Source organism: Xenopus laevis, chromosome 2S (genome assembly GCF_017654675.1).
Source record: "Xenopus laevis strain J_2021 chromosome 2S, Xenopus_laevis_v10.1, whole genome shotgun sequence".
In the NCBI taxonomy this organism is placed as follows: Eukaryota; Metazoa; Chordata; class Amphibia; order Anura; family Pipidae; genus Xenopus; species Xenopus laevis.
This window is the reverse complement of record NC_054374.1, coordinates 130,123,820-130,412,177: the sequence shown is the minus strand read 5'-3', so window position 1 is coordinate 130,412,177 and position 288,358 is coordinate 130,123,820. Positions and strand designations below refer to the sequence as shown.

The following is a 288,358-nucleotide window of genomic DNA, read 5'->3' as shown; positions in this document are numbered from 1 at the left end:
TGAGCTTAGGGACCCACTTACAATATACAGTACACATAGAATATAAATGTCACAATATAAGGCTGATTAGTAATTAATACAGATAATTATTACATGGCAACACAGAAACCAGTGCAACTAGCAACAAAATTTAATAATCAGCCTTGTAGCATCAGCTTCTATTACAGGCCAACCTTATTTTCTAGTTGATGATTTGTGACGACCCCTAAGCTTAGCTTCTCAACAGCTGCTTAGAGCCCACTGAGCATGTGAGTGTCACAGACACTTTCCAAGATGGTGACCCCCTGTGACAAGTCCTGGATCATTGCTGCTATTGAGAAGCTGAAACTTTAGGCTGCAGCAATAAGTTCATTATATTGAATATGGCATTTTGAGCCATTTTCATTTTTAGTTCTCCTTTAAAAAGGTATGGAACGGAAAGATAATATGATATGGTATTGGATGTTGTGCAACCTCTACAAAAGTTTATAAACTTGTCAGAATCCATTGTGTACAAATCTGAGAAAAGTTAGTACAGAAAAGCTACATCACAATGTTAATTCAGTAAATGTGCAAGGGAACCACAACAAAGCATGTGTCAAATGTAATAAAAGACAGGGGGAAAAAGAGCAGCAGTAGTTATCAAGCTTCCACATATTCCCCAGTGACTTTTTCACTCGTTTCTTTCATCCACTCCTCAGATCCATAGAAATAATTTGAGTAAATTGGGGTTTGTGGCTGGATAGCTGAGGATTGTCTGTAGGAGTGGATGATGTGAAGTAGCTGTAGTGTAGATGCATAAACAAGAGAAAACATGCAGTACTCACCACTCTCAACCTGGGGCTGGTGCAGTTCTTGCTCTGCAGCTGGGACAGTTTCTGTGGCTTCACCGGGCATTTCTTTGTGAAGAAGAAAGAAAAAACGTTTTTTTTTTTTTATTTGTATAATGTTTCTATAAAAATCTTTAACAAGGCGGTCTAGATCAATGACCAACTGAGGAAGCATCTCCGGTTTCCACAAGGGCTCCACAGACTTATTTTGTATTGAATTTTTGCTAATAAAAACCCACTAAACTGTGGCAGATGTTTAGAAACTGGTTTCACAAATAGTTTATTTTTTCTTCTACTTGTGTATATATTTGACAATCTATTTTCGAGTTCCTCTACCTCACATTTTCTCCTGGTTGTAATGAACCCACCAATGCTGTGAGTTGCAGACGGATAACATTACATTGCATTGCAATTTGCAATATACTGACAAGCAGCACTGCTCTTGATTACTGTTGCAACAGACCTATCTTGATGCACCACCCACAAACAAAGGGGTGGTTCACCGAAAGTTAACTTTTAGTATGTTATAGAATGGACATTTCTAAGCAACTTTTCATTTGGCCTTAATTATTTCAATTTTATAGTTTTTGAATTATTTGCAGTTTTCTTCTGAATCTTTCCAACCTTCAAATGGGGGTCACTGACCCCATCTAAAAAAAAAAACCAAATGCTCTGTAAGGCTACACATGTATTGTTATTGCTACTTTTTATTACTCATCTGTCTCCAATTCATATTCCAGTCTCATGCATGTTGCTAGGGTAATTTGGAACCTAGTAACCAGATGGCTGAAATTGCAAACTGGAGAGCTGCTGAATAAAAAGCTAAACTCAAAATCCCCAAATGATAAAAAATTAAAACCAATTGCAAATTCTCTCAGAATATCACTTTTTTTTTCAATTACTTTCCATTTTTTACTAGGTTTTCAAAACCCAAGTGTACAGTTTGATGTTGGGAGTTTCAGACTGGCAGCTCAGTAATTCAGGTGCAGATTCTTTACGGTTACAATTTTGCAACATTTAGTTGATACATTTCTCAGCATCATCTCTGGAATATTATCAACTATTGTATCAATTCTAACAGCTGCCTTTAATAAAACCCAGAGATTCTGCTCAGCAGGGACAAAGATAACAAATGTATCAACTAAATGTATCCATTTACAACAGTTCAAAGGGCCGCGACCCCCTCCTTCCAGAGCTGCTTTAGAAGGTGAAAAATTACACTTTTCACTTCAATATAAGAAAAACTGTCACAAATAATAGGAATAAGAAAATAGAAAGTAATTGGAAAAAGTCTCTCTTTCTGGTGAACTATCTGAAACCAACTGAACAGAAAAGTGTTGGAAGGTGAACAACCCCTTTAAAAGTGTTTGTGGTGACAGCAGAATGCTAGTGCCACATCCAAGCATGCAACTGTATGGTCAACCAACTGATTCCGATACACAACGATATGATTATGTATATGCTATATACATTAAATACCATAACGGCACAAGGCTTCCATCAATATCAGAGCATGAAAATAGTCCTTGCATTTGTCTTTAAAGGAAAATGTGCCCATTTGTCAGAAGATTTTACTTTAACAAAAGATAAAATTCCGGAAAAGACACCATGTCTGGTTTGCAAACAGTCACGGAAATGTAACACTTCCGTAGCACATGGCTCATGGTCAACTCAGAGTTGGGTCCCAAATGATCCCCAGCAGTGATATGTGGGGCCGACCCAATAGCCATGGGTCGGGCAGGTTCAGGCTGAATTTTGAGCATCCATGGCGGGTGCTGGTCTCAATGGGGAACAAAGCTGTGTTTTCTGAGATATGGCTTTTTGTGTCTCACACCACTGTTCTGCGGGTGCAAGTGCTACAATGGAAACATTTTCAAAGTTAGTTCAGGTAGGGGTTGAGTTGTTTTTCCTGACCCACACATTACTAATCCCCAGTGAGATGAACTGAAAAGTAACTTTTGGTAATGCTCACACCTATTTATTTACACAAGCTTTATTTTGCGGGAAGGAAAAACAGCTGAAAATATTATTCCAGATATAGTTTGCTAAATCTATTTTAAAGGAACAGCAGTATGAAAATAAAAACGTAGTTCTGGCTATTATGTTAGACATCCAGTCACACTTTATACATTACATTTTTGCCTAACTATACAAGAAACATTTTTTATTTTGCACAGCCTATTTACCCAGTTTCTATTTTTACTCTGAACAATTACTTTAAAGATGCATAGTAGTGTTTGCTAAGGAGGTTTCACGAGTCCTCAATGTAAACAAGTAGAAAACGGCGGGTATCACCAACTAGGAAAAGAGTCTAACTAGAAAATTTTATAAACAGTTGTAAAGGGGGCCACATTATTACAGTAGGGGTGGTCTCTAAAGGGCTGACCAAAAGAGCTTTCAATTACCAAGTATGTGTGTGGAAGGGTGTAAAATAATAAGGTGAAGGCACTGACAAACTGTCAAGGGCAGCAGTTATCAAAACACTTACAAAAATATATGTTTTGTTTCAAATATGATGAGTCTGTAGTAGGGATGCACAGAATCCAGGATTCGGTTCGGGATTGGAGAGGGAAATCATGTGACTTTTTGTCACAAAACAAGGAAGTCAAACTTTTTCCCCTTCCCACCCCTAATTTGCATATGCAAATTAGGATTCGGAATCGCTTCGTTTGGCAAGAAGGATTCTGCCAAATCCGAATCCTGCTGAAAATGGCCGAATCCCGGTTCGGTATTCGGCCAAATCTTTCACAAAGGATTCATGGGTTCGGCAGAATCCAAAATAGTGGATTCGGTGCATCCCTAGTCTGTAGAAACTAGAATTCCAGTATCCCACCAGTGCCAGGTGTCCCACTCCAGTGTATGATGGGAACAGCTGCCAGTTGCCCCACTGCCAGGGTGTACAAGACACAAACGGTACACATGTATATGAAGGGGTGGTTCAACTTTAAGTTAGCTTTTAGAAAGTTAAAGAATGGCTAATTCTAAGCAACTTTTCAATTGGCCTTAATTTTTTCTTTTATAGTTTTTGAGTTATTTGCCTTCTGACTCTTTCCAGCTTTGAAAGGGGGTCATTGACTGCACCTATAAACAAATGAACTGTAAGGCTACATATTGTCAATGCTACTTTTTATTACTCATATTTCTATCCAGGCCTCTCCTAGTCCTATTCCAGTCTCTCCAATGCATGGTTGCTAGGGTAATTGGGAACCCAGCAACCAGATGGCTGAAATGGCAAACTGGAGAGCTGCTGAATAACTCAAAATGAAGACCAATTGCAAACTGACTCAGAATATCACTCTACATCATACTTACATACATACTTTTAGTATGTTAGAGAATGTCTAATTCTAAGCAATTTTTCATTTGCCCTTCATTTTTTTTTGGAGTTTTTTGCCTACTTCTTCTGGCTCTTTCTAACTGACCCCACCTAGAGCAAATGCTCTGCGAGGCTACACATTAATTGTTACCGCTACTTTTTATTACTCATCTTTCTATTCAGGCCTCTCCTATTCATATCGCAGTCTCTTATTCAGTCAATGTATAGGGTCATTTGGACACTAAGCAACTAGATTGCAAACTTGAGAGCAGCTAAATAAGAAGCTAATTAACTCAAAAATCACATAAAGAATGAAAGCCAATTGCAAATTGTCTCAGAACACCTCTCTACATTATACTAAAACTTAAAGTAAAGGTGAACAACCCCTTTAAAAGTTATGAATAGGGAAGAAGTAGAAGACAGAGGCAGAATGGCTGTAATCATTAATGAATGTGCCACAACTTGCTGCCCTGTCTGTGTAGGAATCTCACAGTAGGACGAGGAACTGCTCTCCAGGACAGGGTTGGACTATTGCTGGTTTCAGGGTCGGGGGAGATAGGGAAAGGGCCAGGCTACTCCCGGTGCCTATCGTATATGATCTCTCAAGTCCAAACGCTACGTTCTCTCTATCACAATTCCTTCCTTTCCTCCCTGCTTCTCCATGACACCCCGGTGCCTCAGGCTATCACGCGTCTTTATGTGACGCAAGGCGCACTGATTTCAGCCATACAATTACAGTCTCCTTCCCAACAGCTTCCCCTGCCTTGTGGTGACACGCCAAACCCACAGTCCTTTCATAACGCAGAGGATGGGGCCGGATAAGAAGAAGAGACACTTACTGTGTGGAGTTTAGATCCAAGATGGCTGTGGAAAGAAAGCCAAAAGCCGAGTGCTTCCGGGATATCGGACCGTACAGCAGATGCACATCCGGGTCATCGGCTCAGCTAACACCTGCTTCCTAAGCACAGCCGTGGTTTCTAAATATGGGCATGGCCGCTGAAGGCTGCGTTTCACACTAACCCGAAAATAATGTAGTTGGGGAAAAAGCTTGCCTTCTAAAACTTGTATGGGCAAAGAGGAACTGTAAAATGGTGGCAACCGTGTGAATGATTTACCTAAGCAAACCCCAAAGCAACTAATCAGTAGTTTGCTTTCATTTTCTGAAGGCTAGTAGCCGGTTGCTATTGGTTACTACATAGGGTTGCCACCTGTCCGATTTTTACTCTAGTTTGGTTTTTCTAAGGCCTGTTCAGGTCTTAAAGGAACAGTGTGAAAATAAAAACTGTGTAAATCAATAGGCTGTGAAAAATAAAAAATGTTTCTAATATAGTTGGTTAGCCAAAAATGTAATGTATAAAGGCTGGAGTGACTGGATGTGTAACATAATAGCCAGAACACTACTTCCTGCTTTTCAGCTCTCTAACTCTGAGTTAGTCAGTGACTTGAAGGGGGGCCACATAGGACATAATTGTTCATTGAGTTTGCAATTGATCCTCAGCATTCAGCTCAGATTCAAAAGCAACAGATATGACCCATGTGCCCCCCCCCCCTCAAGTCTCTGGTTACTGCCTGGTAACCAGGGCAACCAGTCAGTGTAAACCAAGAGAGCTAAAAAGTAGTGTTCTGGCTATTATGTTACATATCCAGTCACTCCAGTCTTTATACATACTATTTTTGGCCAAATAACTATATTAGAAACATTATTTATTTTGCACAGCCTATCTATTTACACAGTTTTTATTTTTACACTGATCAATTCCTTTAACTTTCTGTTCAGGTTCCAGCCTTGTGAAAACAGAACAATAATCTGGCCAGTTAATTAAAACCAACTAAATACCAAGATACTTACCTTGACATGGCTTAGTTATTATCAAGTGCAGTTCATTTCTTGTTATTACAGAGACAGAAATAAGCAAATCAATCTAAAATAAGAAATTGTTTTTCCAAATAGGCATTGCTGTATTTCAGAGGTTTCTGGATAACCGATTTCTGTATAATAGATCCCATATCTGTAGTTAAAGGATTGGTCTTACTCATCAGGCAGAATAGATAGAGATAGGGTTTCAAATGGACATCTCAGTTTGTCAAAGGACTGTCCGTTCAAAACTTTCTGTTCCATTTAAAACATTGTGAAAACTGGACAGAAATCCAGCCAGTTGCATAAAAGTGATGCAATAACCCTGACCCAGCATCATAACGCCACAACATCATTGTGCCTGCTTCTGATGTCATCATGCCCACCCCCAACATCCCTGCTCCACCCCCAATGTTATCTTCCCTGCCCCCTTTGTTCAGGTTTAGCCATCGGCAAAGGTGGCAACCCAATTACTACACTAGGGCAATTTAACCCTCTCAAAAAATTCTGGGCAGCTTTTGGGATTAGGGTTGCCACCTTTTCTGGAAAAAAATACTGGCCTTCCTATATATTTATCTTTTTTCCCTATTGATAACATTGGGATCAGCCATTATTTTTACCTGCCAGGTGGCAACCCCATACCTCCCAACATTTTGGAAATAAAAAGAGGGACAAAAAAGTTGCTGTGCATAGCGTGACAAATTTTTGACCACGCCCATTTTGTGGCCACACCCCCTAATTACCTTGTTCATTTTACAAAATGTTGCAGGTTATAAAAGTTTGAACATATTTCTGTGGGGTTTTTTTCAGTTATTACAGTTTTGATAATGAAGGTAAATTGCCCTTAAAGCTGGCCATAGACATAAAGATCCGATTTTCGGACCGTGTGTAGAGTCCCGACATTTTCATCCCATGGAGATCGGTCGTTTGGTTCAATCGGACAGGTTAAAAGACTTCTGTCGCTGCCAATAATATCTCTGCATGCGTTGCCGATCGGACGATTTTCAGTGGGAGACTGTCACTAGCTTTTGTCAGACATAACTTTCGTCTGATTCCTGTCAGGGGCAGAACATTGGCTGATCTGTTCTTTTGTACTTTATTTGATCTGAAAGGTTAGTGGCAGGTCTGGAGATGGGAAAGTCCGATCGTTCAAGGATTCAAACAATCAGATCTTTAATGCCCAGCTTTAAGCTGTGAATCTAACTTCTCCCAAGGGACCTGTTATCTTATATTGTTACAATTACTTATTTGATTATCTAGATTGCTTATCTAGTTACATTTGAACTGTATCTAATCTTCTGTTGTGGCTGTTCTGGGCTCTCTGCCAAAAGCCAATTAAGTTAGAAACTGTGTTTGTTTTTCTGGCTGTTCAGTGCAGAGAAAATCTGGACTTTCCAGTACAAATGAGGGACTGCAAGTTGAGCTGTCAAAAGAGGGACTGTCCCTCTGAAAACGGGACAGTTGGGAGGTATGCCGCAACCCTATTTGGGATCCCTACAGCAACCAGTGAGTGACGTATTTCCATAAAAATGAAAATCTCAGGCGCAATGCATTGTTTCCTTGAAAGGACACCCAGAGACATGAACTCAGTGGTTTGGTATTTCGGATGCATGTGAGCTCCTACTACTTGCCTGTTTGCACTAGTGCTAAGTGAAAACACTTCCTGTGCCACCTCTTCAGTACAACCAGCCTGGCTGGTATCTGTCTGTCCCGAGTAACTCATTTTAAAAATGAAATTTTATATTGTAGAGTGAATTATTTGCAGTGTAAACAGTATAATTTAGAAATAAAAACGACACCATAAAAATCACGATAGCTAGGGACATCCCAGATCTGGAGGAGGATGATTGGGAAGAAGCAACGGATAGGGCATATGACTACCTGGTATCTACCAAAGACAAGTTAATCCAATTCAAAATTCTACATAGACTCCATCTAACCCCAACCCTGCTGTTCCGCATGCACAGACGCGAATCATCCCAATGCCCCAAGTGCAGCATGGCAGAAGCAAATTATTTGCATCTCATTTGGTCATGCTCTATAATTCAAGCATTCTGGTCACAAGTCCTAACTTATATTCAGGGGAAAACAACACTCCCCAAAATACTGACTCCCAAGGTATGTCTTTTGGGTGTAATAGATGAGGTCGCACCAAGGGCAGCAATGAGAATTCTATATCGCACTCTACTGTTCTATGCAAGAAAATGTGTTCTCCTGAATTGGATGTCCCCCAGCCCCCTACACTCCAAGGCTGGCTTAACCTCATAAGGATAACACTCCTGCTGATACAACTTACCTATGCGGCGAGAGGGTGCCCCCAGAAATATGAAGTGGTATGGCGGGGCTGGTTAGATGCCACAGAGCAATTATGACCTCCAGTAATGCTAAGCCAATAATATCCAACTACAGTTAAGGGTTTTTTTTTTTGTTTTTTTTTCCCCAGCAGGGAGCATTAAGTAGGGGCCCGAGAGTCTGACCCAAAAGAGGTCAATATTTCAATGGATGGGAAACTGAATAGATACACGTGTCACTGAGATTGAACTGATAAAGAAAGCAACCATGAAAATCGTATTGTAATGTTTGTTGTTGTGTTGTTTAAAATGCAAAATAAAAACCTTTTAAAATAAAAATCACGATAGAATCCCTTTAACCAAAAGGCAGGTAAGGGGATCTCCACCCAAAATCAATTGCATTATAAAATAATGTGCAATTCTATGCAACTTGCCAGTATACAGTAACTAAAAAAAGAAATTACCCTGCCTAACAGCAGTTTAGTGGTATCTGCAAGTCCCTGCAGTTTACTACTTTTCATCTCCCCCATCCTCAAGGATAGAAAATCAAAATATTATAATTGTGAATGGCCCAACAGCTTCTGATTACTATGATACCACACAGTACATATGATGTTCCCAAAGGAATGTGGAATGTGCAGACCCCAAAGACGTATAGGGCATAAGAAGGCAGTAGTTATTTAAATGAAATCCTCAAACAATAAAATAATGCTTAATAACTTTCATATACAGTATTTTTAGAGAGTAGAGTTTCAAAAGAATCTAAAACAGATAAACATGTCATTGTACACAAACCTTTGCTAGAGTTTTGGGTACAAATGAAAGAGCACTAAGGTTCATGGCACATATGATATATTTTCCACCAGTGTGTTTTTGGCATCCAAACTCTGCAGAGGAGCCTATCGTTACAGTTAGAAGCTGATTTTAGCCAGAAATTAATCAATTTCCACCAGTCACTACTTGATAAGACGGTTTAGAAAAGGCTCCGTGACAGGATTTGGGCAAGACTCCACCCTTTAAAAATGTTGGTGCAGGGTATGTGCCTATGGCACACACATTGTTTTATCCAAAAATATCAATCCATACTATGGCTGTCCTATATGCACAGGGGAGTTTCAGCTAGAAATAACGCTCTCTGTATTAAAAGAGCTGAAAATCTGAATTTTGATTTGTAAAGTTACAAGGACTAGCCTTTTGCCACCCCTTCTCATCTCACCTAATGGCAGCAGTGCCTCTGTGATTCCATGTTCTGGCCAAAATCTACCTAATGCATTACTCCAGGCAAAAACATCATTTTCTCTGCTAGAGAAAATGCCATAGGCCAAATGGGCACAAAATGACCCTTAAACCAGACCAATATTTGTGGTATGGCAATTAAAAAAACTTACTCTATGTAGGGATTGGCTTAAAGTGGAAGTAATTACAAATATAACATTTTGTAGAATGAAAATTATTAAAGCTGTTTGTAAATAAAAATGTAAAAACAATATTTTAATGTGCCTATTGTCTGCCCACCAGATGTCCAGCCTTTGATTAAGTTATGTGTAGAATGACAAGTGTAAGGCTATTTTGTACCTTAAATAGTTTTGAAAGTTTACTTCTCCTTTACAAAGTCTGTTTCTGGAATCTGAGAGTGTTGCTTGCTTTCTGGTAATATTTGTATGTGGTATACCTGCCCCTCTAGAAGATTGCTACCAAGTGATGTGCCCTTTGAAAATCCCATCATTCTGCCTGCTTGCACCCAATCAGCCACTATTTCCCTGACTTTTTATCAGCCCACCAAATCCCTACCCCTGACCCCAAGTCCATATTAGTATATAGGCACCCAAGTGCCTGTGCATAGAGTGCCAACTTTAAGGGGGTGGCCCTCAGGTGCCTGTATAATTTATATATTTTTTTTTAGAAATATAAAAAAAACCTCCCCAGTTGCTGCCAGAGAGTACCTAAATAAATCCAGAGGTAGAGTTGGGGGGGGGGGGGTGAGAGGGTCAGCCACAAAATTCTGGTTGCTCTGACATCACACTTAGTGGTAGTGATATCACTCACAACCATGCATGTGATGTCACTTCCAGAAGCTATGGGGGCAGTGAGGTCTGGTGCCTAGGATGACAATCGACCTGAACACAGCACTACCTGACCCACTGGTTTTACATCACTGCCCTCTCTGTTTACATCATCGCCCAGCCTCCTCTTTGTGATGTCTTTTTTGTCCAGCCAATATTTAATTATATATTCTTTATCCAGCCAAATGTTTTATTTAAAGTGGACCCGTCACCCAGACATAAAAATCTGTATAATAAAAGTCCTTCTTAAATTAAATATGAAATCCAATTTCTTTTTTTTATTAAAGCATTCATAGCTGTTGTAAACTCATTTAAAAATATCCGCTGTCAATCAAGTATTGTCTGCCCCTCCTCTATGCCTAGGCATAGAGGCGGGGCAAGCAATTACTTTCACTTTCCATTCAGAACTTCCTAGATGTCACCGCTCTTCCTACGTTCCCCCAGCTCTCTTAACGATTTAATTGTGTAACCAGTGCATGGGGATGGACATTGGGTCCCTGTCCCTTGGTGCACAAACAAGATTCTGAGATGATACAATGCTTGCCTTAATAACAGTATCCACAAAATGGCTCCTTCCTGGTTGCTATAATTATGAGTTACCAGACTGATGGAAACAATATTCAAATAATTTATACAGTGTAATTAAAGTTCATTTTGCTTGAATAACATGATAAAATAGGATTTGGATAATTTTGTTTGGGTGACGGGTCCCCTTTAAAAGTTGGTAACTTAATTATCCTGCTCATCCTGCTTATATCTGGTTATCTATGAACTGGCTTCTGCTACCATTCCTAAAAAATCTAATTCGTAAGTTCTACCACAGAAAGTCTGGCAAGTCAAAATGTGCCCATAGTTTGCCAGCCCTTACCCAATATAATTGCTTTTCCTGTGTCAAGTTTCCCAGGTTGTAATCCATGGTCACTGACACACACTGGGGCATATTTATTAACATAGCAACAAATCAGATCTTTACTTTTGTTTGTAGGTGACTGTTCAAATCTAATTGCTGATTGGTTGCTATGGGCAACATCACCAGTGATATTTGTCCCCAAAGAGTACAAAAATGACATTATTACCTGAACCTGAATGCTGAGCACTCTTTAAGTGCCAGCAGAATTTCCCATTTCTTTTGCACTCAGTGCCAGCTGTTTTTTTGAACATTTTGTGCTCTTTAACTTTAGGGCATTTCCTGGAGAGGCGTTTTAGTTTACCAAGGAAAACTATACATAATTTTTTTTCCAGGAGAGCCTGAGCTTTGCCTGAGGTTTTGAGTATTTCTACTTTTGGAACAAGATTTATGCATAAAAATTCAACTGATTTGGAAAGCCTCACGTGTATCGAATGTGCCAATACCAGATATGGATAGTTTTATGGATATTTCTGACTTCTATAAATCAAAAACTCCCAGCAGTAAATTACCGAATTTTAAAAGCACTACCCAGAATATGGAGTACTTTATATTCCAAAGCCAAAAAATCCTGGAACAGTAGATTTACCCCAGGACAAAATCTATTTTTGAAAAGTACACTTTCTGCCAAATCTAAAATAGATATCCATGTCTTTCTACTTTCTGAACTTGGAGAATTCTATAAAAATTTATGAAAATTCAGAAAAATCCCCTTAAAACTTTCATTTTGCAAGTGCGTATCTCCCACATAGCATTAGGTACAAAGAGAAAACATCCTATATATGAAAACCACTGAACAGTTTGATGCCCTGTTTAGAGACCCCAAAATGAAGTTAGCGGATACAAATTATCCCAGACGTTACCTCAGCTATATCAGGAGCGCCCGATGGCGCTCCCGTCTCCGGCGGCGCCTTGTCCAAGATGGCGGCGCCCATGACGTCACACAACCCGGTGTAAAAATTGAAAATATACAAACTTCCAGGTCACGGTTCAATGCCCGATTATAGGAATTCCTACCTTGATTCCTCGGTGTTCCTAAATTGTTCCTGATTGTATTCCTGGACTTTGTCTCTTGCCTGAACCTGTTTCCACTATCCTTTGCTGCCTGCCAATTGAACTACTGCCTGGAATTAACTACTGTTACTCATGAACCCTTTTTGATTAACGGAAATTTGAACTTTGCCCTGAAGCTTTCTCCTTGGTCTGGACTTCTCCGCTAGGAGTTGATAGGAAATCCTCCCGCAGCTGTTACTCCTTCTTCAGCGGCTTCATTGCCTAGTGAGACACGCATTTCTCCTCTTCTGGTAGATCTCCCTTCTTGATGGTGTATGGGCAGCATCCGCAAGCCTTCCCTCAAGACTTCAACGAAGTAGAGAAGATTTTGGACTCAAGAATCTCTAGAGGGTCTCTACAGTTTCTGATCCAACGGAAGGGTTTCAGTCCCGAGGAGTGCTCTTGGATAAAACAGGCTGATGCTCCTCGACTAGTACGTGAGTTCTACAAGCAGTTCCCAAAGAAACCATGAGATGGTGGTCCAGTAGCCCCCCGGGGGCAGGGGGTACTGTCAGGAGTGCCCGATGGTGCTTTCATCTCTGGCGGCACCACGTCTACGATGGTGCCGCCCATGACACACGTGATTACCGCAAACTTGAACTTTGTCCTGAAGCTTCCTCCTTGGTCCGGACTTCTCCACTAGGAGCTGATAGGCCCCTGACAAGCTACTGGATAATCAACATATTTATTGCACATATTGCAGGATAAAAAAAATGATGACCCCCCCAAAACCACATATTTTTGTAAAGTACACATTCGGATGAATCCAAAATGGGTAACAATTTCTTTCTACTCCAAACTACATCTCCCTTTATCCCCTGGCAAGATGGTGATACTTGAGTCCTTGGCAAGCGATGTCAGAGCCCTCCTCTTCTGCAAAGTTAAGTTGGAAGGTGGAGCTTTAGCATTACTAGGGTTGTCGATACTTTTAACTGGATGTTTTCAGCCTCATCAAAAGGCATCTTATTATTGTGGATAGAAAATTATGTGACTGTGATAAAATCTACCACTGGGACATACCATGGGGCCACAGCAAAGTTTAGTCCCTTGGCTAAGACTTCCTTCTCTGGTTTAATGAGTGTCTGATAAATTGTTTACCCACAGATAATTGATGTAATGGGATGTCTTGTTCTTATCTTCTTCGCTCCCTGTTGATTTGTCTGTTCTCGAGGCGTTGTTGGTACGTGACAATAAACTGGTGAATTTGTTTATCTGCCTCTCCTTGCCTCCTTGGGTTAAAGGACAAGGAAAAGTTGCTGGGGGTGCCATATTGTTACACCACCAATGATTTTTGTCTAGGAATGAGCAACTTTTTTACCACTCACCAACAAAACCAAGGCAAAATTTGTGTTTCTAACCTCTGCAAAATTTTTCATGCACACAAAGTAGAATTTTGTTTGTGTGGGATACAGTGCTGGATTGGGCCCAGGCTCTTGTGGGCTCTTTTGTAACGAAACGTCACGTGATTTCCTACATATGCAAATTAGGATTAAATTCGGCCAGGCACAAGGATTCGGACGAATCAGAATCCTGCTGAAAAAGGCCAAATCCCGAACTGAATCCTGGATTCGGTGCATCCCTACTAAAAATTTAGCAAGTTTGCTCAAGTTTTTTTTTACCTCAGACTGTTGTAGAGTCTTGCAACAACAATTATGCAAAGCAAAGTTGGTGTGAGTTATAGTTCTCCAATTTGGGAGTATTATGGTGTGAGTTATAGTTCTCCAATTTGGTGATCAAGTGAGAGGTAGTTTTCCCAAATGGGTTGCCAAACGTATTATGTAGAGAGAGATATGTAGAGTAAGTTACAAAGGGGTTAAATGGGGCATCCCCCACACCCCCTCTCTTTCCAGCCACACGTGCCCCCCAATAATGGACTGATCTCACCAGATCCTGCATTCCAGTCTCTCCTAAAAAGGCACAGTTGGGTTACAGGTAGGGTTTCCACCCAGTTGGTATTTTACCGGCTTAGCCAGTAAAACACCTGCTAAGGCCGGGGTCGGTATTACAAATTTACCGGCAATGTAGCTGCCGGTAAATTTGTAATACCCTTCAAAAAGACCCCTCGGCCTGCCCCCAATCCCCAGTAACTTAGCTTTTGTCCTCCGTCTTCGGGTCTCCGCGTCATTGTCCGCCCCTTTTTGCGTCCCGGCTCCACCCCCTTTGACGTCACGCCCCACCCCTTTTGTTCCCGCCCCCCACCAGCTGGTAACAAATATAGGAAAAGGTGGCAACCCTAGTTACAGGTACGATCACTTGGTGACAGGTCACTTAGTGTTGTATCCGATAGCCGTTTCGTGATATCTCTACTTTACGAATACCTCTTTCCGACAATCCAAAATGGCACCTGATGTGTCCCAGCGCGTGCGTTCAACTGCGGAGTGCAAATCTCCGAATTTGCTCACACCAAATCCCAGCAATTTGCTGATTTTCACGGTTTCACGGAGTCCTGACAGCTTGCCTATTTACATGATTTCAGGATAAATTCACCAATAATGTTGTTTCAACCTTAGGAGTAACACACCACCTAGATGCTGCGACGTGTTTCGCCTCTATAAGGCTTTATCAAGCAGTTAAAAAACAGTCCCGATTTTGACAGCTCAACCCGCAGTCCTGAAATGTCCCGACTTTCTGTTTGATCTCCTGCACTGAACAGCCAGAAAAAGATACAAAGTTTCTAACCTAATGGTTTTTGGCAGAGAGCCCAAAATAGATACTTTTGTAACTATTTAAGATAAGCAGGTAGCTTCGGGAAACTGAATTGTAGCTTGAGGGCAAGGCCAGACAGGGCCACTAAAACCACACCTGTGGCAGATTTCAGCTTGCAAGTGCCCTGTGAGAATTGCCATAGTGCATTTTCAATTAGTTTCAGTGGTAGTGCAGTTTATGTGTATTTATGCCCGACTGGGTTTTTTTAAAAACGCAACATTAAAACGTCACGTCTGGCCTTGCCCTTAGGGTTTGGCCACACGGGCAGATTCGGGGAGATGTCGCTAGGGACAAATCTCCTTTTCTTCGCGGCGACTAATCTCCCTGATCTGCCTTCCGCCAGCTAAAATGTAAATGGCCTCGGGGCAGGCCCACGGAACGCTTCGTTTTCCGAAGTCGCTCGCAATGGCCTTACGAGGAAACTTTGGGCGAATTTGGAAAACAAATCACTCCGTGTGCCTTTCCCCAGGCGATTCGCATTTTAGCCGGCGGAAGGCAGACCATTAGCAAAACTAGGGATGCACCGAATCCACTATTTTGGATTCGGCCAAACCCCCGAATCCTTTGGAAGAGATTCGGCTGAATACCGAACCGAATTTGCATGTGCAAATTAGGGGTTGGAAGGGGAAAAGATTTTTTACTTGTTTTGTGACAAAAAGTCACGCGATTTCCCTCACGCCTCTAATTTGCATATTCATATCCTGGATTCGGTGCATCCCTACGTAAAACTGTAATACTACATAAAAGCCTAAGAAATGGCACATTTTGTAAAATGAACATGGTAATTAGGAGGTGTAGCCACACAGAAATGGGCGTGGTCAAAAATGTGTCTCCATTTCCAAATGTTGCGAGGTATGTATATTATTTATACATGATTAAATAGGGTCATTAGGCAAGGTATTGGCATTCTTTTTCTTTCTAAATTCCGCGTCCCACAATCAGAGTAGATTACAAGTGTTTCGTCACATTACGATGTATGTTTAAAACAATATATGTTATAGACTTCTCCGAATGTTCTTTGCGTTACTCGGTAGCACCGTGTATTTGTAGGCAGAACATTCTAGCAACTGCCAATTAGCGCCAGCGAGTGCCTCAGACAGCCAATAGGCGGCAGCAGCAGCAGCGTGATCCGAGCGCGCAAATTCATCATGACGTGTTCCCGCGAGAGTACGCGCCAGACCTTCTCGGAAGCAGCGCGGCCACTGCCTATTCCAACTCGCTACCGCCTGGTGACGTAAGGCAGGTCTGGAGAGAGAAAGAGAGAGAGCGCGAGGAGGAGCGGTAGTAGCTGCAGCTTAGAGTGCAGCGGGAAGTACGTGAGCAGAGCTGGGAAAGAGCGCCGAGATAAAACACACGCAACATGTAAGTAGCACGAGAGAGAGACAGTTCCACCAGGCTCAGGAGCGGGAGTCTTGCGTGGTGATGGCGGGTACGGCCCCGAAAATGACAGGCCATGCTGTGCAGATGTGTTGTTCAGTCGGGGGAATGCAGGGGAGAGGCGCAAAGGCTGGCCCTTCACACTGAGTGGGGTTTGTTGTGCCGCGGGGACCTCTTTATACTGCTTGTAAGACCCGGAGACTGCGGTCACGTGATCCTTTTCATTTGTGGTGAATCGTGGGGCTGTACCTTTCTATTACTAACACGTGTTGGCAGCAACCGGCAGGCGGGCCTAATACAGCCTCCCTGTCTCCAGAAGCTTCTCTCGGGGGGAAGGCTCCTTAGCGTGGCCTTGAAGCCTTCTACTCTTAATCCTCTTAAGGTCGCCAGCGTGTTTACAGCTCTAATGGGCAGCCGCGATCCCCAGTGATCTGATTCATGTGTATGGCCCGCTGTAAACCCGGCGTGTCTGATCCAGGTCTTTAGCTCCTGCCCTTTCCTTTGTTTTCATTTTCGTCTGTCATTAATAATTTCACTCAGCGTCGCTTCTTCCAAAAAGCGCAATCTGCTCGCTCGAGGCACCAATCAACTTGCTTATCCCTTTATCATACAGTGATGGCTATCGAGTATATAGAGTAGCTGAACTGTAACAAACAGCAGCTACACGAATGAGTGGCATGTGGGAGTGCAATTCCCATCAGAAACATATAGTCAGTGGGGTAGAATGTTCAGTTCCAGTGAGGCTGGGCAACCTGTGGCCTATCCACCTGTCCCTTCATGCTGGGAGCTTTGTCTCACAGTATTCAGAATGGCCACGATGAATAAAAAGAACAAATTGCATTGATCTTGCTTATTTCTGAAGAACAGAGCCACAGGTTTATAATACCTTACCTTTCAATTTGTCACGTCGCCTCAGCCAGGTCCGGACTGACAATCTGTGAGTTCTGGCAAAGGCCAGAGGGGCTGCTGTAAGATGTTACAGACCAGGGGTCCACAACCACCAGGCTGCCACCCAGAACCGGACTGCGGACAGTCCTGAACTGGGCCGCCGAACAATGAACGCCGTCAGCTGTATTTGATGCCGGCGCGTCCAAATTGGACGCTGACAACCTCCCCGGAATTGGCTCTTTTTTGGTCCCCAGGCCAAAAAAGGTTGGGGACCCCTGCTATAGATAGGGTTGCCACCTGGCCGGTAAAAATTATGTTTGAGCCCAATGTTATTGATAGGGAAAAAAGATAAATAGATAGGAAGGCCGGTATTTTTTTCCAGAAAAGGTGGCAACCCTAGCTATAGCCAGTCACTGTGGAGTGGACTGTTTGGGCCTCTGTGTACTTGTAATGCCAGGGCCTGTTTTGAGTCCCAGACCTGGCCTCGGCCTATTAATTAGGACTATATACGCAAAACCCATAAATAACCTGTAAATGATATCCTTAGAAATATCTGTGAGTGATGTCATCGGTTATAAACTGAACTTAGTGATGTCTTTTTTTGTCAAATGACTCACAAAAACCTGTGTATTATAATAAATAAAGGACCCCATGTTGGAAAATATGAGGCATTCGGCCTTGTGCTTTTATATGGTCATGGAACGCCTCAGCGAATTATAATAACCTTATATATTACCATAAATAAGGGGTACTTTATTCACTATACAGTGGAACCTCAATTTTACATCCAATGATTTTAAGTTTTTCCTCATTTTACATTTTCCTGGATTTTTCTGGTCCCCGTAAAATGGGGGTTCTACTGTATATACCCATCAATCTAAGGCTGTCACAAGATTCTTCCAGTTTTATAACTGCTGGATTACAGGCTGCTAGTGATTTATATATTTGTACTGCATTTCTTCTATACATATATATGGGTATGAGACCTGTTATCCAGAATGCTCGGGACATAGGGTTTTCTGGATAATGGATCTTTCCATAATTTGGATTTTTATACCTTGTCTACTAGAAATTCATGTAAACATTAAATAAACCCAATAGGCTGGTTTTGCTTCCAATAAAGATTAATTATATTTTAGTGTGGATCAATTACAATGAACTGTTTCATTATTATTATTACAGAGAAAATTTTTTAGATAAAATGGAGTCTATGGGAGACAGCCATAATCCATAATTTGTAGCTTTCTGGATAACGGACCCTATACTCGTATTTCAAATTTTTTATTTTGATACGAATAATCCCTGGCCTTTATAGGTAGTGATCATTTGAGACCACACTGAGGTTAAACTAACACAGACTACTGGAAAGGCTGTTACCTTACAGAATTCAAATGTTGCAATGCAGTAGTTATAAAGAATGCTATTAGGATCCGCCATTTGTATAAGAATTGTTTACTGTAACTATAAAGACAAAAATGTAACCAAACATTGTGCATAAGAAAGACTGATCATCTAACAATCAATGAAAGGTTAACTGATAAAAAGTGCTATGTACATTTTATATACTATAAATCTTGACTTAATGAATGAAATTTTATGAAAAAATCTTGACTACCTCTCAGCAAATGTACTTATACTTAACTGTTCCGTAGTAGATGTTAATGGCTGTAAGCTAGTAATTCTGGATGTATGCACCTTTATAACGTATCTTTATCTGAAGAAACCCTCAACAAATAGGGGAAGATGTGTGTGAATACGAGATTCTATAAATATTATTGACCATTTTCTTTGCAGGCAGCCAGCATCTGCAAAGTGGTACGACCGAAGAGACTATGTCTTTATTGATTTTTGTGTGGAGGACAGTAAAGATGTAAAAACAGACTTTGATAAAAATAAATTTACATTCAGGTAAGCAAACTGGCTATTTCAATGGTCGTTGTGTTTGAAATAATAAACTTGCACAAATTATCTAAATAATGGCATGTGCTGTGAATACAGTGCTATTGCTACATAAGTTAGTGCCTTTCTACTCAAGGGGTTCAAAAAACAAATTCACATAACTTGTGCTTATCTACGCTGTTTTTTAATTTATGAAAAAACAATTAGAGAGAAATTCACGAAACAGCAAAAAATTGTCGAAAGGCATTGAAGTCAATGGACGTTTTCACAGGCTACTTTTTTTTTTTACTAGCGAAAAATTCTTACTCAATGCATTAAAATCAATGGGCGTTTTTTCTTATGGAGACTTTTTTTGTACAAATGCATTAGTCAATGGTTGTTTTTTCTCTGCAAATTTTTCTGCTGCAAATTTTTGCCACAGTTTTGCGGAACAATTCGCACATGGCAAAATTCAGAATTTCAGTGCAAATCCATGGCCGGCAAATAAATTCGATCATCACTGTTTGTTAAAATTTTACAGGGCAACCCTTTTGAAATTAAAACATAAAAAATGTGGTATAAACATGATACCTTTATCAGGCTAACTAAGATAACCATAGCAAGCTTTCAGAACATTTTAGTTCCCTTTTCAAGGTGGTAATTACTTTTGCCCTGTAACGGTTATATCAAGTAATTCTTTGGGTTGGGATCACCTTTAAGATAAAAATATTTTAATGTCTTATAATTGTAGGCTACAGATCTTTAAGTACCAATGTGGCAGTTTAGAAAAGGCAAGCATGCCGCCTGTCACCCCCCCAGAGGGTGGTAAAAAAAAACCTGAGGTTCGAGGTAAAGGGCGGTATGTGTGAACATTTGGTTTATGATTTTAATAAACACTTCTATAACACTACTGAATATAAACCATAGTTTATAGTTATCGCTCATGGAATATAAAATTTGCTGATTTATACTATATGCAGATTTATCAAAGGTCAAAAGTAAATTCGAATTTTCAAATGTAAAAATTCACACATTCGAATTTTAATCCCCCTGTTTTTAAATGTAAATTCGAATGTGAGATTTATCACCTCTCAACCATGGAAACAGTCCTAATTCAAATATTCGCGACCTAAAACCTGCCGAATTCATGTACAAGTCAATAGCAGGGGTCTGTTAATTGCCTTCCTGAAATTCGTTTTTTGTTTTTTTCTGGAGAAAAACTCGATTTGCACAAATCGAGTAAGATTTGAATTTTCTGCTTGTAATCATTCAATTGAATATATTAGCCATTCTATTTTTTTTCTTTAACCTCCCAGTCGAATTGTGAGTATATTAAAAAAAAAAAAAAAAAAAAAAAAAAAAATTCACATGAATTCGAAATTCGACCTTTGATAAATGGGCCTTCCAGTGTAATTGTTGGAAATGTTTTGGAAATTTATATATTTTTTTTTTTTTTTTTTTTTTGCAGTTGTCTTGGAGGAGCAGATAATGTAAAATATTTAAATGAAGTTGAACTTTTTCATTCTATTGATCCCAATGTAAGTTAAAACACTCTATTTTCTTTTCTTAAAAGCCTCCATTAATCTGTTCTAGAATATTATTTCTTGGTCTTCATATTGTGAATTTTAAATGTAGTTTTATTTTGCGGTTATTGGTCTTTAGAGAATTAAAACCAGATTCAAAATGTAAATACATGTTAAGCGCATGTTATCCCAGACTCAAAAGCATTTTAAAGAATATATATATCGTATATATCAAAATAGAAACCTAACCTAGTAAGTAATCTTCATTCCACTTGCCAGAGTCAAAAATGCTGAAACAAATTATATATTATTGAATTTTAATGCATGTAAAAGTCTTTATGTAGGCTGTAAGATGCAAACCCCCATAACTAATATAAGGTGCTAAGTTTGCCCAGGAGCAGTAACCCATAGCAACCAATAAGATGTTTGCATTTAAACAGGTGACCAGTAAGTGCTACCTGCTGATTTGTTGCTATGGGTTACTGCCCCTGGGCAAACCTAGTGCATTTTATTACATAGCCCCCATAGAGTTTAGCTACAAGGAACCTGGCAGATCTTGGATGTGGCTTTTTAAGAAGGCAGAATCTACTGCTAATACAGCAGTGATGTTTTTGTGGACATATTTGAAAAAAATCAAAAAAAAATCTAGTGGTTTGTCACCACAATGTTCACTAACTAGAAAGTTTGTGTGGTTTATCTTTTTTTATTTATTTTTTGTCCAGTCCCCAAAATGACTTGGTGTAATCTTTTCTTTTTTAGGAGTCCAAGTATAAAAGAACAGACAGATCTGTTTTATGTTGTTTACGAAAAGGAGAGTCTGGACAATCGTGGCCGCGAATGACAAAAGAAAAGGCAAAGGTATTTTACTAAATAAAATATTGTAGGTGTAGTAGGTGAGAAAATAGTGATTATCTATATATTGCCCTGGCATTTTGCAGATCTTGATGTCAGACTCTACCCCAGTGCATCTTACAGTATAGATTTCATACCTCAGACACTGCACTTGGGTCCGTTTTATTATATGCCAGTTCGTTAAAGGGGTTGTTCACCTTCCAAACACTTTTTTCAGTTCAGTTGTTTTCAGATTGTTCACCAATCAATACTTTTTCCATTGATTTTCCAAAAAATCTAAGTTAAAGGTTGTGTTTCAGTCTGGCAGCTCAGTGATCCAGGTGCAGATTCTGAACTGTTACAATTTGCTACATTTAGTTGATACCATTAGTTGATACATTTCTCAGCAGCATCTCTGGGATATTAGCAACTATTGTATCAATTCTAACAGCTGCCTTTAATGAAACCCAGAGATTCTGCTCAGCAGGGACAAAGGTAACAAATGTATCCAATAAATGTATCAATTTAGAACATTGGCGACATGCCAGACATGTCTGTGGGCAAGTCTTTTCTAAAAATCCCCAATTGCTACACAGAGGAGGCGGAGTATAAGTAAGGCTATTAAAATGAAATAAAATGCCACTCATTTGTTTACCACTTAAATTTGATCCCATTTAACATGCCTGCCCTTAATGATTATAAATGGTAGTTTATAATAACAGTACGGCTTTCTCACAGAAATGGACTGGATGCTATATTCAGTATCGTTTACTTTTAATATATGTATCACTATTGTAATGAAGTATGTTGTTGCTGGTTTTATTCAACATTTTAGTTTTATTTTGCAGCTTAATTGGCTTAGTGTGGACTTCAATAACTGGAAAGACTGGGAAGATGACTCTGATGAAGATATGTCAAATTTTGACCGCTTTTCTGAGGTAACTGGTCCCTTTGTAACAGTGATACATTCGTAGAAACCTATTCTTAACTGTGATCCTAACAGTGTATTTCACTGAAAATTATTGTTTCTGATTATTCGCCTATAAACTTTAAACTAAAAAAGAAAATAGTACTTGTGTTCCTCCTTGGCTTTTATAACCTCCCTGGTCTGGAGGGCCAGAGTCAGCAGCTTTAATTAATCTGTGTAAGAGTTTCCATATACTGTACTTACTGTCCTGGAAGAAGACAGTTAATTTTTTCCCCCTGATAGCTGCTCTTTAGCTCTAAATCATGTCTGCAATAATTGTTACTTTAATTACAACCCTTTCAAAGTGAAATTGTGTTTCGGTATTTTCATTTAAGGCGTAGCAATTAATTATACTTCATTTTTTATTTCCTTAATCAGATGATGAACAATATGGGAGGAGATGAGGATGTAGACTTACCAGAAGTAGATGGTGCAGATGATGTAAGTTAGTGCCCAGACCTTTCATAAATGATCATACCGGGACAATTCTGCTTATAGTCTATATATTGCAAAATGTATTTGCTCCTATCAATATGATTGTTTAAGTCATAAGTTAAAATTTTGACAGATGTTGCTTGAGTTTTTTAAAGATACAAAAGCTGGAAACTGGTGAATACCAGTGGGGACATTTGAGGGTGTTCTTAAACCATTTTGAAGGGTTTGTGAGAGTAGGACCACTGGCATAGCTTAAAGGAAGAGGGCGATCAAAGAGGCAGCATTAAACTCTTCAAATTTCTTATATAAAAACGGACTGATCTACATTGATATTTAAACACAGGCTGAGAATCAGCTAATCCACTTGCTCCTCTGTCTGACAGGCACTTCATCAGCCTGGGCGCAGACGCAATGGGGGGGCTATTTATAAACACTGTGCAAATTTGCACTTGGCAGTAACCTGTGGCAACCAATCAGATGATTGCTTTCAGTGTTCAACCTGCAGCTGGCTAAAAAAAAAAATCTAATCACTGATTTGCTATGGATTACTTCTCAGGTGCAAATGTGCCTAGTTTTATAAACAAGTCCTACTTAGTGAATATCCTTGGGGGAAAAAATGCTTACTCAAATTTGTGCTGAAATCCACTCGGCATACCTGCACCAAGACCAACGCAGAGATAGAGCCACATGAGGCACTAACCTTATGTGGTCTGGTTCCATGTGACACAAGGAAAAGGTCCATAGTGTAAAAAAAAAAAAAAACATTGTTAAAGGAACAGTAATACCAAAAATGACAATGCTTTAAAGCAGGGATCCCCAACCTTTAGAACCCGTGAGCAACATTCAGAAGTAAAGGGAGGTGGGGAGCAACACCAGCATGAAAATAGTTCATGGGGAGCCAAATAAGGACTGTGATTGGCTATTTGGTAGCCCCTATGAGGACTGGCAGCCTATAGGAGACTCTGTTTGGCTGTACAACTGGTTTTTATACAACCAAAACTTGTCTCCAAACCAGGAATTCAAAAAATAATCACCTGCTTTGAGGCCACTGGGAGCAACATCCAAGGGGTTGGAGAGCAACATGTTGCTCACGAGCTAATGGTTGGGGATCACTGCTTTAAAGTAATTAATGTAATCAACTGTTGCCCTGCACTGTTCTTCAGAAACACTACTATTGTTTTTACAAACAAGTTGCTGTCTAGCCATGGGGTCAGCCATTCAAGCACAGGATAAACTGAAGAATTTCATTGCATACTACAGAGCATATCTGCTGTTTCCTGTGCCTTTTCTCATTTTCATCTTTGAATGGCTGCCTTCATGGCTACACAGCAGCTTATTTATATAAACTATAGTAGAGTTTCTGAAACAAACACAGGTATTACCAGTGCAGCACAACACTACATTATATTTTCATTAGTTTAAAACTTTCACTTTTTGATGTTACTGTTCCTTTAAAGATTACATCTAACCTTGATTTCTAAGAGTTATTGTAAATGACAATCTAGAAATATGGGCTTTATTTTATTTAAATAATGGCATTGAAGTGAAAAGGTAGTATAGACACTGCACATCTTAATTTCTCTCTCCCATCATTTTTTTTTAGGACTCGCCAGACAGTGATGATGAAAGTAAGTTCTGTTTTGTTACCATTTCTATATCTTAAGTACAAAATGACTTATAGTTACTGTAACTGTTAAACTATGATGTTCATTTTCCAAACTTTTTTTTTTTGTTTTCTTTACAGAAATGCCTGACCTTGAATAAGAAATCTCCTCTTGCAGTTTGGGAAAGGGATGGGAAAATAGGTGGAAAGCAAAATATTTCAACACACTGCAACAGTTGCTGATATCTGAGTTGTAAATACAGTTACTGAGTACTTCCAGCCAGCCTTGTTTCTTTATCACCACCAAATGGCTTTCATTGAGGGTCAGAGATTACAGTTGTACAGTGCATCATTCAGACTATTGAGCCTCTTCTAGATGTACTTTTTTTTGATTACCTGTATTTATGCAAAACTTCACAGCTATCTTCATTGCATATAGACACTATCAATGCACTTAAACTTTTTTTTCTGGGGGGGGGTATGGTGAGGGTTTTCGTCTTATCTGAAACAGCTTACATCTTACATGTGTATCTCTTCTGACAGCACATAAAAATACTTTTCCCAAGTAACTGTACACATATCTTAGCAACTGTAATCGAACCCATGTCAATTTCTTCATTGTGGATCATTAATGCAGCCAAATGGCTGGCACGCAGATTAAACATTGAGTGAAAAAAAATGTGAACAAGTAGCAAGGCAAATGTTAGAAGAGATGGGTGTGCAATTTGATTATGGAATGGTGATTCTGAAGTAATGCAGCTGATCGGTTTACATCAGTGTATAATTGCAAATGTCAGATCAAATGTCAGAAATAAAGAAATATACAACTGCAATCTACAGCTTTTCTTTTTCTCCTAACTGGTTTAGTTTTATGTAGTGTTCACCCAATCTTGTGACTCTTGGGAGTTTATATTAGATGCAGCACAGAACTTAATTTTCCTTTGTGTCTTCTGTTAATACTGTGACTCATGCTGATTTTATTTTCCTTCATTTTCATATGTGCTTATGTATTTTTAATGCTTTGATATACAATTTGTCTCCAGGTTCTATACATTTATTATCCTAACCTAGTTCTAATACCTATTTTGAGGATATCCCTATGCAACAACTTGTCAAGTAAATTCAACGTATGTGCTTTTAGAAGGACTGGCTGGATTATTAAGATTAGGGTTGGTGGACACCAAGGATGACTGTAAGAACTTCAGCCCCTAAAACATGCCTGTACAATTGTTTTCCTTTCACTCTTTTGCATCTCTGCCTTTGGAGGAGTGCAGCCAGCTGTACATTATTTCTCATCAGTCTGTACATTTAGACCAAATTGTATTTGCACTGTCACAGTATATATTAAAAAAAGAATAACAATGTTAATACACTATTGTTTTGTTTTATTCCTTTTTTTGATCAGGAAACAATACCTAAAGTTGTATTGGAAGTGGTGGGGTTTTTTTTTTTTTTAATTGTCTGCATTATTTCTAATAAACTGTTGAGAGACAATGTGGTTTTCTTTAATATATATTTTATTTTTAGAAATGTGAAATATTTGCATTTTTAAAATTAACAGACGGTTGCATTGGTAAACTAATTTAATACTGCTGCCTGGATGCAGTCTTGTAAAAGTAACATACAAGTAGGTTACGAGTTATCCCTGGAGAGGTTAACTCCTAACAATTTTTAAAAATATAAAAACATTTTTATTTAAAAATAAATAAATACAATTGCTCTGCAACCCCTGCCTAAACTGTGGTAAAACATATAAGGATATTGTATTTTTAAAGGGGTATATCCCCTTGTTCAGAATGAGCTCAATGAATAGGGCTTGTACATAAACATAGTTTTTTGGGTTTTTTTTCCTCCTAAACGGAGATTGGACTAAGAAGTCAATACAGGGTGAGGACTGTATACATTGTACTCTAATTATCTTGCAAGGACTAAACATGCAAACTTAGACCGTTTATTACATTTCCCCCAATGTTCAATTCATTCTTGCCAGTCAGAATAAGAATTGGAGACATGGGAGAATTTCTAGGAAGATAAAAGGTGCAGATTGGCTGGTGCTGTGAAAAAAAGGGTTTTGATTAAAAAAAACACATCCATTAGGTTTTGGGTAAAATTTACATCCCACTTGCTATCTGTATAAATCCAAGTTGTTACCATCTACATGTTAATGCTGAATCTCCAGCAGATTTCTTCCTCCTCTAAAGGTGGACAGACACTATAAGATCCTCTCGTTTGGTCACCAAACAAGCAAATCTTTTCCCTGATATGCCCACCAAAGGCAGGGCAATGTCGGTATAATCTGATCGTTCAGTCCTAGGACCAAGCGTTTGGATTACAACAATGGGAATAGGTTCAAAGGAATGAGGTCTACACCAACAATCCAATGCTGTCTTTGCTTGCAGGGGAAAATGAAACCTGCTTGATCAATGTCTGCCTGATTGTTTTGGCCAGATATCCGTAGAAAAGCCCTTATACACAGTCAGATAAGCTTCCAAAGCGTAAGCTAAATCTGCCCGTGTATGGCTACCTTAAAGGGCACCTGTTGGCAAACTATATTATCCCCAAACAAAGGTGGGGGCAACCGTAGTTTTTTTTTTTTTAAATTGACCCTTGCTAGTGCTAGCATCAAGAGCTGGCCATGTCAGAGTATGTGTATATAGCATGTGTATAGAAAACGGAGCCGCACACACACTGGTTAATGCAGTCGGGGAGTATCCCCTTTTATTCAGCCACCAAACATTCATGTGGTGGATGAATAAAAGGGGATACTCCCCGACTGCATTAACCAGTGTGTGTGCGGCTCCGTTTTCTATACACATGCGTTGCTAAGGGACCTGGCCGGGTCAACGGAAGAAACGCACCACCAGTTGCAGGATTGGTGAACTACAGGTGTGCGGTAGGAGAAATTACATTGTAAGCATGTCAGTCAGAGCACATGCGCTTCTGATGTCACGCATAATGAGCAAGTTGCTGCATTCGCTCGTTATGCACATGCCTTTGCCCCAATATAGCTGTTTGAACGGGGGGGTATAGTTTTCCTTTGAAGACCAATTAGTGCTGTCACTTTTGATCTTGCTGGGTGCATATGCAGTTGCTCTGCATTGGCACCCAAGCAGTAATGTGGAGTTTTTGGAGTGCATTCTGCCTATATATAAAGAAAAAAGGTACATCCTGGGAAATACAGAAAAAATTACTAGTGCTCGGTCTAACTCACGCTGTGGCATTGACCAGCTGCTAGAAACACCTTTGTTCCAGCGCTTGGTCTAACCCACAATCTGGAGTTGACTAGCTGCTACCAACGATAAAAAGCCAATATATCTACACAAAAAGAAAAAAAAGAATTATTACAAAAAATGAGGCGTTAGTACCACACGTTGGCCAAAATATGTAAGCTCACATACCTTGTCACGCCCCCCCCCCCCCCGATTATACGTGAGTCCTACACTATGTGAGTTTGTAGTGCATTTAAAATAAAGTCTCCCAGCAACCAATGTGACAGTTATAAGACCAGGGGTGTAACTACAGAGGAAGCAGACCCTGCGGCTGCAGAGGGGCCCAGGAGGAGTAGGGGCCCCATGAGACCATAATTTATATATAATTTCAATAAATATTGGTAAGACAGGTCAACCTCGATACATTTTGGGGGCCTGAAAAATGATTTGCTTTGGGGCCCATTCATATCTAGTTACACCACTGAATAAGACCACTGTTCCCTTACCCTTTACTCAGGAGCTCTAGTGAGAAAGCAGGGAGCTTTTAATCACATTGTCTGCTGCTGTTACCCTACAGAGATACAGTATGAGAAAATAAGGGATCTTGGAGAAAGACTATAAATAGGGATAATCAAAATAGTTTGCCTCTGTTTCTTAGAGGATAATATGCGAATCCTCCTTTTCTACCCTTCTGTAGAATAAAGTTACAGCTACACAGAATATTTTGGCGTGTCATCAGATTGCACGTGGCTTAAAATAATAGAACTGGGGGCGGAGCCTGACGCCATGCTGTGAGGACGCAGATAGCTGGAGCTCCCGTACTGCAACCGCTAAAGACCCGATTTTGACGAATTATAACTTGCCTAATTAGATACCGGATTGCCACCTTTATCTCTAGATCCCGGTGCAATGTCTTCTCTCCGCTCAAGAGCACAGAAAGACCCGGGAAGCTTCTTTAAAAGACAGAGCTCGGATCCACCGAAAAAGCATGATGGCGCCACTTCTCCAGGACCTACGTTGATCACGGATCATTCTACCTGCCTCACGCAAGCTATGCTAGACGGTAGTTTGGATACTTTATTACAAAAACTTACCTCAACTTTCCAAGCTGAGCTCCGCACAGCAATATCTGACATTAAGACGGAGATTGGGTCACTCGGATCCCGCACTGATATCCTGGAAACCAAGCATGACACTATGGCGGTGGCGCACTGCAAAATGGCTACACGAATTCTTACGCTAGAAAGGTCAGTGGTAAACCTTCAGAATCACACAGAAGACCTCGAAAACAGGTCACGTCGTAACAATATTAGGCTACGTAATGTGTCTGAATCCCATACCGATCTGCCTAAATTATTGGAGCTTTTATTTGTCAAATTACTACCGGAATATGCCCCAGATCTTTTACTTATAGATCGGGTGCACCGCGCTTTACGGCCCAAGCCTACCAATAATGATTCTCCTCGGGATGTCATAGCCCGTCTTCACTATTTCGAGACAAAAGAAGACCTTTTGCGCTCGGCACGCACGAATGACGCAGTTGAAATTGATGGGACCCCGGTCCAAATATTTCCTGATATAGCCCCTTCTACGCTTTTGAAACGAAGAGAGCTTAAGCCGGTTACTTCTACTTTAACACAGGCAGGCCTGAAATACAGATGGGGGTTCCCATTTCGCCTTTCCGTGATCAAAAATGGAACTTTGTTCTCCTTAACGGACCCCTCAGACGGCTCTTCATTCCTGGCGAAGCTAGGCCTTACATCCCAGAATCTACCAGGCAAAAAGTCTCCGGAAATACCGCCGCCCGTGAGCCCCATCTGGGAAACAACAAATGGCAAGAAATCTACGCAACAACCGAGGAAACCAACATCCCACTCCTCGATTTCAGATAATTCGACACCCAACTCACCATGAAGTGCGTTTTATCAATAGAGAAATTTTTGCTCTTTCACCTTGACACCACCAGCATTAATGGAGTCGTCTTTTCGGGTTAGTGTACCACTTTTCATTTTCATAATGGTTGCCTAAGTCGGGAGCTGTGGAGGTCTCCCCTGCGGCATGTGTTTGTGCATCCAGCACCCCCAAGGATCATCGGTTCTAGGAACCTTGGATACATTGGTATCGATCCTCCCGAGTTATAAAAATCTCTCGGGCATAGCAGTTACTGTTTGGTTATGTACTATTTTTGGTATTTTGGATCCCCCTTATTTTTTTGCCCCCCTCACCCCCCCTTTTTTTTTTTTTTTTTTTTTTTTTCTTCTTTTCTTTATACTCGGCGATTGTCAACTTACTTCTCGAACAGGCTCTTCCAGTCGTCTGCAACAAAGGCCTTCCGTTCCCTGTGCAGTGGACTTACTAGCGAACTTTTTCTCAGTATTACCTTTGTCCTCAATAGTTCAAATTTGTACGGGACACTTTCAAACGAGGAAGGTTATTTTATTTTGTGGACATATGTGTTTCTTTCCTTACACCCAATTTCCTTGGATTTTGTGTTCGGTGCTTACTATGCCCTCAATAGTTCAATTTGTTGGGTACCACAGTTGTTGTTTATTAGGCTCTTTGTTTATTTTGTCCGATGGAGCTCAAAATTGTGACACATAATGTGAAAGGCTTAAATACTCCAGTCAAACGTAGGATGGCGGGCTGTTATTATAAAAGGATCTCTGCTGACATCATAGCACTCCAAGAAACTCATTGGACATCCTTGGGTCCTAAGCCTTACATACATAAATATTTCTCGCAAATATATGCTACTACGTACTCTTCCAAATCTAGGGGAGTAGCTATAGCTTTTCGTAACCAGGTACACTTTGCTCTTGAAACTTCAATTATAGACCCTGAAAGCCGCTACCTACTTTTGACTGGTACAATAATGGGCACGGCGATTACTTTACTCAACCTATATGCCCCCACAGAAGGGGCTAAACAATTTTACACAGACACCTTCAATCTCCTACAACTGCACATGAAAGGGCTGGTATTTGTGTTAGGGGACTTTAATCTGGTGTTCAATCCCACTCTTGATCGATCCTCTGGGCCACATAGTAGTTCGTTGGCCGCTCCTAAATATCTAAAACAAATGTTACATGGTTGTTCCCTAATTGATTCCTGGAGATCGTTTAACCCGACGTTGTCAGACTACACCTTTTACTCCTCGGTTCATAAATCATATTCTAGAATCGATTATATATGGGTATCTCAGCCTACTCTACAACAAATTTCCCAAGTGGATATATTACCCATTTCGTGGTCCGATCATGCCCCGGTTACAGTGGTTTGTTCACTTTCCACACACCCCCAAATTAGACATGCTTGGAGATTAAACGAATCGTTGTTAACTGACACCTCTCTGGCATCTAAAGTGGTTGACGATCTCCAGGAATATTGGGTTAATAATATTGATGAAGAACTGTCTATGGGAACGATCTGGGCAGCTCATAAGGCGTATATAAGGGGGACATTTATTAAACTGGCAACTCATAGAAAGAGGGCTTTCATACAAAAATGTGATTCTTTAGAAGGTGATGTTAAACGTTTGGAAGCTGAGCATAAACTAACTTCCTCTCCAATCACGCTAGATAACTTAATTCAGTCCAGACGCCAACTAAAAGCCTTGCTACAGGAAAAGGCTGAAAAAGCTTTTAGATGGTCTCAACAGAAAATGTTTGTGCTACGAGACAAGCCGAATCGTTTGTTGGCAAATAAGTTGAAAGCTGAACAGGGCTACAAACCTATTACTTCCATTGTGACTCCCACTGGTACTCACTTAACCAAACCTACTGATATCATTAAGGCGTTTCAGAAGTTTTATGAAAATTTATACTCCTCTCCTGATTTGCAACATAGACACCTTAGAGACAATTACTTGGACAATATTGAGTTGCCAAAATTATCGGCCACAGAAAAAGAGACACTTAATGCTGATATCTCGGAGGAGGAGATTAAAATGGCCATTAAATCCCTGAAAAATAGGTCTAGCCCTGGCCCTGATGGACTGCCCCCGAGTTACTATAAGAAGTTTCAAGAATTCCTCATTCCACATTTGACTACGCTATTTAATGATATGCTAGCGGGACATTCTATTCCACAGGAAATGTTACAGGCTAATTTATCGCTTCTTCCTAAGCCAAACTCAGATTTGACTAAAGTGCAAAACTATAGACCCATTTCAGTACTAAATGTAGACGTAAAATTGTTCTCCAAAATTCTTAGTCTCCGGTTGAATAATCTCATTCCACGGCTTATCCACCCGGACCAATCTGGCTTCATCCCTGGTCGACAGACGACAGACGCGATTCGTCGCCTTATAAATATAATACATGATGCAAATACTTCTAAATCCCCCTATTAGTTTTAATGCTTGATATATATAAAGCTTTTGACTCTGTGTCCTGGCCATATTTGTTTAATATACTTCCCAGATACAACATATCAGGCCCATTTATTGATGGCCTACGTGTTTTATATAGCAACCCCACAGCTTCAATCAAATTGTTCAATGTTCCATCCTCTACTTTTAACATCCTTCGGGGAACTCGTCAAGGATGCCCACTTTCCCCGCTTCTCTTTGCCCTAGTGATTGAGCCCTTAGCCTGGATGATACGTAACGAAATTAATATCAAAGGTTATATTAAGGGTACTAAGACGTATAAATTGGGGTTATATGCCGACGACTTATGTTTAACAGTTACTAATCCCCTGACAAGTCTCCCCAATTTATTTCAAATTTTATCCAATTTCCATAAAATCTCTGGGCTAAAGGTTAATTTAAGTAAAACTGAGGCCCTACCGATTGGCATTCCCCATTCGCAAATTAAACTCTTGCAGCTTAATTTTCCCTTCCACTGGAGACAAAAATCCATACCATACTTGGGTGTGATCATATCGAAGAGTTACGCCACCCTTTATAGGGCTAATTTCCCTGCGATGATACGACTACTCAAATCTAAACTTTCTGATTGGAATAATCTTCCTCTCTCTTGGCTAGGACGGATTACTTCCATACGCATGGTTATTCTCCCAAAGTTATTATACCTGTTTCGCTCTTTGCCTATTCCAATCTGTTCCATGGACATTGGACATTTGCAAAAAGCAGCCCTCCAATATCTATGGTCCGGTAAAAGACATAGGGTTAACAAGCATATTTTATCCCGGTCCTATGACCAAGGAGGTCTCAAAGTGCCCAATTTTATGTCCTACTATAAAGCAGCCAGAATAAGTCAATCAATGCAATGGCATATTCCTCCGAATATTTTACCATGGGTCGATTTTGAGAATGCCTCGATAGCACCATATTCTACATCAGCCCTACTTTGGTTAACAAAGCAATCCATACGTGCTTATAATATAACAAATCCTATTGTAACCTTACACCTCAATATCTGGAGCAAGTTGAGAAAGAAAATATTACAACAGGATCTTAATAGTAATCTCCAACCTATTACGGGCAATCCAGATTTTCCGCCAGGATTATCACTTAAAGCATTTGAATGGTGGACTTCCCATAATTTTTGTAAACTTAAAGACCTTCTCAATGCTAGAGGTTTCATTTCCCTACCTACATTGCAGGACTCACACAATATTCCTCCCACGGAATACTATCGCTATAATCAATTACAACATTTCTATACCCAACAATACCCTCTATCACCTTCTACGAAAAGCACTCCATTTGAAGCCAGATGTAGTATCCCAAGCTCCACTGCCGGAGTAATATCGCTGGTCTACTCATTATTGATGGACAATCCTCCGGACCTTATTCCCTCATATTCGAAAGCGTGGGAAATAGACTTGGGATATCACATCTCTCCCAACAAATGGTCCACAATTTGGGACTCGATTAGGCATATATCTCCAAATATTAGTATTAAGGAAACAGCATATAAAGTTGTGATGAGATGGTATACCACCCCAGTTCAAAAACAGAAATACCTGGCAAATTATCCAGGGACATGTTTCAGAACCTGCTTAGAAAGAGGGTCCTATTATCACACATGGTGGACTTGCCCAATAGTTCACAATTTATGGCTTGAAATATATCAGATCGCAAACCAGATATTTGCATCTCAGCTTGCTCCAGACCCAGAGAATGCTCTACTCTGTCTTCCGTCAAGGAATCTCTCCAAATCACAGAACAAACTATTTGCTCAATTATTGGCTGCAACCAGATGGTCCATAGCCTTGAATTGGCTTGCACCTACCTTATCTATAACTCAAGTTATATCTAGAGTTGACTATATACAATCTTTATCTTACTTGTCAGCCCTACTGGCTGATTCCTTAGACTCCCACAAACGAATATGGGATCCTTGGGAAAAATTTAAAGTCAACAGGAATCCTGGGAATAATGTTCCGCAAGTGTAGTTGGGCTTACCTTATTCCGATTTTGTAACTAAGAGAAGATGAAGTATGTTACTATGCTTCCCCTCCCCCCCTTTTTTTTTTTTTTTTTTACTTCTTTCCCCTTTTTTGTTATGATTTAAGGTGTTACTTTATTCCCTGTTCATGATGTTGCATCTCATTAAGAATGGTATGATAATGTTTTATCATAATTTGTAATGTCACTTTATTGCCATATATGTATGCTTGATATCTGATAATACAAATAAAGAGATATAAAAAATAATAGAACTGATTCAAACCTGATCTATAAAGGGGTGTTTCTACTCCAAACTAGCAAATCACAATGCTTTGCTAAATGTAGCCATTTTTTTCAAACATTGAACCACACAACTCTACTTAATGTTTCAGTTTTTGTGAAATATATCTGAACAGTTTGATGTCCTTGCATTGCATGTATGCATCAGAACATATCTACTTAATGTGACTAGTGTACTCCCCATAAAAAGAAATGTAGCAAGCAGGGAAAAATAGTGTTGTATATTTTGGCCTTAACTATCCTAGCAGATGTTTGAAAAGTATAAAGCTTGAATAGTGCTATTATATTGCTCAGGTAAGTCTACACTTGGGAAGTGGTAAATGAGAAGATGAAGATGGTTGAGCTTGCTGTTTGAAGTCACAGGCCACATTTAGATTGTGGGATAGTCTGGTAGGGTTACCATATGACCTGTTCTGCTGGTAAACATTATCATTCATGCAGATATCTATAGGCACAAAAGGCAAAAAAAAACAGCAAGGCTTGTTATAACTGCAGAAAATTACCTTTATTTAGTGATGGCCTGGTCTGGGTCAGTGATGTGCAGGTTGACCTGAAACCAGCAGGTTGGGGGAGGGGTCAGGTTGAAATTTAGCCATCCGTTAGGTTGGGTGCAGGTCAGGCCCTCTTATTTTGCTCTTGCACTCTTGGAACTAGAAGCATGTACAGAACTAATGCATGCAGTGAAGTTGTGCGTATGGGTTGGTCCTACAATATCAAACTTTGTGGGTTAGGGTCAGGTGTAGGTTGAGTTTCCTGACCTGCTGAGCCAGGGTCTGGTGGTGTAACTATAGAGGAAACAGACCCACAGTCACAGGGGCCCCACACTACAATGGGCAGGTGGAGGCAGGCCCGGACTGGCAATCTGTGGGTTCTGACAAATGCCGGAGGGGCTGCTGTATGGCTCCATAGAAAGTTACCATATAGTGGGCTGGTAGGAGGCTGTTTGGGCCTCTGAGTACTTGGAATGACATGGCCTATTTTGATTCCCAGTCCAGGCCTGGGTGGAGGATCTGGGGCAGCTGTGTGCCTGGGTCCTTCAGGGTGGGCTAGTCAACACTATTATGCCACAGTCATGGGGAAGTCACGTAGCCCCTGTGTGTGACTTACACTTTAGTGACCAGTAGCGTAACTAGATATTACTGGTAAACCACAGCAAATTATTTTTCAGGGCCCCAAAATGTCTAGAGGTTGACATGTTTTACTAATATTTATTGAAACTATATGAATTAGTGTCTCATGGGGCCCCTATACCTCCTGAGCCCCCTGCAGCCGCAGGGTCTGCTTCCTCTGTAGTTACACCCCTGCTAGTGACAACTGGGGCATTCAACGACAGCAAATCATCAGCACACTGGCACACGTGATTTCAAAGTGAGAACTTAAAGGAAAGCCCAACCTTTTAAAAACCCTTTTAATTTCAGTTTAGTTTCTGGCCCTGCTACTTGTCATTTATGTGTCCCAGTGTGTTTTTTTGGCTGACAATTCCGTCACTGTTTCTCCCATTGCGCCTATAAATGGAACCTTATCAGACGAGGCGTTTTACGGCTGGTACTAAAGTCAAGCACGAGCATTGTATGCAAGGTCCCTGCCCCACGTTACTGTTCACACTTCCGGCTCTCGAGCCAAAAGACAGTGAAGGACATGACCGCGCAGGTCACAAAGTCTCTCAGTTCCCTCCTCTTTAGTCGGAAAGACACGCCTACTTCCACTCTGACGTTCCTTTCCCAGAATAGATTTCTCGTCCAATTGAGAGACGCCGAACGCTAGAGCGACGTTAGAACTGGCTAATCACCATTGTAACACCGCCCCGTGACGTGTTTTTACGCGTAGTCAGCAGCCACCTTTTACCCGCCCCCAGAGCTACAGCCTCTTCAGTGCGCCTTCTGTGCTGCTGCTATTCTTCACTGCTGACGCCGCCATGTTAGGGGCTGTAGGACGTTGCTCTGCTGGGGCTCTGCGGGCTCTTAAACCGACATCAAGCCCAGTCCAGCTCGGGCAGAATCTTCTCAGATATTCCCCCGCAGCATTACACTCCCGTGAGTACCGAGCGAGCCCTTACTGGCTGTATGGGAGTGTGACCTAGTGGTGTCATTGAGCGGGCCTAGGCCTCACGCGCCGCCGGGCATTAATATGAAGCCAGTATGACGGTGGCCTGGAGGAGCAGATTATTCCTTCCCTTTAAGCGTTTGTACATTTGCGGCTGATTTGTGCGTGTTTGTCGGCTCCTCACTTGGCTGTCATAGGCCCGGCACTTCCACAGCCTTCCACCTGGCACGAACTGCCGCTTAGCTGTGTGTGTGTGTGTATATATATATATATATGTGTGTGTGTCTCTGCCGCCTGATACTGTGTGCGCGTCTTTACGATTTGTCGCCATTGATTGTGAAGGGCAAGGTCATGTCCGAGTGGCGCTTCATTAGCGCTGCTGCAGGGCTGGAGACAGTTAACGCGCATAATGACGCACTATCACCCCCACCCTCTTTTTTTTATTTTTTTTATTTATTTATTTTTTTGACTCAAAAGTTGTATCCAGGTCTAATGCATTTTCTGTATGTTCCAGGGAGAGACTATGCAGCGCAGACATCTGCAGCAGCCAAGCCTGGGACAGCATCGGGTCGCATTGTGGCGGTTATCGGCGCTGTTGTGGACGTCCAGTTTGATGAAGATCTCCCACCAATCCTGAATGCTCTGGAGGTGCAGGGCAGAGACACCAGACTTGTGCTGGAGGTTGCACAGCATTTGGGTAAGTCTTGTGAAACCTCTACTCTTCTCTACTGCCACTTCCGTGATGATTATCCCATTGACTTTCGTTCTTCTGAGTCTTCTGAAGCAACTTCTTGTTCTGAGAAGTAACCTTGACTCCTAATTATCGACCTTGTGATCCTGCGAGGGCTTGACGCCGTTGCTTTTCTTTCCTTCTAGGTGAGAACACTGTCCGTACAATTGCTATGGATGGCACAGAAGGTTTGGTCAGAGGGCAGAAAGTGCTTGATGCTGGGACACCAATCCGAATTCCTGTCGGTCCCGAGACCCTTGGAAGAATCATGAATGTCATTGGTGAACCCATTGATGAAAGAGGCCCTATTACCACAAAACAGTAAGTGGCAGTGTTTGGGTTTTTTCTGTCACTACATACATTCATCCTTTATAACTGGGGGGCATTTTTATACCATTTACTTCAGTCAAACTCCTTGCGTTGTGACAGTCAAATGTCTCCTTTCTTGCAGGTTTGCAGCCATCCATGCAGAAGCCCCAGAGTTTGTGGAGATGAGTGTTGAGCAGGAAATCTTGGTAACTGGCATTAAAGTTGTAGATCTGCTGGCACCCTATGCCAAAGGAGGAAAAATTGGTAATTTATTTTTATTTCAACCTTGGGTCAGTAGTGGTGTCCCTTTTGCCCTCAAACTTGACATCTAGAGACCGTCAAGGTGAAGTTCCCTGGGGCCTGTCCACTTTTATTATAAAATTGCTTAACTTTTTGCTCCCCTTTTTATTATATTAAAAAAAGCCTGCAAAAAGATGGTGGCACAATTCTGGGTAAAACGTATGTCTAGTAAATCGCCGAACTTGGGTGAATTTCACTTTTGTCTTTAAAGGAGTGTCACACTTAAATTGACACTGCCTGTTATAGAATGGCTAATTCTAAGCAACTATTTATTTGGCTTTTAGTTTCTGAATTATGTCTTCTGACACTTAGATTTCAAAAGGAAGGTCACAGTCCCAACATCTAAAAAATGCTCTGGAAGGCCTCTCCTACTTCTATTCTGATCGCTCTTTCAGTGTCTGGTTACTAGGGTAATTTGGAACCTAACAACCAGCTGCCAAAATTGCAAACTGGAGAGCTGAAGCTGAAAAAAAAAAAGATAAATAATGCAAACCACAAATAAATGAAAAACAAAAAAAATCACACTTTATTAGGTATGCACCGAATCCACTATTTTAGATACGGCCGAACCCCTGAATCCTTTACAAAAGATTCGGCTGAATACTGAAGCAAATCTTAATTTTTATATGCAAATTAGGGGTGGGAAGGGAAAACTTTTTTTTTTTTCTTCCTTGTTTTGTTACAAAAAGTCGTGCAATTTCCCTCCCAATTTGCCTATGCAGATTCGGTTCACCGGGCAGAAGGATTCGGCCGAATCCTGGATTCGGTGCATCCCTACTTTTTACATCACGCTGAGAGTTTAAGGTCATCAAGCCCTTTAATGGTTTAGAGAAAAATGTGCCTAAGTATTTCTTCTGATGGGTTGGCCTGTGTGAAACAGATCTTCAAGCTTTCCTTCTGTGATGATTTTTCACTTGACTTTCGTTCTTCTGAGTTATCTGAAGCAACATATGTAGTCTGAAAAGGAAGCCTCAAATAAAGGACACTTTTTAGACTTTATAAAAATAAATACATTAAATAAGTTGTCTGGTTTTTTTTTTTTTTTTGTTTTGTTTTTTTTTCCAGGTCTGTTTGGTGGTGCGGGAGTAGGTAAAACTGTGCTAATTATGGAGCTGATCAACAATGTAGCCAAAGCTCATGGTGGTTACTCTGTCTTTGCTGGAGTTGGAGAACGCACACGTGAAGGAAATGATTTGTATCATGAAATGATTGAATCTGGAGTCATCAACTTGAAGGATACAACCTCAAAGGTGAAGTGTTTGGAACACAACTTTATAAATATGACCTGACTCCTATTTAGAAAATCTGAAGTAATTTTAAATTTGCAAACGCTATATGGCTTCTAGGTATGGAAATGATAGCTGGAAATGGCTTACTCTTGATCTTTCTTTATACAGGTCGCACTGGTATATGGGCAGATGAATGAGCCCCCAGGTGCCAGAGCTCGTGTTGCTTTAACTGGTCTGACTGTTGCTGAATATTTCAGAGATCAAGAGGGACAAGATGTGTTGCTTTTCATTGACAACATTTTCAGGTTCACCCAGGCTGGTTCAGAGGTGAGAACTCTCACAGCATCAGTATTCACTTTTGGGCCTGTCTTTGATGGAATTCATTTTGGCGTGTTTAAATGCCACAAGAGGTATAGCAGTTATAAGTACCCAGAAAATCCTATCTGCACCCCTATTACATTGGAACCACCATACAAGAGCTTGTCTGTTGATCACATTAAAGGGGATGTAAAGTCAAAAAAATAAAATCCCACTTTTACTTTCTTTAATGAGCGAAATCTATCTCCAATATACTTAATTAAAAATGTATGCAATGAAATTCCCCCTTCATTTTGCTTGCTCTGACTGCTGAGGATAGGAAACTTCAGTCCCTTACTGCTTTGCAGGGAAACAATCATACTTTCAAACAGCGTAGAGATTTGTACCAGCAGACCCAGTGCAGTCTGTATATTCTGATTTATTCATCAGTCTTGCTGTATCTGCTTCTGGCAGAAATTTGACTTGTGCTGTTTTGATAATTTATAACTATCCCTAAGCTAAACCTCCCAACTGAAGCCCAGACCACACTGAGCATGTGCGTAATCTTGGTCTTTCAAAGATGTTTTAAAAAGTTACAAGATGGTGACCCCCTGCGGCCAATTTTGAAAGCATAAATAATTTATTCTGCTTCTGATGCAGTAAGTTTTAGTATACAAAATACAGCATTTCTAGCATTATTTTATTTTAACTTTAGTTCCCCTTTAAGCGCCAGCATATTTGCCTCAAAGCATACTGGGGTGGTTAATGCTCAGTTGTGAGGTCTGTTTTGGAAGGTTGGGGGGAAGGGGTTGTCACTATCTCAAGGTCTGTTTGAGGATATGGTTCTTTGAAACTTTATAGTTGACAACCCTAAATTATGCTGTATGTTCTTTATAGTCTATCCCTTTCTAGTTCTAGAGTACAAAATATCAAAGGCGATCATTAAATTGCATTTTTTACTTATTTTAAAGGTGTCTGCTCTGCTGGGACGTATCCCCTCAGCTGTCGGTTACCAGCCAACTCTGGCCACTGATATGGGTACCATGCAAGAGCGAATTACAACTACAAAGAAAGGGTCCATTACATCTGTGCAGGTAAGTCTTGCTTATTTGATGAACTCTCCTTTTGCATTGCCTGCAGTGATGAGTAAATTTGACTTTCGTTCTACTGACTTTTGCTGAAGCCAAATATTTGTATCTGAAAAGGCAGTAATGATCTTGTGGTTTCTGTAGACTTGACCATTTCCCTTCAACTAAAATGTCTTTTTCCCCTTTAAATTTTAGGCCATTTATGTCCCTGCTGATGACTTGACTGACCCAGCTCCTGCCACCACTTTTGCCCATTTGGACGCTACTACAGTGTTGTCTCGTGCTATTGCTGAACTGGGTATTTATCCCGCTGTGGATCCCCTAGATTCAACATCTCGTATCATGGATCCCAACATTGTTGGTCTGGAACATTATGATGTTGCTCGTGGTGTGCAAAAAATACTTCAGGTAATTAACAGCTAAATTTTAAAGAATCATGAAAAACTTGTACTGTTCGATCAATTTTTTTTTTTTTTTTTGTGTAGGACTATAAATCACTGCAGGATATCATTGCCATCTTGGGTATGGATGAGTTATCAGAGGAAGACAAACTGACTGTATCCCGTGCTCGTAAGATTCAGCGTTTCCTCTCCCAGCCTTTCCAAGTTGCAGAGGTTTTCACTGGCCATCTTGGTAAATTGGTCCCACTTAAAGATACCATCAAGGGATTCCAGCAGATCCTCCACGGTAAAGGATTTTTAAATGGAACAATTGAGACTACTGATATTTAGGAGTGATGTGCTTCTCACCGTTTCATAGTTTTGATTTTTACTTCCTGCTCTGCATATTCGATGCATTATCACTAAAGCAATTTTTGTGTCTATGTTGCCCTGTCCAAGGTTCAAAGATGTTTCGTTAAGGGTTGTTAATGAACGCTGTCAACTAACAGCAACTTGTGTGTATATTTGCTCCAAGAGCAGAGCATGGCTTAGGTTTGTGGCAATATCTTATGCCAACCTAATTGTCGGTCATAAGAATCTTTTCTCCTTCAGTTTAATAGGCTAGTCACTAAAGGGGTGTGACTCTTGTTTTCGGTCATCTAACTTCTAATTATTGAGGGAGATCTTTATACATTTAAGAAATGTCAGCATATGAACTAAAAATTTGTGTTAAAAAAACAAAAAATAAAACTTGCGTATATGTTTAAAATATGTATTCTTTTTCACAGGCGCCTATGATAATCTCCCAGAACAGGCTTTCTACATGGTAGGACCTATTGAAGAAGCTGTAACAAAGGCTGAAAAACTCGCAGAAGAGCACTCATAAAGACTTATTCCCACCTTTCTCATGCACTTCAACAAAACCTTCATCCTCAAAATAACACTTTATGCCTGTATCTGTCTTGAGTAATGTTGGCAAGTGTATTTAAAGTTTCCAATAAAACATCTGTGTAAAGACCAACTTGTGTGGCTGTTTCAACCTAAATTCAACCTAAATTGGGATTGTGTAATAAGAGGTGCAATGTCTGTACTGATTTGAGTCTATTTTATGAAGATAGGCTTGTGTTTCTAAAATGTGCCAGTCACACCTGAATAACAATGCTACTTTACTTTCAGTTGTGAACTTTTTCTTACCCCAGTTTAGCTTAAAAAAAATGCACCAGTCTGGGGATCTTTCAATTCTCCCTTGTGTTTTTGATAACTTCCTATTTTTCGATAACCACACGCAAACCTAGATGACAGTTTTGAGAAATAAGGATGGTGACTTGGCACTAGAAGTAAATCACCTGGACTGTTGATGGGAGTTGTGTAGAAGTGGCGCAGGGGTGAAAGACTGCCTTATGTCTAAAAGTGATGCACTAAAAAATTATTTTTAAAATATTTAGCTACATTAGAAGGTGCCTATAGGAACTATACTGATAGTACTAAGTAACTGTCACTTGATGTTCCTAAACCTGACCGTTTCTAATGCTAACAGACTTCTGCTGCACAAGTATGGCAGCCTCCTCATAGAGGAACATTGTGGTAAGGAATGTAATGTAAAAGCACCAGGCAAATACTTTAATGGCAAAATTATAAGTAGCATTCAAAGACCATTTTATGATAGATAATAAAAAGGTTATTTTCTGATGTTGGTATCCCTTTAAGAGGGGGGTTGTAACAATAACATCTAATCAGATGTTTGTGTTTTCACACAGCTGGCTAGTAAATGTTACCTTCATCCAGAATGTCGTCCTTGCAAGAGGGTCTAAACTAACCCAGAATAACTCCAGAAACGGCTAGTCAGCCCCAGGAAGATGGTCCTGTATTAAAGGAACAGTAAAGCTGGCCATAGACACAAAAGATCCGCTCATTTGGGGACATCGCCAAATGAGCGGATCTTTCCCCAATATGCCACTAATGGCATGGCTATATCGGGGGTAATTCAAACGTTAGGCCGAATGATCGAATTACGATACGCCAGTCGGTCAGTTAAAAATCAAACCTTCCCGATCAATATCATGGCCAGATATCGATCGGGAAGCCCCCATACACGGGCAGATAAGCTGTCAAATTGGTCCAAATGACAGATATCGGCCGATTTTATCCCGTGTATGGCCACCTTAACACCAAAAAAAGCTGCTGTGTAGCAATGGAGGGAAATTGAAAAAAGTCTGTCACAGGAAAGATGATGGATAGCCTATAACATCATTATGTTCTACAGAGCTTATCTGCTGTGTAACCAGAGCTTTTTCTCCTTTAAATGGCTGCCCCCATTGCTACACAGCAGCTTATTTATATAAACAATAGTAGTGTTTCTGAAGCAAACACACCAGTTTTACCAGTGCAGGGTAACAGTACATGATATTTGTATTCCTTTAAAAACATGTTTTAGCAGAGGAAATTCTCATTATATGGCAGGGTATTTCTAGCTGCTACTAGTTTCTGTGTCTTCACGCTAAAGGCAGGAGAGGGTACTGAACTGTACTTAATCCTGAACTAACCTGTTGGCAAACGGACATTCCCAGTTCCACCCAAGAAGATTGTGAGGAAGCAAATTAAATTCTGTGTAGGGACAAGCTTATTCTGTATTTTTTTCACTACTTGCCTCAATATTGAAATTTGGTCCAAAGTGACAGATCTGGCATTCACAGTTAAACTCCTGAACATGTCATATCTCCTACTCCAATTTGCAAGTAACCATTGACATTTTGGCACTAAAAATGCAGAAAAATACCAATAAATTTGCACATATAAATTTTTTAAAAAAAATTGACTGTCAATAGTGGTCAGACTAAGGGACGGTGGTTCCTCTGTGCAAGGCATGGCACTATTCGAGGGAAACGGGCCCTAAACCATTGTCACTTATTCATAAACAGCAATGCAGTAAATGGTTTCAGAGATACAGGCTGAGAATGAGACAATGGACAATGTTTCCAATACAAAAAACACATTACAGAACTTGCGGAGCATTTCGGCAGATGAATTCATAAAATCTTCATTTATTGAGTATTATTAAAAGAGTATATATCATATCAGTGACATATACCCCACGCTTGACGCGTTTCATGGTGTCTCGCCACTTCCTCAGAAGCATAAGGTATCAAACCCCTACACCAATTAATAAAGCATCACAAGCCCCACAAACTACACCCCATAAAAACATTAACCCCAATTGGGGATTTATACAACTGATAAGTTGACACATAACATTGTACAATCATGTTTTGCCATTCAATGGAGTTTATCTACATTATTGTGGAATATTACAAATTGTTACTATATTTATATTCTATTCAAGATATTAGTTATTTCCCTTACGTCCCCTACGGCAGCACCATGAGATTTATTTTGCTTTCCCTTACATGTAGGACAAGTGAGAAAAAAAGAGTTAATTCTCCCCACCCATAAATACCAGCTACTCACAACCCCCTCTAGTGTTTTTTTGTCCTACCTTCGTAGGCAGGTGAGTGTATTATCCGCGTAAAGGTGGATGCCATATTAACTAACTTTCTGGTTTTTTCCTAGGTTAAAGATGCCAGGTCCCTAGGGGACTTGAAGACCGTAGACTGCATTACCCAAGGGGTCTTTCAGTCGGAGGTGCGAGTGGCCTCTTAGGTTTTGCCGTCGCCGCAATAGACTGTGCAGCCGAGGGTTGCCCATAAACAAAATGGCGACGATAACCTATGACACGCAACTTAGAGTTGACGTGATTGGTTAAGAGATGTTTACACTGATGATGCGGATCAGGTGTGCTGAAGTTCGCACCAGAGAATCTTTAAAGCTAATCACGCTGTGTTCAGACGCTCCCCTTGTATAGGAGTGTGATCAGCCTGCTGCTTAGAAATTGCTGCCTGGGTTGCAGCCTCCTTATTCAGCACTAAGGTACAAGGTACTCTGTGGGCATGCTTTTTACCTAAGATTCCTTTATAATCTATGTGTAAATTTTCATGTTTTTTTCAGATGTCTACCCTAGCACAGGAAGTCAAAGCATCTGCAGTGTAGAGCATGTGACACACTTCTCCCAGATGACTATGGGAAAAGGTTTTATAAGGACTGTCTGTCATATCTGGCTCACAAGGATGTTGAAGCACTTCCTGAAGCTTCTTCTTCGTGATTAAGGAGTTTATAAAATCAACTATGAAGGATATGTTTAACCAGTTGCAACCTGGCCCAGTCCCTATTGCGGATGATATTGTGAATTCTCCTACAAGAGTTAATCCTATATCTTTAGACGGATCAACTCAGGATTCATCCTCGGATGAGGAAGAAATCTTAGCCTTGTTTCCGGTGGAAAGCACTGCGAAATTGATCAGGAGAGTAAGGTTAACGATGGAATCTCTGGAAAGCGAGGATTCGCAGGCAACCACTTCTCAGGTAGCTAAGAAATCTAAAAATTTTCCGGTTCACCCAGTCATGAAAGATTTAATGACTAGAGAGTGGAAAAATCCTGAAAAGCCTCCGTCTATAACAAAAAGACAAAAGCTTTTGTTTCCCATTCAGGAAGAGGAGATACAGTCCTGGGGGACTCCTCCGAAAGTAGATGTAGCCATTGCCAGACTGTCTAACAAAACACTCATTCCTGTGGAAGATGGTTCAGGATTAAAGGATCCTATGGATCGCAAGATGGAGTCCTTACTTAAAAGAGTTTATAATACGGGTACAGCTATTTGTAAGCCAGCCTTGGCAGCCTCGGCAGTGGCTAGATCAACCAGGCATTGGCTTAAACAATTCACGGAGGATATCAACAACAACATATCCCGTGAGGAGCTTCTGGAATCTCTGGAAAAGGTCAATATGGCAGTTGAGTTCTTGTGTGACTCATCCATTGAAAGTATTAAGCTAGCTGCTAAAACTATGGCTTTATCTACAGCATCCAGAAGAGCTTTATGGCTAAGAAGCTGGTCAGCTGATTCAGTATCCAAAAACAGCTTATGTGCCATGGCATTTGAACCAGGTCGTCTCTTTGGATCAGAGCTGGATAAACTTTTGGAATCTTTGTCAGGCTCTAAGAATAAGCGTCTTCCTCAGGAAAACCAATCAAATAGGAGCAAAAATTCCTTTTTCCGGAATAGAAGAACATCACCTAAAAGAGATAACTACTTTCAAAGAGACAGAAGAAGGAACGATACAAATTCCTTTCGGCCCAATAGAGCATTCAATTCTTCCAGAGGTGAGAGAGGATTTGGGAAAACCTTCCCACCAAAGAAAAGGCCATCCTTCTGACGTCAGAAGTTTACTGCCGGTAGGGGGCAGATTAATTTTTTTCTTTCCAGAATGGAAAGAAACCATTGCAGACGCATGGATACTCCAATTAATTGCAGAAGGCTACAGAATAGAATTTCTGAGTCTACCTCCTCAGAGGTTTATTCTTACTCCCTTAAATTCTCCAAACAAACAGCTGGCTCTCGAGCAGGCCATCACAGAATTTGTTTCAGCCAGAGTTCTCGAACCAGTGCCTCCACTGGAGATTCATCGAGGAACCTATTCAAAGGTCTTTTTAGTCCCCAAGCCAAATGGGACTTTCAGAACGATTGTAGACTTAAGACAAGTAAATCAGTTCATCCACAAGAAGACTTTTCGTATGGAAACCATCAAGTCGGTGATAAACATACTAGACAGAGGCGACTATATGGCTTCTTTGGATCTCAAAGATGCTTATCTGCATATTCCAATTTTTCATGCTCACAAGAAATTTCTTCGGATTGCTGTGTTCATCAAAGGAGTTCTGCACCATTATCAGTTCAGAGTTCTTCCTTTTGGGATAACAACGGCACCTCGGGTGTTCACCAAGGTTGTGACCTCGATAGCAGCGGTTCTAAGAGAAGAAGGGATAACTCTTATACCTTATCTAGACGACTGGCTGATTACAGCAGTGTCAGCAGCGCTGTTAAAGAAGCATTTAAACAGAACCATCGAGCTGCTTCAGTATCTAGGATGGATAATAAATTGGGACAAATCAACCCTAGAACCATCCAGAACAATACAATTTTTGGGACTCATCATCAAATCTGCGGAAATGAAGTTATATCTTCCCCAGGACAAGATTTACAGTTTGAGGGAAGCTGTTCAAGAGATAATCAGAAACCCTCTTTCGACAATCAGAGGCTTAATGAGAGTCCTAGGTTTCATGACGGCATCAATAGAGGCTGTCGCTTGGGCGAAGTTACACATGAGACCTTTACAAACAGAGATACTTATGAGATGGAATCGGAAAGTTTCCTCCATAGATATGAAGATATGTCTCAGCGCAGAGACACAATCCAGGTTGGAATGGTGGCTTCAGGAGAATCCCCTAGTACAGGGTCTATCTTTTCAACAGCCGGAATGGATAGTGCTAACTACGGATGCCTCTAAATGGGGATGGGGAGCCCATCTGAGCCATCTAACGGCACAGGGCATTGGGATCCAATGGAAAGCTCCATGTCCTCAAATTTCAGGGAATTGAGAGCGGTCTACAAAGCCATTATGAGTTTCCAAAGACAACTAAAAGGCAAAAGCATAAAGATTCTTTCAGACAATTCCACCACAGTGGCTTACTTGAACAAGCAGGGGGGGAACCAGAGTTCCCTTGTTGAATCAGGAGCTATTCAAGATCTTGAATTGGACAGAGAGACACAGTCCTCGTCTGATGGCGGTGCATATAAAGGAAAGGAGAATTTCATAGCGGATCATCTCAGCCGGAAAAAGATTGCTCCAGGGGAATGGTCCCTAGATCAACACATATTCTGGAGAATTACAGATCGATGGGGAATGCCAGAGATAGATCTCATGGCCAACAGGAAGAATCGCAAAACACAGAGGTTTTGCTCCTTAAACAGACTAGATCGTCCGGATTATATAGACGCCATGTCAATCAGGTGGAAATTCCAACTAGTTTACATCTTTCCCCCAATACCTATGATTCCCAAGGTTTTACAGAAGATCAGATTGGAGAGAGTGCAGACAATTCTCTTAACCCCATTTTGGCCTCGGAGGAGTTGGTTCTCTCTGTTAATGAGAATGTCCAGAGGACAGTATTGGATTCTCCCGCACTTTCCGAAGCTATTGACCCAGGGGCCTCTGGCATATCAGCATCTTGCGAGATTGAAGATGGCAGCTTGGAGACTGACAGGTCCATTTTAGAGTCGGAGGGACTCTCTAAAGAAGTAGTAGACATACTGATTCAATCCAGAAAAGCTTCTACTATCAAGTCCTATTCTAGAGTCTGGAAAAGATTCAGAGACTGGTGTAAGAGGAAACAGATTTTGGAGACTCAACCTTCTGTGCCGGTGTTGTTAAAATTTCTTCAAGAAGGTTTTGATAAAGGGTTATCGGTAAATACTATCAAAGCGCAGATCTCTGCTTTATCTGCTCTCCAAAATAGATCTTTGTCCACTCTACCGCTTCTTAAAAGATTTGTCAAGGCTATTTCAAAGATCAGGCCTAGACTCATTCAATCCTCTCCTACTTGGGACCTACCTCGGGTGTTGAAGAAATTATGTGAAGCACCTTATGAACCCCTGGAAAATATCTCCATTAAGTGTCTATCTTTCAAGACTTTATTTTTAGTAGCCATTACTTCAGCTAGAAGAGTCGGGGAAATCCAGGCTTTATCAATAAAGGAGCCTTACTTGACATTCCTTCCAGACCGGGTTGTCTTGAGAACCCTTCCTAATTTCAGACCTAAGGTTGTCAATACATATAATATCAATCAGGAGATTGTTCTACCAAATGTTCAGGAAGCCCAAGGCCACAGCTCTCAACTGGCCCTTTTGGATGTAGGCAGAATTCTGAAAGCCTACCTAAGGAGTACAGAAGAATTTAGATTATCTGAAAGTCTATTCATCAGTTTTTGCGGAAGAAATAAGGGGCTAAAGAGCTTGAGACCGTCATTAGCACGTTGGATTAGAGAGACTATCCAGACGGCCTACATTAAGGATAATCTCAATCCTCCATTCCCTGTCAAGGCACACTCTACTAGGAAAATTTCTGCTTCATGGGCAGAGGCAGCCAATGTATCCTTGGATCAGATATGTAGAGCGGCAACCTGGAGTAATCCAAATACTTTCATCCAGCACTACAGGGTAGACATCTCGGCTTCACAGGAAGCTTCCTATGGCAGTAGCATACTACAGAAGGCGATATGAAGATACCCTCCCTTGTTACTCGTTAACTCTCATGGTGCTGCCGTAGGGGACGTAAGGGAATAAGTAAATTTATACTTACCGTAATTTACTTTTCCCTTAGTCCCTTAGGCAGCAATAAATTACCCGCCCTAATAAAATACTTAAGCATCGGTCTGTGTGTCTTATTAAAAAAAAAAAAAAAACACTAGAGGGGGTTGTGAGTAGCTGGTATTTATGGGTGGGGAGAATTAACTCTTTTTTTCTCACTTGTCCTACATGTAAGGGAAAGCAAAATAAATCTCATGGTGCTGCCTAAGGGACTAAGGGAAAAGTAAATTACGGTAAGTATAAATTTACTTAATTAGTTACATAGTATTAATAAAATCTCAGTTCTACAATGTAGCAAGTTTAACCTTTCAGGCATATTTGTTTTTAGGTATATTTGGTTTTTTTGCAATAACATTGTGTAATAGCAATGTGTATTATATATATGAAATAACACTTACAAAGTGAATACCTTAATTTAAATTGTGAAACGTATTTGCACAATAAAGAAATGCAATAGTTGCAAAAGCAAGCAAGCTCCCACTCTCTATTAAGTCCACCATCATTTTCTGTGGTTTTTTCACAAATACTTCTAAACTCTGCCCAAAGGCGCATGGCTTTGGTTACAGAGACTAAAGCTACAGCAGGTTTACAAGCTGCTCCAGAGGACATGTATGGCTTTTTAAGTTCTGTTTCCATACGGCGCTCCATAGGATCCGCAATGTCATCAATTGGTAAAGCTGTCTAGCAACAGGAGCATCAACTGCTAGAGGAGAATCCCAAATCTCCAAGAGGTCATCAGAGAAAGGATACATTTTCTAAAACTTCTTTTCCGCTGGTATTCTCTTAGATATTTTATTCCACTGTAAATGAATAAGATCTTTGATTTCCTTATGGAGAGGAATAACAGGCTTTTTCTTTTTTAGAAAAGTGAAGTAAGGAAGATGGATGCTTTTCCATATCTTCAATATTCAGGGTATGTCTAATAGCCTTAAAGGAGAAGGAAAACTACGGAGGCATTTTAATGCCAATAGATTAGCTGCAATAGTGCAAGCTAGAATGCTATATTTATTCTGTAGAATGCTTTACCATACCTGAGTAAAAAGCTCTAGAAACTCTCTGTTTGTTTAGGATAGGAGCTGCAGTATTAATGTGGTGTGACATCACTTCCTGCCTGAGTCTCTCCCTGCTCTGGGCTCAGATTACAGTAGAGAAGGTAGGGGGGTGGGGAAGAGGAGCAAACTGAGCATGCTCTTGCCCAGGGCAATGAGGTTTAAGCTGAAGACAGGAATTCTGATACAGAAGCCCGTGAGTACACAATAGTTTTAACCTTTCCTTCTCCTTTAATTAATGGATATAAATGCTTTTGATCAAAGACAGAAGCTATATCATTATCCTTCTCTTCCTCCTCCTTCATCTTCACCAGAAAATACTTCTTCTAAAGGGATATCAATCAGGAGAAGTTGCTGATTGGAAGAGAGGTGGAAGTTGAAGGTAATACCATGGATTCAGAGGTTATACTACCTCTTGCATTAGGATTATTCATCTCTCATGATATATAATACGAAAAACAGGCTTCACAAACTCTCTTATCCCTCATAGCAGGGCTAGTACAAGTTTTACAACATCTCTCAGCTTCTTGTCTCTCATTTTTTCCTTGATGGTTCATCAGAAGGGGCAGACCCACTAGGAGAGAATAGAATAATCCATGTGTGATACTTGTCTCAGCCTGGCCAAACTGACAGTGGGTGTAAAACATCGCCTGCTATCGTCACAATGTAACGCGCCTTCACCATGTGTTCTGTGATCTGTTGATCGCTCCCTGTTTATCCAAAGAGAGTTTTTCTGTTTTCCTACCACATATCAGTGCCTTGGGTCATGACAGTGAGATCATTATCTCCCCGGTGAATCTGCCACTTGGGGAACTGTATTTTTCTTCGACCTACCAGTAGGTGTCACTGTTCCTTATGAGCAGCACTGTTTGGCCACAGCAACAGGGACCCCTGGTGGTAGGTCGGAGAACTTGCAGAGGTATCTAGGTTTGTTACTGGAGAGAGGGTCCCATAGTAATGCCCTGGCGTTGGGATTTTATTCTTTTAAAAATACATTATAAGAACAAATTGCAATTTTACAAACTGTACCATCTGTACAAATGTTTCTGTGTCTGACTCTGAAATGTGATTAGTAAAGGCTTTATTGCTTGGTCAATGTAAGTGATCTTTTCACTGCTGTCCACTGGTAGCCAGGGTGGTGGCTAGAGCTTTGGGTGGTGGTCGGGAAGCAAGGGACCAATTGGTGGCGGGATGGCCAAGAGCTGTATCTTGGGCACAGGATAATTTCACCCTCCATTGCTGGGAGTTATGTTTCATTAAAAGCCATGTTACAGGGCAACCCTTTCGAAATAAAAAGTAACAAAAGTGGTATAAAGGTGATACCTTTATTGGCTAACTAAGATAATCATAGCAAGCTTTCAGAGTATTTTAATTTCTTTTTAAAATGTAACATTTTCACTGTACAACAACTTTACCTGCAGTTACAGGCCACGAACCATCCTTCATATTGCAACATAATCGAAACAACATGGCAGCTCCTACACATATTATACATTAATGTATAGATACATACCTCTAACCATTTATTTACCACAATCGTTAAAAAGAATATGATAGGTTGCTTGCAGAATCGCTCAGGTACTATACAATGCATGGTTTGAGCAAGGTGGCCACATTCTATTCATCCAAAAAGTACCCAGGAATGCAACCATCAGCTATATGGCAACTTTTTGTGTTCTCCATCAGGCCCAGACTGGCAATCTGTGGATATTAGCAAATGCCAGAGGGACTGCTATAAGATGCCATAGACAGTCACTAAATAGTGGGCGACTGTTTGGGCCTCTGTGAACTTGAAATGCCAGGGCTTATTTCGAATCCCAGTCTAGGTTTCCAATATAAAGTGTAATGCCAGCATCTGCCATGTTATTAAAAAGTCCGAAAATCAGAAGCCTAAAATGTGTGTATATGAGTCCTGAGTTCCCAGATCTTTAGGTGCTGCCAAGCCCTTGGGTGCAATTGTGGGCTTGTGCTGTGGATTTAAAGAGAAAAGATTGTGAATGAAAACTGGTTTAGTAAAATGCAAATGTTGGTTTTTGTCTGAGCTTGTGAGAGAGGAGAGAGAAGCAGAGGCCACGAAAGAGCACAGACAGTTTTGTTTGAGATGTGGGAAGCATTTGTATGTTTTAGAGAATCTAGAAGCTGAGTGGCAATGGGGATGAGACTGTAAAGAGGTGAAGCTCCTATTCCCAGGAGCACCTTGCAGCTGATAAGGAGAGCTAATGTGTCATTTGTCTGCCTTCCTCCAGGCAGAAGGTGAGCAGCTGGGAAAGTGCAGTCAGGATGAAATAAAAGCAAAGCTTATGAAAGGTAAGTTCACTTGTGGGCTGGATGCTTCATTTAACCCTTTTGGCTGACTAACTATATTAGAAATATTTTTAGAATATATTAGAATATATTTTTTTGCACAGCCTATTTATTTACCCAGTTTTTATTTTAAGAAAAAGACTGCATTTGGCCTGGCCCCCCCCCCCTCGGGGAGTTAAGGACACAGATATATTGGGGCAGATTCACTAAAGGGCGAATATTGCCAGCAAACACTAAGCACACTTTGCCAGATGAAAATCCGTTACCACTACGCTAATTCACTAAAACGCTGGGTGCTGAATGATGGCGAATTATTTTCACTAGAGTTACTTCGGCAGTGCGAGCGTTTCAAATTGAAATTACGCTTGCAATCGCTTCTGCCTAGCGAACTTCGTTAGTTCTCTTATGCTTAGGTCAATTTGAATAGGGCGGGCACATTAAAGTCCGGACGGACGTCTTTATTAGAGATGTTGGTGAAAATGCTTGAAGTATGTATGTATGTATGTATATTTTTATTTGTATAGCGCTCCTCAAGGGCAAAGCACTGTACAGCAAAACAATAAATTAGAAGTAACAAACAAGGGGTCATTGAAATAAAAAGTAACAATAAGTGCATTATTTAAACTACAATTCACGTAAATATAAAATATAATTACAATACAGATTAAGTGCTCAGTGTCAAGGAAACAAAAGGCTGGAGGACCCTACCCTGTAGGGCTTACAGTCTTAATGGGAGGGTAACAGACCGACGCAATTTTACGTTTTTCAGGGAACCAGAAAAAAAAGTGGAAAATGTAAAATCAGGGAAATGTATTCTGCATAATATATAGGTGAGGCCACAAAACAACAATGTGAAATGAGGGGAAACTTAAAATCAGGGGATGTAAAATTGAGGTTCCACTGTAACAAAGAAAACAACTACCATAATTTATCATATTTTAGCATTTTCATTTCCTATCTCAAATAATGACTTTGCATTGTATTATTTATTATTATTTATATGTATTTTGTATCATTTACTGATTTTTAAAAGAGGCAATTTTTAAAAATGAATCATTTATTTCCCCCTCTCTCATGTTTTAGCAAACAGATTGTTGACTTCCTAAACTGTTGATGTTTGATACATCAGTTCCTACAGAGCTCATAACAGCAGCTTCTTCCTCTAATCAAAGATCATCTGTTACAATGAATATATTAATTACTGATATGTCTCTGATGATGTTGAGAAATGTATCAATGAATACATCAAATGTTACCATTCAGGCCCAGCTTACTGAGTTTATATGAGATGAAAGAAACAAATTAAATTTCAGAATTACATTTAGGAAAATATTAATAATAGAAAATAGAAATCAATGTTTTAGAAGTATTTTTTTGTGTTATACTGACAATACAATAATGTATAATGTTCAATTATATGTCTCCTTAGGATGGGGCCAGATGGGAGAGGTGGACTGCATGCAGATTCTACTGTTGCAGACTTGCATTTAGTAAAATGGGAGAGATCTATTGTAGCCACATCCATATCATCCATTAACAGCTGTTGCAATGGATCCTCATGCACTAGCGAAAAAAGAGTAAATGGCAAAAGATGCAAAGATGTAGCTATGTCGGCAGAGGTGAATCTTGATTTTTTTTGGCAGAAGGCTGAGCTAGTGCTATGCTGATATTGCTGTTTTTATGCAATTTCCATCACTGAAATCAATTGTGACTGCAAGAGGCAGAAGAGTCAAGAACTTTTCAGACTCACAATATTTCTGCTTGCTTTGTGGATAATGCAGAAAATTGCTTGCTTTGTGGACAAGGCATCTTGTCCTGGAAGAGGTTTCAGAGCCAGAAAAGCTTTTAATATTTAGTTTTTTCTTAATTTGTTACAATAAATAGCATCTTATTTTTAATGCATAATGCATAATTTTAATGCCTATGGGCATGTCTTTAATTATCTGGTATTCTTTAGCATGTTTGTTCTCTACTCGATCTGGTGCAGCCCACCAGTTTATAAAACCTTTCCATACCTTCCTCCACCTATTCCCAGAAATAACATTATCCTAAAATAATCCAGAAAATCATTATTCCCCATAACCTGCAGGAAAATACAAATGTCAAAAACCCTCCAAGAGTAAAGGTTCTGCTTTAGAGCATGTTGTGGTGGGGGTTTAATTCATGTTTTTACTTCCATTTCATAAGGTTATTTGATTATGCATTAAAGGTCCCTTAAAAGAGTTTCTCTGTGTTCTCTACCAGCAGTCTCATTATTATAATTCAGTAATGCTAATCTTAGTCTTTTTTTTTAAATAAACCTTTAGAATATATCTAGGAGAATGGGGACTATGAAAATGTTATGACCTAGAGCGCTGTTGTCCTAAATACAGAGGGACAAATAACCAAATATCCAGAGGCTGAACAGTTAAAACATTTAGAAGCAGCATCATATTCTTAGATGCTCCTTGGTGCAGCTCTTAAAAGTGTAGATTGTAAAGGTAATGAAAAGATGATAACGACAACAACAGTCTCTAAAGCTGGACGTGGAGCACATGTGGATCTTTACTGGACCTAAGGTTGGTAGGAAACGTATATCACCAAAACCAAATCAAACTGAGAGCAGGATAAAATCTCACAGCTTTCACAGGCCAGTCTACTAAAGACAAAATTAGGTACCAGACTTCTAATTCTTCTTTTTATACGGAAACCCCAAATTATGTTGATTACATTTTGGAAATATCCATCTATCTATGCCAGGCAACTCTATAACCTTCCAGTAGATTAATTAGATATCTATGGGGAAAACAATTGGTTTATATTGTTGCTGAATTATTTTAAAATAATTACTCTGACATGCAGAATGCTAAAATTATAGGATAATTAGAAGTTTTTAGTTTGCTTATGTTAGTGGACATTGTCATGCTGGAAGGCTTGCATATGTCCATGTTTCATTTTTATATAACTGGTTTCCAAAAAAGAATTGGTATTGTGAGTGGTTGAAGTTTGCTGTTTTACAACATATACAACATCATAAAAAGTGCAAAACTGTTTAATGGCTTTGTACTTTTTTAATTTCACTCTGTAGTAATACAATAATAATATATAGGTATATAGGTATATATTTTAGTACTTATTTTGGACTTAATATTAAGTTTGGGGGAATGGGAGGATCATGGATCACAAATACTTTTCTCATATTACATAGTTAAATTGGGTTGAAAAAAAAAAGACCAAAGTTCATCAAGTTCAATCCCTCCACATGATCCCCAGGCAGTGCACATGCATATACACTCATGTCCAGGGCCGCCATTAGAAATCACGGGGCCCCGTACAACAAAATTTTTGGGGCCCCCTGGGCCCCGCCCACACTGACGACCAAGCTCCGCCCCATATCCCGCCCACATCGCAGTTAAAAGACCACACAGACATCAGCGCTAAAAAGTAACCCCCCCCCCACACAAGTTGTAAAAAGCTATTGATGGTCAGGGCCCCCTTATAAAAAAAATTGGGGCCCCAAAAAAAAAAATTAAAATTTTTTTTTTTTTAAAAACATTGGTGGCAGGGGCCCCCTGTTAAAAAAAACTTGGGGCCCCAACAAAAAAAAATGTAAAAAAAACTAAAAAATAAACAAACATTGGTGGCAGGGGCCCCCTTCTAAGTTAAAAACAAATTGGGGCCCCAAAAAAAAATTTGAAAAAAAATTAATTTTTTTTTGAAAAAAAAAAAAAAACATTGGCGGCAGGGGCCCCCTTATAAGTTAAAAACAAATTGGGGCCCCAAAAAAAATTTGAAAAAAAATTAATTTTTTTTTTAAAAAAAAAAAAAACATTGGCGGCAGGGGCCCCCTTATAAGTTAAAAACAAATTGGGGCCCCAAAAAAAAAATTTGGAGAAAAAAAATTTTTTTTGAAAAAAAAAAAATGGTGGCAGGGGCCCCCTTACAAGTTAAAAACAAATTGGGGCCCCAAAAAAAATTTAAAAAAAAAATAATTTTTTTTTGAAAAAAAAAAAAACTGGTGGCAGGGGCCCCCTTACAAGTTAAAAAAATTTGGGGCCACCAAAAAGAAAATTAATTTTTTTTTAAAAAAAAAAACCCAAAAAAAAACAATGGTGGCAAGGGGCCCCTTACAAGTTAAAAAAAAAATTGGGGCCCCAAAAACAAAAGTTTTAAAAAAAGATTGGTGGCAGGGGCCTATAGAATATTAAAATAATACATTGGTGGCCAGGGGATTAAAAAAAAAAAAACACAAACTGGTGTTCAGTAGGATTGAACTCATGGCTTCAGTACTTCAACTTCGCCTCCTTTCGTGACTTCGGGTCTTTTCACCGCTTCAGGACTTCGGCTTCGGCTGTTTTCGTGACTTCGGGTCTTTGCGCTGCTTCAGGACTTCGGCTTCGGCTGTTTTCGTGACTTCGGGTCTTTTCGGCGCTTCGTGACTTCGGGACTTCGGCTTTTTCCGTGACTTCGGGTCTTTTCGTCGCATCGGCTTCGGCTTTTCGGCACTTCCGCATTCGGCACTGAAGAGGCAAGACGTACGGCTCGGGCGCTCGTAAGGGGGGCCCGGATCTTCAAAAAAATGCAGCGCTGCCGGGCCCACCTTCATGCCCGGGCCCGGTACGCTTGTCCCCCCTGTCCCCCCCTGATGGCGGCCCTGCTCATGTCAATACACTAGCAATACACTCAAACTATAACTATAGATATACCAATATATATATTAAGGGGCATATTGCAAAGTGGCAGCATCCTGCATGGAACCTATAGTTCTGCACAATTTAGTATCATCAGCAAAAATAGAAACAGTACTTTCAATGCCCACCTCCAGGTCATTAATAAACAAGTTGAAAAGCAAGGGACCTAGTACAGAGCCCTGCGGTACTCCACTAACAACACTGGAGGGGTTGAACTTGATGGACTTTGTCTTTTTTCAACCCAATTTAACTTTGTAACTATGTAACTATATTTATCAAAGGTCGAAGTTAAAAAAACTTCGAACTTCAAATTCAAAAAGATCAATCCAATGGAGGTCGAAGTTTTTTTGGGGTCGAAGTGGGTGAATTCGGCCTACTTCGAATCGTATGATTCGAAGTTTTTTTAACTTCAACCTTCGATCTCCCAAACTCCCCCAATTGCCTCCATACAGGTTGTAGGAGGTCCCCCATAGGCTAAAACAGCACTTCGGTAGCTTTTAGGTGGCGAATGGTCGAAGTCGAAGTTTTAAAGAGACAGTACTTCAAAAAAATTCGACCTTCGAATTTCGAAGTTTTTTCAAATTCGAATCGAAGTATGACTATTCCCCTGGAGCCCAGTATCTCATAGCTTAATCCAGGGGTCCCCAACCTTTTTTACCTGTGAGCTAGAGTCCTGCAGCGGGTTGGGTACCCGCAAAAACCTGCAGTACCCTACAAGTTGCTGATAGACGTTCTGGGTGCGGGTATAGTCGCGGGTCGGCGGTTCTGCAGGTTTGCGGGTTGGGCAATTGCTATATTTACTCATTTTTTCTGGTCACGTCTACTTCCGATGGCGTCACTTCCGTTTTACAATGACAGCACCTCCTGTTTTACTCCTTTTTTTCTGATCACTTCTACTTCCGATGATGCCACTTCCGGTTTACAATGACAGCACTTCCTGATTCTTGATGGTCAGCGAGTCGCGGGTCCGGGTTGCGGATAAGGTACTTGCAGGTCGGGTCCAAGCGGGTAAGAATGCGGGTTGCGGGTCTGGGTTGCGGATTGCAGGTTGCGGGTACAGGTCCCAAAAAATGGACCCACGCAGGACTCTACTGTGAGCCACATTCAAATGTAAAAAGAGTTGGGGAGCAACTCAAGCATGAAAAAGTCCCTTGGGGTGCCAAATAAGGTCTGTAATTGGTTATTTGGTAGCCTCCATGTTGACTGGCAGCCTACAGGAGACTCTACTTGGCACTATACTTAGTTTTTATGCAATTAGGGTTGCCACCTGGCCGGTATTTTACCGGCCTGGCTGGTAAAAATTACACTTGATGCCAATGTTATTAATAGGAAAAAACGGCAAGAATATAAGGCAGGAATTTTTTTCCATATAAGGTGGCAACCCTATATGCAATTAAAACTTGCTTCAAAGCCAGGAATTCAAAAATAAGCACCAGCTTTGAAAAGACTGAGAGCAACATCCAAGGAGTTGGAGCAACATGTTGTTCACAAGCTACTGGTTGGGGATCACTGTTAATCCTACTGCAGCCTAGTGTGTGTATAGGAAGCAATAGGGAAGTACACATGCTCAGTGTCGGACTGGCCCACTAGGATACCAGGAAAACTCCCGGTGGGATAATGATGCTGGAGTTGTAGTGAAATAAGTGAAGGTTGCACAGGAGTCCTCTAGGCCAAATCAGTCCTCCCCATTTTATTCCTGTTAATCTCCTGAATCATCAGGCTGCTCATAAATTCTCCTTGTGAAGAGATACTTCCCCTTTCCTTGCGGCTGCCACTGAGAATCGCTCCAGGTCGTGTCGCACCGAGCTAATGGCACTTTATTGCACTTTGTCTGAGATCCCCAGTGTCTGACACAGCGGCTGCAACAATTGAGATTAGGTGGCCTGGCCCTGCTCATCTGTCCTATTGGTTAAAGTGCTGCACTCAACAGGCTCAGTTAAGATGGCCATAGACGCAAAGATCTGATCGTACAAATCGAGGATTCTTATGACTTTCGGACCGTGTGTGGAGAGTCCCGACATTTTTCGTCCGGCGGAGATCGGTCGTTTGGTCGATCAGACCGGTTAAAAGATTTCTGTCGGCTGCGGGGGTAATATCTCTGCGTGTATTGCCGATCGTACGATTTTCAGAGGGAGACTGTCACTAGCTTTGGTCGGACATAACTTTCGTTTGATTGCTGTCAGGGGCAGAACATCGGCTGATCTGTTCTTTTGTACTTTATTTGATCAGAATGGTTAGTGGCAGGTTGGGAGATGGGGAAGTACGATCGTCCGATGATTCATACATTCGGATCTTTGCATCTATAGCTTTAGAGTAACTGATTTTAATAGAAAAACAAAAGAAAGTCCAACGTTTCGATCACATCATAGTGATCATCCTCAGGAAAAAAACGAGCCTAAACAAAAGTTTTTTTCCCTGCGGAAGATCACTATTATGTGATCGAAACGTTGGACTTTCTTTTGTTTTTCTATTAAAATCAGTTACTCTAACTGAGCCTGTTGAGTGCGGTATTTTTTTGCTATTCTATATATATATATAATTATATATAATTTACAGACCCCGATCAGGTTCACGGCCACATGCGATGAGCGTAAAGTCCAATTTTCGGATGTTGACATTTGGCGTGAACAAAATAGGTTACACTATTCTCTATACCGGAAGAGCATGGACTGAAACACTCTTTTACATAGGTCGAGTTGTCACCCTCCCACTTTGAAACAATCTCTACCAGTCTCGCAATTTAATAAATATTTCAAATATAGAAAGATGCAAATTGCAGATTAGTGAAATGTGGGACAAATTTAAAGCACGAGGCTATGAGGCTAAGGTGTTACAGAAAGTTTTGGGTCGTGCACAAATGAAGGCAGGTAATACTAGGATGACGTTTGCCACCAGATATAAAACATCTTCGTGTCAGGTAGACCAGTTAGTGAGGGAGAGATGGTCGATCATTAAGGCGGACAAGGATTTGGCAAAAATATGTCCGGATCCTCCAGTAATGGCATACACTCGTGGGCAGAATCTTCGTGACCTACTAGTAGCGACGGACCCGGTGAAATGTTACCAGCGCCAACAGTCAACTTGGCTATCAACTGGTAAGCCGGGGAGTTTCCGATGCCCGAGTTGTATTTCCTGTAGGTACATGTCACCGGGGGAAGTATTCTGTCACCCCCAGACAGGACAAAAAATTAAGATTAAACATTGTATAACATGTACCACTACACATGTGATATATATGATCACTTGCCCGTGTGGCCTGGCTTAAATTGGAAAGACAGATCTGACCCTTAGAATTCGCATGGATGGACATAGATCTGCTATTAGCATGGCTTTCAGGGATGGTAAATCAGTGAAACCAGTGGCCAAACATTTTCTTGAGAAGGGCCATAGACTGCCTACCTTTAAGTACATTGGAATAGACCATGTACCTGAACCTAGAAGAGGTGGTAATAGATCCCAATTGCTATTACAGCGTGAAACTTGGATTAGAAGATTGAATACTATGGCACCAAAGGGCCTTAATGAACAATGTTATTTCAACTGTTTTTTAAATACACGGTAGAACTGCATGATGATGTAGGAGGTAGCTCGCAGGTTCAGTAATAATGTTTTACCTTTGTAGCCATCATAGATATACTGTATGAGTATTTATTGAATCTAAAACTTTTTTGATATGTATTTTAAGTGTTTAGGAAGTGGGAAGATGTTTGATGTGGGGGATGGACTTTGCACAAGGGGAGGGGCTGTACTTGTGTGGGTTATTTAAGGGTTATGATGTTAATGGCTGTTTATCTTGATAAATGCTCTAGAGGGGAGCCGAAACATATATGTGTGTGTTAGAACAGCATTTGGCCTTTTCTCTACTTTGGCTCTTTACATTGCCTCTTCCCATGTGTGAGAGTTAGATACCATGATGCTGTTACTTCTTAATTAGCCTTTTGTGCTAGAGTCCTGCACGGGTCTATTTTTTGGAACCCGGACCCGCAACCCACATTATTACCCACTACCCAACCCGACCTGCATGTACCTTATCCGCAACCCTGAGCCGCGACCTGCTGACCATCAAGAATCAGGTAGTGCTGTCATTGTAAACTGGAAGGGACATCATCGGAAGTCAACGTGATTAGAAAAAAGAAGTAAAAATTGCTATTGAGAAGACCCGCAGCACGACCTGCAGAACCGCCGACCCGTGTCTATACCCACACCCGGAACTTCTACCCACAATCCGCAGGGTACCGCAGGTAGCCAACTGCTGCAGGACTTTACTTTGTGCTATGTACAAGTATCTCTTTTGGGGTGCATCTGTTGTAGCAACTCACCCCTATGCTCCTGGATCCAATAGTGTGGGGTTGGACCCGCAATTTCTAAATCCTCCCGCCAGTGGGAAGTAGCATCAGACACTTGCAATTTAGTATCAGCACCCCTGATCAATTAGAGAACCATACAATTATCATAGAAATAAGGTGGGATGTCATTTTTTTTTCTGACTTCACTTTCCCACTGCCTTTTTCAGCTGCTGCTGAAGATCTCACTGATCCCCAACATTCTGTGTTTGCCAAAGGATTCTTGAAGTGATGTATCAATGCAGCTGGGAAGTGACTGGGTATGAAAGCCAACTGTGATATGTAACCCAGCCCAGCGCAGTGTGACACCCATCTTATTTCTGCAAACTGATTATGTAAATCATTTTATGCCTCGGCTTTTTTTTCCCTCTTTCTGCTAATAAACGACTGAAACACTAGCAACTCAATGGAGATTGTGCTGTTATAATGAACAGGTTGGACACTAGAGGTCTCCACCAACACTTCATACATCCAACGTGTTTAACAACCTATGACGCTACTATTATTATTATCATGAAATGCTAAATTCTGTTCCTTGGAGATCTATAAACAAGGGTGGGGCACGAAAGTTGGTTTTTTTTCCTTTTGTTTTTTACATTTATCACTGAAACACAGACGTCACAAATGTGAAAGGACAATATTAGTCGTTGTGTGCTTTTTTTGGAATATTACTTGTATGTACCTCAATACAATAAATGGGTGTATGCTCTAAACATAAGGATTACTATAAACAATTTACAACCAATACAATAGGTAAAGAGGGCCATGGCCAAAAGAACTTCCATTCTAAATGAAACCTGTACTAATCAGTAGAATGCTGACTTTACCCCAGCCAGGATTTTGTTGGAATGCTGTTATTATTAAGGGCTGTCAAAAGTATTCTGACATTTTAAAGTAGTACTAAAGTTCAAATAATTAGAAATGTTACTTTTTAATGTTTTGTCCTCTGTAGAAGCCAAACCAGAGCCCTTTTTATAATCTGGATCTGTGCCCCCAAATATGGACCTAGTTTTCCAATTTGTTTTCTGCTAATGCATAGCGCATGCTCTGAGCTCAGGTTACTGAGTTTAAGGACTGACAGAGTGCGTGTTTGTGTGTTTATATACACACACACCTTGAAAAAGGGCTTCAGGCAGGAGCTAAAACATTCTTTGGGTTTGAGATACATGGCAACAAATAAACATTCTGCATTAGTATTTGTGAGCCCTGCAGCATCAGCTTTTATGTAAGATGTAACCTCACTTTCTACTAAAATTTTAATGATTTTTAGTAGCTTCACAGGAGAAGCATAAAGCACACTGAGCATGTACAGTGCCACTGACACACATAGGGTCAAATTTACTTACCTTCGAAGTTACGCCAGCGTTGGTTTCGCCGCACTTCACCAGGTGAAGTTTTGCCAGGGTGCTGCTAATTCATTAAAATCCAAAGTTGCACTCAGGGAAGCGAAAGGTAGCGAATTTGCTCTAGCATTAATTCTTCAAGCAAAGCGAAGTTACGCTAGCGATGCCTAATTTGCATACGGCGCCAAGTTAAAGTACAATGGACGTATATGTAGCAGCAAATACATTACACTACACAAGCCTGGGAAAGCTTCATAAAATAAAATAGAGTTGTTATTTTGCCCTACACATGTGCCCACTGTATAGTTTAGGTGCCATATGTTCGTATATGTAGGGGGGAAGGAGGATACCCCCAAAAATATTTACAACCTTTTTCAGCCTATCACCCTTAAAAAAGTAAAAGACGCCAGCGTTAAGGCTAACGGGTCTAGCTTCCGAGAATTCCCAAAGGACCTTGAAAATTTGGCAACCATGGCTATTATATAGATTTAATGGGTCCCTCCCACCTAACCTGCTGTAGACATAATACCTAAGGTCCCCCCTTTATCCCTCACCATGTAGAGATGTCTTCCTGAGTCAAGTACCAGATATGATACCCAATGTCTGTACCTCAAGTATGTTTGACCACTCTTTATTCTTTGTTTTTTATTTTCATTTTCTTTTTATTTGTATTGTTATTTCCCTGCTTAGTTTAACACTTTATTCTGGATTTTTGAGTTACTGTTTATGTAAACAAAACTAATCTGTCTAACGGCATTTTTGTTCTGGAGACTACTTATGTGTCTGTTGTTACAAGATTCACATTTACAGCCTTCTAGTGAACGAACTTGGTGTCAGCTCCCCTAGCTCTTACTGTACCCTAGCACTTACTTTGGCAAGCTAAGGGGTCCCCCTGGCTCTCAAAGAACACCAGTTTGAATGATAGTTATATTAGCAATATGGAACTACCATTTTTACAGCTGGGACACCCCCCAGTCTTGCGATATTGTTATGATTGTTAATTATATTGACCTCACAGCTGTGATATGTCTTATTTGGGCTATGTACAACTACGACGTTTCTATGTTTGTTTACACTATGCAACTATTCTGCTGTATGACAAAATTTCATAAATAAAAATATTTAAAAAAAAAAAAAAAGACGCCAGCGTTTTTTGGGACTTAGAAAAAATTTCAACTTTTTTTGAAGCAAGCCCTATCTACTCTATTGCACTCCGCCTGGTCTGAGGTGGCGAAGGCAAGTCTGGCGCAAGAGGTAACGTTCAGTAAAATGTGCAAGTTAGTGAATTAGCGTAGTTACGTCCTTTCGCGATATCGCAACTTCGCCTGGTGTAAGGGTGCGAAGTCGCTCTAGAGTACGTCCACTTCGCTAGCGAATTTACGCCAGCACCCATTAGTAAATTGGCGAAGTAAGAAAACGACGTCACGCTGGCGAATTTGCTCTAGCGTTAGCCGCTTCGTGCTTTAGTGAATTTGCCCCATATTATGGGGGAGCTCCAGTGAACAACTAAAGGCACAACTAAAGGCATGGGTCATTACTGTTCATAGGTTTGGTGAACCTCTGGGCTGGTACATTAAGTCTGTCTAATGGCATGATTTATATAGCTATAGAAATAATCTATACATGATATTTACTTATTCATATTTGTCCCTGTGATGAATGACCATGCACCCAAGTATATCATGGACATATAAGAGGATAATGGGAGTTAGCGGAAGTACTTAACAAATGTTTATATCCAAAAAGCCTCATGTTGTTAAATTTAGATTTCAGGGTTGTGTTGTGGCAAGCGCAACATGTATTCGAGTTTTGAAGTTAAACTTTTATCTGGTTATTGGGGTTCTGTAGAACCAACCAATCAATCATTCGTTACACATTTTCAGGGGTTATACAGCTATTTGTGAATGTAATTGCAACTGGAAGCAGGTACATGGGTCAATAAAAGCTGCTGACTTGGTTTGGAGAGACCAAATCAACACAGTATGGGAATAAATGAGGCTGTGATTTTATTTGTTTATTGCCCATCCTTACTACTGGTCCGAAATGACCCATGTCATTACCCTTACAGCCTGAATTCTGCAGTGATGTAAGCAGTTGGTTTCACACTGAAGTTTAGTGGGCAGTGGTTTCAGTAGTAGCATTGGTTTTGATTTCTGAGATTCCAGCTTTTTTGAGAGCAAGGGAGGCAATGGGACGGATTACACTGCCATATGCAAGCACAGTCACCATATATTTTTTACAATGTAAATAAGTATGTTGTTGTAATAAACAGTGTTTTTAAGCACATGCTAAACTTTGTATCTTTTTCAGGCTTTAGACATGGAGACACAAAATCATTTTTCTTGCACTGGACAAACACCTCTCACTAAGGCTTTAGGACTAAACTACTGCCTCAATCTGTGGAACCAGTTTACACGAACAGTTCACTTACAAGCTTTTCCCAACATGGAAAGGGTGAGTGGCAGCCATTGTATTGGTTGAACTGCATCGTAAGGATAATTATAGCAGTCACTTTAATACCCGTTGTTTTGGCGCTCCAGAGAAAAAGTATAGGCTAGATTTAGTGTGTATAACACGAAACGCGTAAGGTTAATGATGACATAATAAATATTTTGACTGAATTCTGAATTCCTGGGGAAGATTGCCTTTATCTGAGTGCCTGCTCTACAAATTCCTGCTTGTGACATTTCTATCTAGTAAAAAGGTTGCAGATATATGAAGCACTGCTTGACCAGTTATCCTGCTGTAGTTCTAAGGGCAAAGTGTATACCCCAAGTCTGTTCTCTACTTAAAGGGATACTGTCATGGGAAAACATGTTTTTTTTCCCAAATGAATAGTGCTGCTCCAGCAGAATTCTGCAGGGAAATCCATTTTTCAAAAGAGCAAACAGATTTTGTTATATTCAATTTTGAAATCTGACATGGGGCTAGACATATTGTCAATTTCCCAGCTGCCCCCATTCATGTGACTTGTGCTCTGATAAACTTCAATCACTTTTTACTGCTGTACTGCAAGTTGGAGTGATATCACCCCTCCCTTTCCCCCACCCCAGCAGCCTAACAACAGAACAATAGGAAGGTAACCAGATAGCAGCTCCCTAACACAAGATAACAGCTGCCTGGTAGATCTAACAACAGCACTCAATAGTAAAATCCATGTCCCACTGCGATACATTCACTTACATTGAGTAGGAGAAACAATAGCCTGCCAAAAAGCAGTTCCATCCTAAAGTGCTGGCTCTTTCTGAAAGCACATGACCAGGCAAAATGACCTGAGATTGTAAAAGGGATTCACTGTGTCAGTTGTTTCCACTTTACATCAGAAAAGTCGGTTTGAATGACTCATGCTATAAAATAAGTTTTTAACGCTTTTAAAATAATAATAGAACTTAGGTTTCCTTGCACTCCTTCCTTTGTGACCCAGAACCCAAATTGGTCATACTTTAAGAAATTGCTAAACAGTGTACTACTACATCAATTAAATGCTGTGCTTTATTAACACTTATGCTTCAATGAAATGAATCACATTTAATAAAATGTTAAGATAAGGAACGTAGTGTTGGCTGTGGAATTACCATTACCATTATGTATGGTTTTATTAATAGTGTTGTGGCTGGCCTGTTAGTGCTATTAAATGTGGTTTATAGTGGTATACATTTTAATATCCCCCTTATGTTTGTTGAATCAGTTTATATGCACCAAGTTGGTGCTTTGTCCCCAGTATCTCTTGCCATGCTAGTTTCTAAAGCACTGGACATTTTTTGGTCAAAGCTCCTCATGGTTGGGGAATTCCTATAGCGTATAACTGTTTTACAGATACATGAATAATATGCAACCATAGTTCCATAAGTCTACACCTTAAATCCCACTTTAACCTACCTTCAAATTAGGCTGCCAGTAGTATTTGGGAGATCAAAAAGAGATTGCCCTCAAATCACCCTCTGACTGGTCTTTGTTGTGCTGTTGTCTTGTGGAATAGTCTTTTTGTCTGGTCTACTTCCCATGTGACATATGGCTGTTGTGTTCCTATGTAATTTAAAACAAGGCTCAGACACACTTTTTTGATTTCCATCATGGTATTCTGGTGCCTCCAATTTTATAATGAATGCATATGAGCAGCAGTAACCTGCGCTACAGATAAGGGTCTTGCAGTTACAACTACATGTATGGACTGGTTTAATTTAATAATCAGCGTGGAGCAATGTAAAATCCATACATTAATTGCAAGTGGAAGGAAATTATGCTGTATTTGTATCCGTTATCCAGAAAATTCCAAATTAACAGAAGGCCATCTCCCATAGAATGCATTTTAATCAAATAATTACATTTTTTTAAAAATATTAAATTTTTCTCTTTAATAATAAAATAGTACAGGTATCGGACCTTTTATCCAGAATGATTGGGACCTGAGGTTTTCGTAATTTGGAAATCCATGTCTCATTATTTTCTAGTAGACATATGTATTAAAAAAAAAAACCTATAGGCAGGTTTTGCTTCCAAAAAGGATTAATTGTATCATATTTAGTAACTTGTACTTTATCATGTTTTATTGTTACAGAGAAAAAATAAATAATTGTTTTAAATGTGGGTTATTTGGCTAAAATGGAGTCTATGGGAGAAGGCCTTTCTGTTATTCAGAGCTTTCTTGATAACAGGTTTCTGGATATCGGATCTCATACCTGTATCTCCTACTTAATCCCAACCAAGATAGAACTCATCCTTACTAGAGGTAAAATAATTTTATTGGGTTTATTTCATGCTTAACTTATTTTTTAAACTTAAGGTATGGAAATATAAATTATGGAAAAACCCCTTACCTGAAAAACCCAACATCCTGAGTATTCTGGATAATAAGTCCCATACCTGTATGTTATCTAGCTAATGTTGACGGTAGCTTTGTTATCCTTCATATGGCAGTGTTGCGCATGTGCCGAGTATTGTCTACTTACAATGGGGAAGATAAGTATTGAACATGTCATCATTTTTCACCGTAAATAATTTCTAATGGGGCTATTGACATGGAATTTACACCAGATGTCTATAACAACCCAAGTAACCCACACACATAAAGAACTCAATACCAATAAGTTCATAAATTAAGTTATGTGTGATAAAGTGCAATGACACATGGAATAAGTATTGAACACATGAAGAAGGAGGAGCAAAAAGACACGGAAAGCCAAGAAACCTGCTAAAATCTGTCTGAAAGCAATCATGTGCAAATGAATATCAGCTGGTGTTAGTTTATCTCATGATAAGTAAAAGCAAAGAGCTCTCTCAAGACCATCGCAACCCTATTGTTGCAGAAATATATTTACTGAGAAAAATGTTGACTTGTTTAATACTTATTTTCCCCGCTGTATCTGCTGATCCTTCATTTAACCAATTGAAGCAGAATATTTAGCTCAGGGTTTTAAGATGTAGTTTTAATTTTACTTTTCTCTCTGGGAAGATCTTAATATTTGTAAATACAAGGGAACAGACTTAGATCCTATTATTCAGTCAGCACCCAACCCACTCCTTCCTCCTGATGCTTAGCAATCTAGATGACCCATCCCAGCTTCCATCCCAGCTTGGGGAATCCCATATTCTTAATGAAGATTCTCTGGAACCTTTTGGAAAAGACCTCATTCAAGGTAACTGTATGATCATCTGTGGGTGGCACCAAAGCTCATTGCCCAAGACTGGCATCTGGGTGAATTGTTGACAAGATGTGGCTTGTGTATCAGATCATTGGCTAACCTAGACTTTTTGAAGATCTATATTTTCCTCTAGTAAAATAAAATCTTAAATGTACTGCAATCTCTAGTTTCCCCTACTATGTGAAGTTAACAGCATCTTAAGGAAGCCAGGTGACAGAGGATACTGCATAAACAAGGAATATGGTTGAGATTGGGCACTGTTAAAAGCTCAGCATTTCACAACTAGTTGTGGTTTCTAAAGGAAAACACTCTGGTTGTAGGATAGCAGTTATCCTAGTGACATTGCTATATCAGGGCTATAAAGTTTGTAACTTGTCAGTTTTCCTACCAATTGCGGGATGCTTGACACCCCAACAGGTCAGGAATCTATAAAAAAAGAAAACAACCGTATATAAGCAGGGCAGCCATCAGGGGGGGACAGGGGGGAGAGTTGTAGGGGGCCCGAGGGTAAGGGGGGCCCAGCCACGCCACACTTACTTGATTTTCAAGAATTGATTCAAGAAATTCCTCATGTTTTAACTGATTTTAATCTGCAGCGCCAGATGTTCTTTCGAAGGAAAATACTTCGTTCTTCACAAAGGCTTCGAGCTGTTTGTCTGGGACAAGACCGTTACCGCCGATGTTATTGGACGCTGTCACACTTAGGTGGAATTTTTATAGAAGGCTTTCCTGAGAGTGCTGGTAAGTGATAAAACAGCTCCATATATACAATCTAGGGATTCAACAAAAAAAATGCATCTACATTTTATGTGTCAGAATCTAGGTTTGTTAGTGCTGTTTTTTTTCTTTTTAGCTTAACTGCACGTGACCGACATTGGTGAGCAAATACCATAACCATCTTTTAATTATGACTATACAGAGCCGACTGAAGAAACTACCCTGGTTGATGGCATCAATTCTTCTTCTCTAAAGACTCAAGATGTAGAAAAGGCTGACTACAAATCTTTTGACTCCCTTAATAAAACGTGGGGTCGAAAGTCCAGGACTGAGTCACAGCAAAACATTACGCCGTGTAATTATTCAGGTTCCAAGGACAATGTAACAACCAGCTGGATCTCAGTCAGTCAGTGTTTCTATCATGGTTGACCAAAAATCAAACCTCTATCACGGACAGCACGGTGCTTACTCCTGAGAGTAGCCTTCCACACAGTGAATCAACCCACATAATGCCCTCTGTAGCAGCTGAAAAAACAGAGCAGTGGCTTCCTCTGCTTTCCAGAACTCATTGCCATAACCTTAACCAGGGCTCTTCTACCCACCCATCAAACCGGTGATCACCAAAAGCAGCATCTGTGAAACAGGTAACAGTTAATGAAAACATAGGTCATACAGAAAAACTTTGTATATTTGCATGTCTCAGATTTTGAGCATGTTAGATGTCAGCATAAAGGCATAAGAAATTGAAGGTCTTAACCAGCATCTCAGGGCCTTATTAGTTATATATTGCTTTGTACATGTAAGGTAGATTTATTTATATGTATGTAAAAGACACGAATATCTTGTAAATTATATCCTTATTAACGGTGACTCTAAACGATGAGTAGTGATGTCATTTTTGTCACTTGACAACATGTGTTATAATAAATAAAGTACCCCATTGTTGGAAAATATGAGGATATTTGAAGTAACCTTCGGCCTTGTGCTTTTACAGTTTATGGTCATGGAACTGTTATATTTTACAATAGGGGGTACCTTATTCACTATATATTCTCTCTGTGTGTCCCTGTCCCCGCAAACAAAAAATCAGTCAAGAATTATTCACTTTCTGTTTTCAGAAAAACACAATAAAGACTGTTGATTTTTGCAGGCCAGTGAATTCACAAAGGAAGCACAAACTTTTGCTACAGCGTTGCCTTCAGTTTCCACCCCTTGTCATGCTTGCTCCAATCCTGGAATGAGCTCCACTGCATCGCATGAAACATCCATTAACTCAAATCTTCTCAATGACTCAGAAAAGGAGAAGCGAAGAGGACGCCCTCCTAGTAAGCTGCGAAAACAGATTGAGCAGAAATATTACAACCAACTTATAGAAAGGCCTATACCTGCTGGTGAGTGATCTTACACAATGTTCTTTTCAACGGTTGCATAGATAAGATGTAGTATTATTTAAGGAAGTCTGCTTCACAGTCACATTGAGACTCTTGATTGCTGTCAAAGGCCTATTTTTTTCCAACGTCCCCTCCTCCTAGGATTCCCACCATATGAAAGGTGTTTATGGAGTCTGCTTACAGAACTATCAGTGCCTTAATATGTTATCTCAAGCTTCTTGATAATTTAAGAAAGATTAAAAAATGCCCCTTTCAATTTTTATGCCGCCCAGTCAGTCTGTGTGCAGCCATGTTGGGTCAACACATTTCCCGTTCCACATTCTGTATATGAGCAAGTTGGGTCAAAAAGTCAATTGCTTACAAAAATAGTATTGGTTACATACTGCCCCTCCAGTGGGGGAAAAGTTAAGTGCTGTTATGATGTCTTTAAAGTCATGGGCGGTTTGAATTCACTTCAACTGAATCGGATTTGTGCAAACCCTAAACCGTTCTGCATTCAGTGCATCCCGCTTACCTTTTTTTTTATATGAATGGAAATCACATGCCTCTTTCTCAGACTTCATTGGCCCAGGTGCATCTGTAATGTATTTATAACAACCACAAAAGAGTACAGACTCTGGTCCAAGTGCCTGTAGCTAGGGCACACTTTTTTCCTTCATTCACTGTGGCTTAGTTGATTGATTATCTGGTATTTATAGGTATGAGAAAGAAATGGTGGTGGATAAAGGACCCAGCGATGTTGGAATCGTTACTGGAAGCTCTACATCCTCGTGGAATCCTTGGAAAAAAATTGCGCAAGCATCTCTCTAAGCATTTGCAGCACCTAAAGGAGATGTGTGCCCGGCCAGCCAGTGGTGAGTGAGATTTTGTTGCATGCTCCCCAGACATACATTTTGCAATGGATGCATCTATATGAAAATACAGATGTCATTCAAAATTCTTCTTCTTTGGAAGGGAAAACCTCTGTCCTCTGTATGAACAACCCACCCCCTCTCTCTCTCTCTCTCTCTCTCTCTCTCATCCTTCTACTTTGTGAATCTTCATGAATCTGTGCGCCACCCATTATAGGAATCAGGAACTTCAAGTCCAGAATCCATCACGTCACAAATTGTATTATTTAAGTATTTTTGACTATAGTGCCACAAATTCTTCCATCTTGGTCAGTGAATACAGCATTACCTCACGTTTACGGTTGTGGCGTCAGACTGTGGAAAGATGTCGTAGTGCTGCCCAACTGTCACTTTGTCTGCAGCAGCTGGAGAGATCAATAGCTTGGGAGCAGTCAGTTAATAAAGTGGTAAGTGAACTCTACAACAATTCATTCCTAAATATGATGGCTGTTTAGAATATTTTTTGTAGTGTGCGTGCACACATCTATGTGATTAAGCTGTCACACTGCATATAAGGAAGCCTTTTCTTTTACAGACCTGCTTATATTGTCGAAAAGGGAGATCATGATGAATTCTTGTTACTGCGATCGCGGGTGTCACACTTACTGTCACCGACCTCAGATGAACGGGATTCCAGAAGGTGATTGGTTCTGTCCTTCTTGTATATCACTGGTAAGTTGAAGAGTGAATGAAGAGTGAATGCTTTCCTTGTAATGTTGGTATTAAAATAAAGATAAATTATACAGCACAATTAAATCTTTATGCCTATTCTGCTTTTTAGTGAGTTGACTTACGTTTTGTACATGGAGGATTAGAATGTTTTGGTTACTAGCTTTTTTTTTTTTTTTTTTGGTAGAAAGCAGCAGGAAAGTATCCTATGTTAACAACAACTGGCATCATTATATTTGTTGTTAATTGGGAGACTTCTGTAATTATACATTTTATATGAAAGAATGATCTGGACAACACAACAAGTGGTGATTTATGATATTGAAATGGAAGCTAAATGATACTTACTGTATTTTGGAGGATATTTTGCATTACAAGTGAGATTCACATTTGTTATCCTGCTGTATACATATAACTATATTATTTATAAACACTGCTGCTTTAGCAGGCATGTGTGCAGCCATTTTTATTTTGTCACTGATCTACTTGCTATGTAATTGTCAAAAATGTTGTTTACATCTTTAACAAACTATTCTGGGGGTTGACACCCTCCCAACTTGATGTGCGTCTTTGACCTGATCTAGAGCTTAAAGGGGAAGTTAAGTCTAAACTATTATAGGGCTAGAAGTGCTGTATTTTTTATACTAAACATAAACATGAACTTACTGCACCACACACCCAATCAAACAAATGATTTATGCTTTTAAAGATGGCCACAGGGGGTCACCATCTTGTAACTTTGTTAAACCTCTTTGCAAGACCAAGACTGTGCATATTCTCAGTGTGGTCTGGGCTGCTTAGGGATCATCATAAATTATCAAAACAGCACAAGCCAAATAATATCTGCCAGAAGCCAATACAGCAAGACTGATTAATATTTAGAATAGGCAGACTGCACTGGGTCCTGTGTTGTCATGTAATCGAATGTGGATTTTATAGTTTTTGTATTGTTTAATACAAACTTTTTGCAACTCTGCAGAACCAGAGGCTGCAGCAAAATAATCCTCCAAATAGAATCCCAGTTTATCTGCTTAAATCTGGCTCCATGATGTCCATGATGGCTTCCAATACAAATCTCTACACAGTCGCCAACTGCTCTACAGGGAAACAAACAAAGCTGCTTGAGTTCTGCACAGCTAGGAAGTAAGGCGGGCTCCCTCTGCTGTTTATAAGTATAATTGTTTCCCTGCTCAGCAATTAGGGACTATCTGACAATTCCTATCCAAAGCAGAAAAAGTGACTTTCACTGCAATTAAAGTATATTGGAGATAGGTTTCTTTTTCATTAAAGAAAGTAAAAATTGGATTTTATTTTTTTGCCTTTACATGTCCTTTAAGGGTGGTGGCAAGGTGGTAAGAGTTTCAAAGTTTGTGTAAACTTTGAAAGGTATCTGTACTGAAATTGACTGGTTCTGCATTGTTTACACCTCAAATTAAGATTGTGAGCTCCTGCATTGTTCAAACCTGTAACCCCCCCTGCATTATTCACACCTGTAACACCTCTGTTGTTCACACCTATAAAGCCTTCTACTATTCACACCTCAGACTGTGCTCACGTTGTTCACACTTCAGACAAACTGCTGGAGGGGCACCAGCATGTCGTCATTCTTTGTAGCATAGTATGAACTATTCATCTTCCTGATAGGTTTTCCTGTCTCCTCCTGAATTCTGCCTTCCCTATGCTCCCTGTGTGTGCCATTCTCTGCTGTCGGACATAACCCTGGTAGGGTTTGGTCTGGGGGTATTTTAGTGTTTGGAAATTGTTGTTAGGGGCCCCTAAGGTGTTTAATTATGTGCTGGGGGGGGTGCTGTGTTACAGGGGAGGAGGAGGCATATGGATTTAAGGGTATGATTTAATATGACTTACATTTGTCACATGGTCATATGATCTTAACATATATTGTAATAACATGGGTGTGCTTTAAAAAGGGGGAGTGGTCAACACTGGCTTCCATTATCTGCCCCTCAGCACTTGGCCAGAACAATTCTGGCTCTTTGTACCATAGAAGTTGCACATCACTGCTTTATCTAATCAAGTTGCTGTGTAGCCATGGAGGCAGCCATTCAAAGCAGAAAAGGAGAAAAAGCACAGGATACACAGCAGATAACTGATAAACTCTGTAGTATACAATGGGATTCTTCAAAACGTATCTGTTATCTACTGTATATCCTGTGCTTGAATATCTGCCCCCATGGCTACACAACAGCTTGTTTATATAAACTACAGTAGAGTTTCTGAAGCAAACCCTTGTTTTACCAGTGCAGCACACAGTACATTATATTTTATTTATTTGTTGGTGTTATTTATTGGTTGTTGGTGTTATTTGTTGTTGTTACTGTTCCTTTATGGGTATTGCATGACTGTATATAGAGAGAGCTGCAGCTGGTTTGGTGGATAGCTCTGCTAATGAGTGTCTATTTCATAGCGAATGTATATTTATTACATTTATAAGAGGTAATCTCTTCACACAGCAATGTGAGAATGAGTTTCTAAGATCCAGCGGCTCATCAAAACGCATCAGAAAGTGTACCTTGCGATTCAAACAAGACAACGGCGGCGTCCCACAGCATCACAGTACTCACCGGGGGAGTCGTCAGTTTCCAAGCGCAGGCATACGGCCACAAGGAGCCAGAGTCTAGATTTAACCTTCTGCGAGTAAGTAACATCCAGATGTCTTATCCTGGTACTTTAGTCTGGAAAATATGGCTCCAGTGAGAACAAAATGCTTCTGTCATAATTAGTTGCTTTTTATAACTGTGCCATTCCCCTTTCTGCATCCCTAGAATCCTTGTTGTGGCTGCAATGGAATCTATAAATCTAGTAAAGGAATATGTTATATATATGAGGACAGGCACTATAGGATTTGTAAGCAAAATAATTACGATTTATTTTTACTTTTATATCATTTCTCCTTTTCTATTATGCTTGGTTTCTTAGAATCATTCTCATGGAGCTGGAGTTGCATATAGAGGCCTGGCCTTTTCTGGAGCCTGTGAGCCCACGCCTTGTGCCTGGTTATAGGAAAATAATTACTTCTCTACCATGAGGCACAAGCTTTTGAAAGGAAAGTTATTTCTTAACCAGAGACACAGTGGGGCATATTTACTAAAGGGTATAAGAACATTTGGAGTAGTTTCACCAGTAGTAGTAGTATTCACATTTCTCTTAAAAGTGTACTTACGATTTTCAGGAAATGCGTTGCACGAATTGTAAGACAAGAAGAAAATCCGCATGTATATGTTCTTTTGGGACATTGATTCATTCCATTTGTGAGACCAGCCTCAGTAGACTTTCTTGAAAATTTGGTGAGGCCTGAGTGGACTCCATGATTCCCCCATACATGGGACTGACTTCTGCAATTTCTGCATACAGCTTTAGTAGCAAAACTTTTCATTACAGTCCAGTCTTGTTTTAACATGAACAATAAGGACTTCTGTAGTTAATCTGTAATAAGAACACGGGACGGGAACAAAAGGGACGGGAACAAAAGGGACGGACCGTGATGGAAAAGGGGCGGGTTGTGATGCCACGGCCAGAAGGCGGAGAAAAAGTAAGTCTTGAGCGGATTGGGGGCGGGCCAAGGGCTTTTGTTAGGGGTATTACAAATTTATCGGCAGCTACATTGCCGGTAAATTTGTAATACTGGCCCCGGCCTTGCTAGGTGTATTGCCGGCCGCCAGGGTGGCAACCCTATCTGTTGCTATGAAATATCCTGACACTTTTAAAATATTTGTGTTAACGTTGTGCCTACTCCATTTACCACCTGTTTGAAACACAGGCCAGGCTGGAGAAGTATATGACATTTAAAGGAAGTTGCATGGCAGTTTGAAAGTATAGTGCTATTAAGTGGGGGGGGGGGGGGCAGCATAAACAGACTAGCACTCTTCTAAATCCTTTTATTCTCCCAGGTATTGTAGCTGCCAGGAGTTTGCAGAGGATGCTGAGCTTGTCTTCAACAATTGCCAGCTGTTTAATGAAGATGACTCGGAAATGGGGAAGGCTGGCCTAGTTCTTAAGAAGTTTTATGATGCTCGCTGGGAAGAGTTCAATCAGGAACGCAACCAGATTTCGCTGTGATACTGAGGTCATCAATCTCCATCTCTTCAACCCATTTATGTTGCACATTCTCAGAGATCCGTTGTGGTGAATCAAGGGTAAATTAGTTCTTTCCCTGCAGCACACACTCTTCCAGCATCATCACATGGGACAGATTCATTCCAATCAGCTTTCAGTGATTTAGTCCTCAACTGGAGCTTGGAGAGTTTGCCGTTGGCTGGGGGTGAAATTGGACAAGACTTTGCATAAGCCCTTACACAATCTCTCCTCTGCCCCTCCCAGTTGTGTATGCACCGACACATCTTTGTATCATTCTGTACTTGCATTTCTAAATTCTAGAGCACACAGTCGATGCTGCATGTCAGGCAGTAACATTGTGTACGTATGATCAGTTCATGCAGGTGCTATGAACAGTTGTTATTTCCATAAAGCACATATTTAATATATACATAATCCATCAACAGGAGTGCACAACTCTACCTGCTACAGCTTATTCTGGCACAACACAATTAGGTGTGCCACCTAGTATACATGGGTAGGTGCTTTTCCATTACATCTGGTCACTCAGAGTTCCCATGTTAATAGAACAACCAGGCGGCAGTTATAAGCAATTGCAAATAATCATTTTTTATTCCTTATGTTTTAACAGATTCTACAGTGTAGCATTTGTTCAGATATATATTGTATGACCAGTACAGTGGGCAGCAGCCCATACTAGGTTGCCAGTATTTAGTTGTGCCCTGGGCTGGTCATGTCCATCAATCTCCTGCTTCCACTGGTTCTCATTGTTTGGTATATGAACCCATCTACCTTTCTTTATCACTACCTCTTTCCCACCATTCACTTCTCATTCGTTCACTTTTTTGTTTTTCTTGATCTAGAGGCACCGGCTTTTATTGCATTAAACCTGTTCCAGGCTTTTAGCACTACAGGGATCCCAGAGCACAACCATTGAATGGCCAGTGGTAGGGAAGTCATGGCACGTGCTCTGTTGTATGTGCATTATTTTATTTATTTAACTTAGTCTTGCCTGCAGAGGCCACATGTCTCATATTTAATGTCTTGCCCTTCTTTTAGAGATATGAGTGTATTTTCAGCTGTAAGCCCCCTTCCAATCTATATCGCCCGTATTGCATCTCTGAAGTAACCTGTGTGGCTCAAGTGGCCAAGCTTGGTTACTGCCCTGCTGTCTCATCAAAGAACCGAACCTGAACCGCAAAACTTACAGTATGATCCATCTCATGCCCTGTCTCATGGCGTCTTTTCCTTTTTTCAGAGTGATAGCCTGCAATGGTCCGTAATTTTTTTTGGGTAACCGGGTTCCCTCCTCCATTTTCTAATATATGGAACATTGACTATACAGTGGGCTCATGTGTAGGGCAATATAACAACTTTATTTTATTTATTAAGGTTCCCTGGACTTGTGTAATGTATTTACTGCAACATATACGTCCATTCAACTTTATCATTTCCCACTGTATGCAAATTAGCCTGAGCAAAGAACTCTAATGAAGTTTCGCTAGGCATAATTGAATGATATTGCATCTTCGCTTTGATTGCTGAAGTAACAATAACGAAAATTCACCAGCGTTCTGTGCCCTGGACGCAACTTCGCATTTTAGTGAATTAGCGTTGTCCTGGCGAATTTACGCCTGGCGAAGTGTAGCGATGGGTGCAAATTTTCGCCGGTTAGGGAATTTGCCCGTATGTGTGATCATGTCTCCATGCTACAAGTAGGCCAGTGCTGGAGTTTGCAGTTACACAGCCAGAAGGTCCCATACATTATATGAACTGCTGTGTGACACCTACCAGCAAAATAATGCCATTCCCAGTACTACCCAACTGGCGCACACACACAGACAAGTATGGAAACTTTTTAACAGCAATATGAAGCTTCTATTTATCTCTATTTACCCTTAGGGTATAGGGTTTGGCACAGCAGTGTCTTTATATTCTGGGCCACAACTGCTGGAGCCGGTTAAACACATGTATTTATGCATTTCAGTAATGTATTAAATGCCTCTTAAGGGTCAAATGGGGATTCATTTAATATTGTTTATTAATTTCAGCGCAAAATAGACTTGAGCCCCAATCGGACAACGTTTGTGGTCACTTTGTCTTTGCAGCTGCATCAGTAACACAACGTAAAACACAGGTTGAAGTCTTTACTACACTGAATGAGAGTCTGGGAGGGTTTGTTATATCTGTGCTTGGCATTTTCTCTTTGCAAAATGGGACTCATTCTCCACATGGTTCTGTTTTGCATCTGAATGTTGCCAAGCCCCCCATTCTTATAAATAACCCCACCAGCTCTCACATCCTTCTATTTTATTTTTTATACATATATAAATAAAAAAAACAAAGAAAAACTGCATGGAAGCCATTTTTTTAACATTTGCTTTGTTTTACTTGAAACTGTTGGTATCTAAGGGGCAGATTTATCAAGGGTCAAATTTCGAAGTAATGTGTTTTTTTGAACTCCTATAACTTCGAATAAAAAAAGACCAACCGGAATCTATCAAAATAATCTAAGTTTTTTGCGGGTGAATAGGCCGTTTTCATTCGAATTCGAAGTAACATCGTATTCGATCGAATTCGGTTCAAAGTTTTTTTTCCCTGAAAATAAAAATTTCGATTTTTCAAAGTACACCAATTGACTCCAACTAGGTGGTTCCCCCATAGGATAAAACAGCAATTTGGTGGAAGTCAAATTTTTAAAGAGACAGTACATGATAAATTTTGATATTCAAATTTTAGAATTTTTTTCAAATTCGAATCGATTTTGTACTATTCCGTAGTCGAAGAACATAAAAAATAGCTTGAAATTTGAACTTTTTAATTTGAAAATTCACCTCGACCTTTGATAACTTTGCCCCTAAGTGTAAACCGTGTTTGTGGGAATGAAGGGGAAGTATATTTGTTGATTACAATACATAGTGGTTGGGCTTTTTGCCTATTGTTGTAATAACACAAAATCATCTTTTTTTGTTCTTTAATGAGCTGAACAAGGCAAACTGGGCAACAGATACTCCATGTTTAGTCCTTGCAAAGTTACATTCCCAGAGCACAGATAATCCCTCTGCATAATAGGACACCTGCTAACAAAACCGTCACAACAAAGGGTAACAGGAGTGGGGTTTTTATTTACTGGTAACCAGCCATATTCAAACAGATGTTTGTCGAATTTGGCTACCCATGCAATAGGCAAAATTCAAGATTGATCCAAACATTCCACTTTAGGGGGGTTATTTATTAAAGTCTGTATGCCAAAAACTAGAAAAATTCGAGGTTTTTCTTAGTAGTAAAAAATTTGGACTTTCCAGGGGAAATCCTGAAAAAAAATCTGGAAAAATCCGAAAAAAAATCATACAATTAGAATTTTCACTCTTTTACATTGTTTGTCCCCAATTAAATTGAGCTTTTTATTAATAATAAATAACTTCCAATTATAGATTCGTTTGGTTGGACTTTTTTTTTTTTTTAATTATTTGATAAATAAGGCCCTAGGTGTACAGGATTTCAGGAGCAACAGAGACAGACGGATGTCAGTTTGTAGGCCCAATATCTACATAGTAAGTAACGTTGAAAAAAGACACGTCCATCAAGTTAGAAATGCACCTTTAGCTGAGATACAAAGTCAAAAATATATTCTATATAATGATTTTACTTGTGTCACAGGAACAAAAAAATAAAGTATTGTGTAACCCTCTATAAAAATCAATGTGGAGTCTCATGGTCTGTAGCAAATCTTGGGGTGAAACAGAATCTCCACACATTTTACAAAACAAGGTTCATTTCACTGATCATCTGAAAAGGGAAACTAAAGCTATACCTTAAACTTGTCTACCAAATATGGGTATTGTAAACAATAACAATGGAGAATTTAGCTTGTTGGCTGGGAAATATTTAAACCCCTTCTTGTTGTTGATTACTCATTATGATTAAGGGCAGCTGTGCCTGAAACGCGTCAAGCCAGCAGTGTGTTTTAATATGGATTAAAGATTCCCAATTTTTAAACTGCAGTTCAGTGTCTAATGTGCGGAACTTCTTCACTTTCTCCTTTGTACTTTGCACAGTGTGGGAAGCTGAAAGATTCCTGCAGCCGACCGGATGATTTAAGCTGCCGAACTTTAACCCTCCACGGGCGATGAGTCTGAGCGGTTCCTTTTGAACTTTCTGTTCAATGTATACAACCATTTCATAGTACAGTGACTATGGTCAAACACTGCATGTTCTGCTTGTCTGAAGAGTTCTCCAGTTGAATGGATCTTGCCCGATTTTGCCACCCACCTGCAGGGCCTAATTGGTATGGTCCAGTCATTCTCTGCCCTTGTCCAACAGGATTTTTAAACCGGTGCAATTAATATCTGGCCAGCTGCAACAACAAGCTTAAAGGGATACTGTCATGGGAAAACGTTTTTTTTTTCAAAATGAATCAGTTAATAGTGCTGCTCCAGCAGAATTCTGCACTGAAATCCATTTTTCAAAAGAGCAAACAGAATTTTTTATATTCAATTTTGAAATCTGACATATTGTCAGTTTCCCAGCTGTCCCCAGTCATGTAACTTGTGCTCTGATAAATTTCAGTCACTCCTTACTGCTCTACTGCAAGTTGGAGTGATATCATCCCCTCCCTTCCCAACAGCCTAACAGCAGAACAATGGTAAGGTAACGATAACAGCTCCCTGGTAGATCTAAAAACAACACTCAATAGTAAAAGCCAAGTCCCACTGAGAGGGATTCAGTAACATTGAGTAGGAGAAATAACAACCTGAAAGTAGTTCCATCCTAAAGTGCAGGCACAAGTCACATGACTGGGGGCAGTTGGGAAACTAACAATATGTCTAGCCCCATGTCAGATTTCAAAATTTAATATAACAAAACCTGTTTGCTCTTTTGAAAAATCGATTTCAGTGCAGAATTCTGCTGCCTCCATTGGACGGTGGCTGTGCGGGTACAATATCATTATAATCTCCATTCTATCATTGATAACATTTCCCACACACACACGAGACTCCAGAGTTGTCGATATTTTTTTTTATTTAAAAACAAAAGGTATTTTTCAAATTGGAACTTCACAAAATCATTGCAAAAGAAAAACAAAAAAAAAAGTGAAGGATTTTATACAAGAAGCAGTGGATGGAAATTGTTAAACAAGAGGAACAAATAAAAACGAGAAGAAACATCTGTACAAATGGTTCAATGACATTGGTTCTATTTTACATTATTTCGTTTGGGACCAAGAAGTGAAAGAGCAACACATGGCAATTTATTTATTGATGGCAAATTCAAATTCATTTACTGTGTCACAATTAAGGGGGGGGGAGAGAAAAAGCCATATGTAACCCCGACATGCCAGAGAATCCCTGGCCCAATGGCATGTGGCGATGGATCGGAACCCCCGAGTAATGGCTAACAGTAAATGGATGATTTTGCAGTCAGCTGACAGTTTTGCTATGTGATGCTTTGAGGCTTTTAACATGTCAGGTCCAAGGCACCTCGTCCTTTCCAGCACACCAGATACAGGTCCAACGGGCAAGGTTCATTGCCTGGAGGCAGGAAAGGTATTTACAGCCCGGCATGACTGTAGCATTGAAACAGATATGTTTATAGAAACCAGACTATTTCTACTGGAAGACTTTCCTCTTTCCTGTACAGAAAAACCAATGACAGTTGCCGTCATTCTGGACCTCAGCCAGTTCCTTGTGACAGTGAGTAGGTTACATGTGTGCAGTGCTGAGGCTGCAGGGTTTCTATCCCAGCTCTGCTACTAGTGGGAACAGGTAAGAGTTAGTGGGCTGCTCAATCTGCACCAGCTCAGGCATACTGGGTGGTGGTGGCCAACTTAAAGGAGAAGGAAAGGCTTCAATTAAGTAAGCTTTATCAGAAATGTCCTTATATATACATCAGTAAGCTCTCAAAATAATGCTGCTCTGAGTCCTCTGTCAAAAGAAACACAGCATTTCTTTCCTTCTATTGTGTTCACATGGGCTTCTGTATCAGACTTCCTGTTTTCAGCTTAAACCTTCAGGTCTAAGGCTTGAGCATGCTCAGTTTGCTCCTATCCCCCTTCCCTTCTGTAATTTGAGCCCAGAGCTATAAGTGATCAGGGAGAGACTAAAGCAGGAAATGATGTCACAGCAAGCAAGCTAAACAAACAGAGAGCTTCTAGAGCTGTTTACTCAGGTATAGTAAAGCATTCTACAGAATAAATATAGTCTTGCACTATTGCGCTAATCCAGTGATCCCCAACCAGTAGCTCGTGAGCAACATGTTGCTCTCCAACCCCTTGGATGTTGCTCTCAGTGTCCTCAAACCAGGTGCTTATTTTTTAATTCCAGGCTTGGAAGTTGCTTTTAATTGCATAAAAACTAAGTATAGTGCCAAGCAGAGCCTCCTGTAGGCTGCCAGTCTAAATAGGTGCTACCAAATAGCCAATCACGGCCCTTATTTGGCACCCCAAGGAACTTTTTTATGCTTGTGTTGCTCCCCAAATCTTTTTACATTTGAATGTGGCTCACAGGTAAAAAAGGTTGGGGACCCCTGCGCTAATCTATTGGCAATAAACTGCCTCAGTAGCTTTCCTTCTCCTTTAACCAGTGCTGAATAGAAAAGAGCTGGGCAACACGTAGCAGAGTAGCCATTGGGCTTCCATGTAGATGATCCCAAGACTCTTGCCTGTCCCTACCCAAGGACCTAGTCCTGATGCCCATTCCCCACTAGAGGATGTGAGTTGTGCACGATTGAGCTGGAGCCTGTATCTACCAAAGCCTTCTGTCCTCCAGCGGCGACGGCTACACAAGGCAACACAACTAATGAACAACAGCAAAAAAACATTTCTTAATTACAATTTCTTAATTTCTACAATTAAAAAAAGTGTTTGTGTGATGTCAGCGTAAGGAAAGGGCAAGTAGTCTCCTCGCTTTCCTGTGTCGGAGCTCTTAGCGTATTGGCCTTTCTGCTCCAGCTTCTCTGCTTCACTTGACATCAGCTGTTGGTTCTCTCTACTATTCACAAGTTGCTCAGAACATTTTCACCCTCACGCTAATCTCGTTACAGTCTTTTTTTCTTCTTCTTTTTTTATGGGGGTTTTTTTTAGCAGCAACTGAATGGTTTGGAAGCCAAAAAGAAGCCTCTGTCCATGTGAGTGAATAAAGCTTTACATGTGACTTCTGGCCTCTTTAGCCACAAGCCCCTTTATGGTGTAGGACACGAGAGGAAGACTATTGCTTGAAAGGAGAATACATACTTGGAGGACAGGGTAGAAATCTGTACAAAAGAGACGAGTACATAAAGCACCAATTCATGCTGTGAAATATATACAAATGTAACTAACTTGGGAGCATCCTTTGCTGAAGGGATTTCTAGCAAAGGGTTTGGATATTCTCACTGGAGACATTTATTTCCAGAGTCGCAAATCCTCGTTGCTGGAAAATGCCATTTTTTAAAAATTCTGCTAATAGCAAATGGCCCTACAGAATTCCCTGCCCATAGCTGAGCTTGCAGATTCTCACATGCAAAACATTCCATATCCACATCCCTCCGTATTTCTCTACAGTAGGGCACAAACTGAAGGCTCAGATTTTGTCTTTTAACAGATTTATATGCCCCCCCCCCAGCATGCCCAAGATCCACACTCCATGCTTTGGGGTATATTTATTGAAGAGTGAAGTTAGACATTGCCTCCTCTCTCGATTAATTTCTATGGGGTTTTAAATGCGTATTTATCAATGGGTGAAAGTTCACCATTTGATAAAAATGCCTTTAAAAATCGCTTATAAATGAATGGAGGGAGGCAGTATTTCACTCTAGTGGACTGTGGGAGCATCCTTGGCTGAATAATATACCCCTTTGTATATTCAGAACTGGTTGGGGGGGGGTTACCTCCCCACAACAACTTCTATGGCAATCTGGGATAATACCCAAAACAAAGGAAAAAAAAGATGGCACTCCGGTGAAGGAAGGCAGGTTTATTGCAGAAACCTGCGAGATTCGTACGCGTTACAGGAATCAATTCCTTAATCATGAGCCTTATGATTAAGGGATTGATTCTCGAAACGCGTTAAGTGTACGAATCTCGCAGGTTACTGTAATAAACCCGCCTTCTTTCACCGGAGTGCAATCTTTCTTCCTTGGTCTTGAGTGAAAATGCAGTGGGACGCTGTGGACTGAGCACCTGGGAGGAAACCTAGAAGCAGTTACATGAGATTGTGAGCTTGGAGCGGGCCCCCTTTGGTCAAGTTTAGGAATCTAGGATAATAAACTCCTTCCATCATCAGAGGGCATTGCTTGTCACCCTGCATCCCTGCATAAATAAAAATGGCCAAAAATTAAAAAAGACAAGTAAAGTAGCAGCAGAAGAAACCTCTATGTTTGTCAGTCATTTCCTTAAACCTATAGCTAGTATGGGCATTCCCCATGTATGAAGAAGGACATAGTCTCATAGTCATACACAAGTCATTGAAATGGATGCTCATGGTATTACAGAACGTCTCTGCCAGTGACACCACTGCTGGAAATGTCTCAATTACTAAACATGACAATAATATCAGGGGTATTTCACTTGGGCAGGTTTGAAGATTTTCACCAATGAACATTGATGTAAAGGCTGGAGGCCTAGTAAGAAGATTAGTTGGGACCCAGGGCTGGACAGAAGGAGGTCTCCCTGGTGTGGGTGTAGAACGGAGTATCTCAGCATGAGGACTAGACCTACTGGGTGGAAACATCAAGTTCCAGTAAGAGATCATTGCCACACCAAAAATAAAATGCTTTTCAATCACAGACCGTGTGAAAGGAAACGTGCCACTTACTGTCACCAATATGTCATTCTTGAGGCTCTTGAGTCTTTACAGAGGTTTAAGTCATATTTTACAACCTATAAGGCAGATGAATGCAGCTTTCTAATGCCAACCTCTACTGAAACATGAGCACTGTCACTAGATATTAAAGGTCTTTGTAAGGAGCGAGCTACGTGACAGCACATGAGGTGGAGTGAGTGAGAGGGGAACCTACAAACCCACCATAGTCTGACAAACTAATCCCAGCACAAGCTCCTGCACTAAGGAGTGTCACATTCAGTAATAATCTGGGTCAGTAAATGGCACATGCTCAGATTTGGGGAGATTAGTCGCTCTGCGACTAATCTCCCTGAACTGCCGGCTAGAATGTAAATCGGCGGGGGGATGGCACTTGGAACGCTTCGTTTTCAGAAGTTGCCCAAAGTATCCTGGTGAGGCAACTTCGGAAAACTAAGCGATCCGAATGCCATCCCCCTGCCGATTTACATTCTAGCCAGTGGGAGGCAGTTTGGGGAGATTAGTCGCCCAGAAGTAGAGGAGATTTGTCGCCGGGCGACTAATCTCCCGAATCGGAGCGTGTCCAGACCCTTAACTGCAAGACAACAGTTTCCACTCCATCTGATGGAAGACAGACAGACAGCGACTCCACAGTATTCGCTAAACTTCAACTCCCAGCAGGTTAATTTAGTGCCAGAAAACCAAGTCATCTACAGATTAGTTTATTGCCACACAGCGCAGCTCCACAGCTTCTTGGAGTTTAAGTTCTGCAGGGTCCAATCATGTAAAACAATGTTTCCTGAGGTAGATCAGATTAAACACGAACCTGTATTTTCTGCGTCCATTCTGGAAGGCATGGGAGCCTGCACCCCCTTTCCCCAGTGCCAAATTGAAGCCACAATACAAGAGACGGAAGAGCATCTGTTTTAGAAATGACTGCAAAGCTTTGAGGAAAGGGTCTGGTGATGATGTGCAGTCTCCAAGCAAAAAAGGGCACCGAACCTCGACCAGTCACACAATTCCACAAAAATGAAAGTATTTTAATGTAATTAAAATATAATGTACTGTTTCCCTGCACTAATACAATTGGTGTGTTTGCTTTGGAAACACTACTATAGTTTATATAAACAAGCTGCTGTGTAGCCACGAGGGCAGCCATTCAATGCACAGGTTATACAGCAGATTCCAGATGCATTCTGTATAATACCACTGAATTCTATTACAGAGCTTATCTGTTATCTGCTGTGTATCCTGTGCCTCCACTTGAATGGCTGCCCCCATGGCTACACAGCAGCATATTTTTATTAACTATTGTATATTTTCAGGGTCATGGAAGATAGCTCATAGTACAAGTTGATCCAGGGACTAGTCTGATTTTGGAGTCAGGAAGAAATCTTTCCCCCTCTAAAGGCAAATTGGAGAGGCCTTGGGGTGGGCAATATCCTAAGTAATAGCAATGGGCGGTGGATCGCGGGACCGCATCAACGAATAGATGCGGCCTCGATCCGACGGGATTTTTTGTCCCATTCGATGGAGATCTGGCCGAAACTCAATCGGTGAAGCCCGTCGGGGGGCCCCATACAAGGGCCAATAAGCTGCCGACACGGTCTGTCGGCAGCTTATTTTGGCCATGTATGGCCACCTTTAGGCAGGTTATATATAGACTTAAAAGTTTGGACTTGATGGACATGTGTCTTTTTTCAGCCTAATTTACTATGTTACTATGTTCTCAAGCAAACACACACCTTTTACAAGTCCCACATGTGGTAGAACAGGGCATGATTGAAATGTCTTAATATTTATATTTACAGATCCACAAATAACTGTCCATCATGTTTTTTCCTTTGTACTTTTCATTCTTCACCTTACATCTACCAATCAATATGATCGACAAATCACCTCTTCTTCGGGCGACTAATTTCCCCCCGAACTGCCTTCCCGCCGGCTATAATGTAAATTCCCGGCGGGATGGCACTCTGACCTCTTTGTTTTCCAAAGTGGCCTGAACTTGCCAGAGGAAACTTCGGCGTCTTCAGAAAACGAAGTGATCCGAGTGCCATCCCGCTGGCGTTTTAGATTCTAGCCGGCAGGAAGGCAGTTCGGGGAGATTAGTCACCGAAGAAGAGGTGATTTGTCGCCGGGCGACTAAATCTCCCCGAATCTCCACGTGTGTCTCTGCCCTAAACCTCCACAAGAGACAAACATCAACAAATCAACATTTAGGGGCAGAATCTAATTTTATTTTTTCCACAATTCAAAATTTTTTTGCACCCAAACTCACACGTTGTATTTTCCAAAACTCTAATGTCTGGTGTTTATTAAGCAGAAAAATTTGATTGTAAAAATTTGCCATCTAAAAGCTGCCGACTAGGTCACATAGAAGTGGTTGCCCTAGGGAGGAACTACAGGGACGATTGTGCCGCGATCCGACGCGCTGTGCAAAAACGCAAGCCAAAATCTTCTGTGTAGTTCCTCCCTAGGCAATTCTCAAGTTTTTTGTTGATTTGGGTATTTATCTGAAAACTCAATTCAAGCGATTTGAGCTTTTTTGGGACAAGAACTCAATCATTCGTTCCCCTTCCCCCCCCCCCGTCGTTTTAATTTGAGTTTTTGACCTTCAGATTTTTTCATAAAACATTCGAAAGTTGAGTTTATCCGAGGTAGAAAAACCCTCACACAACTCACAAATTGATAAATATGCCCCTTAATCCATGAAATTCTCAAAACCAAAAGTGACTGTCCCAGGTATTTAAATCACAAATGGTTGGAACTTATCTACAGAAACCTACAGCATCTGAACTATATACTCTGGGCCCTTCCATAAGGCACTGGGGGATCAAACAAATGAACAAACACTAAATAGCTTATTCTGAAATAAATAATAATACCTTCCAAATAATCACACCTTTATCTCCCACGCAGAAGCAAGTCAATGTTAAAGTGGAAGAATGGATAAAAAAGCAACAGCTATTTCCCATGTGAAATCAACACACACATTCAGCTGAATAGGAGAAACATGACAAAGCTGGAAGTGGCAGTGCACTAGTAGCAGGGCAGTTGTGTGGGATGGTTGGGGCTACACCAAATGGTATCACTGGTTGTTTGTCTAACAAAGCCACTCAACTGCATTGGTACATACATTCCAACTGTCCTTACCTTGTAGGCTCCACATTGATAACCCAACAAGAGATTGACCTTTTGTATCAAACTGTTGCAAAAATGCAGCAACACTTGTATTTGTCTGCATGTATACATGTACTGTATATATAGTGTGTGTGTGTATAATAATGTTTATATTGCACATAAATGGCAGCTCCATAGCCTGCTGACTGCATTACTGGTCTCACCATTACAATGACTACATTAACTAAATGAACTGCATGCTCATCTAAACAATACTGTACAAAACGACAGCAAACACCCCATCTCTTCCCAAAAACATATTTGGGGATTAAACACCTAAGGGCAGAGACAGATGAGAAGATTCGGAGAGATTCAGTCGCTTCGGGACAACTAATCTCCCCAAACTGCCTTCCCGCCGGCTAGAATCGAAGTTGCCAGCGGGATGGCACTCGGAGCGCTTTGTTTTCCGAAGAAACCACACGAGGAAACTTTGGGCTACTTCGGAAACGAATCGCTCCGAGTGCCATCCTGCTGGCAATTTCGCTTCTAGCTGGTGGGAAGGCAGTTCGGGGAGATTAGTCGCCGGCGACTAATCTCCCCGAATCTCCACGTGTGGCTCTGCAGTAAGAATGGCCGAGTTATCTGAAATCTTTTCCTATATTACACTCTATAATATAAGTAGCTTATCTGCCCAGATTTGTGATACTGAAAATAAATACACAGACACAACTGGTCCCAATTGTGCTGATAGAATGTAACTGCATGAATGACATGCTCAGCCATATGAAAGCCCCCCAAAAAAGTGAGATATTTGATAATGGGCTACTGATACACAGCAACAATAGCGTTCTACGGGGCTAGGTTTAGCTACCCCCACCCCCATTCTTCAAAGCAGCATGGCACAGCTTATCGTCTGGAAAGAGCATTTGTAACATGCACTGTTATTGTTGGCCTGATTAGATTCAAATGATTTTGTTATACAGTTTATGGAAAACATAAGAAGCACATTTATCCAGGGTCGAATTCAATTTTTAAAACTCCCATAAACTCGAAATTCGAGCAATCTAAATTCATTATAAAAATCAAATTTTTTAGAATAGGATCGACCCGAAAACTCGAATCGGATTTGTATTTTAAATTTTTCTCTGGAAAAAACTTGAATGTCAGGAAGGCTGCAAACAACTCCAAATTGATCCCTGGTCGTCTCCCATTGACAAACAGCAATTTGGCAGGTTTTAGGTGGCGAATATTCGAATTTGAGTTCTTAAAGGGCGAGTATGAAAAAATCAAATCGAATTTTACCAATTTGACAGTTTTGGCCATAAAAATAATTCAACCCTTAGTGTTTTGTTATGGAACACCAGAAACTACCCTGTCATAGTCAGCACAGGGAATTACCTTTGCTAGCTGCATTGTCTATGGCAGGGTATTTTCTAGACCAGGGGTCCCCAACCTTTTTTACCCATGAGCTACACTCAAGTATAAAATAATGTTGGAGAGCAACACAAGCATGCAAAAAGTTCCCGGGGATTCCAAATAAGGGCTGTGATTGGTTATTGGTAGCACCTATGTGGACTTGCAGCCAACAGGAGGCTCTATTTGGCAGTATACATGTTTTTTATACAACTAAAGCTTTCATTTAAGCCAGGAATTCAAAAAGAAGCACCTGCTTGGAGGCCACTGGGAGTAACATCCAATGGGTCCAACAGACACATGTTGCTTACGAGCTACTGGTTGTGGATCACTGTTCTATACTATCATAGTCATGACAAAACACGGAGTAACAAATAGTACTGTGCGTCATTGCGCTAATAAAAATAAATGCCCCAGCTGCTCGACAACATAGGAATCTTCATTTCTCACTGGGGGTTACAGCTCTACACACTTCTTCTGGGAAGACTCCTCACATATAATATGCGGGCATGAAGCTGCATGTATGAATTACAAGCGACACTGCCAGGTTCTTACTAAGAGAATGTTATCAAGGGAATAAGTAGGATTAGCAGCAGACATGCATGGATGGGTTCAGCTAGTAATGGAAGGCTTGTGATCATGGGGTGTAATGAAGTAATGGAAGGCTTGTGATCATGGGGTGTCAGCACACACAACATCCAACCAAATCATGAAACAACACAAACACTTAGCACTAAGCTCTACATTACTTACTGTACATAAACCCTATTAGCATTACATTCCAGCCCATTCAGAGTGACATCTCCTCTCTAGAGTATGATGGAGGAAATATAATGCATTGCACTGGTGGGACACAGAGTGGGCTTAGAATTTCAGTCTTTATGGCTTATTTCTTTGGTAACATCTTTTAAACAAACACACACGAGATTTTCTACATAACCATGCCATACCCTATCCGCTGGAAGATCAGCTGGGTTGTAACCTAAAGGGTTGTGATTCTACAATCTCCTTCCAGAACTGTGAATTGTTGAGACACTGCCTTATATGTATATACAGACAGAAGAGACTAGAGAAATTGTTTCTCATACCAAACTTGCAGAACCAAATAACATGCCAACTGGGTTCAGTTTTACTCTGGTTGCCTTGACTCTGTTTCCTGGATTCAAAATCCATTATACGCCTCTAGACCACTGGTCCCCAATCTTTTTCCCCCCATGAGCCACATTCAATTGTAAAAAGAGTTGGAGAAAAACACAAGCATGAAAAAAATTCCCAGGGAGTGCCACATTAGGTCTGTGATTGCCTATTTGGTAGCCCCGATGTGGACTAGCAGTCTACAGGAGTCTCTGTTTGGCAGTACATTTAGTTTTTATGCAACCAAAACTTGCCTCCACTGGTTTGGAATCACTGCTCTAGACGTTCCACTTTATATTCTGCACAACTGACTGCAGTATCAAAGCTCATGTCCACTCTAAATTAAATGGCTAATGTCTCTTGCAACAGGTATCCATTAAACATGGAATGACAGCTAGAACACAGTTATTTACGCACCTACAAACAGCCACTTTATACATTCGTGCAAAAGCCATTCGTGCAACAGTCTGGTGATCCAGCAAATAAGTGCTTGCTTTAACATTTCCCCAACTTGTGTAGCGTATGTTCAGCCAGTGAGTCTTACTGGAGACTTTACTACGTACCCCAGAGCCATGCTTTTTGTCATCAAGTGAAGTCTTACAGGCGAATTAAAGACTCAGGAAAGAAATGTTGCACCTTATATCTTCAGCTTCTATACAGGTCACATCCACCTCAGCAGTGAAACTCTGCGTCTCCAAACATTCCCCCAGTAGCGCCCCATCTTCTTTTCTATTGATTCACTGCACTATCTCTGGGCTGTTGTCAGTTTGGAACTGACAATATACAGTAGATCCATAATGTAAAACTCATAATACATGCTTGATTAATTTATTTAGTTACCTGGGAACTATTGGCATATCTGGTAGATACTGGGCCCCATATCCCCCTAATCAGTTTAGGGCCCCTTACACTTTGGGAATAAAACATGTATTATAACTGCTCATTATTCAATGACCAACTGTACCTCCTTACACCCACCTCCAGCACTTGCATGGTCCACTCCTCTTACAGTCACACTTCTGCTGGCAGCACAGAAACGAGTGCATTGTGCATCACAATTGATTCATATTCAAGATGATTTGAGACAACCCCAGCTTCTTATCATCAGCCCAGAGCCCACTGAGCATGTGCAGTGTCGTTGACACTCAAGAGAGCCTAACAGGATCAGTATTGTCAACTTAAGGGCAAAGACACATGTAGTGACTTGTCATCGGGACTTTTAAGAAAAGAAAACACTCCGGCTTGCCAGCCATAGGTTAATAGTTTAAAGGGGAAGTACACCTGAATGAACATTTTCCAACATCGCATGCTCTCACAATATATAAACCTACTGCACTATTTTGGGTTTCTGTTTTCTCTATCACCATAGGTGCTGATCTATATACACTTTGGATTCAGCTGAGAGACTGTGGGAAGATCGGCAAGAGAGAGTAAACTTTAAGGACGGACTTTCTCTTAAGCTATAGGTTAATGCACAAGTTGCCACCAGAATGAATCATGGGATGCTTCCAATATGGCGATTAGTGGCCGCAATTCATTTCAAATGTCGCCAAAGGTTTCCTTAATTATTCTGCACTTATACCATTAAGCTCCAAGAATGTACACCAGAAATAATCGCAGGGCCAATTATTTAGCCCAAACATTAATAGAGACAATGAAATATGGCTGCTTATTGCAAGAATAAAGAAGGACAAAGCAGTTCTAGCTAAAACAAGACAAATTTCCTTCACATTGCTGCACAAAGACCAATTGGTTTCAATGCATGGTGCATAATAACCAAACTAAAAAGGGTAGAAGCAAAAAGTATTTTTGGAAGAAATCAATACAGATTTCACTTTTCTCCTACTTTGATAAATATGACCAAAGAGAGGTGCTGCCAATTTTTTTTTATTATTAAATAAAACCAGTTCTCATATTGCTGCTCCTTAATACCTGCCCCCAAGTAAATGTTCCTGAGCTTCAAAGCCCAGCAGCTGCTCATCTATGGTCTATCTAGAGAGACCCTGTTGGATGATGCCCTTGAGTTTGTTTGTACTGATTCCAGCAGGAGGAAAGCTATGACTAGTCATGAGGATTACTGCTGCATGTATCTGCTTACCATAGAGCTAGCTCTAAAAAAAGACAGATGGCTTCTAATTTGAAGAGGAATCTATCCATTGCTCTTTTAATGTCAACCTGGATATAGAAGATATATCCAATCTTTCCACTCACAAGCACATAGTGTTAGTTAAAAGGAACTGCCAATGACAAATATTAAAAAAAATTTATATATAACATATGGAAAAACATCCCATGTACACTTCTATAGGCCCTTTATGGTTTCATTCTACTGTGTCTTAAAATATTAACTTCAAAATCCAGAGGCTCAATGACGGTCATTTACATTTAAAAACCCCAGCCTCCCTTACATGATGCCTGTATAAAGTATCCAATTATGTAAAAAAAAAAAAAAAAAAGAGCATCAGCTCAGCACTAGATGTGACCTACTTATTTACACACACCAAGAAATGCCAGTTTTTGGGCAGCTACATTTACTTCTAAACATAGAAATTTTGGAAGAAATAGTATGAGACACCTGCTAAACCTCTGCAACTGACGTGCTGGACAGTGAGACTGCAAGCAAAGGGTCACTGCAGGATAAATCTATGTATGACACTACTTTCTGCATCACTACATATTTACAGCTGCCAGCAAAGGTCCCTTTAGCCTCAGAAAGCAGGAATTCTGGGAAAAGCGGGAGATTCCTAGGTGTAAATGCACAATACCATGAAAAGCTACATGAAAAACGGATTATGCTCTGTATTGCTACCAGCGAGCTACCCTGGGATAGCTCTGTGTGTAATGAAGGCAGCACCCACCCAATAAGCAGGAAGACAAACACCCAATCAAGGCAATGTAGACATTTTCATAAAGCAGCACGAGACAAAGGGTCCCCCTAATGCCAGAGCATGGCTGGGCCCAATGTATAAATATTAGTGAGAAGCTATGGTATTATAGAGTGGCTACACAATGGGACTACTTTATGAACTGAGAGCTGAAGTTGTTACCAGACTTGTGATTAGCCAGGATTGTGTTCCTTCATTCGTCTGCGGTGTTAAGAGTTGTATATTTATATATATCTATATATATGCGAGCTGGGCCCCAGAATGTTACCGATTTATTCTCTAAGCTTTGTTCAATATCTGTGATAAAAAGCAAATCACTACTTGGTGGCACTATATAAATAATGATTTCAAGTATTAATCTTTCTCTAAGGGACCGATGATTGCTTGTGCTTTTTGGCACTCGCGCTGGGTTTTGGGGTGAAAAACTTAAGCAATTTTCATAATTGTACCTGAACGGGCTTTTGGAAGGAAGAAAACTTTTAAATAGCTTTTAAATAGGCCCTTATAATTGAATAAGATCTATTTAGATGGTGCCAGTGAAGTAGTAACATAGCCAAAGTTTGTCCTGATCCAGTAAGCAAGAGTTTATTTCTAGGGACCTAGATTATGATTAGCAGTTCAGACACAGCCCTGTTCTTACTAGTGCTTGGGCAAGTGGAAAGGACAGGGCAACGAAGTACATGTGTGTCTAAATGATGATGCACAGTTATGGGGAGGGATAGGGGACACATATATGGGTGACATCTCATGAATACAAAGGTATCCAACACAGGCAGCCCTGTGTTCAAGCAGGGAAGCATAGGTCCGTCTCCATTCTGGAGTGCAAAGGCATGTACCTGTAGTCACAAGGCATGAAACAAAGTGCACTTTATCCCCTGCAACACAGCTTATAAATTACTTTTCTAGTCTCCAATTATGGGTCCTGGCCCTTAGGCTAACAATCACTACAATAACCAATCACCAGTTCTTTTTATTCAGTTGCAATAATGAAAGCAGACACTGATTGGTTCCTGTAAGTTGCTGGACTGAGGCAAACTTTGTCTGTGTTACAATATAACCCCCACCACCACCACCATGCCTGCAAAAGCCAGGCAGACTTTTTGCATCCTTTCCACGTATACCAAATAATGATTTTGCTAAGTATACACCCAGGGCTGGATGACAATCACTAAAGAAAACATAAAGCAAACAGGTGTAAAGCTGGAACAACTTCATTCAATTCTTACAGCTTCCCTGCACCTTTTGTTTTCCTCCCGAAGCCACTATAACTATGTTATGTATCATTCCAAACCAAGCTGATCCAAGTACTGTATCCTGTTGAAATGAACAGTGCTGGCTGCACATCTCACCATATTAAGTAGGGGCTTGTGGCATAAGCTCTCCTGTTTCTTTCACCTTCCGTCCCACTAGTTCAACAGCTGTCACATGGCATCCATTTTTGGCCTGCTTTGAAGTGGCTTCCCTTCAGATAAGGTAGGCAATCCACGAGAGGGACTGTAACAACTCCAAACTCACAAACCAAATACTTATAAACCCCCTTTTCAAAAACATCTTTTGCATATAACTTCTTTTCTTTTAAAAAAAAAAAAAGAAAGAAAAATAATAATAAACAAAAAAACAAGTTCCAAATAGTCCACAAAAGTATGATGTGAAAAAATGGTGTCAGGCAGCAAAATTGCAACTTCCCCTTTGCAGTTTCTGTTTTGCAAATGATCCATCGTCTTGTGTCCTGTTACTGCGCTTTTCACGTATGAAACGCATTTAAATTAAGAAGAAAAAAAATATTCTACGGTAAAAAAATGACAAAAAAAATCCTCTTATTAAAATAGAATTTTGTTTTTGTTTGTTTTGTTTTTTGTTTTTTTTTTGCATTTTTTTTTAACTTTTTGTCTTTCAGTCAAGATTTGTAAGTCTGTTCCGGTTCCGTATGATTTATTAAGTTTCTTTTTTTTTTATAGCTGCTTTGGTTCCTTGGAAGTTTTAAGTTTATTGCAGTAAAAATGCTTCTTTGCAAAAGAAAGAAAGAAAAAATAAATTGGGTTTTTTAAATCACCCTTCCCTCCCCTTGTTTTTTTTTTGCCATTTTCCCGAGGTTCAGCACAGCTGCATATTCAGCCCTGCAAAGTTCATCTTGTCACTTCCAGCGCTGACAGAGTTTCTCACTCAAACCTGAGAAGACAAAATGATAATGTCAGTAGATAAAAATATATATAGCAATTAGATTGTTGAATAGGCTTAGGTCAGCACCTTATTGACATTTGTCCAATGAGATACTTTCCACCCTAGCTTTTACGGTGGCTCAGCTTGTAGTTTGAGCCTTTTGATTGAGTGAACACTGTCCATTAGCTGCACCCTTCCTTATCAGTAGGGATCCAGGACAGCAAGGCAAGTAAACTAATTTTTAACACAATTGTTATTCAGTCTGACACCCCCTTGTATGCCTTTGGACTTCCCAAGTGCTAATTATAGTAGTTATAGTAATAATTAGAGCATAAATTATGCTCTAAAACTCTATATTTGATAGAATATTAGCAGGCATTAGGGAGGTACTCCACAGGCAATTTCGGAGCAAAAACGCAGGCGTCAAGTCGAATGCGACGGAAATAACGTAAGAGATAGAAATGTCAGATGAAGTCGCAGCGTCCATCCGATGTGACACGACTGTCGGATGCATTTGCAGCGTGCAGCGTCTGTTGCTTACCTTATGTCCGTTGCATCCGACTTGATGCCTGCGTTTTTGCGCAGTGCATCGGATTGCGCCTAAATCGCCCGTGGAATTCCTCCCTTATATAGTGAATAACATACCCCTATTGTAAAATATGAGGATATTATAAGTCCCCGAGGAGCTTTTATACAGGTCATGGAACTTTGAGGTTGCTTCTAATATCCTCATATTTTCCAACAAGGGGTACTTTATTACAACACTCAAGTTTTAGTAACATCACTAAGAGCGGTTTATAAGGATATAATTTACAGGATGTTCATGGCTTTTGTGTATTAGAAAATTATATATTATATTAGAAGGGAATTATACAAATTTTAAATATAGCTGTTGTGCACTCAAAAACTGTATTGCTTGCATATAAACACTTTCTGAATACAACTTTTCAAGCCCAAACGATACCATTATAATTCTCTTCATTATATACTATATCTCACTTTATAGTAAAGGGACAAGACCTTTATTATTATTTGCATCTGCTAAACACAAGAGGAAAGTGTTACTTCTATAACGGTTACATGGCTTCCGCGAGCTTCTATAAAAAGGGGTTTATAATTCTGCTTTAACATTTTGTCTTGTACAAACATTCATCACTGTCTGCCCTTTAACTTCACTACATCTTCGCAAAGTAAATGTTAGTGGCACAGGTGCACTTACCCTCAGGTACTGTTTTCACTGGTACGAATACGTGGCATGTTCTGTGGTAGATTCCACGGCAACTTGTTGAGGCTGCCCGCTGCTCTCCTGAGCAAAATAAATCATTAGTTGGTCTGAGACAAAGTGATCATTAAATAAGCCTCCCCCCACCAACAACGCTTCTAACATTTGATTTTATACTACTACTACAAATGAAAGGAAATTAATAGCTTAATAGACTATAACAAAGTTTTTGGGTTTTTTTTTTTAATTGAGGCAAGGGAAGCTCTTTATATTCATTAATTCCCCTTCAGATATTGGGAAGTGGAACTCCCTTGGATATTACCTTTTATTTGGTTATTATTTTTGAAATATTGTTTGTCATTGAAATCCCTGCTCCATTTCCTTCAACATAATCTGCAGCAATAATATATATTCTTAAAAACACTGACCGTGACCTAATACCACCTGACATAAAGGAAGAATTTTGGCCCTGTCTGCAGCCTGCTCATGTACATCAGGCAGCGAATATGAACTATTAACGGAGCATCCTCACAAATACAGGAACTTGTTTATTTGAGAGTACAAACACACTGCATTCTATATCTGTGATTCCTCATAATCCGCAAGCAATCTCACCTCTATGGAGACAGTGGAAGGCACGGACTGGTACTGGGGGATGTAAGGCCCCTGCATAGCGGCTGCAGCTGCCATATACTTTAAAGAGGAAAGGCATTAAAGAACAATCAGATCATTGTGTAATAGAATAGATCAACAGTTATGCTCATTCATAGATACATATTTAACATTTTTCATGTACCAGTGTTACAATGCATGCATTGTGCAGCACTATCTTAGAAAGGAAGTTTTCTATGATATAGCGGTTTTGTGTTATAGCATACAGTACTGTGTATTAATGAGTTGGTATTTACACACATGATGCGGAGTCCAAATAGGCACTGGTTTTACCCCTGTTGCAATGTGCAAGGTTTATAGAAGTAACGCAGGCCCTCTGAACTTTGTTCACAATTCTATATAGTTAGAAGTCCCAAAACAGCATCATATCTGCCAAAGCAATTGGATTGTGCAAGACTTTCTTTATTAGGGGATGCAGGTCATGGGGTCATTAACAACCTACTGCAAACAACAGCAGTGATAAGACTGCTCTGTGTGCTGCAGGCCTTACAACGATCAATGTCATGCAAATAAATTGAGATATCTTTACTTACCGCTCCAGTGCTGCCGAGCGATAGGTGTCCCAGCTGTTGAGTCAGAGGTCCCATCATGGAAGCAGGCTGGATGGAAATAGCATGGTCCATAGTGGGAGTAAGGACAGTTCCCTGACAAAGAGTGCAAGTTCGTGGGCAACAGCACACACAATTATACCACTACTCATGGAGGAATGGATTTCTGTTAGGGACCTATGAGCTGCATGTACACCCCAGACATTTACATGACAGGGATCATGTCTGGGCTAAATAATACTTTAAGCTTGTCGTACAAATCCCACAAGTACATTGTATGAAAATGGCACCTGTAGTGTTTTTCAGAAAAATACCCAGAAAACGTTTTGCCCGCTGTCTTTGACTACAATGTAAATCCACCACACCGCTGGTACAGGGGTATTTCAACCCAAAAGTAAACATTTCAGCAGAAGATGGTAAACAGTGTGTGCATGAGGCTACTGCTTTAGAGCTAATAACATAAAACAGTGTGTAAATTGCTGTACGTCCGCATATGCAAATTAAGGGCAGGGAGGGAAATACAAGGAAGTAAAGAATGTTTTTCCTTCCCACCCCTAATTTGCACATGCAAATTAGGATTTGGATTTGGTTCAGTATTCGTCTGAATCTTTTGCGAGGATTCGAGGGTTCGGCCGAATCCAAAATAGTGGATTTGGTGCATCCCTACAATGAATAGGGAATTGATTTTATCAGTTAATCATCAAGCTGATACACAAAGTCTGTGTTTGTCAGATGAATCTGTGCATGGGGTTATATTACATTTACATTAGGAATGGGTAAAATGAAGGGCCTTCAGAGAACAAGAGCTGATGCTCAGAATAAGATACCAGGAGATGCAGAAACACATTATGGTAATGCAATATTGCACTTTATGCAGTTTTGTCTGTTATCTCCAGCATGGAGAGGATTCCTCACAGACCAGTTCCTACTAGAATAACCAGAGGAAGCATTTGTGTGTTATCAATTAAAAACAAATTGTGCTTGAGCCATACTTGTGGGTAATGCTCAACAATCATTATTATAGGACCTATGATATTTGCCTGCATTTTGACACTGAGCCATCATTAGTAAGGCTGTTGAAAACACATTCAAAGTCATATGTGACATGAAGTTAAAGCACCAGTAACATCAATTTAAAAAAAAAAAAAAAAAATTTGTTAGTATACAACAAAAAACCCACAAAGACAAATTGAACTTTGAAATCGCTAAGTCTTTATTAAGAAACTCTGCTTGCGCTCCTCTTCAGATGAGACGATTCATTGTGCACCACTCGATTTCTCCTCCCTGAAATCGAGATAGCCAGGGAGGAGAATTTGAGTGCCACATGATGGATCATCGCCCTGCTGCCTTTTCAGAAGAGGAACGCAATCGGAGTTTCGGTAAGTTATTTCTTAATAAAAACTTTGCGATTTTAAAGTTTAATTTGGTCTTGGTGTTTTTTTTTTTCAATCTATACTAATGAATTTTTTTAAAAAAAAATGTTGATGTTACTGGTCCTTTAAATAAGCAAAAACAGAGAATATGGATAAATAGGGTAAAGGATGATGATTATAAGTTGAAATGGTTACTCACTGTAGGCTGCATGAGGTAAGATTGATGAGGCATCCAGGAAGGATTGTGAACCTTCAAAAAAAAACAAAAAAAAACAAAAAAAAACAAAACAAATATTAATAGCAATATAATATTTAGATAGCTTTACATATGATACCTGCATAAATATATCACCCATCTATGATACCTGCATAAATATATCATCCATCTATGATTGTAAGTGCACTTGCGGTCTTGCAAATTTCCCTGTGCAAAAAAATCCCATTTATTAAAGCTACTTGCATCAAATGGTGGTCCTTGCACTTCCATACAGTTGTCTTCAGGGCTGCTAAGTCTGTTCAACCTTCTAGTCCTAATTAAATACAGTGTGACCGCAGATGCAAGGGGAACCTAACATTTTTAGTGTAATTGCATTCAATTTTAGTGCGAGTGCAACTGTGTAGCTTTTGATGCACTGGCCTCAATACATCACAATCTGTGGTGCAATTATTGAGACTGGACTTTAACTTTTTACATGGCAAGTGAGGGTCGTAAATGAACCCTAATTGTTACATAGTTGGGTTAAAAAAGAGACCAAGGTCAATCATTATATAGCATATAAGTGTGTGTGTGAGAATACACACACATAAATACACACACAATACCTATATTAATTAACTGTAGATCTTAATAGCCTTGGATATTATGCTTGTCTAAGAAATCATCATAGCTACTTAAAGGCATTTACAGAATCAGCCATCATCCGGCAGTGCATTCCACAACCTCACTGTCATCAATGTGAAGAATCACCTACACTGCTTCAACTGAAAGTTCTGTTCCTCAAGTCTAAACCGGCATCCTGTTTTGATCTTTTCTATGGGAAAAAGGTCCCTGCTATCTATCTTTAATAATATCCTCTAATGTACTTGTGAAGAGTATTGACTTCCTGATGGTGAATCTATGCTTTCATGTTATTAGCAAATGGATAGATTTATAATTTACCTGATAAGAAGATACAGGTGACGGCAGGTAGGGAGATAGAGCCGCCTGAGCTATCACCCGATTTGGGGCAATACTGTATGGGGCAGTGTAGAACCTTCAAACACAATGAAACATATGGTTATATTACAGTAGATTTTCCAAAGAAAATGCTTTTGGGTCACTGGACTTATGAACCAGAGATCAGAGTTTATATGTCAGATATAAAAAGAATATGGCAAAGGAAAGATACCGTTGCTTAGCAGTGTCTGCGATATTTAAATATTGAAAGTGAGTTCTTACCCATTCTGCAACGCTGTTGTAGGGTCATATGTCAAGGTCATGCCACCCTTCAGAGGGACAGAAAAAGTCATATGACAATTCATAATCTCCTTGACATACTGTATAATAGTAATGCACACAAATGCCCACAAGCCAGCCCTACACCACCCTTTGGCAAGTGAAAAATTAGCATCATTTAACATCATGAAAATGCCTGATGAAGAGATACAGTAGAATGGTACTTTGGTTAAAGTGTTACAATACTACTGCCACTATTATACAGTAGTATACAGATAGAGGGGACCCATCTTTAAAAGACAGGGATTGATATACACACACACCATAAAAAAGCATGAGGAAAAAAAATCACAGATTATGTAGATTGATTACCGTTTCTCCCTCTCTCCCCCAGCCACGACCATTTTGAATGTACTTTCCCTGGGTTTGCCTCTTTTTCTGTCCACCATCTGCAAACTTACAAAGTAATGGTTCCTGGGGAGCTATAAAAAAACAAGCAAACAAGCCTTTTTTATCAAGATATGTACTGTATAGCTGTGTACAAATATGCATTTATTCAATCACAACTGTAATATACGTGTTTTAAAAATTGAAAGACTGCTTTTACAAAAGTAGTTACAAGGGGCAATTTATCTTAAGTTCTACCTTGTGTACAATCAAACAGAGGAAGCATTAAAGGAACAGTATCACCAAAAATAAAAGTGTGTTAAAGTAATGAAAATATAATGTACTGTTGTGGTACACTGGTACAGCTGTCATGGTTATAGTTTATATAAACAAGCTGCTGTGTAGCCATGGGACAGCCATTCAAAGCTGAAAAAGGAGAAACAGCAGATAACAGAATCAATGGGATTCTTTAGAACGTATCTGTTATCTACTGTGTATCCTGTGCTTGAATAGCTGCCCCATGCCTACACAGCAGCTTGTTCATATAAACTATAGTAGTGTTTCTGAAGCAAACACTATTTTTTATCAGTGCAGGACAATAGTACATTATATTGCCATGCCATTAAAACACTTTCATTTTTTGGTGTTACTGTGCCTTTAAGCAGTGCAGGGGAGCAAGACACAAAGCAGAGTAATAGCATTAGGGATGCACCAAATCCATTTTTTTTGGATTTGGTTGAATCCCAAATCTATCCAAATCCTGATTTCTAATTGCATATGCAAATAAATAGAATATTACGTAGAAATACAGCAGACAAAGCTTATGGCCTGTTGTCTACAGAAGCAGGATGAAACTAAGGATGTCAAAGACTATGTACTGGGGTTATTTATTATAAGTCAGTGATTCCCAACGAGTAAACTTTTTTTTTGGCTCCTGGGTTAAAAAAAAAAGTGATGGAGATCCTTAGCAGTGATAAGTCTAAAAGAACTGAACATGTCACTCATCTGAGCGAGTTGAACTGAAGAAGTTGCTTATATGAGGGGAACACTGTATTACTTGCTTGGAACATTACATCCTAGAGATTCCATTTCCCAGAGACTGGCAAAAAAAACCAATCAGTTTCTTATCCCCTCGTTCATCCTTACCTGGAACCCCAGGAGGAGTCTTGATATATTTCCCATTAAAGTGACTAATCACAGCTTCACATTTCTCTGTGGATTCCATTCTAGAAACAAGAAAGCAATCATTTTCTAAATATAACTGGCCACAATCTACTCCAGAGAACACTTGTTTTTTTTTAGGGAATATCAGCCTGACCACAAGTACCAGAAACCCACCACTTTGTATATTGACCTGTGTATTTGTGTATCTGTGCATAAAATAATTCAAACCTTATCTAGAAAGGCAACATACTATTTACGTGTTACTTTAACCAAATATGTCTATTTTTTTGCATTATAAACCACAATGAATAATTTGGATAATCTCCAACACTACAACACTAAGTTTTTTATATGTAAAAAGAACTGTTAACTCACACCATTTAATTTCACACCCGACACACTTGTGTACTGTGGACACATATAGGTGGTTTATGATTAAAGGATTACTGTGTGAAACCAGAAGTGGGGTACACTGCGTCTTCCCCCTAGGTGGCACTACATACAAGTGTGAAGTTTTGACCAATCAACAATAAAAATATATTAAAAGAGTGGAATAGAGATGCAGCCATTCGAGATAGCTGCTAAAAAGTTTTAATCCTTTTATAGAAAAAAGTGACAACATTTTGTTTACACCCACCATTTATCGCACCCATCAAATCTGTGGCCCTTTTTGGTCATGAACATGCACATAACTGAGTGAGTTCAAAAACACCCAAATAGTGAAAAAAAAGCATACCAACTCTGGAGACATCAGTTCTAGTGAACACAAAAAAATATTTGTACATAGGATATGAGTGTGGAATAACACCTGGAAAGCTAAAGGCCTACGGAGAATAAAAGTACCCATTCTTTATTGGGAGACACACAAACAAAAGGGGTTATTTGCATACTTGCAACGCACATTGCATGAACCTAAGGTAATTACTAAAGTACCATAATGTTTTCCCATTCACACATGGGAAAAGAGCAGGAAACTAGTCCCTGTTGCATTACACTGAAACTGTTTGCTCCAAACCCCTGTGATGTTAATGTATATGTATATGTTGAGCCCACTTAAAATATTTATTCTGTACAGGCCATTCTAAAGATTAAGGGGCATATTTACTTAAGGGTGAAAAGAAAGTTATTGGCAACATACAGTCCTACTGTCACCTCAAGCATATTTACCTTGCAAAGCCGACCCCTCGGCTGGTCCCACTGGCATCACGTAGGATACGAGTGGAAATAACCTGCCCAAATGACTTCAGCAAGGACTCCAGCTCCTGCTCATCCATACTGACCGGCAAGTTGGAAATGTACAAGTTTGTGGGGTCCTGCTCTTGTTGCTATTAAAACAAATAAACTCAGATTTAAAATAAGGAACTATGTGGCTCATTTCCTACTGGCATTCAACGAGGGGTTATATATAGCTACAGCATTTCCACTGGGTCATACCAAGCGTGTACACGTTTCTGTCCCTGCATGAGTCCGCATCTCAGGACACAGTATGTAGTCCATGGTAAGGGTTTAGAAAACATTACAACTAATGTTATCCAATGTATTTGTTAAAGGTGAACTATTGTGCAGTTTAAAATGTACTAAAGATTATCTTGATTATTTAAATCAGGGATCCCCAACCTTTTGTACCCATGAGCAACATTGAGAAGTTAAAGGAGGTGAGGAGCAACACTAGCATGAAAAATGTTTTTGGGGTGCCAAATAAGTGCTGTGATCGGCCATTTGTAGCCCCATGTGGATTGTAAACCTACATTGAGGCTCTGTTTGGCAGTGCACCTGGTTTTTATACAACCAAAACTTGCCTCCAAGCCTCAAATTCAAAAATAATCTCCTGCTTTGAGGCCACTGGGAGCAACATCCAAGGGGTTGGAGAGCAACATGTTGCTCACGAGCTACTGGTTGGAGATCACCGATTTAAATGGTATAATCAGAAGTCATATTTCAAAAGTCCCTTGTTTCCATGAACTGAAGATCACATTAAACATTCAGTTACAATAGTTCCCCTTAACTGCCTTACATCATTTGCTCTATAGTAGTGTTTCCAAACCTCATTCTCTGGAGACCTAAATATATGAATTGGCTGGGAAACATGTACATTTGTTTATAATCCATTAATGCCATTTTATTTACTATTGCCTATTGTGAGAACCACATCCCCACTTATTCAATATTTAATCCAAATGAATATAGGCCTTGAGCTGAACATATATCTTTAGCCTATTGTTTTAATCAGGACAATTTCTTAAGCTAAACGCTGAAGCTACTCCGTGTTTGGTTTTTGCACTATTTAGCTGAGGAAATAACAAAACCCATAGATTTTATTATGCTTAAATGTGCTCATGTTGAACAAAGGATATACTGCCCCTTTCAGTATCACTGCTCTGTAAGTAATAAATATGCTCAAGAAAAAGGACAAAAATATAGAACTTGGTTAGTGCTCTGAAGAATGGAAACTGTACATCTAAGACAATGAGCCTTCAATCTTGTGAGGAAAATGCAACCATTCACTGGTCATCAGTAAAAAAAAAAAACTGCTAAGTGCCACAATGCAGTAGGGATACACCAGATCAAGGATTTGGTTAAATCCCAGGACTTTTTGCAGGATTTCCATTGGCTGACACTAAAGTGGTTTGTTGGACTAAATCAGGACTTTGAAAGCCATGTGAAGCTCTGGAAAATTAAATGCAAACACTTTTTGTTCAAAGTTATTTTTCTCAAAGATAATTATGCAAACTAAAGATGGCCATACACGGGCAGATAAAGCTGCAGATATCGGTCCTTAAGGGAGCTAGCACACGGGCAGATTCGGGGAGATTTAGTCTCCTGGCGACTAATCGCTTCTTCTGTGGGGCGACAATCTCCCGAACTGCCTTCCGCCTGCTATAATGAGAAAATGCCAGCGCCAATGTACGAGGAAACTTCGGGCGGCTTCGGAAGCGCCACTAGTGCATTGGCCCTGGTGTTTCTCATTATAGCAGGCGGAAAGCAGTTCTGGGAGATTGTCGCCCCCGCAGAAGAGGCAATTAGTTGCCAGGCAACTAAATCTCCCCGAATCTGCTAAAGCCCTTAGACCAATTCTGCAATTTATATGCCCGTGTATAGGGGCTTCCGACGGGTCTTCCCAATCAAAATCTGGCCACGATATCGATCCGGAAGGTTTAATTTTTCCCTAGGGCAGAATGTTCGGGTTACCCTGATATAGCCCTGCCATTTGTGGGCATAATGGTGAAAGATCCGCTTGTTTGGCTATTTCACCAGAAGAACGGATCTCTTCATGTATGGCCATCTTAACATTCAGATTCAATGTGGGATTCAGGCGAGTCTTTTGGGGACAATTCGCCATGTGGCATAATACAAAGATTCTACATTCTGTGACTTACGCCTCTAATTTCCTGCAAAATTGTGTACCGTACAAGGGCAATGTAACAGGATAGTGAGAACATGTACATACAAATACAGAAAATAACTGAAGCCAGCTTCGGGTACCACATGGCAATGAAAAGATAAGTACATCTGTAATCAAAGTATTTGTGTGGTTATGCTAAGAATATACACAATTGAATTCAATCTTCACAGAATTTCTGACTTACAATGGATTGTTGGCTGCCTGTGAGCTTGGCACTGAGTTTAGTGCCCTCTGAAGGACCAAAGCAGCTGGAGTAATTAATATATAGACACACTGACACCCACTCATTATCAAGTTCCAAACTAAATGAATATCTACTCTTGCACTGTATGAATGACACTTTACATTTCTCACATCATTTTACTTTCTCCAACATGATAAAATGCTGCCTGTTGATTTGATTTGAAATGTCTATTTTTTTTTTTTTTTTTTGTAAATTTGCCTATATTGATCCAAGAGTGCCCAGTGTGTGGCCTCAAGGAAATGGTTTGGTGTCATGAAAATCGTATGCATCCAATGTAATAAGTTTTTCTGGCCAGTGATAGCAAGTTAAAAAGCAAAACAACCAGATTTGTGCAATTTATTACATAATGTGTGCCAAAGGGTTGTAGGCTCACTTGGACTTAACAGGGATCTTTTGTGTTCTGGTTCTGATTGTGAATAATTGTTTTTAAAGGCTTTATCATTTTTATTTACATAAACAATTGTACACATGGCACTTAGTCCAGTCTCTTTATGATATTCCCATCGACTACCAAGACTGAATCATGTGTTCATAAACTACTTAACAACCAGTTCTATCAACCATCAACCAGAAGGATCTCTACAGAACAAGAATGATGTCAATCTTTAACTGGATGTCCTTGGCTATAAATCATAACTGCTCTGTATGACCTTGCTTGTGGAGTTGCATTCGCTTCCTAAAAAGATTGTCAAAAGGCTTTACTGATTGGGTCACGGTCCTGGATATTATCTAATGCAAGTCCACGTTTGCAACTTTAGATAGGAAATAAAAATATTACCATTTTTTTACACGCATGCAAGTACAAAGCCCTACCACATTACAAAAACAAGACAGAGCTGAATAATGTACTTTGAAATGGGATTAAACTTCCATGTATCTATAGTTACCTACATGTCTAAATGTATGTGTGGAGAGATTGCTAGTCACCTTTGCCATCTGGGCTTGCACGCCGCTTGCTTTTAGAGCTGTTACTGCCTTCTGGGCTGCTCCAGGGCTATCAAAATCCACAAACCCATATCCTACAAAAAAAAGAACAATATGATATTAATCATTTCGTTTTACTTTATTAAACAAATGGTTTTCTTTTTCCTTTTTTTTATTAAAGCAGTTTTGGTTCAATCACAACATTTCCGTGGGCCTCCATTTTGCTCAATTACCTGGTAACCCAACCACTAATACTAGACATGCATGGAATGCCTGGAATTCGGATTTTTCTGAGCCTTCTCTTATGACCTGATAAGAGCAGCTCCCCCTAGATTTATTAAGGCAAACCATTAAATAACAGGTTCCTGACCTTCAAAAATTGTCTTAAAATATAACTGATTGAGGGCAATGTTTATCCCTGTTTCTAAAACATTAAATGATGCAATAGTAACTGTATTGCACACTCAGGCTTGGACCCAAACACAAACACATCAACCCATTATATAGGTTAAAAGAAGTGCAACAAGTGCTGCTATTATACATGGTTATACCCTTACAGACATTGTCACCCAGTAGGGTGGATTAAACCTTACTGCCAAGCATTACTGTATCTATGGTACCTCCGGGGCAGTTTGAATGGACAATGCTTGCATTGTCGGTTACATGTATCTGTTACACATATATAAGGTAAAAGCAAACCAAAAAATTCAAACTGCCATGTTTCAGGGTAGCAGGATAATATAATTAAATGTGTTTCTAAGGCAGACAAGACTAAGCTTGTCTCCATGAAGAGCCCCAGTGGCTGTAGAATCTCAAATTTATGTCAGTAGAGATACTTGTTGCTAAATGGTACATGTCAAGAAGCTACAGAGTCTCGGTGAACACAGTGATCCCCAACCAGTGGCTAGTGGACATGTTGCTTACCAGGCCCTTGTATGTTGCTCCCAGTGGCCTCAACGCAGGTGCTTATTTTTAAATTCCTGACTTGGAGGCAAGTTCTGGTTGCATAAATCCAGATGCACTTCCAAACAGAGCCTCCTGTAGGCTGCCAGTCCACATAGTGACTAACAAATAGCCAATAAGAGCACTTTTTATGCAACACCCAGGAACATTTTTCATGCTTGCCTTTTTTACATCTGAATGTGGCTCATGGGTAAAAAAAAGCTTGGGGACCCCCGAACAGACCGATTCCCAACCCTAAATGCATTGTTCTGTAGCTTTCTGTTCAATCCATCAATATCAGGTAGTGTAGTAGATGACAATAGAAGAAATATCACTAACTTGGACTGGTAATGATTCCTAATTTCTTGTTGCAAAAACATAAAATATAAAACGAACACAAAACCAATACAAGTACAACCTGTTCATTTGGCCCCAAGATAAATAAGTGAATTGTTTGCAATTCCATCACATACATGGATGCCCCAATTGAACCAGTTCACCAGTACAGTTCATGTATATGTTAGAAATAAAATGTAATTTTAAAAACCAAAATGAAATAGAATATTTCATTTTTAAAGTCTATCTCTTGTCCTGAAAAGTAATGGAATGACCAACTACTTGAAAAAGTAATGGCAAAGGCCTATAGAGCAAACACATATGATTACTCACCTTTACATTTGTTAGTTGTCTTGTCTAAAATAGCCTTGGTAGAGACAATCTTTCCATACCTAGAAAACACAATAAGAAGTTTGGAGAATATTGGAGCTGTTGAGTAGTTATGGTGACGAAGCACTAAAAAGCAGACAATGATCCAAATGAAACAAAAATTCAGGCACCAACCAGAGCAGTTGAAAAGAATAACTGCAATGAATTATTATGGCAGGCGGCAGACTGTTTGCACTACTGGGCAGTGACCTGAAACAACTCCCAAACTTCCATGGCTTCTGGGAAAAGTAGAAGAAAAAGTGCTTGATGTGCTTTAGCCCAAGTAAGCAAATACTATGCAATTATGGGAATGTTGCACAGTTACATGATCAGAATCCTAAATAGCAAAGAGAATTCTGAAGCTGGCCATAGATGCAAAGATTTTTAAAAGATATTTTCCTTATCGTGAGGCTACGATTATCTTGAAACGATTAAATGTACGATTTGTACATCAACTAAAAAGACAATTTCAATTGATATTGCCAGAAAAACTGAGGGTAGCTGCCTGCTTGGCCCTGCAAACATAGATAGATTGCACTGGGACCGATAAAATCGTAAGATGCACGATCGTTTGATTCCCACTAACCTCACGATAATTTGACTGATTGGTCGGATTGCACTGAAATCAATCTTTCACCAACGAAAGATCTTTGCGTCTATGGGGACCTTTAGTCACAACAGATATCTGTGCTAGAAATACATGCAATGCATGACTACAACATGGTACAACATCAAACAGAAGCACAAATATATATATAAAAAAAGAAAAAATAGTAAGGGAAGATAACAGGCTCGATATGCCTACAAGAATAGTAAAGCACAGAATAGCATGTCAACCTGATTTTATAGGCTGTTACCATGCATACCTCCCAACTGTCCCAGTTTTCGCGGGAGAGTCACGATTTTAAAAGATCAACCCACAGTCGCGGATTGTTACTGAAATGTCCAGACTTTCTCTTTGATCTCCTGCACTGAACAGCCAGAAAAAGATACAAAGTTTCTAACTTAATTGGCTTTTGGCAGAGAGCCCAGAATATGAGCAGGATGGACTTTTGTAACAATTTAAGATAAGCAAAGAAGCAATTGTAACTATTTAAGATAAGCATTTCTCTTGGGGAAACTGTGACTTGCAGCTTACAGGGCATTTCACATTCATTAGCAAAACTGTAATATTACATAAAAACCACAGAAATGTGTTCAAACTTTCATTACTTGCCGAATTTTTTAAAATTAACATGGTAATTAGAGGATGTGGCCACAAAAATGGGCGTGGTCAAAAAATCTTTTTGTCCCTCTTTCTATTTCCAAAATGTTGGGAGGTATGTTTTAGGCGTATCATCAATACGCGTTCCCAGTAAGATGGCCAGTCTCACAGTTTATGAAGTTGTACTCCCTGTACCACTCGTGTTGTTGGCACAGGACAACTAACAAATTAGATCATTGGGTCACGCAAACTATGGCATTAACAGGTTAACATATTCCCTTACATATATTTGTAGAAACAAGCAGTTGTTGGTGGTTCATTAATGCTCTATACCTGCACAACTCAAGGCTGTTAGAGATCAACAATGAACAGCAAGAACATGCTGAATAGGTTGTTTTGTCTATACTCTATAGGCTTCCCAAGGTCATAGTTACAGGCTGAAAGAATTGGGGAAGTGTCATGGATACAGCTGAAGCTAAATAAAACGTTTTGTAAGATTCTAAAATGTATTTCCACACTTTTTATTCCAATAAAAATTTTAATCATAGACACTGGTGCTAACTAACATCACTGATGCATCACTGCAGTAATGAGCAGCAAACATTCACTACGGATGGCTGTAGAGTCTAGAATCGCGAATACATGCCTTAATTTTGTATTGCATTGGTAACACTGCACATTCTATACAAATCGAAACATGAAGAAAAATTGATCAAATTTGTGTTATTCCTTTACAGAAAGTGAAGAAAAGGTGTTCCAAAAAAATAGCATTGTCTGTATTCTTTACAAACTCAAACGTTCACTGTATAAACTGAAAAATGTTTCAAGTTTTTGCTTTTCTTTGAATCACTGAGCTAATATTTAGTTGTATAATCAGTGTTTCTGAGAACTGCTGCACATCTGTGTTGCATGGAGTCCACCAACTTCTGGCACCTGTTACATTCCACAATTCTTCTGCATTTCTTGCTTTTGCCTCAGAAACATCATTTTTGATTTCACCCCACAAGTTTTCTATTGGATTAAGGTCCTGGGATTGGGCTGGTCACTCCATAACATCAATCTTGTTGGTCTGGAACCAAGATGTTGCTCATTTACTGGGGTTGTTGGGGTCGATATCTTGTTGAAACTCCCATTTCAAGAGCATTTCCTCTTCTGCATAAGGAAAACATGACCTCCTCAAGTATTTTGATGTATTGAAACTGATCCATGATCCCTGGTATGTGATAAATAGGCCCAACACCATAGTATGAGAAACATTCCCATATCATGATGCTTGTGCCACCTTGTTCCACTGTCTTCACACTGTACTGTGGCTTGAATTCAGTGTTTGGGGGTCGTCTGACAAACTGTCTGCGGCCCCTAGACCCAAAAAGAACAATCTTGCTTTCATCAGTCATTAGGCCAGTCAATGTGTTCTTTGGCAAATTGTAAGCTCTTCAGCACGTCTTTTCTTATTCCAACAATGGGACTTTAGGGGGCTTCTTGCCGATAGCTTGGCTTCATATAGGCGTCTTCTAATTGTAACAGTATCACAGCTAACTTTAGACCTTCTTTGATTTTCCTGTAGCTGATCATTGGCTGAGTCTTTGCCATTTTGGCTATTCATCTATGTATTTGAACGGTAGTTTTTAACTTTCTTCCATATTCAGGCTTTGGTTGCCATTTTGAAGCATTTGAGATCATTTTAGCTGAGCAGCCTATTATTTGCTGCACTTCTTTATAAAAGTTTTCAGCAACGTGCATGTCATGACTGTTGGGTCTGCTGGTTTTCTATTACTCTACTACACCTACTACTAAATTATTTGCCATGTAAAAATATAATTTCTACCGAAAACAGTGATTGATCAGGTTAAATAATATAGCATACCAGAAATTGTAGCATGGTGGTCAAAACACCCTTCCCATTCGACGTCGTTTCACATTCAATATTTCTGAATTGTTTTGGTGCAGGGTGTTTATTCTCCTTTAATATTACAGGGCAAAGGTTTCAATGAGAAATAGATCTGATTTGTTCCTAGTAGACCTATCGACCAGACAGAATTTCCATTTTGGACATGAAAGAGGCAAGCAGTTGCACAGTTGCTTTACAGTATTACCGCCTAAAAGGTATAAAATGCTATTTTATAAGGTAACTTTTTCCCTCCAGCTAGAAATAATCCCTCAGTCAGTCCCTGATTTATGCAGCGCAATCGCTGATACATGTTTCTGTGTACAATTGAAAGCAATAGGAGCATAAATTAGGATTATTATTTCGAATATTCGGGCATGTTCAAGGGAAGAAGGCGCAAACAAGATGAAGGTTTGCTATTACTATGAAGCTGAGGTCTGGACTTCCTTTCAGACCAGTGCACAGGCTAGACATCTGGAAACTGCCAGGGAATGTATTAGGAACTATGGGATCTTTACGCCCCCAGCATGCCCCACCACTCCCAGTTTATGCAAGGAGGAGGGAAATACAAGTGAAGTGGCCAACCCACACTAGGTCAGCGGCACAATCTGCTTTAGGGGATTTGTTTTCACTGTGGAACTCATCCAGTGTTGTTTTTTATCAGCACCAAGATGTCACCATAGAATCCTGTGACCTTATGCTAGTATGGGTCGCCGCAATGTGATTTTTTCCCCCACTATACTGATGCTTTTAAATATTAAAATGTACTAACCAAATGCTCCGATAGGTCTTTATTTTGTTGTCCCTTCTTCCCTAGGAGACCAAGTGACCCATAGAGCTAAGAATAGCCACAGCCGATAACCGCTTCCCACCCATCTCCCTCTTCCCACACACAGCCTAGAGAGGAGGATAAGAGCAGCTCTGAGATGCTTACACCCTTATGTGTTTCAGCCAATCCTACAATGAGTTAATCTGCTGCATGGTTTTGGCTATATTCAGTTACGAAAGGATTAACTTTAGTCTTCCCCTTCCTACAACTCCCAGCCCCCACCTCCTCCCAACCATTTACTGACACTAGACAGGAAATAACTCAGCTGGGCAGATTCTGTTGCAAATAAAACGCAACTGCGCTACGGACTTGGGAGTTGCAAGCCGGACTTCAGCAGTTAGCTCTTCAGCACACCAGTGCCTTGCTACAGTCAACCTGCACACATTTAAAACTGTTTTGATTGAATCTGAACAATCAGATTGAGCAGCAGTGTTTAAAGGCACAATAATGGCATTGTTGTGTGACTTGAAGAAACTGGGAAGGCAAGTTTAACGGAAGAGTTGAGCAACATGGCACAGTGTAACTCAACTGCGACAGTGTAGTCCAAGTGAAACACCCTGAGACACTATGGGGCAAATTCAATAACCTCCGAAAATTCGCCAGCAACGGCTTCGCTCACATTGCCACAGTTCGACAGGCGAAAATTTGCCTAGACAAAGCTAATTTACTTAAATCCGAAGTTGCGTCCAAGGTGCCGAACGATGACGAAGTTTTGCTAACGTTAATTCGGCAAGCAAAGCGAAGCGCTAACGTTGGCTAATTTGCATATGGCGGGAAGTTAAAGTTGAATGGACGTATATGTTGCAGCAAATACATTACACTACACAAGCCTGGGAACCTTAAAGGGATCCTGTCATCGGAAAACATGTTTTTTTTCAAAACACATCAGTTAATAGTGCTACTCCAGCAGAATTCTGCACTGAAATCCATTTCTCAAAAGAGCAAACAGATTTTTTTATATTCAATTTTGAAATCTGAAATGGGGCTTGACATTTTGTCAATTTCCCAGCTGCCCCTGGTCATGTGACTTGTCCCTGCACTTTAGGAGAGAAATGCTTTCTGGCAGGCTGCTGTATTTCCTTCTCAATGTAACTGAAGGAGTCTCAGTGGGACATGGGTTTTTACTATTGAGTGTTGTTCTTAGATCTACCAGGCAGCTGTTATCTTGTGTTAGGGAGCTGTTATCTGGTTACCTTCCCATTGTTCTTTTGTTTGGCTGCTGGGGGGAAAAGGGAGGGGGTGATATCACTTCAACTTGCAGTACAGCAGTAAAGAGTGATTGAAGTTTATCAGATGACTTGGGGCAGCTGGGAAATTGACAAAATGTCCTAGCCCCATGTCAGATTTCTAAACTGAATATAAAAAAAAATCTGTTTGCTCTTTTGAGAAATGGATTTCAGTGCAGAATTCTGCTGGAGCAGCACCATTAACTGATGCATTTTGAAAAAAAAATTTTTTTTCCCATGACAGTATCCCTTTAATAAAATAAAATAGAGTTGTTATAATGCCATACACAAGAGCCCAATGTATAGTTTATGTGCCATATGTTAGGAAATGTAGGGGGGAAGCCGGGTACCCTAAAAAAAATTACGATCTTTTGCAGCCTATCACCCTGAAAAACTGAAAAGTCGCCAGCAATTTTTAGGACTTAGAACATTTTTCAACTATTTTATTTATCTACTCTATTGTACTTCGCCTGGTCTGAGGTGGCGAAGGCAAGTCTGGCGTAAGTTCAGTAAAATCTGCATCTTAGTGAATTTGCGTAGTTACGTCCATTTGCCACTGGCGTTAGAGTGCGAAGTAGCGCTAGCGTCTATCTCCTTCGCTAGCCAATTCACGCCTGCGCCCGTTACTAAATCTGCGGAGTCCTGAAATTATGTCACATTGGAGAATTTTCGCTAACGTTAGACACTTTGCCCTTTAGTGAATTTCCCCCTATCTTCCTGAATCTGAAGGGATTCCATGCAATTCCTGGGTGCCCCTGCGAGCATGCAGGTACAATTTTCTATAAAAAACTCAACTTGCATAGAAAACAGGGGTCTACCTATCACAGTACCTTGCATAACTATTCACTGTGTTTTTAAAGGAAAAGAGTAGTATCAAAATCTTAAGACCCCCCTCCTTCAGTCATTATAAGCTCTTACCAATACCCCAGGCAAGTGCTCCATTTCACTTAAAATTCCATTGGCCGGAGGAGCTCATTCACCACTATCTTAGTTTGCTTTTTTCTTTGGAGCTGAGTAGTAGCGTGGAAAAGCATAAGCATCACTAGCCCGAATCAGAACAAAGATGGAAGAAGCTGAATAAGATGGCAACGTTGAGCTTCTACAGAAAAACCCAGTGCAGTTTTTAGCAAACAGGAGTACCAGCCCAGGGTATCAGATAAGCCATTATAATCACCAGCGAATATTGGGACGAAAATGTGAAAGCAGGCATTTTCGGGCCAACCTCTCCTCCGCTGGGTGTGCCTGTATGACAGAGAAAGATGTGAGTATCAACAGAACTGGGACAGCGAGCAGATTCGCCTGCAAAAAATAAAAGACACAGGCTGAGAGCAGCAGAGCCAATACTTTGTGTTCCCTCAGCCTTACAGTGAAATAACACTACTGTTTCCCCTAGTGAGAATAATGTCCAGTGATAACAATGGAGCAAAATGGATAGATTCCCTTTTTTGCAGGATTAACTTCAGTGTTACAATAAAAAATATTCTATATTCTGCACCTATAATACAGGTATCGGATCTGTTACCCGAAAACCAGTTATCCAGAAAGCTGCGAATTATGTAAAGGCTGTCTCCATTTTATTCAAATAATTCAAATTTTTAAAAATGATATCCCTTTTTCTCTGTAATAATAAAACAGTAGCTTGTACTTTATCCCAACTAAGATATAATTAATCCTTATTGGAAGCAAAACCAGCCCATTGGGTTTATTTAATGTTTACATGATTTTCTAGTGGACTTAAGTCAGGAGTGCCCATACTTTACTAATGTGAGGTCTACTTTTAGCGATGTTGTCCCATTAGGATCTACTTTACATCCATAAAATAATTGTTAACATTCTGTTTCATGGAAAATATTAAATATTAATTGATGAGAAAATGTATATTTCTATATTTAACAAACAACCTTTCCTTCTGTAACTTTGACATAATAAATATCTGAATGAAAAGAATGACGAGCCTTATTGTTGACAGTGTCTTGAGATCTACTGACCACCAGCTAAAGGTCTACTGGAAGATCCCTATCTAGCTTTTGGGCACCCTGACTTAAAGAGATACTGACAACAGAAAATAACCTTTTTTTATATCTATCATAACATGGTCTTTGAATGCTATTTATAATTTTGCCATAAAAGTATTTGCCTGATGCTTTTACATTACCTTTCTTACCTCCATGTTCCTCTATGAGGGGGCTGCCATATTTGTGCAGCAGTAGTCCGTTAGCATAAGAAACTATAACTGACAGGTTGAGTAAGGACAGTCAGGTTGGCAAAACAGTCAAGTTTAGGAAATTCAAGTGACAATTACTTGCAAATAAAAGCAGAACTATCCGCGAAAAACCATCAACATGATCTATAGGCAACTTTTAGGGGCAGATTTATCAACGGTCGAAGTGAATTCGAGGGAATTTTCGAAGTAACAAAATTCGAAATTCAAAGTAATTTTTGGAAACTTCGACCATCGAATAGGATACTACGACTTCGAATTTACTTCGATTCTAAGTAAAAATCGTTCGAATATTCGACCATTCGATAATCAAAGTACTGTCTCTTTAAAAAAAACTTCGACTTCAATACTTCGCCAAATTAAACCTGCCGAAATGCTATGTTAGCCTATGGGGACCTTCTACAGAACTTTTTGAAGTCTAAGTAAATATCGTTCGATTGTACGATAAAATCGTTTGAATCGTTCGATTCAAAGTATTTAATAGTTAGATTTTACTTTGATCGTTCGTTGGCCAAATTCGATGAAAAAAAGTTCGAATTCGATATTCAAATTCAAAGTATTTTAATTCGATGGTCGAATTTCGAAGTATTTTTAACTTCAAAATTCGACCCTTGATTAATCTGCCCCTTAATGTAGATTAATGGTCTGAAAAGTATCACGTTTTGGTATCAAGATCCAAATTACAGAAAGATGTGTTATCCGGACAATCCTAGGTCCCTAACATTCTGTATAACAGGTCCATTACCTGTACGATATGTATTTTTTTGTTAACTAAATTGAGAATGTAGAAATGTCAAAGATGGTGGATTCCTACAGTTCAAGGAACAGGAACATCAAAAAAAATTTTAAAAAAAATTCATTCATAAGAAATAACTTACCGAAACTCCACTTCCGCTCCTCTTCAGAAAAGGCGATATGGTGACCATCCATAGTGCAGCGCTGGATTTCTCCTCCCTGGCTATCTCTCCTATTGTACTGACAGCAGGAAAAGCGGCCCGGCTGGATGAAGAGCTGAAGTGCCCGGTGTGTGGCTCCTTCTCCATTATCCTCCCCTGCTCCCACAGCCTGTGCCTATCCTGTGTGCCCGGAACATCCTTGTGCAGAGCCGGCACGCCTAGGGGGAGATCTTGCAGGGACTCAGCCTCCAATCCCCTGGCAGCCCAGGAAGCCCACGCTCATCACCCGAACACATTGGATTTTGGTCTGAGTCTCATAGGACTCCAGCGTCTCCAGACAGGTTGTTATGAGTCCCTGCGGCCTCATCACCCACAGGGACTTCATCACCGGCTTCTCGTGCCTGCACTGGGCCACCAAGCACGGACAGCATGAACTCCTGGCCCCAGGACATACAGGGGCTCATGGGTGCTCTGCCCAATGGAAGTGAAGAAGAGGAAGGGGGAGGGAATGCGGGGTCGGGCCGCTGGCTGCTCTTTAGGGTCATCCCCTCCCAACTCATTGTACAGCGACTCTCTCAGCTGCCGGAGGATCAGCAGGTGGAGGGACCCGGTGGCGGAGGCAGTAGAACAGATATGTATAGGAAGGGCTCTGGGGTAAAGGGCAAGCCAAGACTCAAAAAGATCCGATTTAGGAATCAGATTATCCATAACAACCTGTCTTCTGGAGTCCTATGAGACTCAGACCCAAATTCAATGTGTTCGGGTGATGAGCGCGGGCTTCCTGGGCTGCCAGGGGATTGGAGGCTGAGTCCCTGCAAGATCTCCCCCAAGGCGCGCCGGCTCTGCACAAGGATGTTCCGGCCACACAGGATAGGCGCAGGGGAGGATAATGGAGAAGGAGCCACACACCGGGCACTTCAGCTCTTCATCCAGCTGGGCCGCTTTTCCTGCTGTCCGTACAATATGAGAGATAGCCAGGGAGGAGAAATCCAGCGCTGCAGTATGGATGGTCACCATATCGCCTTTTCTGAAGAGAAGCGGAAGTGGAGTTTCGGTAAGTTATTTCTTAATAAAGGCTTTGCAATTTTAAATTTTAATTTGTCTTGGTGTTTTTTTTTTCGTTGTATTCTAACTAATTTTTTTAAAATTTTTTTTGATGTTACTGTTCCTTTAAGGTGGCCATAGAGGTAACAATTACGATATTTCTTGGAAAAGATCTTTCCAAGAAAGATTGTTTGTTTCAATACACACATGTAGAGCTGAATCGTCAGATATACAGGTAGAAACAATAAAATTCTACCTGTATCTGATTATTTAGCACTAACAATGGCCGATGTTTGGGAGCCGTTCAAAATTTTCCGTCCAGCACGATCGACCAGCCGACCAATATTCAAGTCTTCTGCCAATATCGGTTGGCTCTTTTCCCACTATACACGCACAGAATATTGTACGAAAATTAGTTTCATATGATATTATCTGTGCGTCTACCTTTAGGGTCAGGGCACACGCTCAGATTCGGGGAGATTAGTTGCCTGGCGACAAATCTCCTTTTCTTCGGGGCAACTAATCTGCCTGAATTGCCTCCCGCCGGCTAGAATGTAAATCGCCGCGGGATGGCACTCGGAGTGATCCGCGACTAATCTCCCCAAATCTGAGCTTGTGCCCTCACCCAAATTTTTGTTTAGGACAAGAGAACAAATACACAACACACGAGGACTAGGTTCATGAGACCTCTATCATATGGTATAAGAGAACAGAAGAAAGTGCAACATTTGTTAACTGGATCTGCTGTATCTCTCATACACATTTTAGCAAAAATATATTGCAGCTTCATGCAAACAACATTCCCTCAGTCTGTGGGCGACATGTGCAGATCTCCTTGGGGCTCAGGGGATGTGCACTGCATTCCTAGGCCGGGGTGAAATGAGGTTACGAGTCAGAAGCAAACTCTCCTTCCTCGGCTCCACCCTCATTTCACTTTCTTACGTATGTATTTATCTGCAATTCAACGGCTCTCATACTCGCCGCTCTGTGCTGCCATTAGAGTTTATGCAGTGGCGCAGATCTCTTCATGAACAAATCAATGTCATGCCCAACCACCAGATTGTTTACATATATTCCTTCCTATATATATATGCCTTATGATTTCAAATAAGTTATCAGATCAAACTTGGAACTGTTTCAGATGTTTGCTGTATTCCAGTTAAATGTTTTATGTGTTTAAAAACTTAAAGTGTCACGGATATATATCTGCTCCCATTCAGTCCACTAATTATAATGTCGTAGTGGTCGGCAACAATCTTGTATGTTTTGTTGCACAGTTTTATGTCGAAGACAGGGAAAAGATAAAATATGCCGACTATGTGGTGTAACCCTAAGGCTGTTAGAAACTCACCGGTACCCAGACGGCTTTCAGCTGAGATGGCCTGCAGAAGGCGGGCATGAAAATACAAAAAGATAAGAGCCTGATTGTAGGAGTATTCATCGATCGGGAGTCCACATCTGATTACTGCCTTAATTAAGCCAAAGAGACTCGCCCCAGTCCACAGGCAATCATATGCAAAAATTCCTATATCAAAAGATATCTGTCCCAAGGCTTTGCTCTACACGTTTCGCACCTTACGGCGCTTAGTCATAGGTGTCTCTGTTCTATGTTCTATTTTTTTACTGAAGAACAAAGCCTTAGGACAGATATTTTTTGATATAGGAATTTTTGCACCTGATTGTAGGAGGACATTTTCATACGAAATACTGTCAGGACAGCAGTGAAAAATTAATCGTTCTAATAAAGAACTTAGAATTAATAATGAAACAGAAAAAGATAAGCAAGGTTAGTAAAGCCATAGCAAACAAAACAAGGTTATTTAAAGGGATACTGTCACAGGAAACCATTGTTTGTTTTTTGTTTTTTTTTTAAAGATGCATCAGTTAATAGTGCTGCTCCAGCAGACTTCTGCACTGAAATACGTTTTTCAAAGGAGCAAACTGATTTTTATTTTTATATTTAATCTTGAAATCTGACATGGGGCTAGTCATATTGTCAGTTTCCCAGGTGCCACCAGTCATGTGACTTGTGCTCTGATAAACTTCACCATACCTCCCAACATTTTGGAAGTAAAAAGAGGGCCAAAAAATTTTTCCGCATGTAGCGCTGCGAAAAATTTTGACCACGCCCCTTTCTGTGGCCACACACCCCTAATTATGTTCATTTTACAAAATTTGGCAGGTTGTGAAGTTTGAAAACATTTCTCCTTATCTAAACTGTTTTTTTGTGTCTCAAATTTGTTGCAAAGTATCTTATTTGCACCTGTTAGCTGTTCTGTGCTCTCTGCTAAAAGCCAATTAAGTTAGAAACTTTGTTTCCTTTTCTGGCTGTTCAGTGCAGAGAAAATAGGGACTTTCCTGTACAAATGAGGGACTGCGGGTTGAGCTGTCAAAAGAGGGACCGTCCCTCCGAAAAAGGGACAGTTGGGAGGTATGACTTCACTCTTTACTGCTGCACTGCAAGTAAGAGTGATACCACCCCCACCCAGCAGCCCTTCAGCAGAACATGGGAAGGTAACCAGATAACAGCAATATGGTAGATATAAGAACAACACTCAATAGTAAAAATCCAGGTGCCACTGCGACTCCTTAAGTAACATTGAGAAGGAAAAACAATAGCCTGTCAGAAAGCAGTTCCATAGTGCAGCACTGGCTCTTACCGAAAGCACATGGCCAGGCAAAATGACACGAGATGGCTGCCTACACACCAATATTACAACTAAAAAAAAAATACACTTGGTTTTATATGGCAGAGTGAATTATTTGAAGTGTAAACAGTGTAATTTGGGAATAAAAACGAATCATGACAGAATCACTTTAAATATATAACTGAATGAAAGGAATCTCTCTTCTGTACAGGATTAGAGAAATTGGAAAAAGAATAAAAAGGGGACACCGTGTTGTGACAGTATCCCTCTTACGCGAACAAGGAGCCCTTGGCCTTCTAATGGCAACTCTAAATATAAACAGTAGAGAGAGTGAAATCACATGGTTCTTCTAAGCCTTTGCTTTCCCAGTGTGTTATGAAATTCCATACTGCAACAGCTCACTGGAGTACTTAGATTCCTAGAACTGCCCAAGCCCTGCAGCTCAGTAAGTGCTATTTAAATCAAACAGAAATCCCTTCATAAATCTGTTTAGGGAGACCGGCAGCTTAGTAGAGCCATGTTTCCAGCACATTTAACTGGTACAGTTCAACCACATGAGAACTTGAGCAGAATATCACACCTGTATAATATAATATATATAAATTTAATTAATCGAACAATATGAGATACAGGTTTAATAAAGGATTAGTTCTGTGCCTTGTGTCGAAGACTGGGCAAAAATTTTGTGCATCTCAGGGAACTCCAAACTCTATAAATAGATGTGCAGATTATAGCCTATGTCAAACAAATGATCCTCTGTGCCAATCTTCTGACCTGCAACTAACCATTCAAATATAAAGTAGTAAAGAGAACAAATCACACAATACTGCTTGTTAACAGACAGCAATTGCATGAAAGTTCAACAAATAGTAGTGACAATCTCCCATTGATATCGTCAGATAGACAATACATGTAGAGATATTATTGGTAGCCAATATGTCTTTTAACCGGTCTGATCGATTTAACCAATTGCAATGGTACCAAAAATGTCGGGACACTCCACATTCGTTCAGAAAATCTTCATTTCATACAATGGTATCTTTGCATCTATGGCCAGCTTTATGGAGAATAATTTTTCCCTGTATCAAATTACCCCTTTAGGGCATTGATCCCCAACCAGTGGCTTGTGAGCAACATGTTGCTCTCCAACCCCTTGGATGTTGCTCCCAGTGGCCTCAAAGCAGGTGCTTATATTATGAATTCCAGGCTTGGAGGCAAGTTTTGGTTACATAAAAACCAGATGTACTGCCAAATAGAGTCTCCTGTAGGCTGCCATTCCTTATAGGGGCTACCAATCACAGCCCATATTTGGCAGCCCCATGAACTTTTTGCATGCTTGTGTTGATCTCCGACTTATTTGTACATTTAAATGTGGCTCACAGGTAAAAAAAAAATGTTGGGCACCCCTGCCACAAGAGCAGATTCGGGAAGATTAGTCGCCCCAGCGACAAATTGCCTCTTCTTCGGGGCAACAATGAAACTTGGTTGACTTTGGAAAACGAAGCGTCGTGTGTGCTTTGCCGCAGTTAGGGGAGATTGTCACCCCGAAGAAGAGGCGATTTGTCGCTGGGGCGACTAATCTCCCCGAATCTGCTCGTGTGGACTAACCCTAAACTGGAAATACAAAGTGCTGCATATGTTTTACCACTGGGGATTTACATTATAGGTAGAGAAGCTTTTGGAGGAGATGTGTTTGCCTGCAGAACAGGAGATTAATCGCGGGAGACTGATCTTGTGTTCCATTAAAAAGGATACTGGGCACTGGCACCAATGTAACTAAAAATAAATATATATCACTTTTAAGTTAACATTTGAGTTTAAATTAACTTTTACTATGTTATAGAATGAGCAACTGCTGTCTTGCGTATTATATCTGGAATACTTTCAAGGCTATAGCAGTATTCTACACATACAACTGAGGCCTTCGCGTGTATATAGAAATGAAAATATTAAAGATTAAAGGCTTTGGCAAGTAACCAGCATCTAAATTTATATGACTAGTATTTTTTTCTTATTCCTGTACCCTTTCTGCATAAACAACATTCAGGAGACTGTGTTAATTATTATTTAAGGGAAAGTATAGTCTAACTACATATTTATCCAACGAGGATAAGTCATTTGTCAAATATATACTAATCTATGTGAGATTTTGTCAGAGACATATAATATTATTATAAGATGTATGGGACCTATTATTCAGAATTATTTTCGGATAAGGAATCTTTCCTGTAATTTGCATCTCTGCACCTTATGTCTGCTGAAATTATTCAATCATTAAATAAACCTAATAAGATGGTTTCCCACCAATAAGTATTAATTATATCTTCGTTGGGATCAAGTACAAGGTACCGTTTTGCTATTACAGAGCAAAAGGAATAATTTTAATCAAATTTTTATAAATGAAGTCTATGGGAGATGGCCTTCCCATAATTCGGAGCTTTCTGGACAACGGACCCTATGCCTGTATTTGTACTGGAAAGACCTCAATGCAACGTCCTTCTATGTTTTACAAACAGGGTTACGGCAGAAGGCTTAGAACAGATCCTGAACTACATAGGGAGAGTTAACTTTTCTGCATATTTAGGCCTTTGGTCAGCAATGAAACAGTCAAGGCAGCACCCTGGGCTCCAATAAAGCTTTCAGTGGTTTAAAGAGCACATTTTCCTTGCAGGCCACTCCCCACCATACCGAAATATCCCAACAATGCAGGGAAGATCAGCACTTTCAGCATTAAGGGGGGCCTTTATTTACTTAGCCAGGGCTAAAATTCATGTGGTAGGATCTCTTTGTGCATGAAAGTTCAGTCAGGAAAAAGGATATTTTAGCTTTTACAATAGATTAGGCTGATACACAGCTGCAGAGATCTTACCCATACCTTTAATCTCAACAGATCCCCAATACACAATTAAGAATAACCATGAAAAGTGAAACCATTTGAACAATTAACAAACAGCAACAGTATGTAAGTATTGCTATGTGTTCTAAAAAGCAGAATGAGTAGTAACAAGCAGTAGTACTATGCTCCTAGTAAAAATAGCAATAGTGTCTGTACAACGACAACTGTCTCTACAGTACTTTATTCTCAAAGCAATGATTTCCCAGGCAATACAAGGGGCAATGCTCTTGCATTTGTTGGCAACTGGGCAGAATGACTTGATCATGTGCAATCCTGGCATATTTCAGGTCAGCCACCTACCATTACAAAGCCGCTTTTCTATAACCTCCATCTTACAATTGTTACAATTGGAGTTAAAGGTGGCCATAGACGTAAAGATTTTTAAAAGAGCTTTTCATTATCGTAAGATCAAGCTTACCCTGAAATAATAATTTAAAGGAGAAGTAAAGCTACAGAAGCAGTTTATTGCAATAGATTAGCCACAATAGTGCAAGCTATAGCACTACATTTATTCTGCAGAATGCTTTACTATACCTGAGTAAACAGCTCTAGAAGATCTTTCTGTTTAGAATAGCAGCTGCCATATTAGCTTGATGTGACATCACTTCCTGCCTGAGTCTCTCCCTGCCCACTCTGAGCTCTGGACTCAGATTATAGCAGGGAGGAGGGGGCGAGGGAAGCAAAATGAGCATGCTCAAGACCCTAGCCCTGGAGGTTTAAGCTGAAAGAAGGAAGTCTGATACAGAAGCCCATGTTTACACAATAGAAGGAAAGAAAGGCAGTGTTTCTTTTGACAGATGACACTACTTCGAGGGTTTACTGGTGTATTTGTATAGACCTTTCTGATAAAGCTTACTTAATTTTAGCATTTCCTTCTACTTTAAATCATTACTGTCCAACTTCTGTGGTACCGAAGGCTGTAATTTGTCTGGCCTATGTGGTGGAGGGACGATTATAGAAGCCAGTGTTGACTCCCTGTTTTCAAACCACACCCATGTTACCACAAGACCATGTCCACATTAATAGTGGTAGCACACCAGAAAACCAAATGGTTGGTGCTCAGTGCTGGGATATCACCCCTACCAGGCTCACGTCCCACAGGCAGAGTAAAGAAACCACATGGGAGCATAGGGCAGGCAGAGTATGGCACAAACAGGGAGCATAGGGCAGGCAGAGTATGGCACAAACAGGGAGCATAGGGCAGGCAGAGTATGGCACACACAGGGTACATAGGGCAGGCAGAGTATGGCACAAACAGGGAGCATAGGGCAGGTAGAGTATGGCACACACAGGGTACATAGGGCAGGCAGAATATGGCACAAACAGGGAGCATAGGGCAGGCAGAGTATGGCACAAACAGGGAGCATAGGGCAGACAGAGTATGGCACACACAGGGTACATAGGGCAGGCAGAGTATGGCACAAATAGGGAGCATAGGGCAGGCAGAGTATGGCACAAACAGGGAGCATAGGGCAGGCAGAGTATGGCACACACAGGGAGCATAGGGCAGGCAGAGTATGGCACACACAGGGAGCATAGGGCAGGCAGAATAGAGAAGGAGACAAGGAAACCTGTAAGGACCACTCTAAGATGAACAGTTCACCCTGTATTACTGTACATACAGTGACAAAATGTTGGTGACCCTCCAGCAGTTCACAGAGGTATGAACAGGTGAACAATGTAGGCATTTTCAGACTGGGCCTGAGATGTGATCAATACAGGACTACAAACAATGATAAACACCAGCATGCATACTGTCAGAAGGACAGTTTTAGTTCCATTCCAGAACTGTCCTTCTGATGCACAAATGATCCACAAAAAACAAAGCAATCTGTGATTACCCCTGTTTGTTTATGAAGAAAAAAATCAGATGAAGGGAGAAAAAGCCACAGCTTGCAGGTGATGTTGGACACGGCTATATTTGTGGCAGTTTATTTTATGAAGATGCCTGGAATGTTATTAATAGTTAATTGGATCTGGTCAAATCAACTTTCTGGAATTGTGCCACCCTTCCCTCAAATAAAAGCTGCACCCTATGCAGGTGCCTCTGCTGCCTGCCCCTGGTCCCTTCACTGAGGGGCAATACCAGTCATGGGTAAAATGGTAGGTTTTTTTTCTACTCTGGAAAGGCGTATAAAGATAACCCAAAACAGTCAAAAAGCATTTGTTACAGACTATTACTCTTAAAATAAAAAGGTACACAATAAATATATATATATATATATATATATATATATATATATATATATATATATATATATATATATATATATATATGGTTCTAAAAAATAGTGGTGAGCACAACTTTCCCTTGTTTGTTATAGTTATACAGGAGCAGTGACCAGCTCCATGTTGTAGCTCCCACCCTTCCCAGCTATAGTCAGGTGATCCCACTGGTGTCTAATAAAAGGGCAGCCAAGTTTGGGAGTTTTACTTTGAAAGCAGCTAGTAAGTTGCAGGTAAAACGTATTCGTCCCTTTTATAAAATGTATAATTAAACCATAGAATTCTTAATGAATCAGATGAAAATTGAGCATAGGACTGGCCAGATATGGGATGACTTTGACGTAGTTGGCCAGCTTAAATATATTGCAATATATGGACAAACAATCCCTGTGTTGTTTAAAGGGTAAGGCATTTTTTAGTAGCAGTATGCACAAAATGTCTCTGTCTTAAATATAGTGATAATGGGTTGAGGGCAGAGGACCTCTTGTAGTTGACTATATGTATTTTGTGGTCACAGCCTCATTGCAACCCCGCCTAATGGTTTTAAAAATTAGTGGTGAGCACAACATTCCCTTGATATATATATATATATATATATATATATATATATATATATATATATATATATATATATATATATATATATATATATATATATATATATATATATATATATATATATATATATATATATATATATATATATATATACATACACACACACATACACACACACACACACTTTATGGTGGATGTTGGACCTCCCACAATGACCTACAGGATCAACATTTCCTTTTTTCATTATTTACATCAAAACTGCCTTCAGGAAAAACAAGTGAATAAAATGCTTACGGCTGACAGAGTTTCACCAGGTCTTGGTCTGTGGTGCTAGGATGAAGCCCTCTGATGTACAGGTTGGTTTTGCTTAACTGTTCCCCTCCTCCACCACCTCCTCCTTCTCCACCACCACTGCTGTTACTGGGGCTGGGAGGAGCCATGTGCTGCGCTGCCGAAACATAGGTCTGCTGGGAGAGCAAATAAGAAATGTATTAAAGGAGATGCTATGCAACATTCATCATGTTATTCATTTGTTTCATATAATACACAAAAGCCATACAGAACCTTTTTGATTATATTTGTCAAATTGTGCTTGGTGATGGGACCTTTGTCACAGGATGCTTTCAAGCTGCATTATAAGACTTAATAAAACCCTTAAATCAAACTTTGGATATTAGAAGTCACTTTGGATCCGTACAAAATCAATCCTGTCTGCAGTTTCACTCCTTTACACATTCATGCAGTCCTCTTTTGACTTCTAATAACCTTTATAAGGGTTGTTCACCTTCCAAACACTTTTTTCAGTTCAGTTTTCAGATTGTTCACCATAAACAAAGATTTTAAAGTTTAAAGGAGAAGGAAAGGTTAAAACTAAGTAAGCTTGATCAGAAAGGTCTACGTAAATATACCAGTAAACCCTCAAAGTAATGCTGCTCTGAGTCTTCTGTGAAAAGAAACCCAGCATTTCTTTCCTTCAATTGTGTACACATGGGCTTCTATATCAGACTTCCTGTTTTCAGCTGAAACGTCCTTGCCCTGGGCATGAGCATGCTCAGTTTGCTCCCCCCCCCTTCTCTACTGTAATCTGAGCCCAGAGCTATAAGTGAGCAGGGAGAGACTCAGGCAGGAAGTGATATCACGTAAAGCTAATATGGCAGCTGCTATCCGAAACAAAGAGAGAGCTTCTAGAGCTTTTTCATTTTACAGAATAAATATAGTGTTATACAGTTATTGCTTGCACTATTGCAGCTAATCTATTGGCAATAAAATGCCTCAGTAGCTTTCCTTCTCCTTTAATGTCCCTGTCTCTAGTGTTTCAGTCTGGCAGCTCAGTGATCCAGGTGCAGACTCTGAACTGTTACAATTTGTCCCATTTAGTTGATACAATTAGTTGATACATTCCTCAGCAGCATCTGTGGGAATATCAGCAACTATTATAACAATTCTAACAGCAGCCTTTAATGAAACTCAGGGATTCTGCTCAGCAGGGACAAACATAACAAATGTATCCAATAAATGTATCAATCTAACCCCCCCACCTCCCCCACAAGAGCAGCTTTATAAGGTGAAAAATTAAACGTTACACTTCAATATTAGAAAAAAGGTCACAAATGGAATATAGAAAGTAATTGGAAAAATGCATTTTCTTCCGGTGAACAATCTGAAACCAACTGAACTGAAAAAAGTGTTTAAGTTTATAATGGGGGGAACTATGATTATTTCCACATTCAGCTGCAAAGAGCTTGTTCATAACAAATGACAGCTGCCACTGCTAAGGCAAATAAAAGACCTTTCTGAACTGCTTATCCTAACAGAATGAATGGCCCGGTCACTGACTTCAGGTATATTTACTTAGTGCATAGGAGGAAAGAACGCCAAGTATTTATTATGGCAGGTTTTCCTTTTCATAAAGACATATCCTATTATAGCATATTATTTTCTTTTCAAAACATGCGTTGTTAAAATGTAAATAAACACAGTGCAAGCACTAAATCCACCAAAAAGCATAAGCATCGAACATTAGTGAGAAAAAGTGGGTTTACTTATACATTAAAAGAGACCTAAACCCGAAAAATGAATATGGCTAAAAATGCCATATTCAATATACTGAACTTACTGCACCAGCCTTAAAGGGTGGTCTTCATTATTTATTTTATATAGTTTTTTAATGATTTGCCTTTTTCTTCTGACTCTTTCCAGCTTTCAAATGAGGGTCACTAACCCCACCTAAAAACAAACACTATGTTAGCTACACATTTATTGTTATTGCTACTTTTATTACTCGTCTTTCTATTCAGGCCTCTCCTATTCATATTCCAGTCTCTTATTCAAATCAATGCCTGGTAATTTGGAACCTAGCAACCACATTGCTGAAATTGCAAACTGAAGAGCTGCTGAATAAAAAGCTAAATAACTCAAGCCACAAATAAAAAATGAAAACCAATTGCAAATCGTCTCAGAAGATCACTCCTTACATCATACTAAAAGTTAACTCAAAGGTGAACAATCCTTTAAATTTCAGCTTCTCAATAGCAGCAATGATCCAGGACTTCAAACTTGTCACAGGGGGTCACCATCTTGGAAAGTGTCTGTGACACTCACATGCTCAGTGGGCTCTGAGCAGCTGTTGAGAAGCTAAACTTACGGGTTGTCACAAATTATCAAGCAGAAAATGAGGTTGGCCTGTAATATAAGATGATGCTACAGGGCTGATTATTAAATTCTGATGCTCGTTGCACTGGTGTCTGTGCTGCCATGTAGTTATTATCTGTATTAATTACTAATCAGCCTTAAATTGAGACATGTATATTCTATATGTATTGTATATTTTGAGTCGGTCCCTAAGCTCAGTAAGTGAAAGCAGCACAGAGCATGTGCAGTGAATCAGCAGAAAAGAAGATGGGGAGCTACTGGGGCATCTTCAAGGACACAGATCTTTACTGCTAAAGGGCTGTGGTTGCCTTGGGCTGATGCAGAAGCCCAAAACATAATGTACAACATTTCTAGCCTAATTCTTTAGCTAAGCTTTAGTTAGGCTCTTTTAAAGGCAATGGCACACATGCCATTTTTGTCACCCAGAGAAACAACCCTAAATTTCTTTCCACCTGCAGAAATATGATTCGCCAGTTGGAATACATTGGCGTCGCTTCTGCTTTACAAAGCAGCCCGATGTTGCCTCACACTGAGCTGGATTAAGACAGAATGGGGCCCATAAAAAAAAAATGTTTATCCCGTGAATGGTGAATGTTATGTGTTCCTGCATTTTAAGTTATGGGGTTTTTTTATCCAGTAAACACCATTTTTACAGGAAAACCCTGATTTTATGTTGCCACGGATATTAGTTTTTGTCTTAGCTGTCCTCTTGAAATCATAAAATCACAGTTTGACTGAAATTATTTTAATAAAAGGATCAGTGTAACAGCAACTCCAAATGTATCCACCCTATCCATTTGTTGCCCTCCCATCTCAGCATGCAACATGTATGTTCTGTGATGACCTACAAACGCTGTATGTACCAGTACATAAGGTTGGTTCAACATGCTTGGTGTGTCATCACTACAGCCCCTTAACTTTGCATTCAAAGAAATTCAGTACCCAGATGATGTGTAGGCAGAACTAGAACTAGAACATAGAAATGTTTGCAAATCGGTGCCTAACGAGTCAACAAAGCCATTATACTCAGAGACAGGACCAAGCCATTGCACTGAAGCATTCATACATTATTGACAGTCTCTTCCACTAACAGCCACTAAAGCACAATGGTGGTTATATCAAGGTACCAGAATGCATTCTCATTTTTCAAAACATGTCTGAATGTGCCCCTCAATAAAATAAACATCCTCCGCACATCTTGTCTGTAACTGTAAATACATGAATAGGTGTTTGGTTTCCGAGTGAATGAATGCCTGCTCTTGTGTGATCTGTCTCTGTTTTACTTCCAAGTCAGTGTCCACATTTGTCTGTCTTGTCTTTTTTCTCCTCTGTTAATGCCAGTACCACTGTCAGTCTGTTTGGCCTTCCTTAGGGAACATCCACAGTCACTACTTATACAGGGAAAATTATACGGAGAGAGGGAATCTCTCAAGGACACCAAAGTGCCAAAGGCATGGTCTTCCAGAAGTTGTGAAGGATAGTTCTCAGCATTCTCAGCACCACAGACATATTGTTCACAGAATGAAAGATTAGTATTAAGGGAATGATGATAAAACTGAAGCACTAATAAAAGAATTGAATAACTCTCTTGCAGACTTAAAGAAAAACTATACCATCCAAACAATGTAGGTCTCTATAAAAAGATATTGAATAAAACAGCTTATATGTAAAACCCTGCTTCATGTAAATAAACTATTTTAATAATAATAATAATAATATACTTTTATAGTAGTCTGTGCCATTGGGTAATCCTAAATAGAAAACTGCCATTTTTAAAAAAAATAAGGGCCGCCTCCTGGGATTGTAGGATTCGCGGTGCACACAAACCATACATGTTAGGTCACATGAGCCAATTAATTTTTTACCAGTTTGGTGAGATTCTTTAATATGCCACTTTATTTGATAGAATCTGTTGCTTAAATATTCATTTCAGGCTATAGTTTTTTTATCTACTAGTTGAGTTCTATCGAGGTCAGATTTTTATCAGAACAGTAACTTGAAGAAAGTAAAAATATAGTACCCCGCAATTCTCAACGTCTATTCAAAATGTATCCAATTGGATAGTTAATTAAAGAGCACAGAGCATGTAAAGACCTTTTTACACCTAGCATTCCTATAAGAGACTCAAGTACTCAAGCCCAATGTCATTGCCATTCCAGTATAAGCAGTGTAGAGCTATGGTTTCTGCCAATCAGCAGACAAGTACAGAAAATCCCATAAGCCTTGTGTTCTAACAGGTTCTGAAAACGTTTACATATACTGTATATAAATAACTGGCAGAGTGGGAAAATGAGGGTAAGGTTTCAAAATATTTAAAGGGGAACTATCATGAAAATTAAAATTTAAGATAAGCTTCATCATAATAAAGTAAATTTGCTCTTTTAAGGGGAACTATCGCAAAAATGAAAATGTAAATTCGCTTCAGCATACTGAAAAAAAAGAAACTTTCTAAATATAATCAATTAAAAATTCTGCATTGTTTTTGAAATAATCAAGTTTGATTATTTCCGAAACGGTACAGATTGTATTTAGAAAGTTTTCTTTTTTACAGTCTGCTGCGATTTTACATTTTCATTTTTGCGATAGTTCCCCTTAAAAGAGCAAATATAAACCAAAAATTCCCTTAGCCAAGCCTCATGAACAGAACATGCTTAGAGTGTTATTTGCCTGTTTAAACTTTTTATTTCACAAGTTTAAGTTCGTACATGATCCCGGCATACAGGCATAAGGAGCTTTGTGCCCACCTACCTGATAGCTCTTATGGAATATGTAGGTGCCAAGGGCTCCTCGCATGTGCCAAGAGAGGTTATCAACAAGCCATCCAGTGATCCACACATAACAAGCAAAGCTTAAAACTGACTGGTTAAAATAAAACATTAAAATAAAATAAATGCGCAAGTGCAATTCTTAAATGATCTTAACAGAGGATACCCACAATCCTACAAGCCAAACCTTCAAAGTCCAAGCAAAAGCACTGAGGGGGAAATGTAATAAAATTAGCAAAGAGCAAAAATTTGCAAATAAAAATTCGCCTGTTGCAATGTTATAATGTTCGTAAGACTTTTATTGCATTACGAATCATAATTGGGCATTGCGAACTTTTAATGCCTGCTCTGGACTGTTGTTAATATTTGTTAAAAAAATGGTTTTCGATTTGCAAAATTTTATTACATACACTGCGAACGTTCGCAAAAGCAATTTGGTCACAAACTTTGAGAGGATGTCATTGAGGTATTTGATCAGTCAAAATTAGAGCAAACATGGTCGCTAACGTTTTCAAATGTGTTTGAGAGCGTTTTCTGCACTTGTGAAACATAACATTCCCCCATGAGTTTTTAGAGCTCCGGTATGGGGGGGAGGGGCTATTATTCATAATGCTTGGGACCTGGAGTTGACTGGATAAGAGTTTTTTCTGTAATTTGGATCACCAAACCTTTATCCTACTTAAAAAATTGAATATGCAATATGGATTCATGCAGCAAGCAGTAACTAACAGTATGGTAGCCTAGTATAAACATTAAAAAAAAACACTATAATTGAGAGTAATTACAAACACAGAAAGGCTTTATCTGAATAATGGAGACCTGAATAAATAAAGGTTAAGGTTTAGGAGAGTCAATATTGTGAAGCAAGACCCAGCTATAATGCCGTCAATGACATAGAGCCAAAAGAAAAGTAAAAAAGTCTAACGTCAGCCTGGGTGCGTGTTACAAAAGGTATGTGAGGATCTCTTTACATTCCTCAGCACTCCCTCCTTATCATCATACTAGAAAATTTGCTAAGTGAAGCAGATCTTGGCAGAGCATACAGAAACAAAGAGGATAGAGTGTTTAAAGTAAAATGATTACTTAAATACAATTTATTTAAAGTGATACGCACACGTTCCTATAAAAATCATAGGAACGTGTCCATATCTAGGAATATTTTCCAAATATTTTCAACTAAAAGTCCCCCAAAGCCGCCCCAGCCCTGTGAACCTTCGTTAACCCAACCCTCCGACACAGCTAACTGATCTACCGAATTGCTTCAGTGATGCTGGGTTGGGGGCGGAGTGATCCTTCCATAGGCTAATTACAAATGAAAACAGGACTGCAGCTTATGGAAGGATTGCTCCGCCCCCAACAGACGGAGATTATGAGCCTGGCATCCCATCAGTAGAAACATTAAAAAAAAATCAGAGGGTGCTCCCAAACTCGAATCAGTGTGTCTCTGCTGCCTTATGGCATTCTCTCCTCTTTAAAGTGTAGATATAGCCCGAGAATTTATATTGATGAAGTTTTATTGGCATGCTTTGAGGCAGGTTATGCGAAAACTTAGGAGTCGCATGGATCAAAATATATTGGGATTGATAGTATTGATAGATTCTGTCATGATTTGATGATGTCGTTTTTATTTCTAAATTACACTGTTTACACTGCAAATAATTCACTCTACAAGATAAAATTTCATTCCTGAACCAGGAAGTGTATTTTTTTAGTTGTAATATTGTTGTGTAGGCAGACATCTCAGGTCATTTTGCCTGGTCGTGCGCTTTCAGAAAGAGCCAGCACTTTAGGATGGAACTGCTTTCTGGCAGGCTATTGTTTCTGCTACTCAATGTAACTGAATGTGTCGCAGTGGGACCTGGATTTCATTATTGGCTGTTCTTAGATCTACCAGGGAGCTGTTATCTTGTGTTAGGGAGCTGCTATCTGGTTACATTACCATTGTTCTGTTGTTAGGCTGCTGGTGGGGGTGGGAGGGGTGATATCACTTCAACTAGCAGTACAGCAGTAAAGAGTGACTGAAGTTTGTCAGAGCACAAGTCACATGACTAGAGGCAGCTGGGTGAACTGACAATATGTATAGCCCCATGTCAGATTTAAAAAAAATATATAAATCCATTTCTCTTTTGAGAAATGGATTTCAGTGCAGAATTCTGCTGGAGCAGCACTTTTAACTGATGCATTTTGAAAAAAGCATTTTTCCCCTTGACAGTATCCCTTTAAGGCCAATGTAGTTATCACTAGCCTTATATAATAGCTGGGTAACCATTCCAAGGATATCTACATATATTTCTATCCTTCTCTAAGGGGAAATAATTCCTTTCTCAGGGCAACCAATGTTCTGTGCACACAAGAATTTCATACTTAGCCATCTATTTAAAGGTCATCTAAAGCCTAAAGGCAAGGTGTGTTTGTGCTAGACCTAATGTAGAATAGGCAGAATACAGAAACATAATATCCTATCCCTTTAAACAGCCCATACTGGCAGATTGGAGTGACATTTTTTCAGGCTATCCTGTGATGATAAGCAAATTGCATATGACGTGTATTATTATTTGAGAATCACATCACAGTATATCCACAGTACATGCATCAACAGATGAGGATAGGCACCCCAGTATCTTTTTGCTTTCTGCAGTTCTGATTATTCTGCCAACCTGAACAAACAAAACAAGTGAAGGTGTCCATGCATGCTTAGGGGCTCTTGCACTGTACATCAGCTGGATACCGCAGAGGACCAGCTTACATTACAGAACAACCTCGTTTTCTACTTGATAATTTGCAACAACCTCCTAAGCTTAGCTTTTCAACAGCTTCTCAGAGCCCACTGAGCATGTGAGTGTCACAGACACTTTCCAAGATGGTGACTCCCTGTGACAATTTGTAAGTCCTGGATCATTGCTGCTATTGACAAGCCGACACTTTAGGCTGTTGTAATAAGTTCAGTATATAAATTACGCTATATTTTTTTTTTAATTTTTAGGGTTTAGTTCCCCCTTAACAGATAATAGGGGGAAATCTAATAATCCACGCATTAAATTAGCTGTTGTCTGCTGCATGATCCCTTGCTAATACCATCCTGCCTCCATTTCAGAGGCTTTTTGGACCCTACTAGAAGCACACACAGCACATGCCTTCCTTTGTATCATATAAGGCACTTATGCAAAAATCCATGAAAGTGTTTTTCCAGTACAATGGAAGAAATGAAGGTCTTAGTCTGATGAGTGTTACATTGCCTGTGTGGAGAAACGAAAATCACTGGCACACACAGGTAAATGCTGGCAGGGTTGCCTGTGTGCACATAAATAACAGGGAAAACACTAATTCAGCACGCATGTACATCACCGATGTATACACAGCTTGAGAATAAACTGTTTGCAGAGCAGGGAGGAGGCAGATAGAGGGGACAAGCACTGAGAGTCCTTGATGGTTGGTTAGTGCATAATCCTATTATGAGAACTAGAGGCTCGTTCCCAGTAATTGCTTCCTCTATTGGACTTGGTGGGAGTAATGAACCCAAACAGCAATAAAGAACATATGTAGCTGTAAATATTTTAGGGCTTTTTTGGCACGTTAGCTGACAAACATTACAGCGAGTATTTGCATTGCAGAAATACAAAATGGATCATGATAATAGGCTAAAGGGGAAAAACATGCTGATGCAAACAGCAACAAGGAGATACAGATATGAAAGAGGAACCTTCTTCTGCTCCCTCCTCGGTTATTGCTGAACTACAATTCCCACCAACAGCTAAAGCAGTTCTAGTTCTAACACAGTTACGGGGCCAAGAGAAATTTACAAATGATCTCATAGATAAATTTGTGGCTCACTGACAACAGTGGGGTACAGTCAGAGAGCAGACAAAATATTCCTTTTGAAACAGGCTGGGATATGATACATTCCATGTGGGACAGCCAAACAACAAGTTGCATGTAGAACAGCAAAAAAAAGGGGGTTCTAATACCTTCTCAAATTCCCAGGTTTTGTCCTGTACACAAGCCACTCCAAGATGGCTGCTCACTAGCACTATTTCCCATTCATCTCCTCAAGGGGAAACAAGTGTGATGAAAAGAAAAAGCCCTTCTGGGACCGTATCACTGACAGTACTTAGCTGATCACGTTAGTACAGTGTTCCTTCCATGACCCTTACAAGAGAAAAACTCCAGTTCCCCCAGCTGCAGAGCACAATAGGTGTTTGCCCTTTGTTGTCTCTGAGGAAGGCACCCAATTTCCAGATGAAAGGCACACACCTAAGTGCACAATGCAGTTTCACTCTCAGTGTACATGTCAGAAAACACACACCTAGTGCAATAAAACAATCTTCCCTTCACTGCATCACTGGAGCACCCATCAATATTCTGTCGACAAAAGTTCAATATTCAAAGGGACATTCTACTCACCAATAATAGTTTCTCATGACTCAATTATTGTATAGTGGAACAGGCACTCCCTTTACATATGTGATAAAAACAATTCCAAATGTGTCTCTATAGACTGGGGATAGTAGCTGCCTCCAACTATCCCAAATCTGCCAGCCTGGATTTCTCCAGGAATAATCACTGTTCCATTCCCAAGCAATGCCCACCTGAGATAGTTTCAAATGAATGAAAAGAACCTTCTGACGGACATAATTCTGAGAGGAGAGGTTAAAACTTTTCCAAAGGATGCAAGTCTTTCCAAACTATTTTTCTATTCCAAATGGCCACATTTCACACTTGTTGGGGCTTTTTTCTTTCCTGGGTTGACTGTTGTCAATGTTATAATGTATATCCCTCGCTGTTAATTCGCTGCACATTTCGATTATTTCTAATTAATCACTTTTACAAAAACTATATAAAGATTCCCATACTGCAGCCCTCCAATTACAACTGAAATACAACTCTGAGTGGCTATCATGAGATGCTAGATTTCCCCCATTATTATTTCACGGGAAGCCTCTGAAGCAATAATTTCAGTGTATAAATACTCACATGCATTTACACATAATCAACAATGTTACCTCTACAATCATAATAACTGATAAACTGCTTCCTCAATGGCAGCCACCCATACTTTGATTATTGGTTTCACCTACACTGATATGACATACAGTCACTACCTCCTCCAAGATAATAACATACTAATATAGCAAAGGGAAAGGTGATGATCTAGGTGTGGACATCATGTCTCGCCCAAGCCTGCAAACTACTAGTAGGATTTATTGTGAAGCAATGATTATTTGGATCAAGAACAACCTGTCACTCACATCAGTGATTTCATCATGTCACAAATCATGTGGAACACAAGATAATGTGCAACATGTCGACATGCACAGGACAGTCTTTAGTAGTGACAATGTTGTGGACAAAGCAGATTTCACAGCAGTCTATTAAATTTTTTATATAGTGAATTGTGTAGCCCCTATTGCAAAATATATTATAAAAGAGATCAAGAAGTTCCATGGCCATATAAAGACACAAGACGGAAGGCCTAATGTTTTTTTTTTTTTTTTTATACACAGATCATTGAATTCCAAAGTGACTTTTAACTTTGCCCACTCTCCTCCAGCTTGTCAGCAGTATGGTAATATTGATGTATATAAAAATAAAGGATAAGAAGAAGCCAGAATCAGACATAGGGGATTCTAAACAAAAATGGCAATATATATATATATATATATATATATATATATATATATATATATATATATATATATATATATATATATATATATATATATATATATATATATAAAAAGTATGCATGGGGGAAGACAAATCAGGACAAAGAGCTTAAGTGATATGTGGTAAGAGACACAGTGGGGAAGGAGATCCCTGCTCCGTAGAACTTACAATCTAAGTGGATCAGAGGCTAACATACAGGAACAAATTGGAGATGAAAAAGTGCACAAGGTAAAGCTGGCCATAGACGCAAAGATCTGATCGTACGAATCAAGGATTTGTAAGATTTTCGGACCGTGTGTGGAGAGTCCCGACATTTTTCGTCCAGCGGAGATCGGTCATTTGGTCAATCAGACCGGTTAAAAGATTTCTGTCGGCTGCCGATAATATCTCTGCATGTATTGCCGATCGTACAATTTTCAGAGGGAGACTGTCACTAACTATGGTCGGGCATAACTTTCATACGATTGCTGTCAGGGACAGAACATTGGCTGATCTGTTCTTTTGTACTTTATTTGATCGGAATGGTTAGTGGCAGGTCAGGAGATGGGGAAGTCCGATCATACGTTGATTAGTACGATCGGATCTTTGCTTCTATAGCCAGCTTAAAGCTGGCCATAGAGGCAAAGATCCGATCGTACGAATCATCGTACGATCGGACTTTCCCATCTCCCGACCCGCCACTAACCATTCAGATCAAAGTCTTACCAGTCAGATTAGTAAAAGAACAGATCAGCAATGTTCTGCCCCTGACAGCAATCGTACGATATCTATGTCCAACCAAAGCTAGTGACAGTCTCCCACTGAAAATCGTACGATCGGCAATACACGCAGAAATATTATCGGCAGCCGACAGAAATTTTCTAACCTGTCCGATCGACCAAACGACCGATCTCCGCCAGACGAAAAATGTCTCCACACACGTTCCGAAAATCGTACGAATCCTCGATTCGTACGATCAGATCTTTGCGTCTATGGCCAGCTTAAGGCATAGTGCAAAAGGTAGAGGACTATGCTAATGTTCTAGTGCTCCAAAAGGTAGCTACAACAAAGTGTTCCAACTGTTTCTCCCAGAATCCAATGAAACACATTCACAGAAACTGTGCCACACACATCCCTGAAATTGATCAGAGCCAAATATAGCTGGTATGGGATCTATTAAGCAGAAATCCATGACAGAGAGAGCTCCAAAATAAGGATATTCGTTTTTTCACAAAGTCCTCTTTAAGCAAACCATTTTTGGATGTTTTTCTTTGCAATAATAAAACAGTACATTGTGGTACTACACTGCACATGCCATTTTTAAAAAAAAAAAAAAAACTTTTTTAAAGATTTAAATGTTTTTTGTAGCCGTGCAGTAGTGTGATCCAAATTACAGAAAAGCCAAGTTGCAAGCAATCTTCTAATCGCAAGAGGAAAGAGTACGGACCACGGATCACTCCGAATCTCTTTGTCTAATGTGCAACCCTGTGTGGCTGAAGCAGTTCTACCACCATGTGTAGTTATTGGTCCAAATAAATCGAAAACGAGTTTTTTTTTAAATGGTCTTTTCTGTGTTAGGTGATTCTGGGCTTAGCTGTGGGGACATAGGGGTTAAAAAGCAGTAGGACTACATGTGGCTTGTGTTGTTGGGCCCTATGGAAGACATTACTGAAGATGCTGCTGAAAAGGAGAAAGTATCATTGAAACAAAAGTGTGCTCTGAAGCAGGACAGGACAATTGTGGAGGCTGCATCCAGTAACTGTGGCCAATGAATTACTGATCTGAAAATGCTCCAGAAATGGATATCCCCCCCCTGCATTCCTTACATACGTGCTTCCCCACCAGGCCCATTAGCTGCAAACTACCCAGCAGCCCCCTTGAGCCGCGGTCCAAGCTCACGTGACAGCCAGTAATCATTCCTCCCCCAGCCGCTCCCCTCACACACGCACTCACGCATCCAAGCCCCGTGCCTACCAGCTTCCCGCTGGGGATCCTCATGGGGACACTGGAGAATATCATCCTGTGCTCTCCCACACTCCCAGCCGATGTACGAGAGTCGCACTCCCGAGTTACTAGTACGCGTCGTATGTGGCCAGTGTGAGCCAGCAGCTCCTCCAGCATTGGCCCAAACACCTGGCCCTGCTCCTAGTGCTCCAGCAACACAAGGCGTCGGCGAGTGTCAGATCGGGGCTCCACTCACTACTGAATCAACTAGAAAGGCCGGAAAATAACGATCCTGTAACTTTCATTAACAAAAAGCAGAAAGGCAGAGCTGTGGCTACACGAAACCCCACCCACATACGATGGGCTGTCCCAAAACCTGGGTGATGCTGCAGGCAAACTCAGCTTCCGCATGTACCATTAAAGGCAAATAGGTGGGATCGGCGACAGCCTGGGGTTAAAGCGTCTCCTCTATGGGGATGGTAAACAGAGAGCTGTTGTCATGGGAATGTTTAAGCAGATTGGACAATAAAAGGGAGAGTCCTACTCCCCTACCCTACCCTTAAGTGGTCGACTCCACGTGGGTTTGTTCTGCTGCTGGGCGGCGCATTGTTCCAGCGCTAGGATTCCTGGCATAGTTTGGGATTTAATCAGCAGATCAGAAACTGAGCCAGAGAAACAGTCCCACATGATCCCACCCATTTCCATGCCTGCTGTTATTACACTGAGTAATACTCCTGCACAGCTGGACACCCACTCACTGGGAACTCGAACCTGTGGCTCACTAACTCCCACAACCTCACAAATAGGGTTGCCACCTTTTCTGGAAAAAAATACCCTTCCTATATTCTTGCCATTTTATCCTATTAATAACATTGGCATCAAGCATCATATTTACGCCGGTAAACTACCTGCCAGGTGGCAACCCTACTCACAACACCAAACATTCACTCTTGACCTGTCTCCACACTTGTACAGCGCTACTGTATATGGAGTTACATCTTAATTATTCACCGTTCGAAAAGATGACAAACAATGGAATACATGAGTATATACAGTAAGAAAAAAAAAAGATTAAGTAGGACTCTAAGGAACACAGAGAGAAGAAGGCGCCTGTGCCACAGAGCTTACTCTCTATGTGGGTGGGTTTCTTACAGGCACAAGTAGTAATTAGTGCTATCCAGAATGGCTGGAGTGCTGACCAAATATTCCAAGCCTGGATCAAATGCCATATGCTCTCCAAGGAGAGCAAAGGGCAGATTTATCAAGGGTCAAATTTCAAATTTGAAAAACTTCATAATTCTAATTCAAAAAGAAGAAGAAAAATTAAATTATAGTTTTTTTGGCCATATAGGTCAGTTTTCAGTCAAATAGGTCAGTTTTCTCTCGAATTAGAATCATACGAATCGAAGTAATAGCACATTCGAATTATACGATTCAAAGTTTTTCCCAAAAAAAACGTTGATTTTTCAAAGTCCACCAATTGACTCCAAATAGGTTCTAGGAGCTCCCCCATAGGCTAAAACAGCAATTCGGCAGGTTTTAGATGGCGAATGGTCGAACTCGAATTTTTAAACAGACACTTTAATCGAATTTGGACTATTTCCTAGTCGAAGTACACAAAAATGAGCTCGAAATTCGAATTTTTTTTAATTCAAATTTTCACTTCGACCTTTGATAAATCTGCCCCTAAAGCTGGCCATAGATGTAAAGATTTTTAAAAGATCCAATCATTATCGTGAGACCATGATTATCACGAAATGATCGTTTAAATGTTTGATGTGTCCATCAACTATAAAGACCATTTCAGGCGATATTTCCAGCAAAACTGAAGAGTAGCTGCCTGCTTGGCCCTGCAAACATAGATAGATTGCGCTGGGACTGATAAAGATTTTTAAACCTGGCCAATCTATTTCTGATAGAAATCGGTCGTTCACCAAAGAAGAATCGTTGCGTCTATGGGGACCTTAAGGGTCAGGCCACACTGGGTGTTTTGGGGAGATTTGGTCGCCTAGCGACTAATTGCCTCATTTTTGTTGCGACCAATCTCCCCAAACGCTTTCCCTCACTCTGCGCCAGCTAAAATGAAAAAACGCGGCCAATACATGCAGAGATATTACCCGCGGCCGACAGAAATCTTTTAACCTGTCTGATTGACCAAACGACTGATCTCTGCCGGATGAAAATTGTTGGGGCTCTCCACATACAGATTCGTACAATCAGATCTTTGCGTCTATGGCCAGCTTTAGGGTAAGGCCACACGAGGAGATTCGGGAGATTTTGTCGCCTGGCAACTAACCGCCTCGTCTTTTGCGCGACTATCTCCCCGAACTGCCTCAGCGTTTTTCCCCATAGGCTACAATGCAAAGTCGCCTGCGCTAATGCAGATGCGGAAATGCGTTTTCAATAGTCGCCCAAAGTTGCCTCTGAACAGCATTATTTGCCTCACCACTAGATTGGCCAGACATGAAAAGATCCACTCCTCTGGCAATATGGCAGTAGACCATTACTTTAACCCTTCTGTTACCACATGCTAAACATATCCATCATATGGAGCCTGGCATGTTCCAGTGCAAAGTATCTGTACTGTACATTCGGAAAGCAGCATACAGACTAAATATACAAGTGTTCATTTTGTATGTAAAACAGACCAGTCCTTGTGAATGGGTAAAAGCCTTAAGGGTATATGTTAGTAGGATTGCCTCTCACTAGACCAAACCAAACATTCCAAGCTGCAGGGGAGCACTGCTTTACATACTCAACGGATAAAGGATTAGACATTACCCTTTATCTAACAAAATTCCTAAGTAAAAGCTTAAACCCCGTCAGGAATCCCCTCAGGAAACCCTAAAGGTGACTGTATAAGCATTTTTTGTAGTTGTTGATACTTCTCCAATGATCTATGTTTGTACTATCAAACTGGCCAAACAGCTGTTTCTGCTACATCTGTGTCAAAAATGGAGCCCTTGTGACCCGATTTGGCATGTGTGAATCATGTAATCAATTGGTCCACTTGAAAAAGCTTGAGTGGTTATTCCACAATGATAACCCTTCCCTGTGGGTAAACAGCAATGTCATATTGCAATAAGATGTCACTAGAAACTTGTCATTTGTATGAATAAGGCATGAAAAATTAAAAGCAGAGGAAATGAGGCATAAGAAAATACAAATAATAAAAAAGGCTTGTCAAGAGAGTGAAGTAATGGCTAATCACATGACTGCCTGACTTGCAAAAAAATGTACATATTATTGTTTTTAATAGTCTGCACCACACTTCTGAATGTTGTGCAGCAGGACTCATAGTAAACAATTAAACCTATTTTAGTAGTAGTAACATGCATGTTATCATTTTGCATAGGCTAAAAGGTGCCCATACACCAACCATTCAGGACCAACTGGTCCATGGGAAGAAATAGATAGATGTCATACATTGGAGCAAATAGACTGAACAATCTAAACTGCAGGAAGGGAATAAGAACTGCAGGGCTCTTGCTCACTTCTTCATCTACCGACACTCCATTCACTGGCCAACTCAGCAGATAAAATGTTCAAATCTGCCTATATAATATATATATATATATATATATATATATATATATATATATATATATATATATATATATATATATATATATATATATATATATATATATATATATATATATATATATATATATATATATATATATATATATATATATAATGTTCAAAGTGGACCAGCACACCAAATCTTCAATCAAAAAAGGTTTATTTCAACATCACTCAAGTGTCCAACGTTTCGGCCCACATTAGGGCCTTTATAAAGGCCCTAATGTGGGCCGAAACGTTGGACACTTGAGTGATGTTGAAATAAACCTTTTTTGATTGAAGATTTGGTGTGCTGGTCCACTTTGAACATTGTATACTCTGATTAACCAAGCACCCACTCTCGCCAACAAGGAAGGAGTGCAGGTACTTTGTGAATATTTATATATATATATATATATATATATATATATATATATATATATATATATATATATAATATAAGCTTAGACATGGTGCACACGGACAAACAAAAAACAATGCCTGTGTGCTGGTTAAAGACAACAATAGTAATAACCAAAAAGAAAACCTTTCTTTGTGATTATTACTATATATAGTGAATAAAGTACCCCCTCTTGTAAAATATAAGGATATTATAAGTTACCGAGGAGTTTCATGACCATATAAAAACACGAGGCCGAAGGCCGAGTGTTTTTATACAGGTCATGGAACTCCAAGGTAACTTCTAATATCCTCATATTTTGCAACTGGGGGTACTTTATTTATTATAATACACAAATTTTAGTGAGTCATGTGACAGAAATGACATCACTACTCACCGTTTATAACTGATGACATCACTACTCACCGTTTATAAGGATATAATTTACAAGATATTCACGGCTTTTGTGTATTATATATATATATATATATATATATATATATATATATATATATATATATATATATATATATATATATATATATATATATATATATATATCAAATCCACAGTTGTAAGCAGCGCACACCGGAGTTTAAAAAAATGTGTTTCTTTATTTATCAAAAGATTAAAACCATAGTCGCAAGGATCGACATTTCGGTCAGGATCTAAGACCGTTATCAAGATATATATATCTCATGATCATAGATTATTTTAAGTCCTGAGAATGCCGTTCTATATGGTATATATATATATATATATATATATATATATATATATATATATATATATATATATATATATATATATATATATATATATATATAAAGTTCAGAACTGGTGCACCCGTCACTCAATGGTAATGCTTGGGTGCTGGTTGTAAACAGTAATCTGTAATGCACAAAAGAACCGCACACACAGGACTTTATAGTGAAAACCAAAAATTGTTGGCTTTATTACGACGTTTCGGCTCCTAAACTCGAGCCGTCATCAGGAAGTGAAACCCCAACCACAACAAACCCTTTTAAACCCCAAAACGGCGCCAAAATTCAGGATGTGACATCATAGAGTTAGGTATAAATACATACAATTCATCAGTGCGCTGCTCCTATTACATAAGGTGAGGTTCCCGTGAAAAATCTTGGTGCAAAGGGCCCAGGTCCCCCGTGTATGTCCAGCGTTGTGAGTATCTATGTTAGCGCCTGCCAAATCAGTGTATACCCAATAAGTGAGTGTGCGCACAGTCAATTTATTAGACCAGCACTTACCGGCAGGATACAGCTTGCTTGACGAGAGGGATTATTTGCACAGAGAAATACCGTAGCGATGTCGCCCTTACTGCAGACGGCGGTCCAACCATCAGTGTCCCTAGCGTACCCGTGTTCATTCACAACTTCGGTATTGTCAAGGTACTGACAGCGTCCAAGAGCAGAAGGCGCGTGCTGCCCTACACCACGTCACGAGCAGCTCCGTCCTATCACAGGCAGCCCTTAATGGCCACACCTCTTTGCACATCGCCCAGCAAGGGAGTCCCTTGGAATGAGGGATATTCTTGTCACTTTGTTAGACCAGGTATTGGTGGGCTTGTCACACCGTCCAGACAGCACTGCCCAGGGGTGTCAGCGAGAGGCAAGTATAATACCTGCCCCGCGCTCACTCCTTTGCGGGCAGTTTTGGGCTGTATGTACCTAACGGGCAAGCAGTCATTCACATAGGTCCTGGTGCAGTGTGGTATATTAGTTAGGGAGCTCATTCTCGTTAGTCGCCTTAGCACAGCGCCTCTCTGCTGCCCTATGTGTGATCTACGGTCGCATATACGACAGGTTGGTCCGTCATCATGCCAAGGGGCCGACCGAGGGACTCTGTTGTAATCCCACTCGTCTTCATGGGAGCTGGCCTGCTATAGAAATAAAATGAAAGGCCTGAACAAATAGTTGGTTGGCCATTATATTTACATCAAGAGTCAGAAATCAATCAAGTGTGTCATCAAACATTAATGGTTATGGAAAAGGTAAAAACAGCACAAATATTTTAAAATGTAAAGAAATTATCTGTCCGGGTTGGGAGTGGGTGCGGTACCGTATAGATTTTTCAAGCTGCCATTGTTGGAGTTTATTGCATCTAGGACAGATCATTTCTTTACATTTTAAAATATTTGTGCTGTTTTTACCTTTTCCATAACCATTAATGTTTGATGACACACTTGATTGATTTCTGACTCTTGATGTAAATATAATGGCCAACCAACTATTTGTTCAGGCCTTTCATTTTATTTCTATAGCAGGCCAGCTCCCATGAAGACGAGTGGGATTACAACAGAGTCCCTCGGTCGGCCCCTTGGCATGATGACGGACCAACCTGCCGTATATGCGACCGTAGATCACACATAGGGCAGCAGAGAGGCGCTGTGCTAAGGCGACTAACGAGAATGAGCTCCCTAACTAATATACCACACTGCACCAGGACCTATGTGAATGACTGCTTGCCCGTTAGGTACATACAGCCCAAAACTGCCCGCAAAGGAGTGAGCGCGGGGCACGTATTATACTTGCCTCTCGCTGACACCCCTGGGCAGTGCTGTCTGGACGGTGTGACAAGCCCACCAATACCTGGTCTAACAAAGTGACAAGAATATCCCTCATTCCAAGGGACTCCCTTGCTGGGCGATGTGCAAAGAGGTGTGGCCATTAAGGGCTGCCTGTGATAGGACGGAGCTGCTCGTGACGTGGTGTAGGGCAGCACGCGCCTTCTGCTCTTGGACGCTGTCAGTACCTTGACAATACCGAAGTTGTGAATGAACACGGGTACGCTAGGGACACTGATGGTTGGACCGCCGTCTGCAGTAAGGGCGACATCGCTACGGTATTTCTCTGTGCAAATGATCCCTCTCGTCAGGCAAGCTGTATCCTGCCGGTAAGTGCTGGTCTAATAAATTGACTGTGCGCACACTCACTTATTGGGTATACACTGATTTGGCAGGCGCTAACATAGATACTCACAACGCTGGACATACACGGGGGACCTGGGCCCTTTGCACCAAGATGTTTCACGGGCACCTCACCTTATGTAATAGGAGCAGCGCACTGATGAATTGTATGTATTTATACCTAACTCTATGATGTCACATCCTGAATTTTGGCGCCGTTTTGGGGTTTAAAAGGGTTTGTTGTGGTTGGGGTTTCACTTCCTGATGACGGCTCGAGTTTAGGAGCCGAAACGTCGTAATAAAGCCAACAATTTTTGTTTTTCACTATAAAGTCCTGTGTGTGCGGTTCTTTTGTGCATTATATATATATATATATATATATATATATATATATATATATATATATATATATATATATATATATATATATATATAATCCTCCTCCAAAGAAGCCGCACAACTCAGGACTTACAAAGAAATGGTGAATTTATTGAATCACACTAACGTTTCGGCTGTCACACCAGCCTTTGTCAAAGTAACAAAATGTTAAAACATTTGCCTATAAATACCCCACCAGTGGCGCGAAAATGTTACAAACCCTCCCACTCTGACGTGTATATCTATAAAAGTACTGACAGAGTACTACCCCTACCAAGAAAACTCCATAAATCTTCAATCAACAATTGTAACATACATATCGTTTCAGTTAGTGAAATCAGCACTACATGATAAAAAAAGTATCAAAAACTAAAATTGTTTCAATATCTACTAAAGTATCCATCCGATGCATGGTTGTAAGGAGGACAAGTGTTTATACACCAGTGATCAAAGATACCCATCATAAAAAGTGTAGCAAAATATTAATGGAATACAATTAAAGTGCACATCCTTTAAAAGACTAAAACGCTAATGATTAGATTAAACATTAAAAATTAAGTCAGAGCCAGCTTACCGCTGCTGTGTAGCGTCAGCCGCCGCGTCCGTGTGACAAGCCTGTCTGTTATCAGCCTCATGATCACCCCAGTGAAAACCACTATAAACAAAAAAGGGAGCTCTCCAATACTGCGCTCCCCTTTCACCACGTATAAAACCGATCACCCGGTGTCAAATTACATCGCCCAGTGAGCCCTTAATCAGACATATGAAGGGAGTCATTGCGCGCACTATTAGTGCGTCAGTTTCATACTCGTGTCCAATAGGATTTCTTGTTCATTCATCCCTCTGCGTCCGTATGCGCAGATCCCCATAGTGAGTATCGTAGTAGAAATAACCACTGTCATCCGCGATCTGTCAGACGGACTCATGTGGATATCCACTCAAGTTGAGGAGGATTTCCACATGAGTCCGTCTGACAGATCGTGGATGACAGTGGTTATTTCTACTACGATACTCACTATGGGGATTACGCGCATACGGACGCAGAGGGATGAATGAACAAGAAATCCTATTGGACACGAGTATGAAACTGACGCACTAATAGTGCGCGCAATGACTCCCTTCATATGTCTGATTAAGGGCTCACTGGGCGATGTAATTTGACACCGGGTGATCGGTTTTATACGTGGTGAAAGGGGAGCGCAGTATTGGAGAGCTCCCTTTTTTGTTTATAGTGGTTTTCACTGGGGTGATCATGAGGCTGATAACAGACAGGCTTGTCACACGGATGCGGCGGCTGACGCTACACAGCAGCGGTAAGCTGGCTCTGACTTAATTTTTAATGTTTAATCTAATCATTAGCGTTTTAGTCTTTTAAAGGATGTGCACTTTAATTGTATTCCATTAATATTTTGCTACACTTTTTATGATGGGTATCTTTGATCACTGGTGTATAAACACTTGTCCTCCTTACAACCATGCATCGGATGGATACTTTAGTAGATATTGAAACAATTTTAGTTTTTGATACTTTTTTTATCATGTAGTGCTGATTTCACTAACTGAAACGATATGTATGTTACAATTGTTGATTGAAGATTTATGGAGTTTTCTTGGTAGGGGTAGTACTCTGTCAGTACTTTTATAGATATACACGTCAGAGTGGGAGGGTTTGTAACATTTTCGCGCCACTGGTGGGGTATTTATAGGCAAATGTTTTAACATTTTGTTACTTTGACAAAGGCTGGTGTGACAGCCGAAACGTTAGTGTGATTCAATAAATTCACCATTTCTTTGTAAGTCCTGAGTTGTGCGGCTTCTTTGGAGGAGGATTTTATGCAGTACTACGAGGCATGCACCCAGGCCCTGAATGTACATCTGTCGTGAGTGCTGGGATTTCGGGGGAGTATATATATATATATATATATATATTTTATATATATATATATATATATATATCCCAACTCGAAAAATCATTATATATAATGGACATTATATATATATATATATATATATATATATATATATATATATATATATATATATATATATATATATATATATATATATATATATATAATGTCCATATAGGTGTACGCACTCTTACCGGATTAGATGAGAGTGGGTCCACTGTTCTGGACATGGTGCACACGGACAAACAAAAAACAATGCCTGTGTGCTGGTTAAAGACAACAATAGTAATAACCAAAAAGAAAACCTTTCTTTGTGATTATTACTATATATATATATATATATATATATATATATATATATATATATATATATATATATATATACATATATATATATCTTTCAAGTGTATGCCCATAGACTGGATTGCCGACCCACCCAGAGGGGGAGATACAGACCGTATCTTACTACAGAGGGAGGCATTTTGGATATACGAACTGAATTGTGTGGCCCCTAAAGGCTTAAACAGTTCTTTATCTTTGAATTGTTTTCTGTGAGAGGGTTTCCTACTAGTCTCATGAATGACTTATAAATTTTAGAAAGTAAGGAATTGATTGACCTGTTATTTAACGGGGACACATATAAATATTTAAATGTGGGAACAAAACTTGTTACTGGAGGTTGTAGTATGTAAGCTTGTAGTGGGAATATCTTCCTGGAAGTAGTGATGTATTGACACGACTTGGACCATAAAAAATTTTTTAAGCATGAGTAATTGCATAGATTGAAAAGTATATGGGAATATAACTTGATAGGTCCATGTTAGTCAGTTATGATATTGAAATAATATAGATATATATATATCTATATCTATATCTATATATATTCTAGGTGCAGGCATGGCAGGGGCTAATTCTGGTAATTGGAGTTGATTCTCGCATGAGTTTATCCACTGGACAAGATCTGCTACATATGTAACTATGGCAAGTCAACCCCAAAATAAATATTTGCCTAATAAAATGAAACATAATTCTAAACAACTTTTCAATATACATTTTCAGTACTTTTAAAGTTATTTATAAAAACAATTGCTCTGGTTGTTACTTTTTAAATGTTGCAAAAGTCATAGATATCCAGCAAAGACAAGTCTGTTAATCAGTTGCCCTTAAATTGTAACAGTCTGCCACCACCAATACAGAGAATAAGAAGGGGCAACCAGTCACTGCTTTCAATAGCTTTTTACACATACAAATAACTTGAAAACCATAGAAAATTTGTAATGAATATATACTACATATGTGCTTAGAATTGTTTTCTTTTATAAAGCAAAAAAATATTTTTTGGGTTGACATTCACTTTGATTGAGCTTCACACATCGCTTTACTGTTTACTAGTGGGGAAGTGTTAATGTTCTATGGAGAAACCTCTATGCAAGAAGACTCACAAAGAAATGTTTCTTTTATTTGTTGTTTTTCTATAGTAGTTTCTTCCCAATGGAACAAAACGTACAAAAAAACATCACTCAGTTTTTCAGGAGCACAGATATTCCTATTCAGTGTAATTAGGAAAGACATTCCCTTCAACATTCCCACGAACAACAAATCCCTGGGCAGCTGTATCAAAAACAGACTTGCCTGGCAAAACACTTGTATAGAATACTGCATTAAAAACAAAATCCCTCCCCACAACTGCACGTGGATCCCTAACATTTTATCCTACTTATGTGTGTGGGGGGGGATTCAAAAGAGTGGAGTCTGCTTAAAACTGGAGTACCAAAAATATCATCTGACATCAAAATCACAAATTTCTTAATGCCTGATTTGTAAACAACCCTACAAAAAAATAATTTCTAATCAAAAAGATGGAAGCAACTTTGTTTCTGACAGTTTAATTCCATCTTTTAGAACTTTATTTTATTGGAGTCAGCAATGCCATACACCAACATATTTTATGCTGTGTGCATTTGCTCATGTACTACATAATCCAACACTCTTATTGCCTAAAAAGTCTTACTCTGTTTTGTTACATTAGGGGGCAGATGTATCAAGGGTCAAATATCGATGGTTAATTAACCCTCGATATTCGACTGCCGAATTAAAATCCTTCGACTTTGAATATCGAAGGCGAAGGATTTTGCGCAATTCCTTCGATCGAACGATCAAAGTAACAATCGTTCGATTAATCCATGGATCGAAGGATTATCCTTCGATCAGAAAAACCTTGGAAAGCCTATGGGGACCTTCCCTATAGGCTAACATTGGCCTCGGTAGGTTTTAGGTGGCGAACTAGGGGGTCGAAGAAATTTTTAAAGAGACAGTATTTTGATTATCCAATGGTCGAATATTCGAACGATTTTTAGTTCGAAACGTTCGATTCGAAGTCAAAGGTCGTAGTCGAAGGTCGAAGTAGCCAATTCGATGGTCGAAGTAGCCAAAATAACCATTCGGAAATCGATTTTTTTTCCCTCTATTCCTTCACTTGAGCTTAGTGAATGGGCCCCTAGGACTTTTTTCCTTTTCCGTAGAGTCTATTGTAGCAATGCGCAGGCCGGGCCAAAACCCACAGGTTGGCAGGTTTGGGCTAGCAAACATACATCGTTGGTGGGATGCAGGCAGAACACCCCACACATAACATCATTATGCCCTGTTTTCACCGCTGACTAGCACTATTTATATACTTGCACCCCATCATCTTGACCCATGCAATGAGATCACAAGTGGGCTGGTCTAGCACAGGTATATAAGTAGTGGTTGGTCGGATAGGTTTTAGCTTGGGAGGAGGCGTGTTAGGGTTGGGTAAGGGTCGGCTTTCTGTCGAACCACAAATCACTAGCCGGTTGTCTCTAAAGTCTTTGTTTGTCCCTATGCCCAGTTGTGACAACACTGAGGGTTAACTGAATTCTAGAAATACATAGAAAGTGCACAGACAGTTAAGGTCACTGACTCTGGGCTTTCAAAGAGAGTTGTTGAGCTAAAAGCCTGCCTAGCAGTACAAAACATTCTATATCTGTTAATAGCTCAGAAACCACTGAAAATTGAAAATGTATGTAATTTGGGTTTAGATATACAGTTATGGTATCTGTTATCCAGAAGCCTGTTATCCAGAATGCTCAGAATAACGGAAAGGCTGTCTCTAACATAGCTTCCATTTTAATCAAATACTCCAAATTTTTAAAAGTTATTTCCTTCTTCTCTGTAATAATAAAACAGTAGCTTGTTCTTGATCCAAACTAAGATCTAATTAATCCTTATTGGAAGCAAAGCCAGCCTATTGGGTTAATTTAATGTTTACATGATTTTCTAGTAGACTTAAGGTATAAAGACCCAAATTACTGAAAGATCCATTACCCGGAAAGCCTCAGGTTCTGAGCATTCTGGATAACAGGTCCCATACCTGTACTTTTAAGTTTAGTGTGCCAGCATTGTTACAGAGATCTCAACTTTAAATAACCAAGCCCAACCAGGATTTCCCGCTCATTCTTCCAGTTGTCTTTAGCGTGATTGTGCTCAATTAGCTCATTAACTACACCATTTGGTGTACTAAATTTAATTAAATGCACTAATCTTTGGAACAAACCATAATCCCAGTATATCTAAGACAATTATTTGGATGTGGGGCAGAACAGAAAGGGGGACCCTCAAGCCTATGTTCCTTCTATATCATTTACAAGTGCATAAGGTTGTTATGAGGAGGGGAATCTGCAGTGGCAACCAGTGTGCTCTTTTACATGTTCTATAATTTCCCTTTACTGTGGCGACTAAACATTCAATCCAAAAGCCTCAAATAAGGCATCCACATCCATGTTGTAGTGCATCCACAAAACATCAATATACAGACAAATAATATACATTACAGAGGCCACCAAAGTAGCAAAAATGCAGTAGGCAGGGGGCAATATACATTTATTACAGTCTACAACCACACTTTAGGCTGGGGCCAGATTGAGTGTAAAACAGCCTGCTGAAATCCGCAGGCCAATATCAGACCCCGACCGCTAACAAACTCCTTAGCAGGCTGATTTCGGCCCCATCTGACCATAGCCTTAATGCTAGCCACATACTAGCTTTAAACAACTACTGTATATAACTATCCTATCTGAAATTGCTATATACAAACTTTATACAAACTGCGTGCGCATGCGCCGAAAATCGCATTCACACGCAGATCAGCAGGGCTGCCGGAGGTGGGAAACACGGAGGTCCAAACTAGGAGATGGAGGCAGAAGAGGTACAAACGTGGTGCCCCTCCACCATTGCACCCTAGTCACGTGCCTCGTCTGCTTCCCCTAGTTCCGGCCCTGCCACCAACAGGATATTGGATATTGGTGGTCATTAAACTCTGCTTCCTTATGCAAGCTTCATAAAAACCTTCTAAATACACTTTTAGATTGTAAGCTCTTTTGGGCAGAGTCCTCTTCAACATTTGTATTGCTTACTGGTCGTTATGTACTGTATGTAATTCTGTATGTTCTTTCTATAAATACATCTATGGTGCGGAATATGTTGGTGCAGTAAATACATACAAATACATAATAATATTTTATCATCCACATAAAGGCTCAGTTTTAGCTGGCCATTTTTATAGTATGGTGATCCCCAACCACTTGTGGACAACATGTTGCTCTTCAGCCCCTTGGATGTTGCTCCCAGTGGATTTAGAGCAGGAGCTTATTTTTTTTACTTACTAACATGGAGGGAAGTTTTGGTTACTTAAAATATCAGGGGTACTGCCAAACAAAGCCTCCTGTAGTCTGTAACTCCATAAAGGGGCTACCAATTGCCTCATGTCCCATATTTTGCAACCCTAAAAAGTTTTTGCATAATTATTTTTTTCTCCAATTTATTTTACATTTAAATGTGGCTCGCTGGTAAGAAAGGTTGGGGAGCCCTGTTATAGTATATAATCTCTTAACCTTTGGCTAATGATTCCTTGCTTGTCTTAACACACAGGCAAAATCACACAAAACTAACCCAGCACTTTACACACCTATGCACTTAACCCAGGTACACACAAACACCAACTATACACTCACAGAGACTTAGATGCATTTACAAAAGGCCTCATTAAAAGTCTATATACATTTTCACAGAAGAACATTTATGAACAGATCAGATATTCACAGGAAAAAAAACATACAATTTGCCAAGTCAGTTCTCTGTGCGCTATCCCCTTGTAGCAGCATTTTTGTTTTTTGTACAACTTCGACCTGTTCTAGTGGTATTGTAACTGGCACTAAGCACCAAAGATCTGACCATTTAGTTGCTCAGACACTAATAAGAAGTTGCAATTTTAAGAGTAAAACTGAAGTTAAGAACAATAGAAAATAAATAGAACAGACACAATGAAAACAGCTACCAGTCAATGCAGAATTTAAAGGGTTTCCATGGATTCACACACATCGCACCACTTCGCCAGGTGCAAATTCGCTACCACTACGCTAATGCACTAATATGCGGTGTTGCACCCTGGGCGCCGTATGCTGGCAACATTTCGGTAGCATTACTTCAGCTGTGCAAGCATTTCTTAGTGAAGATTCACTAGTGCTCGTTTGTGCCTAGCAAAAATTCACTAGTGATTTTGGTCTTAGGTCAATTTGCATATGGCGGGTTATTTCAAGTTGTATGGAGGTGTTTATTATAAATGTTGGTGCAAATGCTTGAAGTTACTACTTTTTATTGCACATGTCCAGGGAACATTATTAAAGAGAATTAATATAATGCCCTACACATGAGCCCACTGTAAAATTAATGTTCTATATGTCATAAAATGTGTGGAGAAAACCAGTTACCCAAAAAAGTAAGTTAGGACTTTTGCAGGCAATCCCACTTAAAAAAAGGAAAAGTCGCAAACGTCTTTTGAACTAATGCATTTTTAGCACACAGGATATGATGTAAGTGACAGAAGATTGAGGAAGATCTAGCTTCTTTTTAGCACTTCGCCTGGTCTGAGGTGGCGAAGTTAACTCTGGCGAAAGAGGTAACGTTCTTTAAAATCCGCACTTTAGTGAATTTGCGAGTAACGATCGTTCGACAGAGAGAAGTGTCACCTGGTGACAGAGTGCGAATGAACGCTAGCGATGGTCCCGTTCGCTAGCGAATTGGCTCGGGCGCATGTTAGTGAATTGGCTTGCGGGTGGCAAAGCTGGCGAAAAGTCGCTAGCGTTAACCACTTCGCCCTTTTGTGAATCTGCCTTTAAAGGGGCCTTTAAAATGGAAAAGTGTAAATATTTCCCACACATCTGTACTCACAGCCACATCAAGGATAAGAAATAAGTACAAGCAAGGCCATTTGTTTCCTCAATAATGACTTCAATGGTGCAGTTTTCTTCATGGTTTCGCTTGGCATTTTATTAATGAGGAGCAATATAATCTACTGTAAATATGTTCTTATGGTGGTAACTACAAGTATAAGGCAGTGATGTCGAACCTGTCAGTGTCATGATATATGATATATGTTCCAAGGCCAGATTATAATTAGACAATTACATAAAAGCATGTCTGTGGGGCCCTTGTCAGATTAGATGCAGTCTCCAATTGAGCAGCCCCAGTGCCCCTATATAATGTACTGAATTTCATTCACCCTGATGTTTTATTCAAGTTACATTACATGGTATATTTAAAGCTATATAAAAACCGATGCAGACATATAGTGTGTTTACAGTTAAAATGTACACCTTTACAAACCTTTTAATACCCGTGAGCCACATCCAAATGTAAACAGAGTTGGGGAGCAACACAAGTATGAAAAATGTTGCTGGGGGGTACAAAATAAAGGCTGTGATTGGCTATTTGGTAGCCCCTATGTGGACAGGCAGCCTACAGGAGGATCTGTTTGGCAGTACACCTGATTTTTATGCAACTAAAACTTCTCCAAGCCATGAATTCTAAAATAAGCACCTGCTTTGAGACCAACATTCAAGGGATTGGTGAGCAACATGTTGTTTCACTGGTAGGGGATCACTGGTCTAAATGCCCCAGCTTTATAAATGGGTATTTCATTCAGATAGGTGGAAAAGTGGCTGAAAAGATATTCAATTGCAGAAACTGAAACAACATTTTTTATAGTGACTATTTAAAGATTTGAAAAAGGCATATGTACTTTTAAGAATAAATATACACTCAGGGAGCATCAGAGAGGAGTGGGGAAATGCAAAGGCTCCAATAAATCAATAGCAGTTAATGGATATGAAATACAGGGAAAGCGAATCCCCCCAGATGTGTGAAGAGAGGCCATTCTGATGGGGAGTTAGGAGGAAGTAAATACAGATATATCCATGGTTCAGTTAAAAATTAGGCTAAAACCCAGCACGTTTAGCAGCATCTGTATTCAGCTCACTGAGGCAACTTTGGGTGACTATTGAAAACGCATCGCCGCGTGTGCATTAGCGCAGGCGATTTTGCGCTGTAGGCTATGGGGAAAAGACGCTGAGGCAGTTCGGGGAGATAGTCGCGCAAAAGATGTGGCGATAGGTCGCCAGGCGACAAAATCTCCCCGAATCTCCTCGTCTGGCCTTACCCTTAGTATTTTGGCCTAATCAAAACAATTTTGGGATTTCTATGCTTCCCTCATTAAATGGATACATAATATTATATATCTATATGCATAAATATATATATGCATCAGCTGCAAAGTCACTTATACGGACAGACCATTTTAGCCTGCTTTAAAGAGAAAATACAGTAAAAGTACATCATAATATAGGCACAAGAAAAAAATGCTCATCTTTATCTCATTCATAACCAGGGAGGAAACAAGGAAGCCGCAGGAATCTTCCCAATGGTTACACAAGAAGGATTCAGGAATAGGCCACAGTATCAACCAAATGCATCCCTGTGTATTTTAAGATCAGGGCTACTAAGTAGACCAATACACTTGTTTTTAGGACTTGTTGCTGGCGGGGGATTCTGGGATCTATAGATCTACAACAGATGAAGTGGAAAAGGTTGCTTCTACCTCAGATTTGTTTGCAAGATTTATCAGATGTATGTGTGAATACATACACGGACAGCAACAATCTTTTTGGCATGAAGAAGCTACTATAACAACATAACTGCTGTGAGATGCATTCTAATATGCAGGTCCGTTCTCCCTATCCATGATACAGCCCTGCAATGCAGCTTTAATCAAGTACAGCCCCAGCACAGTTTTTGGGAGGAGCAGTACAAGAAGCAATTCCCATTACTTCCTATGTGAGGTGTCTGTCACCAGCACTGGTGACAGCATAGTCTGACACGGAGGCTACAGTGCCCAGGCCGTGCCAGTAACAGCTGAACAAGTGACAGATAAGTTATAGAGGGAAGGAGGGAGGCAACTTCTATACAAACAGAAATTAAAATAAGTGCTGTGACATCTGAACAAGATTTCCTTGGCTTTACTCCACTTCTAAGAGCCATTTTTTAAAGGAAGCAGGATGTTCAAACACACACACCTGCTATACTGATCTGACTTTGTATTCTCCTTTAATCATATTTTTACAGTAATATGTGTATTAAATGCCAGGGAGAATTGGTATAAACACACCAACACATCAGGGCAGATTTATCAAGGGTCAAATTGAAAATTAGAAATTCCAATTTTCTAGTTATTCGAGTTATTCAAATTCGATTCAAGTTTTTCAAAAAATTCTTATCGAATTTGACTATTCGCCACCTAAAACCTGCCAAATTGCTGTTTAAGTCAATGAGAGACATTTTGGAGCCTTCCTGACATTTGAGTTTTTTTCAGAGAAAAAGAAAGAGTTTTTATAATTCGAGTTTTCGGATCAATCCTATTCACCTTCTGATTGGTCAAAGAGTTCATGGGAGTTTATGGGACTCGAATTCAAAATTCGACCTTTGATAAATGGGCCTCGTCATGTGACCTTTAATCATGGTCACATGACTGTGCTTACTTGAGTCCCCAAAATGAAACTCCCCACCAAAGAACAAGGCAGGGTGACATCATAATGTAAGCTGCCTGTTAATTTCCCAGTCTGGGCACTGCTTTCATATTCACTGCAATAAAGAAGCAGAACCATCAGCTTAGTTGCCAGGGTCCAAAACAAGGTAAATTAAAACAGAAACTCTGTACAATTTTTTTAAATAGGTATATATTTCTGTATAATTAAATACACAGAGTACAATGCAAACTAAGCTGATACAGTTGATACTGTGGTCACTGGGTGGAAGAATATACATTACAGGGGCTTGTGGGACAAGTATGAAAAAATGCTAAAAAGGTTCATGTGAAAGATCAGTCAGTACAATTTATGCTGTAAATTAAGGTCAGCAAATTTATTCCACCCCTATCAGCCTCAGCTTTTGGGACACAATGTATAACTGGCCCTACTAAAGGAAAAGCAACTACTCTCTCTACTACCTACTTCTTCAGCAGCATCTCTCACATCGGCCAGTACAATTACTCTGTAGAAAAAAGTCCTCTGCATAAGCATCTCTCCATGAACAATGGAACTATATTTACTTAACCCCCAAGTACAGGTATGGGACCTGTTATCCAGAATGCTCGGGACCTGGGTTTTCTGGATAACAGATCTTTTCATAATTTGGATCTCCATACCTTAAATCTACTAGAAAATCATTTAAACATTAAATAATCCCAATAGACTGATTTTGCTTCCAATAAGGATTAATTATATCTTAGTTGGGATCAAGTGCAAGCTACTGTTTCATTATTACAGAGAAAAAAAACAATTCAAAATTGGAATTATTTGATTATAATTGAGGTTATGCGAGACGGCCTTAGCATAATACAAAGCTTTCTGGATAATGGGTTTCTGGATAACAGATACCATACCTGTACTCCAAATCTCGAAATCACTTCAAACTGGGCATTAAACTGCTATAATAGATGGTATTAGACTCCAGACAAAATACACGCAGCATTCCCAAACAAATCAAACAAATGCTGGAAATGCAACACAACAGTTGGTACCTTATTCCATATATGGTGGACATGCCCTAATCAAAACTTTATTGGTCAGAGGCCACCCAGGAGATTGAACAGTTTACAAATTACTTCCCAATTCTTTTTCCCCAATTCCTGGTACCATTTTTGGTTTAAACCTGCCAAGGCTAAATAAAAAAACTCAGATATATTATCTTGCATGTCATCTTTGCAAGCAGACCACTTCTTGCCCCCCAACAATTGAAAGAAACTTGTTCTTCCAACTAAATTGGGAGTAAAACAGAAGACAATAAGGAATCTCCTTTATGAGAAAACAATTGACACTAAAAAAACTACTTTTTAAAATATCAATGTACATTAGAAGTTACCTATAGGTCATGCTGATTTTTTTTGTTTTTCGCTGAGATGTTTGTTTTTGTAAGTAATTGTTAGTTGTACTTCCTAAACCTGACTGTTTTACCAACCTGACTGTCCCATCTAAGCCTGTGATTTAAAGTTTCTAAAGCTAACTGACTCCTGCTGCACAAATATGGCAGCCCCTTCGTAGATGAGCACAGGGAGTCAGACAGGTAATGTAAAAGCATCAAAAAATGTCAATGCCCTACGCGCGCCAACTTTTTTGTCCCTCATTTTCTTTCCAAAATGTTGGGAGGTATACAAAGCCAATATTATGATAGATGAAAAAATGCATATTTTCTGGTGTCAGTATCTCTTTAAGGTGGCCATACATGGGCAGATCTGCAAACAAGTGGATCTAGCCCCAATATGCCCACCTAGAGTGGGCAATATGAGGCTTATCCGATTCTAGGCCCAATGATCCGATTACAACACCGGGAATGCAGGTGGTGGGAGCAAGGACACCATTAACAAGCCAATGCAGTCCTTGATCCAACCTGATTTTTAAACCTGCCAGATCTCCATCTGCCCAATTTTTGGCCAGATATCTGACAGGAAAGCCAGCCGAGGAACCCATACACTGACCAATAAGCTGCCAACTTGATCTGTTGCCAGCTTTTATGAGTCTGTGCTTGGCCACCTTAATATAAGCATATGATCTCAAATATCCCTGCCTGGCCATAGATGCAAAGATCCACTCGTTTGGCCACATCGCCAAACGAGCGGATCTTTCCCCGATATGCCATTAACAAACATGGCTATATCGGGGGCAATCTGATTGGTCGGCACACGCGACACACGATCCGAAAATCGTACGAATCCTCGATTTGTACGGTAGGATCTGTGTGTCTATGGCCACCTTTATTCTTTTCCTACACTTTTCAGTTTCTGTTCTTCCACTTTATCCCACATACCTTTTTTTAAAAATTTTCTTTTATTGAAAACTGTGAAATTAGTTAATTTAAAATGAATTAACTGTTACAAAAGTAATAGCAGTCCCTTTGATTTTCTGTTTCTCACTCTTGACACAATGTAGCAGAAGTCAGTTCTCCTTCAGGTTTGCCAATAAACTGCTTCTTCCATGTTGTTTCAGGAGTCAGAACCAGAAGTGCAGAGAATGAAAACATCCGAACTGATACTGCTTTCAAAAAAAAAACAACAACATTTAAAAATAACTTGGTTTACTTAGCTGTGCTTTATAGTTATAACAGGCAGCTGCATAGAGCACTGAGCTTGTACTCTGTGATCTCTAAAATATATATATATATATATATATATAGGTAATGTAATAAGAGTAGTAAAGGCTACAGCAGCTCAAGTTACCCAGGTTACTAGAGCTGGTGCAGCCTCTGTGCCTTTACATTACCCCATACATGCCCTTTAGCTTGGGACCATTCTCATGGACTGGAGGGCCCCTCTGTATGTAAAAAAACAGCATTGCTGCGTCAGCCACAAAATTTTGCACCTCAAGCTATCATCTTCCCCACACAACAGCTTCCCAGGGCCTTTATGCCCATCTCCAACAACCTACTATTGGAGTGATTTAATAAAAGGTATACTAGTCTTGTAACCAATAGCAACCACTAGCAGATCTGATTGCTATGGAATACTAGACCTCGGCAAACATGCATTACATACAGAAGTTAGCTTGTGATAAGTGTCTCTCAGCTCCACTCTGTTAGCTGACTATATATCCCATCTGCACAAGCAGTGTCAGCTCCTTTTATCAATTGATTGTTTCGAACCACAGGGCCACTGTTGTTGTAAGAGATTCTATTCCAAAATCAGTTTAGGGCTCAGGGCAAGATTAACAAGAAATTAGATAAGGCAGCAGCTCCAGGCACTTTATACAAAACAGATCCATTATATTCAGCCTATTGCTGTGCACAGGAATCATATGCCTCTAATTACCTTTGTTTTATTTTTATTGCAATGTTTGTCCATATCGTACTATTACTGCACTGTACAAATGTAGTGTGGTATATACGGTAGCACTATATAAATGAAATACAGGTATGGGATCCATTACCTGGAAACCCGTTGGCCAGAAAGCTAAATTATGGAATTGTCATCTCCCGTAGACTCAACTTTATCTAAATATTCCACATTTTTAAAAATGATTTCCATTTTCTCTGTAATAATAAAACAGTACCTGGTACTTGATCCCAACTAAGACATAATTAATCCTTATTGGAAGTAGAAGCAGCCTATTGGGTTTATTTATGTTTCATTATTTTTTAGTAGACTTAAGCTATGAAGATCCAAATGACGGAAAGATTTGTTATCTGGAAAACCCTAGGTCCCGAGCATTCTGGATAACAGGTCCTATCTCTGTACATTATTTTTTAGTAGACTTAAGCTATGAAGATCCAAATGACGGAAAGATTAGTTATCTGGAAAACCCTAGGTCCCGAGCATTCTGGATAACAGGTCCCAGGTCCCTATGTACATAAGGAACTGAACAATGGAAACAAAGTATGGCATGGCCTTGAATAATTTCCTGATAGGACTAGGTTATGGCTATACAGGGATGGTTACGTTTGCTCTTTCCTCGCAAAAAACTGCTGTCTTCATATATGGGGGAGTTCTAGCTTTTGTAACTACATTTAGACAACAGTTGTCAGAGTTCCTATTTAAATCCCACTATTTTCATCACTGCATTATTTTGAGCTCTTAATAGGATTAATTAGCAGAGGGACTGACATAAAAATTTTTAGCGAGGCGAAAGATGCAACTCAAGTGCAGTTTTTCAAATACGTAATTTTATAAAAACTCAATATATAGTAACAGAACTGGGCAACAGTAATAACAAGTGAACTGAAAACAAAACATTTTATAAAGATGATACTGTCTCTATCCCAATTAAGTACAGTACAAAGGTTACAATATACATCTCCTAATACACATGCTTGTGATAACACATTGCCCTTAGCCACTTTAAAACGAAATCTTCACCAGCTCCCTGCAGCCTCAATAATATTTTGAATCTCCAAAGCAAATATAAAATGTTCTTTCTCCAAATAAAGGTGATAATGTAGAATTCCTGTATACAGGTAATAATTTACCCCTTCCTTTAAAATATAAAGATATTATTCACTAAGGATTTCTACGACCATAATAAAGTACAATGCTGACTTATCCTTGATCCCCAATGTGGGCCGAAACGTTGGACACGAGAGTGGTGTTTAAATAAACATTTTTGATTTAAAATCTTACTGGAGAGCTGGTCCATTGTGAAGGATATATACAGTGGTGTGAAAAACTATTTGCCCCCTTCCTGATTTCTTATTCTTTTGCATGTTTGTCACACAAAATGTTTCTGCTCATCAAACACATTTAACTATTAGTCAAAGATAACACAAGTAAACACAAAATGCAGTTTTTAAATGAGGGTTTTTATTATTTAGGGAGAAAAGAAATCCAAACCTGTGTGAAAAAGTAATTGCCCCCTGAACCTAATAACTGGTTGGGCCACCCTTAGCAGCAATAACTGCAATCAAGCGTTTGCGATAACTTGCAACGAGTCTTTTACAGCGCTCTGGAGGAATTTTGGCCCACTCATCTTTGCAGAATTGTTGTAATTCAGCTTTATTTGAGGGTTTTCTAGCATGAACTGCCTTTTTAAGGTCATGCCACAACATTTCAATAGGTTTCAGGTCAGGACTTTGACTAGGCCACTCCAAAGTCTTCATTTTGTTTTTCTTCAGCCATTCAGAGGTGGATTTGCTGGTGTGTTTTGGGTCATTGTCCTGCTGCAGCACCCAAGATCGATTCAGCTTGAGTTGACGAACAGATGGCCGGACAATCTCCTTCAGGATTTTTTGGTAGACAGTAGAATTCATGGTTCCATCTATCACAGCAAGTCTTCCAGGTCCTGAAGCAGCAAAACAACCCCAGACCATCACACTACCACCACCATATTTTACTGTTGGTATGATGTTCTTTTTCTGAAATGCTGTGTTACTTTTACGCCAGATGTAACGGGACGCGCACCTTCCAAAAAGTTCAACTTTTGTCTCGTCGGTCCACAAGGTATTTTCCCAAAAGTCTTGGCAATCATTGAGATGTTTTTTAGCAAAATTGAGATGAGCCTTAATGTTCTTTTTGCTTAAAAGTGGTTTGCGCCTTGGAAATCTGCCATGCAGGCCGTTTTTGCCCAGTCTCTTTCTTATGGTGGAGTCGTGAACACTGGCCTGCAGTTCTTTAGATGTTGTCCTGGGGTCTTTTGTGGCCTCACGGATGAGTTGTCTCTGCGCTTTTGGGGTAATTTTGGCCGGCCACTCCTGGGAAGGTTCACCACTGTTCCATGTTTTTGCCATTTGTGGATAATGGCTCTCACTGTGGTTCGCTGGAGTCCCAAAGCTTTAGAAATGGCTTTATAACCTTTGAAATTGAACTCAGGTGTGATAAACCACAGTTAAGTTATTTTTTAACAAGGGGGGCAATCACTTTTTCACACAGGCCCATGTAGATTTGGAGTTTTTTTTCTCCCTTAATAACGTAAACCTTCATTTAAAAACTGCATTTTGTGTTCAATTATGTTATCTTTGACTAATAGTTAACGGTTTTTGATGAGCAGAAACATTTAAGTGTGACAAACATGCAAAAGAATAAGAAATCAGGAAGGGGGCAAATAGTTTTTCACACCACTGTATATATATATATATATATATATATATATATATATATATTTATATATATATATATATATATATATATATATAGCTGTACTGTGCATAAGCTTCGGAATACGATAAACTTTAATACATAAAACGCCATTGTATTTCCAGATCATCAAATGGCATTTAAAACACTTTGATCTAATTTCTGTCTAAATGCATTAAGTTCATGACACACAATTTAAAGAGTGCATAACACCAAAAATCTAAATTGGAAATAGGCGTCTTTTGGCACACCCGCAGTTGCAGAACAGCAACTAACAACATTGTAACATCTGTAAACTAACAAGGAAACGCCATATGTTGTTCCAGAAGTTATCTATCACTGTTCAAATAGGTCTAATAAAAGTATTCATCCGACAGAAAGGAAACAATTCCTGTATGCACATGTCCAGAAAGGAACAGGAAATTATTGTTACAAACTTTTAGTTTACTGATACTGCTAAAACATGAGTGTCTATACTGCTCTACCCTCTATCAAATAACCTACTATCAGTATTATATAGACACAGTAAACTAAGGAAGAATTGTAGAATTTCTAAAATTTTAAGCTGATTCTTCTGATGCATTCCCTGAAAAGTTTCAAGTGTTTTCCAAAAATATTTAAGGTATGGATGGTTGTCAAATCTTCTCTAACAAACTAAACACCTACAAAACCCACATGCTAGCTGTTACTATTCAGTTTATATGGATGTTGAAGCCATCTCTGAGATCCAACCATGCAGTGTAGATTTAATTTAAGTCAGATATTATATGCATCTGGTTTAAAGGGTATTTAGATAAGATTTTAGAATTATGTATTGAGTAAAAGAGGTCTCAACTGCTGATGAGAGGCTGTGATATTCTGCTCTGCTTGAACTACATTTAGATGGACTATATATTCCATTTAAAGTGATCATACCCCAAAAATATATACTGTAACCAAATTATGCAAGCCATTATTTTGTGTAAGGTCTATGTTTGACATATTACCCCCTTTTCATTGTACAGTGTGTCAGAACATGTTGGTTCTTTACAAAAGCGTGTCAGTAATAATAATAATAATAATAATACGGCACAAGCATAACTTGATTGGGACTATATAAATAAATCATGCTGAAAATTATAACATGCTCTTAGCAGGAGTGTTGCCTTAACTGATTAGATCACATGATCCTGTCATGCATTCTTATGTCAAGAATGGAGAATGTGATGCCTCATTCATACGAACAGGAGGCTGAATTGCTTGCATGCAGCCAAAAGTAAATCTCTTGGCAAATTTTAAACATTTATATCAGGTAATAAATATACAGAGAAAAAAACCCATAATGTTATCTCGTTGGCTGACAGATCAAAGTATAAACTGTTTTGGGAATACTGTAATACTATGAAATAGACTGTTTGCTCTGAGTATATTATTATGAGCCTCCCTCACTTCTGCCAGTCTTTTAATGAATATACCTCTGTACGTCCCTCCCATAACTAGGAGTAAATATGTTCTCCTGTGTTACACTATTCCCTGCATCTCTGAGTATATCACTCTAGTCTCCCATCTCCTGCCTGTGTGAATGTATTCCTCTGTGCCTTCCATTTCCTGCTTTTCTGAGTATATTCTTATGTTTCCATCTCCTGCCTTTCTGAGTATATTCCCCTGTGCTTTCAATGTCATTCCTTTCTGAGTATATTCATCTGTGTCTTCAATCTCCTGCCTTTATGATTATGTTGTTCTGTGCCTTCCAATTCTTGCCTGTCTTTGTGCCCCCTAATTGCTTCCTTTCTTAGCATATCCCTTTTTGACACCCATGTCCCTTCATCTCCTGCCTTTTTGAGTATATTCATCACTACCTCATGTCTTTCATCTGATAACTGTGTTTGACTTTTCCCTGTATTCTGTTTTTCTTCTAGTGTCCTGTGTTATTCTGTTTATGGTGGGCATGTGCTTGTATGTATTTTGTTGGCCCTGCCTTTTGTGTGTCCAGCTTCTTTTCCTCAGATAACCTGATTCGTTCTCGTTTGATACAGTAAAGCTGTGCCAGTGTGTTGCTTTGTGGTGTTCTGTGCATGTCCCTTTCCCTTCCTTTCCTGTCTGTCTGTGACACTGTCTCTTCCCTTCTCTTTTGGGTGTGCCTGTATCTCTGCCTGTCACTGCCCTTCCTCACTCACTTGCAGTACGTCTGGCCAGAGAATCGCCACACATACCCCAGTGATCCCACTGTGCACTTCAGTACAACAAGAACCCAAAGGCCGAATGTGCTGCGCCTTTACACAGAAATCCCCCAACTAGTGAAAGGACTCAGTGGGATTTACATGCTAGAATGTCACACACAAGAAGCCATGACTGCCTGGGAGCACACAGTACAACCAGCTGACACACAGCCACTGTCCACACACACACACACACACACACACACACACACACACACACACACACACACACACACACACACACACACACACACACACACACACACATACACAGATACACATACATACACACATACACACATACACACATACACATACATATACATACACATACATACACACATACACACACACACACACACACACACACACACAAATACATACACACACACAGCCTTACTGCAAGGGGAAACTCATTGTGAGAAGGGGAGAGCCGGGCCTGTATGGGAAGGGTACTGGCAGGGGGTAAGGGTAGTTAGCTGGGTTACCTTCTTGTGGCTCCTGGTGTAGCTGAAAGAAGCGATCCCTGCCCTTGAAGGGACAGACAGCAGCATTTTTTCCTTTAAGGTACAGGGAGATGGGACACAGGAGACTGGCAGATTCGCCCCGCCTTCTCTGACGTCACACAACCCTTGTACTAGACTGCCGGGTCCTAGTGCATGTTGAATGTAATCTGTTTGTGGGGGTTGTATGGGTAGTTCTATTAACCCTCCCTGTGCAGGGGAGCTTGAAAGACAACGATACTGCAATCCTACGCATATTACAGCTCTCTACATTCAACCCCCATTTCTTAGCAATCAGCACTTTGTAGGGAACCGTGGTGACTGCGACAACTTCTTTCTGGGAAATGTTTTTGAATAGAAATGTGACTAGTGCGACTTCTCATTACGATTGTAATTGCAGGCTTTTTCCCCCCATTACACCCTGATTTAGCAAGGTCTCGGCTGCCTTAAGTTGTTTAGTTGTTTACCTTAAGTTCATTTTTAGCATGATGTACAGAGATAGTCTGAGACGATTTTCAATTGGTTTTTATATTGTATTATATTGTTGGCCAGGGAATTTAAAACAAAACATTGGTTCGTTCTTCTCCTGTGATGGCTTCATCGTTCTTTTCCATTGTGGCTTCTTCATTCTTTCCTGTTGTGGCTTCTTTGTCCTTTCCCTTTGTGGCTTTTTCGTTCTTCTCCAGAGCACCTGAAAACCTGAAATTGTCTGGGCCCTGGACAACAGTCATTCCTAGTAAGAATACAAAAATACAGAGAGCAAATATACTGGGAAGAACAGCATCGACTGGGTACCTGGGCCTACCAGAGAATCTCATCCCCCTCAGATCTTCTCCTAATCTTACTGGTAGTAAAACATATAGGGCACCGCGTTGACACTGTGCAGCATACACCTTAAACTTTGTGGAATAAGTTATAACTTTTCTTATCTCAGACTCCTGACTTTCTATCTTTATCTTCCAAAATGTAATTATATTTTTAGTATTCTTATTTTTACACACTACACAGCATCTACATGGGAAAATTCCCCTAAAGTTCCCAACCTCGTAATCCTTTTTTGTTCCTTACATAACTTTTTTGGGACAATTGTACTTGCTATTGACTTAGCTCTTTTGCTAATCACCATCGGGGTTAGATTTAAGGCTTGGATAACCAGGTCCACATTTAAAATACTTTTCAGCACCATACTTTTTTGACCTTTTAATCTCTCAACTTTCTTCATTGCTTCTATCACACTTTTTATAATCTTTCACATTCTTCTTGAGCCTGTTGATAAAAAAACTTTCTCATCTGTGCAATTATGATAAATTCTCACTAACTGGACATAAGGCCTAGATTTCACTGTGTGTGTGTTTGGGCAGGATGAAATTAGGCTTTCTTTAAAATAGTATTTCCAGCTATTTCTTTCCTATATCATTTAGACATCCCCCGATAATCCTGTACATTAAGATCAGATCAAGAAAATCAATATGCTCCATGTGATACTGCATGGAGAATTTAATGTCATAAGGATTATCATTAATATAATTGAGGAAGCCAACTAAATCATCCTTTGAGCCACACCACACCATTAAGACATCATCATTAATATAGCAAAACCATTTGAAGATGTCATCACAGTAGGGATTATCTGCCCAATATATGTATTCCTCTTCCCAAATTGCCATAAACAAGCTGGCATATGAGGGTGCAAATTTTGCCCCATAGCTGTATCTGTTATCCTGTGATAAATCTGCCCATTAAAAGACATATGTTTATTGATAAAATGTACATGTCTCTTCTATTGTTCCTTTGTAATTCATGATTGCGGAATCATGGGAAAGCATTGTCAGGAGAGGTAGCGTAGATTTATTCAGAGCAACAAATTTCCCAATGTGCCATTGTGGACATACAAAGTGACAAATCAAAGGACTCCAGAAGCAAAGAGCAGTGAAAGCATCTCAGTGTAAGGCAACACCACTGTCAGGCTAATGTTACATAGTTTATTTACATGCAGGTATGGACAAAAGCTGCTGAAGCTGCAATAGATTCTAATCATGCTCAGTAAAACACATCTAAACAAAGGTGAAGAAAAGTGAAAATACATAGTATATGCAAATCAAATCACGCTGTTTCATTTATGATTATAGATCTGTGCCTGCATATTTTTTCAGGCTGAGAGAAGCAGAACTGCTCAGTGCCCCTGCTCCATTGATTTGATTCCATTCAGCCTGTGTGTGCACACAAACAGTGGAGCTGAAGCTGAGGTCAGCCCAAATATGCGAAAGGAGGCATCTCCGGGCTGGTGGCAGGGGCACTGAGCAGATCTGCTTCTCTCAGCCTTAAAAAATATGCAGGCTGACAACAGCCAGAGCCAACAGCCTATGTTCCCAAATCCTAAACACCATTCAAATAAACATTTAATATAATTTTCAATGGTTTGAAAGTTATTTGTCAATGTATCTGCAATTGAAAGCAGTATTTGTCTACCCATTTTTACAATTCTTTTTGTAACTCGTTAAACAATGTAGCAGAGGCAACTTTTTGCCAACCAGGGAGGCAAAAAGCTGCCTCTTGTAACTTTAAGAGCAGAATTTCGCAATTGCGCTCAATGCACTAGTGATGCTCCCCCTGCTCCGGAGCTGATTTTTAAGCGCAGAGCGGGTGAGGGGGCGGCATCTGGGCTACTGCCTCAGGCAGCAGCAGCCCCAGAATCGGTGCTGCCTGGTGGACCCAGGTGTCAGTGGGCCCTCATGCTGCTAAACATTTGGTCTATTTCATGGTCATTCCCTAATTCTATGAGAAAAATAGGATAAATAGATGGAATAATTGATTATAGTATGTAAAGAAAAGAGATTAGGAGAATAGAGATGGAGTGAGGAGAGGAAGAATAATTGTACTGAGAGTGGGCCCTGGGCTAAGGTTTTTTGGTGGGCCACTGGTCTACGGTTTTTTGGTGGTCCCCTGGTGTCCCAGTCTGACACTGTTTGAGTAGCTTGGTGTTGCAAATATTCATTTGAGAATGGCACCATTTGCAAACTTGTTTGCTCCATGAATATCAGCTGCTAGGTTTTTTTCATTACTAACTCAAATTTTTCTGGTCAAATATGAAACATTTTTTTTTAGATTTATTATGCTCTGAAACTGCTAAAAATCCAAATCCGAAAATACTCCAGCCAAAACCGGTCGAAATCATGTATAAGTCAATTGCAGGTGTCCCCTTGGTCTCTTTTGGAAGTATGTCATTGCTGTAACTGAGCCTGCCTGTACAATACATGTAAAATACCAGTCTCATTCTGAAACGAAGGTGGCTTTCCTTTGGTGCTTGCTGCTAGACTTTTCTGGGAAGGCTTTCCATAAGATGTTGAAACATTTTGGTGGTGTTTGCTTCCTTTCAGTTACAGGAGCATTGGTGAAGTTAGGCACTTGTAAAGGTGGCCATAGATGCTAAGATTATTTAAAGATGAACAAAGATAATAATTTAGTGGAAAACCATAGGTCAATTACTATATTGAAGCATGATATGAAGCTAATAGGGAAAATTTTAGCTAAAAGATTGAATGTATTCCTTCATGCCCTACTTAATCGAGATAAGGCAGGTTTTGTACCATGTAGGCAACCAACAGATAACATACATAGGGTTATTGATTTAATACATTGGGCCAGGGAGAGGGGCACACTTGCAGTGCTCCTCTCTCTGGATATAGAAAAAGCCTTTGATTCTTTATCATGGGATTTTATTAAATATGCATTAGATAGATATGGATTCCCTTTAACTTTTCTGTCTCATATCAAAGGCTTATATGATTTCACTATGGCCCAGATAAAATATTGCGGATTACTTTCTACTTTGATTACAATAGAACGAGGTACTAGACAGGGGTGCCCACTGTCGCCAATCCTGTTTGTCATGACAATGGAATACTTAGCGGCACCGATACAGCACGATGTGGATGTTACTGGTATAACAATAGCAGGAATATAAATGTTGCTTATACGCTGATGACTTGTTATTCACTATCACGAAACCGTTGATCTCTTTGCCAAATCTATTTAATATTTTGGATAAATTCCATCAGATCTCTAGACTTAAAATAAATGTGTCCAAATCAGAGGCACTTTATATACTGTTAGCCATGAAAAAGCTTTTGGAACTAAATTTAGATTTTGAGTGGACACAGACTTCTATAAAATATTTAGGGGGTCGTCTTACGGATTCATATAGCACATTGAGTGTAACCAACTATAAAAATCTCATTAAGAAATTAAAAGAAGATCTAGGACTCTTGGAAAGTGTTTTCAATAACATGGTTTGGTAGAATTAGCATATTACCATGTATATTACACCTGTTCCGCACCCTTCCTATAGCATCTAGAGTTGCCACCCGGCCGGTATTTTACCGGCCTAGCCGGTAAAACACCTGCCAAGGCCGGGGCCGGTATTACAAATTTACCGGCAATGCAATTGCCGGTAATTTGTAATACCCTTTAAACAGGGCCGGAACTAGGGGTAGGCAGAGTAGGCACGTGCCTAGGGCGCAAAGCTGGGAGGGCGCCAGGCACATACCTGCTCTGTAGCCTACCCCAAGTCCGGTCCCCTCACTACCCCACTTTTTGCGCTTCTTCGCGCACGGCAATTGGTGCTTCTGCGCATGCGTGCCGGCGTCAACTCAGCGTGGCCTGCTCTTAATATACTGCGCATGCGCAGTTCCGGATGCGTGCGCATGCGCAGTTCCGGATGCGTGCGCATTCCCAGTTCCGGATGTGTGCGCATTCGCAGTCGAGGCCATGCCAGCAAGGGGGCGAAGCAGCCAGGCGGGTTACTTTGGGCGCCCGGCTGGCTTGGCCCGGGCCTGCCTTTAAAAAAAGCCCCTGGCCTGCCCCCTATTCGCAAAGAACTTACCTTTTTCCAGCGCTGTGGACATCTCTGGGGTGTAGCTCCGCCCCTTTTTGCGACGCAGACCGCCCCCTTTTGGTGCCCGCCCCCCACTGGTCGGTATTATTTTTAAGTATTTTTATTTTTTTTGTGTTTAACTAAAACACAAAATGCATGTATACGATTTATATGGGGTAATAAACATCCACGACTAGCAAGAGACATAATGTATAGGCATAGGTCAGTGGGAGGACTGAGTGTTCCAAACCTTTGTGAATATCATATAGCAGCCCAAGTATCACAATTGTTATAATGTATTGTCCCTTCACAGCCACCAAAATGGGTTTTGATCTGTCAGTGTAATTACCTTGGGGAGATACTATGGACCCAACAAATACCACATAAGATCAAAGCTTTCCCTACAATACAGCACACTCTTGATATATGGCATATTCTAACTATTAAACCAAATTGTTTATCAAAGCATCAACCCTTAGCACCTTTATTTAACAATCCTGATTTCTTACCAGGAATGGAACCGAGACAATTCAATTGGTGGGTACACAAATGATTTACGCATATCCGTCACTACTTACTACATGTTAAAATCATTAGCTGGACAGTACTACAAGATAGATATAATATCCCAAATCAAGAGATTTATAGGTATAACCAAATAAAGCATTTTTTAACTGCTCTACAGAAAAAAAATTCTTTTACTACCCCCACTTTTTTTGAAACAATGTGCCTACATCGTCCTCAAATGAAGGGAGCTCTTAGTTATCTATATAGGCAATGCACTAATACCCAATCTATTACAACCTTGAAATATGTCAAAAATTGGACGACAGAATTGTCACTGACTTTGGATGAGCAAAATTGGCAAACTATTTTTTCATATAACATGCATAGCTCGATTAATATATTAGCACAGGAAACATCTTATAAAGTTTTAAGCAGATGGTATTTGGTACCCTCTCGCATATCTAAATGGAAACGGAGCTAATCCTAATTGTTTCAGAGTAATAGAGTACAATGCCTATGGATTAAGAGTCTATCAACTAATATATTCTGTATTGCTAATAAATATCCCTAAACGTCCAGAAGAAGCCTTACTAAATAAAAAAATAGAGACAATAGATAAGGCACAACATAAACTAATTACACATTTTTTTACTGCAACTAAGCAAACTAAAGCCTGGTTATCCCCACATTTGGCTTTTCCAGAAGTCAAAAATAGGATAGATAATGTATTTATCATGGAAAAATTAACTAGCACTTCTTTCATTGTTATGGATATTTCATTGCTTATACACAGTTGCATTCCCTACCTAGCCCCTATCCCTTAAGTAATATGATTATGTATAACTTGTTATGAGAAATACCTGCATCTTATAAGATTCATGAAAAGAAATAATGAGTATGACAATTGTAACAAATATTATGTTTATTGGAGATATTTAAAGGTGCATGGATTTGCAATTGTAAAAATAGAAATGATGTTATAAGATGTGAATGGAAAATATTTGCAATAAAAAATAATGAAACAAAAAAAGGTTATTAAAAGATCTTTTCGTTTTCATAAGACCAAGCTTGTCTTAAAACGATCATTTAAATGTATGATTTGTCCATCAACTAAAAAGACCATTTCAAGCGATATCATCTAGTTTAAGCAAAACTGTGGCTAGCTGCCTGTTTGGCCCTGCAAACAATTGGACAAAGAATACATTTCAATGTGAACAATGAAAATCTTCTAACCTGCCCAATCAATTTTCTGACCAATGTTGGGCGAAAAAATCATTAGATGCATGATCATTCTGTGCCCATTAATGATAATTTGACGGATTTGTCAGATCGCACTAAAATCGGCCGTTATGGAAACATCTTATAAAGTTTTAAGATGTTTATATGTTGGGCGAAAAAATGTTGGGCGAAAAAAACATTAGATGCATGATCATTCTGTGCCCATTAATGATAATTTGATGGATTTGTCAGATCGCACTAAAATCAGCCGTTATGGAAAGAAAAATCTTAAAGTCTATGGTGATCTTAAGACTGCAGTCAGCATTCCACAAATGTACACTGGGGTTGAGGTCATGGATCACTAAAGAACATTCTCATGCTTTCTAGTCCAATCCTACCCAATAAATTCTGTACAGGCTTTCCTTTTTTTTCATGGGGGCAATATCTTACTGAAATAAAAAAGGACCAACCCACAGGCACAAGGTCTCGGCTATGACTGGCGAAGGGGAATTGTTGGTGGCCTGGAACAAGCATTATAGAAGATAGAAACAGGTGGGTTCAGTAAAAATATGTTTTTTATATGTAGAGCAGTAGGTCCAAGGCTGGCCATAGAAATATGACTTGCCCTGTGGTATATTGCTTACCGTTGGACTGTGTAGATGTGAGTTATTATACCTTTCCAAGAATCCACAAGGCGGCAAAGCATAATTAGGGACAGAGTCAACAAACAAATGGAGGTCTCCGAAACAGTAAACAGAGCCTGAACAGGGAGACACCATAACTTAGTGGCAGAAGCAGGGCTCTCTTGTAGTACTCTAAGTGCAGTGCCATATGGCTCATGCATTATTAAAGAGCAAGTGCAAACAGGCACAAGGTTGCATTGTCCATTGAGAGGTGATCAACTTTTATAAAACTTATACTTAACTTATAGAAATAGCTAATCCAGAGAAAAGTGCTCCCAGAATGTTTAAATGAAAAGAAAAATACAAGGGAAAAGAGCCAAGAATATGTGGTGCCTGTAGCATGCTGCCAAAAATCCATTTTTGGTAGACTTGGCCCAATTTAAAATCATCAAGGAACCCCCCCCCACCAAAAGGACAAATGAGGGGTTAATTACCTGGACACTTTTTTTAAACAGAAAACTGGGATTTTTTTTCCAACTGTTATGGCACGCAGGTCTAAGATGCATTTTTCATCCTAGACAACTGCTCCCATTCAAGTCATCATAATTTCACTTCAACTTTATAGGGAAACTTGGCAGGTTTTAGTATCAGCTGATGTTTGAAATAATAACCTCTAAAGGAAGCATTTCTTAGAAACAGCAGACCCTGGGGCTCATTTACTAACATAGGTGCTAAAGAGTTTTAGTGTAGTCAGCAACAGAAATCAATCAAAAATTAATTTTTATTAGTCTAAATATAGGCTTAGAGAGGCGATGTAAGCTGCCTACTAGGCCCCTTTAGACTGACATTTATTGGCCTGTATATGGAGCTGCCCTAAACGCATTCCCCACCAATATATGGCTGAAAATTGGGCAGGTTAAAAACTCTTATTAAGCAAGGAACACATATCAGTCTCCCTAAGACTTATTATTATCCATCTTTTGTTGGTTGCCAAATCAGGTAAAGATCCACTGTCTGGTGAATTTACCAAATGAGAAGATCTCACAGTGTATGCCCAGCTTAAAAGCAAATGTTTGAGTTGTATGTATGGGAATCTGCACAGTTTAGCACCCATGTAACTAAATTAGCTCTCCTCTAATGTACTATTTACTATGAGGCATATATTTTTGCTCCTAAAAAATTACATTTCTTCCAGTCCCCTAAAGGAGAACTAAAGCTAAACCAATAATTATGGTATAAATGCTGAACATTATGGTTCAGGGCTTCTGTACCAGCCCTAGGCCACCATAGCCCTTTAGCAGGGAAGATCTGTGTATCCAACAATGCCCCTGTAGCTCATCATCTTCTTTTCTGTCACAATTAAAGGCTGATTTTTAAACTAAATTATTATATGACAGTTCAGAGTTTAATCCAATTTGCATGAGAGTTAAATAATCAGCTGTGTACGATGAGCTTCTATGATAGACCATTTTCTACTTGATACTGTGCAGTGACCCCTAAGCCCTGACATAAAAGGCTAAGATGGTGACCCACTGAGCATTACTAGCCATATTTGGTTTTAGGGTTTAATTTTCCTTTAAATGTAGGGCCAAACATTTCTGGCATACCAGGAGTGTGGTCCAGATGTGTCTCTGCCTATACAGCATATATATGGTTATGTTTTGCATTTCATTGATGCCCTCCAGGACTTGCCACAGGATATACAAAATAAAGGGTCTGAAATCAAAACAAGGGCAAGTGAGGATGTTAGGTGGAAGTCTGGCAGCAGAGAAACCAATCAGACAGCGGAATAATAGGCAAGCCTGGGCAGAACAAGAATGCCACGCCAAGGTAGTCTGGACATGAGCATATGAGTGGAATAGGAATATATAATAAATACAAGCAAGAGAAACAAGTCTGGGCAGGACAAAGAAAGACAGAACTGGAAGAAGAATGCCCAGCAAAGAAAAAGAACTTGACAGGCCTGGAAGAGCAGGAAGGCATTAGTACAGACCACCACAGGAACACCAAAACAGACAGGCACTGGAAAGCAAGGTAAGATGTTATAACCAATACTGACAACAGGGAAAGGAACACTGGAACAAAACCAGCACTGGCAGCAGACACCAATCCAAAAGGTCAGTTACCAATAAACAAACAGCACATCCAGTTATTGCGTCCTACAGCAGGCAATACATGCAGGTTTAATAGAGACAGGATTCTTTGAAATATTTATTAATTAGCAGCACCTGCAACATATTGCACCTGAGTCTGGATAAGATGCAGCAAAACCAAGGGCAAAAAAACAGGTACTTGCAGCCAGACTCTCAGTGGCAGAATTACAGGCACTTTGGTTATGGTGTCAGATCTATACCTGGGACCACCTGCTTGCCACCAAAATGCCCCCAATTATGTGAAGTTTATTAATTATACTCAGACTACTAAAAAATATTTAGTAACCCAAATGCACTCAGCAGCCATCGGTAAAATAGGGAAACCATATGTTAACAATTTTAATAAATTCAGCTTTGTTTATTATTACAGTAGAAAATATCCAGTTCCATCTTTAAGATCATCCCAGACTTTCACCTTTACTGCCATGTTTCATATTTTTATGTTCTTCCAAATACCTGATGTGCTGGGGAGGGCATATTTGTCTTTCAAAAAATCTGTATTTGTGGCAGTACAGTCATTTATAGATCAGGTCACTGCACTTTTTTAAAAGCAGTGAAGGTCAGGCTGCCACCCACTTGTTCCAGAAGTATGCAGCCAGCAGTCCATCTTTAACTGCTGCTAAAGGGTACAGTGACCTGATGTATAAGCAGCTACACTGCCACAGTTACAGACTGTCAAAATCAAAAGTACTATTCAGGGTCCTGGGAAGAAGAAGCCATACTCCATACATATTCTGAAACATGCCAGGATTGCATAAACAAGCACTGGGATAAAGCCCAAGCAAATCTATTAGACTGAAGTGTTTTACTTGGGGAATAAGCATAATGGATTCCTTAAGCATGATAATTAAGCACTTGGAGAAAGAATTAGAATGTTGTAATTCTGATGAAGTAGGAAACACGAGCAAGACCTTTATTTGTGCTAGGAACAAGCCAGATCTTCTAGAAGACACTTGCATGTGATCCAGCCATAACATAGCTGTTAATTAGTCTTCCATCCTCTGTTATACACAATGATAAGTCACAAACTTACTTCCATAAGAAATAAGCATAAAGTTACAACCCCTTAAAGGAGAACTAACCCCCCCCGTACCAAAAGCCCCCCTAAACTTCCCGGCATTGCCTCCCCTCTCCATCCCTGCGGTGCGCATTAGTAAAAAAAAAAACCTTTAAAAAATCTGACCCTTAAATGCAGAGAAGTGCAGTGGAGCTCCTGGTCACCATCTTCTGTCACTTTGTATTGTCTTCGGGTCTCAATATCCGCAGTTGAAGCTGATTCCTTACTTGGCCCAACTGCGCATGCTTATGCGGGTTTCATGTCGATGAAGAGACCCGAAGATAATACAAAGCGATGGAAGATCGTGATCGGGAGCTCTTCTGCACTTCTCTGCATTTAAGGGTCAGATTTTTTTTAAAGAGTTTTTTTTTACTAAACCACATTTCTGGGAGGTAGAAGGGAGGGGGGACAATGCCAGGAATTGTATGGGGGCTTTTGGTACGGAGGACTAAGTTCTTCTTTTAGGGCATTAAACAAAATGTTATAAGCCTTCCATATGGCCTGTTTACTTACACAAGTGTAATGGGCAAAGTGCAATTTCAGATGCAAATCACCATGTTTCCACCCACAATGCAGCATGTTTAACTCACAATTGTAGCTGTGCAGGGAGTTGTGTAGGTTAGCAAGTGATTTATTTGGTGCATGTCTGCTTTTTGCTGTTCCTTGTAATTCTCTGCTTGCTGCCGCCTGGCAAGGTTCTCATCCTGCTTCATGGCAGGAGGGGCCCTGGATTGAAGCATTCCATACACTACACTGAGTATTAACCAACAAAACAAGCAAACTCTACACAATTTAATACATTTTCTGCTGCCTTCCAGTGCTAAACCACAAAGCTTGTGTGATTTTATGGCAAAACTACTGGGTTTATATTATTTGCTCTTTCATTAAATCTGAAAAATACCTTGTCCAGTACGAAAAACTAGTGGTACCAATATTTCTGACTAATTATTTTTACGTATATATATATATATATATATATATATAGATATATATATATATATATATAGATATATAGATATATATTTATATATATATTTATATTATAATGCCGGGTATGACTAACCATCCAGAGTAGTTTATATTGTTAATTTCTTTTGCTTCCAGCATTTGTATCCTGTGGCTATGAATGAAGCTTTAATGATGACACCCTCACCCTAAATCTAATAAGGCCACTGTGAGATATCAATAGGGAAAACTGTGTAGAGTTATAACACTCTGAGCTGTGGATGTGGTACTGTTCAGCTGGTCTGTACTGGGCCCCTGTGTGATCAGTGTCCGACTGGCCCACCGGGTAGTGTTGCCACCCGGCCGGTATTTTACCGACCTAGCCGGTAAAACACCAGCCAAGGCCGGGGCCGGTATTACAAATTTACCGGCAATGTAGCTTCCGGTAAATTTGTAATACACCTAAGAAAAGCCCGTGGCCTGCCCCCAGCCTGTTCCAAACGTACCTTTTTCCTGGGCTTCTTGCCAAATTTGCGTGTATGGCTCCGCCCCCTTTGACGTCACGGCCTGGCCAGCCAATAACGTGTCACGGCCACGCCCCCTTTATCGTCACGGCCCCAGCCTTTTAACACCGCCCCCTCCACCTGCCGGTATAGATTATTTTAAAAGGTGGCAACCCTACCACCGGGATACCAGGAAAACTGCCGGTGGGCCCAGGTGTCAGTGGGCCCTCGTGCTGCTAAACTTTTGGTCTATTTCATGGCCATGAGAGTGGGCCCCTGGTCTATAGTTTTATGGTGGGCCCCTGGTGTAAGGTTTTTTGGTGTGCCCCTGGTGTCCCAGTCCGACACTGTGTGTGATGCTTTAGATTTAGAATATCAAACACCTGGATTTCCAACTGAGAAGATCTTTACCTTCATTGATAATGTGCATCACCCATAATTAGCTACTCAAGCCATACCTCCCAGCATTTGGAAAATGGAAAGAGGGACAAAATTATCTGCTGCACGTAGCGCGGTGGAATTTTTTTTAACCAGACCTGTTTTTGTGGTCACATCCCCTAAATACCACATCCATTTCACAAAATCTGGCAGGTTATGGAAAGTCTGAACACATTTCTGGAGGGTTTAGGGCCATATAAAGGCAATATATTCTGTGTTATTTTAGTTTTGAATGAAATTCCCCTTAAGTTTTGAGTCTTAGTTCCCCCAAGAGACTTGTTTATCTTATTAATTACAACTGTATCAAAATACAGGTATTCTGAGCTCTCTGCCGAAAAGCCTCCTATATAATTAAGTTTCAGAAACTTTATATCTTTTTCTGGAGTCAGTGCAGGAGATCAAATTGAAACTCGGATCATTTTAATAAAATTCCAAGACTATGGGCTGAGCTGTCAAAATCGTGACTGTTCCACAAAAATGAGGACAGTTGGGAGGTATGCTCAAGCCTTAGTTTGATATCAGCTGGATGTCTGGAATATCCCATAGGTTGATGCAGTCAACAGGGATGCATTCATTGCTGGTCCAATTGGATTGTTGAACCAATTAAGGTTGATCATTTTTAAATAAAAGTTACTATTGGGGTAACAACTGAAACTGCACTCACCAAAGTAACCAATGATGTTCTCCTGGCAAAGTCTAAAGGGCACTATTCCATACTCATCCTTCTAGATCTCTCTGCAGCCTTTGACACAGTTGACCACCCGCTCCTTCTAGACGTTCAATACTCAGTTGGCATTCATGACACTGCTCTTTCATGGTTTATATCTTATCTGTCTGAACGTTCCTTTAAATTTAGAACAGATTTGTCTTGCTTCTCCTCAAATTCTCATCTACAAGACTTCTCTTGGGCCTCTGCTTTTCTCTGGAACTCTCTGCCTCGAGCTGTCAGGCTTTCTCCTTCTTTCCAAACTTTCAAATGCTCTCTAAAGACCCACCTGTTTAGGGAATCTTATTCAATGTACTTTAATTAATTAGTGTAACGAACATACCTGGTGGTCTAGGGGGGGGGGACAGGGACGCCTGTCGCCCCCCTCGGCGGGGACGCCCGCTTTGACGAGCGGCTCTGTAGGCCGCAGGCGCCGGCGTCCTAGGGCGCGCGCGGCGTGCTCTGGATTTTCTTAAAGGCGCAGGCGCGCTGACGTAGTGACGTCAGCGCGCAATTCAAACGCTATTTAAAGCCCATTAGGGCTGTGGGACTTTGCCCGTGATAGGATTTCGTTCCTGGTGCTTTCTGAGCTTTTGCTGTATTCTGAACTTGTTTGATTCCTGTTTTTGACCCCTGCCTGGCTATTTGACTATTCTGAATTCTGGATCCTGACCTTGCCTGCTTACGACTACTCTACTGTTTAATCCTACGATTGATCACCCGGTTTTGACCCTTTTGCCTGTTTGACGATTCTTGTTATCCGCCTGCCTCGACCCAGCCTGTCTGACGATTCTGTTGCCTGTTCCGTTTGTACCGTGACCTTCGGCCCAAAAGACTCTGCTACCTGCTGTGCCCCTCCGCTAGCCAGAACATCTTGCCTTGTACCCCTCGTTATGTCCAGGTGGCACCCAAGTAAGCTGAGGGCTCCTCCCGAAACCCAACGGTGGTCACACTACTGGTGAAGCCGAGACAAGGGTACTTGGCACCTGTTCTGGTATTGGGTGCCGGCCGTGACAATTAGTCATTGCTGTATCATAAATTACAAATTGTTTCTGAAATCTTAATTGTTCCCTAACCCTTAGTTGTAAACTTATGCGAGTAGGGCCCTCTAATCCTATTGTACTCTGTAAACCTTTGTTTGTTAATCACCATTTGTTCCCTGTTTGTTATAAACTAAGGCAAAGAACTGTGTAACTTGTTGGTGCTATATAAATAAATGATGATGATGATTTCTTTTCTATAGCATGGATATTTATGCTCTGCAGGATAATGAGTGTGTAGCCTCCTGCTACAATGTGCAGATTTGTAAGGATCTAAGTCTAAAAAAATTAATTGATGCTAACTTATTAAGGGTGGTCCACTGGGCACTTTTACTATTTAAATTTATTTTTTAGTGGTTTCTGAGACAGTAGCGTACAGTCAGCAACTCTAGGTTTAACTGAATACAGAAAGGGCATCGAAACTGCATAGACAGTCACAGTATCATGGACACTCTAATGGTCATTTATGATGCAGCTGCAGGTGAGGCTGTGTTAAAATGGATACAAATCATATGCTTAGTGACACTATTCTTTAAAGGTACTTGTGTTCAAACATGTTCATTTTAGTTGCTTTAAATGGGTTGTTTACTTCCAAACACTTTTTTTCAGTTCAATTATTTTCAGATTGTTCACATAAATAAATACTTTTTTCAATTGCTTTCCTTTTTAAATTTTTTCCAGAATCTAAGTTTAAAGTTTAATGGCCCTGTCTCTGGTGTTTCAGTTTGGCAGCTCAGTAATTCAGGTGCAGATTGTAAACAGTTAACATTTTTCTAACATTTAATTGATACATTTCTCAGCAGCATCACTGGAGTATCAGCAACTATTGAATCAATTCTAACAGCTGCCTTTAATGAAACCCAGGGATTCTGCTCAGCAGGGACAAACATAACAAATGTATCCGCTAAAATGTATCCATTTCGGTGACCCCCCTCCCAGAGCTGCTTTAGAAGGTGAAAAATTACATTTTACACTTGAATATTAGAAAAATGGTCACACATAGAAAATTAAGAAAAGTAATTGGAAAAAGTCTGGTGAACAATGTGAAACCAACTGAACTGAAAAAAGTTTTGGAAGGTAAGCATCCCCTTTAAGCAACATTGTCTGTCCTGCCTCTCCTTCTAAATAATGTGCAAGTGTGCCTGTTGACACCGGGGACACAGGGAAACCCGAACTGCCTTCCCGGCTGAAAATCGTGAGGCAACTTCGGGCGACTTTGGAAAACAAAGAGCTCCGAGTGCCATCCCACCGGCAATTTTCATTCTAGCCGGCGGGAAGGCATTTAAAGGGAGTTTGGGAAAATTAGTCGTCCCAAAGAAGAGGAGATTTGTTTCCGGGCGACTAATCCCCCCGAATGTGCCCGTGTGTCCCTGCCCTTAATCTTATTTACTGCCACACACAGAGGACCACTCTGCAGAAGGTTACATCGGTTCATTGGGGGGGGGAATTTAGATCTTGTTAACCACTTTCCCTACACTACTGCATCACAGTTTTTGTTTATAAGACCTATAGGAAAGGTTTACACCAATTAGCGTTTGTATTTCACTACTTGTGGTGGTTCCTTGAATGCTCCGTCTCTGGCATCCTATGTAGATCCAATATATTGTGAAATATGGGATTCACTCAGATTAACTGCAATTCAGCTGTTCATTGTGTAACCACACGACATGTTTCGGGCACATTTTCCCTTTTTCAAGTGTGTTTATAAGGCATAAAGGAGCAGTCAGCACCCAACTGACTACATGTCCCAAGCTGCCCTGCTCTGCACAGGAAGTCATGTGAAGGCAACCGGCCGGCTCTGAGGGGAACAGGAGAAGGAACGAAGGAGTGAGGGGGTGAAAAAGAATGAAAGAAGGGCTGATGTTACACTGCACAGAATGAGCTGTAGCTGAAATAAACAGATGGTTGCAGGCCCAGACTGCAATTTAAAATAATCTCTTACATATCAAGTACACAGAGGCCCAAACAGCCTACACCACCCTCCTATATAATGACTGTCTATGGCAACATTGGTCTCTCTGGTATTTGCAATAATGCACAGGTTACCAGGCTGGCCCTGGATGGATGACGGCTTCTCTGTAATAGAGAGGGAGCAGGAGAATTGAGTGTATCAGGGGATGAATGCCCTATGGAGTGCACAGCCAGAGAACTCTTCAAAAGAAAATGTAACCCTTTACCTGCTGCTAGGACCTGGGGGGAGGAGTAATGTATCTGAGATACAAGTATGCCGTTACAGCATTTGCAGCATATGATACACAGAGCCGCCGTTAGAAATCATAGGGCCCCGTACAACAGCCCCCAAGCCCCACCCCAGATCCCGCTCACTCCACATCAAAGTTAAAAGACCACACAGACATCAGCGCTAAAAAAGGTAACCCCTCCCCACACACAAGTTATAAAAAGCTATTGGGGAGTGGGGACCAGGGCCCCCCCTATAAGTTAAAAAAAAACATTGGCACCAGGGCCCCCCATAAAAGTTTTTTCTAAAAAAAAGCATTGCTGCCAGGCCCCCCTTACAAGTAAAAAGAAATTGGGACCCCAAAGAATATTTTTTTAAAAACCATTGGCGCCAGGGCCCCCTTTACAAGATAAAAGAAATTGGGGCCCCAAAGAATATGTTTTAAAAAAACATTGGCGCCAGGGCCACCCTTACAAGTTAAAAAAATTGGGTCCCCAAAGAATATTTTTTTAAAAAAACATTGGTGGCAGGGGCCTATAGAGTATTCAAATAATACATTGGTGGCCATGGGATTAAAAAAAAAACCACACACATTGGTGTTCAGTAGAATTGAACTTGTGGCTTCAGGACTTCAACATCTCCTCCTTTTGTGACTTTGGGTCTTTTCACCGCTTCAGGACTTCAGTTTCAGCTGTTTTCGTGACTTCGGGTCTTTTTGACGCTTCGGGACTTCAGCTGTTTGGCTTTCTCGCATTTCGTCTGTTAAGGACTTCGGACAGAGGCGACACGGCTTCGGAGTTGTCAAGGGGGGCCCGACTCTTTTGAAAAGTTCAGCACTGCCAGGCCCCCCTTCATGGGCATGGTACACTTGTACCCCCTGTGCCCCCCTGATGGCGGCCCTGATGATACATGAAGGCTGTAACAAGAATCTCAGGATTGATATCCCTAACTTGCATAAAAAGACTGGGCCGGAAAAAACCCTGTGGGCCCCAGGCTCTTATGGGCCCCGCCGGCCCAGATCTGCTCAGTGGCGTGCGACCCCTCTTTGTCGTGGGTCACGGTAAAATCAAAATTTTGCGCGTGCGCACTAGCATAATGTGGTGCTTCGCGTGTGCCCACTGCCGCACATACACACAACCGGCACCGGAACGCCAGGGGGTGCCAGAGGGGGGCCCGGGGCCAGTAGCCCTGGTGGGCGCCAAGCCCCCCAGTCCGACCCTGAGCACAGCAAGCATTAACAGCTTTCCAAACAATTTATTGCAGTGGAAGATTAGAAGATTAGAGCCCAAAGGAAAGAAATTGTCCTGCACATGCATAGTCTTCCTGCCCACTTACCATTTTGCCAAAAACCCGCCCTGCCCACTAACTCAACCTTTTTCACAACTTGTACTTTTGCTTTAATATTTCTTGGGGCCCTCTGCTGCCACCTGGGCCCCTGACTGGAGCACCCCAAGTACACCTCTGATGGCTGCCCAGTGTTACATATTCCAAATCAGATCTAACCTGGTCATCCTGTGTTTTATTTTAAATGACAGTAAGATAACTGAACACAGTTATAAAGGCAATGATATAGAACATCTGATTAAGTGCTTTAAATGTGCATTTAAAATGCAATTGAAGCTTTGAGTCCAAAATTGCACTTCATGCTGCACTTGCATTCATAAATGACTCCTACTGATTGATCCAATTTTAATGAATTGATTTAGGTTTCTTTGCTGCTAATCAAAGAAAATACTGTACATTTGGCCTGAATTCACGGGGAAACTATAATGTTTTTTTTTATTTTTAAAGGGGAACTCCACAAAAACATTTTTGAAAAGTAAACACAATTTCAAGAAACTTTGGAATATACATCAATTAAAAAATATGCAGACTTTTCACTTTTAATGGTTTGGAACATGGTTAGCCCCCTGCTCTCCTGCTGAGCTGTCTGACTACTGTTACTTTGTATCAACAGCCAGCTGTCCTTAGCCTGCATCCTCCACACAATTCCCTGCACACGTGATTTCTATAAGGAACGGAACATCATAGTGCAGTGCATTATGGGTTATGTAGTTACTGCATGCTGTCTGTAAGCTGTGGAGAAGTTGTTACAGTTTGTAATATCAGTGTTTAGTCCCTCCTTCCCTGCAAGGATTTTAAAAGATGCAGAAAGAGAAGAACTGTTAAACAGCTGGATTTCAGCATAGAAAATGGCATTTATTTATACTTTTTGAAGAAACCTGTAACTGTGATGGATATATTAGGGGTTTATGTATTATGTGGGCCTCTTTATCAAATTTTAGTTTGGAAGGAGTTCCCCTTTAACTTCACGAAACATTGCCATACCTCCCAACATTTTGGAAATAAAAAGAGGGACAAAAAAGTTGCCGGAAATTTTTTACCATGGCCATTTTTGTGGCCACACCCCCTAATTACCATGTTCATTTTACAAAATTTGGCAGGTTATGAAAGTTTGAATATGTTTCTGTGGTTTTTTTCAGTTATTACAGTTTTGCTAATAAAGGTGAATTGCCCTTAAAGCTGTGAGTGTAACATTTCCCAAGGGACCTGTTATCTTATATTGTTACAATTACTTATTTGCTTATCTCGAAATTGTTACAAAAGTATCTTATCTGTTGCTCTGGCTGTTCTGGGCTCTCTGCCAAAAGCCAATTAAGTTAGAAACGTTGTTTTTCTGGCTGTTCAGTGAAGAGAAAAACGGTACTTTCCACTACAACGAGGGACTGCGGGTTGAGCTTTCAAAAAAGGGACTGTCCCTCTAAAAACGGGACATATGGGAGGAATGCATTGCATTGTTCCATATTTTGTTCATGCTGGTGCAGAAGTTTTTAGAAGTTTTGTACAGTATACAGTAAATGAAACAATTAAATTAGCTGCTATTTCTTGCCTCGGCCTAACCAGGTTAGGTTCTCTGTTTTGTCAAACTGTCAGTAGTTACTGGTGGGATTCAGCCAATAGGGTCTAGAAGGTTGCTGGGTCAAACTGTTATGTCAAACTCTTCCTGGGGCATTGTCCTGTAAAAAGAGAAGTCAAAGGAATGTGCCCCAGCCAGTCTGTGTTGTGTTGTCGGCATGTAATGACTGTGTGTGGCAGTGGTGGTGGGGAACATTCCTTAGCTGGAGTTAGTACAGCTGGGACCCATTCAGATCCCCCCCCCCCATCCAAGCCAGAATTCCTTGCATATCTCCCAGTTCATAGATTTCAGGAGCCTCTCAGAGTCCTTTGAACCCTGAGGCCCTGAAAAGGGGATTACAAGCCTGGCTATTACACCATACTTTTACTATAACAATGCAGGAAAGACATTTGAAATCAGCAACCCTTATTAAATCAGCAATCAAAGTAATGACAAAGCAAGCTAAATCCTGACATTAGATACCAAAGCTAAACAAATATGCCAGTGCTAAATGATTCTGCCTTTAAATCACGTCGTTATTTATTGATTCACCTTTTTAATGTTATATAAACTCAATTTACCTGGATGCAATGTAGACCAAAACAAAGGCCCTGTCTACACTAGCCTAAAACTAATGTCAAATATATTACTGCACAATGATTAATAGACTTACATTGCATTTTAAGAATCCAGTTTTATTAACAGTAAGATCAGGCTCTGGGCAATGGTTTATAGCAGGGCTGTCCAACTGAAAGGCTATTGGCCAAATATGGCACTCCAAAGGATATTTATAGTCCCCAGTTTGCTCAGAGGTTCCATAGAATTTACTGTAATTTATTCCAGGCCCAGTACAAGAAATAATTGTCCCACTACATGTAGTAAGTTGGACAACACTGAAATATTTCTGGCTAGTTGGTCAGTTTTGCAAATGTAAAATTGTTCCAGAGACGAAAAAAATCATACAAGCCTTTCAGTAAATAAACAATTTGTAAGGCCTATCTGTCTCCAAGAGATTCACATATTGTTTAGAGTGCTAAGCTTGTCCTCATGGCCATTTCAAGTTTTGGTAGCAGAGATCTATGGACTGCCGCACAAAAGAGGGAATTACCAAATAATCACAAGCAAAAGTGCCAGAAGCAGCTTTGATCTGAGCAATGATTGCTTTGTGTGCTGCCTGGTGATTAAAGGAAAAGGGTGCTTATATCAGCACATTTGTGGTTTCACCCAGTGTCGGACTGGCCCACCGGGATACCAGGAAAACTCCCGGTGGGCCAAGGTGTCAGGGGGCCCTTGTGCTGCTAAATATTTGGCCTATTTCATGGCCATTTCCTATTTCTTCGAGAGCAAAGGGGCTAAATAGATGGAATAATATATTATAGTATGTAAAGAATAGAGCCTAGGAGAATAGAGGTTGAGTGAGGAGAGAAATAATAATTGTACTGAGAGTGGGCCCCTGGTCTATGGTTCTTTGGTGGGCCTCTGGTCTAAGGTTTTTGGGTGGGCCCCTGGTGTCCCAGTCCGACACTGGTTTCACTGACAATCTATTTAGACCACACCCCATTAAAACCAGACATGCCCCTTATCCAAACTAATGTATATGCCCATACCCATCACTTTAATATATTTAAAATAATTGTTGATGTAACTTTGCAAAGATATTTCCATAGTGGCATGGAGGATGCCTTTACAAGGACTTTCTCTGCAGTTATACAGTCACAGATAATAGGCAATAGTCTTTCTATTGATGTGAAAATGATGTGTGTACTGATCTTCTCTTCTCCACTGTGTCTCTTATTTCTCCAATGCTATCAGGGGACAAATGTCTCATTGTTATAGTTATTGTAAATAATATGTTTTATTAACAAATACTGTATGTCTTATGAATATGCAAGGTGATAAGGTGATAAGGTAACCTTACAATAAAACTGAATAAGCAATGTAGGTCTACTACCCACTTCTACCCAATTCAGTGTAGGGGGCAGATTTACTAAAGGTGAATTGTCACCAGCGACCGATTCACACACATCGCACCATTTCGCCAGTCGCAAATTCTCTAACACTACACTAATTCACTAATATGCTAAGTTGCGCCCTGGGCACCAAACGCTGGTGACTTTTCACTAGTGTTACTTTGGCAGTGTGAGCATTTCATAGTTAAGATGCGCTAGCATTTGTTTGTGCCTAGCGAAATTTCGCTAGTGATCTTGCTTTTAGGTCAATTTGCATATTGCGGGTAATTTAAAGTTGTATGGAGGTCTTTATTATAAATGTTGGTGCAAATGCTTGAAGTTACCACTTTTTATTACAAATGTCCAGGGAACCTTAATAAAGAGAATTGATATAATGCCCTACACATGAGCCCACTGTAAAATGAATGTTCTATATAATAGGAAATGTCTGGAGAAAACTGGTTACCCAAAAAAATCTGTTAGGACTTTTGCAGGCAATCCCGCTTAAAAAAAGGAAAAGTCACCAGCGTTTTTTGAACTTTAATGCATTTTCGGCACACAGGATATGATGTGACAGAAGATTGAGGAAGATCTAGCTTCTTTTTAGCACTTCGCCTGGTCTGAGGTGGCAAAGCCAACTCTGGCGAAAGAGGTAACGTTCAGTAAAATCCGCACTTTAGTGAATTTGCAGAGTAACGGTCGTTCACCAGAGCGAAAGTTGCCTGACGATAGAATGCTAATGATTGCTAGCAACGGTCCCGTTCGCTAGCGAATTGGCGCCTGTTAGTGAATTGGCGGTGTCCCTGCGGGTGGCAATGCTGGCGAAAAGTCGCTAGCGTTAGCCACTTCGCTCTTTAGTTAATCTGCAACTGGGTGTCCTTCAATGGACACATATCAGGACTTGGTGCTCACATAGTCAATTTGTAAGCAACTAGTTTGGTATACTCGGCTAGTGGTAATATGAAGGCTATTAGTTAAGGGTACCTTTATATGTGGGACGTCAAACTGCAAAACATATAAAGTAATCACATAAAGTAATCAAGTACTAAGTTAACTTCATATCAGTAGATATTTTAATGAATGTTTCAAAAATGATGTTAGCGTAAAAGCAACTGAACGTGTAAAGATACCTTTGAGTGAGGTTGATACATTGAGTCCTTTTAATCTTCATAAGACCTATTGGATATTCGCAATGGACATAAAAAACTAAAGGTCTAAATATTATACAACATTCCATGTCTGTATTAACCATGTTTTTATTAGTTTTTCATCTTTGTATAGCTTTTATAATAATATGTAGACATTAAGGATTTTATATGTTAAGCAGAGGGCATCTATTCCACTTCCTCATATTCTGCTGATGACCTCAATTTCACATGCCTATGATATGATAAGTGCTTTGGCCGAAATGCATTAGGCCTATGTCCCAGCATTTACTATATTTTTAGTAAATGTAATAAAGTCTGATGCATGTGGTGCTGCTCATTCTGTTGCTTGATCTTAATTGAAAATAAACTCAGCTCGCTTTTGGCTACTTTCACCCCTTGGGGGTCTGCAAATGCTAACAGGCCGGTCTAGACTGGGACAGTTGGATGGTATGGAAAAGCTCAAATAGTCCAACAGTTTTTATTTCCAAAACATGTGTTGTTCAGCCTACTGGGGGGTCCAAAGTATGTGGATAGGGTGAGGGATAACAGGCTCATTTACAGTAGGGTAAGATTTGAGGCCTTTTTTTGCTTGATCAGAGACATAAAGTAATATTGCTTACTTTGCAATTGATGGGGGTCCAGAGGTTTAGGGTCCCTGATGGATGTACAGTATAATTGCAATTTATGTTTTCACAACAGATCATTTTCCCAGAGTTTAATGATCAGCCTAGAATATTCTGTTTATGACATTACACTTGATCAGTAAAACTGCCTATTTATTCCTTCCTCATTGATGTCCCTCCAACTCTCTTCCCTGTCTGGAATGACTTCTTTCTTTCTTTCTAGCCCAACAACTGGATTCATATATGTACAGATGGTCTGGACCCCTGACTACCTCATTGATATCATGAGTGTTATTGGGCTGAGAGAAAGGGGGAAATGAGAGTTCAATACAATGTTTCCATTGCTGCTATGAGTTAAAATGGATACTGTAACTACTGAATTTACTTTGTATTCTTTAAATGTTTTTTCTGCAGTTGTCTATAGAAATTTTATTCATCAACAACTTCATGCGTTTTCTTTCTTTTTACTGCTCATCTGAGCTGCTTCTTCAGTTCAACTGAGTGGAGGGGAAATGCCCAGTATGTAAACCCTTTAAAGGACTTGTTCAGTATAAAAATAAAAACTAAATAGATAGGCTGTGCAAAATAAAAAATTCTCATGTAGTTAGTTAGCTAAAATGTAATCCATAAAGGCTGGAGTAAAGGCTCTGTAAGTTTTATACAAGTTATTTTTAGGCAACAGTTGATGTGAGCTAGTTTGGGACACAGCTGAATCTGTGTGCATAAATATGTAAGTGTTTAAATGTTTAAATGGCAACAGAATTTGAATGTTTTTATCGTTTTATCTACTAACCCACTTTTTAATATAAAAGTGACACAACTGCACAACACATGGATTATTGGGGGATCATTGGAACCAGATGATCTTTTTGGACTTTTTTCGACCCTCCAAGTTTTTTGGAATTTCAAGAACACTGAGCACTTTACATTTTTAACACTTGCTATGATATATATGTTTTAACATTTGTTATATTATAAATGTTTTAACTGTTTTTATATTATTTACTACTAATGTATTTGATTCACTAATTTTTTGGATATTCTCACTGGGAATGCTGGGAAGTGTGTCCCACACTGGGAGGTGGGAACCAGGGTGTAACCCCTCCCCATAAACCACCTATTTAAGTATGTTGTTACACAGTGCATTTAGCTTGATAAAGGGCTCTGCTAATGGCATGAATAAATAATCTTTGATTCACACATCGGAGTGCTGCTGGAATTATTGCTTTACAGTGGAGTTTTTTTCTTGGGCAGAGAGGAACACAGCTGTGCACCCGACGCTGCAAAAGGCGATCTAGTGTAAGTGTGGCACCTTATTGATTTGATGTTATAATATAGTGAATAATTTACCCCCTATTGTAAAATATAAGAATATTATATGTCACAGAGGAGTTCCATGACCATATTAAAGCAGCCGCATGCTTTTTTTTACAGGTTATGAAAGTCTGAGGTTACGTCTAATCAGGGCCGGAACTAGGGGTAGGCAGAGTAGGCACGTGCCTAGGGCACAAAGCTTGGAGGGCGCCAGGCACGTACCTTTCTACGCTTCCTACTCCTAGTCCGGCTGAGTGCGCTCCTCTCCTCTTCAGTCCTGCGTACTGTTTGTGCGCATGTGTCCGCGTACAGGAGGAGAGCATACGCATACCGGAAAGGGGTGCCGGTCAGTCACCGAGCATGCGCACGTACTTCCAGCGAGCACGGTGGAAGGGGCGCCAAGGCTGGCTGGGTTGCCTGGGGCGCCTGGACGGCGTGGCCCGGCCCTGCATCTAATATCTTCATATTTATTCCAACAAGGGGTACTTTATTTATTACAATACACACGTTTTAGTGAGTCATGTGACAAAACTGACATAATAAACTTAATTTATAATTGATGACATCACTAAGAGTCTTACAAATAAATTCAGAAAGTTTACTAGTTGTATCCCAGTCTATAATGCAGTCAGTTATAATTAGCTAGTCATAAATGTTGTGAAAAGAGAAAAGAGCTTAAAAAAAGAGCATAGAGACTGATGTCTCTTGCTATTATGCGTGTTGTTTGCAGATTTATCTTTCCATTAATGAGCCAAGTGTCCTTTTAGGGCCATTAATACACTTTTCAGCTGTATTGTATTCCATATGTGATTCCTAAAATGTTCTACATCTTGTCTCTAATCATCTCAGTGGGTGTCCTATATGGCAGTGTCATGTGAAGGTGGGAGTTCCCTTTCATTTCTGCATATGCAGGGCCTGTTCCACTAATTATTATTATTACCTATTATTATTGATACACATAAAGAACCAACATATTCCAGAGCATAGTACAATAAATGGGGTATACACTGAACATACAAATCTACATACAGTACAAAAATTCAACAGATAACCAGTACAAGAGGCAAAGAGGGTCCTGTCTGAAAGAGCTTACAATCTTATTAAAGTTCTAAAATGCTGCTTTAAAAAATCTAATTTCAAACACAGCTCATTGAATTAAACAGAATATTATTTTATATATTGTCTTTAGTATATTTTATTTATGTAGGGTTACTTGTATTTGCAACTCTGTGCATGTTTACAGTTTAATCACAGCATCAGAGTAGATACAGCATGAGAATAAATAGTACAGGTATGGGACCTGTTATCCAGAATATTCCGGACCTGGGGTTTTCCGGACAACAGATATTTCCGTAATTTGGATTTTCACATCTTAAGTTTACTAGAAAATCATGTAAACATTAAATAAACCCAATATGCTGGTTTTGCTTCCAATAAGGATTAATTATATCTTAGTTGGGATTAAGTACAGGATACTGTTTTATTATTACAGAGAAAAAGGAAATAATGTTTAAAAATCTGTAAATATATTTTACAAAAGTTACATCAGAAAGTTGTAACTCAAGCCATTTAAGAAAAGAGAATCCAAAATGATAATGGTGGATTGAGTTGTCAACCTTTTTTGTAATTCTTTCTTATTCCTGCTATGGAACAGGGATGAGCGCTGGAGCTGGCCACTGCTCCTGTATAAACTATAACAAACAAGGGAAAGTTGTGCTCAACAATAATTTTTAAACCATTAAGCGGGGGTGCAATGAGGCTGTGATCAAAAAATTCACACACACAAATACAAGAGTCCTCTGCACTCAACCCATTATCAATATATTTAAGAAATTGAGACATTTTGTGACTTAAGCTACTAAAAATACCTTACCCTTTAAACAAAACAGGGATTGTTTGTCCATAAATTGCAATATGTTTAAGATGGCCAACTACGTCAAAGTCATGCCATAATCTGGCCAGTCCTATGCTCAATTTTCATCTGATTCATTAGGAATTCTATTACTTCATTATACATTCAACACAGGGACTAAGTTTTACCTGCAATTTAAGGTGTCATACACGGGCAGATAATGCTGCCGATATCCGTCGTTTAGACCAATTTGACAGCTAATCTGCCCGTGTATGGAGGCTTCCGACGGGTCTTTTCGATTGGTATCTGGACACGATATAGACCGGGAAGGTTTGATTTTTCTCCTGACCGACACGTTGGAGCCCATTGCGCTTGCCGTAATCCGATCCTTCGGTCATAGGGCCGAACGTTCAGATTACCCCCGATATAACCTTGCCGTTAGTGGCATATCGGGTGAAAAGATCCGCTCATTTGGTGACTGTCGCCAAACGAGCGGATCTTATAGTGTATGGCCACCTTTACTTGCTTTCAAGGTTAAAACTCTGAATCACCTGACTGTAGTTACGATATAGATCAGTATAGAATAAATGTGCTGAGGATCAGAGATTATTCAAGATAGGCGAGTTCTGTAGCCCAGATTCTTTAATATGTCACTTAATATGATATAAATTATCCTACGCTTAAAGGAGAATTCAACCCTGTAATAAAAAAACCCTACCCCCCACCCCACGTAGACCCCCCTCCCTCCTCCCCCCAGCCTAACTGTCCCCCGGGGAAATGCCCCACACTTTATACTTACCCCATAGTGCAGATTCAGGCACCGTGGGGTGGGGGGTATGTGTTTTTTATTACAGGGTTGAATTCTCCTTTAAGTATTAATGTTGGGGACATAGTTTTCCTTTAACTATACATGTTTGCTGCAGTGCAGTAATCCATACCAAGCAACCAGCAATATGCTTTGATCTATCTCATGTAGGATGAAAAATGAATATATATATATATCCATGATAAGTTGCTGTGTGCCCATGGGCGGGGCAAGATGTAGAGCAGCACTCAGGGAATTGATACAGGAGATGATGACAATAACATGTGCAGCTGGTCAGTAAAACGGAGACATAGTATCACGCTCTTTCAAAAAAGGACAGATGTTCATCAATGTAATAAAGGGGTGAACATCTATATCTGAAAAATATGCAAGATTAGTAATTAAAGGTGACTATTAAATATCTTTTCATGCAAGGTACAGTTATATCTTGGAAACTAATGCCACCTAGTGCTGAAAATTCATATTGCGTACTAAATACTATTTTTAACTCAATTTCCGTTTATTAGTACAAGTATAAATTATAAATATAAGAAAAAAATGTGTTCTTTATATTTATTTTTACCTATATGCCTGTAATGCAAATAAAGGAGAACTAAACCCTAAAAATGAATGTGGCTAAAAATGTCCTATATTATATACTGAACTTATTGTACCGGCCTAAAGTTTCAGCTTCTCAATAGCAGCAATGATCCAGGACTTCAAACTTGTCACAGGGGGTCACCATCTTGGAAAGTGTCTGTGACACTCACATGCTCAGTGGGCTCTGAGCAGCTGTTGAGAAGCTGACACCTGGGCCCACCGGGACTTTTCCTGGTATCCAAGTGGGCCAGACCGACACTGTCGCAAATTATTAAGCAGAAAATAAGGTTGGCCTGAAGTATAAACTGATGTTACAGGGCTGATTATTAAATTCTGATGCTAATTGCACAGATTTCTGTGCTGTAATGTAGTAATTATCTGTATTAATTACAAATCAGCCTTATAGTGGGTCACCATCTTGGAAAGTGTCTGCGACACTCACATGCTCCTTGGCCTCTGAGCAGCTGTTGAGAAGCTAAACTTAGGGGTGTCACAAATTATTCAGCAGGTTTGTCTGTAATATAAGCTGATGTAATGGGCACATGTATTTATCTGTCCCTTTTCTTCCCACAATCCACAAGTTCTGACGAACTCCCTAAAAATTCCAAAAACCTTTATTAACCTAAATCTAATAAATGGACGGCTTTGGCTTCAGATATTACTCACCAGTTTAACATTGAGGGGATGATTTATGGCTAATTTAGATAATACTCAAAACCCGATGGGGAACTGTCATTTGAACATATAACTGTTTATTGACCCAAAATATTTTCCTGGTGCAAATTGGTAATGTGATCCAGATTTATTTTCTGCTCTAATAAGCTGATTCCACATCCCTCAGTAATCTTGAGTGCCCAACCACCATTATTGTAGTATAACAAATGTTATTGTTTCTCATAAACTAAAACCTAATCCTGTGACTCCCAAACTTAAGGTCTAGCCACCATTGGAGTCCATCTTGAAGGCTACTTAACATGAGATTTGTGGACAATATGTATACACTCTCATAGAGACACTTGGAATCTAGACTGGTGGGCAATTATTGAGACATTTGGGGGTGAACACCTATTTGTTTCCTAAACATTCTAGAAGCGATGACTGAATTGCTGATAAAGCAGAGTTTTAAAATGTTCCTAATAATTATGACTTAAGAGTTGCCCTGACCAAATGTTGCACCTCAAAGGGAGTTGAAAATGGAAGCACATTTGCAAATGTTTCAGAAGCTCTGCCTTAACCTGTCATTCTCCATCAGTCCCTTGCTGGAAGATAGTTCTACGGACAGTGGACTGAAGTACTAGACTACAGGAGACAGAAAGTGCAGAGGTGCAACTGAAATTCCACAATAAAATATTTTGTACTCAAGATTAACATGCAGTAGTCATTTGTGCCCAACATTAAGCCATACAAAACTACACATATATCAGTACCACAGACTTTGTTCATGATAATGTCTGTGCTGGTTTCTATGTTCATTCCTTGTTGATTCCCATGGCATTTCTCATATCTGCATGGAATTCTCAATGGGTTTAAGTGTTGCTAAAATGAACGCTGGCTCACTGCTAGACACATTCATAGGATCTACCTTACCAGGTTGAATTGGGAATTTGATAGGGGGGACATAAAAAAGCATAAAACACTAACCTGCTCTGGGCCCATACGCCTTTCTATAAAAAAAATGTACCAGCCCAGGGGGTTCTTTCTTGTAGGCCCCCCCTGCAAAATAATGTTCAGAGGGGCCAGATGCACTACAATCCCCAACCACCCTCCTGCCCTGTGTCCATCCACACTCCACACCCTTCCCCGCCTCGGCTACCTGCATCCCCCTTCCCTGGCCAAAGGTAAGACAGCGGCTGGGAGGGTAGGTTCCACATAACGTTATGAGTTATATTAAGAATGAAACAAAATACAGTATGTGGAAACTCAGACTTAAACATTTTAAATGCAAAAGAGTCACCTGATTTTTTTTTTTTGGTGATGCAAGAAGTAATCCTTAATAAGTATGATTCCAGTTTGGCTTAAGCAGACATACCAGAATTACCGTATATAACAGATGTAGAAGGAGAAGATCCATGAAATATATGTTTATGATATGATTTAAAATTTCTCTTCTCCTCTCCCCAGCTCTTGAACCCCTGCAACTGATGTGCCGATGTGAATGATGGGGAAACATGATGGAGTGAAGTGCAGGTGGGGGGACATGGGTCTGGACCAGGGGTAGGCGAAAGAAGAGGTATGTGCTTGGCACATGTCTTAATGCTTTCTGTGAGTCTGGCTTTGGCATGGAAAATAACACAGAAGGGCAGGTACAAACATTCACTAATTTTCTTTTTACAGACCAGCTAACTTGAATACAAGTTATTATATCTTAAAAAACGTAGGGGCGTGTTACAATTACTCAAAAGAAAATGCCACACTCCTATTTCTATTGTAGGACTTTCATATGTATATAAATATATGCAAATAGTGTCACATAATAAATAAAGTAATATGTTAAGGAGCTCTTTTGGCAGCATTTTTGGTTTGTACAACTTTGAATAAAATGATAACAATCAGGGGCTGATCGGATCTGTCCACCTGTAGTCTAAGCCCCCATAAGAAATCATACAGTGCTGTACAACTGAATGGCTGCACATATTCATTCTGCTAATTTAGTAGTACCATTAAATAGATTTGGCCAAAAGATATCAAGCCTGCCACCACGTCAAGGTAGACTCTCTGAGCAGGTCCCTACCTAACTCTATCCTATAACTCTATTGTAGGAAGGCAAAAAACCCCATCTGTCTCCAGTATGGCTCAGATGGGGAAAAAATCCTTCCTGACTCCCTCACTACCATTACTCCCTATCTAACATACCCTATCTCTATGTTCTACATAGCTTATTGACCCTGTTTCCCTGTCCATATCTTGTTCTATCCTATTTATCCTACACTGTCATTGTGTTAGTGTATCTTGTGTTACCTGATGTATGGTACCTGTGCTTTCTGCTTCCTATATTCTGCTATCTTATTGATTATAAATCTTTCATCCTGCCCACTACATAGTAACACTGCAGCAAAGGTTGAAAAGAGACTCGTGTCTGTGCAGTTCAATCCTTTGCTCATACAATTCCCATTAATTGATCCAGAGGAAGGAAAAAAAAACCATCTGTTTCCAATGTGGCTCAGATGGGAAAAAATTCCTTCCTGACTGCAATTTGGCAGTTGGCTAGTCCCTGGATCAGTGATGTATGTAATGTATTAATGCTCTGGCATCCTATCCTCTAGTCATTTTATGTGTTACTTGTGTTGAATTCTATAGTGTTCCTTATGCTATACAATAAATCTCTAATTCTATTCTATTATTAATTGAGAGTCCTTTAGTTATATCCTTTAGCCAAATGTATCAGAAATAACCAAAGGTGTTGAGTGCTTGATGACTGCGCTTGAGGACAGGGTACTGGTGGTATGGGGACAGTGGTAAGGGACATAAATAAGGGACAATGGAATGGACTAAAAGTGATGGTGATAAAGACTATAGGTAGTGGCTGGTGGTATGGGCCAATATAGTGGCTGGTGATAAAGGCCATAGATGGGGTCAGTGTTAAGAGCAAAAAACAGTGCTGGTGGTTAGGGCCAAATGTAGTGGCCAGTGCTAAGGACCAAAGGTTATGGCTGGTAGTATGGGACTAAAGATAGTGGCTGGTGTGTTAGGGCCACAGACTGGGGCCGGTGGTAAGGGCCAAATGTAGTGGCAGGTGGTATTAGACAAAGGTGGGGGGCCGGTGGTAAAGGCCAGAAATTTGGGTCCAGTGATATGGGCCAAAAAATGGGGCCGGTGGTATGAGCAAAAGATGGGGGCCGGTGGTATGGGCAAAAGATGGGGGCCGGTGGTATGGGCCAAAAATGGGGGCCGGTGGTATGGGCCAAAGATGGGGGCCAGTGGTATGGGCTAAAATGGGGGCCGGTGGTATGGGCCAAAGATGGGGGCCGTTGGTATGGGCCAAAATTAGTGGCAGGTGGTATTAGCCAAAGGTGGGGGCCGGTGGTAAGGACCAGAAAATGGGGCCGGTGACATGGGCTAGAAAAATGGGGCCGGTGGTATGGGCAAAAAATGGAGGCTGGTGGTATGGGCAAAAAAATGGGGCCGGTGGTATGGGCAAAAGATGGGGGCCGGTGGTATGGGCAAAAGATGGAGGCCGGTGGTATGGGCAAAAGATGGGGGCCGGTGGTATGGGCCAAAGATGGGGGCCGGTGGTATGGGCCAACAATTGGGGCCGGTGACATGGGCCAAAAAAATGGGGCCAGTGGTATGGGCAAAAGATGGGGCCGGTGGTATGGGCAAAAGATGGAGGCTGGTGGTATGGGCCAAAGATGGAAGCCGGTGGTATGGGCCAAAGATGGGGGCCAGTGGTATGGGCCAAAGATGGGCGCCAGTGATATGGGCCAATGTTAGTGGCCGGTGGTAAGGGCCAAAGGTAGGGCAGGTGGTATTAGCCAAAAATGGGGGCCGGTGGTAAAGGCCAAAAATTTGGGGCCGGTGATATGGGCCAAAAAATGGGGCCGGTGGTATGGGCAAAAGATGGGGGCCGGTGGTATGGGCCAAAGATGGGGGCCGGTGGTATGGGCCAAAGATGGGGGCCGGTGGTATGGGCCAAAAATGGGGGCCGGTGGTATGGGCCAAAGATGGGGGCCGGTGGTATGGGCCAAAGATGGGGGCCGGTGGTATGGGCCAAAAATGGGGGCCGGTGGTATGGGCCAAAGATGGGGGCCGTTGGTATGGGCCAAAATTTGTGGCAGGTGGTATTAGCCAAAGGTGGGGGCCGGTGGTAAGGACCAGAAAATGGGGCCGGTGACATGGGCCAAAAAAATTGGGCCGGTGGTGTGGGCAAAAGATGGGGCCGGTGGTATGGGCAAAAGATAGGGGCTGGTGGTATTGGAAAAAAAATGGGGCCGGTGGTATGGGCAAAAGATGGAGGCCGGTGGTATGGACAAAAGTTGGGGGCCGGTGGTATGGGCCAAAGATGGGGGCCGGTGGTATGGGCTAAAAACGGGGGCCGGTGGTATGGGCCAAAGATGGGGGCCAGTGGTATGGGCTAAAAATGGGGGCCGGTGGTATGGGCCAAAGATGAGGGCCGTTGGTATGGGCCAAAATTAGTGGCAGGTGGTATTAGCCAAAGGTGGGGGCCGGTGGTAAGGACCAGAAAATGGGGCCGGTGACATGGGCTAGAAAAATGGGGCCGGTGGTATGGGCAAAAAATGGAGGCTGGTGGTATGGGCAAAAAAATGGGGCCGGTGGTATGGGCAAAAGATGGGGGCCGGTGGTATGGGCAAAAGATTGAGGCCGGTGGTATGGGCAAAAGATGGGGGCCGGTGGTATGGGCCAAAGATGGGGGCCGGTGGTATGGGCCAAAAATTGGGGCCGGTGACATGGGCCAAAAAAATGGGGCCAGTGGTATGGGCAAAAGATGGGGCCGGTGGTATGGGCAAAAGATGGAGGCTGGTGGTATGGGCCAAAGATGGGGGCCAGTGGTATGGGCCAAAGATGGGCGCCAGTGATATGGGCCAATGTTAGTGGCCGGTGGTAAGGGCCAAAGGTAGGGCAGGTGGTATTAGCCAAAGATGGGGGCCGGTGGTAAAGGCCAAAAATTTGGGGCCGGTGATATGGGCAAAAGATGGGGGCCGGTGGTATGGGCCAAAGATGGGGGCCGGTGGTATGGGCCAAAGATGGGGGCCGGTGGTATGGGCCAAAAATGGGGGCCGGTGGTATGGGCCAAAGATGGGGGCCGGTGGTATGGGCCAAAGATGGGGGCCGGTGGTATGGGCCAAAAATGGGGGCCGGTGGTATGGGCCAAAGATGGGGGCCGTTGGTATGGGCCAAAATTTGTGGCAGGTGGTATTAGCCAAAAGTGGGGGCCGGTGGTAAGGACCAGAAAATGGGGCCGGTGACATGGGCCAAAAAAATTGGGCCGGTGGTGTGGGCAAAAGATGGGGCTGGTGGTATGGGCAAAAGATAGGGGCTGGTGGTATTGGCAAAAAAATGGGGCCGGTGGTATGGGCAAAAGATGGAGGCCGGTGGTATGGACAAAAGTTGGGGGCCGGTGGTATGGGCCAAAGATGGGGCCGGTGGTATGGGCTAAAAACGGGGGCCGGTGGTATGGGCCAAAGATGGGGGCCAGTGGTATGGGCTAAAAATGGGGGCCGGTGGTATGGGCCAAAGATGGGGGCCGTTGGTATGGGCCAAAATTAGTGGCAGGTGGTATTAGCCAAAGGTGGGGGCCGGTGGTAAGGACCAGAAAATGGGGCCGGTGACATGGGCTAGAAAAATGGGGCCGGTGGTATGGGCAAAAAATGGAGGCTGGTGGTATGGGCAAAAAAATGGGGCCGGTGGTATGGGCAAAAGATGGGGGCCGGTGGTATGGGCAAAAGATGGAGGCCGGTGGTATGGGCAAAAGATGGGGGCCGGTGGTATGGGCAAAAGATGGGGGCCGGTGGTATGGGCCAAAAATTGGGGCCGGTGACATGGGCCAAAAAAATGGGGCCAGTGGTATGGGCAAAAGATGGGGCCGGTGGTATGGGCAAAAGATGGAGGCTGGTGGTATGGGCCAAAGATGGGGGCCAGTGGTATGGGCCAAAGATGGGCGCCAGTGATATGGGCCAATGTTAGTGGCCGGTGGTAAGGGCCAAAGGTAGGGCAGGTGGTATTAGCCAAAGATGGGGGCCGGTGGTAAAGGCCAAAAATTTGGGGCCGGTGATATGGGCCAAAAAATGGGGCCGGTGGTATGGGCAAAAGATGGGGGCCGGTGGTATGGGCCAAAGATGGGGGCCGGTGGTATGGGCCAAAAATGGGGGCCGGTGGTATGGGCCAAAGATGGGGGCCGGTGGTATGGGCCAAAGATGGGGGCCGGTGGTATGGGCCAAAGATGGGGGCCGTTGGTATGGGCCAAAATTTGTGGCAGGTGGTATTAGCCAAAGGTGGGGGCCGGTGGTAAGGACCAGAAAATGGGGCCGGTGACATGGGCCAAAAAAATTGGGCCGGTGGTGTGGGCAAAAGATGGGGCCGGTGGTATGGGCAAAAGATAGGGGCTGGTGGTATTGGCAAAAAAATGGGGCCGGTGGTATGGGCAAAAGATGGAGGCCGGTGGTATGGACAAAAATTGGGGGCCGGTGGTATGGGCCAAAGATGGGGGCCGGTGGTATGGGCTAAAAATGGGGGCCGGTGGTATGGGCCAAAGATGGGGGCCGTTGGTATGGGCCAAAATTAGTGGCAGGTGGTATTAGCCAAAGATGGGGGCCGGTGGTATGGGCCAAAAATTGGGGCCGGTGACATGGGCCAAAAAAATGGGGCCAGTGGTATGGGCAAAAGATGGGGCCGGTGGTATGGGCAAAAGATGGAGGCTGCTGGTATGGGCCAAACATGGAGGCCGGTGGTATGGGCCAAAGATGGGGGCCAGTGATATGGGCCAATGTTAGTGGCCGGTGGTAAGGGCCAAAGGTAGGGCAGGTGGTATTAGCCAAAAATGGGGACCGGTGGTAAAGGCCAGAAATTTGGGGCCGGTGATATGGGCCAAAAATGGGGGCCGGTGGTATGGGCCAAAATTTGTGGCAGGTGGTATTAGCCAAAAGTGGGGGCCGGTGGTAAGGACCAGAAAATGGGGCCGGTGACATGGGCCAAAAAAATTGGGCCGGTGGTGTGGGCAAAAGATGGGGCGGGTGGTATGGGCAAAAAATGGGGCCGGTGGTATGGGCAAAAAATGGAGGCCGGTGGTATGGACAAAAGTTGGGGGCAGGTGGTATGGGCCAAAGATGGGGGCCGGTGGTATGGGCCAAAGATGGGGGCCGGTGGTATGAGCCAAAGATGGGGGCCGGTGGTATGGGCCAAAAATGGGGGCCGGTGGTATGGGCCAAAGATGGGGGCCGTTGGTATGGGCCAAAATTTGCGGCAGGTGGTATTAGCCAAAGGTGGGGGACGGTGGTAAAGACCATAAAATGGGGCCGGTGACATGGGCCAAAAAAATTGGGCCGGTGGTGTGGGCAAAAGATGGGGCCGGTGGTATGGGCAAAAAATGGAGGCTGGTGGTATGGGCAAAAAAATGGGGCCGGTGGTATGGGCAAAAGATGGAGGCCGGTGGTATGGACAAAAGTTGGGGGCCGGTGGTATGGGCAAAAGATGGGGGCCGGTGGTATGGGCAAAAGATGGGGGCCGGTGGTATGGGCAAAAGATGGGGGCCGGTGGTATGGGCCAAAGATGGGGGCCGGTGGTATGGGCCAAAGATGGGGGCCGGTGGTATGGGCCAAAGATGGGGGCCGGTGGTATGGGCCAAAGACGGGGGCCGTTGGTATGGGCCAAAATTAGTGGCCAGTGGTAAGGGCCAAAGGTAGTCGCAGGTGGTATTAGCCAAAGATGGGGGCCGGTGGTAAGGACCAGAAATTGGGGCGGTGACATGGGCCAAAAAAATGGGGCCAGTGGTATGGGCAAAAGATGGGGCCGGTGGTATGGGCAAAAGATGGAGGCTGGTGGTATGGGCCAAAGATGGAGGCCGTGGTATGAGCCAAAAATGGGGGCCAGTGGTATGGGCCAAAGATGGGGGCCAGTGATATGGGCCAAAAATAGAGCTGGTGGTATGGGCAAGAGACGAGGGCCTGTGGTATGGGTCAACGGTAGTGGCCGGTGGAAAGGGCCAATGATGAGGGCCGATGGTATGGACCAATGATGGGGCCGGTGGTGAGGGCCAGAAATTAGGGTCAGTGGTAGGGGCCAAAAATAGAGGCCGGTGGTATGGGCCAAAAATAGGGGCTAGTGGTATGTGCCAAAGATGGGAGCCGGTGGTATGGGCCAAAGTTAGTGGCCGGTGGTAGGGACCAAAAACAGGGGCCGTTGGTAGGAGCCAGGAATTGGGGCCGGTGGTATGGGACAAAAAATAGGGGTCGTGGTAGGGGCCAAAAATAGGAGCCTGTGGTAAGGGCCAGAAATAGGGGCGAGTAGTATGGGCCGAGATGGGGGCATAAAGTAGTCGCCGGTTGTAAAGCCAAAAGATAATGGCCAGTGGTAAGGGCCAGAGATGGGGGCCGGTGGAAAGGGCCAGAAAAGGGGCTGGTGGTAATGGCCAAAAACAGGGGCCAGTGATATGGGCCAAAGATATATAGGGGCCAGTGGTACAGGCAAGAGATGGGGCTGATAGCGAGGGTTTACTATAAAAGCCTAAAGTTAAAGACCTGTAGCAGAGGTTGATCAAAGGTGTGTCCAGTATTGAAGACTTGAGGCTGGACAGAAGAGAATTGCAGAGCTAAATGATGTTGATGGTGTCGGTCCAATAGTAGGTCCTGATGCAACCAATGAGGGGTCACTCTCCGGAAATGGCTCAGCTGCCCCAGGTGTCGCTTAGATATGAAAAATCTGTGAGAGTTACTTTATCACTTGAATAACTTTCGGTCTCCTGAGGCTCCAAAGGTACCCATGGCTTCTTGAAATGGATGCGGAAATCCTTTGTTGGCAACTACAATAGAGAAAAAATATATATTTAGCTTTAGTTTAATAATACATTTTTTCATTAAAGATTAGCCGAAAAACCTGCAACGTATGTAAGAATACATTCAGTGATTAAATATCATATTGAAAACATATTTGGTAAATGCATATTATTATACCCATGTATATACTGTAAGTCCCTTGCTATATATGTATGGTTTCTTAAGCTCCCCATAGACACGACGATTCTTCTTGCCGAACGACCGATTTTAGAGAAGTCCGACCAATCCTTCGAAAATGATTGTGTGGTTAGTGGGATTCGAACGATCGTACATCTTGCCCCAGTGCAATCTATCTATGTTTGCAGGGCCAAGCAGGCAGCTCCCCTTTGTTTTCTTGGCAAATTGGTCTTTTTAGTTGATCCATTCGTACGATTGTTCGATGGTTGTCTTTTTCTGGCAAAATTATATATGGCAAAAATTCATATGACAACTATTTTTATATCATATAAAAGCCATGTACTTACTTCTTCAGGCTGGATGGGGGGTGGTACTTTCAGGCGTTCCAGCTGTTCCCAGTCGATGGAATTAAAAACTGGGTGTTTCCGAACGTTCTCCATGAAGCCTAGTCGTTTCTCAGGGTCCTTCTCCAGGAGCTAAAAAAAGATGTATGTTAATGTATTTATATAATACAGGCAGTCCCCGGGTTATGTACGAGATAGGGTCTGTAGGTTTGTTCTTAAAGGGGACCCGTCACCCAAACAAAATTATCCAAATCCTATTTTAGTTGGAAGTTTAGTTGAAGTTGGAACAGGTACATTTACTTATTAAATTAGACATACTGTAATAAGTATGAGTTGTATGTAATTCGGGTGTATGTAACTCAAGGACTCTCCTGTACTGGAGATAATATTCAGATTGTAAACTAATCAATCAGTGGGAATGTCAGGATCAGGGCTGCTGCTGCTGGAACTGTAGGAACAACATTATGTCCCTGGGAATAGATATGTTATAACAGGACTAGGAACCTCCTCTCAAAATCCTTACCTTTCGCAGAAGATCTTCCAAATCTGAGCTAAGCCCTTCTGGAAAAATGGGCTCGTCCTGAAAAAGAGATGATGCATAATTGTCTCCGTGGGAGCCATCGGAGAAAGGATCTGTTTTGCTGGCCATTTTACAGATGACAATCCCGAGCGACCACCAATCTGCTCCAACATCATAGGCCTTCATGTCCAGGACCTTACAAAGAAATAAGAAAGTATACCAGTTAATAAAATATGAATTACTTCTAGAACATGGTTGTGCCTCTAAACCTTCATACATTGATTCAGTTGCTCATTACATCATTTGCTTTGGGAATATAAAGGACATGGTCCAAAGGCCATAAAGTGGCTGCAGCAACGGTGAAATCAATGTGAAGTAGCAAAGAGATCAGATGCTCGAGTGCCTCAGAGCTATAAAAAATTCATGCAGCTTATCTTACCTCTGGGGCCATATATTTCAATGTCCCAGCCCTGCCTTTAATTTTCCTCCCGCCAAACATGTCCTCAACCGACACGCCAAAGTCGGCTATCTTGATATGTCCATCGCCGGTCATCAGGATGTTGTCGATTTTGATATCTCTGCAAAGTAGAGATTAGATTTCAATTAGATTTCAAGATTGAAGGGGAAGGGGAGAAAGGTGATAGAAGACAGCCCCCATCCTTAAAGTTTGTTATTCCTTAAATGTGACATGGCCCTCACCTTCAAGGACAAATTAACCCTAAACTTAAAAAACCCTAACCCCCTACCCAACATAGACTCTCTTCCCTCTTATCCCTAGCCTAAGTGTTACCCCGCAAATGCCCCTAACGTTTTACTTACCCCTTGGTGCAGATTCAGGCATTGGAGTTCACGGACGCCATCTTCTTCTCTTCGGAATAAGACCAGGCATTTCGGCGCATGCACAGTTGGAGAAATTTTCTGTTTTGCGACAACTGTGCATGCGCTGAAACTCACAAAAATTGCCGAAGCCCCCGTCTCATTCCGAAGATTACAGAAGCAGCTGAAGATGGCGCCCATGAACTCCTAAGCCTGAATCTGCACCGAGGGGTAAGTAAAACGTTAGGGGCATTTGCCCGGAGGTAACACTTAGGCTGGGGGAGGAGGGTCTGTGTAGGTTAGAGGGGTAGGGGATTTTTAAGTTTAGGGTTGATTTCTCCTTTATTACCTCTCCCAAGAATGCCAAGTATGAATTCAAACCATAGGACTAAGCCCACAGTGATCTTTACACAAAGATAAATTATATTGGACAGTTTACTACATAAGCAAAGCCTAAAATCCAAAATAAGGAAAAAAGTTACATGCTTTCTACACATATACGTGCATTCAGAGGATTGCTAGCTTATATAATCACCTCCATGCTACACACAACTCTCTAAATAAATGTCCAGAGGGTCATCTATTTCTTCCCTGAAATGCATTTAGAATTCCAGCATTTTGCACTTACTATTGGGCACAAGTGATGCCATAATACAGGGGCAATTTGTGTTCTCATGTGAAAATCCAGTGCAAAGTGTGTTCATATTATTATAAGTGTTACACAGGGGTTTTTGCTTCCACTCCCTGTATTTGTGATTAAGTTGGTGCAAAAAAAAAAAAAGAATTTTAATAGGCAGGGCCCCTTTATCTTTACCCGGGCTAGTATGTCTGTATTATATGTACCCTTCTATTGTACAGTGCTGCAAATCATGTTGGTCATATCTGGGTTTAAGCATGGTGGCTGCCTCAACTAAACTGAACACAACACTGAACATATTCTTTCTGAATAGACGTTAACCCTTTAATGCCTGAATATAAGATACAGGTGTGGGCTCACCTAGTCGCATGACCCATTAGACTTGTTGCGTTCCTTTGCAATTTATTATTGACATGCGTCATTTTTATGTGTTTGCTGCACATTGAATCTATAGTAAAATGAGTGTTGGGATAGTTGTAGATTGTAGAAGAAGAGAATAAAATATTAAAGATAATATCTGTGAATTTGACACTTACCGGTGGACAATACCATTAGCGTGGAGAAATTGCAGGCCGCAAACAATTTCTGCTGTGTAGAATCTTTGCAAAGAAAAAACAACAAGACAAACAAATTAACATTGCCATACTGAATACATATCTCTTTCCCTAACAGCAAAAGTTTGAATGAGAGGAAACAATGACAGTCTGTCTCTGACTCAAAGAGACCAATTTCCCCATCCCCCTAGGCTGGCATAATCATTTGAACCCTCCCTCTTTTTGTTCAATGATGGATTCTGGGACTTGAAGTCCCTCTGCTTGCCATGGTGGGAGTCACTTACGTTATTACATCTGTCTCCATATGGCCATTGCGGTTGATGACTTGCTTCAGGCTTCCTCCGCTGGCATACTCCATTACCATATAGGCATACAGCTGATTTCAGAGACAAAAAGGAAGAATGTGAAACACAGGAACAGAAGGACAAATCATGGGAATGCAGGGAGGTAGGCAAAGGGGCACTTTTCCTTAAATTGGGCAAAGTAGGTAACCTACATCAACCAATGAACAGTAACAGGAAGAATAGAAAATCCAAATCTCTATCTGGCTGCCATGGGATACTGCACTGGGTAGTTTTGCTCATCATTGCAACACATGGATTAAGAATTTTTCTTTGTAGGCTGCTGAAAACTCCATATTGCTATGTATCTAATGCCCTTACTGCTGGTCTATGGGGAATGCAGGAGGTCAGGCCAGGTTATCATTACAGAGGTAGTTATAGGTGGTATAGAAGTTGCGTGGATGAGTAGTGAAACGTCGGCAAGTCCAGTTGTTTTAGAATTACTTACAGTAGTTATAGGTTCCATATTATTAGGGGCTAATTAAAAAAAACCCTCCTGGGGTTAATTATAAAAAAACCCTCCTGGGGTGGGTACAAAGTTTGCTGTATTTCTACTAAAGTCAAAGTCACACTAAAAGTTGGCTATGCTTTCAATAAAGAAAAAGGGGGGAATTACCTTGTAACTTAATATGTACTCACTTTTACTTAATCACTCAACCCTCCAGATTACCCAAATCGATTTTAAATAAATATAAAACGCTGTAGTTTTTATAAAGTGCTTAGTGCCAATTCAATCATGTGCATAAACCACAATTAATTCGGTGTACCGCACATCACAAGATTAATTAGTGAATTAAAGTGGACCTGTCTACGCAGGAGGACTGGGAGGAGGCGATTGATAATGTGTATGCCGGCCTTATCTCTCTTAAAGATAAATTGATTCAGTATAAAATTTTACATCATGTGTATATTACCCCAGTACGTCTTAAGCAAATGGGCCGAACCCCCCTGGATATTTGTCCGAGGTGTCAGCAATCAGGCGCAGACTTTTTCCACCTAATATGGGACTGTCGGCTGATTTTCAACTTTTGGAAGAAAGTGGTTCACTTCCTAGCTGATAACCTTGACTTCCCGAGGGTTGTCACCCCGTCCGTTTGTCTGTTGGGGATCTTAGAGGAACTGGTCCCAGCCAAATACCCCAGAATTGCCTTTCGGGTTCTCCTCTTCTATGCAAAAAAGACAATTGCACTACACTGGATGGGCAATGTACCACCCTCTCTTAGAGAGTGGGTGCAGCTAGTTAATAACGCTTTACCCCTTTATAAGCTTACCTATGAGTCTAGGGGCTCACATACCAAATTTGATAACATATGGGGCTCGTGGACCGACATTGATCTGAACCTCCCTGACTGAATAGTAGTTGCACAGTCCGCCTGGTTCATACTAGTAGTGATTCAGCTCCTCCTGTACCCCCTCTTGGGTCCCTCGGGTGTTTGCTTATCCCGGAAATCCATTATGGCCTCATGTCGATGCTTATTTTGTTGAGATTGTAGTCAACTTATATATTTTGCCACCTTTTGTACCTATGTATAACATATATGAACCGGTCTGCTTGTCTGTTTGTTCTGTGAGTATGTTTTGTGTTCAAAACGAAATAAAACTTACCTTTTAAAAAAAAAAAGTGGACCTGTCACCCAGACACAAAAAGCTGTATACTAAAAGTCCTTTAAAATTAAACATGAAATACAATTTCTATTTTTTATTAAAGCATTCATAGCTGTTGTAAGCTCATTTAAACATCTCAGCTGTCAATCAAATATTGTCTGCCCCTCCTCTATGCCCTGGGCATAGAGGCGGGGCAGACAATTACTTTCACTTTCCATTCAGCACTTCCTATATATCACTGCTCTCCCCATATTCCCCTGTTCTTTTCACAGACATCGGGTCCCCCATTCTGGTGCACAAACAAGACTCTGAGATGATACAAGACTTGCCTTAATAACAGTGTCCACAAAATGGCTCCTGCCTGCTATAATTATGAATTCCCAGACTGGAGGAAACAAGATTCAAATAATGTATATAGTGTAATTAAAGTTCATTTTGCTTGACTGATGTGATAAAATAGGATTATGAATAATTTTTTTGGGTGACGGGTCCCCTTTAATTCAAATTAGATCAAATCAATTAAGTATATAATAAATCAATTAACTAAAGTGCCTGTGCATAAATTATTAAATATTTAAATGTGAGTTCATCAATATATGAATTAATAAAAGCGTCAGCAATTCATGAGTTAAAGATCAGAAATGGAAAATAGTATAGAAGTGGAGTTGTCCCAAAGATTGCTTTCTATTAATTTGTCTAGTCCCTGGGACACCACCCGAGGGAAAAGGCCCAGTCTGACCCTGGTTACAAGATCTGGAGAATAAATCTATTATTACATTGCCCCATAAAGGGTTGGTTTAGGAAAATACAGAATAATCATATGACCTGGATCCCAAGTGTCATAGGGACTTATTGAGGTGGAGTAGGGGGAGAATGCTACTAAAACACAAAGGAAATATTTTATTGTTGTTTATTATGCTACATATATTTGGGATAAAAATGTTGGCAGCTAGGAAAATAGTTATCGTATAGTATCTGATACATGCTAATGTGTTGGCCTGACTTGGTAGGGAAGAGTGAAAGTACATGGAATTATTAGCACAACCCTTTACCTGCGTTTGGAAAGCTGCGTATGAATGGCAGAGGAAAGGGCACCCAGCAGCAAGTCTCAGGATTCTGAGCTCTCTGCTGATGGCTATTTTTCTCTGCCACTCCTTCTTCATCGTCTTTATGGCGACGAACTGGCTACTGCTGGAAATTGATGCCAACATCACCTAACAAAGGAAAAATACAACATTAAAGAGTCAACTTAATGATGGTGAAAGTGTTATTATGTCACTACACTTAATAGGTTCTAATCTGAGGCTATTGTGGTTCTGAAGCTATGGCAGGAGGTCTCCTAATGGAGGTGGTTGGGTGTAACAATAAGGGACTGAATAAAAGAAACAACTTACCTTGCCATAGTTTCCACGACCCAGCACTGCATGGATTTTGTAGTTGCTGAAGTTTAGTGGGAGGGGCCTCTTCTCTTTAAGACGCTGTCTTTTTTTGCAACCTCCTTCTTCTTCTAAAAAAAAAAAAGATCAGTTATATAAGTGGCAGCAATACAGGATCATTCATTAACCCCCTTACAAGTATCTAGTACTAGTATATTTTTGTGAAACTTTTGGAATGTAGCTGAACTTTGCTTTTAAGCTTGCCATTCATAGCTGTGTATATATATATATATATATATAGTGAATAAAGTACCCCCTCTTGTAAAATATAAGGATATTATAAGTTACCGAGGAGTTTCATGACCATATAAAAACACGAGGCCGAAGGCCGAGTGTTTTTATACAGGTCATGGAACTCCGAGGTAACTTATAATATCCTCATATTTTACAACTGGGGGTACTTTATTAATTATAATACACAAATTTTAGTGAGTCATGTGACAGAAATTACATCACTACTCACCGTTTATAACTGATGACATCACTACTCACCGTTTATAAGGATATAATTTACAGGATATTCATGGCTTTTGTGTATTATATATATATATATATATAATCCATCTTCAGAATTTCCTGAAGACGGCCCAAGTCAGTGCGCCGAAACGTTGAAATACAATTTCACTTTTTTTCACCTTAAACAAGACCTTGGAGTGCGGTTTTTCTTCTGTGGTTTGTTATGCTATGTTATAACCAGCACCCAGGCAGTTACCATGGACTGTATATATATATATATATATATATATCACGATGGATCAGCACACACTGTTTTCAATCTGAAGTAATAGTGTTTATTTCAAGCAAAACACATTTTTATCCAGGGAGTAATAGTGTTTATTTCAAGCAAAACACATTTTTATCCAGGGGATAAAAATGTGTTTTGCTTGAAATAAACACTATTACTTCAAATTCAAAACAGTGTGTGCTGATCCATCGTGCCACATACATGCTTTATTGATCGTGCACCGCTGGCTACATCTGTCCGAGTGCTTCAGGATCCGCACACCAATACTTTTCATCAAAATAAGTGTTTTATTCGGTACATAGATCCGACGTTTCGGCCCACATTAGGGCCTTTTTCAAGGATAATGCATGTACATCAAAATGGTGCTTTTATACCACTCCCCCATTTGAATCTGGCACCAAAAATGACATCATTAACCCCAGAAAATGTTTTTCCATCACCATAGTCCTTTAACTTTTGTATTCCATGTATACAGTATACATATATATATATATAAATATATATATATATATATATATATATATATATATATATATAACATAGTATTCAAGAGAACCACTCCCATATATAAAAAACAATTCTCTTTTATTTTCGTTGCATCAATATCCAACGTTTCGGTCCCTGCTGGGACCTTGTTTTTTATATATGGGAGTGCTGGTTCTCTTGAATATTATGTTATATATATTTTAAACCTTGCACCCCGGCTATACAAGCCCTAACAGTGTGCCTTGGAGTGCGATACTCACTGGACTGTGATATATATATAATACACAAAAGCCATGAATATCCTGTAAATTATATCCTTATAAACAGTGAGTTCTGATGTCTTCAGTTATAAACGGTGAGTTCTGATGTCATTTCTGTCACATGACTCACCGAAACTTGTGTATTATAATAAATAAAGTACCCCCAGTTGCAAAACATGAAGATATTAGAAGTTACCTTCGGCCTCGTGTTTTTATATGGTCATGAAACTCCACGGTAACTTATAATATCCTTATATTTTACAAAAGGGGGTACTTTATTCACTATATAACAAACAAGGAAAAGGTGTGCAATGAGGCTGTGACCACAAAATACATGTAGACAAATACAAGAGTCCTCTGCACTCAACCCATTATTAATATATTTAAGACAGAGACATTTTGTGCATACTGCTACTAAAAATGCCTTACCCTTTAAACAACACAGGGATTGTTTGTCCATATATTGCAATATATTTAAGCTGGCCAACTACGTCAAAGTCATCCCATATCTGGCCAGTCCTACGCTCAATTTTCATCTGATTCATTAAGAATTATTTTGCTTCATTATACAAAGGACTACGTTTTACCTGCAACTGAGTTTGTTAAAGCATTGTACAGTTTTTATGGCTACAGAAGATGTTCCTAATGGGTTGTCCAAAGTGGCAGAATCAGTTAGGTCTGGGGTGAATTTACATATAAATGAACCTTATTATTATTAACATGTATTTATATAGCGCCAACATATTGCGTAGCACTGTGCCTTAAAGGGCACCTGTTGGGTAAAAATGTTATCTCCAACCAAAGGTGCGGGCTAATAGAGCCCACATTCCGGTCTGGGATAACAGTAGTTATCCCTTTCTTTTTTTTTAGAAAAATGCCACCCGCCAGTGATACGCTACCTGCACCGGGAGGGAGCTCCCGGTCTGAGCAGCCATGTCTAGTCACTTGCATGCACATAACGCGCATGTGATGTCACACGCATGCGCATAATAAGCAATATAGGGCAGATTTTCATTGTGCGCATGCAAGTGATTGGACATGGCTGCTGGCACCGGGCGAGAGCTCCCTCCCGGTGCGGGTAGCGTAGCTCTGGCGGGGGGCATTTTTTTAAAAAAAAAACTACTATTATCCCTAACCGGAATGCCTGCTCTATTAGCCTTTGCCAATTGGTTGGGGGTAAAATTTTTACGCAACAGGTGCCCTTTAAACGTGTTGTTCATCTTTAAATTAACTTGATATAGAGAGTGATATTCTGTAACAATTTGGAATTGGTTTTCATTTTATTTAGCTTTTATTCAGCCATTGTCCAGTTTGCTATTTCAGCAATCTGGTTGCTATGGTCCAAATTACTCTAGCAACCATACACTGATTTGAATAAGAGACTGGAATATGAATACGAGAGGACCTCAATAGAAAGATGAATAATAAAAAGTAGCAATAACTATACATCTGTAGCCTTACAGAACATTTGTTTTGAGATGGGGTCAGTGACCATCCTTAGAGAGTTGGAAAGGATCAGAAGGCATTTAATTAAAATCTATACAACATAAATAAAGAAAACTGAAAAGTTGCTTAGAATTGGCCATTCTGCTACACACTCAAAGTTAATTGAAAGGTGAACCAACCCTTTATGGGCATATGCAGATGTTTTAGCTTTGTCTGAATAATAATACAAATAGTCTTAAATTGGAAGCAGAGTCTATATCAGCAGGCTGTAAGGTGAACAGTTTAAATCTCAGCTGCTATTTCCATTAAAATTAGTGCATAAGGTAATGCTATTATGGTCTCTTGACTGGGGTGCAAACATGTCCTCTGACTGGGGTGCAATAATGGCTTCCTAACTGGGGTGCAATTATGTCTGGTTATGATACCAGTAGCAACCGCCCCTGTATTTAATATAAAATGATATTGCAATACATGAATTAACTGGCTCGTTGCAAGTTTCCTACATGACAAGTATTTATAACTGTTTCCCAAAGCTCTGCAGATTGTAACATTTGGCTTCTTAGGAAAGACACAATATACTAGCTTTATACTATGTGCATGCTCAGTGGATGAGGGGATGTACTTGAGAGCTGTATTATGATTGGTTAAGCAAACACAGTAATACATTAAAATGTTTGATATTGGTCTTCTCGCCTACAGCAACTTATCAGCAGGTAGCAATTACTGGTTATCTGACTGAAAGCAGAAATCTGATTTGTTGCTGTGACTGACTAGGTCTAAGTACACTTACCTGTCCTTTTAATTACATTTGCCTGCGACAGTTAGCTTTCCCAAAAAACCAGTAAACACACACACACATATAGGATTATACACTGAACATACAGAAGTACATATAATGCAGCAGCCAACTAAAGAGATTTATATATTACACATTAAAAGCAGATCATTACATTAATTATTAAGGTTGGCATTTTTCTATGATATTAACTGCCCTGCTTCTCCTTACCTGTAGATTCAGGACTGTCCTCCATGCTTAGGGGCCGTTTTCTTGGCTCTTCTTTCTTCTGTTTTACCTTCTTTTCTTCCTTACTGATGACTGAGCACTGAACTTTTGCTTTTTTCCTCTCATTTCCGTGCTCACTGCTGTCCCATCTGTTGCTCCTTTTCTTCTTTTTGGTGGTGGTAATATCACAGTCCACTTCATTCCTTTTTTCGGAACTAATGTCCGCCTTAAGGGGCTGAAGTGGAGTCTCTTCGAAGCTGGTGGAGAGAGGAATGAAATCCAGTCTAAGAATATGACTGTCCACTTCATTCCTTTTTTCAGAAATAACGTCCGCCTTAAGGGGCTGAAGTGGAGTCTCCTCAATGTTGGTGGAGAGAGGAATGAAATCCAGTCTAAGAATATGACTGTTCAATTCATTCCTTTTTTCAGAAATAACGTCGGCCTTAAGTGGAGTCTCCTCGATGCTGGTGGAGAGAGGAATGAAATCCAGTCGAAAAATTGTATCCATGGATAATAAAAATCGCTTTTCCTTTTGGAAAAAAAATCGCTAAAAGGCTCGCAGATGCTCTCTGGTCTGAGAACAAAACCAAAGTGACCAACTGTCAAAGTGACATGAGCAACTGACTTCAGCAACCAACTGCCACAGTGGCATGATCACCTGACTGCAGAAACTAAGAGCCCCATTGCTATGTGCAGGCTCCTGTCATTCCAAGCCCTTGGGAGAGCCCATTGAGAAATATTTACAAAAATGCTGTATAGTTAAAAAAAAAAAAATCTGTATCCAACTTGGGTCAATGTATGTGACTATAATGACAGTCCCCCTATAAAAGATCATGAATCAGTAACAAGGAGGAGGCGTCACACTTCTGACAGCATGCCACCATAGGTTCTTGTATTGAATGCTGTTACAGAACAGCGGGGTACAAAACTGGCCAGGTAGTTTTACAGGTAAATGCTTATACACATAATAAAATATGAAATATATTTTATATAACACTGATTACTTTCAAATTAGTACAAGTATAAGCTGAATGGATCTGAGCCTAGTATTAGGTACTTGTTAAATACACTATGGGATGTGTCAAGAAATGACTTTATCCTTTGGTGCTACTTTCAATAATTCTGCTAGGTGAGGGCACTTCATATGCATCATAGTCTCCAATCGCTGCATTTACAAGTCAGTACTATTGGAAAAAGGACCTAGTGGCAGGGATTAATAATAAAAGAATCCCACACCATAGAGACTATGAGCAATCCACCTTGAACTGCATTATACACTGTATTATACCATCAGTGTGTAGCAGCAATTACTTGGCTAGTAACCCAATAATTAGTTAATTTTGGGCAAAATAAATTGATCAGGATAAAAAAATAAGTATATCAGTTTGCCCAGCAAATGTGGAATAACAAAGTCACAAGGATTTCAAAACAGCCAAGAAGAAAGTTCTGGGGATGCCAACCGTCCCACATGAAGCAAAGATAAAAAAGAAAAATAACCATTTCTATTTGGGAACATAATTTGCTTCTTCTTTGGTAGGCTTAGTGACAGTGACGTCACTCCCTATCAACAGGTAAGGCAACCTGGAGGGCCTGAGAAAGTTTATTTTTTATGGGGGACCTGGGAGTGCCAGGTTATGTTACTGCTTCAGCAGGAACCACCTGATATCTGAAGGGTCTTGGCCATAAACCACTAGAACTTTCTGGTGCGGTGGTTCCCATTAAAAACAGTGGGAGGCATAAAGATTTGTTTCTAATGGCACTCCCCTCACATAAAACATCCTGGGAATTTAAAGAATCATTTAAAGCTGTACATTTGCTATGCGTGGCTTCTGGAATTGATTTATTATATTTTTTATTTTATACATTTATTCAACTAAATGGCTATTGATCCATGTGTGGGGCCCCCGGATTGGATCAATTGCCAGAAGACGAAAACCAAATGGTAGGTTTGTTTGTTTGCATCAGTAAAATTTTTCATGAAGTGTGGCCAAACAGCAAAGTATCCAAAAGATTGAACTAGCCTAAAAAGATGGCAGGACTAATATATGCATCTATCATTACAGCATGTCTTTATTCTTACAAATATTAAAGGGAACAGCAAGCAAAGTATTTTGTCACATCATAAATTCATGTTTATTCTGAAAACACAAAAACAAAATTGCAAGTGATGAGGCAGAGTGAAATGTATCTTATGCAGTTTAGAATTTGATGAAGACTGCAGTGGGAAATGTCAACATTCCATCCTATGGGTGGAGAATATGAAATGCTGAAATCCAGCCCCATATCTTTGGTATGTCCTGTCAAAAACGTCGAAGGGATTGAATGCCATAAAGAAAAAGCACTGCTCATAGCTTATATTTTTTACAATGGAAGCAAACATTTTCTGTAAATATTAACATCTGAAGACTTTCTTGCAGAGGCACTTGTGGGCAAAAAGGATGTCTTCACAGGTTTGCAGGAACATCAAGGCCTGAGTGGGTCAGAAGTTCCCCATCCCAAAGAGCAAATGCAGGCACAACTGGACCTCGAAAGTCTGTATTAAGAGTGTGGATAAGAGAATTCTTCTCAGAATCCACAAGGCTCAACTTTCTACCTTCATAGTCCAGTAGGAGGCCAACTTTACTTGGATGGCCAATGTTGGTGATGGGAAAAGTCTTACTATCCTGCATGACATACCACTTACTATGGCAATAAGCAAAGACCCATGAGCGGTTACTAACACCAATGCATTCATCTCTGGACATGTCTTCATCAGCAACACCTATACGGAACTCATTGGATCGTTTAACAGTCACCTCCCAATAATGCCGGCCGCTTCCTATCTGGGTATTTCCTAGTACAATAGCCCATTCCCGGAAGCGCTCAGGGTTTTGCGAAACCTTGGTGGGATCCATGCCTAGCATGCGGTATATTATGCCAGTATCCTTCTTAAACAGGTCCAAGCTGCTGTGAGCGGTTTTCTCATCAAGTTTGAAGGAGATATCTGTAGAATGAAGACATAGCTGTGTAAGAGCAATGTTTCGCCACAACAGCCACATAAAAATCTATAGAACATCAAGCATTAGCCTTTTGCAACTCTTAGTCTACTTATTTTGAATTAAAACACATGTTGAAGCTGGCCACTCATCTGCCAAAGTGCCTGTTCACCATTTCTGTGGTTGACTTATACAGGCTTGATGGACCCCTTGCGAAGGATCTGGTGTGGCGAGTTCTTACTATATTTATACTTATTATAATACTGCGCTTTACTTTTGAATGTCCTCCCTGTTCTATGTATTCTACTGTAGAAGTGAGAGAAGTTTGCCCAATCACTGATTTTTAAGCCCAAAAAGTCACCAATGGACCAACTGTGTCTACTCTCAACTAGCGAAGAGCAAATTTTTCGCCAGGTTTCATCATGAAAGATACTTATACTCCAATGGGTGAAAACTTTTGTTGTGTGTCAAAAAAGGGTCCCAATAGACCAATACATTTGGTGTTTTTTCACCGTTTTGCAAATTTTTTTTGATGCGAAACAGGTCAGATTCGCCCATCAGTTCTCTCAACACTAGCAATTACTGGGGGTGTTTTTTTTTCTTTTTTAAAGAAGGTGTCAATTTCCCTCTTCTGCCCTTTACACAAATTTGTCATTTACTAGTCCTGATGGTTTAAAATCCCATCAATATTTCAGGATAAGAACCACTTGGTGATTGAGTCCTTGTTCTGACGGCCTGTGTTTACTACGATTGTGATCCAATTACCTACCTAAAAATCTGACAGTTCAGATCTTTACAGTATTCTCTCACTTAGGTTCTGATTCCCTGTGTTTCTTATAAATTTGGAGAAGATTGAGTTCCATGTTAACAGACACGCTGCATGGTCGGCTTAACGCGTTTCGGGCACAGCTGCCCTTAATCATAAGCATGCTTATGATTAGGGGCATTTGTGCCCGAAACGCGTTAAGCGGACCATGCAGTGTGTCTTTTATCGTGGGAAAATAAAGGTATTTGATCTTAAAAAGCAGTCCGGTGTGCGGAACTCCATCTTCTTCTTCATGGGACACCAAGGGAATCCTGCACCCAGTTACACTCTACACAGGCTGCCGGAGTTTAATTATAAAATTGCGGTGAGTCAGAGTGGTTACTTTTTTGTATCTTCTTATAAATGCTTTTGCTCTCTCAGCCCTGACTCTCTCTCCTCCATTTAATCTTCAGTCACTCACAGGTAAGGTTGCCACCTGGTCGGTATTTTACAGGCCTGGCCGGTAAAATTATGGCTGATCCCAATGATACTAATAGGGAAAAAAGATACATATATAGGAAGGCCAGTATTTTTTCCAGAAAAGGTGGCAGCCCTACTCACAGGCCTCTACAGGCAGAAATGCTGGGAATCACCTCCCTGAATAGGAAATTAATCTTGTCATGTGTCTGTCAGACCAACTCTGATTGGAACATGTGGAATCGCAGCTGAGATGCAAGAAAGCAGCACAAGTACTAAGATGTGCCATGATGCAGGTACCTACTGTCTGTTAGACACACCCATGCCTGAAAAAAACAAAAACTCTTCATTATTACACATACCAAGCGCTGCTTATTTTACCACAGCAATCGCTACAGGTGCCGTGAGCGGTCATATGTAGTCAGGGCTACCCGATAAACAAATGGCACGAGTATGGCACATCATCTGACTGCTAGCAGCTCACGTTGGCAAATCAGACCTTACACTAAAGATTGTTTTCTTGATATGTAAACTCGTCCACGCCCACTCCCTCTCAGACCGTACCATCGTAGCATACGCCTGACATTCTGGGGGTTCTACCTATGTGAGTTGTCCACCCAGCGCTTATCCATAATGTCAGGCCAATTCAATTCCATTACCTCGCCTGGCCGCCAAGATGACATCCCCCCTGGGAAGCGCGCGGGTCAACAAACAACTCAGGGCGCGACTCCCCAATACCAGTGACCTCAGGGGCGACGCCATTGTACAGGTAGGCGGACTCTGAGTCTGTTCCACGTGACAAGAGGCTTATGGGCGTGGCACCGGCGGCGGCGGGCTTGCTGAAGTGCTTATAAGAATACGGAAGTGTAATATTAGTCAGAGGAGCGGATAACAGAGAGGTTGGAGTTCTTACGCTGTTGCGTATTTAGTTATGAGTCTTGTTCCCTGTACTGCTTTCTTTTGCTCTTCTTTGAGATACTATTAACTGGTCCAAACTATATCCGTGAGTTGCTAGCTTTGGTGAAACACATGTGAATAAGGATTCACTATAATGATATAACCGCGTTTTACTTAAAGTCATCCTACAATGCAATGGAAATCTAATACAGGTATGGGACCCGTTATCCAGAATGCCTGAGGCTTTACAGATAACGGACCTACCCTACATATCACCCCCTGCCTGCTCCCTCCCAGCCTAGTTTTTACTCTTGGTAAATGCCCCTTACCAGGACCGCCATCAGAAATCGCAGGACCCCATACGACAAAATGTCCTGGGCTGCGCCCACCGCAAAGATGGGGGGCCCGGCTAATCAAGTAAGTGTGTCGTGGCCCCCTGCAACTGTCCCCCCCCTGATGGCTGCCCTGCCCCTAACACTTCACTTACCCCTCGTTGCAGATTCAGGGCATCACAGTTCACGGGCACCATCTCCTGTATAAAGGGTTTGGTTCTCCTTTAAGTCTTCTAGAAAATCACGTAAACATGAAACCCAATAGGCTGGTTTTGCTTCCAATGAGGATTAATTATATCATAGTTTGGATCAAGTACAAGATACAGTTTTATTATTACAGAGAAAAAGAAAATAATTGTTAAAGATTTGGATAAAATGAAGTCTATGGGAGACGGCCTTTCCATAATCCAGAGCTTTGTGGATAACTGGTTTCCAGATAATGGATCCCATATCTGAAAAGATACCGTATACATGGTGTGTTTTCTTAACAGTTTATCAGAGCTGTGTCACTCTGGATTCTGAACGGCCTGAGGTCCTGCCAGGTGAAATAAGCCCTTTACCTCTCAGGAAACAATACACTACTTAAAAATTAAACATTCTGATCATGTTCAATAAATGCATCACATTACACAAATCTATTTTCTACACTCGACATATATGAGCAATTGCAATCCCTGTTCCGATCAATAGCGATAAAGCAGATCAATTATACCAAATTATATTACGTAAGTAAACCTCTTCCCAGGTTCTCCTATAATTGCAGTTGTATACATAGCTAGGAGGAACCATAGATATGTTTCTCCATTTCAGGATTATATATGTTGAAACAGCTTTCTAAGCTATGTATGCAAAGCAATATATAAATGATTTAAAAATGTAGGAGAACCTCGAAAGAGGTTAGAATCTTTGAAATATTTGGTATAAATTGAGGAGTGACGTCACGGCATCGAAATCAGGTCCAGAATGGCAATCTGGACTCTGTCTCACTGCTGTAAAGGTGGCCATAGACTTTTATTGATCACAATAAACCTCCACTGTTTTGATTCTTAAGGACCGTGTTGAAATATCCTTGGAGTGCTGTCAATTATTGCATTTTCTATTTGATTTATGGACTATCACCCAGGCCTCTTTGTATTTATGGAAGTGCAATCCATTTTGCTTGAGATATATATATATATATATATAAGTTGCAGGCTGAGGCACACATATAGGCATCCCTCATCTGTCATTAAGACATGCAGGTTATGGAGTAACAGAAGATGAAGTGTTCAGGCCCGGATTTGTGGAAAGGCCACCAAGGCTCGGGCCTGGGGCAGCAGGATTTTTAGGCATGCTGCCTAACTACCACGACACTGGTTCAAAAAAACTGGGGATGAGCAGGTGATACAATAGTTTTTTAAATTTCCAATGTGCCAATCCCCAGCGCTCCCGTCCCGATGATGATAACTTGCGCAAATAAAAGGGATAGGACAGGGGCGATGAACGTCAGCAGGCCTAGGGGTGCCGCTATGTAAATCCGGCCCTGGAAGTCTTAAAAAGGATTTTTAATTTAGCACAAAGAGCAGCAAGGGCCTGGACAAGTGCATAAAGAGCTAAGGGACCTGATTTTGTGCCTCTGATTGCTCTAGCACAGTGATCCCCAACCAGTAGCTCGCGAGCGACCTGTTGCTCTCCAACTTCTTGGATGTGGCTCCCAGTGGCCACATCCAAGGCTTGGAGGCAAGTTTTGGTTGGATAAAAACCGATGTACTGCTGAACCAAGCCTCAATGTAGATTGACAATCCACATAGGGGCTACCAAATGGCCAATCACAGTCCTTAGTTGGCACTCCAGGAACATTTTTCATGCTTGTGTTGCTCCCCAACTCCTTTTACTTCTGAATGTTGCTCACAGGTTGTAAAGGTTGGGGATCCCTGCTCTAGCACTTGCATTTGGGGACTTTGTTAATGATCCAATGGTGATTTGCACAAGCCTTTTAGTATATGAGCCTTTAGGAGCTTTATTCTGATTCTGCCAGTAGGTGGCAGAAAATTCTTATGTGTATAAGTAGTAATGTGCACCACGTGATTGACACATCTCTGAAGTGAGTGTCAGAGGCACTTCATAAGAGAGAAGAGCAAATGAAAAAAATTTAAGATAGCAGATATTGTTTTCAGATGTAATAAACATTACAGGTGAATGCAGAGCACCCATAATTTGCAGTGAAGCAATACTCTCAGAAAAAACTCTTTACTTGTTTAGACGTTGCACTTAGTTAAGAGCTGCATGGAACTTTCACTGTGGGTTCAGAATAAATTTTAAAAAAAAACTTGTAACAGTAAAAGCAAGTCTTATAAGAAGGGTAAAGTCACAAAAAACATCATTAAAAGAGAGAGAATGGAATAAACACCGAGTTGTGAAAAATTTATTTCTCATTGTAACAATAAGCCCTAAAAGTTCCATATGCGCCAGATATTGTTGTTTGTATCTGTTACTTAAATAGTGCCACAACATTACTTTACAGAGATCAGTCACATCAGTCCTTGCTTTACCATGCAGACACAAACTATGATCAATTTCAAAATCAGAACAATAGGAATCAGCCATACCGTGTGTCTTAGCATACAAAGAAGGGGTATCGGGCACTCAGAAAAATTCCTCAAGGGCCCACCAAAATTGAAGTTAAAAATATAATATTTATTGTAGATTCATTAAAAAAGGAACCATATCTCCATTGGCCCTACGCGTTTCGTGCCCTCCAAGGCACTTAAAGGAAAACTATACCCCCAAAATGAATACTTAATCATGGGCACATTCTGTGTGTCTCCCCTCATACACTCTCCCTCCATTCAACCCATGGGCTGATAAGTCGGAGAGCGTATCAGATCGCTTGTGTATGGTCAGCTTTACAAAGATCAGGTGCTTACTGGTTTCATTGCATTCATTCAGTAACTGACCTTAAAGACCTGAACATTTATTGAGCAATATTACATTAAATACAACACTAATGATGCCAGACAACACCCCAAGCATACAGTACATTAACCGTTTATAATGCAGGTATGGGATCCCTTATCTGAGAAGCTCCAAATTACAGGAATGCTATCTCCCATATCTCTTATAATAGAACAGTAGCTTGTACTTGATTGTTACTAAACTGCATGAATCCATATTGGGGGGCAAAGCGATTATTATGGGTTTATTTAATGTATACCGGTACATTATATTTAGCAGATTTGAATTATGGAGATCTAAATTTCAAAAAGATCCATTATCCAAAAAATCTCAGGTCTCAAGCATTCTGCATAATAGATCCTATACCTGTATGTTGGAGTGCGCAGCACAATTTGAGCAAAGTATATTTAAGAACAGTGTTTTAATTTTACTGGAAGATAAAATAATGATCATACTTAAAATAAATGCACCTTCTAATCTTATTTCTGTTCTCAGTTTAAGTTTTTTGGGACAAATGCTCCTCTAGCTGTTGAACAATACAGACCTGGTGTTCAGATATGGGGTGATATGGGCTGGTGCTAAGCTTTTGTCCACTGAGTTTAATGCTTGTAGACATTTTCTAATTGTTCCATATGTTTTCTGTTAAAGACCCCATGCATCAGCAGTATAAGCTCATGGCATTGCTGGAATACAGCTAGAAAAAGCTACGGCCTCTCAATACTCTCCCCCCCTCCATTCTCTGTTTGCCAGAACAGAATAAAGGGCCACATGACTTCATGAAAGATTTTCTCTCTGCATGGGTAGCCTGTTCTATTATGCTGATGTCTGTTATTTGGTTTTTATTAGCCAATAGCTGCTGTCTGATCCACAGACCAGAATTGAACATTCTTGTGATAAAGAGAGAAAAAAACAAGAAGTGACTGAAATATCATACTTCACAGAAGATCTAAGGACTCATTCACAACTACTGGTGCTAGTGAAGTTGGCAATCAGCTTTCCATGGGCTGCTGCCAGTTACAATATAAAATCAATTATCTGATTGGTTATTATAGGTAACTACCCCTTTGTTAATCAGCTCGGGTTAGCAGATCATTACATTCAATGATTTGAAAAAAATACTTGGTTACGGGTCAATTAGAAATTAATATAGTCTCTGTAATTGTAGGCCCTCTCAAATGTTTTTGGAATACAGAAAATAAGCACTTTATTTATACACATATACAGGTATGGGATCTGTTATTTGAAAACCTGTTATCCAGAAAAATCCAGTCTTCAATAATCTCCATTTTCCCAAATAATGCACATTTTTTTCCCCTTTTTCTTTTTAATAATTAGCACATGCGCAGTAAAGTACGTTTTAAGTTTACTGTACTGTATTATGTATGCACTCATTACAAGGGATCCCTTGTATACCTCGACTTCTGCCACAATTAACTACTACAGGTATGGGATCCGTTATCCTGAAACCCATTATCCAGAAAGCAATGAATTACGGAATGGCTTTCTTCCATAGACTCCATTATAATCAAATAATCCAAATTTTGAAAATAGATTTCCTTTTTCTGTAATGATAAAACAGTACCTTGTACTTGATCCAAACTAAGCTATAATGAATCCGTATTGGAAGCAGAACCAGCCTATTGGGCTTATTTAATGTTTACATGATTTTCTTTAGATTTAGGGGCAGATTTACTAAGCTCGAGTGAATGGTTCGAATTTCAAAAAGTTCGAATTTCGAAGTAAATTTCTGGGTTCTTTGACCATCGAATAGGCTATATTCTACTTCGAATGATTCGAGTAAAAATCGTTCGACCATTCGATAATCAAATGTCTCTTTAAAAAATACTTTGACTTCATACTTCGACCAAATTAAAGCTACAGAAGTGCAATGTTAGCCTATGGGGACCTTCCAGAGTACTTTTCTGATTTTTTTTTTTTTGGTCGAATAGAAATCCTTGAATCGATCGCTAAAAATCATTTGATTTGAACGATTTCATCGACCGAACGATTTCTATACGATCGTTCGTTCGATCGAATACGCTAAAAATCCCTCGACTTCAATATTCGAAGTCGAGGGATTTCAATTATATGGTTGAATGTCGAGGGTTTTAGCCCCTCGAAATTCGACCCTTGATAAATACCCCCATAAGGTATGAAGATCCAAATTATGGAAAGATCCATTATCCGGAAAGCTCCAGGTCCTGAGCATTTTGGATAATAGGTCCCATACCTGTACTATACTTCTGGCCCTAACCACCATGTTATTTACTAGCATGCTGTGTTAGTTATTCTTTATACTGACAGGTAGCATGCTGCTAAAAGTAGGCACTGTCTCACAGTTTCCAAGGCTGATCAACTTGCACATCGGGCATGTGCCTAACATTTTATTTCCAAGGAAATTCAATTTGGGGTGAATTCTAATTCGATGCTCTGAATGATCTGAAAACAGCATATCAGGGTGGCTTTAATTTAGGGGCAGATTTATCAAAGGTCAAATTTTTTGGTTTTTTTAACCTCAAATGACCTCGAACGAATATTACCGACCAAAAAACTCAATTTGAATCTAATTTGAACGGAACTCCATTCGAGTTTTTTCCCTGAAAAAAAACTTGAAAGTCAGTTATATATATATATAAAATTTCTTCAGAATGGCCCCCACTCCACATAGTTCAATCAAAGTAAATTTTATTGAATCATCACTCACGTGTCCAACGTTTCGGCCAACATTAGGGCCTTTATCAAGGATGTGGGCCGAAACGTTGGACACGTGAGTGATGATTCAATAAAATTTACTTTGATTGAACTATTTGGAGTGCGGGTCCATTCTGAAGAAATTGTAATTATAAACTTGACCCAGCACCCACCACGAATCAGAAGGGATTGAGTGCAGGTACTTTCTGAAGGCTCTAGTATCATAGCCGAAACGTTGTAATAAACTTTTCTTGTATTTCATCTTCACAAGCCCTGTGAGTGCGGTTTTTCCAAAACTGTGTTATACATACTATTTCTAACCTGCACCCAGGCAGTCGGCCTTTATTGCATGAGTGCTCCAGCCTGACGAGGAATACATATATATATATATATATATATATATATATATATATATATATATATATATATATTTTTTTTTTTTTAAATAAAGCAAATGATTGTATTTTTGTAAATTGCTATTTATGTTTGGGGCTGTTGATTGCTGATGCTGCAGCACAGAGAGAATGGCAGGGATCTGAAATGAAAGAAACTTCGCACACAGCAAGTGCCTTTGTTCCTCATGGTGCTCACACAGCGCTTTCTAAACAAACCAAACTGCACACAGGATAATCTAATAGGGGAGCAGTGAAATTAGAATACCTCTGCAGACTAAGTGGAGCCAAAACGTTATTTACAACAACAAAATCCCTGCTCGGATGCAAAGTACCGTACAAAACATTTGCCCGCAAAACGGGCAGTTACCCGACAGTACTTTTTTTCAGAACTTGATATCTTACTATACACAGTTTACGATTAAATACTGTGGCTTCCCTCTAATGATCACACATATTGCACTGCAGAGAGCTAATACACAGCTACATGTTAAATACTTTTAATTCTCTGTGTAATCTAGCTGTCTTTAGTTGTAGTGGATAACAACAGACTTTGCGGTGCCCATTAAATATGGCCCTATGCTAACCTTCAGTTCCCACCACCCCCAACAGCTTTTGAAAGGTGGCAGGTTGAGCTATATGTTACTGTCATCATCATGATACACCTGTTGTCCTACACAGTCCTACAAATGCTATTTCCTCCATTACTACTATAGGCAGCATCACATGCTATTATACCTGCTATCCCACATCCCTTCCCAAAGGCTAGTGTTATTATAGGCACCATCTCTCCCTACTATTCCTGCTATCCCACAGTCCTTTCCCAGAGACTATTATCCCCACTGCTTCTACAGGCACGAGCTCTCCCTAGTATAAATGCTATCCTACAGCCACAGCCTATTATCCCATTGCTACTATAGGCACTATCTCTCCCTACTATACCTGCTATCTCACAGTCACAGTCCCTTCCCAGAGACTATTATCCCACTGCTACTATAGGCACCATCTCTCCCTACTATACCTGCTATCTCACAGTCACAGTCCCTTCCCAGAGACTATTATCCCCACTGCTACTATAGGCACCATTGTCCCTACTATACCTGTTATACCACAGTTTCTTTCCAGATATTATTATCCCCACTGCTACTATAGGAACCATCTTTCCTTACTATGCCTGCTATCACACAGTCCCTTCCCAGAGACTATTATCCCACTGCTACTATAGGCACCATCTCTCCCTACTATACCTGCTATCCCACAGTCATGGACACATTCCCTTTCCTGAAGCTATTATCCTCACTGCTACAGGCTCAATTATACTGTATTATATAATGTTGCAACCACTTTTTCATTACAAATGATAGTATTCTTTTGGCTACAAATACTGCTTGTACAGGTGTAAAAGTGTGGAGTATTAAAGAGCTTTCTCACTCTTCTTTCTTACAACTTTTTGCTGCCCTGAAGGACCTCTGTGGTTGCCTACTTCTATCTTAAAGGCTGTTATGGTGAACCACTTTATTCACTTGTTGTAGAAAGCAGCATAATCTTATCAATCAATCAAAAAAAAAAAATTTAGATATGTTATTATTATTTGATAAGAAAGGAACAAACGTTTGCCAGCATACTGAAATCATATAAAGGCAATCAGAAACCTAAAAAACATTATTTTTGGTCCCTCGGTTTTCCCTTTTTCTGGTTCTAGTAGAATTCTGGTCAGTGCACACAAGCACATTGCTCTCTGCAGCATTAACCTCATCCTCTCACTGCATACCACTGAACTGAATGGTATTTTATCTATTAATGTAGGCAGTTTTCTCCTTTCTTCATAAGTGATAACATATGTAATATTTTTACCCTCCAAGAGCACAGCTATTCGAAAAATATTCAATCCACCTGTACAAATATATTGCTCAGGTTTACATTGTAGTAAGCATAGATTCATAGAAAAAAATGACTGCATTTATGGAAGATGAGCTGTTAATGTGACAAGTTGATGTTGCTTCAGAAAGAGAAAATGTATTGTGTGTGTGAAGGGTTAACCCTGGTGCTGTACCCCTCCCGTCAGTGGGTGGTGTATAAATGGATGGAGGGATTAAATATGTCACGACCACTGCCCATTATAAATCCCCCGCCACTATAAACAGGTTGGGGGGTTAGTATCCACAGCATTTGGAAGTTTGAAGCTCTGTGGCTTTTTGTAGGGCCCTCGTTTTTGTCTTGTTTTTTTTATTTTATTATAATTTGCGTTAATTCTTTTGTGAAAAAAGTAGTTCCATCAAGAATTTTTTATTATTCATAGTTGAGGTCCCTATCCATTTTTGAGTTTAATACCCGGCCACTGCTTGATTTTTCCTAACCCCTAGTTCTTTTACCCTTTAACCAAACACAATCACAATAATGTGGGAATTCCGCTCTTTCTCCTTCTGGAGAGCGATATTTGCTGAATTCTTTGCCACCATGTTTTATGTTTTCTTTGGTCTGGGTGCATCGTTGAAGTGGGCAGCTGGACCAGCTAATGTACTAAACATCGCACTAGCCTTTGGATTTGCTCTAGCCACACTAGTTCAATCTGTTGGCCATATCAGTGGTGCCCATATCAACCCTGCAGTTACCTTTGCCTTCTTAATCGGCTCACAGATTTCTTTCTTCCGTGCCATATTTTACATCGCTGCACAGCTACTGGGTGCTGTTGCTGGAGCGGCAGTACTGTACGGTGTTACACCTACGGCAGTCCGTGGCAACTTGGCTCTGAATACGGTAATTACTGAAAATGAAAAAAACATTTTAAGATGGGGGAAAATGTCTTTTTATTTGTATTTTAAATATTGGGGGATTAAAGTTAAGTAGTTACATGGGCTACAACAGCAACCAATCGTTATTCTAGTTAAATTTGGGCCAGTAAAAGATAATTTCTATTTGGTTAGAATGGACTACTGGAGGGAGACAAACGTTGCCCAAGTTATTACATTATTTTTTCAGTTTGTTTATATATCAGGGTTTAGCTTTTGAATGTTCGAGTGACTCCTTGGGGTATATTTATCAAAGAGTGAAGTTAATAGTGAATTTCCGCCACTAGAGTGAAATTCCGCAATTTTTATAGGCATATTTATCATTGGGTGAACTTTCACTTTCACCCATTGATAAATACGCCTTTCAAAATCCCATAGAAATGAATTGAGAGCTGCGGAATTTCACTCTAGTGGCGGAACTTCACTCTTTGATAAATTTACCCCCTTGACTTCATTCAAAGATGTCAAATAGTAATATTTAAAGTGTCCTTTTTATATTACTTTGGATAAAAATGGTAGTCCATCTCCACAAAGTATCTAGTGATCAAACTCCACCCAACCCAGTATAATCTATTTTCTACAATTTTTGTCCAAGTTTTTATACTTATCTCCCTCAGTTTTGGCTTACATGTTAATTACTGTAGTTTTCTGCTGTCTAGTTTTTTCTTAATGTCAATTCATTTGTAAAAGGCAAGAGGGAAAACACAAGACTAACCAGTAGGCTTTGCTAACAATGGCATATAATGGTTTGCTGCCTAGTATAGTCTGTACAAATATGGCTGGTATAAATGGGATCCAATTGTAAATTACAAGTTATGGGAAGGCACACTCTAACAATTATATTAAATGTTATTATTACATGAAAATGATATAAAGTAATAATGTGCAAATAACACACACTTCTCTGTGGCACAATGATCTCTGTGCATTGGTTCTTAGACTTCTCTATGGCACACACCTATCTTTCTGATCAGTACTCCTGTGTCACACTAGAAACTTGTTGGGGACAGAATCATATTAAAGTCAAAAGACTACACAGCATGAAACACTGCACTGGCAATCATGTCCCAAAAACACTTTGGTACATATATTTGGGTGATAGTATTACATTCAGGTTGACTGCAGAGCTTATCATTAATGTCAGGGGATAATGGCACAAGGTGAGTTACACGCCTTCCAAACCACCTATGGTGACTGGTACCTGAGTGGAGTCTGCATTGTTATTTATATGAGTTGAGAGTTGCTGAAGTACACACATATTAGTTAAGCTCAACATTATACAGTTCTTTGCTAATTTTTTCAATCCCTTGAACAATTCTCTTATTTTTCCAACTAACAAATTATAATATAAATGGTCCTGTAATCAATGAGACCAAGACAAAGATTTTTGTCCCATTAAAATCAAATGCTGGGTTTTAGTTTGTTTAAATAAATATATCACAGGGAGGAAACTTCAGTGTATAGTTTGTTATTCAGCAAAAGAAAAATATACTTTTGCAAAGCACTATACATACATTTATACATTGTCCTTTTCTGTGTTGATGTTATTGGTGTTACAATGAGGAAGTTAATGCTCCATTTAAGGTTCATAACAGTAAAAAATTCTGAATGTCCCTAAATATAATTTTGAGAAAAAAAACAAAAATGTACAGTGTTATACATTATTGTTTTGTATATTGTCATACCATGATTAGATCCATCCTGGAGTCAGCCTTGGTCAAGCTACCACTGTGGAGGCATTCCTGACTCTTCAGTTCGTGCTGTGTATCTTTGCCACTTATGATGAAAGGAGGAACGGTCGCATGGGATCTGTATCCTTAGCTCTTGGATTTTCTGTTGCTCTGGGACATCTCTTTGGAGTAAGTGACATATTTATACTGATTAATGTTCATTTTACAGAAAGAAGTCTTATAAAGTTTGTTCCTCCTCAAATCATATTTAAAGGGATTCTGTCATGATTTTTATGATGTCGTTTTTATTTCTAAATTACACTGTTTACACTGCAAATAACTCATTCTACAATATAAAATTTCATTCCTGAACCAACAAGTTTATTTTTTTTAGTTGTTGGTGTAATATTGGTGTGTAGGCAGCCATCTCAGGTAATTTTGCCTGGTCATGTGCTTTCAGAAAGAGCCAGCACTTTAGGATGGAACTGCTTTTTGACAGGTTGTTGTTTCTGCTACTCAATGTAACTGAATGTGTCACAGTGGGACCTTGATTTTACTATTGAGCGCTCTTTTTAGATCTACCAGGGAGCTGTTATCTTGTGTTTGGGAGCTGCTATCTGGTTACCTTCCCATTTTTCTGTTTTTAGGCTGCTAGGGGGAAGTTTCTGTTCTGTGTTTTTAGCTGAAAACTTAATGCCCAATCAATACTCTGTAGGGTAGCCCTCAAGGCACTAAAATTAGCTTTTGCAAAATTCATGGTTTTTGTTGCCCCAGTATATATTTGTTTTTTGCACCAGACATTAAATGATATAACATTATGGTCACTATTACCCAGGGGTTCAATGACTTGCACATTTGCTATAAGTTCTGGGTCATATGAGATCACTAGATCCAGAAAAGCATTTTTTTACTTTACCCAAACTAGCAGCCTTTTCTATTTGCATCAGGAGCTTCGCCTCCTCCTCCTCACTTCTACCACTTCTCCATTCATTTCTATGGGATTTTTAAAGGCGTATTTATTAAATGGTGAAAGTGAAAGGTCACCATTCGATAAATTTACTGTACTTAGGGGTTATTTGTATTTCCATAGATTAGCCCTTATTTTAATAGTTAATTCTGACAATTTTTTGCACAAAACAAAGTGTGACCCCCAGAGTACAAAAACACTTAGGGGGTTATTTACCAAACTCCCAAACCTGAATCCCCTTAATTTACCAATACATTTTCTCTGAAATATCAGTGCAGAAAAACGTTGCGAAAAAATCCGGCATCAATTTGAATCATGCGAGTTGTCGTCTGAAAAACCCAGAAACCTGAAGGTAAAAATCAGGTTCCAAATATTAAAGGGACTATCTGGTATTGACTTCTAAATTATTTTGACAGGTTTTAGCTGGACTATTTTTGGGTTCGGGTTTTTACCAGCCTCAGAGCATAATAAAGCTGGAAAAATTTGAGTAATTTTTCCCTCTAAAAATTCAGATTATTTTTCCCCTTTAAAACTCAACCAGAAAAATTTGAGGCCTCATAAATATGCCCCATACTGTACTTGTCAGTAGTCAGAAAAAATAAGTTTAAACAGTTTCCTAGCTAAGGTAATGCTTTGTGCCCCCAAACCTAGTTATATCTCATTCCCAGCCACCATACATAATAGAATACACCATGTACAAGAACACAGTCTAATATAGTTGAATACCGAAACAACAAATAAACAGCCAATACCCACTAGCGATACCTAAAATTATATGGGATAATTTTGATCTACATACTAAAAAATTATTTAATTTAAATAAACCCAATAACATTGTTTTGCCTCCAATAAGGATTAATTATATCTTGGTTGGGATAAATACAAGGTATTGTTTGATTATAACAGAATAAATTGAAATCATCTTTCCGGATAATGAGATCCTATATATGTACTGTAAAACCCAGTGTATATAAAGCATTGTTGATTCAATATCTTTATTATAATTAATATGTCTTTATTATACTTGTTCTGCTATATTAGTAGGCACTTAATATAATAATATACAGTTTTACGTAACATATCCATATGTAGTTTGTCCATAATCTACCCCTGCTTGTGGTATTGGGATTTCTAGAGTAGGTAATAATTCCAGCTCTCTTTATAACTCTTTCTAGATTTATTACACTGGAGCCAGCATGAACCCTGCAAGATCCTTTGCCCCAGCTGTACTGACCAGAAACTTTGTCAATCATTGGGTAAGACAATAAAAAGATGAAGACAGATGAAGAATATTCAGATTCAGCCAATGCACACTTTTATACAGCAGCAGATAGATTATAGAGCTCATTTATAATGTAGTACAAAATGCCATGTTTTCTATCCACAATTCAGTATTCCCATTACGTGAGTGTTTGGTATATTGTGTGTACACTGCAGCGCTTGTTCTCCAAATTGGGGATGACGTCACTTCTATGTCTTCAAAACTTGCATTTGCATTCAATTAACTTGGTGCAAATCAATCATTAAGCGAACCCTGGAATTAATTTTATTATGATATAATACAGTTTGCAATCAGGATTTAATGGTCCAAATTACCCTTGCAACCATGCATTGATTTGAATAAGAGACTGGAATATGAACAGGAGAGTCCTGAATATAAAGATGAGTAATAAAATGTAGCAATAACAATACATTTGTAGCCTTACAGAGCATTTCATTTTTAAAAGGGGTTGGTGACCCCCCATTTGAAAGCTGGAAAGAGTCAGAAGAATAAGGCAAATAAATTTAAAAACTATAAAAATAAATAATGACGACCAACTGAAATGTTGATTACAATTGACCGTTCTGTAACATACTAAAAAGGTGAACTACCCCTTTAAGCATCAGCAGTCAGATACTGGAAGTGGTAGTTTACAAACAACAGAAGGTGAGTGCCAATGTGCATTTGTGTTTCTTCTAACAGAAAATTTTCTGTATATTTACCACAGGTCTACTGGGTTGGCCCTATCATCGGCGGAGCAGTCGGAGGTCTGGTTTACGACTTTATCCTATTTCCCAGGATGAGAGGCCTGAATGAGAGACTTTCAATCCTTAAAGGAGCCCGGCCAGCAGAGCCGAGGGCCGGCGTGAAACAATTGGCAGACCCATAGAATTGAAAACACAGTCCCTATAAATGAGACCTCAGCCCAACCACATAGCATTATAGAGACATTAAGATACTATATACACAGCATGCATAAATACTGTTTTGGCCTAGACAGAATAATCATCATCGGAGGTGTGTTTGGAGAGAGGGATCTGGGTTGTATTTTAAAAGATTCTTTTTTTCTACTAGACTATGGGTATCAAGCTGAAGTAACAGCAAATGGACATGATTGATGCAAGAAGAAAACAGAGCTGGGAGGGTTAAAGAGGACACAAAAAGTGATTTTGAAAAACGGGTTTAATTCTATATTTGAATAAAATAAATAACACAGGTAGGCACCCATTCCCCTTGGGGACCTGACTTGTTACTTGCCAGTTATAGGCATTCAATGATTGCAACTTTCAATTTCCTCTTAAAGGAGAAGGAAAGGCTAAAATTAAGTAAACTTTATCAGAAAGGTCTATATAAATACACCAGTAAACCCTCAAAGTAATCCTGCTTTGAGTCTTCTGTAAAAAAAAACACAGCATTTCTTTCCTTCTATTGTGTACACATGGGCTTCTGTATCAGACTTCCTGTTTTCAGTATAAACCTCCAGCGCTAGGGCTTGAGCATGCTCAGTTGGCTCCTCTCTCTCTCCCTTTCCCCCCCTCCCTGCTGTAATCTGAATCCAGAGCTATGAGTGAGCAGGGAGAGACTATGACAGGAAGTAATGTCACAACAAGCTAATATGGCAGCTGCTATCCTAAACAAACAGTGACAGCTTCTAGAGCTGGTTACTCAGGTATGGTAAAGCATTCTATATAATAAATATAGTGTTATAGCTTGCACTGTTGTGGCTTTATTGGCAATAAACTGCTTCAGTAGCTTTCCTTCTCCTTTAAATTGCTAAAACTCTCCAATTGTTCCTGCTGTACATCTCACAAACATTTTATTTATGCTGCATTTTTTGCTGACTTAATCATTTTCCTTTTGTGTGTATTTTTTGTAAATGGGTAGAAAAAGAAGGCATGTACAAACAATCCTATGCCACATGTGTTCACAATAACATATCAAAAATGGTGTTTTGTATGGCCTGTAATGAAAGGTGCTCCCTTAGAACAGAATACTGCTTAGGTGTGAGTATTCAAAATCATTTTCTATGAAACAAGGACAAAGGGTATTGCTCAACTAAAGAAAATATGGAAGTCTTTAAGGAACCATCGTTTCATACATAGAAAATAACAGACTGTTTTATAGGACATCACACCTACACAAAAGGGTACATCATAAAGGTTACCTAATATACAGAGAAACTTGGGTAACCCTAACATATATATATATATATATATATATATATATATATATATATATATATATATATATATATATATATATATATATATATATATATATATATATAGTAATGGGCATAAAATGATTAGTTTTCCAACCATATTTCTAATTTCTTCAGATGTCTATGGTACTCATTCATTCATTCATCTGAGGACGTAATGTGGCTCCGGCACTGACAAAAAGTCTTTTTGTACTGAGTGATTAAAAATCAGCTTTAAGTTGTGTTTAGAAGTGAACAAATAATAAGGACATTTTATTAGGTTGTTATTTGAATAAATAACTATTATAATAATAACTGATGTGATCTGATGTGTATTACAGTAGAGAATTACATGTACTGTAGAGTATTCCTCTAGAAATCCAAGAAAAGATAGTTACTTCTGACACCTGCCTATACATGATCTAGCTGTGTGTTTATATGCCATGTGTTTTTGTATAGACATTTAATATATGTACCCTTTAATTCCATCCTGGATAAAAACAAATATATCAAAATATCACATTCACTAAATCATGTCTAAAAGGAGAATGAACCCCTAGTTACTACCACAGGCCATTTCCAAAAGGCATCACTCCCTGTTCCTGAGCAGCACCAACTGTTAGTCTCACAAGTGGACCTATCTGTGTACCTGGCTAAATTTCAGAGTGTCACAGCAGGGTTGGTAGATGCCATGTCATGCCAATTCTGGTCCACTTTTGTGGGAGCTTGCCACAGGAGCATCAGTGGTTGAATCTAGATATGGCTTTATGTGCATCCCAAAAACAAAGAGAATCTGCAGTGGCACAAGATAGTGCCCAAAAACCCAACAGGTGCTACCCTGCATTTTTTTTCAGCCAGTTATACAGATAAATCCAGTTGTGAGACTAACTGGAGTAGAGGAAAGAGAGGGGACAGGGAGGGCTTTGGAGTGGACCTGGGGTGATAGGCAGTGTTGCATTCTCCTTAAAGTAAGCTATATCATATTCCCTATTCAATATAGTAGATATATTCAACTTGTCTATTTTCTTTGTTGTTTGCTCCCAATAAAATCTGAGTCATCTATGAGGAAAAAACTGAGAAATTAATTTAAAAAAAGCAATATACTATCTTTATCCAACCTATAGATGTTCTCTGACTCATAGACATGGGCTCATGCAAAGGAACATTTTGTATATATTGAATCTTAAAACACACACAGGTCACTTTGCAGCAGCCCTGATCTAATTTAGTTTGACCAAGTCATGTCAGTAGGACTAGACATATAACAGAGGCTTCAATATCTATGATAACTCTCTGTGGCCACTACTACCTAATCCCAGGGGAGCACTGACAGTGCTTGGTTAAGAGCCCTCCTAAAGCAAGATGCTACAAAACTGACAAACACCAATCGATAATACAAGGGACGGTTTTAGGGTGGAGAACAATATGTATAGGCTACAGGTTGTACAGCTTTTATTTATGTTATGTTTCTCACCTTCATGTAGAGACATGATCCTTCATAAATTCAGTCAGGGTTTAATCAAAGGCAAATGTATTTGTTGTTATAGGTACAGTAACCTCATGTATTGTATGAATATTTATATTTTTTCTCAGTTAGACAAAACAACACAATACACAGAAGAGAAAGGGTTGTATGGACAGTCACTCCTACAAAAACTGTTTGGTATTACCAAGTGTAGTAAATATTTTCTGGCTAGTGTACAGTTGGTGGTTGTCGACACAGGGCAAAAGCTTTCTTTGCGCTTCATTTTTAAAATATAATACTTGAGCTTAATATAGTACATGTGTTCCACTGTATTTGGGAGGGTTAAAATTTGCAAAAAACAGCCAGTGATGTCTCTTAGAGACCCCACTGATCCACCTTTTGCTAAATATTTTTAATTGTATGTCAATTTTAAGGACATTGTCCAGCACTGCCGACGGATTGGTTGGCTAGTGGGTGTGTACTTTAATGAGAGTGTTTTTATTGGTGAAAGACAGTAAAAGTTACGTTTTAATTTATATGTTACTACTTTTCTTGTGTTATCACTTCCTGAACTGGCTTGCTTTGTGGCGAATGAGTGGTCACTTACAACTATTGGTGTCCAGCTATTCACCACGGTTTCTTGGTTTTTGATTTACGCTTCATTTTTAAACCCGACATATCGGCCTGTATCTCAAGGCTTTATATAAAGAGTTGTAGTCAGAAAATTGGCTTACTGGGTATACCGTGCCACAGAATATCCTCCACTGAGCTTTAGGGATTGTTCTGTGTGCACAGGCAAGAAGTACGTTTGTTACCCATGACTGGTCTTTTTCATTCACTACATAACTTCTGCTATTTGCACCCCATTTAAGACACCTCTAAATGGAACAAATATGTGGACACATTTTATATAAATCTAGTTCATAAGAATGCAACACAGACACAACATGTGTATTTAATTTCCTATTTTTAGTGGTTTCGTAGAAATCAGTATTAAATCCCGAAGAGTTGCCTATTTTGGATTTAAAGTAACTTAATCACAACAAACAGACAAGTACTTAGGTGTTTATAGTATTTCCCAGCAGGGGCAATGAGTAGAAATAAGCCCAATCATCAGTAAAAGGAATTGATAAATTGAAAAAGGAGCTGGTCAAACACACCTCCCTGTCAGAGCAAGACATTAGTGAATATGGTGTCCTGTTACTATATACCAATCGTTTCTATTCACCAAGAATAACATAGTACATATTGAGATTTTCACAAATGGCAGATGTCCTTCCTTCATAGAAGGGTACACGTATTAGTCAAGAGTTTACAGACAGTGGGCATCTATATGGAAGGTGAGGCAGTTTTATAACATTGCTACTAAGAAGGGTTTCATAGTTCCCTTTCCACTGTTTCACATAGTGCAGGATCCTTTCTCAACTACTCATGTGGACCTGACACCTGCTTTGAGTTGTGACAGACCAGATCAAATGACAGAATATGTGGTCAGCTTAAAATCGACAGAAGATGAGGATTTCAAGTCTACCGGACTACGACTATTATTTTTCAGTCTATAATGAATAGTTGCAGCAACAGCCTTTCGTATCAGTCTGCTGTAAATGTGAACATATCTGGTTACTTATGGGATGCATTTGTGTGCATCAGATATAATATATATTCAGGGCTATATTGTACTTTGGGGGCAGATTTATTAAGAGTCAAATTTTTTTATGGTCCAAACTCTGAAATTCGAATTGTGAATTATCCAAACTCTATTCTAGTTTTAATTCAATTCGAATTTTGAGATTTATCACACTCTGGCCCTTTAAGAACTCAAATTCGACTATTTGCCGCCTAAAACCTGTCCAGTTCATGTATAAGTCAATGGGAGAGGTCCAGGGACCAATTTGGACATGTTAGTAGCCTTCCTGACATTCAAGTTTTTTCTGAGAAAAAACTCAAATCGAGTTTAGTCAGATTTGAATTTGATTTGAGTTTTCAAGTAGTTACGACTGGTACACTGGATCTGTTGGCAAGAGTATCCAGCAGGAAAGAAATTAATGGCACCATTTGTTCGGCGTCAGAATACAGGCTCCTTGGGCTTTGCTGGTAAAAAAAAATCACAGGGTTAATGATGCCACGTGTTGTAATTTTGGAAAATGCACTACTCTAATTATTCTAATTATTCTAAATGAATTACTCTACCTTAAGACAGTGGCAGTTGCAGTTCAAGGGCGCTTGAAGGTGCAAACTTTGGTCAAGACTCCCCTTAGTTTATAACAAAGCTATAAATATAGGAACCATTGGTTTATCATCTATTATCTACTGCCACATGTAAATGTTCTAAATCGAACTTAATGGAGCAAATTGGCTCTGGTTCTTGGCTAAATCAAGTCTGATGAGAAAACTTGTTTCATGGTTTTCACCTGAAAACTCCATTAAAGTTTATGGAGATATCTGGAATTGAGTTAGCATTTTTTTAATCGAATCTGCTCCAGGATTTCCCAGTGGGAGGCAGCCCACAATTCAGAAGCCACTGCTCAATGTACTCATTTCCATTAAAATGAAAAGTGTGTTTTTAGGATATTTTTTATATTTATTTTCATATTTATTTAAAAAATCATATTCAAACTAAATGATTAATTTCTGTGTCTTTTCAGTTGTCTCATTTTTTACACATGCCTTGAGTAAAAATATATTGCCCTGTGGGAAGATTGTTCTCCCCATACTGGGAGAAATGCTAAAAAAATCAGGAGTTAAGGACAAGGCAGAGACTTCTTGGAGCAGATTGTAATAATTAAGTCTCCAGGCAGAAACCAAGGTCAGAGTGATGCCTCGATAGGGACAGGCAGCGAAAAATCAGGCAACTCTATTAAATGTGAAGTCAGGAGAAGTTACAGTTAAACTCATGCAAGACAAGAGAGACCACTTTGCAAAGTAAATAATGATTGGCAGCAATGTAGGCACGTGCAGTGGATGCGAGAGATAACTTATGGGCACCTTACCACTATGAAAAATGCATGGCATACCTGAATGCATACACCATAGCATAATGATGTTTAGGTTGAGTGGGAATGTGACAATGTATCACAAATGAGCTGGAAGAAACATAGACCAAGATAAACCTTTTGAAAGCTTATGAATATGCTTATGTTTATATGTACCTTTGTATTTTATGCTTTGTATCATTTTTTGTGATTTTAGCCTTTTGTCACATCATGCTTTATAGGGACTTTGTAGCTCTGATTAATGCTCAGGAAACTTTTAGATTAGGAAATGAGCACACAGCAAAGATACCCATCACATGTCTTAGGCATTTTTTTCACGTGTCCATAAGAGAAGGCAGAAGTCTCCATAAAAAGCACAAACACAGAATGATGCAGGCTGCTGACCCGGTTTCCGAAGGGCAGCCAGCCAATAGCACCAGAGAGCACACCTCATTCAAGCAACTGTTCCACTAAGACTTCTTATATAATGCCATTCATCAGTAAGTCGGCCACCAGTCTTCCTACTGTGAAGAGACCATTGAAAAACATGACCAACACAGCGATTGATGGGTTTACACTACATTCATAGCTTTCTCTGAAATATGTTTCTGTGTTGCAGCTCTTATGTCAAAAAACTAAAAGCCCTATATCATGAATTATAATTTTTTTATAAAGTGATTTGAGAAAAAAATTAAGCAAAATATGGTTTATGCTGAAATGAAAATATTAGTTTGTGAGTGTACTATGTGTGCCTTTTTGAAGAGCAGACGGTTTTTTTTAATTGCTCTTTTCTCAGATTTTATTTCGATCAATTTTATTATCTGCAAATGCAGCTGTCAAATGCACTACTTAAATGTGTATACAGCTAAATGCTTCAATGAAGAACCCCCTTTAAGTGAAGGGCAAGCACGGCAATTCAAAATATGCTAGCAGTTTATAAATAAATGTTATCATCATTATTATTAATAATAATAATGATGATAACATCAGTCATCTATAATGGTACTTCAACATAAGAGCAGGGACTGTGACTATGTTATGACATATTCCTTCTGGTTTGATTGAAGAGCATGTAGAGGTAGACTCCTACTTAGTGTGGAAACAGGACTGGGTCCTAGGGGAGGAGGGGCAGGAACCAACCAAACAAAACTGAATTTGTCAGGATCCAAAAACAGGTAAAGTGTCATTTAGGGGCAGATTTATCAAGTAATGGGAGTTTTTTTGAACTACCATACCTTCGAAATTCAAATTAAAAAAGACCAATCGAAATTTATCAAAAAATCTAAGTTTTTTTCTGGGTAAATAGGTCCGCTTTTGATCAAAATTCGAATTGTACGAATTGAAGTAACAGCGCATTCGATTGAATTCGTTTCAAAGTTTTTCCAAAAAAACCCTTTGATTTTTCAAAGTCCACCAATTGACTCCAAATGGGTTCTAGGAGGTCCCCCATAGGTTAAAACAGCAATTCGACAGGTTTTAGATGGTGGTCGACGTTTAATTTTTAAAGAGACAGTACATGATAAATTTAGATAATCAAATTTTTTTCAAATTCAAATCGTGTGAATGAGTGGGGGGACGAGGGCCTGGGTGTAGGCAGATGTAGGCAGATGAAGAGAGGATAGTCTTACCAGCAGCAATTCACAAAAAGAACAATTCAAAGGTATTTTCAGGTATTTTGGCACCAGTGGGAGTATTATTTTTTATGGACAACAAACGCCCTGTCTGTAATTGCCATTAGATTTGTCTTACTTTCCGTAGAAGAACATTCTCAGCCTCAACCTATATATTTTCCTTTATACTTTGTACACTGTTTGTAGGTACTGTATAGAATGACATGCCTGTCCATTCTGCTTTTATCAAACAACGTTCTCTTTTTTTGTATTGCTTTCACATTTACATTCTTATTTTATAGCTTGCATTGTTTTGCACATACTGACTATATAAGCTGATATAAGCCACCAATAACCATTCTTGCGGTGTGCAGATAATTTGGCTAACCCATTTTTGAAATACCAAACTTGCAGCCATTTTGGTGACATCAGTGTAGTGTAAAAGCAGTCATGTCCGCTATGTGTCGCTTTGATAAAGGCAGCTCTGTGTTCCAGGCTGAGGAAAAGGCAGATGTACATCTAAAGCAGTGATCCCCAACCAGTAGCTCGTGAGCAACATGTTGCTCCCCAACCCCTTGGATGTTGCTCCCAGTGGCTTCAAAGCAGGTGCTTATATTTGAATTATGACCACGTTGTACCTTGCAGATGCAGGGGAGGTAAGAGAGGGTTGGACAAACCAGGTGTACTACCAAACAGAGTCTCCTGTAGCTGCCAGTCGACATGGGGGCTACCAATAGCCAATCACAGCCCTTATTTAGCACCTCCCAGGAACATTTTCCATGCTTGTGTTGCTCCCCAACTCTTTATACAATTGAATGTGGCTCACGGGTGAAAAATGTTGGGGACCCCTGATCTAAAGAGATAAACCCTGATGTTTCAGAAAAACTCAAGCCATTTCTTGAGAAAGGAATTTTTCCAAAATGTTGGGGTTTCTCACCTTTTTTGCACACCATGTTTGTTTTAACATATTTGCTCATTTGCACTGTGAACACTGGTGGCATGTATTTGTTATTGTTTGTAATATAGATGCACTGCTACATACATGTTTTAAACATATTAAAGCATTTTTTTTGCTTTGTATATACCGGGGAGTGCTAAATTTACTAAGGTTTTCTAATACAGAGTATGAAAAAAAATACTTTCTATATAAGAGTGCCCTCCTTATCTTAGATTTTCTCAGATACTGTTGTGCACAGGAACATTCTTACGCACCCTATAGTGCTTTAGGGACTGTTTCATGGCACCAATACAGAAGGGCAACCCATCATGGAATCCTGGTGCCCTATCAACTGTGTTAAAGGAATTTTCAGTATAAAAATAAAAACTGGGTAAATGGATAGGCTGTGCAAAATAAAAAAAAACTTTTCTAATATAGTTAGTTCGTTAAAACTGTAATGTATAAAGGCTGGAGTGACTGGATGTCTTAGATAACAGAACAGAACACTACTTCCTGCTTTTCAGCTCTCTTGGCTTCCACTGGCAGTAACTAATCAGTGACTTCAGGGGGGTCACATGGGACATAACTGTTGCTTTTGAATCTGAGCTGAATGCTGAGGATCAATTACAAACTCACTGAACCGATATGTACCATGTGGCCCCCCTTCAAATTGCTGACTAACTTGGATTCTGGCTATTATGTCAGACATCCAGTCACTCCAGCCTTTATAGATTATATTTTTGGCTAACTATATTAGAAACATTTTTTTATCAATTTATTCAGTTTTTATTTTTACACTGAACTGTTCTTTTAAGGATGTTTGGTGTTTTTTTCCAGAAAACTAAATTATCAAGCAGAAAATAGATTGGCCTGTAATATAAGCTGCTGCTACAGGGCTGATGCTAGGTGCACTGGTTTCTGTGCTGCCATGTAATAATTATCTGTATTAATTACCTTATATTGTGACATTTCTATTCTATGTGTACTGTATATTGTGAGTGGGTCCCTAAGCTCAGTAAGTGACAGCAGCACAGAGCATGTGCAGTGAATCAGCAGAAAAGAAGATGGCTGAGCTACTGGGGCATCTTTGGAGACACAGATCTTTACTGCTAAAGGACTGTGGTTGCCTTGGGCTGATACACAAGCCAAAAACATAATGTAAAACATTTACAGCCTACTTCTTTAGTTAAGCTTTAGTTCTCCTTTAAAGCATCCACTAGGCCAGCCTGAACCTTTATTGTTAGGCTAACATCTTTTCCATGAACCCCATTTCTCCACCCCAAAGTGGAATAATATATTATGACTTGGTACTTGGTCCTGCCTAACTCATTGTTGATCCAAAAAAAGGACACATATTGCATAGCCAGGCAGATGAATGTCCTAAGTGGAATTGCAATAAAAAATCCTAATATGTTCTAGAAAGCTTTTAATTAGCTCAAGCAGGCAAACCTCCAAATAATCTGAGGGGCCTAACCAAATAACTGTTCCCATCCCTTCCATTTCATACTTAGATTCCTTAAAGGGGTGGTTCACCTTTGAGTTAACTTTTGGAATGTTATAGTATGGCCAATTCTAAGCAATTTTTCAATTGGTCTTCATTGTTTATTTTTTTTTTATAGTTTTTGAATTATATGCCTTCTTCTTCTGACTCTTTCCAACTTTCAAATAGGGGTCACTGACAACATCTAAAAACAAATGCTCTGTTAGGCTACACATTTATTTTTGATTACTCGTCTTTCTTTTTAGGTCCTCTCCTATTCATATTGCATTCTCTCATTCAAATTAGTGCATGGTTGCTAGGGTAATTTGGGCCCTACCAACCTGATTGCTGAAATTGCAAACTGGAGAACTGCTAAATAAAAAGCTAAATAACTCAAAAAACACAAATAAAAAAATGAAAAACAATTGCAAATTGTCTCAGAATATCACTCTCTACAATATAATAAAATTTAACTCAAAGGTGAACAACCCCTTTAATGACGAAACTAAATCTGTTTCAATTATGTTTCAATTATGTCAACATCGGTTAACCCTCTGGGCTTGCTTAGTCTGGTATTGCTGCCTTTCACCCCCCCCCAAAATATGCAAGAATAAGGGGCAGTTTTATCAAGGCTCGAATTTTGAAGTAATGGTAGTTTTTTTAAACACCCATAATTTCGAAATTCGAATAAAAAAAGACCACTTGAAATTTATTTTAAAAAAATCAAATTTTTTACCTTATAATAGGCTGTATTCGAATAGTTTGAATCGAAAGTTTTAGCGCATTCGATCGAATTCAAACCGAAGGATTTGCCCCAAAAACTGCGATTTTTTAAAGTCCACCAAATGATTCCGAATAGGTTCTAGGAAGTCACCCATAGTCTAAAACAGTAATTCGGCAGGTTTTAGATGGCGAATGGTCGAAGTCGAATTTTTAAAGAGACAGTACATTGTTTTCAAATTCAAATTGATGTTTGGCCTATTCGTTAGTCGAAGTACACAAAAATAGCTCGAAATTATAATTTTTTTACTTCGAATTTTCACTTCGACCCTTGATAAATCTGCCCCAAAATATCAGCAGTGCAAATTCATAACTAAAGTAACATATTTCCTAAAATAATCAACTACTTATGCTAAAATTGGAATAATTTTATGTGTTCTTATATGTCACTATATTTCCCCAGATTTTTTTTAAGATACCTGCTTTAAAGGGCAAGTCAATCCCAAAATAAAAAAAAGTCTAACAAAAGAAAACAGAATTCAAAGTAACTTTCCAATATAAATTTATTAACATTTTTCTGTGTTATTTTAAAGTTATTTGTAAAAACAACTGCTATTGAAAGCAGCTTAACGCCTGTTTGTTACTTTATAACAATGTTGCAAAAGTCTTAGTTCCCCAGCAAAGACAGGTCTGTTAATCAGCTGCCTTGTCTTAAATTGTATCAACAGACTGAGCAACGAGGGCAAAGAATAGAAAGGGACAAATAAACAATGGTTTCAGTAGAAATACATGTACATGATTTAAAAACCATAGATGATTTGTAATGAATGTATATTGTAAGATTGTTTAGATTTAACTGTTCCAGAGAAAAATGCTCTGCCTCTAGAATGTGTGTGTGTATATATATATATATATATATATATATATATATATATATATATATATATACAAAGTTTGTACAGTGAACGCACTCCTCCCGGTTCAGATTCTGTTGATGGTGGTGCGTTGGTCAAAATTCCATGTTACAATTCAGTAAATGGACCCGCACTCATTCTTAAAGGTGAAATAAATGTGCTTTTATTCATATTTATATGAACCTGTGAATAAAAGCACATTTATTTCACCTTTAAGAATGAGTGCGGGTCCATTTACTGAATTATATATATATATATATATATATATATATATATATATATATATATATATATATATAGTAAGTTTTAGTAAGATATATATATATATATATATTAATCCTTGAGAAAGGTCCCCAGGAGGGACCGAAACGTCGGATTGTAATGTGATAAATAAAAGTTGTTATACTTTGAAAATGAGAGTGCGGATCCTTCATCATTCATACTACAATTATTGATCAAGCACCTCCAATCAATTACTGTCAGAGGTGCGGGCACTCCAAGAAATTACTATATATATATATTATATATATTTTATTACTAAAACTTCATTGCTGATAACTAACACAGGAATGAAATGAAATGTTCAAAGAAAGCAGGCATGTGCTTTGCAATCTGATATCCTGACTTATCTTTTTAATTCTGTATTTCGCTCCGTCATCTTATAGTTTTCTATTTCTTTCCATGTGAAATGCCTGACCCCTGTTTATGTGCAGCAGGATGGCTAGGAATCTAGGTTAGCAGAGGCCTTGTGGGTAAATAGATCTCTTGCATAACCTACGTTATGTGATGTGCCCTCCCATGCTATACCCACCCCCTGCCCACCCCATTGTGTGAGCTGCTCAGTATTTCTTGCAGTTGCTCCTGCTATCAGTACTGGAAGAGAAGGCAGATTTCAAGTTACAGTGCCAAGTCCAGGCCAGACCATCAGGTTCTGCAACATCCTACATTTTGCTCATGGGCAGGTAAGCTGACACTGCCAGTATGCAAAGTGGAAACTTTAGGAGCAAAGCGGAAACTTTAGGAGCAAAGCTTAACAAAATTGCATTTTCAGCAAAAAAATGCTTTCTTAATCTCTCACCACTGGACGTTTGATTTGAAGGATTTTAATCCATCGATCGAACGATTTTTGTTCGACCTAAAAAACATTAGAAAGCCTATGGGGACCTTCCCCATAGGCTAACATTGACTTCGGTAGCTTTTAGGTGGCGAACTAGGGGGGGTCTAAGTTTTTCGAATGGTTGAATAGTCAAACGATTTTTACTTCAAATAGTTGGAATTGAAGTCAGGCCCGGACTGGTACGCATTTTAGGACATCATGCGTTTGGAGCATGCGTGACTACAAAGGCAAACAATGTGCTATGCTCCGTTTAGGGTCTCCCTCACAAGCTGCCTTCCAGTTGTCTGTTTGATTTCAGACAGTCCCTCTCCAGTCTTGCCCCCCCCCTCACAGTCACCCACTGTCTCAAGTTTCACAGCTCCTCATGTCAGCTCTGTCCAGCTTTCTCCCTTCACGGTGCTTCTCCTCCCTCCCTGCTTGCAGGGTCCCTCTCTGCTCTAAGGCCCCCCTCCCTGTAACACATTCTCTCGCTCCCCCCTCCGACTTTCAATCCCCAGTCTTGTTCTCTGTCCTACTCCCCCTCCTCCAATCTATCTCCTTTACCTGCTGCAACTGATGACATAAACCATGGCAAGCAAGAAGGCAAGGGCAGAATACAGCAAAGAAATTCAAATAAAGGTAATCAGCCCCCCAAAAAAGAGGGAAACATAAGCAGAAAGCTGAAATCAGGGGAGGGGGGTGGTCTTGGCAAAGGCATAGCATATTAATAAGTGTCGTTTAGTAATATGTAAGCAAAGCCATTCTTTACATTTTAAGGCACCTACAAACTGTAAATTATAATTCATAATGTACCCCCTAATTTATAAAGATAAGTGATCACCTCGGAGTTATGCGGTGCTTTTATATGGTCACATAACTCCTTGGTGACTTATAATATCTTTATAAATTACAGTAGGGGGTACATTATCCACTATATAATATATATGTATAAATATATATATATGCATATGAAATATGCGTGTGTGTGTAAGTAAAAGACCAGCACGCATTTATGTGTGGGCTGCTTTGATTTTTTTTGCCAGGGCTGCTTTTTACTCTCAGTCCGGCCCTGATTGAAGTCGAAGGTCGAAGTAGCCCATTCGATGTTAGAAGTAGCCAAAAAAACATTGAAATTCAACGTTTTTTTCCTCTATTCCTTCACTCGAGCTAAGTAAATGGGCCCCCTGAAGTGCATTCAGTGAGGGGTAAGAAGTGGTGGAGCTAGAGGCAGGATGACAATTAGATCTGGCAACCCTGTTCACTGGGCACTAGTTTGCAAAAAAGACTTTAAGTTTTTTGTCAAATAGAGAGAAGATGCAGCAGGTATTGTAGTCAAACAGAAAAAGTTGAAACTAAAAATTACTTGGATATAGACCTCAGTAGACAATAGCTCATATGTTGGAGTCCCCTAGTGAACAAATAGAGGTATAGCCTCATTCAATGCAAAAAAAATATCCAGGAAACATGCTTTAAAGTTAAAAAATACAAATTTATTACATATTATAAAGTATCAAAAAAAAAGTAGCCTAACGTGTTTCATGCTTACTTAGCACTTAGTCATAGACAATCTCAAGATTGCCTATGACTAAGCATGAAAAGCGTTAGGCTCCATGAGGGTTTTTTTTTTGGATACTTTATAATATGTGATAAATTTGTATTTTTTAACTTTAAAGCATGTTTCCTGGGTATTGGAATGAAACAGAAAAAGTTAATGTGTTTCATCCCTGCTACAGGTCAGCGTTCTGATGACAGAAATAAAAGATAAACAAGCAGGGGCGGAACTAGGGGTAGGCAGAGTAGGCACCCGCCTAGAACGCTATAATGAGGGGGAATTTTTTGGTTTGCTTGACCTTTAATATTTTTACAATTTTATAAACTGCCTGTTCTTGCCGGTGATTTGTACTGCAGGCAGAAGCACTTCCCACCTCACTCTTGGCAGTTGCTGGCACAGGGCACATATTTGTGGGCAATATCATGGCTGCTGCTTGCACAGGTAAACAGATGATATTTGGCAATATGAGGGATTTTTGGCTGCTGCTGGCACAGGTACTGATCGGGGGCAATATGAGGGATTGGCTGCTGCTGGCTCAGGTATATGGGCCATTATGGTGGCTGCTGGCACAGGTACACAGATGTTTGGGACAATTTGATGGCTCTTGCTGGCACAGGTACAAATTAGGGGCAATATGATGGATTTTTTGGCTGTCACTGGAAATGGTGCAGTTTGGGGGTAACAATATGATGATGGATGTTTTGGCTTATGCTGGCACATATTATTTGTGGTACGTATTTGGGATCTTGAGAGCAATCTAAGAGATTTGACTGCTGTTGGCACAGGGGGGCAATATGAATGGTAAGGTGGGAAATGGTAATGCCATGGGGGGCACTGATTGAAGCCATTGCCTAGGGTGCCAAAATACCTTGGCCAGTGGCGTAACTAGATATTACTGGGCCCCACAGCAAATTATTTTTCAGGCCCCCAAAATGTTTAGAGGTTGACTTGTTTCTCCAATATTTATTGAAATTGTATATGAATTAGGGCCTCGTGGGGCCCCTATACCTCCTGGGCCCCCCTGCAGCCGCAGGGTCTGCTTCCTCTATAGTTACGCCCCTGACCTTGGCCCAGCTCTGTAACCAAGAAACTATAAAGACACAAGCAGAGGCATCTCTGGTGGCTATTGTTGGTAAACTCAGGAAAATAATGAAGTGTTTTTTTTTTTTCTTACTTGCCCTACGCTACGACCTGACGCCAGAACAGACTAGCGCTTACACTTCTACACTGTGAGCCCATCCTTGCTCGTCATTTTACTCAGGCAGCGGCGCTCGCTTCCCTGGTTTTATACATTTAGAGTTATGACGCCACCGTCTCGCGAGACGAGACTTGTGAGTTGGGAAGTAGCTGTCAGGCGGGAGCTGAATATTGTTCGTGTTCCGGGAAGTTCAAACGTTGTCTCTTGATTGCTGGGCTGTGTTAAGCAAATCGAGACTGTCCCGCGGGAAGCGGGACAGCTGTGCGGTAGGCAAATACCTGTAACTGCTAGTAACGGGGTGTGCTAGTGTGTGATGCAATTGCGTCCATTCAGTGTCACGCCTGAGACTTTTTACATGTGTTATCCCGTATTGATATTGCTGTTAAGTCTTGTTGAGCCGTGTGTCATTACTGTGTGTGAATTCGTGGGGCTGCAGTTCCATTCTATACATAAAGGCGCGTTAACTTAGTTATAAAATGACTCATTCTAAGCAACTTCTCAATTGGGCTTCAGTTTTCCTGTTATTTTCCTAGCTTTTAAATTATTTACATTCTTCTGACTCTTTCCAGCTTTCAAACGGGGGTCACTGACCCCATCTAAGAAAACAAATGCTCTGAAAGGCTACAAATGTATTGTTATTGCTGCTTTTTATTGCTCATCTTTCTATTCAGGTCATCTCGTATTCATATTCCAGTATCTTATTCAAATCAATACATGGTTGCTAGGGTCATTTGGACCCTAGCAACCAGATTGCTGAAATTGCAAACTGGAGAGCTGTTGAATTAAAAGCTAAATAACTAAAAAAAATCCAGTTTGAAATTTCTGCAATACGGTGTCCTTAAAAAAAACTAGTGCCCTTAAATAATGATGCTGGCTACAGTTTCTTTACTTCACAATTTTTTCCAAATCTTGTTTCTGCTGTAGGAATACGGAGACAAATTTGAGTGGGTATCTTGAGTCTTTTCCATAGTCCCCAGCCTACCACTTTTAATTGGTTTTTCAGTGTGATGCTGTTTAATAGAACTCACTGTAGAATGTTGACATTTAAAATGGGAATTGATGCTAAAGCTACTCATTTATAAGTTACCTGAATGGGTGAAAGTTGTTAAAAGCTATGCCTGTACTATAATTAAAGGAGACGTATAGGATAAATGAAAAAACCATAATTTTGTAGTCAATTATAAGTAATATATGGTGTTGCTTTTACATGGTGCTAAAAATTATTATCTTTAAAATCCCCCTTTATTGGAGCTCCCTATAGATGTTCTCTGGTCCCTGTCTGTGTTTCAAATGAGGGGTGGGTGTGTCCTAATGGTCTCTGCTAGAAGCACAGTAGGAGGGGGACAGCCAATCACAGCCCTGCAGTCACGCAAACAGGCTTCAGTTCCCTATCAGGTCCTGCTAGCTATTGATTGGTTCCTGTCCTACAGTAGAGTGAGCAGGGAAAGGGCGGGATTATTAGGTTTTTTGCAGAAATATTCAATAAATCAGCCTGAAACACTAGTTTTTTTTTTTAAGCACAATTTTTCTATATCTAATAAGTATAATGCACTGGTACATTCTTATTTTTTTACACAAAATGTCTCCTTTAAGGAATATGTTGTAAATGAAGTGTTTACAGCATTGGTAACACCTATTTCTTTCTTTTAGGTAACATTTGAGGTTCTACCTTTTTTTTAATTTTTTAAGCTGCAATAGATTTATGGACTTGTACATGATGAACTGTGAATTGTTAGCAACGTGCAGCGCCTTAGGGTACCTGGAGGGGGATACTTACCACAAAGAGCCTGACTGTCTTGGTAAGTTAAGACTGGCAAATTGTTGTTACAATGTGAACGTGAATTTTCCGATCAATTATCTTAGAATGGTTTATGTGAGTGATTAAAATACATAGTACAAGTATGGGACCTGTTATCCAGAATGCTCAAGACCTGGGGTTTTCCAGATAACCGATCTTTCTGTAATTTGGATATTCATACCATAAGTCTACCATAAAATCATGTAAACATGAAATAAACCCAATAGGCTAGTTTTGCTTCCAATAAGGCTTAATTATATCTTAGTTGGGATCAAGTACAAGGTTCTGTTTTATTATTACAGAGAAAAATAAAATCATTTTAAAAAAATTTGAATTAGTTGATTATAATGGAGTCTATGGGAGATTGCCTTTCTGCAATTCGCAGCTTTCTGGATAACTGGTTTCTGGATAATGGATCCCATACCTGTAGTAGCTTTATCATGTTTATGCAAACAAGAGCAATAAGTAAACCACACATTATTTGCTTTAAAAGCAATGCTTTTAATCTGGAAAGCATGTAGTAGAATTGGTAACATAACTTTGCTATAGCATTTTTGAACGGTTGACCTATTTTAGTGAAGACATTTAAAGCAGTGGTTTCCAAACTGTGGGACTAGACCCTCTAGGGTTACTTGGGGCAGATGGCACTCAGCCTAAAGGCCAGTTAGGGGAGAATTGTGGTCAGTGGCTATTTGCTTAATAGATAATAGATACATCTGAATTCCCAGCTTTAATGTCGTTTACTGTAAGATTTTGGATTCAGCACCTTAATACACCTCTGAATTGTGTCTGTATGTTACCCTCCCATTTAGAATGTAAGCCCTACGGGGTAGGGTCCTCTAGCCTTTTGTTTCCTTGACACTGAGCACTTAATCTGTATTGTAATTATATTTTTTATATTTATGTAAATTGTATTTCTAATAATGCACTTATTGTTACTTTTTATTCCAGTGACCCCTTGTTTGTTACTACTAATTTATTGTTTTGCTGTACAGTGCTTTGCCCTTGAGGAGCGCTTAACAAATAAAAATATACATACATACATACATACATACATACATACATATGCATTTGATATTCTGGGAACAATGAGTGAATGATTAAAACACCAATATTTTGTGACATTAAAGTGTGGCTTCAACCAAATGAGTTTGACAATCAATGGTTTGAAGTCAATGGTAGATGATATTTACTTGCATGTTCCAGATTACTATAGGAATATCCACATACTGAATTGTACAGATAACTACCATGATTGTCCTCAATAGTGGCAGAAATATTCTCAATTTAAAGCATGTTTTGTATTCACTGAAATAAGGTTCTTCGATGGGGAAGGACATTTTGATTACTTGGTTCTCTCAGAGAATGATACATTGCTGACTTAACATTCAACAAATACAAAGCAAAAAATAAATTGAATTGATGTTATTATTGCTCAATAATGCTGGTGATTCCAAATGTCCTGTCCTCCTGTATTCATTTTGGGGGTATAGTTTCCCATAATCTGGCCTGTGAACATGCAAGGGATAATTTATCAAGTACAAGTACTATGCATGTTATTAGGCTTAAAATAACACCCGTCAGCACAACACATATGACACTCCACTATGTACAGCTGTAGAGTTGCTGTGTCCCTTATAGTGCTTTGGGTGCAGAGCATCATGGATTTTAGTCTAAGGCAGTGATCCTCAACAAGTAGCTTGTGAGCAACATGTTGCTCCCCAACCCCTTGGATGTTGCTCACAGTGGCCTCAAAGCAGATGCAAGAAGTTTTGGTTGTATAAAAACCAGGTGTACTGCCAAACAGAGCCTCCTGTTGGCTGCCAGTACACATAGGGGCTACCAATAGCCAATCACAGCCCTTATTTGGCACCTCCCAGGAACATTTTTCATGCTTGTGTTGCTCCCCAACTCTTTTTAAAATTGAATGTGGCTCATGGGTGAAAAAGGTTGGGGACCCCTGGTCCAAGGGAACCCTGTAATTAAAAATATCCACATAATACTTTTAATTACTTATGGGGTAAACTGATGTCCAACCCACCGCTCCAGCTGTAGTGGATGTATAGCATTACAAGTTAGCCATCATCATCTTAAAACCCTGTAAATAATCTTTATATAATGTTTTCTTTCACAGAGAGTGTAAAAGATTTAATTCGTTACCTACGCCATGAGGATGATACAAGAGACATCAGACAGCAGCTTGGTGCTGCACAGATACTGCAGAATGATCTTATTCCCTTGGTTATCCAGCACCACAATGATAAACAACTGTTTGATGCTGTAATCAGGTACAGTTGACTTGTTCTTAACTACTATAATAATAATTAACAGAAATATGTGGTGTATTGTTACTGAGCCTCATTTTTGCATATGGTCTTTATTTATTGTTAGTTATTCATATAGCGGCAACATATTTATATAATAGGCAATCTAAGGGAAAAGCCTACTTTTCACTTTACTGCGTATGTGCACCCATTCTGGAGCCATAAAAAAAACCCACAATAAGTAAAAGGCAATGTGATGCTCCTAGTGTAGTACCCCAAGTAGGTGCAAATTGAGTGAGCCGAGAGCAGTGGCCTAATGTCTCAGGAAAGTGAGTGAGGTTGAGTGCCTACCTAGTGACCTTTCCTTCTAGTACCATACGAAACTCCCTTGATAACCATGATACCGTGTTGTGGCGTAATTGATGTTTTCCTTCAAAATGCTTGCTACTCTGCATGTGCCATTGTCATGCAAATGATGACACCAGTTGGCAAAAAAAATATTATCCCCATCCAAAGCTGCGGGCTAATGGAGCCTGCACTCTGTTTGGGGTTAACAGTAGTTTTTGTTTATTTTTTTAAAATTGCCCCCCACCAGCACTAGCAAACTCACACCAGGATGATGGAGCTGCCAGTGTGAGAGACCATGTTGGTCAGAGCACATGTGCATAACGTGCTTCTGAGGTCATGTGCATGATAAGCAAGTTGCGGCATTTGCTCATTATGCACACGCGTGTGCCACAACATGGCTGCTCGAACTGAGAGCTCCCTCCCAGTGTGGGTGGCATAGGGGTGGCAATTTTAAAACCCGTTGCCCCCAACTGGAGTGTGGGCTCTATTGGCCCGTACCTTTGGTTGGGATGATATTTTTTGGCAACATGTGCCCTTAACAATAAAATAATATATGTGATTTGCTGGCTGTGGATGCAGTAACAGCTGCTTATCATAAATGATGAGATTTAGTCGCTGAATGTGTCCAAAGTTACTGGTCCAGGAACAAATTGTCATTGTGTTGGAGTCAGGAAGAAATTAGTAATTTTTTTTCTTCATCTCTGTGGATAAAAATAAATGTAACACTCAGTTTGAATTTGAAATTGGTTGTCAAAGGCACTGGTTTTAACTTTTCTGGTAGTTGCCCTACCCATCACTAAGGAAGGCTCTGGTGGAAAAATGGAATATTAGCAAGCTTCCCAATTCAACGGTCTCTGGTCAGACCCCCTTGCAGTTTCTCCCCCCTTTTAACTCTGATTGTTTCACCACTGTAAGGTGGAGGAGAAACAGTGGTCTGGGACTATTTTTTGTTCTAGGCCCTCTGGTTAGGGTGAACTTCATTTTTCAACAAGGCACAAATTTATAACCCTAAGTTGTTTCTGTCCTTTTTGTTGTAGGGTTTTATTTTGCTGATGTACAGAATGCTTTATTATGGATTTATTTCACATAATTATTTTACCTAAATTTGCCTCAAAAGTAGGTTTATATTTAAAATCTGTTATTGACACCTTGGTGGCAAAATGTGAACTGTTAAAGTCGTTTTGATCATAGCATCATGACTATTGTTGTTTGATATTCGAATTTATCAGGTTGACGGTAAATCTAACACAGCCAGCACTTTTATGTTTTGGGAAAGTGCCTCAGGATCCTACATTTCGACACCATTTTCTGCAAGTTGTTTCATTTCTACAGGCATACAAGGAGGTGAGTGTCCTGTATTCTAAATCACAATTCACTGCAATCCATAAATACAAACTGACACAAGCGCAAGACAACTTTGCAGTATAGTTTTCTCTTTCATCCCCTTAGGCTGTGGGCACACAGGCTGAAGGACTCTCAACCTGTGTATTTTTGCAGGCTGAGAGAAACGGGTCTTCTCCTTGCCCCTGCTCCATTGATTTGAATCTGATCAGCCTGCGTGCTGTCACACACAGCTGAGTGAAACTGAGGTCAGCCTGGAGATGTTGCTATTTGTCTATTTGGGCTCACCTTGGCTTCAGCTCTGCCGTGTGCGGTATCTGTATTGACGTCTGATATCCATATTGATGGATATCAGAGAGTGGCCAAATTACATTGATCCATCTAATTAACTCATTTGGGATTATACATGTCTGGATGTATGGCTGGTATACACCCTTCTATTGTAGAACTCTGCAGAATATGTTGGTATTGTATAATACTGTGCTTATTTTCACTTTTCAGGCATTTGCAAATGAGAAGCTGTTTGGAGTCTTAAGTGAAAAACTGTATGATTTACTGCAGATGGTAGGTATCCTATATGTGTGGCGGTTCTGTTATCTACACCCCCCCAACAACCATAGCTATTCTAAGGCCAAGACTTTAATTTGGGTTATAAGAACATCAAAAAACTGGCATTTATAGATATAGTTAATTGTTTAACTGTACTACAAAAATGAAGAATCAAAGCTGTAAATATTTTCCCTTTGTTCTCATTGTTTCACAACCGTGTCTATAAAGACTTGCACATATTTAAAACCCAGTTAAAGGTTTAATTTTTTCAAGTTAGTAAAGTCTAAAATAGAATAAGGCTAGAAATGCTGTATTTTGTATACTAAACATAAACATGAACTTACTGCACCATAAGCTTAATCAAACAAATAATTTATGCTTTCAAAATTGGCCACAGGGGATCACCATCTTGTAACTTTGCAAGACCAAGACTATGCACATGCTCAGTGTGGTCTGGGCTGCTTAGGAATTGTAATAAATGATCAAAATAGCATAAGTCAACTAATAATATCTGCCAGAAGCCGATACAGCAAGACTGATTAATAATCAGAATAGGCAGACTGCACTGTGGCCTGTGTTGTCATGTAATCTAATGTGGATTTTATATTTTTTGTATTGTTTAATACAAACTTCCTCCAACTCTGCAGAACCAGTGGCTGCAGCAAAATAATCCTCCAAATAGAATCCCAGTTTATCTGTTTAAATCTGGCTCCATTATCTTTGTCCCTGCAGCTGGAGTTGGACACAGTAAATGGGATGTAAAGGCAAAAATAAAATCCAATACTAGGGATGCACCGAATCCACTATGTTGGATTCGGCCGAACCCCCGAATCCTTCTCGAAAGATTCGGCCGAATTCCGAACCGAATCCTAATTTGCATATGTAAATTAGGGGTGGGAAAGGGAAAACACTTTTTACTTCCTTGTTTTGTGACAAAAAGTCACGCGATTTCCTTCCCACCCCTAATTTGCATATGCAAAATAGGATTCAGATTTGGTTCGGCCGGGCAGAAGGAATACGAATCCTGCTGAAAAAGGCCGAATCCTGGATTCGGTGCATCCCTATCTGAATACAAATCTCTACACACTCGCAAACTGCTCTACAGGGAAACAAAAAAAGCTGCTGGAGTTCTGCATGGCTGGGAAGTAAGGCGGGGGCTCCCCCTGCTGTTCATAAGTATGGTTCCCTGCAGACTAGTTAGGGACCACTATCCACAGCAATAAATGAAGGGAGAATTGCACTGCACTGCAAACGGCTTTTAATTAAAGTATATTGGGGATGGGGTTTTTTTTCATTAAAGAAAGTAAAAATGGGATTTTATTTTTTTGCCTTTACATGCCATTTAATACTTTTTTTTTGTTTCAGAAGAATAAAACATCTTAAGTTAAAATCGGTTCATAATTTTGTTCTTGACATTTACCTGTTTTCAATTAAAATAATTCAGGAATGGGAGCAACGAGAGGAAGAACATAATTTGCTAATAGAAAGGATTCTTCTTCTAGTGCGTAATATTCTCCATGTACCCCCTGACCCAGAGGAGGAGAAAGTAAGTTATCTATCTATCTATCTATCTATCTATCTATCTATCTATCACAAGAACAAAACATAAAGTAATGTCAATGTACAGGTTTTGATCAAGAAATCACAAAACACATTGATTTTTCATGAGTAAAACAATAGGCAAAAATTATGTTCAAAAGTCATTGAACTCATGTTAAACAATACTGCCCCTTCAATTGATAATCTGCTTACTTACCTTACTATAAATAATGTGTATATCAGACATTAAGTATGTGACGTTAAGTTGAACAGATAATGAAACTCCACAAATCTAACAATATTGGCATTTTACTTCTATTATATTTACACAGTTAACAGCTACAACCCATGGAATGTATGCTTTTTTAACTGATGTCAGAGAGTAACATATAAAGCCTCACCATTTTTCCAGATCTACTTCTAATAACACAAACTCTGGTCTTTCTACTTCAACCTTCTTTAATTTTTCTCACCTCTCTGGTTTCCCTAGTACAGTGTCCAATTTTTCTCTTGTACATTAAAGGGGTAGTTCAGTTTTGAAATACCTTTTAGTTGGGGGCGGTTCATGTTTTAATTATTTAGCTCTTTGTTCATAATCTCTCTAGGGCCCAATTTACTATAGTAACCAGACTGGTTTTAATGTGACACTGTAATATGAATGAGAGCCTGAATAGAAATTAAATATAAAATAGCTTACAGAACAACAAAAAGACAGAAGAGGAATGGAAATGATTAAATTCTAAAATAAAAAAATTAACACAAATTGAAAATTTGAAAATAGAATATTTAGTCACCAATATGTATTAAATGTAGTTTAAAGGCGAACTGACTTTATGTTAGATAATCTAGTATTATGCTAAATTTAATTTTTAAGTTTTGTCTGTTTGAAAAGTTAACTTGCCAAATTAAAGGAAGAAAACAATGTGTGGCCTTCTTTTATGGTAACAAACTTTTTATGTAGTGAGTACCATAACTACTGCTATTTTATTTTCCGAAACTCCGGTTTTTCCCTCATAACCAAAATTTGTATTGTGCAAAAAAAACCTTGTGCCCATTACTATGAATGGAAGTTCGTTGGCTTCTTTGAAAGCACTGGGTCTCATTTTTTTGGGGGTGACTCTTTGGTGTCCTTAAAAACGAGTGCACTGTGTTAACATTAAAAAGAAAGCAGTGTAATGAATGACCTGTTGATAAATGTTAATGTGTTTATGAATACCTCTTTCCCTTTCAGAGTGTGGATGATGATGCTAGTATTCATGACAGAGTGCTTTGGGCAATCCACATGAGTGGGATGGATGATCTAATTAAGTTTTTGGCCAGCTCAGAGACTGAACAGCAATGGAGTATGCATGTACTGGAGACTGTATCTCTCATGTTTAGAGACCAGGTAACCTAGTCAATGCTCATTTAGAAATGGATGTGTTTGTTGGTTCATCATATATAGTAGATCTTTGATGATGTCTTTTTAAAGGACATGTCAACTCCTACAACAAAAATTTTATAAGCGATATGGCTCGTTACATGTCTTACATACCTAGTATTGCAGCCCTTGAAAAGTGATCCGTTAAGCAGCTCTGTTGATTTTGGCTGCCTGCCGCTGTCCTGCACTATCTGCCTCTCTCCCCCCTCCCTTCGGAATGCGAGCTGTAGTTTGGCGAGACGCATATGCGCACTTGTCTAAACTAATCTAGCACATGCGCAGTTTAGTTGAATCGACCTCGGCAAAGCCATCCAGCCGCACCTCTGTGTCTTCATTCCGCCAATCAAAAAATAGCATTGGCTGTTGTTATAGTGACTGTATTCTGCCAAGCTTTGGCTCTCTGCTCCCCCCACCCTTCTAGCACATATTTCTTCGTGCTGACTGCAGGGAGCAGAGCAAGAGAGCGCGGGAGACATTAACTATTACACTGCCAACCAGGATAACTACTGTATGTAAGTTATTAACAAGTTAGCAAATCGACGGATGGGAGTATTGGCGCATGCGCATTGCTAATAGGAAGAGCGCAAGCATGAAAAAATGGCCGCTGGTTAATGAAGGCGCAGGGAGGCAAACAATGCTTCAGTGCAGGGTAGGTAGAGCGTTTTTCCAAGTAAAAATAATGCGGTTCGATTGGGGCTAAGGTAGGCTACACAGGCATGGTAAAAGTCAAAAACGGCTTGACATTTCCTTTAAGGGAAAAGAGCAAAACTCTTCCTGTATAATCAGCTAAGCAAAGAAGCACATAAATTGGAATTGAAATAAATTGGTATAGGGTACCGCTTGCCCAAAACAGCTCTCTGTCTCTGACAAAGTCTGTTGTGTGGCTAGATCATCTTAATACATTATATTTAGAAATATATAATAATAATAATAATAATGGACATTTTTATTAGATAACTACAATCAATTTTTACCATTGTATAGTGCAGTTGTATTGCTGCCTGTGGAGAATGTCTCAGTAGAACAAACATGATTTCATTGCCATGCACATGTGCAAAAGCAGAGAAGAATTTCAGGCATGTGCAACCTGTGACCTTCCAGATATTCGGCTTTCGGGGGGTAGAGATGTTGTTTTTTACAAAAAAAAATCTGGGCCAAATGTTGCCTGCCCCAATAAACACAGATTTAAGAGGAAAATAATTTCCCTTTCAGTATGAGTTCAGTTGTATTGTACAAGTAAAGCCAAATGTCTGAAATTCTTAATATAAAATGCAGGTTCATCGATGCTGTTATTAAAATTGAAAAGTATATGCAGGCATGGGATCTCTTTTCTGGAAACCCAATATCTAGAAAACTCCAAATAGGAAGGTGATCCCCCATAAAGTCTGTTAAAACCTTTTTTTTTTTATCTTTGTAATGATTGGCATAACAATTATTTTGGGTTTCCTTAATGTTAGAATACCTTGTAGCAGATTTAAGGTATGTTGATTCAAATTGCAGAAAAAAACCCTTTTACTGAAAACCCTAGGTCATAAGCGTTCGGGATACTAGATCACTTCCCTGTATTTCCCTTCCCCTTAAGATTGCAGAGCATTTAGCTGCAACTGGGCAGACACGTTCAACTGCAGAGCGAGACACTGATATTAAAAACTTGGAGATCCTGAGGCAGCGGGAAATGGCAGAAAAGAAGAACAGAGTGTTTCAGCGTGGGACCCGGTGAGTTCTAAGACATTTTTTGTTGTACTTGTATTTAATGGGTAATTTCCCATTTATGTGTAAAAAAGCCTGGTTGCTCACGTTCTCCTTAAAGGAGAACTAAACCCTAAAAATTAATATGGCTAAAAAATAACATATTTTATATACTGAACTTATTGCACTAGCCTAAAGTTTGTTTCTCAATAGCAGCAATGATCCAGGACTTCAAACTTGTCACAGGGGGCCACCATCTTGGAAAGTGTTTAAAAGTGACACTCACATGCTCAGTGAGCTCTGGGCAGCTGTTGAGAAACTAAGCTTAGGGGCATCGCAAATTATCAAGCAGAAAATGAGGTTGGACTGTAATATAAGCTGATGCTACAGGGATGATTATTACATTGTGATGCTAGTTACATTGTGCTTCCATGTAGTAATTATCTGTATTAATTACTAATCAGCCTTATGTTGTGACATTTATATGTATTCAGTATATTGTGCATTGGTCCCTAAGCTCAGTAAGGGACAGCAGCTCAGAGCATGTTCAGTGAATCATAAATTAAAAAAAAGATGGGGAGCATATTTGGAGACACAGTTCTTCACTTAAAGAGCTGTGGTTGCCTTGGGCTGGTACTGAAACCCAAAACATAATGTACAACATTTCTAGCTACTTCTTTAGTTATGTTTTAGTTCTCCTTTAAAGGAACAGTTCAGTGTAAAAATAAAAACTGAGTAAATAGGTTGTGCAAAATTAGAAATGTTTTTAATATAGTTAGTTAGGCAAAAATGTAATGTGTAAAGGCTGGAATGACTTGATGTCTAATATAACAGAACTCAACTTTCTGCTTTTCAGCTCTCTAACTCTGAGTTAGTCAGTGACTTAAAGGGAGGCCACATGGGACATAACTGTTCAGTGAGTTTGTCAATTGATCCTCAGCATTCAGCTCAGATTCAAAAACAACAGTTATGACCCATGTGCCCCTCCCCTCAAGTCACTGATTGGTTGCTGCCTGGTAACCAATCAGTGGAAACCAAGAGAGCTGAAAAGCAGGAAGTAGTGTTCTGGCTATTATGTTAGACATCCAGTCACTCTAGACTTTATACTTTACATTTTTCACTAACTAACTATATTTAAAACAGTAATGCACAGCCTACCCAGTTTTTGTTTTTATATTGAACAATTCCTTTAAAGTGTAATAGAAGTGACTTTTTTCTGGTAAGTCATACAGTGTGTTTTATTATTGTATATTAGAAAGTTGCCCATTTAAACAGGATTTAAACCCACAATAATGAATTAAAGGGAAAGGAAAGCCTCAGCATGAGTCATAGCCACATGCTAGGGCGCATTAAAAAGAGTGCATACGTACTTACCAAGTGTCCCTTATATGCATCCAGTCCTCAGCAGCACAACAGCGATTAAACATTTTTAAAGACATGGCTTATGTCATATCTAATTACAAGCTGCGTTCAGAGTCAGACCAAGACTATACACTCCTATTTTACGGAGCTTCTGAAGCAGCTGGAAGCAGAAAATTTTAGCCACGCAGCTTTTATCTTGTCTTTGCTGCCTTGAAAGACAAGTAGCTTTTGTACTTTATTATTACAGCGCACAAAAACTGATTTCTTAGGCAGGATCAATGGGTATGGATCAATCGGCTACAATCCTCCCAGAATACTCAAATATCCCCAAGATCACTGAAGCCAAAGTAAGGAATTTAGAGCAGAATCAATATAGCGTTTGGCATGGGGCTCTTGTGGACTGTTTTTGTTTTGGGAGTTTCCTTGTTCTTTAAGACTACAAAGAGGGTTTGGAATTTTAGACTTTTAATACATAATGGCGTTATAAAGTTTGGTAACAATACAGTTTTCTGTGTGTGCCATTCTGCTCTGATCATGTGTTAACAGGAAGCAAGCCCACTTGGATAATGCTTATTTTTTTTAAAAGAGAACATACTTCTTAATTCATAGAGATATTTGTTTTAACAAGCTGAGATCCTTTGACTTTCATGAGATGCTTGGTTCTTTCTGGCACCTGATGATGCTCTGTAGAGGAGCACTGATTAGCCATAAATCATACTGTACTACATTTGTACTTGTGCAAATGTCCTCTAACTATCGTTTTGTCTGTTACTGTTTCATGTCCTTCCTCAGGCACTCTCGCTTTGGTGGCTCTTACATTGTTCAGGGACTGAAATCTATTGGGGACAAAGATGTTGTTTATCACAAAGGCCTTCACAATGTGAGTGTTTCTCTTCTGCAGCTAGTTTTCCAAACATCTTATTCTCCTTTATATATCTATACCCAGTCCTTCCTTCACTTCAGCTTCAAACTGAGCTAAATAGTTAAAGCAACATCTTCTCCCATAGTACTTTACAGAGTAAGGGGATACAAATACAAGACAAAAGACTCCATCATAATCAAATAATCCAAATTTTTTAAATTGATTTTTTTTTCCGCTGTAATAAAAAAAGAGTACTTGAGCCAAACTAAGATGTAATTAATCCTTATTGGGAGCAAAACCAGCCTATAGGGTTTAATTAATGTTTACATGATTTTCAAGTAGTCTAAAGTTGGCCATAGATGCAAAGATCTGATCGTACGAATCGCGGATTCGTACGATTTTCAGGCCGTGTGTGCAGAGTCCCGTCATTTTACGTCCCACGGAGATCGGTCATTTGGTCGATCGGACAGGTTAAAAGATTTCTGTCGGCTACGGGTAATATCTCTGAATGTATTGCTGATCATACAAATTTCAGAGGGAGACTGTGTCACCAGCTTTGTCAGACATAACTTTCGTACGATTGCTGTCAGGAGCAGAACATCGACTGATCTGTTCTTTTGTACTTTATTTGATCGGAGTGGTTAGTGGCAGGTCGGGAGATGGGGAAGTCTGATCGTACAATGATTTGTACGATCGGATCTTTGCATCTGTGGCCATCTTAAAGGTATGAAGATCCAAATTATGGAAATTATGGAAATTATCCAGACAATCTCAGGTCCCGAGCATTCTGGATAACTGGTGCTATACCTGTAAAGGCAAATATTTCACCAAAACAGATGCACATAGTGACGGCTGCTTATTAGACAATAGGGGAGGGCCCTGCTTGCTTTTACATTTTTTCACTGCAATATGCATTTCGTAGCTTAGTTCTTTTCAACTTGTATCTCTCCAGCTCATATGCAGTTTAATCTCTGTTTAAAAAACAAAACAAAAAAACAGCTAGCTACTTGATATTTTCAATTTTTTAAATTACTTTTCACCTATATGAAATTTTCATAGTTCAAGAATTACACTCATGACCTTGGAAAAGAAATGCGTAGAGTCCCAAAAAGAAAGCAGCAGGCCAAGGACACAGAGGCACGTCGCCGCTCTGCACTCAATGTTCGATTGTTTCTAAAGGAGTTTTGTGTTGACTTCCTAGAAAATTGCTACAATCGACAGATGTACATTGTGAAAGTAAGTAAGGGGTGGCTCTGTTTTGTATAAATATTACCATTCCGTTGCTGTTTTTATTTTAATGCTTGTGTGTGCTGTGAAAGTAAGGATACAGAGTGCCTGCAGGAAACAGGTTGGGTTATTGATCTTCTTGCATTAAAATCCATATGAGATGTACTGCAGGCTCAGAAGAAGGTTAGTAAGCAAACGGGGTACCAAATTACATTATATACTTGTTGCCGTTATATAGTATAACCTTGGTGTTTGAAACAGTGGTTGTCAAACTTTTTCAGTTCAAGCCCTCCTTGTAGGTCTGCCCTTTTGTCAGGGAGAAACAATATTAGAGTTAGTCAAACATTGATGTAGCAAGCATCCAGCAATTGTGCCAAGAATATCTAGGATAGCAAATAATTCATTCCTAACTGAAATTTAGATTAAAATTTGAGGTGCATCCAGGTAAGCAAGGCTGTATCCCGTATAGAAATCCGAATAAGACTTCAGGCTAAGCCCTACTTCCTCTTTACCAGGGCCCTCTGTTTTGGAAAACAATGTGTTAAAGGGTCATTTTCATATGCTGAATTATAAATTTTAAAAACTATTAATTTGTTTGAATGGCTCTTCCTACTGAGTAAATCAAGGGCACTAGTAACAACTGAAAACACTGACTCTTACAAGACTATGGATATTTTATTTTTTTAAATGGTAAGAAGCACCGTAACTCCTGGTCATACGAATAAAAATAAATATAAATAAATAAGGCTTTGTGCAGAATCAGACATCCAGATCAAAACGGCTCTTATAATCGGCATGTCTTTATTCTTATTTTATCCTTCTTTAATTGTTCAAATAATGTATATCAATTTGAAATACACTCCTACAGTCTCATTATAGTGTTAGGGCAGGGCATATACAGTATGTAAGTGAGTGCTTCACTTTTTAAGGCTAGAAACAGCTGTTTGACAACTTACATGTGTTTGGGAATCAAGCTAGCAAACAGTTTTTTTCCTATAATTTATCTGAAGGATAATCTGATTCGTGAGAAGGCACAGCAGCATGATGAAACATACTACTTGTGGTCCATGGCTTTTTTCATGGGGTTTAATCGCCTTTTCCACTTCAAACCTGAGCTTGTGTCCGAGACAGTGAGCATTAGGACCTTCCACTTCATAGAACAGAACCTCACAAACTACTATGAAATGATGCTGACCGACAAGAAGGAGGCCACATCATGGGCCCGGCGGTGAGTAAGATACAGTTCTCGGTATGAATTTTAGTAGTTTGCTTTTTTTTGTTTCTAATTGTATGCGTTGGCCAATACCAGGCAAAAGGAAATTAATACTATGAGTGCACAACCTGCATATTTTTATATCTTACTACATGTTAATGCCTATGCCTAAAGGTAGGCCTATCTGGAATAAAAGGTGGTGCTTTGTGTAATCAGACTATAACATAATAAAAGGCCTATAGCTGGTCATATGGCTGTAGGAAAGTCTAAATGGACAAGCTGAAACAGTCAAGAAAATGGTTCAACTCATACGATTAGCTTACTAAGTAGGGATGCACCGAATCCAGGATTCAGTTCGGGATTCGGCCATTCAGCGGGATTTGGATTCGGCCGAATCTTTCTGCATGGCCGAACCGAATCCTAATTTGTGTATGCAAATTAGGGTCAGGGAGGGAAATCGTGTGACTTTTTGTAACAAAACAAGGAAGTAAAAAATGTTTTCCCCTTCCCACCCCTAATTTGCATATGCAAATTTAGATTCGGTTCGGTATTCAGCCGAATCTTTCGAGAAGGATTCGGTGCATCCCTGTTACTAAGCAAGAGGTTGCGCCAGTTTCTGGCTGACCTCAGCTGTTTAACATTCCTTAACATCTGATCCTAAAAGAGGCTCTATTTGCTCAGATCCTGGGAAACTCTGCTAGCCTTAGAACAGCTGGTTTCCTTTCTAATGAAGTTTCCTTTCTAATGTCAAAGTAAAACTATAAAACAAAATGTCTGTTTCTCAATATTTTGCAATTATTTTAATTAGTGGATATAATATTATTCAAATTTGTTTAATTTTTAGGTATAGAGATTAGATGCTGTATTATGATCAGTTTAAATGTGGGAATGTTTTATTTAGTATATACCTTTTTAAAGTTAAAGTGACTGTTTTCTTTCCCTGCTAGAATGCACCTTGCTCTGAAAGCTTATCAGGAGCTCCTGAGCACTGTTCATGAGATGGACCATTCCAAGGAAGAAGCTGTGCGAGAAAGCAGCAAAATCATTAAAAGTGAGTCACTTTCTAACAACCCTTTGTTACTACATATCCATCTAAAAAAAACCTAGGCTAATTTGTAGTACATAGTTACCACTGACATTTATTTTGGGTGGCACACAATAGTGTGGCAACATTGCATTTAGAATTTGTCAGATTATGTGTGACAGTTTGTAACTGCAATATGCAACTTGTATCTCCACTTACTGTACATGCTGTTAAATGGCTAAAATGTTTGGAAATAAGAGTTACTTTAAAAAGGCCCCTTCTTCGGCTATGACATGCTTTTCCCCATAGTTCTATGTCTCTTGGCAAGTTTAAAGGAGAAATAAACCCTTTACCCAAAAAAAAAAACCCTACCCCTCACCCCACTTAGACCCCTCTCCCCCAGCCTAGCTGCCCCCGGGGAAATGCCCCTAACTTTTTACTTTCCCCTCGGTGCAGAGTCACAGCATCAGAGTTCACCGCAGCCATCTTCCGGTTCTTCAGTAAGCTGAGACGGAGACCAGCGAATCGGCGCATGGGCAGTTGGAGCAATTTACAGGTTTGCGGCAACTGTGCATGCGCCGAAATGGACAGAAATTTCCGAATCGCGCTGCAGTGAACTCCTATGCTGTGACTATGTACTGAGGGGTAAGTATAAAAAGTTAGGGGCATTTCCCCAGGGGGCAGCTAAGCTGGGGAGGAGGAGGAGGGAGGGGGTTCTACGTGGGGTGGGGAGTAGGGTTTTTTTTGGTAAAGGGTTTGTTTCTCCTTTAAGATGACTTTTTGAACAGGCCTTGTGTAGGCTTCCATTGTGTAGCAAGTAGCCGAAAATGTAGAAAGGTAATCTATGGCCACAGGTTGCTCATTTCTAACTTAAAAACACTACAAGTTATTGGTTGTTTCCTACCAATTTTACTACTACAGGCATGGGATCCAATATCCGGAAACCCGTTATCCAGAATGCTCCAAATTACGGAAGGCTGTCTTCCATAGACTCCATTTTATCCAAAAGTTTTAAAATTTTCCTTTTTTTCTATAATATTAATAAAACAGTACATTGTACATGATCAAAACTAAGATAAAATGAATCCTTATTGGAAGCAGAAACAGCCTATTGGGTTTATTTTATATTTACATGATTTTCTAGTAGACTTAAGGTATGAGGATCCAAATTATGGACAGATCCGTTATCCGAAAAAGCCCCAGATCCCAAGTATTCTGGATAATAGGTCACATACCTGTAATTTCTATTTCTAATTTACACTGTTTACATTACAAATAATTCACTCTACCACACACATTTATTTGTTCTGGAATAAAATTTTTATTTTTTAAGTTGTACTAAATGTGTGTAGGCAGCCATCCCAGGTCATGTGTTTTCCGTAAAAGCCAGCACTTCACAATGGAACTCCTTTCAGATAAGCTATAGTTTTTAGTTCTCCATAAAAAAGGAAAGTTGTGCTCACCACTAACTCTTAAACCATCTGGCGGGGGTGCAATGAGACTGTGAGCACAAAAATCATACAGACAAAGACAAGAGGTTCTCTGCACTCGCCCATTATGGATATATGTAGGACATAGAGACATTTTATACTTTGAGCTACTAAAAAGTACCCTAACAAAACTGGCATTGTGCATATATTGCAATATATTTAAGCTGGTTAATTATGTCAGTCATCCTCTGGCCAGTCCCGCCACTCGGATCACCTGACTGTAACTGGTGATTCCGCTGGTGGCAATGGGTAACTTTTAAGAAGTTTTAACTTTGAAAGCAAGCAAGTTGCAGTTAAAACTTGGTCACTGTGTAAAATGTATAATGAAGCAGTAGAATTAATTATGAGAGGAGTGATAGAGGACTGGTCTGACCAGAGATGACCATCTTAATTGTATTGCAATATATGGACAAACAATGTTTGTTTTTTAAAGGGGAGGACGTTTTTAGTAGCTTAAGGTACAAGACTCAATGTCTTTGATATAGTAATAATGGGTTGAGTGCAGCGGACCTCTTTTTTTTTTTTTTCTCCTACTCAATGCAACTGGGGGAGTTGTGGATGGGCTTGGGTGGTTTACTATTGAGTGCTATTCTCATATAAAATACTAGGTGTGCATATTTCCAATAAAGGTATCAGTAAGCTGTTTTCTTGTTACCTTCCCTTGTTCTACTGATGGGCTGCTGGAGGGAAACGGTGATATCACTCCAACTTGCAGTGCAGCAGAACACTAGTCAAATGACTCGGGCACCTGAGAAACTAAAATCATATCTAGCCCCATTTCAGATTTTAAAATTAAATATTATAAAAATCTGTTTGCTCTTTTGAAAAACAGATTTCAGTGCAGGAATCTGCTGAATCAGCATTATTAACTGATGCATATTGGAAAAAAACATGCTTTCTCGTGATGGAATCCCTTTAAAGATGGTAGTTTTCATGATACTTTTCTGTTTTCCAGATGTACAGTTAACTTTTTTTTTTTTATTGTCTCCTTCTGTTTTTTCCCCCCACAGATAACATTTTCTATTTAATGGAATACCGGGAGCTCTTTCTAGCCCTATTCAGAAAATTTGACGAGACTAAGCAGCCACGTTCCTTCTTGAAGGATTTGGTAGAGACAACACATTTGTTTCTTAAAATGCTGGAAAAATTTTGCAAAGGGAAGCAGAATGTGGTGGTGCAGGTGAGGGAGAACCAGGATATCAAATTGCCAGTCTGCATTATATTTGTCTGTTTTTTGTACTTCACATGTATGTGTGTGTGTGTATATGTATATATATATATATATATATATATATATATATATATATATATATATATATATATATATATATATATATATATATATATATATACATACAATTCTGTTAAAGGAAAACTAAACCCTAATAATTAATATGGTTAAAAATGCCATATTTCACATAATGAACTTATTGTACCAGCTTAAAATTTCAGCATCTCAATAGCAGCAATGATCCAGGAGGGTCACCATCTTGGAAAGTGTCTGAGACTCTAACATGCTCAGTGGGCTCTGAGCAGCTGTTAAGAAGCTAAGTTTAGGGGTCGTTGCAATTTATAAAGTTTGGCCTGTAATATAAGCTGATGCTACAGGGCTGATTAACTTCTGATGCTAGTTGTTGATTTCTGGGGGCAGCCATTCAATTATCTATATTGAGTACTAATCAGCCTTATATTGTGACATTTCTATTTTGAATAAACCAAATATTGTAAGCTGTTCCCTAAGCTCGGGTAACTGACAGTAGCACAGAACATGTAGAGTGAATTAGCAGAAAAGAACACAGGGAGCTACTGGGGCATCTTTAGAGACACAGATCTTCCCTGCTAACAGGCTGAGGTTGCCTTGGGCTGGTACAGAAACCCAAAACATAATGTATAACAGTTATAGCCTACTTCTGTAGTTAAGCTTTAGTTCTCCTATAACAAACAGCATAACTATGTTCTCATGAACAGAATTCCTATTTATTTTGTTGTGACATGGTTTATTTGGTGAGGTACTGCCATCCAAACAACACTACTAGTCTCATCATATCTCATACTAGTCCTTTGTTTAAAAGAGCTCAATCAAGGAGTAATTCATTCACACAAATGTCCATTAAACTGGTCTTTGGATTTATTTTAAAACTGGTGCATTATTATTAAACGTTATTTTTTTTAAAAAAAACATCCATTCAAGATAAGGCAAGCTGCTCAGGAACTTGATTCACGGTTTCATACTTGGCGTGCAGGACTGCCGTGTTTAATCTTTCAGTCTACAAATTGCTGTGAAATAATTGTTTCTAAAGCTTAACTAATGAAGTAGCTAGAAATGTTGTAGATTCTGTTTTGGGCTTTTGTACCAACACAAAGAAACCACAGCCCTTTAACAGTAAAGCAATATGCCTCCAAAGATGCCCCAGTAGCTCACCATCTTTTTTTCTGCTGATTCACTGCACATGCTCTGTGCTGTTGTCACTTACTGAGATTAGGGACCCACTCACAATATACAGTACACATAGAATATAAATGTCACAATATAAGGCTGATGAGTAAATAATGAGATAATTGTTTTTAAAGGAGAACTAAAGCTTAACTAAAGAAGTAGCTAGAAATGTTGTAGATTATGTTTTGGGCTTCTGTACCAACCCAAAGCAACCACAGCCCTTTAGCGGTAGAGCTATATGCATCCAAAGATTTCCCAGTAGCTCCCCATCATTTTGCTTCTGATTCACTGCACATGCTCTGGGCTGCTGTCACTTATTGAGCTTAGGGACCCACTCACAATATACAGTACACATAGAATAGAAATGTTACAATATAAGGCTGATTAGTAATTTATACCGATAATTACTAAATCAGCTCAGAAACCAGTGCAATTAGCATCAGAATCTAATAATCAGCCCTGTAGCATCCACTTATATTACAGGCCAACCTTATTTTCTGCTTGATAATTTGCAATGACCCCTTAGCTTAGCTTCTCAACAGCTGCTCAGAGCCCACTGAGCATGTGAGTGTCGCAGACACTTTCCAAGATGGTGACCGCCTGTGACAATTTGAAGTCCTGGATCTGCTATTGAGACGCTGAAACTTTAGGCTGGTGCAAGTTCAGTATATAAAATATGGCATTTTTAGCCATATTCATTTTTAGGGTTTAGTTCTCCTTTAACGTTTACCTCTAGTTGCTGATTTGTTGTACATGTTGGGTTAATTAATATCATGCTAATAGTAATGTAACGACATGACAAAATGTAAGTGTGAAGGAACTGAGGCGGTAGAGCAGAAGATTATGTATAGCAACCATGAGGCTTTAAAACTGTGTGTGCTCTGAATTTTAAGATGATTCATTACTTTGATCTTATTAACGTGTACCTGGCTTCCAGGACATTACTGATGGTTCAGTATACCCATCTCTAACTACATTTTTAGATTATTAGAACCATTGAGGAGTTTTTCAAAAATGTGTTGAGGCTAGAGTGAGACCAGCTATGTTATATACACATTTATATTATGTCCTATACAGAGGAAGCAACTTAAAACTGAAGTCAATGCCATATAGTACATAATATAATTTGCTGTAATTTTATTGGAAAGAACCGACGTGTAAAACGAAAGAAAAAGAAGAAATCATCTGCAAGTGGTGCTAAAGAGGCACAGCCTAAGAGCACAGAAGAGCTGGAGGCAATATGGAAAAATGTTTCGGAGCAGCTCAGAACTTGCACAGAGGTATGATCTTATGCCATTCAGCAGTGAATAAACTACTTACTGCAGTTTTCTTATTGTTGTGACTAATCATAACTAGTATCTCTGTAAATCCAAGCAGAATTCTGAAAACCTACCTGATAGTGTTGTGCCATTTGATGCTGCCTCTGAGATTCCAGTAGAAGAACAGAGGGCAGAAGCCTTAGTTCGAATCCAAGATGGACTGTTTTCTGGCCGTGCACCAGAGGCCCTTGTTCTGCTGCGTTCGGCTAGGTAAGTTCTCACTGTTCCTTTATAGTTGTGTATGTGTGCTACATGCTGAAACTAATGACATTTAGTGCTTTTTTTTTCCGTTTTTTGTTAAATGAGCTTGTTCATTTGTTTTTTAGAGAGGTCTGGCCAGAGGGGGATGTTTTTGGTGCTGAAGAAATAGAACCTGAGGAAGAGACTGAGTTGCTAAAACAAATTCTCTTTGCGGATCTTCCCAGTAAGTCTGCTATCATTGCAGTAATATGATAGCAAGATTAATTTTACTTGATGATTCATGTACAGTGGGACCAAGCCATGATCTCATGAGTCCCCTGCTTTATGTAGTACAGGTATGGAAAACCTGTTATCCAGAAAGCTCCAAATTCCAGAAAGGCCATCTCCCATATGATTTTCTAGTAGACTTAAAGTATGGAGATCCAAAATACTGAAAGGTTGATTATCTGGAAAACCCAAGGTCCAGAGCATTCTGGATAACAGGTCCCATACCTGTATGTAATTTCTAGGCTTGCTTAATAGGGTGGTAATACCTGTTATTTGTTACCCAGTGAGGCCTTCACAAGTTTCTTATCATTACATTTGTCATAGCTGTGATATGAGCTTTGCTACTTTCCATTTAAGATCTGGTTTTGTACCTGTGCTAATTATTATTGAAGAAGGGCAGATGTGATTAACCAAGATCCTATAGTTTTTGTTAGATGTTTATTATTTTTTAATGGGAATGTAAAGTCATTTTTTGTAGTGTATGAAAGAGCAATTGGACTGTTAACCCTAAGACATATTTACAATAAACAAAAAAACAAGCTCAGCTGAAAATGAGAGAATTCATGTGTTTCTAATCATACAGGCAGATCTAATTAAACAGCAGGAAGGGAAGAGGAGCCTTGGCTCTTATGGAAAACCTTGGGGCACACAAAACCATTGTGAGGGCTATACAGTTAGGCCCATAAATCTTTGCACAGACAACTTTTTTCTAATTTTGCTTCTGTACATTACCACATTTAAATGAAACAACTCTGATGCAGTTTAACTGCAGATTTTTAGCTTTAATTCAGTGGTTTGAACAAAAAGATTGCATAAAAACGTGAGGAACTAAAGCCTTTTTTTAATACAATCACTTCATTTCAGGGGCTCAAAAGCAATTGGACAATTGATTCAAAGGCTATTTCATGGGCAGGTGTGGGCAGTTCCTTTGTTATGTCTATCAATGAAGCAGATAAAAGCCCTGCAGTTGATTTGAGGGGGGGGGGGGTGCTTGTATGTGGAAGATTTTGCTGTGAACAGACAGCATGCGGTCAAAGGAGCTCTCCATGCAGGTGAAACAAGTCATTCTTAAGCTGCAAAAACAGAAAAAACCCATCGGAGAAATTGCTACAATATTAGCAGTTTGGTACATCCTGAGAACGAAAGAAAGCACTGGTGAACTCAGCAACGCAAAAAGACATGGACGTCCTCGGAAGACAACAGTGGTGGATGATCGTAGAATCATTTCCATGGTGAAGAGAAACCCCTTCACAACAGCCAAACAAGTGAACAACACTCTACAGGAGGTAGGCGTATCGATATCCAAGTCTACCATAAAGACTGCATGAAAGTAAATACAGAGGGTGCACTGCAAGGTGCAAGCCACTCATAAGCATCAAGAATAGAAAGGCTAGATTGGACTTTGCTAAAGAACGTCAAAAAAGTCAGCACATTTCTGGAAAAACTTTCTTTGGTCAGATAAAATAAAGATCAACCTCTACCAGAATGATGGCAAGAAAGTGTATGGAGAAGGTGTGGAACAGCTCATGAACCAAAGCATACCACATCTCTATAAAACATGGCAGAGGCAGTGTGATGGCTTGGGCGTGCATGGCTGCCAGTAGCACTGGGACACTAGTGTTTATCCATGATGTGACACAGGACAGAAGCAGCCAAATGAATTCTGAGGTGTTCAGAGACACTGTCTGCTCAAATCCAGCTAAATGCAGTCAACTTCATTGGGAGGCGTTTTATAATACAGATGGACAATGACCCAAAACATATAGCCAAAGCAACCCAGGAGTTTATTAAAGCAAAGAAGTGGGATATTCTTGAATGGCCAAGTTAGTCACCTGATTTCAACCAAGGGGGTTTCAACCAAGTATTTTAGAAATTAACATTTTATTTTCAGTTTTTTAATATGTCCAATTTCTTTTGAGCCCCTGAAATGAAGTGATTGTGTTAAAAAAAGGCTTTAGTTCCTCGCATTTTATGCAATCGAAAACTGAATGTTTGCAGCTCAACTGCATCTGAGTTGTTTCATTTAAAATTCACTGTGGTAATGTACAGAACCAAAATTAGAAAAAAGTTGTCTCTGTCCAAAGATTTATGGGCCTAATTATTTGTTACAAACGTACTACACTTCTGACATCAGCTGTTTTTTTTCTTATTTATAAAAAATACTGCTTACTCCCTTTTTTTATATTTTAAATTATTCTTATGGAGGATCAACACGGGCTGAAAGTGAAGATCTGGAAGAAGAGGAAGAGGAGATTGAAGAGGAAGAGCTTACCTCAGTTCAAGTATCTGAGAAGGAATTTAACTTCCTGGATTATATGAAACGGTTAGATCTACTGGTATTCTCAAAGCCATTACACACAAAACACTGGAGATTGTAAACTGTCGCCAGTATAAATGCATTTACTGCTCCATTTTGCATTTTTGGCATTTTGAATGTAATGTTCGACAAAGAGAAGATGAGAAAACACACCTTGCAGTTCTAAAATTACTGCTGAATTTGTATAAAGGAAAGTCAAATTCACTGGGGTGGCAACTTGTAAGGAACCCTCCAGCGACTACATTTTCTTATGTCAGGCTGGCACTCCACTTGTAAGAAATGCCCCTGTCTTGGGGCACAAGTTTCACTGCTTCCTATAATTTGGTCATGCCACTGTTAAAGGAAAACGTTACCCCCAAAATGAATATTTAAGCAACAGAGTTTATATCATATGAGTGACATATTAAAGAATCTTACCAAACTGGTATATATATTTAAGTAAATATTGCCCTTTTACATCTCTTGGCTTCAACCACCATTTTGTAATGTTCTCAGTGCTGCCTCAGAGATCACCTGACCAGAAATAATACAGCTCTTAACTGTAACAGGAAGAAGTGTGGAAGCAAAAGACATAACCCTGTCTTTTAATTGGCTCATGTGACCTAACATGTATGGTTTGTTTGTGTGCACCGTGATGGCCCTTATTTTTTAAAATGGCAATTTTCTATTTAGGATTACCCGATGGTACATACTACTAAAAAAGTACATTATTATGAATATAGTATATTGACATGAAGCAGAGTTTTACACCTAGGCTGTTTTATGCCGTATCTTTGTATAGAGACCTACATTGCTAGGGGGGTATAGTTTTACTTTGAGTAAATATAATATTACATAGACCCCTGATTCCACAGATTTAAAGGAGACAAATATAGTCTATCCTTGTTGATGAATTTCCCACCCTTTTAGGTTCATAGTGTAACACAGCCCCTCCCTCGCCTTATTCTATTGTGAAACAAAGTCCCTCTGCTTTCCAGGGAATCTGTGCACCAGTATGGAAAGGGACAGAGGGATATCCATTTAAACACAACTGAAAGGAAAAATATTGTACATTTTATTCAATTGTTTATATTTTATCTTTTTTCAAATATCTGTATGTATTCTATGCCATTAAGCAATCACAATTCCTTGATCAGCCCATTGACTATATTGGTCTGTTGTGATTAAATAATGTTGCAGGTTTGCAAACTCCAATGTGGTGAAAACATATGTCCTGCTGCTGAAGAATTACCAACAGAACAGTGCTCATACCAATCACTGCGTAGCAAAGATGTTGCACCGCATTGCATACGACCTCAAAATGGAAGCGCTTCTCTTTCAGCTTTCAGTGTTTTGCACTTTCAACAAGATTTTGGGTGATGCAGCAGCAAGTGCCTATAAGGTAAGGACGTTTTTTCACCTTTGAGTTAACTTCTAGTATGAAGCAGAGCATGATATTCAGAGACCGTTTGCAAGTGGTTTTCAGTTTTTTTTAATTTGTGTTTTTTGAGTTATTTAGCTCTTTATACAGCAGCATCTCTTCAGTTGGCTATTTCAGAGAAACTGGAATATGAATGAGAGGGCCTAGGAGAGGGGGGGTAATCAAAAGTAGCAATACAAATACATTTACAGTGGAAGACACCCTAGCTTGCAATGTTTAAATTTCAACAACTTAAAGCAAACGGGGCATTAACTTTCCAAACCTTAAACAATACAAAAAGGCTGTGTTTCTGTGTCACACAGAATTTTTTTCCTGTCACAGGTGTGACAGTAAAGCAAGTGGAGTCTGCCTCACTTTCTTTCTAATGCACCATGCTCATAACCCCAAGGTACATTGGCGGATGACATTTTTGGTTGGATGTATCCGCTATGATCCATCGTATCACAGGATGGCTGCTGAAACTGATCCCACAGCTGAAAAAATTTATGATCAAAGCTCTCCATTTGAATACTGATTTGTTAGAGCAACATTAATATGATAAATTATTTCTATTATCCTAGGAGTTGGTGGCTTTTTCTAAATACATCTTGAATAAGTTCTTTTCCCTGGCGGCAACAAACAACAAAGCCTACGTGGAGCTTCTTTTCTGGAAAAACACCAATGTGATTAGAGAAATGACAGAGGGCTATAGAAAACTTGGAGAAGAAGAGAGGTGAGTTCATGCTTCTCAACACTGCCTAAAGGCTGGATGGAACCTTCTGAATTCTGAGAACCTTTTGTTCTTCTATTTTGTTGATTACAGTGAAGGGAACCGCAAGCGGATAAAATGGACTCCAGAGGATGAGGAGGAGCTCAGGAGTCTTTATTTGCAGTTGAAGGAGGTTGAAGGTAAACGATCTATAACTTAAAGAAGAAGGAAAGGGTTTTTTTTGTATACTTGGGGGTGCAAAAGTTAGGCACCCCCAAGTGATTGTATCTACTTACCTGACACTCCCAGCCGGAGCTCCTATCAGGAGAAAACTGCACCTGTCTGGGGTTATTCCAACGAGCAGCACAGGTTGCTGCACAGGTTGCTGCACAGGTTGCTGCACAGGTTGCTGCACAGGTTGCTGCACAGGTTGCTGCACAGGTTGCTTCAGAGCGAAAAGCTGAACTTTAACAGAAAAGCCGGCTATTTCATTCTACAGCACATGCATCTGCCCTAGGAAATTTGACAAGGAAAGAAGTAAAGAAGAGTATCGGTCCGTGGTGCTCGCTGGAAGATAAGTAAATATAACCACTTAGGAGTGCCTAACTTTTGGCACCTGTGGTATTAGGGTCGTCAGAAGTAAATGATTACTCACCACAAAGGGGAAGTGGCCCAGGTGCACCGCCCTGAGCCCTCAGCACGGGAGCGGACAAACCGAAAACCAATTGGGAGCAGGCACTCAAAGGCAAACTTCCACCAGGCCAGTAGTTCAAAGTGAAAAAAAATTAATTAGTCCACAGCCTTAACGCGTTTTGTGTCATAAACACTTAATCATAGGCACCTATACAGAGAATTGCCTCTGTAGTGTCTTAGTATAGTGAGTTATCACTATTGTCTATTTTGTAGCCATGAAAGTAGCTGCTACTAATAGCTCCACGTGACTTTTGTAGTTCGTGTACAAGGTACATTGGAAAATGGGTTGCATTCAGTTTAATAAGTATTCTTGGACCAGACAATTGTGTCAATATGAATAACGTTTTGAATGGTAAAGAAGTAAACAGTTATTAATATTTCACTAAATATTTCACTAAAGCCAACTTTTTAACTACTATTTATTGTTCATTTAACCCTTGTTTTACCAGATGTAGATGTGGTGGATAATATCCTAGCCAACTTAAAACCTGGAACCCGCACTCGGAAGCAAGTCATAAACCATTTGGTGCAAATGGGGCTAGCTGACAGTGTCAAGGACTTCAAACAAGAAGTGTGGGTATATTGGACACATAACAAAAATGTCATAAATGGTATCCATTGCCTTCCAACTGAATACATGCAGCAGTGGAATAGCTGGGAAAGAATTGAGGCAGTATTTGTAGTAGTATTATCATTCAACATGTTTCAAAATCATTATTGGCTTGCTTGTGCCTAGTGTTGGATTGTACTTAAATGGGGGATATTCAATAAAATGTTTTTTTTAATGTTTGCTTTGTTTTTAGTTTCTTTTTTTTATTCTGCATTTTATACTTTGCTGTTCTCTGTTTTGCTATTTTTTAGGTTCTGAGGTTTTAGTTTCCATTCTTTGTCTTTTCATTGCTTGCTATCACTTTGTGTCCTGTTCTCCTCTTTAGGACTCTCACATCCCTTTTACAATTTTAAACCTTGTCTTAAGTTGACCATACATGGGCTGATAAAAGCTGGAGACAGACTGAGTCAGCAGCTTATTGATCCATGAATGGGGGCCCTCCAAAGGACTTTCCTGACCGATATCTGGCTGAAAAATTAGTCTTTGTCCGACAGCATGTATTCCCACCTCAAGGAGGGCATATCCGGGAAAGATCTGCTGGTTTGGTGATCTCGCCAAACAAGCAAATCTTCAGATGTATGGCCAGCTTAAGTTGCCACTGTCAGAATGTCCAGAACCCTTTTATCATCTCTCATAACTTTCCTATGATAATTGAACTGTAAGAAGGGTATTGTTTAGCAGTCTAATGAGTGTGTTCTGGGTAATGACTAGCTAATCAGGGCTGCAAGTGAAATTTTCCATTGCATGTGCTGTTCTCTAAATATGTTTGTAGCCTGTAGAAAAATAAATCATATAAAACTGTGCCAGCATAGGTATTCCACTGTATAGTCAGCATAGCCTTCAATGACTTTAGAGGTTCCATTAGGAAACCCGTTTATTACAATGTGTTTCTTCCTGTTATCACTAAGCATGTTTTTGATTTGTGATACTCTATTACAGAAAAGGCACGCGCATTGTGCTCTGGACAGAAGATCAAGAACTGGAGCTTCAGCGCCTTTATGAAGAATTTAAAGACACAGATGGTATGCTCTACAGTTCACGGATTTATTACAAGTCCATAAGGATGTTCAGTTCTGTCATCAGGGATATGTACACAAAGAAATAGCTTACTGTATTTCATAGCTTTCTGGATACTGGGTTTCTGGATAATCCCAATGTATATATTCTTAAGGCATTTGCTCTAATTTGGATACATGTGCTTTTCGTAAAGCTAAAATCTGCGCTGTCTTATCAGCAGGAATTTAACCCACAGCTGTATTTCAAATCTTCTTTCCCAAAGTGGCTTTCAAATAAAGGCTTGTATTACATTTGTGTATTTCTCACTGTGACACTGATTTTGTTGTTTTCCGTAGATATATTGGGAAATATAATGAAGAATGTGACTGCAAAACGCTCCAAGGCTAGAATAATAGAGAAGCTTATCAGTATGGGTCTAGTATTCGATCGCAAAGAACTGTATAAGAAGAGAAGGAAAAAGGGCAAGTCATCTGGCATGGTACTGTCAAAAGATTTCTATTTCCTATTACATTAACACAATCATCAAATAGCTTGCCTTTTATTCTGGCAGGAAAGCAGGGTACCTAGAGGAAACGTAGACATGTAGGTCCTTAGCAATCGAGCGGCTCTTTTCCCGATATGCCCACTAATGGCAGGGCAATATCGGGTTAATCCGAAAGTTTGGCCCTAGGACCGCATCAATTGATCGCAGAAAAATGCAAACCTGCACGATCGATATCTGCCCGATTTTTGGCCTACTATCCCACACACAAGCAGATAAGCTGCCGAATCGGTTTAAAGGACAGATATCGGCAGCTTTATGCCCGTGTATGGCCACCTTAAGCATCTATGGAGAAATTTAATCATATATATACTACTGCATGCATGCTGTACTTATAGTAGTTATTCTAATTATCTACTTCTTGTGACAAACAGACGCATAGTGAGTATAATGATATTTTTTAAAACAAAAACTGCTTCTTGTAAAAAATATTACTAATCTTCCCTTTTTGTTTAGAGTTTTCCAGGTGATTATGAGGGAGGGAAGCTATTTCTGGGCAATGTATTTTTTTTTTTTGCAGTTCAACATATATGTTTTGAAGTGAGCAAAGTGTTTCTTTATTCAGCAGCACAATTCCCAATTGCGGCCTAAAAAGACTGTCTCAGAAATTTTTATGCCACACCTTTTATACCCCACGCCCTCTAGGCATAACAGTATGGATAATAAGCAGTGCATCAATGCCAGATATCACAATTAGATCCCTGAATAAATGTATAACAAGCACTGCTCTACATTAATACCAGATATCCTGTAAAATTATTACATCTATAATAACTCCAAAACAGGAGAAGTCAAAATTGACAAGCACAACAAAATGCAACAGACACAGTAATGGGGTTGCTTCCTCAGTCATCTTGCCCCTGTGCTAGCCTTGTGTCATTTCTTTTGATTACTGCTAATAAAACCGATAGAACCAATATCTATATAAACTGAACAGTTTAGACCCAACTTCTGCAATCATTTATTAATAAACCTGAGAGACCTCTATGTGAAATGACAGGCATTTACAGACTGTGAGATTATTGGAGTATTATGATGAAAAACGTGCAGATTTGTATGTTTCTTTAGCATGCTGATCTCATAACCCCTTCACATCAGATTGAGAGAATGTAAAAAAAATATTTAGTATAATATAAGTATTACTGCATGTTTATTTTTAGTCTGAAGAAGAGTTTCTCGATGAGCTGGGATTTGATGGAAAGCACAGCATGGAAGATGTAGAGGAAGATGAGGAGGAGGAAGAAGAAGCAGCAAGTGAAGAAGAAGAAGAAGAAAGGGAGGACCTCAAATATAAACAAACTGCAAAAAAGCAAACAGGTGGCAAAATGGAACCCTTTACCGATAAGAAGATACAGCATTTGGTGCACCGCTTACAACAGGAAGGTGAATGTCCGTTCACTCGCTAAGTGTAGAATACATACTGAACATCTGATTCTGTATAAATTCATTTACTGGAATGTAAATTGTTGAGATACAGTTATACTTTATGTATATCATTTCTTTCTGTATTATTTTTCACTTGTTTTCCCCTCTTGAATTCACAGGTTTATCTGGTCCCCTCTTGTGGCTTCAAAACTGTTTAAATCGCACTGCCGAAGACAGAGAAGAGGATGGTATGTAATTACTGCTCCAGGGTGTTGTACAGTGAATTAAGCTGCTTTCTACCATTTTAAACATTGTTGATAAAAAAAAATGTAGGACTATTTGGTTGAAAACAAATAACTTTATCCCATGTTTTTAAGTATCAGGAAATGATCACTTTGAGGGATAGACCATTGCACAGCTGCTACCACAAAGAGGCAACATTGAAAAATATAAAACGTTTTTTTTTGTGTGGAGTAAATCCAGTAGTTCTAAAAATCTCGATATTCTTCTTATGGACACAACAATCCGCTAAAATGTTTACTTTATAATTAGCATATGCCATTATATTCCAAAATAAATAATAACCCTTTCTAGTTAAGGAAGTAATCTACAGTATTTACTCTTGTTTTGTAACTGCCAGGCTCTTCTCAGGCAATCCCCCTTGTGCCTTTAACGGAAGACAATGAAGACGCTATGGAAAATAAAACATTCCAAAAGCTGCTGAAGAAATTAGGCATCCGTGCTCCAGCAAATGAGCAGGTAACCATCCACTGAATTACAATCTATTAATGAGAAAGCCTTACAAAAGCAAATGGTGTCAAATTATGCATCTCACATATTAGTCTCAAGGTTAAAACAAGGAAATATTCCTTAGGAATTCTTTGTGAACTAGTTAAATTAGAATGTTAGGGATAAACGGTCTATCTGTTTCTCTTACCTCCCTTTCTTATCCTTTTTGTCTTTCTCTATTGCAGTGGTTTAAAATGACTAAAAATTAATATGAATATTTAATAAAGCAGAAAAAAACATCACAAATATTTGCTCATTTAATTACTGCTCATAATTGCTCATATTGGCGTTGAATCTGTCTAATGTGTTCAAAACAGCTCATTCTTATTAAGCAAAAAGTACAACTAATTATTTTCATATTTATTTTTCAACGAAGAGCTCTGATGAAACTATTTGATTAGAACAAAAATAGTTATGAACTCATTTTTTTCCTGCAAAGCCAGCTGCTTCAGTATTTTACATATACTTACATGTTAAAATGCTTTTTCAGGAATCTTTCTGGCGCATCCCAGGTAAATTAAGTCCAGAACATCTCCGCAAGGCAGCCTCCTGTCTTGTTCCCTCCGCTGTAGATGTTGCCCATGATATGCTTGCAGACTCTGAAGAACAAGAGGCAAATGTTGAGCAGAGGGCAGAAGCACTACGTGCACTTTTACTTGCGCGGAAAAAGAAATCATCAACAGTCCAGCAAGGTAAGAGGTTGCCTAAATCTTTAACATCAAGCCTTTTGTTAAAGTCTTTTTAGCATCCCACACTTAGTAGTAGTATATTTTTTAAAGCATTAGTAAACCTGTGTTATTCCCTGCTAGACCTTCAAGAAGAAAACCAGAATTTCCCAGAGAAGTCCTTAGAACCCCAAACAAAAAAAAGAAGGTAATTAAAATATAAATGACATGTATTCTTGTCATTTTAATATTTACTCTTATTTTCATCCAATGCCATAGCTATGTTTTGGCTACTTAGAGAATAGAAGCAATGCTTATTATTTAAATAAACAGCCATTCATTTCATAAGTTAAGAGATGTTTATTTTATTTAATAGACCAAAGACATCAAAGAAGAGAAGTGTAATGGTTGACAGTGATGAAGAGAATTCCATAGACAATACCAATGGTTTGTGACTTTTACATTATTTAAATGTGGCACTTTCAAATCAAGCTTACTGTAAAGGGCAGATTAACTAAGGTTTGAAAAAAAATCTCACACGTCAAAAAAATTTGACAGGCAAGAGTAGAGGTTTTTTTTTTTCAGAGGAAAATTTGATTCGAATTTACGGGTCAAATTTTAGACAAATTTAGTCAAATGTTTTCATAAATAACATACCATTCGAATTGTGAATAAAATCAAATGTATTCAAGTTTAAAAAAAATTCACATTACTCTAAAATTCGTCCATTGATAAATAACACCCTAAGCGGGATTTTAAATTTACAAACTTACTTACAGTAAAGACATTTCATTTTTCAGAGCACAAGAAGTTAGAGCAGCTGCCACTGGACACCAATACAGAGGCAAAGACCAAATCAAATAGGTAAGAGGGGCATCTTGTGATGTGTGGAGAAATTACCAACAATAACATTTCAAGATATCAACTCCCAGTGTTAAATAATAGTTTTTATTACACTATTTGGTGGCTCCAACCAGCCAAAGAAACTCCCAACAGGTATATGTGTCCCAAAGTTTTAGTGTAGAATTTGTAATGCAAAAGCAAAGCAGTGGTAGCACAATAATAAAGGAGAACTAAACCCTAGCCCCGCTCCTACCCCCCCCAAGCTCCCTGCCAGCAGCATCTATGCTTTTGAGAAAGTGGCTGGATAGCCACGAAACGCATTAAGCTATGGTTCCTTTATATGATGTCTTTTTAAGGGAATATTAATGGAACAATAAAATATGGATTTTTAAAGCGACTTTTAAGCCTATGTATCTCCCTCCATGGTGCACCGTACTTACTTCTAAGGTTCCCTTTTAAAAGTCTGCCTGTCTCCGGACCTGCTTTAAATCTGCAGGGTTGCACAGCGGAGTCTAAAGGCACCATCTTCTGTCTCTCTAATCTTTTTGTGTTAGAGTGGCGAAAACGGATCTTGGATGAGCATGCGCAATTGAATCTATGTCCCGAATAAGCTTCTACTGAGCATGCTCGCACAAGATCCATATCAGCAACGACAGAAGAGGATCAGAAGACAAACAAAACATGGCCCCTTGAACTGCACGGTGCAAATCTACAGATTTATAGCAGAGTTGCAATGCAGGGGGCGCAATGGAGGGGGCTAGGGTTTATTTCTCCTTTAATGCCCCTAAAAGGGAGGGGACATTGTGTCTGAGTTTTATAAAATATTTACTTAGTCAAGCAATACAAGTAGTAGAGAAAACATTTCATATATCATTACAAACACTAAAATATCAACTCAAAATAACAACTCCATACTAAATAATGCAAACAGACATATGATGAAAAGGTCTGTACTCAAAGACTAGCCTTGAATGGTACAGGCTATAAATCTGAAAAGAAACTTATTTTGATGCAATTAAACTGCCCATACTTGGCCCCCATCAGCCACAAATTAGGTCAGTGTTCCGTTCTTTCTTCCTCTGAGCTTTGGGGTTATGTTCTAATGCTCTAGTAGCTGATATTGTCCAAAATGTCAGAGTTGTGTTTATATTGTGTATGTTGTAAAGTGTCAGGTCACTCGGGTCATTACAGTTATTACCTATTTCATGATATATTGGGCTATATAAAATGAACTTCTCAGCAAAAACAGCATCTTACCAAACTATTTAAAAATTTAAATTTTTATTTACGTTTTTTTTAGACCAAATAAATCAAAGAAAAGAAGTCGTCTAGTGGACAGTGATGATGATGAATCCATGACAGAAGAGCAAGGTGTGTATGATTAAGCCATTGCTGTAGTTTGTATTTTCATCAATTGTTCTTTACATGGGTTAAATATTGTTTTCCGCTTCATTATTAACATTGTTTTTTATTTAAAGGGGTTGTTCACCTTCCAACTCTTTTTTTTTTTTTTTTTTTTATTATTTTTTTTTCAGTTCAGTTGGTTTCAGATAATTTACCAGAAATACATACTTTATCCAACAATTTTCTATTTGCAACCATTTTTCTATTATTGGAGTTTAAAAGTCAATTTTTCACCTTCTTATGTCTTTCTAAAGCAGCTCTGGGAGGGGGGGGGGGTAGCAGACTCGTTAACTGTTCTAATTTGATACATTTAGTTGATAAGCAGAAATTCCGAGTTTCATTATAGAATTGATACAATAGTTGCTAATAAATGCTGCTGAAATGTGTATCAACTAAATGTAGCAAATTGTAACAATTGCTATAATAATGTAACAATTCAGGATCTGCATGTGGATTACTGTGCTGCCAGACAAACACCAGAGACAGCTACATTAAACTTTAGTCTTCAATTTGGAAAAACGGTAAAAAATGGAAAGTAGCCGAAAAAAGTCTTTATTTCTGGTGAACAATCTGAAAACTGTATCACAGCTCTTTCTCTCTGTCTCTGTGATAAGCAGATATTTTAGCAGTGCAACATAATTCTATAATGAAACTCAGGGAATTTCTGCTCAGCAGGAACAAAGATAAGAAATGTATCAACTAAATATATCAAATTAGAACAGTTAACGAGTCTGCGACCCCCCTTCCCACAGCTGCTTTAGAAAGACATAAGAAGGTGAAAAATTAACGTTTAAACTCCAATAATAGAAAAACGGTTGCAAATAGAAAGTTATTGGATAAAGTAAGTATTTCTGGTAAATTATCTGAAACCAACTAAACTCAAAAAAAAAAAAGTGTTGGAAGGTGAACAACCCCTTTAAATAAAAAACAATGTTAATAATGAACTGGAAAACAATATTTAACCCATGTGAAGAACAATTGATGAAAAAAGTGTTTGCAAGGTGAACAACCTTTAAGGTTCAGTGTATATCACATTCAATTCTATTTGTTCTTCAGGCAAGGAGCCTTTAGAACTAGACCAGAAAGGATCATTGTCTGAATCGGACACTGAGGAAAACATTCAGCCAACCAAGAAAAAGCGTCTGGTTATTGAGGATGAAGATGACGACTGATGTTGGATGCATCTCACGAAGTACTTGGAAATGTAGAAACTTAGGATTCATGGAAAAGGACAAATGTATTCAGGAAAAATGGAAGAGTTGGGGTATCCTGTATCACAGCTCTTTCTCTCTGTCTCTGTGATAAGCAGATATTTTAGCAGTGCAACATAATCTGCTAAAACCGGGACATTGTGGGGGACTGGAACTCCGAAGACATTTTCTACAAAATCAAATTTGTTTTTAAACCAAGTTTTCAGTGTTTTCAAGTGGTCTTTACCATCCTTTGCATTCCCGAATCCATGAATAATGCCACATTGAGATACCTTTGCTTTGTTTTAAATTTAAATAGGTTTGGCGTTAGTTTCTTACATACATTTAGTTCAGTTAATAAACTTCTTTATATTGTGTGTATATATAGCGGATGTGTTTTGATACAGTGGTCATGAGTTACTAAGGGGATGGGTGAAGATCTTGTTCACGTTAACTTCTGCAGCTGACTAGATTTGTTAGATACAGGCGCACCTCTGTTAGCTTGCATGCACTTGTACCTGTGAGTGTTTGCTTGACTTTATGCATGCACAAAGATTTTGACACCAGTGATAAGCCAGTTGTTGGAATCACAGAAAAGAGAACGTTTGCTTGCATGGTCTATAAGACATTTGGTGGGGCTCTCTTACACTATATACAAAGGTAATCTGTGTGCTTATTATGGGCACAGATCTGCCTTTTCTGCTAATATATAAGAAGAAATGCCTTATACTCCTTCGGAGTAGTTGGAATACCAATTGATAGAGAAAAAGTTAAGAATGTATGCTTTCTGGTGCTACCTCTCAGCAGACTCCATTCACATTGGATGTATCCCAAAATAACTAATCATATCCTGTTAAGAAAACGTAAACAATGCAATTCATTACAACGTTCAGTGATGGTGGAACTAAGGGTAGGCACATGCCTAGGGTGCAGTTGGAGACCAGTAGACAGACCAGTGAGGAAACGAGTGAGTGACTGGAATATAACAGCAGTGGAATTGTGGGTGTAAAGGGGGTAGGCTGGTGGCCCCCCGGGCCAGGTAGTAAAGCTATGGGGAGTACAGCAAATGAAGGCGCATAAGTCTGGTGCTGGTTTGGATAGAATTTTTTTTTTTTGTATTGAACAATTATATAAAAAACTTCTTTTATTAAATATTCTTTAAAAGCACACAAAAATCCAAAAGAGCAGAGCAAGGGAGTGCATGGCTCAACGCGTTTCGTGACTACAACGGTCACTTCATCAGTACAGCTATGGGATCTGTTATCCAAAATGTTTGGGACCTGGGGGTTTCTGGATAAGAGGTCTTTCTGTAATTTGGATCTTCATGTCTTAAGTCTACTAAAAAATCATGTAAACATTAAATAAACCCAATAAGGCTGGTTTTGACTCCACTAAGGATTAATTATCTTAGTTTGGATCAATTACAAGGTACTGTTTTATTATTACAGAGAAAAAGGAAATCATTTTTCAAAATTTGGATTTTTTTTGGATAAAATGGAGTTTATAGGAGATGGTCTTTCCATAATTCTGAGCTTTCTGAATAACAGGTTTGCCTAGTTATCCATGGGCAGCATTCACCAATGGGTTAACTTCCCCCTGCAGGCCAGCAGGCAGGACCTCCCTTACCCCCTAGTCTTTAAATACATTTGTGAAACATTACAAGTTGGGTGTATTATCCTCCCAAGAAGCTAAATTTGGGAGAAAAGTTTTACAGTCTGTATTGTTTTCCACTAATTTAAAATTTCTGTTAAATGTATATGTGTCCCGCTTTATCTAAGCTTGGGAATGTCCCATTGGTGAATGCTGACCATGGGTGACTTGGGGAAACAGGAAATTGTTTTCTACATCTACATCGTAATTTCTGTTTCCTGGTCACTTTCATGGCAGAATCACCAGGGAGTTTCCCACCCTTATAGGGGATAACTTTAATACTGAGACTAGGGGGTAAGGGAGGAGGTGGAACTTTTAATTGTTAGTGGGAGGTCCTGTCCACTGGCCTACAGGGGGAAGTTAACCCATTGGTGAATGCTGCCTTGGAAGTGACCAGGAAACAGAAATTACGGTATGTATAAACAATTTACTCTTTTCTGGATAACTGATCCCATACCTCTACTACATAAAGCAGCCCTGAAACAGCCCTGAAATTGTGGGTACTCATGAGATGATGGTTTGATCCCACTGCACATGAAACATCAATACGTTTTCTTATAGAGAATACAAGAACTGTATGAGCAGGTTAAAAAAATCGAATCTTGCTATCATATTACAGCACTAATGGCAGACTTACTGGGAAGCTCTGCAAAGAGAATTTGCTTCAGCAGCTCAGTCTCTCCCTCAGGTTCTATTTCTTCAGTACCAAAAACATCAATTTAAAAAATTTTCGACTATTTGGATAAAATGGAGTCTATTGGTGACGGCCTTTCCGTAATACTATATCTTACTGGCTGTGCTGTAGAAGGGCTTGCTAAACACCACAAGCCTTCAGGTTAGCGGAGGGTGTAGAAATCAAGGTTCACAAAAGTGCTCACAGTTTCACATACATTGTGTTTTTAATGAAAAACTAAATCAGGTTAAAGGGGTTGTTCACTTCACCTTTGAATTAACTTTTAGTATGACGTAGAGTGATATTCTGTTATTATTTGTGTTTTTTGAGTTATTTCACTTTTGATTCAGCAGCTCTCTAGTTTGCAATTCCAATCTGGTTGCTATAATCAAAATTACCCTAGCAACCATGCATTGGATTGAATAGGAGAGGGCCTGAATAGAAAGATAAGTAATAAAAAAGAGCAATAACAATAAATGTGTAGCCTTACAGAGCATTTGGTTTTTTTTTAGATGGGGTCAGTGACCCCCATTTGAAAGTTGGAGAGAGTCAGAAGAAGGCAAATAATTCAAAAACTATGTATAAAAAAAAAAAAGAAACCATGAAGGCCAATAGAAAAGTCACTTAGAATCAGCCATTCTATAACAAACTATAAGTTAATAAAGGTGAAACACTCATTTAAGGGGATTCAAACAGGCAAACCTTGCCTGGGTTTCATAATTGAAGGCAACCAAACAACACCTAGACCTAGAGTACATCCTTGGCTAACTAACTATGTCAGAAACATTTTTTTATACTCCCGTTTTATTTTTACACTGAAGTGTTCCTTTAAAAGGTGGCTACCTCATAGTATAATATAGGGATACGTACTGCATGTTTTCGTTTTTAAAGGGCAAGTCAACCCAAAAATAAAAATTTGCCAAATAAAAGAAAACATTATGCTAAGTAACTTTCCAAGATGCATTTATTAAAAATGTTCAGTGTTTTTAAAATTAATTGTAAATGAAAGTGCCTTATTCAAAGGCAAATCAGCATGATTACTCGCAATGCTGTTTTTTCCCCAGAATTCCAGCATCATTGAGGGCACTCACTAAATAAGGTGCACTGAGTCTTTTGCACAATTCACCAGTACAGATGCAAATAAACATGTACATGGTGCATTGAGCACAGGATCCTGAACATATTTTATAATAGGATATGTGTGTTAAGTGGTGTCATTTCTGGAGCATGGTGTCAAAAATGCTATTGGAGTCCAATTTACTGGACAGTCGATTACTTGTGTTGGTCTAACCTAGAGTTGCCACCTATTCGGTTTTGACCCGAACAGTTCGGTTTTTCTAAGGCCTGTTCAGGTCTCAACTTTCTGTTCGGTTTTCAGCAACAACAATAATCTGGCCAATAAATAAAAACATTTAAATACTAAGATACTCCCCTTAACGTGGCTTAATTGCTATGAAGTACAGTTAATTTCTCATTATTAAAGAAAAAAAAGCAAATCATAGTTACATAGTTAAGTTGGGTTGAAAAAAGACCAATGTCCCATCAATCAAAAATAAGAAATAGTTTTTCTAAAGTAGCATTTCTGTATTTCAGAGCTTGATCACCGATTTCTGTATAAATAGTAGGGATACACCGAATCCAGGATTCGGCCTTTTTCAGCAGGATTCGGATTCGGCCAAATCCTAATTTGCATATGCAAATTAGGTTAAAACATTCAGAAAACTGAACAGAAGTTAAGCCATTTGCGTCTTAAGTGATGCACTAACCCTGCCCCAGCATCATTACTCCACTGACATCATTGTGCCTTCCTCTGATGTCATCATGCCCATCCCAACATCACTGACCCACCCACAATGCTATCTGCCCTGCCTCCTTTGTTTGGGTTTAGCTGCTGGCAACCCTAGTATAACCCCACTATGGGAACCCTGCGATTACCAGTCGGTCAAGGCTGAACATCCTGAATCAGAGTCTATTTAATTTGTCCATATGAGTATTAGTGGATTATTACACAGTGCACAAATTTAACAGTTTTGATTCAATTCATTGAATGAATAAATTACAGAGATAGGCCACGTAGAGACTGCCCCAGTTGGTGTTAGAATTTGAGTTCTACACTATGTGCTATAGTAGTAATACTTGCTAAAATGACACTGCAAGGACTTTAAACATGAGTGTGGAGTAACAATATTTATAGAGACATGGTGCCCCAGAATATATTGTAAATATTTCACTGAATAGTCTGCACCAGCCCCAGACCCCCAGAATTAAGGAGCGTCACGCCAGAAAAATCTATGAAAGAACAGGACTGCCCGGCACTCAAAATGGATCCACAGGACCAGCAAGGTTTTAAGTTAAAAAATATATCTTTATTTTACAAAGTTAAAAATGTATACTTGCATCTCCATCCACCCTACACTTTCTGGTGGAGTAACAATAAACAAGGATTTCTGACCCTCTTGAAAGCAATGTCACTTCTGCTACACGTTATCCTGCAAGAGACCAAGCGATGAGTCTGAAGAAAATGTTGCTGTATGGGGCCC

General features: G+C 39.8%; 8 protein-coding genes and 3 non-coding genes across 41 annotated transcripts in view; 7 read left to right on the top strand and 4 right to left on the bottom strand.

Annotated features, from left to right (window-relative positions):
* Nucleotides 1-5,121, bottom strand: part of naca.S (nascent polypeptide associated complex subunit alpha S homeolog) — a 21,632-nt gene extending 16,511 nt beyond the window's left edge. For 9 of the 20 annotated variants that reach the window (XM_041583090.1, XM_041583098.1, XM_041583093.1 and 6 more), the window contains exons 1-2: nucleotides 4,965-5,121; nucleotides 807-878 (exon numbers count right to left, since the gene is read on the bottom strand). In XM_041583090.1, coding sequence (XP_041439024.1) covers nucleotides 807-876 — 70 coding nt within the window. In that variant the 5' untranslated portion in view covers nucleotides 877-878; nucleotides 4,965-5,121. 20 annotated transcript variants of the gene reach the window in all.
* Nucleotides 5,122-16,164: 11,043 nt separating this feature from the next.
* On the top strand, nucleotides 16,165-25,870 carry LOC108709846 (prostaglandin E synthase 3). The gene is made up of 8 exons (XM_018250049.2): nucleotides 16,165-16,362; nucleotides 19,060-19,173; nucleotides 20,612-20,681; nucleotides 21,426-21,524; nucleotides 22,346-22,435; nucleotides 22,843-22,905; nucleotides 24,503-24,527; nucleotides 24,644-25,870. Coding segments are annotated over exons 1-8 (483 nt in total). The 5' UTR covers nucleotides 16,165-16,360; the 3' UTR covers nucleotides 24,664-25,870.
* A 10,386-nt stretch (nucleotides 25,871-36,256) lies between these two features.
* Nucleotides 36,257-41,763, top strand: atp5f1b.S (ATP synthase F1 subunit beta S homeolog). Its single transcript, NM_001086657.1, is given in 10 exon segments — nucleotides 36,257-36,402; nucleotides 36,927-37,109; nucleotides 37,289-37,463; nucleotides 37,594-37,715; nucleotides 38,817-39,001; nucleotides 39,149-39,307; nucleotides 40,249-40,371; nucleotides 40,561-40,773; nucleotides 40,851-41,052; nucleotides 41,534-41,763. Coding segments are annotated over 10 exon segments (1,578 nt in total). The 5' UTR covers nucleotides 36,257-36,284; the 3' UTR covers nucleotides 41,632-41,763.
* On the top strand, nucleotides 37,146-37,217 carry LOC121400850. Its single transcript, XR_005965973.1, has one exon. It is a non-coding gene; the product is annotated as a small nucleolar RNA SNORD59 (small nucleolar RNA).
* Nucleotides 38,645-38,717, top strand: LOC121400851. Its single transcript, XR_005965974.1, has one exon. It is a non-coding gene; the product is annotated as a small nucleolar RNA SNORD59 (small nucleolar RNA).
* LOC121400852 lies at nucleotides 40,411-40,483 on the top strand. Its single transcript, XR_005965975.1, has one exon. It is a non-coding gene; the product is annotated as a small nucleolar RNA SNORD59 (small nucleolar RNA).
* Nucleotides 41,764-94,376: 52,613 nt separating the features above from the next.
* rbms2.S (RNA binding motif single stranded interacting protein 2 S homeolog) lies at nucleotides 94,377-166,213 on the bottom strand. Of its 9 annotated transcripts, none has more exons than XM_018250045.2 (14): nucleotides 166,070-166,213; nucleotides 126,534-126,706; nucleotides 108,568-108,626; nucleotides 106,924-107,051; nucleotides 103,553-103,710; nucleotides 102,368-102,447; nucleotides 101,207-101,316; nucleotides 100,838-100,884; nucleotides 100,559-100,652; nucleotides 99,599-99,649; nucleotides 98,012-98,122; nucleotides 97,422-97,499; nucleotides 96,804-96,890; nucleotides 94,377-95,593 (listed from the first exon to the last, which is right to left on the bottom strand). In XM_018250045.2, exons 1-13 carry the CDS (start codon nucleotides 166,133-166,135, stop codon nucleotides 96,819-96,821), a joined length of 1,227 nt encoding a protein of 408 aa, XP_018105534.1. In that variant the 5' UTR covers nucleotides 166,136-166,213; the 3' UTR covers nucleotides 94,377-95,593; nucleotides 96,804-96,818. The 9 variants fall into 9 exon arrangements, with proteins under 9 accessions (XP_018105534.1, XP_018105535.1, XP_018105529.1 ...); XM_018250046.2 differs by having other exon boundaries at nucleotides 126,534-126,703; nucleotides 166,070-166,172; XM_018250040.2 differs by lacking the exon at nucleotides 166,070-166,213 and adding an exon at nucleotides 139,274-139,796 and having other exon boundaries at nucleotides 126,534-126,703.
* A 428-nt stretch (nucleotides 166,214-166,641) lies between these two features.
* Nucleotides 166,642-204,316, bottom strand: LOC108709843 (protein kinase C delta type). Its single transcript, XM_018250038.2, has 4 exons — nucleotides 204,004-204,316; nucleotides 203,484-203,612; nucleotides 202,907-202,985; nucleotides 166,642-166,817 (listed from the first exon to the last, which is right to left on the bottom strand). Exons 1-4 carry the CDS (start codon nucleotides 204,277-204,279, stop codon nucleotides 166,642-166,644), a joined length of 660 nt encoding a protein of 219 aa, XP_018105527.2. The 5' UTR covers nucleotides 204,280-204,316.
* An 11,065-nt stretch (nucleotides 204,317-215,381) lies between these two features.
* Nucleotides 215,382-218,290, bottom strand: spryd4.S (SPRY domain containing 4 S homeolog). The gene is given in 2 exon segments (NM_001098712.1): nucleotides 215,382-216,312; nucleotides 218,186-218,290. Coding segments are annotated over 2 exon segments (642 nt in total). The 5' UTR covers nucleotides 218,289-218,290; the 3' UTR covers nucleotides 215,382-215,773.
* Nucleotides 218,291-226,956: 8,666 nt separating this feature from the next.
* Nucleotides 226,957-233,212, top strand: mip.S (major intrinsic protein of lens fiber S homeolog). Its single transcript, NM_001095929.1, is given in 4 exon segments — nucleotides 226,957-227,529; nucleotides 229,256-229,420; nucleotides 231,374-231,454; nucleotides 232,187-233,212. Coding segments are annotated over 4 exon segments (768 nt in total). The 5' UTR covers nucleotides 226,957-227,169; the 3' UTR covers nucleotides 232,349-233,212.
* Nucleotides 233,213-244,637: 11,425 nt separating this feature from the next.
* Nucleotides 244,638-283,873, top strand: timeless.S (timeless circadian regulator S homeolog). Of its 4 annotated transcripts, none has more exons than XM_041584396.1 (32): nucleotides 244,638-244,719; nucleotides 249,254-249,402; nucleotides 251,536-251,689; nucleotides 253,243-253,357; nucleotides 253,856-253,918; nucleotides 255,348-255,449; nucleotides 256,674-256,829; nucleotides 258,445-258,578; nucleotides 260,706-260,793; nucleotides 261,835-262,011; nucleotides 263,013-263,230; nucleotides 264,163-264,266; nucleotides 266,740-266,909; nucleotides 269,315-269,446; nucleotides 269,544-269,695; nucleotides 269,812-269,909; nucleotides 272,159-272,276; nucleotides 273,450-273,651; nucleotides 274,251-274,402; nucleotides 274,493-274,578; nucleotides 275,521-275,644; nucleotides 276,621-276,703; nucleotides 277,034-277,176; nucleotides 278,400-278,622; nucleotides 278,784-278,852; nucleotides 279,245-279,363; nucleotides 279,884-280,085; nucleotides 280,203-280,266; nucleotides 280,435-280,505; nucleotides 280,859-280,922; nucleotides 282,202-282,272; nucleotides 283,362-283,873. In XM_041584396.1, exons 2-32 carry the CDS (start codon nucleotides 249,306-249,308, stop codon nucleotides 283,475-283,477), a joined length of 3,867 nt encoding a protein of 1,288 aa, XP_041440330.1. In that variant the 5' UTR covers nucleotides 244,638-244,719; nucleotides 249,254-249,305; the 3' UTR covers nucleotides 283,478-283,873. The 4 variants fall into 4 exon arrangements, with proteins under 4 accessions (XP_041440330.1, XP_041440331.1, XP_018105526.1 ...); XM_041584397.1 differs by lacking the exon at nucleotides 244,638-244,719 and adding an exon at nucleotides 247,679-247,869 and having other exon boundaries at nucleotides 261,841-262,011; XM_018250037.2 differs by lacking the exon at nucleotides 244,638-244,719 and adding an exon at nucleotides 247,680-247,883.
* Nucleotides 283,874-288,358: the final 4,485 nt, after the last annotated feature.

Coding starts and splice junctions, on each gene's coding strand:
- LOC108709843 (XM_018250038.2), bottom strand. CDS start 204,279: ATGTATGAAGGTTTAGAGGCACAACCATGTTCTAGAAGTAATTCATAT. Junction 203,613..204,003: donor TGGAAGATCTTCTGCGAAAG/GTAAGGATTTTG, acceptor ATCTTTTTTTAG/CTCCTGGAGAAGGACCCTGA. Junction 166,818..202,906: donor GGAGACCGAAAGTTATTCAA/GTGATAAAGTAA, acceptor TATTCTTACTAG/GAATGACTGTTGTCCAGGGC.
- LOC108709846 (XM_018250049.2), top strand. Junction 19,174..20,611: donor AAAAATAAATTTACATTCAG/GTAAGCAAACTG, acceptor TTTTTTTTGCAG/TTGTCTTGGAGGAGCAGATA. Junction 20,682..21,425: donor TTCATTCTATTGATCCCAAT/GTAAGTTAAAAC, acceptor TTTCTTTTTTAG/GAGTCCAAGTATAAAAGAAC.
- rbms2.S (XM_018250039.2), bottom strand. CDS start 139,420: ATGCTGGAGGAGCTGCTGGCTCACACTGGCCACATACGACGCGTACTA. Junction 107,052..108,567: donor GACAACTAACAAATGTAAAG/GTGAGTAATCAT, acceptor TTTTTTTTGTAG/GATATGGGTTTGTGGATTTT. Junction 100,885..101,206: donor GGGGGAGAGAGGGAGAAACG/GTAATCAATCTA, acceptor GTCCCTCTGAAG/GGTGGCATGACCTTGACATA.
- timeless.S (XM_041584396.1), top strand. CDS start 249,306: ATGGACTTGTACATGATGAACTGTGAATTGTTAGCAACGTGCAGCGCC. Junction 277,177..278,399: donor AGGGCAAGTCATCTGGCATG/GTACTGTCAAAA, acceptor GTTTATTTTTAG/TCTGAAGAAGAGTTTCTCGA. Junction 280,923..282,201: donor GCAAAGACCAAATCAAATAG/GTAAGAGGGGCA, acceptor CGTTTTTTTTAG/ACCAAATAAATCAAAGAAAA.